Source organism: Microcaecilia unicolor, chromosome 13 (genome assembly GCF_901765095.1).
Source record: "Microcaecilia unicolor chromosome 13, aMicUni1.1, whole genome shotgun sequence".
Classification (NCBI taxonomy): domain Eukaryota; kingdom Metazoa; phylum Chordata; class Amphibia; order Gymnophiona; family Siphonopidae; genus Microcaecilia; species Microcaecilia unicolor.
In genome coordinates this window covers 99,113,752-99,402,109 of record NC_044043.1, presented here as the reverse complement: position 1 = coordinate 99,402,109, position 288,358 = coordinate 99,113,752, and the positions used below count along the sequence as shown (strand labels likewise).

At 45.3% G+C, this 288,358-nt stretch overlaps 5 protein-coding genes across 10 annotated transcripts in view; all 5 read right to left on the bottom strand.

Moving 5' to 3' along the window:
- Positions 1–97,761, bottom strand: part of PLEKHM2 (pleckstrin homology and RUN domain containing M2) — a 104,982-nt gene extending 7,221 nt beyond the window's left edge. Inside the window, exons 1-16 of one of the 2 annotated variants that reach the window (XM_030222602.1) lie at positions 97,605–97,761; positions 57,418–57,524; positions 46,784–46,893; positions 45,947–46,046; positions 43,738–43,825; positions 43,349–43,535; positions 35,296–35,355; positions 27,708–27,942; positions 24,525–25,253; positions 22,496–22,565; positions 21,045–21,135; positions 20,006–20,070; positions 15,025–15,113; positions 13,464–13,596; positions 12,703–12,890; positions 4,339–4,404 (exon numbers count right to left, since the gene is read on the bottom strand). In XM_030222602.1, the coding sequence (XP_030078462.1) occupies positions 4,339–4,404; positions 12,703–12,890; positions 13,464–13,596; positions 15,025–15,113; positions 20,006–20,070; positions 21,045–21,135; positions 22,496–22,565; positions 24,525–25,253; positions 27,708–27,942; positions 35,296–35,355; positions 43,349–43,535; positions 43,738–43,825; positions 45,947–46,046; positions 46,784–46,893; positions 57,418–57,524; positions 97,605–97,664 (2,378 nt within the window). In that variant the 5' untranslated portion in view covers positions 97,665–97,761. The remainder of the gene's footprint in view (positions 1–4,338; positions 4,405–12,702; positions 12,891–13,463; positions 13,597–15,024; positions 15,114–20,005; positions 20,071–21,044; positions 21,136–22,495; positions 22,566–24,524; positions 25,254–27,707; positions 27,943–35,295; positions 35,356–43,348; positions 43,536–43,737; positions 43,826–45,946; positions 46,047–46,783; positions 46,894–57,417; positions 57,525–97,604) is intronic. The other variant, XM_030222603.1, reaches the window with a different exon arrangement.
- A 15,180-nt stretch (positions 97,762–112,941) lies between these two features.
- DDI2 (DNA damage inducible 1 homolog 2) lies at positions 112,942–163,500 on the bottom strand. 2 transcript variants are annotated; one of them, XM_030185845.1, is made up of 10 exons: positions 163,272–163,500; positions 150,233–150,362; positions 149,235–149,462; positions 146,689–146,815; positions 139,813–139,940; positions 137,904–138,032; positions 134,330–134,433; positions 127,458–127,647; positions 125,638–125,700; positions 115,435–115,520 (listed from the first exon to the last, which is right to left on the bottom strand). In XM_030185845.1, the coding sequence occupies exons 1-9, from the start codon at positions 163,407–163,409 to the stop codon at positions 125,684–125,686; spliced, it is 1,191 nt and encodes a 396-aa protein (XP_030041705.1). In that variant the 5' UTR covers positions 163,410–163,500; the 3' UTR covers positions 115,435–115,520; positions 125,638–125,683. The 2 variants fall into 2 exon arrangements, with proteins under 2 accessions (XP_030041704.1, XP_030041705.1); XM_030185844.1 differs by lacking the exon at positions 125,638–125,700 and having other exon boundaries at positions 112,942–115,520.
- A 9,619-nt stretch (positions 163,501–173,119) lies between these two features.
- Positions 173,120–194,942, bottom strand: DDOST (dolichyl-diphosphooligosaccharide--protein glycosyltransferase non-catalytic subunit). Its single transcript, XM_030186131.1, has 11 exons — positions 194,744–194,942; positions 190,330–190,440; positions 189,218–189,304; positions 188,387–188,490; positions 187,344–187,438; positions 186,909–187,002; positions 179,855–180,003; positions 178,319–178,466; positions 175,532–175,652; positions 174,247–174,353; positions 173,120–173,852 (listed from the first exon to the last, which is right to left on the bottom strand). Exons 1-11 carry the CDS (start codon positions 194,895–194,897, stop codon positions 173,703–173,705), a joined length of 1,320 nt encoding a protein of 439 aa, XP_030041991.1. The 5' UTR covers positions 194,898–194,942; the 3' UTR covers positions 173,120–173,702.
- Positions 194,943–199,620: 4,678 nt separating this feature from the next.
- On the bottom strand, positions 199,621–241,335 carry KIF17 (kinesin family member 17). Of its 2 annotated transcripts, XM_030186129.1 has the most exons (14): positions 240,991–241,335; positions 238,797–238,943; positions 231,746–231,847; positions 228,488–228,677; positions 221,438–221,890; positions 220,637–220,737; positions 218,193–218,337; positions 215,243–215,283; positions 213,954–214,102; positions 213,466–213,697; positions 212,410–212,668; positions 208,909–208,973; positions 204,219–204,336; positions 199,621–202,250 (listed from the first exon to the last, which is right to left on the bottom strand). In XM_030186129.1, exons 1-14 carry the CDS (start codon positions 241,219–241,221, stop codon positions 202,069–202,071), a joined length of 2,415 nt encoding a protein of 804 aa, XP_030041989.1. In that variant the 5' UTR covers positions 241,222–241,335; the 3' UTR covers positions 199,621–202,068. The 2 variants fall into 2 exon arrangements, with proteins under 2 accessions (XP_030041989.1, XP_030041990.1); XM_030186130.1 differs by lacking the exon at positions 231,746–231,847.
- Positions 241,336–254,584: 13,249 nt separating this feature from the next.
- Positions 254,585–285,383, bottom strand: SH2D5 (SH2 domain containing 5). Of its 3 annotated transcripts, none has more exons than XM_030186132.1 (10): positions 285,337–285,383; positions 282,633–282,739; positions 280,200–280,280; positions 277,492–277,566; positions 269,590–269,736; positions 268,124–268,327; positions 266,090–266,258; positions 262,705–262,795; positions 259,891–260,047; positions 254,585–255,126 (listed from the first exon to the last, which is right to left on the bottom strand). In XM_030186132.1, the coding sequence occupies exons 2-10, from the start codon at positions 282,708–282,710 to the stop codon at positions 254,920–254,922; spliced, it is 1,209 nt and encodes a 402-aa protein (XP_030041992.1). In that variant the 5' UTR covers positions 282,711–282,739; positions 285,337–285,383; the 3' UTR covers positions 254,585–254,919. The 3 variants fall into 3 exon arrangements, with proteins under 3 accessions (XP_030041992.1, XP_030041993.1, XP_030041994.1); XM_030186134.1 differs by having other exon boundaries at positions 255,045–255,126; positions 259,868–260,047; XM_030186133.1 differs by lacking the exon at positions 280,200–280,280.
- Between the last annotated feature and the right edge of the window lie 2,975 nt (positions 285,384–288,358).

Here is a 288,358-nt window from a genome sequence, read left to right as displayed (position 1 = left end):
CCATGTAGAACCCCAAAGAGTAACAAGATTCTTTGGGCTAGAGGAGTGGCCTAGGTCAGTTCAAATCCCACTGCTGCTCCTTGTGATCTTGGGCAAGTCACTTAACCCTCCATTGCCTCAGGTACAAACTTAGATTGTGAGCCCTCCTGGGACAGGGAAATATCCAGAGTACCTGAATGTAACTCACCTTCAGCTACTACTGAAAAAGGTGTCAGCAAAATCTAAATAAATAAAGATTCCATTCAGAATCTGTAAGAATAGCAACATTCCATGTAGAACCCCAAAGAATATCAAGATTCTGGAATCCTAAAGAGTGACAAGATTCCATGCAGAATCTCAAACAGTAGCAACATTCCATGTAGAACCCTAAAGAATAACAAGTGGAGGAGTGGCCTATGGTTAGAGCACAGGTTTTGCAATCCAGAGGTGGCCAGTTCAAATCCCACTGCTGCTCCTTGTGATCTTGGGCAAGTCACTTAACCCTCCATTGCCTCAGGTACAAACTTAGATTGTGAGCCCTCCTGGGACAGAGAAGTATCCAGAGTCCCTGAATGTAACTCACCTTCAGCTACTACTGAAAAAGGTGTCAGCAAAATCTAAATAAATAAAGATTCCATTCAGAATCTGTAAGAATAGCAACATTCCATGTAGAACCCCAAAGAATATCAAGATTCTGGAATCCTAAAGAGTGACAAGATTCCATGCAGAATCTCAAACAGTAGCAACATTCCATGTAGAACCCCAAAGAGTAACAAGATTCTTTGGGCTAGAGGAGTGGCCTAGGTCAGTTCAAATCCCACTGCTGCTCCTTGTGATCTTGGGCAAGTCACTTAACCCTCCATTGCCTCAGGTACAAACTTAGATTGTGAGCCCTCCTGGGACAGGGAAATATCCAGAGTACCTGAATGTAACTCACCTTCAGCTACTACTGAAAAAGGTGTCAGCAAAATCTAAATAAATAAAGATTCCATTCAGAATCTGTAAGAATAGCAACATTCCATGTAGAACCCCAAAGAATATCAAGATTCTGGAATCCTAAAGAGTGACAAGATTCCATTCAGAATCTCAAACAGTAGCAACATTCCATGTAGAACCCTAAAGAATAACAAGCGGAGGAGTGGCCTAGTGGTTAGAGCACCAGTCTTGCAATCCAGAGGTGGCCAGTTCAAATCCCACTGCTGCTCCTTGTGATCTTGGGCAAGTCACTTAACCCTCCATTGCCTCAGGTACAAACTTAGATCGTGAGCCCTCCTGGGACAGAGAAGTATCCAGAGTCCCTGAATGTAACTCACCTTCAGCTACTACTGAAAAAGGTGTGAGCAAATATCTAAATATATAATAAATAAGCAAATGACAGAAAATGCCAAGGAAAAAGAGCCAGGTGGACACAGAAAGGCTGATCCTGCTATAGTCAGAGAGGCTGTTCTGCCCCTCTCGCTGCTGCCTGGAGGAGAAAGGGGGAACAGATATATTGACCCAGTTTGGGTGTCAGGACTGAAGCCTCTTGAGAAGCAGCAGCAACCATTACTGATCTAAAAAGGGAAAGTCCACTGTTCATAAAGTCACTTCAGATTATATGCTTTATGTTGGTGCAGGTTATTACAAATGCAGTCCCCACTCAATCCCCGACTCAGCCTGCGTTTGGCACTTAATGTGGAAATGACCTCTGTGCTTACCATTAGCATGCACTAATCCCTACTTTGACGCTTAATATGCTTTAGGAAAGGGGTCCTTAGTTGTCCCAACAAGATTCGGTGTAGCCTGGACATCAGGCTCCCAGTCGGCGTTTGTCTGTACTATATTTCTGGGATTATGAGTGGTGACCTCTAACTGGAAATACTGACAGAATGACAGCTTTATGCTTGATTTTATGCTTGTTTTTTTTGACTCAGACACAAATTACCTTTATCAGCTTTATCAATCTTGCTATGGACAGGTGAGATGCAGGGGTTGATCTTAATATGAAGACATCCATAACAAGCAGAAATTAGATCTTACCTGCTAATTTACCTTCCTTGAGTCTCTCCAGACTTTTCTTGATGGAGTGGGTATATGCACTCCTACCAGCAGAGGGAGACTGAGAACTACTGACTGATGTCAGTCCACTCTCTCATTACCTCTCGCCTTGACTACTGCAACCTACTCCTCACTGGCCTCCAACTTAACCATCTCTCCCCCCTTCAGTCCGTTCAGAATTCTGCTGCAAGTCTTATATTCCGCCTGGACCGATATGATCATATCACCCCTCTCCTCAAGTCACTTCACTGGCTTCCGATCAGGTACCGCATACAGTTCAAGCTTCTCCTACTAACCTACAAATGCACTCAATCTGCAGCCCCTCACTACCTCTCTACCCTCATCTCCCCTTACGCTCCTACCTGTAATCTCCGCTCACAGGACAAATCCCTCCTCTCTGTCCCCTTCTCCACCATCGCCAACTCCAGGCTCCGCCCTTTCTGCCTTGCCTCTCTCTATGCTTGGAACAAACTTCCTGAGTCCATACGCCAGGCCCCCTCCCTGCCCATCTTCAAATCCTTGCTCAAAGCCCACCTCTTCAATGTCGCCTTCGGCACCTAACCATTATGCCTCCATTCAGGGAAACTCTAGACTGCCCCAATTTGATTGTCTGCACATGTTGTCCATTAGATTGTAAGCTCCTTTGAGCAGGGACCGTCCTTCTTTGTTAAACTGTACAGTGCTGCGTAACCTTAGTAGCGCTTTAGAAATGTTAAGTAATAGTAGTAGTGTAAAGTCCTGTTCAGCCCTGAGACATCCAGTATTTCTACTGACAAAGCAAATGGTACAGAACAAGAACAACAGATCACCCAATCAACCCTAGGAGGGAAGGGAACAATTAAACATGAAATCCAAGTCATTCGCCAACAACCACAAAAGGAACTGCGGATTCTAAAACTGACCAGACAAATGTTCAGCTTCCTCAAACTTACTAAGGTCCGAATGACTCCAGGAAAAAAAACCCTTTCAGCAGCAACCTCACCTGCTCAACAGCCATGAGAATCAAGCCACGTCTGGCATCCAAATGGGACCCTGGGAGAGCAGACTGTCTGAGAGAAGCAACCAAAGAGGATCGCCTACCTGCAAACGTACCATATCTCTGTACAACGGGCAGCTCAGCCACACTGGGAGCTACCAACACAACTTGACTGCAGTGACTCTGGATCCTATCGGAGGCCATGGAAGAAAAACATACAACAGCTCTCGGGGAGGCCAGGGCTGGACCAATACATCCAACCACATAGGAATGGCTCCTTTCTTTGACTGAAAAACCTTGGTGTCTGTGTTGACGGTTGTGGCTGTGAGATCCTTCAGAAGACGTCCCCAGCAAAGAGGAAGAGAGCTCTTCAACGAGAGACTCCACAAGATGGCGGGGAATTGAGGCCTCCAGTCTTGAAGCCCAAGAGAAGTCCTTTGAGATGAGCCTCTGGGACCACAAATCACCTTCATGGAGCTGTCCGCCGTTGTTGGTAGCGAAAAGTCCTGGGACCTAGGTCACAGGCTCCCCGAGAGCCAAATCTGCACAGGCGTAGCACAAGCCACTCACTGGGGAAATGATGCACTGCACAAGTCACACAGCAGCATGCCTGAGAGTGCCCAGCTAACCAACGTCCCACCGTTGACAGACAGAAACCACTGTGCTGAAAAGTCCAAAGCTGAAAATCCACCCAGCAAGGTACTTATTAATTTAATTTTGTTCTTGATTGCTCAAGTCAGCCTGAGTGGAGGCACTCAAGGAACCCCCTCCCAGGAAGAGCAGGGGAGAGGATCAAAGCCCAGACATGCTCCAGATGGAGGGTGGGGGATGGACCCGGCAGACCAGAGTGTACACCTCCGGAGGTGCAAGGAACCAGAACTGCTGAGACCCCTTCATCAAACCAATCCAGTGCTTTTTTTTTTTTTTTTAATCTGTTGTCCTCAAATAGATTAAAATAAAAATATTGCCTAAAGAGCGTTTTAAGTGGGTCTAACACAGCACACCCAACTCAAACCTGACAAAGCAGGGCTACACAGTCACTTACCTACCCCTCTCTGCTAGAAAACTAAGAAATACTGGAAGTCTCAAGGCTGCCCCCGACCATATGCAGTGACATCAGTCAATAGTTCTGTCTCCCTCTGCTGGTAGGAGAGCAAAAACCCAATCATCAGAATAGTCTGGAGAGATGATGAGGAATGAAAGATTACATGCTGAAGATATTACCTTTCTCGAAGAGCCTGGTAAGATGTCCTCCGAGAGGATCATTCAAATCAAACTCCCTAGCATGTGCTCCCAAACACCACACACACTCATATGGCAGAGTTTAAACGTGGAAATAGTCTTACCCCATGTTTACTGAAAGGAGGGGGGTGACATCCATGCGATCCGGGTACTGGTACAGAATTCCATTGCTGTCGGAAATAAACACAAACATGTATAATTCCTGGAATTAATGTAATCATCCTTCTTTAATTACATTATCTAATGTGTATTTCCAACTGTAACCCTATCTGTCTCCTCCAAGCTGACAGCCAGCCAGTAATTCTCATGTATCACCCAGGAGGCAGCCTTCAGCAGTGCTACTGCGACCTGTTTGCTCACATCGCCACCAGGACTAAAACAGTCCTTCCCAGGTCATAGGTGTCAGCTCGGTGGGTGTAGTGGTTGCTCGAGCACCCTAAACCCTCAAGAGTGCCCAGGGAGAGGTAATTTCTGTTGAATTTAGCATGTCCCAATAAAGAAAAACACTTCAGAAGGGAGGAGATATTTAAATGGTATAATCTACAGGCCATCACCAAGAAAAAAACCTACAGAAGTGAGATTCAGAGCTGTTAAAGGGAAACCAAAATTTACACGGAGAGTGGAGGATACAGGACACCACTCACAGCTCAAGTTCTTATGCAACGTGTTCACCAAACACATTGTACTGTACTGTTTTGGGATCTTGCCAGGTACGTGTGACCTGGATTGGCCACTGTTGGAAACAGGATGCTGGGCTTGATGGACCTTCGGTTTGTCCCAGTACGGCAATACTTATGTTATTCATGTACTTATGTAAGTAGTATGGTCGCCGCATCTCAAGAAAGATATAGTAGAATTGGAAAAGGTGCAGCGAAGGGCGACTAAAATGATAGCGGGGACGGGACGACTTCCCTATGAAGAAAGACTAAGGAGGCTAGGGCTATACAGCTTGGAGAAGAGACGGCTGAGGGGAGACATGATAGAGGTATATAAAATAATGAGTGGAGTGGAACAGGTGGATGTGAAGCGTCTGTTCACGCTTTCCAAAAATACTAGGACTAGGGGGCATGCGATTAAACTACAGTGTAGTAAATTTAAAACAAATCAGAGAAAATGTTTCTTCACCCAACGCATAATTAAACTCTGGAATTCGTTGCTGGAGAACGTGGTGAAGGCGGTTAGCTTAGCAGAGTTTAAAAAGGGGTTGGACGGTTTCCTAAAGGACAAGTCCATAAACCGCTACTAAATGGACTTGGGAAAAATCCACAATACCAGGAATAACATGTATAGAATGTTTGTACGTTTGGGAAGCTTGCCAGGTGCCCTTGGCCTGGATTGGCCGCTGTCGTGGACAGGATGCTGGGCTCGATGGACCCTTGGTCTTTTCCCAGTATGGCATTACTTATGTACTTATGTTATGTATACCCCACAATCCACTCCAGGTCTGGTTTACATCAGAAAACTAAATACAAATAATGGTCTTTTCCCAGTGTTGCATTACTTATGTACTTATGTATCACTTAATATGGCGACTGGGCCCATGGAAGGTGTCAATCGAAGAGACAGACCTGCCCCATCGACCTTTTAGCGTCAGAGCTAAGATCCCTTCATTTGTCGTGATCTTACGTAACTGCTTGTTCTTTTCAACTTTTGTAAGCCACCTTGAACTAGATTTTGATACCTGGATGATTGTGGGATTTAAGTCTAATAAAATGAAATGTGTGTAAATTCTGCCATGGGTTTGTGTCTTATAATTTCTGCTGGAAGTCTCTTCCAGATGTTTGGCTCCCTGTCAGTAAAAGCTGTTTTTTGTCACCTTCCCTTGTCCTTCTCACTCTCTGGAAAACTACTAATCGTCATTTCTGTAGCACTACTAGACAGGTACTTTCTCTGTCCCTAGTGGGCTCACAATCTGAGGTGTTTTTGGACCTGGAGCAATGGAGGGTTAAGTGACTTGCCCAGAGTCACAAGGACTTACAGTGGGGACTGAACCCAGTTCCTCAGGTTCTCAGCCCACTGCACTAACCGTTAGGCTACTCCTCCACTCGGCTTCCTTCTGCTTCTTTATTGAAACCCGCTGAGTATTTGAATGATTGTATCCTACCTCCCATTTTCTCTCTTTTAAGCAAACACATCCCTAGTTTTCTTAGACTCTGTTTTGCAAGCCATCCTTCAAACTGATTCTACGGTATCAATGTCCTTTTTGAAGCTATGATCACAGAGGTAGAGACAGGACTCAGGATGCGAAGCAGAGGCATTATGATTAAGGCTTCTGATTTTAGGGATTTATAGACTGTAAATTTAGGGGGGTCAATATCCTGAAGCACTTAATCTGGATAACAGCACCTGCTACCTGGGTAAAAGTTGCTGAATTGGATATTCAGAGACACTATTTGGATTATGCCCCTGAATATCCTACAGACCCACTCTGTACTATCCAGATAGTGTCACTGAATATCCTCACAAGACCTCCTCTGTACTATCCGGATAGTGTCTCTGAATATCCTCACAGGCCTCCTCTGTACTATCCGGATAGTGTCTGAATATCCTCACAGGCCTCCTCTGTACTATCCGGATAGTGTCTATGAATATCCTCACAAGACCTCCTCTGTACTATCCGGATAGTGTCTCTGAATATCCTCACAAGACCTCCTCTGTACTATCCGGATAGTGTCACTGAATATCCTCACAATACCTCCTCTGTACTATCCGGATAGTGTCACTGAGTATCCTCACAGGCCTCCTCTGTACTATCCGGATAGTGTCACTGAATATCCTCACAATACCTCCTCTGTACTATCCAGATAGTGTCACTGAATATCCTCACAAGACCTCCTCTGTACTATCCGGATAGTGTCTCTGAATATCCTCACAGGCCTCCTCTGTACTATCCAGATAGTGTCACTGAATATCCTCACAGGCCTCCTCTGTACTATCCAGATAGTGTCACTGAATATCCTCACAGGCCTCCTCTGTACTATCCGGATAGTGTTTCTGAATATCCTCACAAGACCTCCTCTGTACTATCCAGATAGTGTCACTGAATATCCTCACAGGCCTCCTCTGTACTATCCGGATAGTGTCACTGAATATCCTCACAAGACCTCCTCTGTACTATCCGGATAGTGTCACTGAATATCCTCACAAGCCTCCTCTGTACTATCCAGATAGTGTCACTGAATATCCTCACAAGACCTCCTCTGTACTATCCGGATAGTGTCTCTGAATATCCTCACAGGCCTCCTCTGTACTATCCGGATAGTGTCTGAATATCCTCACAGGCCTCCTCTGTACTATCCGGATAGTGTCTATGAATATCCTCACAAGACCTCCTCTGTACTATCCGGATAGTGTCTCTGAATATCCTCACAAGACCTCCTCTGTACTATCCGGATAGTGTCACTGAATATCCTCACAATACCTCCTCTGTACTATCCGGATAGTGTCACTGAGTATCCTCACAGGCCTCCTCTGTACTATCCGGATAGTGTCACTGAATATCCTCACAATACCTCCTCTGTACTATCCAGATAGTGTCACTGAATATCCTCACAAGACCTCCTCTGTACTATCCGGATAGTGTCTCTGAATATCCTCACAGGCCTCCTCTGTACTATCCAGATAGTGTCACTGAATATCCTCACAGGCCTCCTCTGTACTATCCAGATAGTGTCACTGAATATCCTCACAGGCCTCCTCTGTACTATCCGGATAGTGTCTCTGAATATCCTCACAAGACCTCCTCTGTACTATCCAGATAGTGTCACTGAATATCCTCACAGGCCTCCTCTGTACTATCCGGATAGTGTCACTGAATATCCTCACAAGACCTCCTCTGTACTATCCGGATAGTGTCACTGAATATCCTCACAAGCCTCCTCTGTACTATCCGGATAGTGTCACTGAATATCCTCACAAGACCTCCTCTGTACTATCCGGATAGTGTCACTGAATATCCTCACAAGACCTCCTCTGTACTATCCGGATAGTGTCACTGAATATCCTCACAGGCCTCCTCTGTACTATCCAGATAGTGTCTCTGAATATCCTCACAAGACCTCCTCTGTACTATCCGGATAGTGTCTCTGAATATCCTCACAAACCCCCCTCTGTACTATCTGGATAGTGTCACTGAATATCCTCACAAACCCCCCTCTGTACTATCCGGATAGTGTCACTGAATATCCTCACAGACCTCCTCTGTACTATCCGGATAGTGTCTCTGAATATCCTCACAAGACCTCCTCTGTACTATCCGGATAGTGTCACTGAATATCCTCACAAGACCTCCTCTGTACTATCCAGATAGTGTCACTGAATATCCTCACAATACCTCCTCTGTACTATCCGGATAGTGTCACTGAATATCCTCACAAGACCTCCTCTGTACTATCCGGATAGTGTCACTGAATATCCTCACAATACCTCCTCTGTACTATCCAGATAGTGTCTCTGAATATCCTCACAAGACGTCCTCTATACTATCCGGATAGTGTCTCTGAATATCCTCACAGACCTCCTCTGTACTATCCAGATAGTGTCTCTGAATATCCTCACAAACCCCCCTCTGTACTATCTGGATAGTGTCACTGAATATCCTCACAAACCCCCCTCTGTACTATCCGGATAGTGTCACTGAATATCCTCACAGACCTCCTCTGTACTATCCGGATAGTGTCTCTGAATATCCTCACAGGCCTCCTCTGTACTATCCGGATAGTGTCACTGAATATCCTCACAAGACCTCCTCTGTACTATCCGGATAGTGTCTCTGAATATCCTCACAGGCCTCCTCTGTACTATCCGGATAGTGTCTCTGAATATCCTCACAAGACCTCCTCTGTACTATCCGGATAGTGTCTCTGAATATCCTCACAGGCCTCCTCTGTACTATCCGGATAGTGTCACTGAATATCCTCACAAGACCTCCTCTGTACTATCCGGATAGTGTCTCTGAATATCCTCACAGGCCTCCTCTGTACTATCCGGATAGTGTCTCTGAATATCCTCACAAGACCTCCTCTGTACTATCCGGATAGTGTCTCTGAATATCCTCACAAGACCTCCTCTGTACTATCCGGATAGTGTCTCTGAATATCCTCACAGGCCTCCTCTGTACTATCCGGATAGTGTCTCTGAATATCCTCACAGGCCTCCTCTGTACTATCCGGATAGTGTCTCTGAATATCCTCACAATACCTCCTCTGTACTATCCGGATAGTGTCTCTGAATATCCTCACAGGCCTCCTCTGTACTATCCGGATAGTGTCTCTGAATATCCTCACAGGCCTCCTCTGTACTATCCGGATAGTGTCTCTGAATATCCTCACAAGACCTCCTCTGTACTATCCAGATAGTGTCTCTGAATATCCTCACAGGCCTCCTCTGTACTATCCGGATAGTGTCTCTGAATATCCTCACAAGACCTCCTCTGTACTATCCAGATAGTGTCTCTGAATATCCTCACAGGCCTCCTCTGTACTATCCGGATAGTGTCTCTGAATATCCTCACAAGACCTCCTCTGTACTATCCAGATAGTGTCTCTGAATATCCTCACAAGACCTCCTCTGTACTATCCGGATAGTGTCTCTGAATATCCTCACAGGCCTCCTCTGTACTATCCGGATAGTGTCTCTGAATATCCTCACAAGACCTCCTCTGTACTATCCGGATAGTGTCTCTGAATATCCTCACAGGCCTCCTCTGTACTATCCGGATAGTGTCTCTGAATATCCTCACAAGACCTCCTCTGTACTATCCAGATAGTGTCTCTGAATATCCTCACAAGACCTCCTCTGTACTATCCGGATAGTGTCTCTGAATATCCTCACAAGACCTCCTCTGTACTATCCGGATAGTGTCTCTGAATATCCTCACAGGCCTCCTCTGTACTATCCGGATAGTGTCTCTGAATATCCTCACAGGCCTCCTCTGTACTATCCGGATAGTGTCTCTGAATATCCTCACAATACCTCCTCTGTACTATCCGGATAGTGTCTCTGAATATCCTCACAGGCCTCCTCTGTACTATCCGGATAGTGTCTCTGAATATCCTCACAGGCCTCCTCTGTACTATCCGGATAGTGTCTCTGAATATCCTCACAAGACCTCCTCTGTACTATCCGGATAGTGTCTCTGAATATCCTCACAAGACCTCCTCTGTACTATCCAGATAGTGTCTCTGAATATCCTCACAGGCCTCCTCTGTACTATCCGGATAGTGTCTCTGAATATCCTCACAAGACCTCCTCTGTACTATCCAGATAGTGTCTCTGAATATCCTCACAGGCCTCCTCTGTACTATCCGGATAGTGTCTCTGAATATCCTCACAAGACCTCCTCTGTACTATCCAGATAGTGTCTCTGAATATCCTCACAAGACCTCCTCTGTACTATCCGGATAGTGTCTCTGAATATCCTCACAGGCCTCCTCTGTACTATCCGGATAGTGTCTCTGAATATCCTCACAAGACCTCCTCTGTACTATCCAGATAGTGTCTCTGAATATCCTCACAAGACCTCCTCTGTACTATCCGGATAGTGTCTCTGAATATCCTCACAAACCCCCCTCTGTACTATCCGGATAGCGTCTCTGAATATCCTCACAAGACCTCCTCTGTACTATCCGGATAGTGTCTCTGAATATCCTCACAGGCCTCCTCTGTACTATCCGGATAGTGTCTCTGAATATCCTCACAAACCCCCCTCTGTACTATCCGGATAGCGTCTCTGAATATCCTCACAAGACCTCCTCTGTACTATCCGGATAGTGTCTGAATATCCTCACAGGCCTCCTCTGTACTATCCGGATAGTGTCTATGAATATCCTCACAAGACCTCCTCTGTACTATCCGGATAGTGTCTCTGAATATCCTCACAGGCCTCCTCTGTACTATCCGGATAGTGTCTGAATATCCTCACAGGCCTCCTCTGTACTATCCGGATAGTGTCTCTGAATATCCTCACAAACCCCCCTCTGTACTATCCGGATAGCGTCTCTGAATATCCTCACAAGACCTCCTCTGTACTATCCGGATAGTGTCTGAATATCCTCACAGGCCTCCTCTGTACTATCCGGATAGTGTCTCTGAATATCCTCACAAACCCCCCTCTGTACTATCCGGATAGCGTCTCTGAATATCCTCACAAGACCTCCTCTGTACTATCCGGATAGTGTCTGAATATCCTCACAGGCCTCCTCTGTACTATCCGGATAGTGTCTCTGAATATCCTCACAGGCCTCCTCTGTACTATCCGGATAGTGTCTCTGAATATCCTCACAAGACGTCCTCTGTACTATCCGGATAGTGTCTCTGAATATCCTCACAAGACCTCCTCTGTACTATCCAGATAGTGTCACTGAATATCCTCACAGACCCCTTCTGTACTATCCGGACAGTGTCTCAATATCCTTACAGACCCTCTCTGCACTAGGTAAACAGTTCCACAATGGAGCATAGGTAGAGGCAGGAGAGTTCCAGTATTTATCCAAACATTGCACTATTCAGTTTGCTGACGGCTGTCCTAATTTATCCAGATAGAAGAGTGGATATTGCCAGTATCCAGAGAAGGTCCGGCACTGACCATTCCGAGGCTGAACATTCGAATAGTTTTTGACCGCTGCAGCCTGCATCGAGACTGTGCTGGGTTATTTGTTCATCCCCTCCCGAAGCCCCTAAGCTGGATGCAGGAGGAAGAGGACAGGCAAATTTACCAAGGGTAAAGGCCAGGGATAAAACTCTCTTTTAGAGACACGAGTGAAAAAAGAAAAGCCAGATAATTAAAAGGAAGGAGGAGTTTAATGGAAAGCAGATATTCTTAGACTGTTAGATCATTTTTCACAATAAAGAGAGCAGGTAAGAGACCAAAATGAGATGCTAAAGGTACCAATGGGCGGGCCGGTCTTTTGATTAACATCTTCAATGGGTCCAGCACTGGCACGGTCGCCATATTAAGTGACACTAACTATACAGTGAAGAGAGCCGAGTAGGGACCTGTTCGGTAGTTGACCAATGCTGGCACAATCGCTTTAGATTTCAGTCTGTTAATTAGCACGTCTGTACAACATGGACAGCTTAGCAGTTTAGCAGCTGTATTTTGCTGCTGAATGGAATATGGCATCGTGTCTGTTCCTCCCCTAATCTATATAAAAGCTGTTCATTTAGCAGGTTAAATGGCCCAGTTTTATTCTGCTCTTTTTTACTCTCCACAGATAACAGATAAGCAAGTTATACCTTTACCACCCACTTGCTCCAAATATTTGGCTGTATCTTTTTACCGAGTGTTCTTTAGAAGCTCAAAGTCATCCACATTCCCCAACTATGAGATTGGTTTTATTTCCACTACCCTCTGCATGCATGTAAAATGGGACTTATTGTATAAAAAGGAAAAAAATGCTGAAATGAAAGTACCGTGCGCTGCTCTAACTCCCGCTGGAGGGAGGGGAGCCTCCGGCACCGTTACTGACCTCAGAACCACAAAGCAGGGCTTCCAGTACTCCTTGCCCAGGTAGGAGGTGCTGGCCTTGTAATACAACACGCCTTCCTTGGTGACCGGGAGCTCCGAAGATGTGGCTGTGCAGCCGAGTCCTATCGTCTGGTCCAGTGGATCTTCCCAGTGCACGAGGCCGTAGAAGTGGGTGACAACATCTGTAGACTGAGAAAAAGTCCGTCCACGTCACCGGAGATTCCGGATCCACACGCAAAGCAGAAAACAAGCACACGGCAGTCCGCAGGCTTTCTTCTCGTGTAAAATATGCAGAAAAGGGGTCATACAGTTGTGCAGGGAGTACACAGTCGGCACATCCCAGAACGATGTCCATTTTCACGGGATCAGTGCATAGACATTCCTGCTTAAGGCAGAGTTTTGATATATATATGTGTATTTTATAAATACACATTTCCATTTTCTTCACAGCAGATGTCAATTTGTGCACTACTATGTTGGGGGGGGGGGGTCACCGGAGAAGCCTTTTTATTTAATTTTTAATAGGTGCCTAGGTTACCTGTATAAAATAAAGACACAGGTGCTCTGAAGGCACTGCACAGATGACAGTATTCACTGCTGGGCTCAGGTGAGGCCACTTCAGTTTCTTTTCAAAGAGTTGCTGCCATTTATCAATACGGGAAGCCAGGCAGAAACGCCGGCTGCTTGTTCCTAACCTCCTATATCTCCAGATGCTCAGCTGAGAGACACGGAACGATAGTAACAGACTGAGGCTATGCTTACCTCACACTTTGACTCCTGGGCTACGAATTTGGCCAGCGCCAGTTTCTCCATGGTTGCATCAGTGAGGATCCAGGGGTACGGGGGCTCCCGGTAACCCTTAATCATGGCCGACTTCAAAGCAGCTACAAAAAACCTGGAGGAGGAAAAGTAACCTGTCTGAGAGGTCTTTTCATCACCTGAAGTTTTACCGCTTCACAGGTGGTAACCAACTGCAACAGACCGGTTCCACCCCAGAGGTGGCTGCATGCACGTTTCTGAAAAGCGCCTCAGGGTGGTCTTTGGATGCAAAAATGCACAAATAATAAACGTAGGACTACATAAAAGACAGTAATATAAAAATCTAAGAGGAAATGTAAGAAAATCACCACCGCAGGTACATTCGATTGGACAACTTATCAGCGATGCAGTTCCTACAGCAACTTTTAATACCAGTGAAAACTAACAGACCAAGGGCTAGATGCACTAATCAATCGTTAGAGCCCTTCCCTTACCGATTCCCTTAGCGAATCGGTAAGGGAAGGGCATGCATCAAAGAAAAGGAATGCAAATGAGCTGCTCGTTGTAACTCACTTGCATTCTCTATTCCATCGTTAAACAGTCAACCAATCGGCCGGTCGAGCATGCGCAGAGCAGCCAAGTGTTATGCTGGCTGCTCTGCGCATGCCAAATACGCCTCCCTGTGCTGCCCGAAGACGCCGCGCTGCTCACCCCCCTCCGATGCGGCTCGATCCAAGAGGTGCAGTTGAGGACGCCCATTCAAAAAAAAAAAAAAAAACACGCCCATTTTGGCCGTCTTTCCCCCCTCGCAATAATAACAACGTCTTTTTTGGCCGTGCTTCACTCAGCTGAGAGACCTGGAAGTCTGTGAGCCAATCACAACGCATTTAGCTCAGCCAAAATAGACGTCTGTTTTGAAGCGGAGCGCTATTTTTTTTTTTTGGTTGTTTGTGAGTGAAGGACGTCCATAAAGGACGTCCCTGATGAGCACTTGACTTTTTTTTCCCCCGATCTTTACTTTTGTAGCTCCCGCACAGCCCCAACGAGAGGTACAGAACTCTCGTTAAATTTTCCAGCGTTAAGGCAATCGGAAATGTTTAGTGCATCTCACTACAATGCGGTTTCTACACAATTTGCTCATCTGCATTCTGTTTTCGTTAGCTGCTACCGTTGTCGGAAAAAAGTCTTTAGTGCATGCCAGGGTTTACTACTTGCTCGTTAAGGGCTCTTTAAGTTTAGTGCATCTGGCCCCAAATCCCAAAGCCAGTGTGCTCAGAAATCAAGGGCCAGCTGCAGGCTTTGGGAGAATGGAGTGGGGGGTGACAGCCAATTTCACCACCTCACCTTTCTCTCCTTACCCCCACCCTAGTGCCCTCTCCCCTCACTCTCTCTGGCCAAGGACAGGCACTTTACCTTAGGGTCAAAATGAAAGATGACGTACTAATAAAATGAAGCAAAGAAGAGAGGAAGGCAAGGAGATTTGAGCTTGAATGGGAAGAGAAGCACATCTTCAGTTTACGCCCAGACAGAGGAGGCAACCGCTGCACCCCAGGCTCTTACTTACTCCGTTAGGGCCACATCAGCTGAGTCCAGCAGAAATTGGCGTCTGCGATTTGTACAAACTAGAGTGACCGTCTGCTGATCCAGTCCGATCTGGGAGACACAAAACACACACAGACGTTCAAAACACCAGCATTGCAAATCCACTAACAAGAAACGTGAGGCAGGGAAAGCGGCAGCAGGGAGGCTCTTACACCCAATTTCAGCCATTTGCAGTTTCACAGAGTAAATCTATAATCCATCAGCTTCAACAACGGAAACATATAAAATGTTAAGATACTTTGACCACGAGATTGTGGAGCTGATAAGTAAGATATAACAAAATGAGGATAATGCCTTTGTATCGCTCCATGGTGCCATCGCACCTCGAATATTGTGTTCAATTCTGGTCGCCACATCTCAAAAGAGATATAGTGGAATTAGAAAAGGTGCAGAGAAGGGTGACGAAAATGATAAAGGGGATGGGACGACTTCCCTATGAGGAAAGGCTAAAGCGGCTAGGGCTCGGCGGCTGAGGGGAGATATGATAGAGGTCTATAAAATAATGAGTGGAGTGGAACGGGTAGACATGAATTTCTTGTTTACTCTTTCCAAAAATACTAGGAATAGGGGGCATGCGATGAAGCTACAATGTAGAAAATTAAAAACGAATCAGAGAAAAATTTTTCTTCACTCAACGTGTAATTAAACTCTGGAATTCATTGCCAGAGAACATGGTAAAGGTGAGTAGCTTAGTGGAGTTTAAAAAAGGTTTGGACGGCTTCCTAAAGGAAAAGTCCACAGACCATTATTAAATAAACTTGGGGAAAATCCACTATTTCTGGGATAAGCAGCATAAAATGTTTTGTACTTTTTTGGGATCTTGCCGGGTATTTGTGACCTGGATTGGCCACTGTTGGAAACAAGATGCTGGGCTTGATGGACTTTTGGTCTTTCCCAGTATGGCAATACTTATGTAAAATGCTCAAAAACGTCAATTCTTGACAATGGGAAGGAGTTAATTTGGATTCTCACTCCTGATCTGTGCCAAATGTGACAGAGGAAGCAGACAGGACTCATTACTGGTAGTGAAGCAGATACTAATGTGAAATTTAACATGAGAGGAACACAGAGATTTGGACTGTCAGGGCTAAGATACTGCAAGTTTAATACATTTTGGGAAGGAGGAAGTGATGTCACTAACGGAGCTGACAAAGGCAATAAATCCCTGAAATAATGTCTCTCCAGGAAAGTGACAGCTGGTGAATCGAAACAGTACTACCCCGATGTTCACTTGAAAACAGCTGGAAGCATTAGAATATTCTGGATCAGTGAAGGAAAGAGGCAGCAGAAAAAGAGAGGCACCGGTAAAGAGTGGAGTGTGGCCTAGTGGTTAGAGCACCGGTCTTGCAATCCAGAGGTGGGCGGTTCAAATCCCACTGCTGCTCCTTGTGATCTTGGGCAACTCACTTAACCCTCCATTGCCTCAGGTACAAACTTAGATTGTGAGCCCTCCTTGGACAGAAAAATATCAGAGTAACTGAATGTAACTCACCTTGAGCTACTACTGAAAAAGGTGTGAGCAAAATCTAAAACCCACTAGCCAGTTGCTCCTGGTTATGCCATTCCCAATCTCAAAATGGCTGCTGGGTCTTCCTGTGGCAGCTTCATGACACTAAGACCCACTAAACCACCAGGAGGTTTAAAGGACTAGGATGAAACTACAGTGTAGTAAATTTAAAACAAATAGGAGAAAATATTTCTTCACCCAACGCGTAATTAAACTCTGGAATTCATTGCCGGAGAACGTAGTAAAGGCGGTTAGCTTGGCAGAGTTTAAAAAGGAGTTGGACGGTTTCCTAAAGGACAAGTCCATAGACCGCTACTAAATGGACTTGGAAAAAATCCACAATTTCGGGAATAACTTGTATAAAATGTTTGTACTTTTGGGTAGCTTGCCAGGTGCGCTTGACCTGGATTGGCTGCTGTCGGGGACAGGATGCTGGGCTCGAGGGACCTTTGGTCTTTTCCCAGTATGGCATTACTTATGTACTTAAAGGTAGGCCAGGGGAAGGCCTTCAGGTGGTGGAAGTGCAGGAGGGGGCACTGAGAATGACTGCGGAGGAGGGAGGCTCATTTTCAGTAGAAACCGAACTTCAAATTTCAGTTGCTAGTTCAGTTTTGGTTGGAACTGAGAATCCTGGTTTTGGTCAGCCTCTAATGCATGGGGTGGGGGGGAGGGGTGATGGAAGAGGGAGGGGCGGTTAAGATAAGGATGCTAAGGATATGCAATGGGACAGCTGAGGTGGGAATACGTTTCCATAGGAGGGAGACTGGCAGGGGAGGAAAACCGTCAGAATGGAAGGGGAATTGCTATTGCACCCTCCTTAATTTAAAATTCAGTTTTCACAACCTTGCTTTCTCCAAGTCAGCTGTAACTTTTCTTGCCTCAGTTCATTTCTACCCCTCCCCTTACTTCCTTATCCTTCCAATTCATTGCCCTCCCCCCCTTGACTTGCCTCCATGGTTATCTCATGTGCCCCCCATTATCACACCTTTCAACGCATCCAATCCTACCTCACCCCGTCATTAAATATTTCTCAGTATTCCTTAACTGCTCGTCTGTTAGCAAACCCTGACTTAATCTCCAGAATTTATTTTTACTGCCCCCCCCCCCCCCCTCCGTCCATTCTGAATTCTCCCCAAACTGATCCATGGTCAGCTCGTGCTGTGCTCTCTATTTGTGTGTGCATCACTGTTGCATCCATAGTCTATCCGCAGTGTTAAATCAGTATGTGAGTAGCTAGGATGTGAGCGAGAATAAAATGTGTCATCCCTTTGTCTTTCCACATAGCCGTCAGATTGTGTCTTTGCATCATTCGCTTCAGTTCCCTCCACGCTGCCCAAAGTTGTCCAGTTACACAAGTTTTAAGACCCACTCAAGATCCAGCATTAAATTGAAAACCTCCCCCCCCCTCCTCCACATACTTTCTCCCCAAACAAGAGCTGGGAATCATTGGGAATATAGATATTTACCAACTCTCTTTTCTCCCCCTTTGACTTCTGTCTCCGTTTCCCTCTTTATCCCTCACCATTTCCTGCACTGGTAAGGGAAAGTCATTCCACATTACTACTGACACCCCTCCTCCTCTCCTCCACCCTCATTAGAACTCCAAATTATTTGGTGAATTGACTATCCTTCGATAATTTGTCAGTCCAGTAATATCAGGTGCGTTTCTGTAGGAAGGTCTTTGCCATATTCAGCTGCCTCAGTTCTTTGAACATCAAACGGCCTCATCTACAGTGAGTTTAGGCCTTTCACAATATTTGAATGTGACTGTAATCTACTATTCATACCACTGTCTTTTTGGAGTGTGGTCCCCCTTTCCCTCAACCCCCCCCCCCCCATCCCCTCTCACCACCACCCTCCATTATTTTGCATTTGGAAATAAATTGAGTAATCTGGTAACACATAAGCTTAAGACAGTAATAAAGGGAGGTTGGGGGTGGGGGTGGGGGACCATTTGAAGAGGATAAGACAAAAGAGCACTTGAAAACATTTTCTGGGCCAGGTAGATCTCTCACGAATCCCCGGGGAATAATGGAAATGAAACCACCACCTTTACAGATAGCGGAGGTGATTAAAATATTCCCAACAGGAAAGGAAAGGCACCTGGTCTGGACAGGGTTTTATAAAGGATTCACCACAAGACTGGCTCCCCTGATGGCAAGATTATTCAATGCTCTACTGGAGGGATCGATGGGAATTGGTGGGAATCATCATATTGTATAAGACTGGTAAAGATGGAACAAACTGAATAGAGACATTAAAATCTTAGCTCAAATATTGACAACAGACTGGTGGAAGAACTCCTAAAGAAAGCTGACTCTGATCAGACTGGTTTTGTACCGGGATGGCAAACTGCAGACAATAAAACGTGAATGATCAGTCTAATATGGGTTTCAAGGAAGTGAAGAAGCTTTAGCACAATGAAATAAAGTTTCTATCACTACTGAAAACAGCAGGGCCAATGGGCAGCCCTGTCCTTTTGCCCTACTTAGTCTGAAGGCCTCGGTGAATTCCCCATTAACCTTAACACGTGCCTCTGGGTCCGAATATAACTTAACTACCCATTGCATAAAGTTCGGACTTACTCTGTTTTGTTTTTTTTCAGTATTTCATACATGAATCTTCAACAAACCCTGTCAAAGGCTTTTTCTGCATCTTTTGTGATTAACACAGTCTGTAGCCATGGCCGCCGAGAGGGGAGGTAGGGGGGGGGCAAAATTCCCTGGGCCCGGCGCCGGGGGGTCAGGCAGCCCTCCCCCCCCCGTTCCAAACCTTGAACCAATCAATCATATTCTTAGACCCTCCCCCTTCCCAAACACCACTCCCCACATCCACTCCGCATGTCCCTACTGATACACATCCCCAACCCCATCCTATCCCTTATAAACCACCTTTTGAATCTCCCTCCTCCCCATTCCTCCCTTTTCCTCAGGATATTTTAAAAATTTGTCTTAATATGGGCTATGGAGTGAGGGACTCCTTCATAAATATCAAAAATGGGGAACAGCCTGTCTTTCAGCAGCCAGCGACACGGACGGATCCTCGTAATCTAGAAGATCAGGAACGGCGTTACTAATAACCGCGATGTGCCTCACTAGATAGGAGCAAGTTGGAAAAGAATGGTTTGTTCAGCTGAATTATAGGAAGGTGACCTAAGGGGGATCAGGGTCATGATTTGGAGGGGGCGGGGCAGTGGAAAGATTAACAAGAGAAAAGAAGCGTGAATGTTTGATGCTTGGCTGTGTGAGAGACGGGCCAATATGACTGTAAATTATAACAAATAAAGTTATATAAAATAAAATCAAACGTTTTAGGGAAGCTTACGACTCTTCTGGATAGGAGCAATACACCCTGATGCCAGGAGAGCCCTAAAGCCTCCTCCGGGTACCTTCAGGCATTGGGACAGGGCCGTGGTGCTGCTAGGGTATGTGCTTACCGAGATATAATCCAGCTCGCTGTACGAAATGGCTTCTTCTACCATGTACGGTTTGTCTGTAGCTCCTGAGAGAAACAGAAGAAACAGAGATGAGAGCAGAGTTGGCTAATGCCTGGAGTCCTGTGAGAGAATCACTTGTGGTGATGCTACAGTCCAAACATCTCAGGCCTCCGCATAAAATCACCTCCACTATCCAGCGCTCAACGTCAGAGCAGCAGGGTCTATTCCTGCCTGCTACCCCCACTTTCCACCCTATAATCAATGGCGTAGGAAGGGGGGGCGGGAGGGGCAGTCCGCCCCGGGTGCACGCGCTCGAGGGGGTGCCAGCCCCACTGGTTCCCTGCTCTCTCTGCCCCGGAACAGGTTACTTCCTGTTCCGGGGCAGAGAGAGCAGGGAACCAGTGGGGCAGACGCAGCTCCGAATGACGTGCACTCGGGGTGGATCGGCCCTCCCGCAGGTAAGAATGCGGTCCGGGGGGGGGGGGGGGGCGCCGCAGGGGGGGGGGTGCGCAGCGGCGACCCGCCCCGGGTGCCATTAGCCCTTGCTACGGCACTGCCTATAATCCTGGAGTGTCATGAGCTGATCTCTTTCCCTCCCTGTTATCTCTTTTTTTTTCCCCACCCTTTCACGTTACGAGTGACAACAGCTCACCCCTGTCGGATCTGCTTGCCAGATCCTTTCCTGAAATGCCACTCTCAATTCGGATCGCCACATTCTATGTAAAATGGGGAACCGAATGCTGACCTTGCATTGTAAAGATTTTAACAAGAGCACAGAGATAGCAGGAAGGTGACAGGAACCCCAGGGGTGAGCGCCTACGGTCTCAAGATGGGGAAGGAAAAGGCAGGAACAGCTGGGAAGCGGAGAATACTGGGGAAGAGGCATAAGGGACAATAAAGGAGGCTGAGAAAGGGGAGATACGGGAAAGAGAAAGAGTAGATGAGGGATAAGCAACGGGGTGAAAGCCAGGATGAGAGACTGCACTGGGGACATAAGTGACAGAGGGAATCGCATGCCTGTGAGATATCACCTTGTTACCTTTTCGGAGCAGGTAGATGTAACAATCTGTCAAGAGCACATACAGCAGCTGTAAGTTGCCCTCCGTGTGACCTGTGCTCATCTGGAGCATCTGTGCAAAGAGATGGACAAGAAACTCAGAGCCTGAACTAAGAGACGGTCCACAGCCAAGTAACTTATAGGCATGACCAGTCAGTCACAGAACTACACAAAGGCGCAAGTATCAAAGCTAAAACAGCGCCAGCTGTGGACGTGAGGTACAGGTAAAGGGTCATGGATTTGCTATACCGCCTTTTCTGTAGTACAACCAAAGTGGTTCACATATATTATCTCCACTCGCTGGACAAATCTCTCTTGTCTTTCCCCTTCTCCTCCACTGCTAACTCCAGGCTGCGCTCCTTTTCTCTCGTGGCACCTTATGCCTGAAATAGACTTCCTGGACCTATACGTCTAGCTCCATCTCTACCTGTTTTCAAATCTATGCTGAAAACCCACCTTTTCACTGCTGCTTTTAGCTCCTAGCCACAATTGCCCTCCCCTTGTCCCTTCTCACCCATTACTTCCCTCACCCGTAACTGTCTTGTCTGTCTGTATTATTTAGATTGTAAGCTCTTTTGAGCAGGGACTGTCTCTTTGTATCAGGTGTTCAGCGCTGCGTGCGTCTGGTAGCGCTATACAAATGCTAATAATAATAATTATCTGCACTCTGCAGGTATGAGGACAATGATTACTGCTCACAGTATCAGAAAGTGCTGCCAAGTCTGGAACATACACAATTCTACCCAAAGAGAACGCAGGCGCCATTCTCTGTTTCATATTTTTATAAACATAAAACAGAAGACACGGTAGTTAGAGCACCAAAATAAAGTTTATTGGGACCCTACACGGTCCGTGTTTCGGCTACAAAGCCTTCATCAGGGGTCAACAGCTTGACGTATACAAATTGGCTTCTTGGTTTCTCAAAATGAAGAACACTTGAGCAGCCTGGTACAGTCCACGATGCACAATGGAAATACAAACACGTGGACTGTACCAGGCTGCTCAAGTGTTCTTCATTTTGAGAAACCAAGAAGCCAATTTGTATACGTCAAGCTGTTGACCCCTGATGAAGGCTTTGTAGCCGAAACACGGACCGTGTAGGGTCCCAATAAACTTTATTTTGGTGCTCTTACTACCGTGTCTTCAGGAATGGTCTTTCCTCGGATTTGGCGTTCTTCCACCTTTGTGTGTTTTGATATTCCTAGTTAATACTTTGACATTCTTCTCGGCCCTTTCTTTCTACGATTCTGCGACTAAAACTGCTGCCCCACTCTCACTCTGACTAGTACGCACTTTTGGGTACAATGGTTTAGGGAAGTCGAATCTTCCCCTGTGATGTTGCCTGTACACAAGATCACTATCTCTTTATCAGCCTCACAAAGAGCTGCCGCCTGAAACAGTGGGAAACTGAAACACAACCAGCACGTGCTTACCTTGAAGAGCTGCTCCTCGTTTTCCCGAAAGACATGAATCATCAGCAGTAACAAGTGATTGTTGTCGACCCTGACAGAAAGGAAATTCATTACAAATGAGGACTGTGCCGACCAGCATACTTCCAGTCCCCAGTGCGCAGAGCGTTTGGGGCATTTTAGAAAACCGCATGTAGCCACCTCTGCGGGGGCTGGTTTTGGACAGTGGCTTTACACATTTCATGACATTTTGTGAAGGAAGGAGGGTAGGGGAGGAAGACTCATCCTTACTGCTACCCAATAATGGACATAAAACAGGGATGCAAGACAGGTTTACTTCTCTTTCCAGCCATGTGTCCGCTATGACCTCAGGGGTTCACAGTACAAAAATCCTACATAAGCACACAAATCCTGAGCCAAGCTCCTAAAATCACCAAGGGGTGAAGCCCAACTCCGCATCCACCCTTCCTCTAAAGCCCTGACATTTATGAGTGACTTGAAGGAGGTGCAAAATTCAACGAGGAAATTATTTCAAATTTACATGGATAATACTTTGGACGACCTAAACTCTCCCGAAAGCACGTCCCTTCCGAATCTGTGCATCCCGTGGCATTTCTGTGTGCAATTATCACAGTGTAATTTATACCTTCTCCATAATTGATTTTGAACATTACACAGTAACACAGTAAATGATGGCACATAAGGCCCACGTGGTCCATCCACACTGGGAAGTCACCAGGGCCTTACTGCAAAAGTCATTTCCCAACTACTGGAGTTGCTGTCGAAGCCCCACTCCAGCCCATCCTGATTTGTCTCTGCCATTTCCAAGACACAGAAGGCAGAAGTCTGTCCTGCCCATCGTACACATCAACAGCCATGAAGTCATTTCAGTTTTATTTTGAGGTCATCCTCTTTCTATATAGGGAGTCTCTGTGCTTAATAAGAGAGGTTCAAACCTTTGATATACCGCCCTTCACATGATAGCGCTGCCAGACTGTTTACAATTAAATCCATACTAAAAGAATAAGTAAGGCAGACAGTACAAGAAAAAACATATAAACGGAGAAAAGAGATTAAAAAAGGGACAAAGGGGTGTTAAGTCATTTTTGGGAAGGAGTAGGAGTCTGTTATATGCCATAAGTAATTTGGAATGCACTGCCAGTTCAGCTCTGCAGTATTTCTACTTATTTAGGGTTTCCGGAAGCTTTGAAGACGTGTCTTTTTGAAAGAAAGAATTATGGGAGATCACAGCAGACATTTTGACATCGGAGCTGGCATAGGTAGGAGCGACTGAGGACTGCCTCTGCATCAATTAGGCCAGTAGACCACCAGACCACCAGGGTTTGTAAGGTAGGCCAAGGATTAGGGGTCCTACAGGTGGGGGGGGGGCAAAGTTTGTTCAGGGAGGAGGAAAGGCAGAGTGGAGCCCGTTTTTATTCAAAGCTTGGGGGGGGGGGGGGGGGAAGAAAATACCATTTTCAGTGTCGGCTTCGGCTGAAACTGTGGCGATTTTCAGCTGCAGATTCAGTTTCAACCGAAACAAAAACAAACAAAAAAAACGTTTCGGTCACCCTCTACATGGTCTAATATGGTGAAAAATGTGATGAATCCATTCTAATATCAAATAGTTTCTGGGACTGGCAGGAGATGTGGGGGGGAGGGAATATATCGCTATATATCACTGCATTCAGGTTTAAGGATAAGTGTATGTGCACATTTGTTAATGACCATCATACCCCTCCGACCCAACTTAAAAAACCTGGATACCTGCGACATAACGTAACCAAACACCGTAATGGACATTTCCTAACTCTTCCTCTCCCTCTCTAAGTTCCCTCAATGTATTTACCGTACATGTACCTCATTCTAACATATTATCACCTTGTATTTGCTCATACCGGAACCGGCTAACGCCGTTTACGGTACTATGTAAGCCACATTGAGCCTGCAAAAAGGTGGGATAACGTGGGATACAAATGTAACAAATAAATAAAATAAATAAAAAATACTGTAAACGTTATATACACTGTTCTGGTTTAAACGTGAAATATACCTGAAGGCACAGGGATGCGTTGCTTCAGAAGGACTGCCCTGTCCCTCCTCGACTCCCGAGTCCTCGGCACTGCTGATACTAGAGCTGGCTTGATCTCTCTTGAGTGCGTGTGCAGGCTCCTGGAGGCCCGTTTCCACCTGCTCCCTTGCGCCTTCCACACTGTCCTCTACGGGCCTTGCTGTTTTGTCTTCTCCCCTCCCTCCTTCTTCTGCTTGCTTAGCAGTCTCAGGGCTACTGAAAACATGTGGCGGTTGGCCATTGCTTGCAACGTCATGGTAGCCACTACCTGCTGCAGGAGTGTTTGGACTCTCAAGGGTAAAGCGGTAGAAGTCCATGGGGGCCGAAATCCCTTGGCTAAAGTCACCATACGGTGGTCCATCTGGGGTCTCCCCCAGGGAGCAAGTCCGAAAGGGCTGATCAGGAGGGTCGCTGTGAGAATTCCAGTGTTTGGGGTCAATCTGCCCATTCAGTCTGTTGATGACTTTGCTCAGGGGCTGCCCAACACTCTCCATGGACAGATCTTTCATTTCTGGGAGGCGGAGTCTCACGGCGTCTCCGCCAGCTGCTCTGTGCTGCTCATCGCAGGGGTCTTGGGAGCTCCGGGACACTCCACTCTCATTAAGGTCCTTGCTCTGCACCTCTGGCTCCTTGCCGCTAGGGGAGGAAGGAGTCGTTTCCTCTTCCGATTTATGCTTCTTTTTCTTCACAGTTTTCTTCTTTTTCCCCATCCTGAAAGAAAGCAAAGAAAACTAATCTGTTTGCTTCAAACCAGCATCTAAACATTTCACCTCCCTAGGCCTGGCCTGACACAGCTGTACCAAAGGACCTGATATTTAACTGTTTTGCAGACTGCCACCGCCATTATACCTGAGCCATGTCCAGGCTCCAGCACTGAATTCCCGGGTACACGGAACTGTCAAAAACATAGCTGGTTAAGTGCAATATTCGTGCCGATTCTGTCCCCAAATACCCCCAAAATAGCTGGTTTCAGCTTGGGGACTAACTGGGCATTTTCAGTAGCTGGACAGACGATTTAAACGGCCAGGAGCCTTTCCTGACCATTTAAATCGTTCTGAATATTGGGCCCTTGGTTTCTACTGGTCTTACTTCTAACACGCCAATAATGCAAAGGGCACACAACAAGCTATTTGCATAGCCACAGAGATACCCAGGACTGGATTAAAGCATAGGCAAACTAGGCCTCTGCCTAGGGCCTAAAAATATGTGTGTTTGGGGGAGGGGGCTTATCAGAAATGCTCAGAATTAAGAAGGAGAGGATTTCTAACTGTCTAAATTTCTTGGCGAATTCTATAAATTTGTAATTAACTGTCTGGATAGCTAAAATGTCTGCATATTTTTCAGAGTTTAACTCTCTGTAGTTCTCCAATCCTCCTCACGTCTAGTGCACAGACTGTGGTAGGACCCAGTGCTAGACATGATCAGGCCCAGGGCAGACGTTAGGGAAGGGGCCCCAAAGCTCGCTTGCGGACTGTCCGTCTTCCAACTTCAGGCAGGTTTAGGGCCCCCAGGGCAATTGCCCTGTTTGCCCATCCCTAATGCCAGCCCTGGGCAGGAGGGGCTGAGTTGCAAGGGCTGTTGGGTCTTGGAGAGAGCCAGTGAAATTTATGAGTATCCTGGGAAGGGGGAGTTGTTGAGAAGGAGTACGAATGAAAGAGGAATGGGGGAAGTGTGAGGGTCTACTGCTGCGGCTGAGCGAAAAGGGACGATAATGGGCTGAGCGAGTGGAGTGGGGGGGGGGGGGGGGCAGAGACTGAATTAGCACACGAACAGCAGCAACTGGGAATAAAGTGACTTGTTCAAGGTCACAAGGAGTAGCACCCTTACCATCAAGGGACATCTCCAATCAGCATCAATATTCACACCGAAATGCATCATTAGGTGCTAAACGCACCCCTCCCCCTGCCATATCTTATCTTGGCCACATGATCAGTTAATTTCCCTTATGGATCCATAACTTTCTCCACAAATGGAAGTTTTGACAGAGGGTAGACGTTGGCCATCATGTCATAGGCCTCACCTTTTTTTACACAAAGGCCTAACCACTGCTTCTTTCAAGCATTTTGAACTCTCTCTTTTCTAAAGAATATTCACTATATAGGTGAGAAAAGGGAGACCCCCCCCCCCCCCCAAACATCAGCTTCACAATCCTCCCTGGAAAAAAAGTCTACACCACTAGTTGAAGGTCACAATTCAAACTCAGACTCCTCAATTTTCTGAGCACCAATTCTGTCTGACCTTAGTCTTGGTGTTACCTAACCCTTCCATTACACCTATTTGCTGAACTATCCTTCCCAAAGACCTTTAAGTATTCTCTGGAGAAGTGGCCTGAGAACAAGGGGAACTGGGTTCAATTCCCACTGCAGCTCCTTGTAACTCTGGGCAAGTCCAGTGCCCCAGGTACAAAATAAGTACCTGTGTGTAATATGTAAACTGCTTTAATTTACATAGAAATCATATAAAAATGCCAGTACCAACAAAGATGTCACGCCTGTGGGACAGCACTTTACAAAACCAGAACACTGTACCAGTGACTTTATGGTGAGGATCCTGAAAGGGAACTTTAAAACAATACAGGAACGTAAGACCTTTGAAGTCAAAATGATTAAATATTCTGACACCCACCAGACAGGACTTAACAAAGATCTAGATTTTCTAGCCCATTATAAAGCATAAAATTGTATTGCTTTGTAAATTGTATTGCTCTTCTGTCTCCCTGACTGTCACCTATCCACCCCCATCCTGTTAGACAGTCACTGAAATGCTTTGATGTTTCACTTATGCATACTGTCATCTACCAACATTTGCTTATTTCCGATCTGAGGAAGAAGGGCAACCTTCGAAAGCTAATCAAGAAATGTATTAAGTTATGTCCAATAAAAAGTATCATCTTATTTTCTTTTCCATGTTTTATTTCTATTAACTGTAACCACAGAAAGGCAGTAAGTATTTCAAATCCCAGCCCCTTTCCTTAAAAAGAACAAACAAAATCTGGTTAGAGTGTCTCAGTGTTTGCTACAGAAATCCTAAAGTGAACAGCAAGTTACAGCGTTAAACTCAGTAGGATTTAGTAATGGGTAAAGCAACACTACCGGCCACGCCCATGTTCACGCATGCATTTATGTGTGGGATTGCTGGCATCATCCGCTCGCTCCTTGCACTGACCTGATCACTTCTAGTTCCGTGCAGCTCTCAGCCTGGTCCGTGTCCTCCACTGTGACTTCTGCTTTTTCCTGAGAGGTGCTATGCACTGGAGTGATCTCCGCAGAGGACACCGCCTCGACCTTCTCTTCGTTGAAGGGGTTGTACCGCTGTGTTGGGCTCTTCAGAGTTGCCCTGACACAGCTCAGGTCAGAAACCACAGAATGGGGGTAGCCGGTGGTGTCAGCGAGATCTCCGTCTGATGAAACAGGGTAAGGGGGTAAAAAAAGGGCTTCTATTAATTGGTGATCCAAAATCCACGATGTTGTACAAAGCACCACGTTAGACATCCCAGAGTAAAGGAAAAGGTAAAAGGTAAGTGGGAGAAGAGGAGACCAGACTACAAACAAGCTTTAGGACAAAGTACACTGAACAACCACCATTCACTCACTACTAAATCCAGATTTTAAAACTCTTTTTATTGATTTTACTCTGGAATTCATTGTGCCAGAGAATGTGGTAAAGGTGGTTAGCTTAGCAGGATTTAAAAAAGGTCTGGATGGCTTCCTAAAGGAAAAGTCCATAGATTTGGGGAAGAGCCACTGCTATTTCTGGGATAAGCAGCATAAAACGTATTGAACTTTTTGGGGATCTTGCCAGGTATTTGTGACCTGGAATGGCCATTGTTGGAAACAGGATGCTGGGCTTGATGGACCTTTAATCTGTCCCAGTGTGGCAATAATTATGTACTTCAGGACAGACACAACTGGCACATACTTGTGTCTTCAATGCACCAGTCTCCAAAGCAACATTCGAATACAAAGGAAGTCCTACCCCTCCCTTTCCTGCTCCATCACAAGCACAACAAACTGAAGAAGCAAATTATGCACCTCTTCATCCTGACACATTTAGGACTCAATTCTACAAACGGTGCCCAATTTCAGGTGCCAGCATATACACCAGCGGTTCCTAAACCTGGTCCTGGAGACACCCCCAGCCAGTCAGGTTTTCAGGATATCCACAATGAATATTCATGAGAGAGATTTGCATGCATTGCCTCCGCTGCATGCAAATCTCTCTCATGAATATTCATTGTGGGTATCCTGAAAACCTGGCTGGTTGTGATCGCTCCAGGAACAGGCTGCAGATGCTCAAATCTCTGGCGCTGTACTGAACAGTGCCGGAACAGAGATTCTGAACAACTCCCTAATGCTCAATGCTAATGAGATACAAATGAGGTGCACTCATTGAGCATTAGGAAGTTGTCTGGAACTTGAGTGGAAGATGGTGCCTGGTGCATGTGCTCAAGAGTTGTGCGTTACGCACGGCTCTTCAGTGCATGCCCAGAACGCCACAGGGAAGGAGGAGGAGGAGGTGGTGTCGGCTGCAGATTCAAACTTGGAAAATTGGCTTACATGTAAGGAACTGTCCTTGGAGCGATCCACCCTTCCTTGTGACTAGCTGGCTTCAGCAGCCCCACAGACGGAGCCAGGCTGAGCGCAGGCTGCAGGTCTCGCAGTGCACATGGATCCAAACGGAGTTCTGAAATCAGCCAAATTCTGTGGCAGCAGACTCCGTCCTTCCCCAGCCCACAGTCTGGATGACTGGGTTTGAGACCCATAAGATCAGCTGCTGGGGGAGCGTGTCTTGGGGGCTAGTTTGACTCTCTTCCTGTCCTAAACATTCCAGGATTTTCCCGCACTGGCTAGACTGGACTGGTTTTAGTTTTCCTGGGCGGCTGTTTGCAAGTATTTTGTCTCTCTGCAGCAGAGAGAAGGGGGCAAAGTATGTCCGGGCTGCTTCACAAACCCTAACGCCAGCTCCGAGCTGGCATAGATATGTGTGGGATATAAATGTCATGCACTACTATTACTAATAATAATTTAGACTCAGCAATAATACTTGCAAGACAGAACCACCCAGGCACCGCAAAATCAAGGAAAAGAGGAACGTTCATCATTCCGTCAGGGAGACAAGTAATATTCACCAGTTTTCCAATTGCTCCTACGACTCCTGGATTAGGGGGAGGCAGGTTTAGGGTGCACAGATCTGCCAAATCTGGTGAGGTATTAATACCAAAATACGTAATGTTGGTTGTTGACCAGTTAAAAGGAAAATCAGACCCCCCCCCCCATCCAAACACTGGATGCACCTCTGATGTACAGAAGTTCTAAGGCCTGACACTGTTCTGATCTCCCTAAACTCCTTTAATACCTTCAGTAGAGATTCACTTGATCATCAAATCATGATGGGATCTTACCAGGTATTTGTGATCTGGATTGGCCACTGTTGGAAACAGGATGCTGGGCTTGATGGACCTTCGGTCTGTCCCAGTTTGGCAATACTTATCTATTTATCCACAAATGCCAGGCACTTTACCACCTCCTCTCAAACTGAGACGCCTCTGATTTTCTTGTAAGTCCTAAATTTTACCAACACGTATATAGCAAGTAAAGCTAAGGTGATAAAGGGCACCCCTGTCTTGTCCGCTGTGCTAGTGTAAATGGTTCTGAAGCCTCTACATTAACCCACGCTGAAGCTACTGGGCCAGCATATATTCCCTCAAGATCTGCAAAACAATGGCCCTCGAGTCCAAATTTTCCTAACACGTGAAACGAGCAGTGCCAACTCACCCTATCAAAAGCCTTTTCTTCATCAAAGCTGATATCAGTTCACTGTTTCACTCTACCTAGACCAAGACTTAATTCCTTACAAATTCACTCAATCAAAGCTGTCTCCTCCTTCATTTAATCTCTACCTTACAGGCCGACCGATTTTTGGTTTTGGTGCTGAAACTGACCTGAAACCCTAATTCAGTCCTTTTCTGGCTGAACTAATACTCTGGTGCAGCCCCTGATCCTTTCCTCCCCCCCCCCCCCCCCCCCCACAAGCATCTTTTGTGCAAGGCTTAAAAGCATTGGTGGTGCAGTGGGGGCAGGAGCGATGACGCCTAGACCCCTTTCCTGGTCGGTGACTCCTAATGAGGAACCTTGCATGACGTAGCTATAAATTCGGGTTCCTCTTTCCCACATGCATCACTTTGCACTCACTCACATTAAATGTCATCTGCCATTTAGACGCCCAGTCTCCCAGTCAAGTAAGGTCCTCTTGTAATTTTTCACAATCCTCCCGCGATTTAACGACTTTGAATAACTTTGTGTCATCAGCAAATTTAATTACCTCACTAGTTACTCCCATCTCTAGATCATTTATAAAAAGCAGCAGTCCCAGCACAGACCCCTGGGGAACCTCACTATCTACTCTTCTCCATTGAGAACACTGACCTTTTACATCTACTCTCTGTTTTCTATCTTTTAACCAGTTTTTAATCCACAATAGAACACTACCTCCTATCCCATGACTCTCCAATTTCCTCTGGTGTCTTTGATGAGGTACTTTCTCAAAAGCCTTCTGAAAATCCAGATACACAATATCAACCAGCTCACCTGAGATTGGAGTAGGACTGATTACCTTTTCTATGCCAGCTCCAATCTCAACATGGCTGCCAGGCAGTCTCATGAGACTGCCGCTTGAAGTCTCGCCAGCCATGTTGACAACGGAGTTGACAGGGACAGGAGTGAGTGCAGATCGCTCCTGCCCCCATGCACCACCAATGCGTTTAAGGTAAGCCTGGGGTGGGGGTCTGGGCGTCGGAGGTGAGATGCTCCTGCTTTTTTTTGGGGGGGGGGGGGAGGGAGGGAAGAACGATTCGTTTACAATTTCAGTCGAAACCGAGTGACAAAATTCAGTAGCAGGTTTGGTTTTGGCTAAAATGGAAACAAACTGGTTGAAAGATAGGAAGCAGAGAGTAGGATTGCGTGGCCAGTATTCTCAGTGGAGGAGGGTAGTTAGTGGGGTCCCGCAGGGGTCTGTGCTGGGTCCGTTGCTTTTTAATGTATTTATAAATGACCTAGAGATGGGAATAACTAGTGAGGTAATTAAATTCGCCGATGACACAAAATTATTCAGGGTCGTCAAGTCGCAGGAGGAATGTGAACGATTACAGGAGGACCTTGCGAGACTGGGAGAATGGGCGTGCAAGTGGCAGATGAAGTTCAATGTTGACAAGTGCAAAGTGATGCATGTGGGTAAGAGGAACCCGAATTATAGCTACGTCTTGCAAGGTTCCGCGTTAGGAGTTACGGATCAAGAAAGGGATCTGGGTGTCGTCGTCGATGATACGCTGAAACCTTCTGCTCAGTGTGCTGCTGCGGCTAGGAAAGCGAATAGAATGTTGGGTGTTATTAAGAAGGGTATGGAGTCCAGGTGTGCGGATGTTATAATGCCGTTGTATCGCTCCATGGTGCGACCGCACCTGGAGTATTGTGTTCAGTACTGGTCTCCGTATCTCAAAAAAGATATAGTAGAATTGGAAAAGGTACAGCGAAGGGCGACGAAAATGATAGTGGGGATGGGACGACTTTCCTATGAAGAGAGGCTGAGAAGGCTAGGGCTTTTCAGCTTGGAGAAGAGACGGCTGAGGGGAGATATGATAGAAGTGTATAAAATAATGAGTGGAATGGATCGGGTGGATGTGAAGCGACTGTTCACGCTATCCAAAAATACTAGGACTAGAGGGCATGAGTTGAAGCTACAGTGTGGTAAATTTAAAACGAATCGGAGAAAATTTTTCTTCACCCAACGTGTAATTAGACTCTGGAATTCGTTGCCGGAGAACGTGGTACGGGCGGTTAGCTTGACGGAGTTTAAAAAGGGGTTAGATAGATTCCTAAAGGACAAGTCCATAGACCGCTATTAAATGGACTTGGAATAATTTCGCATTTTTAGGTATAACTTGTCTGGAATGTTTTTACGTTTGGGGAGCGTGCCAGGTGCCCTTGACCTGGATTGGCCACTGTCGGTGACAGGATGCTGGGCTAGATGGACCTTTGGTCTTTCCCAGTATGGCACTACTTATGTACTTATGTACTTATAAATGGTTTTGGTTGGCCTGTAACCTTACGTCTCCTCAGCTTGGCTTTACTTTCTTTCAAAGGCCCCTCTGATTTTGCTAAGTGTGTGTCTTGATGAAAGTCAAACGCTGCACTACACAAATCAGGATAGCAGTTTGGTTGGTGATTATAATTTGATGCTAATTGTGGTCATAAGTAGAGGCAGGGCCGTCCTGAGGGTTGTGTGGGTAATGCAACCAACAGGGTGAAAGGGAGACAGGGACACAAAAGTCGCTCCCGTCCATATCTCTCCTGTAGTGGCCGTGGCACAATGGGGTGAGTCGCACAGGGCATAATTCTCAATAGCAGATCAGGAGCACCTGGGCATCAGCTTCTGGGTTTGGATGACATCTGGGGCTGTAGAAAGCAGAATTTGCGTCTGTGATCTGAGACTGAGAGAGAGTGTCCTGTGCCTGATGGCTAACCAAGGGCACATACAGTCCACCCTGGGTTTGATTTAGGGTGTAGGGTGAAATTTGGGTTTTTTCATTCCCTTTAATTTCTTTCTGCTCTTTTGGGCTTCTGGTTCAGTCAGAATCAGCTTGTACTGGGCTATGACACCCTGAGCCTTCAATCACAACTCCCCAGGGCTTCCCTTCATTTTAGGCCCTCTCAACCTCTCACATACTTCATCTCCACAGCAAAAGTCCTCAACACCCTCAGAACCTTGACTTCCAGGCTGGAAGAAGTTGGTTTTATTGAAGAATTTCTGTATTTTGGCATTGAAATAAAAAAAAATCAAACAAACAAACATAAAGAACCCTGATATCCAGGTACCAAAAGTCTGATCAGGTTGGTATTACCAACAGTTATTTCTGGAAAGATGCAGAGGAACATCCCTTCCCCCCAGGTTCTGGGAGTGAAGATGGTTTCCCAGTTCCTCCTTCATTCCCAGAGTGCACTGCTGAAGCACTGAAATCATAAGAAAGGAGCTGACCTCCAAACCCTCCACACCAGACTTTTTTTCTTGGTTTACTCTCCCTGTTTTAACAAAGGTTGTTGTATCATCAAGTCCCCAATGGAGTTGGATGGCACAGCATTGACTCCCCCCCCCCCCCCCCCCCCGCACAAATCCCATATTCAATAGGCTAAGAAGGAACCGTCCTAGACCCGTAACTCGAAAACCCATGCTTGATCTTAACCAAAATACCTTCAGAGCAGTCTGGCCCTGTGCCAGTCAGGTTACCATCTCGGCTAGCAGGCAAGCGACCCCTACCGGCTTTAAGGTGTCACTGATGATTAGTTATATGAAAGCAGTGCCTCACCTCTGGCACAGTGGTGAAAAGGGGGTCTTAAAAGAAATGCTGCAGGTCTACGTAACATACTATATAAACCACTGGTTTCAAATGAAGCAGTCCAGAGTCAAAATCATGACCATCACCACCAAAGTGACCAAGAGTAAATTACAACCCAAGCCACCAAAACAATTAATACAAGAAGTTTCTCATGCATTTCAGGGAATGAGCAAAGTTCAGCTGTGAGGAAGCCCATGCATCCTGTGGTCCAAGCCGCTCCCAGCTGCAAACAGGTTGGGTTTTCACGTTATCCCCAATGAATATGCATGACAAACCTGCATACAATGGAGGCGGTATGTATGCAGATCTCTCTTGGGTATATTCATTAGGGGTTCTATTTGCAGGCAGAGGCCCATCAGTGGATGGTGCAGGAGTGATGGCTGCAGAGCTCACAGTTCGTGGTAGTCTACGTTCCTGCCATCAGGCGTTGCTGTGGGGAACGGTACAGGAGCATTAACTGTGTGGCAAGCTTACAACTCTTGCAGTCCCAGCAGGAGGTGCTATAGAGCCTAATGAAAGAGTGGGCGCGTTCTCAGCTCCTGTAGTCCCAAGCCAGCAGGAGGCGCTGTAGGGAATACAATGAGTACTTGGTGAGGAAAAGCTGCTGTTCCTGTTCTCAGTACCTCATGATTTGTTCACCATCTTGCAGAATTATATTCAGAGCATTTAAAGTTTCTTTTCTGTTAGTAGGCAAAGTGATCTGTAAACCAGAGCACAGGGAGAGGAAGAACAGGCCGGATGGCAGAATACAAAACATTCTTGATGGAATTCTGTAAGTCTAGAATTAAATCAGGAGGAGAAACTCTCCCAATAGTACAAATGGTCCCAATGATGAGTTTTTAAACAGAGAGCGAGAAACACAGCAAAGGGGTTTCAAATCAATTTACCCTTCAATCTTGGCAACACAATGAAGGGAACATGCTTCAGTGGGACAGAGCACTGTAAATCTGAAAGCCTGCAAGTGATCTGTACTGACGCCATCCCTACGGACCACCTAACCACCTGAACAGGAGATATTTTCAGTCCTGGCATTTGTGCAGTCCCTATCACCCTGCTATGCAAAATTTCTGTCCAGTCTGAAACTCCTAATACCCATCCTCGTGCACACTGGACGTTGTAGGGAATGTGGGTTATGACATCGACATGCCAACAATAACCTACAACTTCATGATGACATGGGACTTGGATGGTAACAGAAGACAGGCGTGAAAGGGCTGGTGTGGAGCTTTTCCAGAGAGAGCCCCAAAGAAACCATTCCCATCATACCTGGGACCCCTTACAGAATTCCATCAAGGTCGGGCCTGGGTCAGTCTGAAACATGCAGTAAGCCAGGTAAAGAGACAGTAAGAGAGGGCTATGTCCCACCTTCCCAGTCTGCACTGGGCATGGACGGCAGTGCTGGGTACACGTCTCCGAAATCATAATCTACAAAAAGGGAGGATAAAACTCAGGATTAGAAACAGAGGAAGGAGGGGAGGGGAAGGGTACAGAATGGGGGAAAACAAAACTCCCTTCTCTGAAATATACACAAGTAAGGTACATTTCCTGTGTCTTTTCTGACTCTACGTTTTCTATGTATGTAACTCCTCTTTGCTCTCTCTTACCTGTCTACATGTTCCACTCAATGCTGTCTATGAAAATATTGCGTTGACACTGCAAGTAGAAGTCTATGCTATAATACGTGGAGGGGCATAATCGAACGGGGACGACCATCTCTAAGGGCATCCATCTCTAAGGATGTTCCGGCAAAGGGGCGGGGAAACCCGTATTATCGAAACAAGATGGACGTCCATCTTTCATTTCGATAATACGGTCGGGGACGCACAAATCTCAACATTTAGGTCAACCTTAGAGATGGCCAACCTAAATGTTGAGATTGTCGATCTTAGAGATGGTCGGTCCCGGTTTTCGGCGATAATGGAAACCGAGGATGCCCATCTCAAAAACAACCAAATCCAAGCCATTTGGTCATGGCAGGAGCCAGCATTCATAGTGCACTGGTCCCCCTGACATGCCAGGACACCAACCGGGCACCCTAGGGGGCACTGCAGTGGACTTCACAAATTGCTCCCCGGTGCATAGCTCCCTTACCTTGGGTGCTGAGCCCCCCAAATGCCCCCCCAAAACCTACTCCCCACAAATGTACACCACTACCATAGCCCTAAGGGCTGAAGGGGAGCACCTACATGTGGGTACAGTGGGTTTCGGGTGGGTTTTGAATGGCTCCCATTTACCACCACAAGTGTAACAGGTGGGGGGGGGGATGGGCCTGGGTCCGCCTGCCTGAAGTGCACTGCACCCACTAAAAACTGCTCCAGGGACCTGCATACTGCTGTCATGGAGCTGAGTATGACATTTGAGGTTGGAAAAAAATGTTTTTTAATTTTTTTTTTTTTTTGGTGGGAGGGGGTTGGTGACCACTGGGGGAGTAAGGGGAGGTCATCCCCGATTCCCTCCGGTGGTCATCTGGTCAGTTTGGGCACCTTTTTGAGGCTTGGTCGTGAAAAAAAGGAACCAAGTAAAGTTGACCAAATGCTCGTGAGGGACGCCCTTCTTTTTTCCATTATTGGCCGAGGACGCCCATCTCTTAACCATGCCCCCGTCACGCCTTCGGTACACTGCTGACACGCCCCCGTGAACTTTGGTCGTCCCCGCGATGGAAAGCAGTTGAGGACGCCGAAAATAGGCTATTATGCCGATTTGGGCGACCCTGAGAGAAGGACGCCCATCTCCCAATGTATGTCTGAAGATGGACGTCCTTCTCTTTCGAAAATGCCCCTAATAGTCTCATTTGAATACTTTTACTGCTGTGACTATCAATTACCTATGACTGGATTATACTTGCTCTACACTACCTTGAGTAGTAAGTAAATCCTAATAAATAAATACATTTGTTAAGGTCTGTCAAGAGGTAAACTTCTGTGTGCTCCATAATACATCAGACGTGTTCCAGGTTCCTCATACACAGTACAACAGCTTCTGATACCAGGTGAAAGAACGTTCTTGATATTTCTCAGGCCTTCTTTATGGCTACATGACTTCCAGGAATGGACACAACGAAACTCCAATAGTGCCTCGTTACAGAATCAGATGATGTTGGCCAAACGGTCTTGTTTTCAGTGACATGGGAAGTCTCCTGTGTTAACAGCAGAACTATTACTGCTACATGTGACCATCTCTGGGAAAAGGTGACTCAAGTTACCAGAAACAACAAAAAAAGTGAGGTTTTAACAAATTTTGTTAGAGAAAATTTGTAATACAAGAGGTCAAACTGCATCCTTTCATGTGAAATAACAAAGTTACAGAAGTTCAAGCCTCTGGCACAGTTCCGCACAGGTGACTGATAAATAAACTGAGTGCCCTCGGTATGGGACCTAGAGTAACTGACTGGGTTAAAAACTGATTGAATGGAAGGAGACTGAGGGTAGTGGTAAATGGAGCTTGCTCTGAAGAAAGGGATGTTGTCAGTGGTGTACCACAGGGATCGGTCCTAGGGCCGGCTCTTTTTAACGTCTTTGTGAGTGATATTGCGGAAGGGCTGTCGACTAAGGTTTGTCTCTTTGCGGATGATACCAAACTCTGCAACAGGGTGGACACCCTGGAGGGTGTGAATGACATGAGGAAGGACCTAGCAAAGCTGAAGGAATGGACTGATATTTGGCAACTAAGATTTAATGCTAAAAAATTAAGGGTCATGAACTTGGGTTGCAAGAATCCGAGGGAACGGTACACTATAGGGGGTGAAGTGCTTCAGTGTACGAAGGAAGAGCGGGACTTGGGGGTGATTGTGTCTGATGACCTTAAAGCTTCCAAGCAGGTAGAAAAAGCGATGGTGAAAGCCAGGAGGATGCTTGGGTGCATAAAGACAGGCATGACCAGCAGGAAAAAGGAGGTGATAGTGCCGTTGAATAAGTCTCTGGCGAGACCCCATTTAGAGTACTGTGTTCAGTTCTGGAGACCGCACCTACGAAAAGATATAAACAGGATGGAGTCGGTCCAGGTGGCAGCTACAAAATTAGTAGAGACGTTTAAATATCTGAAGGGCATTAATGTACAGGAAGTGATCTTTTTTCAAGTGAAGGAAAGCTCTGGAATGAGGGGGCATATGATGAAGTAAAGCGGGAATAGGCTTAGGAGTAATCTAAGAAAGTATTATTTCACGGAAAGGGTGGTGGAGGTTGTGGAGTCGAGGACTGTGTCAGAATTTAAAACGGCATGGGATAAGCATGTGGGATCGCTTAGGAAAAGGAAGTGTTAGGGGTTACAGAGGATGGGCAGACTGGATGGGCCATTTGGCCTTTATCTGCTGTCATGTTTCTATGTAACTTCTGCAGACTGCTTAAGGACCTGTGGCATGAAAACTCGGCCACTCTCAATATTTCCATCTGCTACTTTAGTCAGCTTTTCCAAGAGACAGTCACATATTCTTCTGTTTTCAATGTAAAGAAATCAACTTCATAAGAAAACTTGTGTTCACAACATACAGACGACAAATTTTTTATTTAATCTGAAGGACCATCGCTAGTTTGCTTTCTGCTGTGTAATTCTGAGATCACAATCTATCCCTAAGAGGTATATAATGGAGAAATGAAGCCCATTATGCATTTGTAATATAATCTGCTTTGAACTTGATGGTTAAAGTGGGCTATATGTTTTATATTACATTGCAATCATAGGACTGATAAGATTCAATTAAGCTTAGCCTTACAATACAGAAAAGGACCCTCCCCCCCCCCCCAATCCTAGTACTATTGCAGAAATCATACGAAAATTAACAAAATTCAATCGGGGCTCATCCAAACAAAACAGAAGAGAAACACCTCCAACCCCACAATACAGTTTAAAAATCATGTGGTATTAACTTGCCCCACCAGTCCTGAAATCAAAGACTTCAAAATCCAATTCCAATATAGAAAAATGCACAATTTATAACTAAAATCCTTTAAAAACTACCATGTGTTTTCACAGCTGTTCTACATCGCACGTCCTTTATAATATTTCTCAATTCAAGTGGAAGAGAATTCTACATTTTGGAACCCTTGCCAGCTGAAAATAAGGATCACAGAAACCTCTGGGTCCATCTTATCTGTTCACAGCTTTTGGGCTTGGTCCTACCTATGCTTTCTTGAGTTGAAACCATTTCTGCCCTTGCAGCTTCACTGGGATGATGGTTGCTGCATCCATCAGCCTGTTTAGACATGATTCTTTAATCACCTTATTCCTGTATCTACCACCCTCCAGCCTGATATTAGCGCACTTTGCTTTATAACAGTCTTTCCAGTGAAAAACACATTGTTTGCACTTTCTGCAGTGTTTGGGCATCTCTTATCGCCTTGCTCTCCCTCAACATATGCAAGCTTAAGTCTTTAAGTCTCAGCTCACAGGGTTTATAGTGCAGATGTGCTGGAAGAGGGTGTGGGAAGCCCTCTTTTTAAGGGACCCCCCCTCTGGTCAAATCCCTTCAATACAGACCCACCCACAGACCTTGCTTTAGTTCCTCTGGTTTGTTTAGTGTGAAGGTCTATGGAATTGCTATACCTTTCCTTTATAACGGCTGACAGTCTGGTTCATAATACACGAAAGACCTTACACCACTTTGGGGATTTTTTTGGGTCCAGAAATTCTTCCTGCTCCTTTGTTTTTCCAGCTGGAAATTTGGGCTCTGAACCTTCATCTGCAAACAGATGAGGATTTTTTTCCCTCCTGTTTTCTGTCTTCGGCTATTCAATTTGGCATGAAAAGCTGCTTTTAAGAATTACTAACAAAGCTCTCTCTATATATATACTACTTTTTATTTTGAGGTGGTCCAACTTATAAGGCAAGTGTCACTTGTGAGTGTCCGACATGCTATAAATGTTAAAATTGCCCCTGATGCAGGTGTTGCCACGCCGAAAGATCACACAAGTCTGGACATTTTGCACACCTTCAAGTTGAACCACTGTTTTATATTGACTGATTTTAATACATTTGGCTGCTCGGCTGCTTTTGTTTTTCTAATTTCCTGCAGCTTGTGAAAGGAACCAGGGGAGCTCAGGATGGTCACCATGAGGACCTTCTTTATATGTTTTATTATTTTGGGGGAGATGGGGGAAGGCTCAAGACACCAGGTATCAGCCTCTTCGTGACTGAGCTGGAGACAAAATAAGCCGACGAGAACTGCTACGTTGCAAGAGATTCACATTCTCTCTCATAGGACAGAATTTGCTTGACAAATAACAACGATGCTCCCTGTGTGCTGGGGCGAGGGAGGGAGCAAAGACAGTTACTGCTGCTACTATGGTGGCCCATATTAACCAGCGATCAGCCTTGAGGGTATGCCTCAGACCAACACACACACTTCTGTCCTTGGGAGGGTGAAAGGAGGACACTGACAGCAGAGATTGTTCTCTTGGTCTCATCTGAGCAATGACATTTTTACAAAAAAGTCAAATATTTTAAGGAATTCTGCTAGTTAAACTACCTGGTATAGGAGCAGGGAAAGTTCTCTCAAGGGATTTTAGAAGGGTATTTAGTTGTTGGGAAACTCTACCATAGGTACTCAAATGCTTTAACTCATAATTCCCTTCCTACCTCTCAGACACTTTAAGGCAGACAAAGTGACTGGACCAGATGGCTTTACAGCATTGATTTCTACATATTACTTTGTAGCATTCTCGTGTCATTTCTTGATAAATTATGTCAGGAGACTTCTGTTTTAGTAGTGTAATTTCGAATGGTATTTAATATAAATAACAGGATGCAATTGTTCACTCTTTTTGCCATTCTTCAGGGATACAATCCATTTCATTCTATTCAAAGGAAAATGGAGAATTACCCACACCCTCCCATGCACAAAGCTTGTGGTCACCACTAGAATGAGGGGAGGGAGTCAGATTACACCTGAAAAATAGCTTCAGCACAAAAACCTCAGCATTGGAAGTCTAATGTACAATTCATCCCATAGAGCTCATCTGTAAGTAACCTTGGGACTGTCCAAAGTAATGAACAACATGGACAAGTAAAGCTCCAGGGAAGATAAGTGCCCTTCATCTCAGGCAGACAGTGGACATACTTATTTTTTGTTACATTTGTACCCCGCGCTTTCCCACTCATGGCAGGCTCAATGCGGCTTACATGGGGCAATGGAGGGTTAAGTGACTTGCCCAGAGTCACAAGGAGCTGCCTGTGCCTGAAGTGGGAATCGAACCCAGTTCCTCAGGACCAAAGTCCACCACCCTAACCACTAGGCCACTCCTCCACTGTTGCTACTATTTGAGATTCTACATGGAATGTTGCTATTCCACTAGCAACATTCCATGTAGAAGTCGGCCCTTGCAGATCACCAATGTGGCTGCGCAGGCTTCTGCGAGTCTGACATCCTGCATGTACGTGCAGGACGTCAGACTCACAGAAACAGAAGCCTGCGCAGCCTTCTACATGGAATGTTGCTAGTGGAATAGCAACATTCCATGTAGAATCTCCAATAGTATCTATTTTAATTTTGTTACATTTGTACCCTGCGCTTTCCCACTCATGGCAGGCTCAATGCGGCTTACATGGGGCAATGGAGGGTTAAGTGACTTGCCCAGAGTCACAAGGAGCTGCCTGTGCTTGAAGTGGGAATCGAACTCAGTTCCTCAGGACCAAAGTCTAGCACCCTAACCACTAGGCCACTCCTCCACTGTTGCTACTATTCCACTAGCAACATTCCATGTAGAAGTCGGCCCTTGCAGATCACCAATGTCTGACGTCCTGCACGTACGTGCAGGATGTCAGACTCACAGAAACAGAAGCCTGCGCAGCCTTCTACATGGAATAGCAACATTCCATGTAGAATCTCCAATAGTATCTATTTTATTTTTGTTAAATTTGTACCCTGCGCTTTCCCACTCATGGCAGGCTCAATGCGGCTTACATGGGGCAATGGAGGGTTAAGTGACTTGCCCAGAGTCACAAGGAGCTGCCTGTGCCTGAAGTGGGAATCAAACTCAGTTCCTCAGGACCAAAGTCCACCACCCTAACCACTAGGCCACTCCTCCACTGTTGCTACTATTTGAGATTTTACATGGAATGTTGCTATTCCACTAGCAACATTCCATGTAGAAGTCGGCCCTTGCAGATCACCAATGTGGCCGCACAGGCTTCTGCTTCTGTGAGTCTGACGTCCTGCACATACGTGCAGGACGTCAGACTCACAGAAACAGAAGCCTGTGCAGCCTTCTACATGGAATGTTGCTAGTGGAATAGCAACATTCCATGTAGAATCTCCAATAGTAGCAACATTCCATGTAGAATGTCCAATAGTAGCAACATTCCATGTAGAATGTCCAATAGTAGCAGCATTCCATGTAGAATCTCCAATAGTATCTATGGCAGGCTCAATGCGGCTTACATGGGGCAATGGAGGGTTAAGTGACTTGCCCAGAGTCACAAGGAGCTGCCTGTGTCCTAAGTGGGAATCGAACTCAGTTCCCCAGGACCAAAGTCCACCACCCTAACCACTAAGCCACTCCTCCAGGGGCGTAGCCAGACAGCAGATTTTGGGTGGGCCTAGACAAGAAGTGGGTGGGCACAAGTGTTCCCCCCCTCCCCCACCAACTTAAAAAAATATCTCAGCTGGCAGGAAAACACTGCTCTCTACCTTGGCAGCCTGCTGCAGGCATGCGCTGAAAACTGAGCATGCGCAGTTGCCAGTATCGGCAGCTTAGGAAGCTCAGACTTCTGAAGTGGAGAGCAATGTTTTCAGCACCATCAGGAGGAGGTCTTCAGCTGGCAGAGCTTGGGATCCCCACCAGCTACCACTAAATGTGTGCTGCTGTTGGGTGTGTAATAAAATTCTGCTGTTTGACACTGATCCTCCCCTGTTACACTTCTGCACAAACTGTGAGAGACTGCCAATTCTAAAAGTCTACTTCTCCTATCCTATCTGGCATTCACTGGCCTCCAGTAATATGGTGTGTGAACAAGGCAATTATGATCATTTTTAAGGTGTAAAAGATCTGGATTTAGATTTAATTACTCACCTTCTTCCAAATCCGAGTTCAGGGCAATTTACAAATTCAGGAACCTTCAGACCCTTACCTCGTCCCCATTATTCCTTGCAAACTGCCCCTACGATGCCATATTTGGCGGAGACTGACATCACACCTTTTCTGTGGCCGCCTGAATTCTTTTGAGTGACCCAGGTCCGTATCTTCACCTTGAACCCATCTAGGGTTCAACTATTTGCTGGACTTTTAAGTATCCTATGTTTTTGTACTCCCGACTGATAGATAATGCTAGTTTGATTTAATGTATTACAAATATTCAAGTATTATATCATCTGTACTAACTGTAGGCATCATGTTGAAACCCACTAAGAACAAGGCATTCAGATCAGCGGGCTACAAATAGACTAAAACAAAAGGGTCCCTTCTTTTCTGCTGTGGATGCTACTTACCCTCACTGGACGGTGCAATCGCACTGTCATCCCACTCTAGATTGGTTGAGGTGATGGAGTTGGAGGAGTTGAGCGACAAGTTGTCCGAGCCATGGATAGAGTTCGGGAGACGATCTTCAAAGTCCAGCAGGTACTGTGGTTTGTAATATTCTGGCATGTAGGGAGCCACATCAAGGTATGGGCCATCCTGGAGGACAGAGAGAGACAAAATCAGCCCTATGTCCCTTCAGGTGTCAGCAGAAAGTGGTAATTTGTCTCAGGTCATGTCCGTCCATCTCCACCCCCCCACCCCCGTCTGTCTGTCAGTTTCCCCCCTCCCCCCCCCCCCCCCAAACTGCTTAGGTCTTCCACGGATAGGTACTGAAGAACAGGAACAAAAATATTCTGACCAGATCTAGCTCAAAACGAATGAATTCCAGTCCAGAGACTAACGTCAGGAATAGAGTAAGATGATCATGGCTGCAGACCAGCGAGTTCCTGGAACAGAGAGAAAAAAAAAAATCCATAAAATGCACAGCAGCGATGGAGCCAAGCGACGGGGAGCATCTGCCAGCATAGAAAGCGGGCAGCAATGGAGCCCAGCGACGGGGAACATCTGTCGCATAGAGACTGGGCAGTGATGGAGCACAAAATGTCAGGGACAAAAAGTCAAGGGAGAAAATGGAACAGACAAAATGGCATAACGACAAAAAGTTAGAAGACACGACAGCATGGACAAACTGTCATATAGCCATATTAAAACAACTGATAATTGATAATAGCTGCCAACATTTATATTAAAAAATGTATTCTACAGTTTATTCTAACTCAAAATTAGCATAAGCACAGAACGTTCAGACAACACTGATATTTAAACCTCTAGCAACGTCCCCAAGTAAGTAACTGGATCTCTATTACTGTAGTCAGTCATCATAGTGTGAAGGGCTTCACTGAGCCTCACGTATTCCATCTTCTTCTTTCCTGGCCAAACCCCAATTTCCAGCTGGTGACGCAGGAGGTCTGTACTACATTGCTTCTGCTGTAGCTTGTCTGCAAGTTTGGTTGTAGTGAGATGGGCAAACGCATGTTGTTGAAGGCATTACATTGTCCTTCGATGACATTGTCGCTTCGAGGTAGGTTTTGAAGTACCAGTGTGTATCGATTCCAAATCTCGATTGCATATCTGGGTTGTCCTCGTCTATCCCTTCTTGGTCAGCCAAAGAAAGCATCTTCCAGATAGTCCAGAATACATTGCAGATCACGATACATGGGTTCATTTGTTAGTCTTTCAAAAAGCTGATGGAATCATCAGGTGGAACAAAGACAAGTACGAGAAGACAGTTTGTGTTAAGTGCTTATGCTAATTTAAAAAAAAAAATTTTTGTAAATCTTTTTATTAAGTAGCATTGGTCATACAAAAAAAAACCCACCAAGAAGCAATTACCAAAATTGAAATACAACACAATGGTACAAAAACAAAAAGAAAAACCCATCACCCCACTGGTGGTCTCTGATCCAGCGGTGAGAAAATAGCGTGACAACCAAGGCTACACAATTGTCAATACAAAACCCCACCCATAAGAATCACCAATCATAGTCCATTCACGTTAATGGTTCCCCACCCCCACCAATGCATATGGGTATGGGGATGAAAAGAAAAATGAACAAGGAAACTTTTCAGGGTGGTGCAGCGCACCAATGATGTTGCAAGAAAACCTTCCAGTAGTTAATATACCGAAGCATATGTAAATTATTAGTTTCCCCGATGCAACCGGAGTTCAAAATTGGCCAGAGTGGTCATACGGGTCAGTCACATTTGATATGTTGGAGGCTCCTGCTGTTTCCAAAAATGCAAACTCACTTTTGTGCGCCTAAAATTGCATATAACACAAATTTTAAAAATGGCAATAGACAATCTATACAGCTGTGGGGCCTCTGGTTCCCCCTCCCAATCCCCCAACAAAAACAAACTATAATTAGCAGGTAAACCTCCAGTCTGCCCATCCTCAGTAACCACTATCTCCTCCTTTTCCCAAGAGATCCCACGTGTCTGTCCCACGTCTTATTAAACTCTGACACAGTCTTCGTCTCCACGACCTCCACTGGGAGGCCAATCCACGCATCCACCACCCTTTCCATGCTTCTATTTATTTATTTGTTATATTTGTATCCCACATTTTCCCACCTATTTGTAGGCTCAATGTGGCTTACATAGTACCGGAGAGGCCTTTGCAGGCTCCGATGTGAACAAATACAAGGTGTTGTCGTGGTAAGATCAAGTTCATGTGGCACAGCCACATTAGGGAATCGGAGAACGGAAGAGTTGTGTTATGTCCATTCCGTGCTTTAGTTTGGTTGTGTTGCAGAGATTAGGCATTTAGGTTCTATAGCAGTGCTTATGCTAATTTCAAGTTAGAATATACACACATATAAATAGTTATTATCAGTTGTTTTGATATTGCTACATGCCATTTTGTCCGTGTCAATTTCTCCCGTGACACTTTGTTATCATGACTTTTTTGTCTGTGCCCCTTGCACAGCCTCCATTACCACCTGTTGCTTACTCTATGCCCTGTCAGGGGCCTGGTGCCCTCCAGGCCATGCTGAATCTATACTCACTTGTAGTAGTATTTATGGAGAAGGCTCTGATTCTCCTGGAAGAGCCGCAGGTAACTTTCCAAGGAGTTCTCATTGAGGGCCAGGTACAGCCAGGCTCGGCCTGAAAGAAAGACCCAAAGTGAGTGGACACAGACAAATATGTTCCGATGAGTCGCGACCAATTTTGATGCACACTTTGAGTCAACTTGTTTGACTGGATTTTGCATCCATAATGTTAAAATGTACTTCATCGGAATTAGCATCAAAAACTGTACAGGATTTGAATTTTTTTAGCCATTCTTATAAATGTGTTTGGATTTTATTAGACCCCAAAAATGGCATTTTGGTAAATGTCGCGCGCTCATGGACTGACAACCTTTCAGAAAAGGGGGTCTAGATCTGCAACTATTGCAGTTAGAGACCTCAAATTTTGGGAAACTTCGTTTAACACCTGACTCGCGCAACAGATAAAATTTGAACAAAATTGGAGACATGATGGTGGGAAGGTTTAGACCACTTGGCATGGAATGACCCCAAGGCAGATGACTACAGTAAGTGTCCTTCCAGTCTTGCCTAGCACATAATATGGGTGTAAATATTTGTAAACTCACATAGCGGTTCCCTGCTTGTTTGATTTTGGCAGGAACTGCTATTTTCTTGTCAAGTTTTGCTTGCTCCCAAGCCACATGCAAGGCTCAGTTTAAAGAACGTCTGAACAGTAAATGATAAACACGGCAGCATGCAAAGAAGACGTCAATCGAGGCCAAGCACATTTGTGCTACATGTACATCTGAACTACCACATAAAGTAGACGGGATGCAATCTCTAACCTCTCCACCCCTTCTCACAAATACTTACTGCGTCCCAAGTGGGTAGCTACATTCTGGAGCACCTCTATCTGCTGGATGGCCTCCCGGCGAGTGAAATGTACTACCAGAACCCAGTATCCAGAGGAGATATCTTGCAGCCTGGCAGAATACAAAACAGCAGACATTAGAGCACGGGACAGTCACAACGCTGTTATCAGTAACATTCAGTCAGATGCTTTTGACTCGTAACCACTTGCCTCCACCTACCCTCCTCTCCTCCTTCCTGTACACATTAATTGATTTGATTTGCTTACTTTATTTTTTGTCTATTAGATTGTAAGCTCTTTGAGCAGGGACTGTCTTTCTTCTATGTTTGTGCAGCGCTGCGTATGCTTTGTAGCGCTATAGAAATGCTAAATAGTAGTAGTAGTAGTAGATGGATGAGACTGAGACTTTAAGAGTAATAGATCAGTGCAAAGGCTGCGGGTGGGGTGGGGGGGGCATACACGCAATAGGCCAACTCGGCCAGCTGAGGTTCAACCCAAGAGTTTCAGTGGGAACAGAGCAGCACTTCCGCTCTCTCATATTAATCATAACTTGATCCTTTGCATAGCCACAGACCTCACCTTACTCTCCTCTTCTGCTTTTTGAACACATTTTATTTTATGATGGACAAACCATACAGCTAACGAGAATATTCAACAGGAGGGGAGCATAAGATACAGACATCATAAAGGTTACATTTTAGCAGAGGTTAATTCAAAAGTTCTTTTCAGCTAGGGCTGCTGTGGAACAGCCATTGTCAGTGGGGCCCTACCAGCTACGTGTAGGGCGAGGATGTACTGACTTCCAAAAACAATCATAGCTTGTGGCCCCTGGCCAAGGGCCGTCAAGACTCATGGTCAAAGACGACCAATTTTAATTAAACTGATATTTTCTCTCGCTTGGACAAAGTTCTTTTCTCCTGGGAAACTTCTGTTTCTATGCTGGTTAACGGTCAGAGCCCAGCTCCGATTAGCTCGCTGGGGATGTGTCAAAAGCATGTCTCCTCTGTTGTAACTGATCTGGGTCCACTCCACCTGGACCTCTTTGATGGCAAGTTATGATGGTATGAAGGCAAGAAGGGGGTGTGTGGAGTACAGGTTTGTCACACTCCAGGTCGCACCAAACACCATCAGACATAACTTGAGTGTGGATCTACCCCTGCTTTAACCATGGGTGCCATGCTGCCCGAGGACGGGGTGGTCTGGTTCCTATTAACATTACATTATTTGCCATTTTTATCCCACATTAGTTGTAAGAAGCTTCTTGTCTGATGATACTTTTATTTTTTGTTTTTATATCTGTGTAGAACTAGATTTTTGGAACTACTAGTGTGTATGATATATTTACATACACTTTTGATAGGTATGTATAAAGAAATTTCTTCCCCTCTTCATTGAAATGTTTTGATTCTAATTGTATGATCTTAACATTTTTTATTGAGAGTTATAAATGTGATATGAGTAACTGTAGATGTTATGATAAAAAATTTTATGTGATGTATGATTTTAATGGTAATTATAAATATTTGTTTTACAGATGATATCATGTATGTCTATACATGTTTTTTTAGAACTCTTAAAGGATTGTTTTATATATGTTGAATCTTTTTTTAAATAATTGCCTTTTATTAGTTGAATCATGCTTATGACATTGTTAATACGTATGGTTATACATGTTTTTATACTTGTTTTGTTTTTATAGTTTGTACCCCTGACGCAGCCTGAGGGCGAATCGTGGCCACGTCGGGTATTGTTCCAATAAATGCATTGATTCCACTGCTTTGTTTTTTATCTACTGTTTTGTAAGCAGTTGTTTGCCTTTTTGTTTTATATTATTAATCTAAAAATTTCTAGAACTAAAAAAAATATATATTTTAATGCTTTTTGAAACAGTCTATAGTGATGCCAAATAAAAAAAGCTGGCTGAATGTAAAGATTTATTAACAATATTCCTACAGCTAGGGAAAGAATCAAGAAATTCCTACACTGAGAATGAATATTCCTAACTGGATAAGTCCTTGCATATAGCTAGGTGAAAATCCATATATTATTTGAAAAATAAATACGCACAGCTTAAAAAATGATTGAGCCTGCACTGCACAGGTAGCCAATGCAACCTCAGCAATAACAGGGAGGCACCTTTCAAACTTCGGTACTCTGAAGATTAGTCAACAATGATGTTCAGGTGTTTGCACAGTAATTTTGCATTCTTTTCACATTAGTTGGAATTTCAGTTGTGACAAAGTCAGGCATCTCGTGGATAAACAGAGGAGAGCTTAAACTGTCTGATTTTTTTTAACGTATTGTTATTTTGTCTTTGATCATATATGTATTATTGTGAGCCGCTGAGAAAGGTAGATTGTATAGCGTATAAATTTTAGAAATAAATAAAAAGCTGATTTATTTATGTTATTTATTCCAATTTATCTTTTATCACAGCTGTACTTCACACTCCATCCAGCTCTCATCAGGGCCAATCACTGAAAGCTTTCAACAGGGGCCGGTGGACTGAGACGTGCGGCAGGAGTGAGCCATGGCCAACCAGTTTTAACACACGTTGAACACCTGGAGGAGGAAGGAACGGGGGCAGTTTTGCACTTTCTACTTTGTTCTGCTCTACTGCACTGAAATAATCTTTATCTTTATTAAAATTCTTCTATACCACTTTATAAACAAATGTTCTATCTAAGCAGTTCACGTGAAATCACATCCATAAAAGGAAAAACAAAACAATACATAGAGCTTATTACAACTTACACACATAAATAATGTAAGACCACTTAAAATTATTCACAGTCATCATAAAGCAACAATCATACTTTTTAAAACTGGAGCATAACACAGGAAGTAGCTATAAGCTGAGTCTGCACTTAAAGAACACGAGGTGAGCAGTGCTGGGTCAGACCCAAGTCCGCAGGGTCCAGCATCCTACAGTATTCAGTCTGGATCAGATGCATTAGACAGACTTCTGACCTGGCAACCGCTTCTTTGGGTTTTTTTTTTCCTAAAGGCTTCTTTTACAAAGCCGAGCTAGCGATTCCCTCGCAGCAAATGAGAGGAAGCCCAAAGGAAACTGAATGGGCTTCTTCTCATTTGCCTCACCGAGAATCGGTAGTACGGCTTTGTAAAAGTGGCCCTAAATTCTTCATTTTACCTTCATCTCCCTTTTTAAAATCAGAATCTCCAGAAACAGTTTTCTTTAGTGTTCTCCCTTCTAGTGATTATGATAAATACGATCAGAGGCCTCACCATCATTACTCCCTTACAGCAAGTCCTGCATTCACCCCAAACTGAGGAAGGGGCTTCTAAGTCCCAAAAGCTAGCCAGAAACGTATTAGTGGTATAAAAGGGGATCACCTTATATTTTAGTTTTTCTTTTTATTTATTGGAGAAGGAAAAGTGGGAACCAAGACCACGGGTTCCAGGGATTGGAGCACACAATGTCTTGAATTAAAACAAGATTTTATTGAAAACCAAAAGCGACTTCAACACAATGTTGTGTTTCGGCCGGAGGGCCTGCATCAGGAGTCTGTGTGCAAAACAGAGTCAAAACGTCAGACAATTAAAATCATGAGAGCCGTAGTAAAAACAGAGACGGTCTTTAGAAAGACTGTTGGTTGTTTAACAGTGCTAAATGCTAGGTGTGCTCTGAGTACTGGGTTGAAAACTTCTGCTTTAGGCCATAAGAACATAAGAGTAGCCACACTGGGTCAGACCAATGGTCCATCTTGCCCAGTATCCTGTTTTCCAAATAGTGACCAAGCCAGGCAACAAGTACCTGGCAGAAACCCAAATCGTGACAACACTCCACACTACAAATCCCAGGGCAAGCAGTTGCTTCCCATGTCTGTCTCGATAACAGACTATGGACTTTTCTTGCAGGAATTTGTCCAAACCATTTTTAAACCCAGATATACTAACCGTATGTTCCAGAGCTTAACTATTCATTGAGTAAAAAAAATATTTCCTCCTATTTGTTTTAAAAGTATTTCCATGTAACTTCCTTGAGTGTCCCCTAGTCTTTGTACTTTTGGAATGATTAAAAAATAAATCAATTAACTTCTACTCGATCTACACCACTCAGGATTTTGTAGACCTCAATCACATCTCCCCTCATCCGCCTGGCCCTGGTTTTCACTCCAAGTATTGCAGCGCTGTTACTCGGTGCTGCCAATGTACTTCTCCCCACTCTCAATGCTCTATGGCTCTGCATTCCAGACTGCTTCACGTCTCTTGGATTTAGGACCCATGTCTCCAGCATTCACCAGCTTCCAGGCCTTTCCCTGTGAGGATGGTAGGCTGGCGGCAGCTTCTCTCTCTTTTCTCAAGACAGGATAAGGTGTCCCTGCTGAAGGCGCCTACTTAAACGATTTTATAAAAACGATCAGATGCCCAGGTGTGTTTTTTTTTTTTTTTTTATATCATTTTTATTGATGGTCATAAGTTTACAAGTGATAATGAAGTGAAGAAATGCATTACATTGCAAGTATATTTCAAACAACTTAACAAACATCCAACTTATTCAAACTGGCCATCCATAATTTTGTTCTTTCCCGCCTTATTCCTTCTAACTCCCCTCCTTCCCACCCCCCTCCCACCCTCCCTCCCGTGAGCATTACCCATTCAGGATTCTACTGCGAGCCGTGGGGGTCAAGGTATCCCAGAACAGTAACCAACATTGTAATAGTCTATCTCCCCGTGGGGATGCTAAGTCATTCACCTCCCTACGTTCCAGGGCACCCAGGGAGATCATGAGGGATCGCCATCTTGACACAGAAGGTGGCTCTGATGAAATCCAGTTCAGTAGGATCGTTTTCTTTCCCATAGCAACCGCCCTTCGGAGGAAAGGTAGCATACCCCTTCTCCGGTTCCCCCTCACTCTGTATTTGTCGAACAATAAAGCGGGAAAGGGGTACCATGTCAACTCCCAAACAGTTGAGACAAAGGCACAGAGTTGAACCCAGAAAGCACGGACCGGGGGACACAACCAGAACATATGTCCCAAGTGTGCTCCAGGTCTCGCACACTTGGGGCAATCATCCAAGGGTCGCATGGCAGCCCTGAACGCCCTGTGTGGTGAAATGTAGAGCCTCATCGTAAATTTATACTGGGATTCCCGTAGTGTCACATCTCTGAAGGTCCTATATCCGATAACCAGATTAGTTTGTACCATTGCACCAGTAATAGGACAACCCAAATCTCCAGTCCAAGCCCTGGCAATCTGATCATATGTTATCTCCGGGCAGAGTTCTTTAATTTTAAAATGGTAGAATTTAAGAGGAACCAAAAGCTGCGCCTCCAGGTCAAGCAAATCTGTGAGTTGCCTCCGTCTCTGCGAGGTCAAAGAGACTCGAGGGAGGGAGGCAATGTAATGACTCAGTTGTAGATAAGAAAAAGTGGCCTGTACCGGGAGTCCAGCAGTCTCACATAAGTCTTTAAAGGACCTACATTTTCCCTCTTTTGTTAGCACCTGGAACAAAAAAACTGTCCCCCCCTCTCTCCATTTCCGGAAGGTCACAGTATCCGTGCCCGCTGGGAAATCTGCGTTTCCTCCAATCGGTAGGAAGGGGGAGGAGTGGCACTCAAAGTCCCCAGCTTTGCACAACCATCGCCATGTCCGTCTTAGTGGCATAAAGATAGGAGAACATCCTTTAGCAGTAGGTGCTTTGCCTGCTGGCGCATGTAGCCAATAACTAAAATGGCACCTGCTCACCATTATGGTTTCAGTGATGGGAAATGAAAAATAGGACGTTCCCCTGAACCAGTCTGTAATGTGTCTCATACAACCCGCCACAGACATACGCTGTATACTATGAACCCCAAGCCCTCCTTTAGGTATTGGAAGATATGTCTGTTTTTGTGTGACCCTGGGCCTTTTCCCTTTCCAGAGATATCTAGCAAGTAGTCTGTGCAATTTCCGTTCATCTTTATATAGGAAGAAAAGGGACAACACCTGAACCACATATAACCATTTAGGGACCAAAATCATATTGTACAGAGCCACCCGTCCCCACAAAGACAAGGGGAGGCGCTGCCACATTTCTAAGGTGTGTTGTGTCTCCCTCCACAAGGGGGCTAGATTAATTCTGTAAAGTTGTGTTAATGAAGTTGGTATTCTAATCCCCAGATAGACCAAATAATCCGTGGTCCACTTCAACGGGAACCTTCCCTCCCAGCGCTCCCGCACCAAAAGAGGTATTGGCAGCGCCTCAGATTTCTGTGAGTTAAGTTGAAAACCCGAATAGTATCCAAACTCTGCTATGTGGTCTAAAGCTATTGGCAGCGATGTTTGGGGGTGTGTCAACACTAAAAGAATATCGTCCGCGTAGGCTAGTACTTTGATCTGGAGATGTGGCAACTGAACTCCCTGTACCTCTGGATCTTTTATGATGTTACGGAGCAGGGGTTCTAGATAAATCAAAAATAAAAGTGGGGATAGGGGGCAGCCCTGTCTAGTGCCCCGTCTTACCAAAAAACGCGGAGTGCACATTCCGTTCACGAGGACCCGGGCCCCAGGGTCAGTATATAAGGTATCAATTGCATGCAAGTACCACCCGGACAGCCCCACGTATCTGAGTATTTGAAAAAGGTAGTCCCAATTCACTTGGTCAAATGCCTTAGTAGCATCCAGGCCTGCCAGCAACAGTGGGTGATTCGTGGCCTCAGCTTGCGCTACAGCCAACAAGGCCCTACGTACATTTAGACCTGGGTGTCTCCCCCGTACGAATCCCACTTGGTGGTCTCCCACTAAAGTCGGGAGATGTACAGCCAATCTATCAGCAAGGATCTTAGCTAAAATTTTTACATCAACATTGAGAAGGGAAATTGGTCGATAAGACCCCGGCTGATCTGTCGGCTTACCCGGTTTAGGGATTAAGACAATTAAGGCTTCATTCGATTCCCTGGGTAGTCTCCCCACCTCCACCGCTGCATCAAGGTGAAGAGTCAGGGGAACACTCAGTTGAATCGACAGTAATTTGTAGTATTCTGTAGAGAATCCGTCCAGGCCCGGAGTTTTACCCAAAGATAAACCTCTGATCGTTTGTTGAACTTCTCGAGCCTGGAGGGGGGCATTCAATTGGTCTCTGATGATGGGGGACAGCACTGGGAGTCCTGCATCTCTCAGGTATTCCTCTAATTGTGGTCCACCCTGCTGCGCCTCTGGTTGGTACATTCGAGAAAAATAATCCCGAAATATAGTCAGTATGTCTTTAGGGCAAGATTTACGAGAGCCATCAGGCGCCAACATTGTAGGGATAAATGTCCTGTCTGACCAGGCTTTGGCAACTTTAGCTAGCAGTTTCCCAGGTCTGTTGCCCAATTTGTAATATTGATATCTACGACTAAAGGCCTGCTTCTTGGCACGTTCGTGTAGTAATGAATCTAGGGCCACCTGTGCCGCAATCACATTATCGTAGTTGGTCTGGGTTCGACAGCGCATGTGTGCACGTTTGGCTTGTTGATATTTCCGCTCCAGCGTAATTATTCCTTGGGAGATCTTTTTGTGTCTTGCACTTAAGTAGCTAATAATTTCCCCTCTCATGACCGCTTTAGAAGTTTCCCAGAATAATGTCGGGTTATCCTTATGAGCCACATTATCAGACTCAAACAGGTTCCATTTTTGTACTAGAAATTTACCAAAATCTCTGTCCCCAGCTAAATAGGATGGGAACCTCCAAGATTTAAATCTATCTGCGGCGTGTCCCAGAGCCATATCAGCCCAAACTGGAGTGTGATCTGAGATCGCCATAGGTGCCATGTCCGTCTTAATTACCCGGGAAAAAAGTGATGTAGAGACTAAGAGGTAGTCTATACGGGACCAGGTCTTATGGGCTTTCGAGAGGTGTGTATAGTCCCGCCTCTGAGGGAATAATAACCTCCAAGGGTCCACTAGGTCCATCATTTTACACAGATAAGGCAATCCTTTACTACGGGGAAGTGCACTCCATGCCCCAACCGTCGAGCGGTCAATTTCCGGGTCAAGTACTTGGTTGAAATCTCCCGCTACAATCCAAGGGGCCGTGTCATATTTAAGGCCTAGATTTATCAAAGTCTGAAAAAAATCTGCATCATAAACATTTGGGCCGTATATAGCACATAGATAATACTCCTGTCCCATAATGTTAAGATGGAGCAAAACATATCTTCCCTTTGGGTCTTTTCCTATTAATTTAGAAGTACACGGGAGCCCTCTCCTAATCAGAATGGCCACTCCTCCCCGTCTGGCCCCAGAAGAGGAGTAATAACACTCCCCCACCCACTGTTGGCGCAGCTTCTGGTGTTCCTCGTCAGAGAGTTTAGTCTCCTGTAGGCAGACTATGGAAGCCTTTAGGCGGTTTAAGTGTGTTAAGATTTTTGATCTCTTGATCGGGGAGGTGATCCCAGCTACATTCCAGGTCACCAATCGCAAAGGTGCAGTCAGCATAATCCCCTCAAAATGGCCAAATTAACATGTAACAAAACCAAATCGGTGCCTTGGTTGCCCAGCCTCAACCAAAGGCCGTTTCTCCACCATCCAATTATTACATCAAATACCATTTGGTTATACAAATTTCCACGTATTCTCACAGCCCGCCATTTTGTTCCTGCATCATTCCGCTCGCCTCTACCCCTAAACCCACCCTCCCCACCCCCCACTCCCTCCCCCCCCCACTGCCCTCCCCCCATCTTCCCCCCATTACCCATCTAGCCTGTCTAACCAACCTCACTCCTCCTTAGTGAGTGTATGAGGCAGAGGTCTAGATGCCAAAGGGACCCCACCCTTTGTGCAAGTTAAGAATGTTCTAGAAATGTCTCACATGTCTCCAAAATCTGCAAGTGTCGTGGCACAGGACACTGAAGTGTCTTCCCCGTCCAGCCCATTCTTCAACCGTTCTGCTGTGTGTCTCCGGTCTGCCATTTTGTTCACCAACCATTCAAACTCACTCTTAGTCCACAAGCAGTTGATCGGCATTAGTAATCCAACAGGAACTTTTTGGAACTGAGTCAAATTAGAAGTTCAACTAGCAATCACCAACCAAAAACTCTGTCAACATTCCGGCATGGTTTGGTAACCGGCCATCAATTAAATTAGCGATCTCCCCCAGAGTCAGGTCTGGTAACGTTCCAACCAGGCCACCGCGTCTTCCGGGCTAGTATAAGCTGTCCAGGTTCCATTCTCCAAAATCTTCAACGTTGCTGGGTATTGCAAAGTAAACTTGATCTTGTTTCCCACCAAACGGGTACAAACTGTAGAAAAAGCTCGCCTTTGTGCTGCCAGGGCCGCGGAGTAATCCTGAAAGATACGAATTAAAGTTCCATCATATTTTGTAGTTTCCCTACAGCTTTTATAACATCGCAATATTGCAGCTTTTTGGGCATAGCAGTGAAATTTTGCTATCACCACTCTAGGCTTCAAATCTCTGGTAGGTCTGGGCCCCACGCGATGTGCACGTTCAATTCGGATCGCTCGGCCTTCACCCGCCTCCGGGAAGTTCGCTTGCAGCCATGTCTCCAGTGTTTGTTTTAAATCTTTATCTGCCAAAGATTCTGCGAACCCCACAAATCTGAGGTTATCGCGGCGCGAGCGATTTTCCAAGTCTTCTACTCGCTGTGCATTCTCCTGGATAAGGCGTTGTAATCTTTCAATCTCCCCCGAGTTGGTTTGCTGCCCGTCTTCCACCTCCGCAACCCGGGCTTCCAGCTCCCCCGTGCGACGCGACAGTTCTGTGGTAAGCGCCGACAAGCCTGTTATCTGGGCAGAAAGTTGTTCAAACTGAGGGGCCAGCGCTCCCACTACTGCCTCTGTAAGTTCTGGGAGCGTAAAATCAGAAGCCGGGCGGGAGGGTGAGTTCGCCGGCGAGGCGGTCGCCATCTTGGTTTCGCCGAGTCTCAGTTTATCTTCCTTTTTCTTTATGTTTTTCCCGGTTTGCGCCATCGCCGATCGCGTCAAATATTTGTCCATGCGTTGGGGAAGCAAGTTCTTCCTAAATCATCAGTTTTTGATGACTAAGACGCCGTTAAAACCTCGATTTTCGGGCAGGGTTCCCAGCAGCAGAGACTACCACGTCTTTCCCTGCTCACCGCATCACGTGACCCCGCCCAGGTGTGTTTATAAAATAGTAGTGCGAATGGCAGAAAGTGTGCTTTGAATGCAGACAGGACATTCACACCATAAGCACTTGTATACAGAGTACACGCATTGATGAAAATATTTTATAATCAACAAGGGTACCTGCGACCTCTGCCCTTGCTGTACCCCAGGCTATGCCTGCGACCAATGCACTTTAAGATGTGTGTGATAGATACATTGATAGTTTGATATACGTTACACTTAGTTCCATGTTATTACACACAGTGACACTGAATTGCACTTTTACTCCAAGAAAGTGGGTGGCCCAATGAAAGAAATGCAATTCACCTTTTAGCGGTCACTCGTTTGTCTGCCATGTAGGTGATTTAAATATCTGAGGGCACCCCTTCTTTATTTTCAGTAATACGTATTTGTGCCTACTCCTGCTTTGTTTGGTGTATATAAAAACAGTAGAACCCATCATCATGCAAAATACAGTAAACTGGTTAGGCAACTCATTCCGATGAGCAGCTTATGAAATAAACGTGACACTACGTAGATATGTGATAATAACCGGCACATCCTTACCCATACAGCAGAGCGTGGTCCAGGTGCTCGCACAGCCTCTGCAGGACTTTGTCATGGTTTCTGATGGCTGGAGTCTCGTCCTCACAAGCAGCAAAGTAACTCTGTAACTGCAGGGAAATACCAGAGCGTTAATGGGACTGATAGAATCCAAAACCTTCCTGCTGCAAAGGCCTACTGTGATCAGGACAGAACAGCAGTTCGTAAGAGATTCTGAACACGTATCAAGCCATTTGCACATTTAGATTTGGGTTCTGATCAACTCCTTTCCCTGTACCTCCTAAACTAATCTTAAGAATCCCAGAGAGGCATTTTGAGTCACACAGGGAAGCGAATGCTACTCCCTCTACTTTTATCTCTCCCTGAAAACCACAGGATGCGGCTGACGGCTGTACAACCGAGAACTGGACCAGAGCCTCGCACCAGTTGGCAGCACGACCCCCCCTTCCCCAATGATCACTGACCCAGCAGTACAGACACTCTTTATTTTAGTACATATACAAGCAGAATCTTCCTGTTTGCCACAATTTGAAAATATCCCAAGCAAGTGACTTTAATGTGCTGTTTTTCCGGGGTGGCCAATTGACTGGAAAGATTTATCTTTTTATATGTAAATCTGCGTAAAACAATTTGCTGCCATTAGATTACTTCAAGAAAGAAGCAGAAAAAGATCAATATAACAGAACATCTGACCATACACAGACCACTGCTTTAAAATCTCACATCCTACGACAAGTGACCCAGTGTTCTAAGGCTCATAGGACAGGTGGAATAGATTTGTTATTCATTTCATTTATTAAACTTAGAAGCTGTCAATCGCATAAATGTGTAATGATATGCATTTATCCTATTCACAATAACATCCATACAAATTCGCACAAATTATCTTTATTTATTAGTATTTTAACTGTCTTCCTGAAATGATTCACTGCGTACAACAGGAGGTGAAGTTGGAGAGAGACAAATTAAGATCTATTAACAGCAATAATATGATACGGTGTCAGAAATATACACATTAAAACAGAACAGCAGAAATCATAGGATGTCAGCAGAGTACAAATGATACGTAATTCATAAGACAGATACGACGCCCAAGGTATCAGCACAATACAAATGAAACATCTTAACAGGCAGTCGGTACAAGACGGGATAAATAAATGATGACCCAACTGAAGGCAGAGAAGCGGGTGTGAGAGGATATGATAAAGACCCTGGAGGAAAGGAGAAACAGAGGTGATATGATACAGACAAATATTTGAAAGGTATTAATCCGCAAACAAACCTTTTCCAGAGACGGGAAAGCAGTAGAACTAGAGAACATGAATCGAGGTTGAAGGGAAGGGAAATGGGACTTGATATACCGCCTTTCTGAGGTTTTTTGCAACTACATTCAAAGCGGTTTTTGTACCAGGGGCAATGGAGGGTTAAGTGACATGCCCAGAGTCACAAGGAGCTGCAGTGGGAATCGAACTCAGTTCCCAGGATCAAAGTCCACTGCACTAACCACTAGGCTACTCCTCCACTCATTCCACCAATAACAGCCAACCTCATCAGTGAAGTCACAATGGCTTGATTGCCCGATACTTGCGATGTCATAAGGGAAAGGGGAAAGGGAAATGGGACTTGATATACTGCCTTTCTGAGGTTTTTGCAACTACATTCAAAGTGGTTTACATATATTCAGGTACTTATTTTGTACCAGGGGCAATGGAGGGTTAAGTGACTTGCCCAGAGTCACAAGGAGCTGCAGTGGGAATCGAACTCAGTTCCCAGGATCAAAGTCCACTGCACTAACCACTAGGCTACTCCTCTACTCATTCCACCAATAACAGCCAACCTCATCAGTGATGTCACAATGGCTTGATTGCCCGATACTTGCGATGTCATAAGGGAAAGGGGAAAGGGAAATGGGACTTGATATACTGCCTTTCTGAGGTTTTTGCAACTACATTCAAAGCGGTTTACATATATACAGGTACTTATTTGCACCTGGGACAATGGAGGGTTAAGTGACTTGCCCAGAGTCACAAGGAGCTGCAGCGGGAATTGAACCCAGTTCCCCAGGATCAGAGTCCACTGCACTAACCACTAGGCTACTCCTGCAGACTCAGGAATAATGTCAGGAAGTACTTTTTCGTGGAGAGGGTGGTAGATGCCTGAAAAGCCCTCCTGCAGGAGGTGCTAGAGATGAAAACAGTAACAGAATTCAAAAATGTGTGGGATAAACATAAAGGAATCCTGTATAGAAGGAATGAAAACAAACTTAGCAGTGATTAGATGGCAACAAAAGTGATTGGGAAACAAAGCCAGTGCTGGGCAGACTTCTACGGTTTGCACCCTGAACAAATCAAGGTCAGGTATACACATTAAGTATCACATACAATGAGTTAATCTTGTTGGCAGACTGGATGGGTCGTACAGGTCTTTATCTGCCGTCATCTACTATGTTACTTTTAAACACCTTAGTGGCGTTAATGTACATGAGGTGAGCCTTTTCCAAATTAAGGAAAACTGGAATGAGAGGGCATAGGATGAAGTTAAGGGAAAATAGGCTTAGCAGGAGTCTAAGAAAATACCCTTTCATGGAAAGGGTAGTAGACGCGTGGAATGGCCTCCCGCTGGAGGTGGTGGAGACAAGGACTGTGTCTGAATTGAAGAAAACGTGGGACAGACACGTGGGATCCCTTAGGAAAAGGAAGAGTTACTGAGGATGGGCAGACTGGATGGGCCATTTAGCCCTTATCTGCCGTCATGTTCTTATGTTTCTATGATATGCACAGTTGACTAAGGTACGTGGAACTGGTCAAATGAGCAGAATAGTCAGTTGGAATAGGGAGAAGACCAAGGCTTTCACCTGCTTCCTGAAGCAGAGGGAGTCTTGAGGTAGGTGTGGGGGGCCGCTCCTGAGAAGGCTCGCTGGTAGGTATCGCATCATGTAGATGAAACTCCTCGAGGAGACCTTAGAGGCCTCAAGGGGTGTAGAGAACTAACTTATTCTTTACGGACTCTGGCTTGTGTTGTCTAAAGACCTTGAACATCAGAGAGAGAATTTTAAGTTTGGCCCTGTAAGGTACTGGTAGTCAGTGTAGAGTTTTTTGGGGGGTTTTTTGCAGGAAGGGTGTGATTGGTCGCCCCACTTCTATCAGTCACGCTGCAGCATTCTGAATTAAATACAGCTGAAATTCTTTGTGGTCTGACCAATGTCCAGAGCATTACGGTAGTCTAGCTCAGTTTTTTCCCCAAGTCCAGTCCTGGAGTACCCCCTGCTGTCAGGTTTTTGGGATATCCACAATGAATATGCAGGACCTTGATTTGCATATACTGCCTCCATTACATGCAAAATCTCTTTCATGCACATTCATTGAGGATATCCCGAACACTGGTCTAGCTTATACAATTCTGAGCCCTACTAAACAAAAGTTTTTGGCTTCCTCAAATTCCAAACATGAACTGTTCTTGCCACAGAACTTCCAAGTAATGAATTCCACAACAGAGAAAAGTCTTCTGCAAGTAGATCTTTTGCATCGCTCACAGTTCCTGGTCTCCTGATCTCGACCATCTGGAGAGAACGTCGAAACCCAGCAAAGATGCAAACTCATTTTCAATCAGTTTATGCACAATTCTAAAAATGCATAAGCATTTGAACTGTACAGAAGATCAACTGTAACAAAAGCAGGGCCAGGTGATCACTGATTGTACATCCTGTAGCTGCATTGTGAATTAACTCCAGCAGTTTAACCAGCTAAAGACAGTGCCAGATGAGCAAAACAGGTTTGTGTGTGAAGTCATGTGAGCATCATTGCAAGTATCTCCAAAACCAAATGCTCTGCAGCTTCAGCTCAGAACGGAGTGCTTCCATATCCCGAAGGACTATCTGTACCAACGCCCAGAATTACCTCATCTCTCGCTGACCCAAAAAAACCTCTCCCTTGATGCAACAGACTCATTTAATGTTCAAGAATCCCATCTCAAAAATGTCCTGCTAACGCTTGAACTAAGCCTCCTTCAGCAGAAGTGACAATGCAGAAGCTGGAAGCACACACCCGACACACTTCCAAGAAGCTTTTTTTGGCCTCTTCGCTGCTAAAACCTCCAGATGAATTCTGGAACCGTCATTTATCAGAACAATATAAAATAACTCCTAGGAGTTCTCTCTGTCCCATACGTCATTCAGCATTCCTCTCCTGTTCTGATCCTTGGGCCTGCTCTGTGCCGTCTCGTGATACGATAGAGGAACGAGTCCTCCCTTCCAGAGCTGCATTTCAGTTTCCCAAATCAGTTGCTGCTTCAATTCTCCTGTAGAACCAAAGCGAAAATGCTGCAGTTCCCAAACAGTCAAAAAGCAGGAAAAGTGGTTAGTGCAGCGACCTGAGAATCCGGGGAACTGGGTTTCAAATTCCCACTACAGTTCCCTGTAACTCTGGGAAAGTCACTTAACCCTCCACTTCCCCAGGTACAAAATAAGTACCTGTATATAATATGTAAACCGCTTTGATTGTAACCACAGAAAGACGATATCAAGTCCAATCCCCTTTGTTTCAATGCATCTCTGATTGTAGGGTATTACGTTGTTTTATTGATGCAAAGGACACAATCATTGTGTGCAATATTTAATGTCCTAATGTACTAGTTCAGCACTGTTTTTTTTCTTTTTCTATCATTCATGTATTGTTTTCTGCATACTACTCAATAAAGACCTCTACAAATTAAAAAAAAAAAAAAAAAGGCAAACCACTGTTCTACTTCTCCCTCTCCAACCCTCACCACGCAGCCCTAAAGTGGATTTCCCCTTTCACATCTTTCAGGTTGCCAGCGGAGGGAGTTCCCACTCAGTTCTAAATTTAAATCACTCAGGACCCCTTTTACTAAGCTGCGTAGGGACCTACAGGCGCCCAACGTGGGCCAAATCGGAGATACCGCCCGACTACCGTGTGGCTCTTGCGGTAATTTCATTTTTGGTGCCCATCTGAAAAATATTTTGTATTAAGTGGCATCTGACATGCGTAGGTCATTGCCGCCCAAATTCTTTACCGCTAGGCCTATGGCTGGTGGTAAGGTCTCAGACCCAACAATGGACGCGCAGCAATTTTGATTTCGACGCACGTCCATTTTTGGCAAAAAAAAGAAGACTTTTTTTAGGTGCGCTGAAAAATGATTCTGTGCGCCCCCAAAACCTACTACTACTACTAATAGCATTTATATAGCGCTACCCGACGCACGCAGCGCTGAACACCTGACGTAGAGAGACAGTCCCTGCTCAAAGAGCTTACAATCTAGATAAAACACACAGACAAGACATTACGGGCAAGGGAATTACAGGGTAAAGAGGAACAGGGGAGGAGGAGGGCAAATGAGGAGCGGTTAGGAGCCAAAGGCTGTAGTGAAAAGGTGAGCTTTCAGCATAGATTTAAAAACAGGTAGAGATGGAGCTAGATGTATGAGTTCAGGAAGACAGTTCCAGGCATAAGGTGCCGTAAGATAAAAGGAACGAAGTCTGGAGTTAGCGGTGGAGGAGAAGGGGGACGACAAGAGAGATTTGTTCAGAGAGCGGAGTTCACGGGGAGGAATGTAGGGAGAGATGAGAGAGGAGAGGTAATGAGGGGTCATAGAGTGGATGCATTTAAAGGTCAGTAAGAGGAGTTTGAACTGTATACGGAAGCGGACAGGGAGCCAGTGAAGTGACTTGAGGAGTGGGCTAGTGTGGCATAACGATTCTGGCGGAAAATAAGTCGAGCTGCAGAATTCTGGACAGATTGGAGAGGAGAAAGATGATTGAGCAGAAGACCAGTGAGAAGTAAATTGCAATAGTCCAAGCGAGAAGTAACAAGGGTGTGAATAAGGGTTTTGGTGGCATGTTCAGAAAGGAAGGGGCGAATTTTGCTAATGTTACATAGTAACATAGTAGATGACGGCAGAAAAAGATCTGCACGGTCCATCTAATCTGCCCAACAAGATAAATTCGTATGTACTACTTTTTGTGTATACCTTACCTTGATTTGTATCTGTCATTTTCACGGCACAGACCGTATAAGTCTGCCCAGCACTATCCCCGCCTCCCACCACCCAATCTCGGCTAAGCTTCTGAGGATCTTTGGAACTTTGGAAGGCTAAGTGCTTTGAAAATATGCCGTGTCACTAGTATGTGATAAATATGGCTCCCTCTACTTCAGGAGCCACAAACTTTGCAGACACAGTGCCACTGGTCCACGGAGCAGAGACCTGAGCCAGCACTGCCACTGAACCACCAGGCTGGCTCTTAGTATCCTAAGTGTAATCTTTTCCAAAACTGGGCCTGGAAATTTCATTCTCTGGATTTTTGAGCCATTAAAAAAATGAGAGTTTTTCCCGACATGGCGCGTATTACACAAAAAAGGAGAAAAGAATTCTTGATGTATAAATCAAGAATTCTTAAATTAGGTGGAACTTTTATTTTAAAATTTCCTTGTAAATGTTATGTCTCCTTGGCAAAAGTGAATTTTGTGTTTTTTACACCCAAGAAATTATTGGAGTTAATTGAATTAAAAGAAAAAGTTGTTTCACCTGTAGAAACTCCCATAGTTAATGCTGTTTAACGCCGGCTGTGACCTTCCGTTTTTCCCTTCTGTTAGCAATAGTTATACTATGTTAATGTATTACTTACTAGAAATTTCTTAGTATCTTGATCTATTACTTCTTATAGTGGACTAATTAAAATGTTTAAGTCAAGTATATCAGTTTGATATAATGTATTATATAGCTATTATAATTTCTGATATTTCCAATACATTTATGTTGGTGGATATAAATGTAAAAATTTAATAAATAAAACAATTAAAAAAAAAAAAAAAAAAAAATGAGAGGTGGAAATGGGTGAATAGAAGACAGTGCAGAAGAAAAGGAACAGAAGATGGTTCTCAAGCTTTTAAAGTGCTTTTAGCCATGATCTTTTCCCAGGGGAGGGTCTTATGAATCCTTCCCAAGGATCTTCCTAGCTTATGATACCAGTAAAAGCTCAAAATATTTTTGTTTTTTTGTTTTGGTGATGGTTGTGAGAGGGGAGAAGACAGAAGGCCAGATGGTACAGTTTGATGAGCTCTAGAGATGGCAAGGCCCCAACAGAAACTACCACAGGCAGCATCACCACCTCACTCCCTCACGCCTTTATTCCCATGTACCAGGCTATTGTATTCCCACCACAGTTCTAACCAGCAACAAGGCCAGAACTCACTGCACAGCAGGCAAAGCTGCCAGTGCGGCCAACTGTAAAGCAAAAGCACTTGTCTTTGATGAAATGCCTCCAGAGAGTGGTCTGGGCCACTTAATAAAGGAAAGCACGTCCTTTATCACCTACATAAGAACATAAGCACCGCCATACTGGGAAAAGACCAAGGGTCCATCAAGCCCAGCATCCTGTCTCCGACAGTGGCCAATCCAGGCTTCAAGAACCCGGCAAAACCCATTAAAATTTTTTTTAATTTTTACTAATGTTCAATGGACCTTTCCCATCAGGAATCTGTCCAAACCCCCTTTAAATTCCGTAAGGCCAGCTGCTGTCACTCCGGCAACGAGTTCCAGAGTCTAACTGCACGCTGAGTAAAGAAAAACTTTCTCCTATTTGTTTTAAATCTACCGTATTCTAGCTTCATCTCGTGTCCCCTGGTTTTGTTGTTGTTTGAAAGTGTAAACAGACGCTTCACATCTGTCCGCTCTACTCCGCTCATTATCTTGTAGACTTCTATCATATCACCTCTCAGCCGCCTTTTCTCCAAGGTGAAGAGCCCTAACCTTCTCAGTCTTTCCTCACAAGGAAGTCGTTCCATCCCTTTTATCATTTTCGTCGCCCTTCTCTGCACCTTCTCCAATTCCTTCTCGTTTCCTCCGGCTTCTTTGCACTTCAGCTCACATCGTAACCAAAATCTGGCTCCACAAGCCTTCACTTAACATCTACCTGTGGAACAGAGGAGAGGAAGGTCCTCTATTGTATCAACTTATGAGCACAGGCCATGAATCTGGCCCCCAGGTGTCAGCATTAAACAATGACCGTGACTCCCCCTCCTCCCCTGCAACAGCTCCAGCCAACCTGGGGAGTGAACTGGGACAATCTGCAGTGCTCGCGACCTGAGCCACTGGGACAACTCTGGGAAAGCCATTCTGATGTCTATGAGCTGGAAGCCCGAAACTGCTAGGCTTTAAAATAAAGCCAAAGTGAAAGAAGCTGAACCCCTGGTTTTCTATGATTCCAGAGCTACTGTGGGATATGTCCTTTGTTGCTCAACCATGAACACCAGCGCCCGCCCCCCCACCGGCCTTCCCTCTGCTGCCAGCCATTCAACAGAATGCGTTGGGTAGGGTTAAGAAAAGAAAGGTGAAGGGAAGGAAGACCAAGGGATGAGACTGGAAGGTATGAGAGACTGAGGAAGGAGAGGTGAGAAGAAATGAGACAACTCTAGGATGACAGGGAAAGAGAACAATGAAAAACAAGGAAAAACAAAACGAAAAAAAAAACCCCAATCATTTTGATTGGCTAAAACAACAAAAAGAGAAGAAAAGAATTATCCAGGCATAGACAGCAATTTTGGAGAACTCATTTTAAAGAATTTTCAAATCCTAGCCACAGAATCTGTTCCCATAGAAAAGCGTCAGACCGGACGGCCGGGCCCTACATACGAGCGATTCTATTCTTACTGCAAACCACCATTTAAATAGCGTGTTAAGAAGTTAAGGGAGAAAAGATCCAAAGAAAGCTGTTTTGATTAAGGTACTAATAAAGATCTCAAGTTCTAATAAGAGAATTATTTTCTCACTATTTACTCTACAATATCTGCAGACACCACCTACGTTCAAACAGTCAGTCACAGGCTTCACATTTCAGGCTGCTAAAGTCCACAATATAGAAGGATTTGAAAAGGAAGTAGCTACTGTTCAGAAAAACAGACTGTGAATGAGGGAAGCCAGGGTTCAAAACGCTTCAGCCTCCATTGCCTCAGGTATAAGAGATAGGGAAATAACTTCGTACCTGCTGTAACATGCCTTGGAGCCTGTACTTGGAAAAGATGAGTAATAAAATCTAAAATTCAAATCCAAGACATTCTGTGGATGGAAACTGGCTCTTTGCTTAGATTAATCCATTTACAATACTCGTCATCCTTTGGACTGTAACATATAAAAGCCAAGGGTTGGGACTACTTTGTGGAAGGAAAGAATCACGTGCTTGTTGTGTTCCTAAATTATACAAAATGAGCTCATGTACACCCTCCATGTGTAAACCCAGTGCTTATACCTATGTTGCTGTCATGGTTGTCCGCTGGGAACTCCAGTTACCTAATCCAGAAGCCAGAAAACGTGTTCACGTGTACTCACAAGCACGATGCAGCATGGACGTGAAACAAGGCTACTTGGGAGGTGGTGGAGATGAAAACGGTAACGGAATTCAAAAATGCGTGGGATAAACATAAAGGAATCCTGTTTGGAAGGAATGGATCCTCAGAAGCTTAGCCGAGATTGGGTGGCAGAGCCGGTGGGGGGGAGGCGGGCCTGGTGGTTGGGAGGTGGGCCTTGTTCTGGGCAGACTTCTATGGTCTGTGCCATGAAAATGGCAGAAACAAATCAAGGTCAGGTATACACATAAAGTAGCACATATGAGTTTCAATTGTTGGGCAGACTAGATGGACCCTGCAGGTCTTTTTCTGCCGTCATCTACTATGCTACTATGGTACATAGTAACATAGTAGATGACGGCAGAAAAAGACCTGCACAGTCCATCCAGTCTGCCCAACAAGATAACTCATATTTGCTGCTTTTTGTGTATACCCTACTTTGATTTGTACCTGTCCTCTTCAGGGCACAGACCGTATAAGTCTGCCCAGCACTATCCCCGCCTCCCAACCACCAGCCCCGCCTCCCACCACTGGCTCTGACACAGACCGTATAAGTCTGCCCAGCACTATCCCCGCCTCCCAACCACCAGCCCCGCCTCCCACCACCGGCTCTGGCACAGACCGTATAAGTCTGCCCAGCTCTATCCCCGCCTCCCAACCACCAGCCCCGCCTCCCAACCACCAGCTCTGGCACAGACCGTACAAGTCTGCCCAGCACTATCCCCGCCTCCCAACCACCAGCTCTGGCACAGACCGTATAAGTCTGCCCAGCACTATCCTCGCCTCCCAACCACCAGCCCCGCCTCCCGCCACCGGCTCTGGCACAGACTGTACAAGTCTGCCCAGCACTATCCCCGCCTCCCAACCACCAGCCCCGCCTCCCGCCACCGGCTCTGGCACAGACCATATAAGTCTGCCCAGCACTATCCCCGCCTCCCAACCACCAGCCCCACCTCCCAACCACCGGCTCTGGGCACAGACCGTATAAGTCTGCCCAGCACTATCCCCGCCTCCCACCACCGGCTCTGGCACAGACCGTACAAGTCTGCCCAGCACTATCCCCGCCTCCCAACCACCAGCCCCGCCTCCTGCCACCGGCTCTGGCACAGACCGTACAAGTCTGCTCAGCACTATCCTCACCTCCCAACCACCAGCCCCGCCTCCTGCCACTGGCTCTGGCACAGACCATATCAACATCCTCATTACAGCCTGAGGGAACGGAGTGGCATCTGCTCAGTAAAGGCTCAGCAAGATGAAGGACTGAACAGAAATGTACATATAAGAAGCCTGGTTTGGCACAGGATGACCAATTTCACATAAAGCTCTCTGAATAATATAATGGGGCCAATGTAGTAACCCTGCATTAGAGCTGTGCGTTAAAGTTGGGTCATGGTTTCCAAATGCAAGCAAAAAGGGAATTTGCTCCCCCGTGAGGTAACCAAACAGCATGGAAAAAAAATCTGTATCAGCGCATGGAAGTGCCTAGGAATACATCATTGGCCCGTCTTGCAATGCTCGTCTGTGCATTAATAATATTGTTGCATGTGTCTACAGTCTAGCATAAATCTGCTCCAGTACACCCTCCCCTCAACTCCTCATCTCTGTCTTTTTTTTTTTTGACCCACCCCATTCAATGAAGCAAGAAGAAAGTTTGCAGGTCCTGTATGCTAAGAAACAGGCATAAAATCCTCAGAAGGGCGGATGTGGTCCCTCTGCACAAGAGCGGAAGGAGGAGGAAGTTGGGAATTACAGACCTGTCATTCTGATCTCAGTGAGAAGTAAACTAATGGAAACGCTTCTAAAGTGGAGGATGGTGAAGTTTCTCGAATGGAATGGACTGCAGGACCCGAGGCAGCATGGTTTCACTAGAGGTAGGTCTTGTCAGACAAATCTGATTGATTTCTTTCACTGGGTGACCAAAACAGTTGGATGTGGGAGAGACGCTAGGGGTGGTGCACTTGGATTTTAGCAAAGTCTTTGATGCGGATCCGCACAGGCGGCTGATAAATAAACTCAATATGGGTCCCAAAGTTAATGCTGAGCACAGAAGAAAGAACTAACCTTTTTCTCCTCATCAGACCTTGCATTAAAGCCCCAGCATTAGGAAGCTGGGTCTTTGCACGTTTCTCTGCACCTGCCTTTAATAGCTAATGTCTTCATTACAACTGGATCTAAATAAATAAGCTGTGTGCTGATTTTATTTTGTGCACAAAATTTGCTAAACATAAGGTATCCACGGTACTGCCAAAATTGTGTGCAAAAGCTAAGCTGTGCACTGATGACTACTCAAGTCTTTACATAGTAACATAGTAGACGACGGTAGATAGAGACCTTTATGGTCCATCCACTCTGCCCAACATGATAAACATAGCATAAAGTATGCTGGGATACTACGTATGTATAGTTTATCTTGATTTGTCCTTGCCATTTTCAGGGCACAGACTGTAGAAGTCTGCCCAGCACTGGCTTTGTTCTCCAGTTATTGAAGTCGAATCTGTACAGCCATATCAGGACACACACCATAGACGTCTGGCCAGCAGTGGCTTTGCTTCCCAATTACTAGTGTTACCATCTAATCACCACTAAGTTTGTCTGGATCCTTTCCTTCTATACAGGATTCCTTTCTTCTTATCCCACACATTTCTTTAATTCAGTTACCATTTTCATCTCCACCACCTCCCACGGGAGGGCATTTCAGGTATCTACCAACCTCTCTTTGAATAAGTACTTCCTGACATTTTTCCCGAGTCCCCCCCCCCCCACTCCTCCACACAACCTCAATTCATGTCCTCTAGTTCTACCACCTTCCCGTCTCTGGAAAAGGTTTGTTTGTGGATTAATACCTTTCAAATATTTGAACGTCTATATCATATCACCCGTCTTTCCTTTCCTCCAGGGTATACATCTTCAGGCCCGCTCGTACGTCTTGCTAAGCAAACCCCATTCCATTTTCGTCACTTTCCTCTGAACTGCTTCAGATCTTTTTACACCCTTAACTAGATACGACCTCCAAAACGGAACATAATACTCCAAGTGGGGCCTCACCAACGACTTGTACAGGGCCATTAACATCTCTTTTCTTCTGCTGGTTATACCCCTAAGTGTTTGTGCACATTTAGCTCATATGCAGAATTTGTTTCAACATAGGATGCCCACAGTGGTGCCCAAAAGCCAAGCCAAGCGGCCCACTTTCAAACCTACTGGAGCAGATATAGTAACTCGGTTGATATACATCACCAAGTCATAAGGTAACAGCAATATTTTTCACCTAGCAATTAGCTTCGCACACCAAATATCTGACCCAAGAAGCTCTACCCTCCCATTGCAAGGGTGGCTTAATTTCCAATGTCTTGTGTGTCATCTTCCTCCGGTCAGTCCCAATTTAATTCCTTCAGGACCTGACAGAGTTTCCGCTACTGTCTGCTCCCAAACAATACTGGACTATTAGACACTTTACAGTTGAAAGTGGTGAAAATTAACTCTGAGGACAGAGGTCACTTACAGCATTGTGACATTACAAACCTTGCCTGCCCCGACATCCTCTCCTGGTCAATGCCCTAGAATGCCTCATCCAATATTAGCACAGCAAGAACTCAGATTAAGCATTAAACAAACTCCGGTTAATGAGAGAAGGGATTCCCTCCCTGGGAATCTCTCACAATGCAAGCAGCCAGCCACATTCTCCCCTCCGCCCACCAGTCTGTTCGTTCCTCTAGTCAGTGCCTGGCAAGCAGGGAGTGTCTCTATTCATGGCCCAGTTATGACTCACAGCTGGTAGCACAGGGGCTGACGTAAAAAAGCTTGAATTAGAGCCCTTCAGGGATGACTGGTGGCTTCCAAAGCTTTGCTCGTCAATGCAGTAAGCTAATCATATGCAAATCTGATACAAATTTCTGCATTGAGGGCAGCTACAACTGTGTATGTCCGTGCAAAAAAAAAAAAATATATCAGTCCACATCTGAACACATGCTGTAGTTAAGGATTGGCACCAAAAACATTTCTTGTGCATACAAATTTTGCAATGTCGATATTTAAGCACAAGGCAGCATTCCACCCGATGCGCAGATCATTTTTTTCTACTTAGACCTGTGTATATAGAACTATAACCTCCCCTCTTGTCCTATAAAGTTGCAGCAAAAAGAAGAAAGTGGTTAAATCCTCACAGACCCTAAAGCAGAAGAACATGCTAACCCTTCTACACCACCTCAGACCTGGAGAAAACAGCCATGTCATCTGGGGGTTAGGGAACGTGTCAGCTGTTACACAACAGCAGCCCCTGCAGGCGGGACTCAGGGTACATGCATACCGAAAATCCTGCCCAAGGACTCTATGCACATGAGCTACAACCCAAGAGGGATTAACCATAGAAAACGCTTCTTTTACACTATCAGACTACAATGTGGTCGAACACAACAAGAAAAACGCCAGATCTATTTTACCCAAGGTATTCGAGTCTTTGCCCATCATACTTTGAGAGGAAGCCTTGAGGAACCTGAGCGTGTGTGTATATGCACGTCAGAGGAGTTCGAAGCAGATGCTACACACGTCCTGGTTCGTTCCCTGGGCATAAGGGCTGTCATCCTTCCTTTCTGCAGAGCTAAGCAGCCTACAAATGTGACATGAATTAGCAAAGCCTCTGTCTGAATGGAATATCCCACTGCAGTTACTAAATCTGGCAATGGCCTTCCTGGATGACTTGTTTTTGCTGCTTTGGCTAAGTCACATGAGTCATGTGATAGCTACAGGTCCCGTGAGTGTTGGGGAAATTGGGTAATGTAAGCAAGCTGGCACAGCTATTCCTCTGTCGGCAGTCTTGCTCACAGACTGCTTTATTTCGGTCCTCTGCAGGGTATTATATACCCAGTAAGCTTGCATTAAGCTCCCATGGCCTGGGGAAAAGAGGTTTTATCTAAGCAACCTGAGATATGTGCTTGTCAGTCAGGTAGACAAAATCCATTATATGATGGAAACCAGTGTGCTGTATTTCACATGGCTTCTAATCCATAGTAACATAGTAGATGACGGCAGAATAAGACCTGCACGGTTCATCCAGTCTGCCCAACAAGATAACTCATATTTGCTGCTTTTTGTGTAAACCCTACTTTGATTTGTACCTATGCTCTTCAGGGCACAGACCGTATAAGTCTGCCCCGCACTATCCCCGCCTCCCAACCACCAGCCCCACCTCCCAACCACCGGCTCTGGCACAGGCACAGACCGTATAAGTCTGCCCAGCACTATCCTCACCTCCCCAGCCCTGCCTCCCAACCCCGGCTCTGGCACAGACCGTACAAGTCTGCCCAGCACTATCCCCGCCTCCCAACCACCAGCCCCTCCTCCCAACCACTGGCTCTGGCACAGACCGTATAAGTCTGCTCAGCCCTATCCTCACCTCCCAACCACCAGCCCTGCCTCCCAACCACCGGCTCTGGCACAGGCACAGACCGTATAAGTCTGCCCAGCACTATCCTCACCTCCCCAGTCCTGCCTCCCAACCCCGGCTCTGGCACAGACCGTACAAGTCTGCCCAGCAATATCCCCGCCTCCCAACCACCAGCCCCTCCTCCCAACCACTGGCTCTGGCACAGACCGTATAAGTCTGCTCAGCCCTATCCTCACCTCCCAACCACCAGCCCTGGCACAGACCGTACAAGTCTGTCCAGCACTATCCCCGCCTCCCAACCACCAGTCCCGCTTCCCACCACCGGCTCTGGCACAGACCGTATAAGTCTGCATTTATTAACTTATTTTTCTGCATTTCACCAAGCATCACAACAATTACAATACTAATAGTCGTAAGAAACAAAAGCATCATATATCAAACTCTCTTTTTAGATCGGATATAGCACTTTTCAGCCTGTAACAAGGACCCTGAAGCCTGACATTCTGCCACTAATTCCTGAGAGAAGCGTTATCTGGGTGCCAACAAGAAAGAAACCGAGCAGCTGGGCTGTAAACCAGGGTATCGGCTTTGGGCTGCAGGAAAAGGTCGTGGCGGTGACGTACTGAACAGTTCTTCCGACCTGAGGGATGACGAGGATCAGGGAACACCAGCGCTGGACGCCACGGAGCCAGAAGATGGGCGATCTCTCCGCGCCAGTCCGGAGTCAGTTCCAGCCAGTGGCGTAGCCAAGGGTGGTACCGGGTGGGCGCAGGCCCACCCAGTAGCAGCACACCTATGATGTGGCTGGCAGGGATTCCCAAGCCCCACCAGCCGAAAACTTCCAACAACTGCCCCTCCTGCATACCTTCTAAATAGCAGATCTTCACCTGCAGCGCGCAGCAACTGATACATACTGTCCGCATCAGTCCCACAGCCCTCTCTTTGATGTATTCCTGCCTATGCGGAAACAGGAAGTTGCATCAGAGGGAAGGCTTAAAAGGAATGTGGGGGAGGGGAGATGTTTGAGAGACCATATGGCATGCAGACGAGAAAGGGAGAAACCAAATTACTTGTGGGACAGGCTGGAGATCTGCCCACCCATCTTGATGAGCCCAGGCCCACCCAAAATTTGTCCTTTAGATTGTAAGCTCCTTTGAGCAGGGACTGTCCTTCTATGTTAAATTGTACAGCGCTGCGTAACCCTAGTAGCGCTTTAGAAATGTCAAGTAGTAGTAGTAGTGTCTGGTTCCAGCAGCAGTGTCCGCCGTCGGAGAAGTCCTCGTACACTCATCTGCTAAAATGGTGATGAATCTGGAAGCCTTCAATTGCTGGGAAAGGAAAAGCTGACTGCTGTCACAGCCTGCGACTCTGTGATGACATCAGCCCATGACGTAGCTAGAGGGGAACCTGGATTTCTCAATGCTTATGGACAGAGTGAGGTGACCCGGGCCAGGAGTCAAGGAATCTCACTGCATGACAGCCTGGCTCATCTGTATGATCATTCCCAGTCCTCAGGCAGGCTGGTCACAGGAATCAGAGCACAAAAAGCAAAATCAGCACTTTCGCAATGTGGCTGCTTCTGCTAATCTTAATGCAAAGCCAGGCTAATGTGCTGTACTTCAGACCAACACAGTTTATTCTAACCTCCATCAGGAAAAGAAAGTTTTACTTATATTCAATGATTTTGATGGAAGGTTCAAATATTAGCACAAGATCCCCAAGCTGGAGGCCCAGGAGGCTTAGGGCACCCCAGGCCAGGGCTGTTGATACAAGGAGGCCCTCAAGGTTGCGGACACCCTCTCCCTCCCCTCCCCCCATGAAGTATTACTACTAGAGAATGACATGGGGACGGGGATGGGGACTAGAGAGTTGCTGAGCTTGAAGGACCTTCGGTAATGCTTATGTTCCTTTTTTATTTATTTGTTGCATTTGTATCTCACATTTTCCCACCTATTTGCAGGCTCAATGTGGCTTACATTGTTCCGTAATGGCGATCGCCATTTCCGGAATGAGAGATACAAAGTGGTATTGCGTTAAAGTACATTCGTGACAGAGTAAATTAGGCAAAGTACAGAGAGTTCGGTTTTGTCCAGGTCTGGTATGATTTTTTTTTACTAAAGTTTTTCAAAAATTATATTTCGGTTTTTTTTGTAATGAAAAATGGGTTGGTGTGTTGAATGAAGACCGATGGGAAGAACCAGACAGAGTAGAAGGAGGGGGTTATAACAAGGGCTGGAGAATCAATGCACAGTATTTGTTACTTTGTGTGTTGTAGATAGAAAAAAGATCTTTGGATGGGTTCGAGGATTTGCGGTATATCAAATAAACTGAACTTAAGCTAAAACAAGGCAATGGAGATTTTCTGAGGTTTAGGACCCTAAGGTTCCTCAATTTTCCTATCGCAGTATTCGAAGCACAGAACAAAACAATCATCAGACACCAGCAATGACATCGTTTTCTGTTTCTAGGGGAGCAGGAATTAGAACAGTCACCATCTTACAATTCATCCTTTATAGACCAGGCAGAAACGCAAACACTCTACAAACAGCTGGAGGACTTTACCAAACATCTGCTCAGTCCTTCAACGTTCAGCAAGTGAGATCTGCAAATTCTTTTCCCCATCTCCACCTGCTTCTCTAGCAATACGTCCTCATTCTTCTCCACCGTTCAGCCCAGACACCTCCCTCATTACTTTATTTTCCAGAGCATTAATGAATTAACATTAAGCAAGAGTCAGAGTAGAGAACTATAACAGATCTAATGTGTACTTGTTTCTGTTTAGTTTTTGGTTTTGTTTTATGTACACTTCTGCTGACCACACAAATTTCTTGTTTTCACTCCCTGTTCCTCATAGTGGTTAGGGTGGTGGACTTTGGTCCTGGGGAACTGAGTTGGATTCCCACTTCAGGCACAGGCAGCTCCTTGTGACTCTGGGCAAGTCACTTAACCCTCCATTGCCCCATGTAAGCCGCATTGAGCCTGCCATGAGTGGGAAAGCGCAGGGTACAAATGTAACAAAAATAAAATAGATACTATTGGAGATTCTACATGGAATGTTGCTACTATTGGAGATTCTACATGGAATGTTGCTACTGTTGGCGATTCTACATGGAATGTTGCTACTATTGGAGATTCTACATGGAATGTTGCTACTGTTGGCGATTCTACATGGAATGTTGATACTATTGGAGATTCTACATGGAATGTTGCTACTGTTGGAGATTCTACATGGAATGTTGCTACTATTGGAGATTCTACATGGAATGTTGCTACTGTTGGCGATTCTACATGGAATGTTGATACTATTGGAGATTCTACATGGAATGTTGCTACTGTTGGCGATTCTACATGGAATGTTGCTACTGTTGGAGATTCTACATGGAATGTTGCTATTCCACTAGCAACATTCTATGTAGAAGGCTGCGCAGACTCACAGAAGCAGAAGCCTGCGCGGCCACATTGGTGATCTGCAAGGGCTGACTTCTACATGGAATGTTGCTAGTGGAATAGCAACATTCCATGTAGAATCTCAAATAGTAGCAACAGTGGAGGAGTGGCCTAGTGGTTAGGGTGGTGGACTTTGGTCCTGGGGAACTGAGGAACTGAGTTTGATTCCCACTGCAGGCACAGGCAGCTCCTTGTGACTCTGGGCAAGTCACTTAACCCTCCATTGCCCCATGTAAGCCGCATTGAGCCTGCCATGAGTGGGAAAGCGCAGGGTACAAATGTAACAAAAATAAAATAGATACTATTGGAGATTCTACTTGGAATGTTGCTACTATTGGAGATTCTACATGGAATGTTGCTACTATTGGAGATTCTACATGGAATGTTGCTATTCCACTAGCAACATTCCATGTAGAAGGCTGTGCAGGCTTCTGTTTCTGTGAGTCTGACGTCCTGCACGTATGTGCAGGACGTCAGACTCACAGAAGCAGAAGCCTGCGCGGCCACATTGGTGATCTGCAAGGGCCGACTTCTACATGGAATGTTGCTAGTGGAATAGCAACATTCCATGTAGAATCTCAAATAGTAGCAACAGTGGAGGAGTGGCCTAGTGGTTAGGGTGGTGGACTTTGGTCCTGGGGAACTGAGGAATTGAGTTTGATTCCCACTTCAGGCACAGGCACAGGCAGCTCCTTGTGACTCTGGGCAAGTCACTTAACCCTCCATTGCCCCATGTAAGCCGCATTGAGCCTGCCACGAGTGGGAAAGTGCGTGGTACAAATGTAAAAAAAAAAAAAAAATCTCTACTCAGTTCTCCTCTTCCGTTCCCTTGGGGTACGTTCCCCATCTTAAGGTGGTATGCCTGAAGTCCAGCATCCTCATACCTTTGTGTGACCCGTCTGCCACTGTTCTTATGATGGACCACATCATTCAGTGATTAACTGAATCCCAGGCAGTCAGCCAAAGTGATACTGACCACACTTTCTTCTCTCAGTATCAGGCCTAACATTGCTGTCTCATATGGCTTCTTTAACAGCTGCTTGAAGAGCAGCCACAGAAGGGAGTCCAGGATCTCTGTAATCCAGCTGCAATTGCTGCCAAGATGGCCGACTCCATATCTTGCACAAATGGAAAAATGGTTCTTCACCTGCAGTGCATCTCGGTTGCAATCAGTTTTCTTGCTGTACTGAAGTCCTGTTGGTATCAGTAAGGCAAGTTTCATTTCTCACTTCTAAACGACCCTCAGTGCCCTCTTTTCCTTTACTTCTCTTTGCTGCAATATTTTAGTAACTCTGTTTGTTACGGACAAAACTGGAACTTTGGTAGGTTGCTAATAAATATCATACCGATAAAAGAATAGCTAAGAGAGGTTGTAATCATCACCTGTGATGCCTCCGTTCAAGTACATAAGTATTGCCAAACTGGGAAAGACCAAAGGTCCATCAAGTCCAGCATCCTGTTTCCAACAGTAGGCAATCCATGTCACAAATACCTGGCAAGATCCCAAAAATGTACAAAACATTTTATACTGCTTATCCCAGAAATAGTGGATTTTCCCCAAGTCCATTTAATAATGGTCTATGGACTTTTCCTGTAAGAAGACGTCCAAACCTTTTTTAAACTCCACTATGCTAACCGCCTTTATACCACATTCTCTGGCAACAAATTCCAGAGTTTAATTACACGTTGAGTGAAGAAACATTTTCTCCGATTTGTTTTAAATTTACTACATTGTAGCTTCATCGCATGCCCCCTAGTTCTAGTATTTTTGGAAAGCATAAACAGACGCTTCACATCTACCCGTTCAACTCCACTCATTATTTTATAGACCTCTATCATATCTCCCCTCGGCCGCCTTTTCTCCAAGCTGAAGAGCCCTAGCCGCTTTAGCCTTTCCTCATAGGGAAGTCGTCCCATCCCCTTTAACATTTTCGCCGCCCTTCTCTGTAGCTTTTCTAATTCCACTATATCTTTTTTGAGATGTGGCAACCAGAATTGAACACAATATTCGAGGTGCGTTCGCACAATGGAGCGATACAAAGGCATTATAACATCCTCATTTTTGTTTTCCATTCCTTTCCTAATAATACCTAACATTCTATTTGCTTTCTTAGTCGCAGCAGCACACTGAGCAGAAGGTTTCAACGTATCATCAACAACGACACCTAGATCCCTTTCTTGGTCCGTGACTCCTAACGTGGAACCTTGCATGACGTAGCTATAATTCGGGTTCCTCTTTTCCACATGCATCACTTTGCACTTGTCCACATTAAATGTCATCTGCCATTTAGACGCCCAGTCTCGTAAGGTCCTCTTGTAATTTTTCACAATCCTCTCGCGATTTAACTACTTTGAATAACTTTGTGTCATCAGCAAATTTAATTACCTCACTAGTTACTCCCATCTCTAGGTCATTTATAAATATGTTAAAATGCAGTGGTCCCAGTACAGACCCCTGGGGTATGATTTCTATCACAGATTCATACCGGTGTCACAATCCCACCAACTTAACTATAAACATCCTTTCCTTCTTTCTTGTTTCTAGCTTGAAGGGCAAAGCGCTTCTCAACATCACTTGCTGCCTGATGTAGGATGTGATTTCACCAAAGTCATCTACTGTTCAACTTGTGACATCTACTCTGTTTTCTTGAGATAAGCTTTCTGTATATCTTTCCAATGTTTCCTTTGTCAACCATGGGATCTGGCAAAAAGCAAATGATGTGACTGGGAAATTAACCTCTTACAATGATCCCCCCCCCCCCCCCCCCCGGCAAAGTTGGTACACGAGGATCACTGTCTCAATGCAGGACGACAGACTTCAGTATGAATGCTAGTGTTTAGTGCAGAAATCTTCCTATTTAATGCAAAGGCATCACCAGTGGTAATTCTCTAAATTCTTTAAATATTGGTGGGTCACCCAAATTTTGCACGCACAGAGGAGAAATATGAGAAGAGCCACACGGAGGTGGAGGTGCACTTGATCCCTACGAAAAACAGTTCAATGTAGAGCAGAGAAGGCGTAGAGAAGGTAGGCTCTTTCCAATTAGTGAAGGAGACGTATGGATGATAAAAGACTTTACTGGATAACATCAAAGGTGACTCAACACAGCTGCTGTGTTTCCACGCCAAAGCGCCTGCCTCAGGAGTCTTATGATGTGATGTTAGATCGTAATGTTGCAAATCCAAGAAAACAGGAGGAGCCTCCATGGAGAATCAAAACAAAACAGCAAAAGTAGAGGCTGACAAATGTACAAACCAATAGGGAGATAACGTCAAAGAGCAGTTTATTCAGAATATTCATATCAAAGACCCGACACGGTCCGTGTTTCGACGCCAAAGCGCCTGCCTCAGGGGTCACAACCAACTTTCTCTGAAAAGAAGCTGATTGGCTTTGATGAATCCTTTTTGTATGCACGTGGTTATATAACAATTTAATGCACGGAGAGAACAAAAAAAAACAGCAAACACCACCTTGTGGCGTGCAATGTAGAGCAGAGAGGGAGTAGGGAAGGAGATGTATGGATGATCAAAGACTTTACTGGATAACCTCAAAGGTGACTGTTAAAGTGGTCCGATGCTTCACAGAGACCGCTTTAACAGTCCGTGAAAATTGTTTTCTTCTAATTGTGGGTTATAATCCCACTGTGTCAAATACTTCCTTTTTCTTGTGCTCAACGTTACGATCTAACAACACATCATAAGACTCCTGAGGCAGGTGCTTTGGCGCCAAAACACAGCAGCTGTGTCGAGTCAACTTTGATGTTATTTATTTATTTATTTGCTGCATTTGTATCCCACATTTTCCCACCTATTTGCAGGCTCAATGTGGCTTACAATGTGTTGCAATGGCATCACCATTGACAGAGTAAGAGGTTCAGCATATTGTTACAATTAATGTGCAAGAATATCAGGTAAATAGGGTAGATAAAACGATAATACATAACATATAAGTGAGAGCAGGATAAGATATAATGTTCAATAATGATAATATGATTAAAATAATCAAATTAGAAGGGATCAGTATTGGATAGTTCTGGTATAGATTAGGAATCACGGCATTAAGGAGGATTCTTTTTGTAAGTCTCTTTGAACAGGTGAGTCTTCAGTAACTTCTGGAAGGTTGTCAAGTCGTGCGTTGTTTTTATAGTATTCGGTAGATTGTTCCATAATTGTGTACAGAGGTAGGCGAAGCTAGATGCACGTATTCATTTAATGTTATCCAATACAGTCTTTTATCATCCATACGTCTCCTTCCCTGGAATGATAATCCATTACGAGCCTCGATCTTAGTGGCCTTCTTTCCCCACATCTCTCTTTGGGAACCCCACTCATCAGGAAAGTTTCTATTATCTGTGCCCTTTTCCTCCACCGCCAACTTCTTACTCTGTTCCTTCCACTTTACTGCACTGTATGCCTGCAATAGACTTCCTGAATCCATTTCTAGTCCTACTGAAGCCCATATGAAAAGCCTACTTTTAACTCTGAATCCTTTATTAGTCTGTTGATTACCCTGTTGTTTTAAACACTCCCTTAATAAATTAAAAACTCCCTAATCTCTTATTTGTCCTGGTTGTCTATTTTGAATAGATTGTAAACTCTGCCTAACAGGGATTGCCTCTTCTGTTTCTGCGTGCAGTTGCAGTTAAGAAAGCAAATAGAATGTTAGGAATTATTAAGAAAGGAATTTAGTTATTACCCCGCGCTTCCCCACTAAAGCAGGTTCAATGCGGCTTACATAGTAATTGGGATTACATAATATTGATAGAGAAAATATAAGTGACGTATAGCAGAATAATAAGAGAGATTGGTAGATAGGGAGAGGTAAGGGTGAAGGGAGTAGGAGAGGTAGAATGGGAAAACAAAACTAAGAATGTTATAATGCCTTTGTATCGCTCCATGGTGCGACTGCACCTTGACTATTGTGTGCAATTCTGGTCACCGCATCTCAGAAAAGATATAGCGGAATTAGAAAAGGTACAGAGAAGGGCGATAAAAATAAGTGGGACGGGGCGACTTCTCTATGAGGAAAGGCTAAAGCGGCTAGGGCTCTTCAGTTTGGAGAAAAGACGGCTGGGGGGAGATATGATAGAGGTCTATAAAATAATGAGTGGAGTGGAAAAGGTAGACGTGAATCGCTTGTTTACTCTTTCCAAAAATACTAGGACTAGGGGGCACGCGATGAAGCTACTAAGTAGTAAATTTAAAACAAAATCGGGAAAAAAAATTTTTCACTCAATGTGTAATTAAACACTGGAATTTGTTGCTAAAAAATGTGTGGTAAAAGCAATTAGTTTAGCAGGGTTTTTAAAAAAAAGGTTTGCACAAGTTCCTACAAGAAAAGTCAACTTGGGAAAATCCTGGGCGCTTTTAAGGGAATCCCAGGACCTCCTCGAGTGTCTTCATGATTCCGCTTGGGCCTTGCTAACGAGATCTTCTCCCAGCCTTGTGTGTCTTGTCCTGCCAAGTTCCTGCCAAGCCCCATCCCCGCCTTGTCTCTGTGTCCCTGTACAACACCTTAGGACAGGTTACTGACTGGATCAGCTGATCTCCTGCACTGGCTTAACTGTACAGTCAGCCAAGTCACTTTTACTGCTGTCAAATTTCCTTCAGTGGTTAGTTATGTCCTTATGTTGTTTTTTTTAAACTCTTTATTTAACTTGGCAGATTATGCAATCAGAGCAGGGCAGTAGAAAATCCACCACATATTACACAGCAATTACTGAGGTCTCCAACTCAACTCACACTAAACACCACAAAGCAAACAAAGGTGACACCTCTGTAAGTGAGCATTATTGAAACCCAGGACACTACATCAAGGATCTTATGGTCAGAACACTAAGAGGAACCATTAAAGCAATCCAGGAATGTAATGGTTAAGATTATTAAATATGTTGACACCTGCTTAGCGAGACGTAACAAAGATCTGGGTTTCATATTATATAAACCATAAAATTATAATGCTTTGTCACCTTCTGATCACCCATCCTCCTCTCCCTGTTTCTCATCTTCCACCCCCCATGCCTACCTTTCCCTTGAGGCTGTCACTGCAATGCTTTCACGCTTCAATTATATGTATTCTGATATCATCTTTTGCTTATATTTGACCTGAAGGCACCCAAATCTTGCCAAAAATGTGTTTATGACTATTTATTACAACTTACTATACTGCTTTGACTGGCAAGCAGGGCTAAGCCGTATACAGACCAAAGCATGCAAACATAAAACAAGCACAATTATTTTGATAGGAAAGATCAGCAAACGTTCAAACACTGCAGTAACGTTGCCACTATTTGGGTTTCTGCCAGGTACTTGTGATCTGGATTGGCCACTGTTGGAAACAGGATACTGGACTAGATGGACCATTGGTCTGACCCAGTATGGCTTTTCTTATGTTCTTAAGAGAACAAACATACAATCACCTAACAAGCAGATATTAAGGCTGAAAGGAACATCAATATAATCAATATGACAAGACAGAAGGTGCAGCAAGAAGACAATGGGAAGGAGAAAGAAGCCCCGGTCCTTCCAGCGGGTGGCCGGACACAAGTTTGTTGGAAAAACACAGCTAAGCACTTTAGATACAGTGATATGGGGAGAGCCAGCCCTGTAGAGTAGAAAGCTGACTGGCAGGTGGACTCCAAGCACGAGGGCTCTTGCTGGAACAGAAGACATGACCAGGGAGGAACGTTAAGTAGTCCAATAAGAAAGGTATCATTATTTTCCTTTCTATTACCTTTACAGTGGACTAACACGGTACCACATCACTTAAGTTCTCCAATGCAACTATCTGGTGATGTCTGGCCTGTCCATCAAAATACTTGTGCTCCACCTTCTCTGCCAATAATTTCACCACATCTCCTCATATTGCGCCACTTTGCCTCTATGGGTGTATGTTGACTTTTCAGTAACAGTAATAGCCCAGAAATGCTTCTTGCAGCATGAAATCTGTGGGGATTTCTTCCACATCTTGGTGAAAGAATACCTTGCTGCAAGAACATATTGATTCTCACCGCTTGGTACTTCCTTCACCAAAATTGGTTCACTTGGGAATCTACACGTCACTCTGCTTTCTACTTTCTTGGTCCTAAACTCTGGAATGATCTTCCCTCCTCTATTCGCTCCGAATCATCTTTCAAGAAATTTAAAAATTTACTTAAAATCCACTTTTTTTTCTGTTGCTTTTGGAGAAGCTTAGCTATGACTTTTGCTTCATTAGGGTTACTGTATGTTATTATTATGCTCTCTTTCCTATCTTAATGGAATTCAATTTTATTTCTTTTTTTTTGTGTGTTTTATTTGTGTTTTTAGTATTTTTGTACACCACCCTGACCTATTTGTTTAGAAAGGGCAGTATAGCAAATGTTAATACACATAAACATACCCCTGTCAGTAACCCAATAAGGAAATAACTGGATTGAATGACATCCTTTTGGAGAACACTGTTCAGCTCCATCTTTATTTTTATTTTATTTGTAACATTTGTATCCCGCATTTTCCCACTTATTAGCAGGCTCAATGTGGCTTACAAAATACCGTAATGGTGAACGCCAAGTACGGTAGGTATTAAACAAATACAATTAGAAAAAGGGTCAGGTAAGGTAGGGGTAAATGGGTACAATAAGGGACAAGGAAATAAGAAATAAAAATGTCCATTGCAATGTATGTATAGATGCATTGTAGAGTTGAGCCATTTAAGTAGAATCAGTAGGGTAGGCCTTGCAAAACAGATAGGTCTTTAAAGATCGCCTGAAGTTTTGATGGTCGTGCATCGTTTTCACACTCTTTGGCAATGCATTCCACATTTGCGTACTTAAGTAAGAAAAATTTGATGCATAGGTTGATTTGTATCCGAGTCCAATGCAGCTTGGATAGTGAAGGTTCAGATAACTTGATGACTTCTCAAAACATCAGCACTGTCGGGGAATTCTATGACCCATACAAATGATTCCCTAACACTAGGGTGATGCAAACATGAACCAAACACAATACTAGGGGTACCTGTAGGTACGATGTAATAATCATATGCACTCTGTCCTACTTCGGAACAAAGATATTGAGTGAGACAGGCCCTGTTGTTCCAGAAACGCACCAAGCTCTGTGTTCCTTTAATCTCTGGCTTTCCGCACACGCTTTTCATTGAAACCTCTCACTTTCCACTGCGACTGTCCCTGCTTCCTTTAAACATGCTGTGGTCACACCTCTCCTTAAGAAGCCTTCACTTGACCCTACTTGTCCCTCTAATTACCGACCCATCTCCCTCCTTCCTTTTCTCTCCAAATTACTTGAGCGTGCTGTTCACCGCCGCTGCCTTGATTTTCTCTCCTCACATGCTATTCTTGACCCATTACAATCTGGTTTTCGCCCTCTCCACTCAACTGAAACTGCGCTTACTAAAGTCTCCAATGACCTATTACTGGCTAAATCCAGAGGTCAATATTCCATCCTCATTCTTCTTGATCTTTCCGCTGCTTTTGACACTGTCGATCACAGCATACTTCTCGATACCCTGTCCTCACTTGGATTCCAGGGCTCTGTCCTTTCCTGGTTCTCTTCCTACCTCTCCCTCCGCACCTTTAGTGTTCACTCTGGTGGATCCTCTTCTACTTCTATCCCTCTGCCTGTCGGTGTACCTCAGGGTTCTGTTCTTGGTCCCCTCCTCTTTTCTATCTACACTTCTTCCCTTGGTTCATTAATCTCATCCCATGGCTTTTCCTACCACCTCTATGCTGATGACTCCCAAATCTACCTTTCTACCCCTGATATCTCACCTTGCATCCAAACCAAAGTTTCAGCGTGCTTGTCTGACATTGCTGCCTGGATGTCTCAACGCCACCTGAAATTAAATATGACCAAAACCGAGCTTCTCATTTTCCCCCCCAAACCCACCTCCCCGCTCCCCCCGTTTTCTATTTCTGTTGATGGCTCTCTCATTCTCCCTGTCTCCTCAGCTCGAAACCTTGGGGTCATCTTTGACTCTTCTCTCTCCTTCTCTGCTCATATCCAGCAGACTGCCAAGACCTGTCGTTTCTTTCTTTACAACATCCGTAAAATCCGCCCCTTTCTTTCCGAGCACTCTACCAAAACCCTCATCCACACCCTTGTCACCTCTCGTTTAGACTACTGCAATCTGCTTCTTGCTGGCCTCCCACTTAGTCACCTCTCCCCTCTCCAGTCGGTTCAAAACTCTGCTGCCCGTCTCATCTTCCGCCAGGGTCGCTTTACTCATACTACCCCTCTCCTCAAGACCCTTCACTGGCTCCCTATCCGTTTTCGCATCCTGTTCAAACTTCTTCTACTAACCTATAAATGTATTCACTCTGCTGCTCCCCAGTATCTCTCCACACTCGTCCTTCCCTACACCCCTTCCCGTGCACTCCGCTCCATGGATAAATCCTTCTTATCTGTTCCCTTCTCCACTACTGCCAACTCCAGACTTCGCGCCTTCTATCTCGCTGCACCCTACGCCTGGAATAAACTTCCTGAGCCCCTACGTCTTGCCCCATCCTTGGCCACCTTTAAATCTAGACTGAAAACCCACCTCTTTAACATTGCTTTTGACTCGTAACCACTTGTAACCACTCGCCTCCACCTACCCTCCTCTCTTCCTTCCCGTTCACATTAATTTGATTTGATTTGCTTACTTTATTTATTTTTTGTCTATTAGATTGTAAGCTCTTTGAGCAGGGACTGTCTTTCTTCTATGTTTGTACAGCGCTGCGTATGCCTTGTAGCGCTATAGAAATGCTAAATAGTAGTAGTAGTAGTAAATCGTTATCTGTGACAAACCTACAGATCAGTTGTTGCTTTACTTTGACCCCACCCGTAGGACCATTCAATATTTCTCAAGGGGTGTCAGCAATCTAGGCATCCACACCACTTTTTAGTCTCAACCAATATATGCTTAAAGACCATTAAAACCTTATTAAGGCCGGACGAGTGTGTTCGTCAGCTAAACTTCAGGCCCTATAAAAGGAGCAGCTGCCTTCAGTGTTGATTAAAAATGAAAAGAGAAGACAGTGGAACAGGATCACAGGATGAGGAGAGGAACAGCTGGGGAGAAGAGACATCCGGATAAAGCTAATAGCCAGTTGCTTCTATCACTCACAGACAGAAGACCAAAGGAAGAAAACTGAGTCCCAAAGTGATGACTTGAATTTGTGAGGGTAGAACAAGTGAAGAATAAAGCTGTTCCACAGGGTCCGTCTCCCATTGTTTACACTATAAAACCAAATACCCAGGGTACTTGAATGCAACTCACCTTGAGCCACTACTGGAAAAGGTGTGAGCAAAATCTAAATAAATAAAATAAATTGTGGTCTCTGATTATTTATTTAAATTTGAATGTGTTGCTTTAGACATCTTGAGTGTTCTAATGTGTATAAATATGTCTTAACAGGTGTTATTTTGATATATCGCACCATGCTTGTGAAGTTTTGACTAAAGTGTGTAACCAAAATAGACTGAATGAATAAATACATGAACCTCCTTCCCCTGCCCGCTAAGTGCTGATGTTCTAAATTCTAATCACCCATTACTAAAATCTAGGCCCAAGTCATGGGGGTCCTGGACCAAGCCTTGAAAGATCCGGTGCATTTTAAAGTGCCATTTGGAGAGAAAAGCCTTCTCAGAGTTATTCACATCGTTGTGCAACATAGAGGAAAGTGACTTCTACCTGCTCTCTCTTTACTTGGGTACACCAATGAAACAATGGGGGAGGGGGAAGGTTTCCAAAATAAATGGGCAGTATGAAGCAGCTGTACTGAGGTCAGCTTCACTTCACACTCAATCTCCATTTCCTTTTACACCTCATGGCAGAATTTCTTAAACTCCCAAGTATGTTCCCTCCTGCCCAGTCTTGCAAACAACGCCAGAGAGAACTTGCAAAAGAGAGGATAGCTGGGTGTGGAGGAGTAGCCTAGTGGTTAGTGCAGCAGACTTTGATCCTGGGAAACTGGGTTCTTGTGACCTTGGGCAAGTTACTTAACCCTCCATTGCCCCAGGTAAAAAAAAACTTAGATTGAGAGCCCTCTAGGGACAGAGAAAGTACCTGCATATAATGTGGACAGCGCTGCCCTCTAGGGACAGAGAAAGTACCTGCATATAATGTGGACAGTGCTGCCCTCTAGGGACAGAGAAAGTACCTGCATATAATGTGGACAGCGCTGCCCTCTAGGGACAGAGAAAGTACCTGCATATAATGTGGACAGTGCTGCCCTCTAAGGACAGAGAAAGTACCTGCATATAATGTGGACAGTGCTGCCCTCTAGGGACAGAGAAAGTACCTGCATATAATGTGGACAGTGCTGCCCTCTAGGGACAGAGAAAGTACCTGCATATAATGTGGACAGTGCTGCCCTCTAGGGACAGAGAAAGTACCTGCATATAATGTGGACAGTGCTGCCCTCTAAGGACAGAGAAAGTACCTGCATATAATGTGGACAGTGCTGCCCTCTAGGGACAGAGAAAGTACCTGCATATAATGTGGACAGCGCTGCCCTCTAGGGACAGAGAAAGTACCTGCATATAATGTGGACAGTGCTGCGTACATTTAGTAGCGCTACAGAAATGATTTGTAGTAGTAGTACTGTGTGCCCTAGAAAGTAACAATCACCAATTCCAGCCAGCGAATGCAAATAGAAACTTTGGAGACAGCCTTAAAGTTTTTTGGCCTCCAAAGCCTGCTTTGCACATGGAATAGGACTTTATTATTATTATTTTTTTTAAACAACACTGCATGATCATAAGAACAGCCATACTGCGTCAGACCAATGGTCCATCTAGCCCAGTATCCTGCTTACAGCAGTGGCCAAACCAGGTCACAAGTACCTGGCAGAAACCCAGTTAGAGCACCATTTCATGCTACTGATCCCAGGACCAGCAGTGTTTTCCTGTAGTTCTGCAGTCTGGACCTTACTGCCCTAGATCATGATTGACAGGAAATATATTGGGAGTCTGCTCAAGAACCCACATAGTAGATGATGGCAGATAAAGGCCAGTACGGTTCATCTAGTCTGCCCAACAAGATAAACAATCTAAACCTGTCAGATGGGCTACTGCTTATTTGAATTTCACACACTCCAGGGGACTGTTCCCTTTGAAGTGAAATAATCTGCAAACCATCAGAGTAATGTTCAATCGGAATGTTAAACTAGACACCAATATTGTAACTCTCAACCTGAATGTAAATTGTAAGCCACTTTGAACAGAAACCTGTTTTTTTGGATAACAGTGGGATGGATACAAGAATGCATAAATGAATAAATAAAAACAGTGCTAAGTGAGTAAAAGAAAACAAAATACCCAGTGTACCTGAATGTAACTCACCTTGAGCTACTACTGAAAAAGATGTGCCAGAGCCGGTGGTGGGAGGCGGGGATAGTGCTGGGAAGACTTATACAGTCTGTGCCAGAGCTGGTGGTGGGAGGCGGGGCTGGTGGTTGGGAGGCAGGGATAGTGCTGGGAAGACTTATACGGTCTGTGCCAGAGCTGGTGGTGGGAGGCGGGGCTGGTGGTTGGGAGGCGGGGATAGTGCTGGGAAGACTTATACAGTCTGTGCCAGAGCTGATGGTGGGAGGCGGGGCTGGTGGTTGGGAGGCGGGGATAGTGCTGGGAAGACTTATACAGTCTGTGCCAGAGCTGGTGGTGGGAGGCGGGGCTGGTGGTTGGGAGGCGGGGATAGTGCTGGGAAGACTTATACGGTCTGTGCCAGAGCTGGTGGTGGGAGGCGTGGCTGGTGGTTGGGAGGCGGGGATAGTGCTGGGAAGACTTATACAGTCTGTGCCAGAGCTGGTGGTGGGAGGCAGGGCTGGTGGTTGGGAGGCGGGGATAGTGCTGGGAAGACTTATACGGTCTGTGCCAGAGCCGGTGGTGGGAAGCGGGACTGGTGGTTGGGAGGCGGGGATAGTGCTGGGCAGACTTGTACGGTCTGTGCCAGAGCCGGTGGTTGGGAGGCGGGGCTGGTGGTTGGGAGGCGGGGATAGTGCTGGGCAGACTTGTACGGTCTGTGCCAGAGCCGGTGGTTGAGAGGCGGGGCTGGTGGTTGGGAGGCGGGGATAGTGCTGGGAAGACTTATACGGTCTGTGCCAGAGCTGGTGGTGGGAGGCGGGGCTGGTGGTTGGGAGGCGGGGATAGTGCTGGGAAGACTTATACGGTCTGTGCCAGAGCTGGTGGTGGGAAGCGGGGTGGGTGGTTGGGGGGGCGGGGATAGTGCTGGGCAGACTTATACAGTCTGTTCCAGAGCCGGTGGTGGGAGGCGGGGCTGGTGGTTGGGAGGCGGGGATAGTGCTGGGCAGACTTATACGGTCTGTGCCGGGGATGGTGGTTGGGAGGCGGGGATAGTGCTGGGCAGACTTATACAGTCTGTGCCAGAGCCGGTGGTTGGGAGGCGGGGATAGTGCTGGGCAGACTTGTACGGTCTGTGCCAGAGCCGGTGGTTGGGAGGCGGGGATAGTGCTGGGCAGACTTGTACGGTCTGTGCCAGAGCCGGTGGTTGAGAGGCGGGGCTGGTGGTTGGGAGGCGGGGATAGTGCTGGGCAGACTTATACGGTCTGTGCCAGAGCTGGTGGTGGGAGGCGGGGCTGGTGGTTGGGAGGCGGGGATAGTGCTGGGAAGACTTATACGGTCTGTGCCAGAGCTGGTGGTGGGAGGCGGGGCTGGTGGTTGGGAGGCGGGGATAGTGCTGGGAAGACTTATACAGTCTGTGCCAGAGCTGGTGGTGGGAGGCAGGGCTGGTGGTTGGGAGGCGGGGATAGTGCTGGGAAGACTTATACGGTCTGTGCCAGAGCCGGTGGTGGGAAGCGGGACTGGTGGTTGGGAGGCGGGGATAGTGCTGGGCAGACTTGTACGGTCTGTGCCAGAGCCGGTGGTTGGGAGGCGGGGCTGGTGGTTGGGAGGCGGGGATAGTGCTGGGCAGACTTGTACGGTCTGTGCCAGAGCCGGTGGTTGGGAGGCGGGGCTGGTGGTTGGGAGGCGGGGATAGTGCTGGGCAGACTTATACGGTCTGTGCCCTGAAGAGCACAGGTACAAATCAAAGTAGGGTATACACAAAAAGTAGCACACATGAGTTGTCTTGTTGGGCAGACTGGATGGACCGTGCAGGTCTTTTTTCTGCCGTCATCATCTACTATGTCAGCAAAAACCAAATAAACTGTAAAATGACAGACCAATAAACAATTAAAACTCATAACACCTTATAGTAATTGAAGAGCTTAATTCCAAAACCTACTAAGTCCATTTTAGTTGCAAAATCAATTGTTCATGTGAACAAACATATTTTTCATTTCCCACAAGACGTGTTTTAATTTGGTTGAAGGTGAAGGACGAACACACATTTTTCATCTTAACAATTACACCGATAGATAACAATATCCTTGGTCCATATGAAACCACAGCTTATGTTTTTGTCAAAAGTGGGCTTAGCAGGTTTTGGAAATAAGCATTTGAATTGTATTGCCAGTTATTATCAATTGTATCACCAGGAAAACTTATAATTTTCCCTCTCAACATCAATGGATTATAGATTTCACCAGAGTGTATTTCCAAAAACAAAGCCCTGTATAGGGTCTTGTCAGTGTTTTCTCAAACTCTGCTTTATCTAGCAGGGCAAACCTTTTCCAGCAGAAGGGACGCTGATCTAGCGCTCCGAGGGTGCAGACTCAGAAAAAAGTGCAAAGCCCCCCAGGAGGCAGAAAAATGACTGTCTGAAACAGAACCATGGGCCAGCAGCAGATGAAACAAGAGGGACGGAGGAATGGTGATCAGTGTGGTATGGAAGACAGGTGGAAGTGCAAATGTATTTGCTTACCCCTGACATTACAATGCCTAGATCCAGCTCCGCAACATCACAGAAAGGCTGCTGGATGCTTGGACCTCCTTCCGGAGGAAGCGAACATAAAAAAATGGTAACAAAATTTTTAAAAAAATGAGGATAAACACAGAGGAGGGTAATGGGTCACAGGGCAGCAGTTTCAGCATTCGGGAAACCAACACGGGGAAGTGGTAAGAAACTGAAACAGCAGCGAGACCACTGCATTTAACTCCGAGAAAGCAAAGAAGTGAAATGCAGTGAAGAAGTTTGGGAATGGTTTGGACAGATATGACAGGGGGGCTGAAAGGGTGGAGTTGGAGCTGTGTTTGGAGATTTATAAAGCACATTTAGCAAAAGTTGACAGATCTCACGCGGGCAGACCAGACAAGGCAGTCTGGTCTTTATCTGCTCTCATTTACTACGGGAAGGGTTCAAGTTCAGGTAGAAGACCTGGGGGAAGGGCAGCTCCTGTCATGTTGAGTTTGGGTATCTAAATGGAAGAATCGCAACCTGGATGGATCAATTTGGTCTTTTCAATTGTCATTTGCTATTGTACTATGAAAACTCAAAGACCTTCTCTTCCGAATAAAACCATTTAAGGCTCCTAGTGTATCCCTCTCTCTTTTTCTTCCAAAAGTGGAAAATGTTGCCCCTTAACATGTCAGTCACACACTTAACAAGTTCTGCTTTTTCCCAGTAAAATGTTCAATTTACATAGTAACATAGAAGATGACGGCAGATAAAGACCTGTAGGGTCCATCCAGTCTGCCCCACAAGGTATGATGAGATACTTTATACTTAATCTTGATTTCTCCTTGCCATTCTCAGGGCACAAACCATAGAAGTCTGCCCAGCACTGGCTTTGCTTCCCAATTACTGGTTCTGCCATCTAATCACCACTAAGCTTAATTGGTTCCACAACTTCTGTACATGATTCCATTGTTTTTATCCAATGCATTTCTGAATTCCATTATTGTTTTTCATCTCCAGCTGCTCCTGCGGGAGGGCATTCCATGTATCTACCACCCTCTCCGTGAAAAAGTACTTCCTCGTATTATTCAGGAGTCGTCCCCTTTGCAACCTCAATTCACATCCTCTAGTTCTACCGCCTTCCCATCTCTGAAAAAGGCTTGTTTGTAAATTAATACCTTTCAATTATTTGAATGTCTGTATCGTATCACCCCTGTCTCTCCTCTACAGTAACAAAAGAACATTTATGATAGAATTCTGCGTGGTGTCAATTAAATGATTCCAATGGTCCGCCAACGAATCCTCATTATTATCCTCAAAGACATCAGTTGTTTCCTTCAGGGCCTTTGCAACAGTGGTGTTTGCTTTAGGAGTTTTACCCCGATTGTTTCACTTACCTCTTGCGCCACAGTTTGCAAGTTGACCGATAGGAGTTTATTGACCCCTGATGCAGGCGGTTGTACGCCGAAACACGGCCCGCGTCGGGTATTTGTGATATTAAAGGACTACATTTTTCTCAATCCTGAAGGCCCAGTGTTTGCTTTTTTGTTCTCCTCTACAGTAGACATGTTCAGGTCCTTAAGTCTCTTCTCATATGTCTTGTGGCACAAACATATACCATTTTTGGTCACTTTTCTCAACCACTTCAAGTCTATTTACATTCTTAGTGAGATACAGCCTCCGAAATTGAACACTACTCCAAGTGGGACCTCACCAACGACTAGTAGAGGAGCATCAACACCTCCTTTCTATGCAGCCCAGCATCCTTCTGGACACCCATCACTCCAAGGTGATATGTTTATCAATCTCTCACCACGTATTGTACATCTCCTTTGGATTTCTGCATCCCAACTGCATCACTCTGTCCAGGAGTTATCTAATGGTTAACACAGTGGGCTGAGAACCTGGGGAACCGGGTTTGATTCCCACTGCAGCTCTTTGTGACTCCGGGCAAGTCACTTAATCCTCCACTGCCCCAGGTACAAAACAATTTAGACTGTGAGCCCACTAGGGGCAGAGAAGAAGTTGCCTTGAGTTTAGCTAACCATCAAATTATCCCAATTCACTCTGTCCCTCGCATTTTGTTCCCATCATATATCTGCTCTTGGTCCCTCAGCCGTATTGTAGAAAATCTTTAGCATCATATCTATGTTAGTTGAATGTTCTGACGCCTGCTTATTAGGTATATCATTAGTATTATGCTACATTATATTATATCTCTGGTATTTGAATCCCAGTGCCGTTAAATGTGTATATTTTTGATCCTGTTTTACGGTAGTTCTGTTCTTAGGTTTCAATTTACTGTTTTCAAGTTTACCTCATTTATTGCATTCATGTTCATTCTTACTTATTTTACTAATGTTATGCTGTAAACAAAATGATAAGTTTTATGTTAAATCGTACCTGCTGTACACCGCCTTGGGTGAATCTCTTCATAAAAGGCAGTTAAAACTTACAATAAAACTAACTCAATAAAACAAGAGAAAGTGCCTGCCTATAATAAACGTAAATCACTTTGGTTGTACTACAGAAAGGTGATATATCAGATCCATACACCCTCCCCCCTCCCCCTTTTCTCTCTGCACTTTTTCGCTTTAACTTTTAACTGCCAGACCTTAGACCACTTCTAATTTTGGGAGATCTTTTCTCATGGTTTTATACTCCCTACACAATGTTCACTCTGTTGGCAATCTTCACGTCATCTGTAAAAAGGCAAACCTTTTCTTCTAACCTTTCAGCAATGTCTCTGAAATATATTAAACAGAATCGGCCCCCAGTACCGACCCTTGAGGCAACTCCACTACTCTCCCATCCTTTTCTCCAAGTGGATTCGATTTACCACCACCCTCCGTCATCTGTAGGTCAACCAGTTTCCAATCCAGTTCATCACTTTGGGTTCTAAGTTCAGCCCTCTCAGCTTCTTTAAGTCTTCTATGAGGAACCGTATTAAAGGCTTTGCTGAAATCCAGGTAGGTTACATCTAACGCATGTCCTTTATTCAGTTCTTTGGTCACCCAGTTAAAGAAAATCAGGTTTGGCAGGATTTTCCTTTGATAAAATCATGTTGCCTCGGATCCTGCCACCCCCTGAATTCTAGAAAGTTAACTCTTTTCCTTCAGCAGTGGCCTAGTGGTTAGGGTGGTGGACTTTGGTCCTGGGGAACTGAGGAACTGAGTTCGATTCCCACTTCTGGCACAGGCAGCTCCTTGTGACTCTGGGCAAGTCACTTAACCCTCCATTGCCCCATATAAGCCGCATTGAGCCTGCCATGAGTGGGAAAGCGCAGGGTACAAATGTAACAAAAATAAAAATTATTTTTCCTACCTCTGACATTACTGGCCTGTAGTTTCCCACTTCTTCCCTATCTCAGCTTTTCGCCAATCCCACGGAACCTCTCGTGTCTCTCAAAAGCGATTAAATAAATCCTTAAGAGGTTCTGCCAGGATTTCTCTGAGCCCCCTCAATATTCTGGAATATATCCCATCTGGTTCTATCGCTTTATCCACTTACAGATTTTCAAGTTTATTTATAAACACTTTCTTCCGTGAACAGTGCAATTTCGACTCCGTTCCTAGATATACCCTTGGCAGACCATGGTCCTTCTCCAGGATTTCCCCCCCGTGAACACAGAAGAGATTGCTTTAGCATGTTTGCTTTATCCTCATCGCTCTCTGCACAGTTTTTCTCGACATCTTTCAGTTTTACAATTCTACCCTTTCTCCTTTCCCCATCTTGTCACCTCTCTTTACATCTTTAGCCATTTTTTCTTCCACTTGTGCTTTTGCAATCCGTATTTCCCTTGTTGCTTCTTCGAGTTTAATTCAGTAATCTTCTTGTTCTGTTCTTCTATATTTTTTTGAATGCAGCCTCTTTTCCCCTTATTTTTTCGGCCACTCTCTATTGCCATACTTATAGTACAGCTTTCAGCTTGGACCACTGTCTTTCCACTTCTCCTGTGCCTACCCATGCTGTTAGCTCCTTCTTCAGGTACTGCCCCACTTTACCAAAATCAGCCTGTCTGAAATCCAGTATTGTGAATTTTGGAGAACCACCAGCTGAGATATCTTTTTGATGTGCGGGTGGGGGAGAGAACATTTCGTGCCCACCTACTTCTTGCCTAGGCCCACCCAAAATCTGCTGTCTGGCTACGCCCCTGATTCCGCTATATCTTTCTTGAGATACAGCAACCAGAATTGCAGACAGTACTCAAGGTGTGGTCACACCATGGATCAATACAGAGGACTTATAGTATTCATGGACTTATCTTCTATCCCTTTCCTAACGATTCCTAGCATCCTGTTTGCTCGTTTTGCTTTTTTAGCTGCTGCCGAACACTGAGCGAAGGATTTCAATGCATTGTCCACAATGACACCTAGATCTTTTTCTTGGGTGCTGACTCCTAAGGTGGATTATCAGGTAACTATGATTCGGATTATTTTTCCCAATATGCATCACTTTGCATTTGTCCAATTGAATTTCATCTGTCATTTGGATGACAGTCTTCTAATTTCCTAAGGATTAGAGTTACTCAGGATGCTGTCACGTAGGACAGGTGAGCGATGCTGCATCACGGGAGCTTCCTACAGAGCAGACTTGCCCCGAACACATCAGCAGGCTGGGAAACCTGCCCATCGGGATTCCAAACAGATCCCTGAACCTCCCCAAGATCACACTTAGAAAGGCTGACTCCCAAAGCATGCCCCATGATCAACTTAAACACTGACTCAGAAATCCCTGCAGCACAGGGGACGCACACAAGCTGCTCCACAGATGAACCTCTGCAGACCAAGGCTGCACCATCAGCTGTCATTCAGTCGAGCTGCTTTCTTACCCAACTCTGTGACCTTTACTGTCCAGGGAGCCAGATTCTGGGGTTCAGCTGTCATTCACTGAGCTACTGCAGACATTACAGGACTGTTACGTAACTTTTGGCATACGAATATAGTAACCCCCATATAAATGAAGGATTCAGGGGCTCTCGTTTGCTAATTTACATCCCATAAGATGAAAATTTGCAGTTTTAACATTATGCAGCGTTCTAGAAATGCCTTTTTTTCAGTTCAAACTTTTTAAATTAACTTTTTAGAAGATATAACAAACCAAGTATCAAGGATGGATGTTACAGAAGAGAGGCATAAGTTAAAGAGAATTAAAGTATGTTCACAGTGACGGAAGCCTTTAAAAGATATAAAGATAACTGCAGTATGATGGATAACGGCAAATGAAAAAAATTATACTGTTATAAAGTCCATACAATAAAGTCAGAAAAATGTAAGGTCAGTGGGAATTACATTGAGCCAAAAGTAGCTTTTCTAGTTGTCATATACATCTGATTTTCCAATCAACTGCTCTGGCAATGGTTATCCTGAGTGATGCAAATACTAGAAAGAGGGGAGACATTGGCAATGTCCTCGGCGTCACCAGTTGGCCTAGTGAAGGTTTAGAAAGTGCAGGGTACAAAGAGAAGAAAACATTAACCACCCTGTCCTGGTCACAGGACCTGAGACACTGGGGCCAGATCTGGACAGACCCCATCTTCAACTGGACAGATCCAGAGGAGAACCAGTAAAGGAGGAACAGTACCAGTTACCCTGAGATGACCACATCTGCAATTGGACAGAACCTGAAGAAAACCAGTAAAGGAGGGCCAGTACCAGAACCAGTTACTCTGCGGTAGCCACATCTGTAACTGGACAGAACCACAGGAGAACCAGTAAAGGAGGGCCAGTACCAGAACCAGTTACTCTGCGGTGGCCACATCTGCAACTGGACAGAACCAGTAGAAAACCAGTAAAGGAGGGCCAGTACCAGAACCAGTTACTCTGCGGTAGCCACATCTGTAACTGGACAGAGCCACAGGAGAACCAGTAAAGGAGGAACAGTACCAGTTACCCTGAACTGGCCACATCTGCAATTGGACAGAACCTGAAGAAAACCAGTAAAGGAGGGCCAGTACCAGAACCAGTTACTCTGCGGTAGCCACATCTGTAACTGGACAGAACCACAGGAGAACTAGTAAAGGAGGGCCAGAACCAGTTACTCTGCGGTGGCCACATCTGCAACTGGACAGAGCCACAGGAGAACCAGTAAAGGAGGGCCAGTACCAGAACCAGTTACTCTGCGGTGGCCACATCTGCAACTGGACTGAACCACAGGAGAATCAGTAAAGGAGGGCCAGTACCAGAACCAGTTACTCTGCGGTGGCCACATCTGCAACTGGACAGAACCAGTAGAAAACCAGTAAACGAGGGCCAGTACCAGTTACCCTGTGGTAGCCACATCCCGAGGGAAACCAGTAAAGGAGGGCTAGTACCAGAACCAGTTACCCAGAGATCACCACATCTGCAAGTGGACAGAACCAGTAGAAAACCAGTAAAGGAGGGCCAGTACCAGAACCAGTTACCCTGAAGTGGCCACATCTGTAACTGGGCTGAGCCAGTGGAGAACCAGTAAAGGAGGAACAGTACCAGTTACCCAGAGATGACCACATCTGCAACTGGACAGAACCAGTAGAAAACCAGTAAAGGAGGGCCAGTACCAGAACCAGTTACCCTACAGTGGCCACATCTGTAACTGGACAGAGCCACAGGAGAACCAGTAAAGGAGGGCCAGTACCAGTTACCCTGAAGTGGCCACATCTGTAACTGGACAGAGCCACAAGAGAACCAGTAAAGGAGGGCCAGTACCAGAACCAGTTATCCTGCGGTGGCCACATCTGCAACTGGACAGAACCAGTAGAAAACCAGTAAAGGAGGGCCAGTACCAGAACCAGTTACTCTGCGGTAGCCACATCTGTAACTGGACAGAACCACAGGAGAACCAGTAAAGGAGGGCCAGTACCAGAACCAGTTACTCTGCGGTAGCCACATCTGTAACTGGACAGAGCCACAGGAGAACCAGTAAAGGAGGAACAGTACCAGTTACCCTGAGATGACCACATCTGCAACTGGACAGAACCAGTAGAAAACCAGTAAAGGAGGAAGAGTATCTGGAACTGGAGAGAAGCAGTGGAGACCCAGCCCAGTACTGGGACCAGTACCAGGTAAAGCAGAAGCTCTCGGGAGTCGGGACCCGAGGCAGGAGGAGCGGCAGAGCCAGCCAACACCCGGCCCGGATCAGGGAGGAATCGGGATCCTGCCCCAACCGGACCGGAGCCCCAGAACCAGCCCCTCCCCCAAGGCCTCGGATCCCCGGCCTTTCCTGTCTCTCCCCGGCCGCCGCACCTCACCTTCTTGACGGACAGCGAGATGTTCTCCAGGATTCGGTCCTTCACCTCCCGGGGCTCCATTGGACCCGGTTCGGCCACTCTCACCGGCCCCCCCGGCAGCCACTCGGCATCGCCGGCCCGACTCCCGCAGCAACAACCGAACTCGTGATGCCGAATGGGCCGAGCCAAGAGCTGAGGTCAGCGGAAGAGGAAGGAGGAACCGGTACCGGCACCTCCCACACCCACCCCCACGCCAGGGAGGGGGAACTCAGACTGCCCGATCCCTTCCACACCCCGGGGGAGGGGGACTGAGCCGGTACCGACCCCCTACTAAGGGAAGGACGCTCAGATGCCCCACATTTGTAGATGACACCAAACTATTCAAAGTTGTCAAAAATTGCAGGAAGACCTTAGGAATTTGGAAAGGGCAGATGACATTAAATGTAGACAAATATAAAGTGATGCACATTGGGAAGAAGAATCTGCATCATAGTTATCTGATAGGAATCAGCACTCAAGAAAAAGACCTTGGTGTCACTGTAGACAGTATGCTGAAAGCTGCAAAAAAAGCAAAGAGGATGCTAGGAATTATTAGGAGAGGAATACAGAATAAGACCAAGAATATTATAATGGCTCTGTATAGCTCCATGATGGGACCTCACCTCAGTGGCGTTCCTAGGCTGGCTGACACCCGGGGCGGATCGCCGATGCGCCCCCCCCCCCCCCCGGGTGCATTTTTACCTGCTGGGGGGGGGGGGGGGTGCCGCGCGCCTGTCTGCTCCGAGTCCACTCGTTCCCTGCTGCTCCCTCTGCCCCAGAACAGGAAGTAACCTGTTCCGCGCAGAGGGAGCAGCAGGGAGGGAACGAGCGGACTCGGAGCCAACAGGCGCGTGGCACCCCCCCCCCCCCCAGCGGTGTGCACCCGGGGCGGACCCCCCCCCCCCCATTGGTACGCCACTGCCTCACCTTCAGTATTGCAAAAAAGATATAGCAGAATTAGAAAAGCTTCAAAGAACAGCCACCAAAACTGTTCCCATATGCGGAAAGGTTAGGGCTCTTCAGCTTAGAAAAGAGACACTGAGGGGAGATTGAGGTCTACAAAATCCTGAACAGATAGAACTGAATTGATTTTTCATTCATTCAAAAACTACAAAGACCAGGGGACACTCAATGAAATTACATGGAAATACTTTTAAAACAAATAGGAGGAAATGGGGTTTTTTTAACGCAAAGAATAGTTAAGCTCTGGAACTCATTGACAGAGGATGCGGTAACAGCAGTTAGTGTATCTGAGTTTTAAAAAAAGGTTTGGACAAGTTCCTGAAGGAAAAGTCCATAGTCTGTTATTAAGATGGACATGGGGGAAGCCACTGCTTGCCTGAGATTGGTACCATGGAATGGTGCTTGGTGCTATTTGGGATCTTGCCAGGTACTTTGGCCACTGTTGGAAGCAGGATACTGGGCTAGATCAGATGGACCTTTGATCTGACCCAATATGGCTGTTCTTATGTTCATATTCTCCTACATCCATCTCTGAGGTATCATCAGGGAAAGGGACTAAGCTGATACTGATCCCCTCCTACAGCTACCTCCGGGGTTAAGACAACCAGGGACACACGGAGGGGGACTGAGCAGATACTGATCCCCTCTTACAGCTTCTCCTGGGGTGTTGTCAACCAAGTAGAGGAGGAGGAGGACTGAGCTGATACTGATCCCCTCTTACAGCCACCCTCAAGAGTACAACCAGGGAGGGATGAGGACGGAGCTGATACTCATCTGTTATGAGGGTAATGTTGTGGAGATTGGAAGGGGCAACTCCTGGTGAGGTTTTTCGAGTTCAGCCACCACCAATGTGTGTGTTTGATTGATAGCAGAATAGGTACACATTTTGGAGAGACGTTGAAACTTTTGGTTTCAATGAAGCTTAAGATGCCCCTAGAGTGGGAAGACAAAGCCATAGCGGAGAGATTAAATGAATTCTTTGCTTCACCGAGGAAGATTTGAGAGCGATATGGGGCCAAAAATGGTATTCAAAGATGACGAGTCAGAGAAATTCAATCAAGTCTCTTCAAACCTGGAAGATGTATTGGGGCAGTTGACAAACTGAAGAGAAGCTCCCACCTGACTTGTAAGTGCAGGACCAGCAGTACAATAACATAGCTAAAAACTAAATAACAACTCCTAGGGGAGATGGGAGGGTATGTGAGAATAATTGGCCTGTTGTCCTTGGAGTACAGGTAAGTAACTTCGCTTTCTCCAAGGACAACCAACTATTGAATTGGATGTTCTGCTTAAGGCAGTAGTGGGATGTGAATGTGTGGACTGAAAACCATGTTGCAGCTTTGCAAATCTCCTCAATGGAGGCTGACCTCAAGTGGGCTACCAACACAGCCAAGAGTGGAGGAGTAGCCTAGTGGTTAGTGCAGTGGACTTTGATATTGGGGAACTGAGTTTGATTTCCACTGCAACTCCTTGTGACTCTGGGCAAGTCACTTAACTACTACTACTACTTGACATTTCTAAAGCGCTACTAGGGTTACGCAGCGCTGTACAATTTAACATAGAAGGACAGTCCCTGCTCAAAGGAGCTTACAATCTAAAGGACAAATGTACAGTCAGTCAAATAGGGGCAGTCTAGATTTCCTGAAAGGTATAAAGGTTAGGTGCCGAAAGCAACATTGAAGAGGTGGGCTTTGAGCAAGGATTTGAAGATGGGTAGGGAGGGGGCTTGGCGTAAGGGCTCAGGAAGTTTATTCCAAGCATAGGGTGAGGCGAGGCAGAATGAGCGGAGCCTGGAGTTGGCGGTGGTGGAGAAGGGTACTGAGAGGAGGGATTTGTCCTGTGAGCGGAGGTTACGGGCGGGAACGTAAGGGGAAATGAGGGTAGAGAGGTAATGAGGGGCTGCAGACTGAGTGCATTTGTAGGTAAGAAGGAGAAGCTTGAACTGTATGCGGTATCTGATTGGAAGCCAGTGAAGTGACCTGAGAAGAGGGGTGATATGAGTATATCGGTTCAGGCGGAATATAAGACGTGCAGCAGAGTTCTGAACAGATTGAAGGGGGGATAGATGGCTAACCCTCCATTGTCCCTGGTACAAAATAAGTACCTGAATATATGTAAACCGCTTTGAATGTAGTTGCAAAAACCTCAGAAAGGCGGTATATCAAGTCCCATTTCCCTTCCCTTTCCCATTGTGAGCCTTCACATGATCCTGTAGAGTCACTGGGCATAAGTAAAAGAAATGTAGTCTGCTAGCCAATTGGAAAGAGTGCATTTCCCAAGGGCAACCCCCTTCCTATTGTGATCAAAAGAAAGAAAAAGCTGAGTGGACTGTCCATAGGGCCTAGTCCACTCCAGATAAAAGGCCAATGCTCGCAGTCCAAGGTGTGCAGTGCGCTTTTGCCAGGATGGGCATGAGGCTTGGGAAAGAATGCTGGCAGGATGACTGACTAATTCAAATGGAACTCAGGGTGAGTGCGGAGAACTACTGTTATGATGAAATTTTGTGTAAGGTGAATCCATTACTAAGGCCTGAAGCTCACTGACCCTGCAAGCTGAAGTAACTACCACCAAAAACAAGACCTTCCAGGTCAAGTACTTCAAAGGACAGGAATCTAGTGGCTCAAAAGAAGCTTTCATCAGCTGGGTAAGGACAACATGACATAGGCAGAGGTTTGTCAGGGGGCTAAACAACTAAAGGCTGTCCAGAGATGTGCTTACCTTCCAGACTCAAGAGAGGTGTAAAAAGGTATTTGAGCAGCTTCTATGTAAGGCAAGAGAGAGGATCTAGGCCATGTCCTCACACCAGACAGCAAACTTCCTCCACTTGAAATAATAACATCTCTTTTTTTTATTTTATTTTTATGAATATTTACAATAATTAAAGAAAAACTCTTGATTTGAACAGTTGAAGAGTGTTGACAATACAATTTCCAAATAGACAATTATTCAAACAATATATAATATTTCCCGCCCTCCAATCTCAAGTCCACCACTTTAAAGAAGGAACAAGATACAATTCCATGAAATGTGATTACAATAATCTAGAAAAAAGGAAATAGAAGAGTTACATTAAGTGCCATAACAATACATAATCACGGAGTAGATGTTGGTAATATAGTAGGTTGTAAATTAGGAGTAACAGCAACCCTCGACTCCAAAAAGGAGTTCAGATGTGTTGGGTCATAGAAAATATACTTAACTGAATTAATTTTCAATACACATTTGCAGGGAAAATTGAGCCAAAATAAACCACCCAATTGAAAAAACCTTAGGACGGAGTTTCAGAAATAATTGACATCTCTTTTGGGTTGCTCTCGCAATATCAGGAAATATTCTAATCTTATTCATAACGAGTTCGTCCCTATGGCGGAAATATTGTCTCAAAATCCAATCACGATCCAGTTCCAATATAAAAGTCACAATCAAAGTTGCTAGTGTAACATCCTTATCATCCTCTTGCATTATTTGTGTGAAGTTTCTGCTCCTTGTTCAACTTAATATTTTATTTTTTACCCTTTTTAAATGGTGGACGATAATATATCTTGGAAATTGGTGGATAAGCCTGTTCAGGAATCTTCAATATTTCAGATAGATATTTCTTAAAAGTTACTAAAGGAGCAACCGATATCATTTTTGGAAAAGTAATCACCCTTAAAGTTTTGGCCTTTAATTGATTCTCTACATTTTCAGCTTTATAGTGTAACAAAGTATTTTCCTTAATCAAATTAAGTTGTATCTGTTGAAGAGATGTAATGTTATCACTATTCATTTCTGTTGTTTTCTCAATTTTAATTGTTCTTGCTTCCAAGATAGAAATTTTTTCCATTGGCAATTTTGAAGCTTGAGTCACCAGCAACAATTTCTGTGACAAAAAAGTTTCTAAACTCATAAGAGCTTCCCATATAGTCTAAGGTAATAATGGGTGGTTTTATAGGCAGAAAAGACTTACAAATTGAAGTAACTTCAGCTAAGTTTTCCCCAGAAGGTTGCTTCACCTCTACTAGCCCAGAGTCCGCCAAAACACTGGCCTTCTCGGATATCCTCTCTCCAACTGCAACATCCAGTGGATCCACGCTGCGAGCCAACCCCGCTGGAGGGAACATCCCTTGGTCAGCAACACAAGGGACCTCCCGCCCCTGCTGCAGCTCCACCGCCGGCATCATCGGAGGGCTCTGCTCGTCGGGGCTGAGATCTCAACCTCAGGCAGAAGGAGCGGGACACCTCCCACCGCTCCCCCCGACAGCAAGGAACCCAGCCCCACAGAACTTCCAGGCACTGCAAAGTGATCCATTGGTCCCAATGGTTTCACAGGTGTTGTGGGGCCAACACGCTGTTTTCCCCTCCGCTTCAGCATAGAGTCAGGTAAACAAATTTCAATAGTAGAGGAAATCGAGTGGTGAGCTGCCTTGTAGCGTACTCTTCAAGACGTCATCTTGTCCCCAAGAATAACATCTCTTAGTAGAATTTTTTCTGGAAGCCAGCAAGACCCTAGAGACATCCTCTGGGAGATCCAAGGATGTGCTCTCAAAATCCAGGGTGTGAGGGCCAGAGACTGGAGGTTGGGCTGTAGAAGGGACCCCTCCTTCTACAGTACAGTCCCATATGAGTTTTATGCAGTTTACAATTATGTCTAATAATTGTGTATTGATAATGTATTACTGTAATGACTTATTAAAAAGGTAAGTTTTAAGAGCCCTTCTAAAAAAATTATAATGAGTGTGTTTGGTAAAAATTTCACCAGTAAGTGGATTGGAATGAAAACAAACCATTGAATAGTGTTTTATGGATTTGTTGTGTTGGGCTGGGGTATTGTGACAATAAAGGAGCACAGAATCTATTTTCTATTCTCTCTCCACTCTCATCTTCAATTTATTTGAACTGTGTTTGTTTGCTTTCCTATCAACATTATTGAGTTCCTTTCTTACTGTTATTAGTCTGTAAACCACTTAGCTCTCTGTATTCAGGAATAGCAGTATAGTAAATTGAAATAAAGGATTCTATTCCATTGGGGCCCTGTTTATTAAGCTGCGTTATAGACGCGTTAGCATTTTTAATACGCGTTAACCATATAAGTGCCTACAATATCCCTATAGGTGCCTACACGGTTAGCACACGCGTTAATCGTAGGCATGTTAAAAATGCTAACACACCTTAGTAAACAGGGCCCTTGGAGTCTTATATGCTGTCTGTTTTCCCAAAATGAAGGATTCATAGCGGTTTACATAAATAGAGAGCGATAACATCAGCAATTTATGCAATAAGCCAACAAACAAAAATCAATGAACGATCAAACAGATAAGTCTTTAAATATTTCCTAAAGGAGACGCAAGAGGGTAAATGTCTCAACTCTGATGGTTTACATATTCCATAATCTTGTCCCTGCAAAAGGAAAAGACTTCTCAATGACAGTTTTAAAACAAATAATTTTTTAAAGATGAAAAGCCTAATTTCAAAGTTCTCGCAAAACCCATACTTCAACTAGCAGATGGAACAAGTAGTTAAACCAAAAATTGACTTAAATTCTGCATCAACTGCAAACGATTTTGCAAATTTCCTGTAATCTGTAAATATAACGCATTACAATAATCCAGTTGAGGCAACAATACTGCCTGGGACAATACCCTGAAGTCTTCCTGTTGCAGAACGAGCCCTATTCTTGTAAGCACGATTAACAAGGCTACCAGGGTGCTCAGAATCTTGGCTCTCTGGTCTTGCTTGTCTTCTATACAGAAATATGAGGAGGGGGGTATCTAATGATAGTCTGTTGTGTGACCTGAGCCTGGAGCAGTACTGAGGGACCTTGTGATTGTTGAGTGGCAAATCACTGAAAACCCATCTGTTCAAGCAAGCCTACCCAAATGACCCAAACTAATCCTATGAACCCATTTATCTAACTAATATCCAGGTGACAACGACAATGACCCAGACTACATCTCCCACCTAATTTCCCTATGACTATTCCGTGTCCTTTCCCCCTCTTGCCTCTCTACCCCCTTCCAATATTTCACCTACCCCTCCCTCATACCTCTTCTACTCCCTTCACCCTTGCCCATTGCTACCTACCTATCTCTTTTAATATTCTGCTATAATTAACTTATACTTTATCCCTATCAATACTCTGTAATCCTTATTATTATTTTTTGTTACAATTGTACCCCGCATTGAACCTGCTTTGAGTGGGAAAGCGCAGGGTACAAATGTAATAATAAATAAATACATCCACCAAGGTAGTGCCCAGAAAATCTCCCAGGCAACACCCATGCTGAGAGACCACTCGTGAAGTTGTATTACCCTGCTTAGTCTGTCTGCCAGGCTGTTGAATTTCCCTATCAGGTATGTGGCTCTGAGATGCATCCTGTACAAAGTATGATCCTGTAGCTCCCTTGCTTGTTGATGTAATACATCGCAACCTTACTGTCTATTTGCACGAGCAGAATTTGGTCCAGCAGCCAATCTCTGAAAGTCTTCCAGATTGCCCGGATCTCCAGGAGGTTGATTTGTAAACTGTTTCCTGAGCTAAGCATAGACCTTTGAGTGTGAAGCCCATCCAAATGAGCTCCCCACCCCAGGTTGGATGCATCCATCATCAGCACCTTCTGGGGCTGAGGAAGTTGAAATGGCAGTCCCAAGGTCAAATTGGATTGTTCCCCAAATGAGGAATGGAGCCAGCTCTGACATCTGCAAGGCTCCCTGTGGCCTGAGGCCACTGAGAAGCTAGGGTCCACTGGGCAGATCTCGTACAAAGACATGCCATGGGAGTTACATGTATAGTGGAGGCCACATGCCCAACCTCAATCTGCCGAGGCATGACATGTTCGCTGCTGTGAACCGCTGAAGGGAGAAAGGCTCATGCTTGCACCGTGTCTAGTAGGGCTCCTATGAACTCCAACTGCTGAACTAGTGGTAAATGGGACTTGGGGTAGTTAAACCCTAGTACCTCCAGCACCTGAATAGTCCTCTGTATAGACTTCTGAGTACCCTCCTTCAACGTGCTCTTCACCAACCAATCATCCAGGTAGGGAAACACATGGACTCCCTGTCTGCATAACAATGCTGCAACTACTGCTAGACATCTGGTAAATACCCTGGGAGTTGATGCAAGGCCTAACGGCAGAACATGGTACTGAAAGTGAGGTGTTCCCATCCAAAATCAGAGATACGTCCTGTGACCTGGAAGTATTGGGATGTGAGTTAGGCATCCTTTAAATTCAGAGAGCATAGCCAATCTTGTTCATGAATCATTGGGAGAAGGAAGCCTAGGGCTGAACTTTTCTTTGACCAGATGATATTTGTTCAGGGCCCTTAGGTCAAGGATGGGATACATCCCTCCCGTCTTTTTTGGTACAAGTACATGGAATATAATCCCTTCCCTTCTTCCCCTGGTGGAATTGGTTCAACCACATGGGCCTTGAGAAAGGCGAAGAGTTCCTCTACGAGTACAAGAGCCACAAGAGCCGAGGTAAGTAGCTATCAGTGGGCAATTTGGTTGTTTCTTTTGCCAATGGCGAGTGTAACTGAGATGGATTATTTGAAGAACCCACCAGTTAGAGGTTACAAGGGGCCACCTTTTTTGGAAAAAAAAAAACAGCCTCCTCCTGGAAGGTTTTCTGGAATGGTCACTGTGATGAGAATGAGCGTGCTGGGATTGAACTGGCAGAGAAGGGCAATAAGAAGTGTACCTACACCTTTGAGAGTAGTAGAAACCTTGCTTTTGAATGTACCAGAAAATCTCCTGGAAGAGGAGGGTGCAGGTGTCCACCAGGAAGGGAATTAATGGTATGGGTGTGCTTTTTGATCATAAGTACATAAGTAGTGCCATACTGGGAAAGACCAAAGGTCCATCTAGCCCAGCATCCTGTCACCGACAGTGGCCAATCCAGGTCAAGGGCACCTGGCACGCTCCCCAAACGTAAAAACATTCCAGACAAGTTATACCTAAAAATGCGGAATTTTTCCAAGTCCATTTAATAGCGGTCTATGGACTTGTCCTTTAGGAATCTATCTAACCCCTTTTTAAACTCCGTCAAGCTAACCGCCCGTACCACGTTCTCCAGCAACGAATTCCAGAGTCTAATTACACGGGTGAAGAAAACTTTTCTCCGATTCGTTTTAAATTTACCACACTGTAGCTTCAACTCATGCCCTCTAGTCCTATTATTTTTGGATAGCGTGAACAGTCGCTTCACATCCACCCGATCCATTCCACTCATTATTTTATACACTTCTATCATATCTCCCCTCAGCCGTCTCTTCTCCAAGCTGAAAAGCCCTAGCCTTCTCAGCCTCTCTTCATAGGAAAGTCGTCCCATCCCCACTATCATTTTCGTCGCCCTTCGCTGTACCTTTTCCAATTCTACTATATCTGTAACCTCTTCCCTTTTCTCCAAAAAGGTCTCCACGGCAAGTGACATCCTCCAATCTCTGCTGCCGAGTCCACGTCAGAAACACGCAGCCATGAGAGCCTGCGCATCGCTAAACTCTGAGCAGAAATCCTAGATGCTATGTCAAAAGTGCCCTGACCATAAATTTATGACAGGCCTTCTACTTTATGGCCAACTGGCAAAGAGACTCAGCCTGCTCCAGAGACAGAGTGTATGCCGAGTCAGTCATACTGCGCACCAAAGGCTGCAAGTAAAGGCTCATGTAGAGCTGGTATGACTGGATACAGGAGATGAATATTGAGACCTGAAACATCTTACATTCAAACTAGCCCAGTGTCTGGGCTTCTCTGCCTAGGGGAGCCGAGGTGAAGTCCCTGGAATTTCTGGCTCATTTGAGCGCAGGTTCAACCACCAAGGAATGATCAGGCAATTGTGGCCTATCAAAACAAGGTACACTCTGAATCCAGTACATTGTGTCAATCTTCTTGGGCATGACCAGGAGAGAGAATGGGGGCTCCCAATTCTTCACCTGAACATCATGTAGGATCTTGTGAAAAGAGATAGCAGTCACCATGTTTATTTATTTATAGCCCGCCTTTATCCAACATACATAATCTAAAAATACATACAAACTACACATGGACACTACAGAATCAGTTCAGCACTAAATACAGCAGCATCAATACCACAAAGCATTATAGAGCAATAAGAAGGTCCAACAGATCATTCTTCACCATCCTTTTAAAAGATGTAATATTCTGCTGAGATTTCAAACATAAAGGTAACTTGTGGTATATATATCTTATGTCTAAACTCAATATACTGTGTTGTCAAAATATGCTTATTTTTCACCAAGTATAGAGATTTCCTATCCAGTCTGGGAGACAACTGGAATAAGATATGTAGAAACGTTTGTGTGTATTGGGGGGGGGGGGGGGGGGGGGGAGGTGGAAAGCAGGGAAAATCTGAGAAAATTGTTATTGTTATATAAGTTGTATTGTTGGTGCACCGAAGGAACAACTGTGTATCATATTATTGCTATGAACTGCAGTTATAGAACAAAACTCCTGCCCCAGCAGGACTACAGAAGAGAAGCCTTCAACCATCATAAATTAAACCTATCAGCATGACTGGCTGAACCCTAAAGCATAAAGCTTCCATGCTTTGGCCCCTTGTCCACTAGGTGATGAAATACCACAAAAGCAGGGAAGAAGAGGCTCTCAGGTGGAGACTTACACCTCTGCTCAGGAGGGGAGGGGGTCAATATGCTGAAATCTTCTGCCTAGTGTGCAGTGGCGGTCAAAAAAAGCAAACAGGATGCTAGGAATTATTAGGAAGGGGATAAAAAATAAATAAAACCAAGATTATAATGCCTATCACTCCATGGTGCGACCTCACCTTGAGTACTATGTTCAATTCTGGTCACCAACTCCTCTCATATGAAGAAAGGCTAAAGAGGTTAGGGCTCATCTGCTTGGAAAAGAGATGGCTGAGCTAGGATAGGATTGAGGTCTATAAAATCCTGAGTAGTGTAGAACGGGTAAAAGTGAATCTCTTTCAAAAAGTACAAACACTAGGGGACACTCAATGAAATTACATGGAAATACTTTTAAAAACAAATAGGAGGAAATATTCTCCTGCACGTCTACCCCATGATCAGAGATCTATTTATTTTATTGAATTTGTATCCCACATTATCCCACCTATTTGCAGGCTCAATATGGCTTACATAGTTTGTTAACACATGTAATCTTGGATGTCAGGTACATTTATTATTGAGCAGAGATTAGTTAATTGAAGTAGGTAAAGAGAAGAAGGAAGGAATCTATTAGATATAGTAGAAGGTGGGCTTTTTCAGAAGTGGAATAGTGAAATTCTGGGTTTTCATTGTAGGCTTTGTTGAAGAGATATGTCTTGAGGGATTTAAGAAAGTTAGTGGTTTCGTTGATTGTTTTCAGGTCTCTGGGTAGTGCGTTCCATATCTTCGTGCACATGTAAGAGAAGGTGGTAGCATGCATCAGCTTGTATTTTAGTCCTTTGCAGCTGGGGAAGTGCAGGTTGAGACATTTGCGAGATGATTTTGTGGCGTTTCTGGGAGGTAGGTCCATGAGGTTTAGCATGTAGATTGGGGCGTCTGCGTGAATGATTTTGTGTACCATCGTACAGATCTTGAATGCAATACGTTCCTTAAGTGGGAGCCAGTGAAGTTTCTCTCTCAAGGATTTTGCGTTTTCATATTTTGTTTTTCCAAATATGAGTCTGGCAGCAGTATTCTGGGCAGTTTGGAGTTTCTTGATGTTCTGCTCTTTGCAGCCTGCGTACAGTGCATTGCAGTAATCAAGATGACTTATTACCATTGACTGTACCAGGGTACGGAATATGTATCTCGGGAAGAAAGGTTTTACTCGTTTGAGTTTCCACATGGAATAGAACATCTTTTTCGTCGTGTTTTTGACGTGGGCATCGAGAGTAAGGTTTTGATCAATGGTGACTCCTAGGATTTTCAAGTTTTGAGAAACAGGCAGAGAACAGTATGGTGTGGTTATGGTGGAGAAGTTTTTTGTGTTATGTTGTGAGGTGAGGACAAGACATTGTGTTTTTTTCTGCATTAAGTTTCAGCTGGAATGCATCTGCCCAGGTGTGCATTATTTGGAGGCTTTGATCTTGTTAGTGATTTCATTTAGATCGTGTCTGAACGGGATGTAGGTCGTGACGTCATCTGCATATATGTAGGGGTTGAGGTTTTGATTGGCTAGAAGTTTCGTGCTTAAATTTGCATGCAATTCTCTGATCATAGGTCTAATAACGCCCCATGCTGTTCCAGCGCTATTTTTGGAGCGCTGTTTGGAACAGCGCAGGGTTTTGATCATCTGTCTGTGAGTAGCTTGTGATAAACAGGTCCAGGCCCCAGAGAACAAGTCCTGAACCTAATAAATCTGTACAGATGTAAAGTATAGGTTAAGCATGCATCCTAAAAGAAAAGTCCATAAGCCATTATTAAAAAGAACTTGGGGAAAACCCACTGCTTATTTCTAGAATAAGCACCATAAAATGTATTGTACTGTTTTGGGATCTTGCCAGGTACCTGGATTGGCCACTGTTGGAAACAGGATACTGGGCTTGATGGACCTTCAGTCTCTCCCAGTACGGCAATACTTATGTTCTTATGTAACCCTAATACAATGAATTGGCAGTTTAACCCATGAGATAATCAGTTGCTTTTTTGCTGTACTAAGATAAATTTGCATGGTAATTTTTTAAATCAGTGGCTCAGAGGCCTGGCCAAATTTTGGTTTCAGATTCAGCACTGAAACCAGACTGGGGTTTCGGCCGAATATGCCTGTGCATTTTCGGCTGGAACCCAAAACTCACTCCCCCTAGCCCACCCGTAGGCCCTCCCCAGACCTACTTTAGGAAGGCATGGTGGTATAGTGGCATCTTCCTGCTCTATGCAGCTGCTTCATTTCAACGGCTGCCAAGACTGCCACGAGGTTGCAGCAGGAAGTCTTGGCAGCCACTGTGATAGAACAGTGGCACAGGGCAAGAACAAGTGGAGATCATTCCTGCCCACGAAGACACCAGTAGACCACCAGACCTTCCCTAAGGTAGGACCAGGGAGGGCCTACAGGTGGGATGGGGATAGGGGTTCAATTCTGTTGCAGATTTGGTTTTGGCAGAAAGCAAAGATCATGGGTTTGGGCGGGCTCTACAATGGCTGGTTGCCCACAATTAATTCTGGTAAAGTAGAATTTTCATAGCCAGGAGCAAAAGGCTGTCGAATTTTGTAGTAGAGAAGATAAGAGGCCGCTGGAGAGGTGTAAGGCAGCGATACACACAGACACACGCAGCGCAGAACACTTTATTTTGTAGTCATTTTACTATTTGGTACATACAGAGGTTATTCACCAAACAGTTGCAATCCCTTGCTGAATACTATTGGATAAAGAGGGGATGTTTATTAACCAGCATATCATAAAGTGGTGCTTGCTTTATTCTGAGCCCCAATTTACAATTTGTTATCAGAAGCAGAAAACGGGAGCAAACCTTTGAATAACGCACCTACTGGCAAAGTGTTCCGTTCAGGGTCTGGGTAAGAGAGGGAGGATCTGCAGAGCAGAACACCCTTTAATGTTTAAAATCTTTCAAGTAAAATACCAGCACAACAAGATAAAGCACTTCCAGCTAACGCAGCAGTGCTGTGTACATGATGAATGTCTGCCAGTACAGTGTGCAGGGCCTGAGGCTTCCATAATAAAATGCAAGATTTTGAATTGACTGCAGCACTCTCACTCGTGGCAGTGTACCAGTTAAGTCAAGTATGCTTCTGGCATTTCTACGGGTCCTGTCAGGGTAGCATTACATACAGTGCAGCAGCCACTATCTAGTGTAACTGGGGCTGAGTTTTGTGCGGTCTGTGCAAATATAACGGGTACAGTGAGAGTCTTGTCATTACTGTAACTGCACCAAACACTGGCAAGAATATTCAAAGTCCTAGCAGAGGCACAGTTAACCATCTGGTGTCCATTACTACCACTGCAACAGATGGCAAATTCTGCCAACTTCCAGCCCTGCTTATAAAACACAAGGCACTCCTCTTCAGCTCATGAACCAGAGTTATCTCCAAATCCACAACAGATAACACCATAAGAAAAATGGAAAATACAGTTTTTTCAGGCCACATAAAACAATCATCATAAGCAATTTCCTTTTGTCGAGAATGAATTCAAAGAGGCCACAGTTACATTTTGATCGGTAGAAATCAAACCTATTTAGGGAGCAATCTTTAACAAGTCAAAATTAAGTTCTTAAGTATTTTTCTTTATGGGAACAGTACAAACTTTCAGCAGGCATTGAGTTGAAAGCTTTTCCTTCTATTTCTCTACCTGATGCTCCTAAAGTAATAACCTTTAGATACTCTTTTGAGCTACTTGTATTTGTTTGCAAGATAAAAGATGCCAAAGATAGGTTTTAAGTATAAAAAGTTATTGTACCCAATGATCACCATATTCTAAGATGTGACATTCTGCTACTGATCGTGCTATTGACAGTGGATATGGAAAAGGCTCTTGTAAACACTGTGTCAATGCACAATGCAGGAATGAGTATGTCCAAAAATGCTCCCAATTTGGGAGTATTATCCAATCCTGCAAATATTCATCCACTGTCAAAAAATTTCCCTTAATCATTCCCAATTTCATCTTCACTTCTTGGGTGCTCTTCAGTCTAGCAAATGATAGACACACACTGAAGGCAGTGCTTATAGCCCATCCCAAAAACTGCAGCCTGTACCTCACAGTCAAAAGACTAACTCTGCAATGGCTGGGCTAGGACAGGGAGACAGAAAAACATGGGGACCCCCCCCCCCCCAAGGCAGACGTGATTTACATCATTTTCGTCTCAGCTGGAACAAGTTCTAAATTGAACCGGAAAGTCACAGGAGTGGTGGAAACCATACAAGGGTACACTAACCCTTCACGTAGCAGAGCACTATCCCTTTCTTGACCTTTCTTTACTTGAGACTCATCTTTTCATAGTGTATTTTGCAAATTGTAAACTGCCTAGATGGTGTTTCTAATAGGTGGCATATCAAAACAATTAATAAACTTAAAACCTTACACAGGCAGTCACCACATGGTCATTGCTCAGTTATCACAACTTCTAATAAATCCAGCTCAATCCAAAGCTGCCATCGTGGGAATGGGAAATTCCAAATCTGCACATTCAGAGGCCTGGGAGATTAAATAAATTCAAGGATACAATTAAAAATGTTCAGCCCTGAAAAGGCAGCCTTTCTTTGTGCAAGGCTCTAGGTTCACAGGTTCTATGGCCAACAGACCAGTACTCAATTCCCATAATATGCCCCCAAATGAGAAGACTAAAAAAAGTCTAAAGGGAATGGGACTTGATATACCACCATTCTGGGGTTTTTGAAACTACATTCAAAGCGGTTTATCAGGGGCAATGGAGGGTTGGGTGACTTGCCCAGTTACAAGGAGCTGTAGTGGGAATTGAACCCAGTTCCCCAGGATCAAGGTCCGCTGCACTAACTGCTAGGCTATTCCTCTCTCCATGTTCTAGATGATACAACCTTTCAAGGAGTTCAAAGTCAACAGAGATTTTAGGGCTACATATACAAAGGAAGTTCACTCTTTTCACTTCTGCAGAAACTAGCAAATATAATTTCATTTAACTTAAAATGTTCCACCTGTATGTCAAGTGTAGCTCACTGACTTCAAGCTACGAAAAAGGTTGCTCTCTGTGGTCAAGTGAATTTTGACTCTGTGACATACACATTTCTAGGTGATGTCTCCTTCCTTTCTTCTCTACCTTGGAGCATTTCGACACACACAGTCTGCTTCCTTTTAGTGAACTAATGGCTGACTTTCCATGAACATTTCAGCTGGTTACATGTCATGGTTTCAATTACACATATTCACTTTTTGTTCCATTTCATGCTTTACAAAAATTAAAAGTCCAACTTCAGAAAGGACCAAAATGTTAAAAAGATCCCACACTGACAAGGAAAATACACACAAAAAAAAGTATCACGCAGATGTGGATAAAATTTGGCCAAAATTGAAAACCAAAACAAACAAAATTATCTGGCTCAACATTGTTTCTCCTTACTAAAAGGAGACATTGGTGTTTAACTTCAACCTGGATCATGTAGGGACCACAATATTCTTTGCAAGCAGAGCAAGCAGGGCAAGATCTGCATTTCCATCTGCCTGTTGCAATGCTCCGAGAGCCTCCTGCAAACTAAAGCCAGCACTCAGAATCCGATGAACAGCTGTGACAGGGAATACGGGTGATTGCACTTCCAAACTCAGTCCTTGTAGGTTGACAGATGAACCCTGTGGATCTTCAAGTACAGGTCTCAATGTTTCTGGCTGGAAAGCAGCATTGACTGTTTCGGTCGATTGTGTTTCAGCATTCTGAATGCCCTGAGGGAGAAAACTTTTGTTTAATGTGATTTCAGATGCTGACACTTCATTCTGCTCTGAAACCTGCTCAAGTAGACAAGGGTCAGTGGCTGAGGACTTATTAGAGTCAGGTAGAAGGTTCTGAGCAGATGTTTTGGCCAGATGTGAAACTGTGGTGTTGTCTTGATATTCTAGTTCTGACATCTTGAGTGTTGCTTCTGTAACTGCTGGTTGGCTATGCTCCAGCTCCTTGGTATCACCATTTCCCATTTTGTCACGGTAAGATGGTGACACCTGACACTCACAAGTATTTGAACACTCGGGTTCCGATACCTCTTCAAGCAAGGATGCTTTTGAATTTAAGATATTAGGATCCACATTTGAAAGTGCATTTTTAATATTTTCCCCAGTAAACTGTAAACTTTTAGATTGATCATCAAGATCTCTGTTTGGTGGACTCAAGTCTTCTTCAGACAGGGTTGTTGAGGCTCCTGAACTTACAATCAAAAGTTTGTGAAGCTCCTTCAAAGCTGCTGCTAAGGATAAACCTGGCTCCTCTACTGGATCCTGTTTAAGTGGAAGAATATCAGGTGATGATGCTGAAAACGGGGAATGATGATTTTCAGATGGGAGCCTAGATGCTTCTGTCTCCATTCTGGACATTGTAATTTTATTTTCTGATTGTATTAAGCAGTCAGTGGAAATCTCTTGGTTCATAACTTCACACAAAGAAATGCCACTTTCTAATATTTCCATCTCAGAGCAATCTGGGTTTACAGCAACTACACAATTGTTTTTAGTGTTCTGCTCATCTGCCAAATCAAGCACAGCTGTTAAAGGATCCTCAATTCTATCTATATCCATAAAGATGTCAGTATCTTTACTGAAACCTGCTAATGTTGGAGCACATTTCTCCAGAGGTGGAAGGTCTATCTTCTGCACATGCACCTGCGTGCTATTTAATAAATTAACAAAGGATTCTTGGGTATCATGATTCTCTTCCTCATATAACTCAAGGCTTCCAGGTGTACCAGGATGCTTTCTCTCAGCCGATTCAAATTGTTGTTCAGGCTGTTTATTTTCTAGTTCTTGAGGCAGCTGAGGACCTAAGGAAAGGTTATCCACTGGGTTTAATTCTATACGCTTGCAACTTATATGTTCTTCACCTAGAACCACTGTTGGCGTACTGGCAGCTGCAACAGAAGAACTTACTTGTGTTCCACCTGTACAAGGTTCACAACTGTGAGCATCTTCTACACTGATTGGTTCTTCGGATATACTCTGTGAAGCAATGATTGGGTTATAAAAGGTGGCTGTTCCTGTCTGGATAAAGGAGGCATCGTCTATTGAAGTATGCTCAGAAGGACCCTGTAGAGGAAGATTCTGTTTCTCCTTCTCTTGGGAAGCCAGACATTCAGTAGGGGTCAGAGACCCTACAGGTTCAATATTCTCTGCTAAACTGGACTCTTGTGGACAAACTGATGCAGGGGCAGAGACCGAACGATCTAGCAAATGACCTGGGGGGTTACAGATCTCAGAACCTAGTCCTGATGGAGCAGCTGACCTGTTCAATCCACCAGTAGTTGGATGTGATGGCATTTCCAGTGAGGTAGTTTCTTTATCTCTGCTTCCTATAAGACAGAGGGACAAGAGGAAACAAACATTTTAGGTTGAATCAATAGCTGTTGAAATAATCATGGTTTATTTTTGCTTCAATTATTATTTTATGTTGCTTGCTGACAGTAGATGTGAGCATTTCCTGTTTCTTAACATAGAACTCTTGACTTTACTACAGAGTCCTGAGTTACTTTGGGACCCCAGAATAAAACCTGAAACCAGTTGGAGCCCAGTAACACAGAAATGATGACAGATAAGACCCACAAAGTCTGTCTAGCTTGCCCAATTTAAATTCCTGGTGAAATGCCATAGATCACATTTGATCTTTGGCTTTTTCCTCACTTTTTCAGTTTGGGATCCTCTGTGCTTTCTTGAACTTTGTTACCTCCACTGGAGGCCTTTCTATGGTCTACATGTCCTCCCACCTTCCCCAATTCCACTGCATCTATTTTAATCAGACTATATGTTTTCTTATGTTATGGGCAGCTATTACTTATGCATTGTCTGGTTTTATGCCACCTATTTCTAGAATTATGTTGACTAAAAATATAAGTATAAAATATAAAAACAAACATAAAACTATAATATAAAAAATTAGTACAGACCACAAATAATTTAAGGATTATTCATCTTCCTTTGTAGTCAGAGACTGGAAGACAAATCAATTTGTTGGTCTTTCTTATGGACAACACCTGCAACTCTCTGTTTTGAGAGGCCACAATGAAAGAGAAGTGGAATGGCATTTTTGATATGATGTCTAAGTCCGATTTTGGATGTTTTGCACAAAACATCCAAAATCTGAATAGGAAAGGAGGTCATTTTTGAAAAAGAAAAACATCTTTTTTTTTTTTTTCAAAAATACCGTTTTGAACAAGGTTTTGTGCTTTGGACGTTTTATTTTTTGTTCCATTTTTGAAAAAAACAAAACAAAAACAAAAAACAAGTGCAAAATGTAGAGATTCATGCAATTGAGATGTAGGAGGAGTCAGCAATTTTTAGTAAACTGGTCCCGCACACATCCCAGGAGAGCATTGGAGCACCCTAGAGGGCACTTCTCTGCACTTTATAAAAATGCTCCCAGTTGCACATCTCAACTTTGCCCCCTTATCTTGTCCTGAGCCCTCCAAAACCCACTATCCTCCATTGTACACCACTACAATAGCCCTTATGGGTGAAGGGGGCACCTATATGTGGGTACAGTAGGGTTTTGGTGACTTTGAGAGGGGTCACAGTTTCCACCACAAGTGTGACTGGTAGAGGGAGATAGGGACCCGAGTCCCCCACTCCACATTGCACCGAACACTACCCTACACCTACCCTCCTCTCCTCCTTCCTGTACACATTAATTGATTTGATTACTTTATTTTTTGTCTATTAGATTGTAAGCTCTTTGAGCAGGGACTGTCTTTCTTCTATGTTTGTGCAGCGCTGCGTACGCCGTGTAGCGCTATAGAAATGCTAAATAGTAGTAGTAGTACTTTAATGGACCTGACTGTAACATCTGCGGCTGTCACAGAGGCTGGCAAGTCATATTTTTATTCACATTTTGTGGGGTGGGAGGGGGAATCACCCAATATCTGGTCATTAAGGACACCTTTTTGCATCTTAGCATGGAATGTTGCATTAATCAAGTTTCTGCCAGGTAACTGTGACCTGGATTGGCCACTGTTGGAAGCAGGATACTGGGCTAGATGGCCTGACCCACTATGGCTATTCTTAATTACAGAATTTCCACGACAACTAAAGGTGAAGACTATCCAAAACAGAGAAGTACAGCTCTGGTCTTGGGGGAGGGGTGTGTGTGTGCGCAAAATATTCATATGATGCAACTGAATATATTTTGGTTGGGAAACTATTATTTATTTATTTAGATTTTGCTGAGGGTGAGTTACATTCAGGTACACTATTCATTTACATAGCTTGAGTACCCAAAGAGCTAGACCTTTTTGTGGCACTCTAGGCCGAAGGCTGTACACCCCTGATGTAAAAGAACCGATTCATTTATCTAAAAAGGTTAGTCAATACATAAAAACCAGTCTACTCCATTCAAGTAAACTGATTCTACCTGTTTGGGATCACCCAGACAAGTATAAGGACAAGATGTGAAACAGCCTCAGCAAACCAGCGTCCTCTCAGTGTCTGATCACATCAGGAATCCTCCATTTCACAATTGTTTTTGAAAATAAAAATACTGTTTTCATGGAATGTAAAGATCAATTCAACTAAATTTTCTATAAGTACACTATTAACTACAGCAGAATTAATTCTTCCCTAACTCCTTCTACAGAGATATTTAAATACTTCCAAAGTAAAAATGTATAGGAGGCAGGCCATGTTCAATTAAAAGGAACAAGAGGTCACAGGATAAAGGTGAAAGGGGATAGACTCCACCTAAAGAAATACTTCTTTATGGATAGGGTTGTGGATGCGTAAACAAACTTCCACTAGTGATGAGGACAGTATCATTGTAAGAGGCAGCAGATAAAAACCAGCATGGTCCTTCTGGTCTAGGGCTCCTTTTAATAAACGGTGGTAAGCCCAACGCGGGCTTACCGCTCGCTGTACAGGAAGTACACTCTGGCTACCACAGCAGCCCGGCGGGACTTCCCACCCCTTGCACGCCGTCATTTCCAGCACTACAAAAAGGTGAAATTAGGCCTTACCTGCTAATTTTCTTTCCTCTAGACCCTCCAGACCGGTCAAGACGTTTGGGTTATGCTCGCCTACCAGCAGAGGGAGACTGAGAACACTAACTTCAAACTATGTACATATAACCTGTGCCTAGCCACCTGACGTCAGTATCCGCTTAGCAAAGCAGAAAACCAAAAACCTGAAAACGAGAAACAAAACCCCTGTACCTGGAAAACCAATAGTCAAACACCAACAGTGTGCTTCCACAGACGGAACGTCCAAACATCCCGCTCTGTACTGTTTTAGAGTCAAAGAAATTCTCTCCGACCACACTAAACTTGAAAGAATAGTCATAGCAGAACACGGCTCAAAATCACTTCTGATAATACACACTTCTGATAATACACAGGGCGGGCTCTTGACCGGTCTGGAGGGTCTAGAGGAAAGAAAATTAGCAGGTAAGGCCTAATTTCACCTTCCTCTTCAACCCTCCAGACCGGTCAAGACGTTTGGGAAGTACCAAAGCAGTAGAAACTTAAGGGTGGGACCCTCGAAAAGCAGAAGACAACACAGCCGCTCCAAACCGAGCATCCTCTTTTGCCTGAACATCAAGTCTGTAATGCTTCACAAAGGAATGGATGGAAGACCACGCCGCTGCCTTACAAATATCCTGCGGAGGAATAAAACTACTTTCCGCCCAAGAAGCAGCTACCCCCCCGAGTAGAATGAGCCTTAAGCACCGAGGGCACGGCACGGCGTTTCAACAAGTACGCCGACGCAATGGTCTCCTTCAACCACCTAGCCAGAGTAGCCTTGGAAGCTGCTGCCCCTTTTTTGGGACCTCCAAACAACACAAACAACCTATCCGATGCTCGAAAATCCTGCGTTCTGCGCAAATACGACCGTAAAACGCGCCGTACATCCAACTTAGCCAGCCGACGTTGCGTAAGGTCCCCAGCGCGATCCCCCAACACAGGCAAGGAAATCACCTGGTTGACATGAAAAGCCGACACCACCTTAGGCACAAAGGAAGGAACCGTCCGTAAAGTCACTTTCTCCTTAGCAAATGACAGAAAAGGCTCCCTGCAAGACAGAGCCTGAAGCTCTGAAATCCTACGCGCCGAAGAAATGGCCACCAGAAAAACCGCCTTCAAAGTAAGATCCTTACATGTAATGGATGCCACGGGTTCAAACGGAGGTGCCACTAACGCCTCCAGAACCAAATTTAAATCCCAAGGCGGAACCAACGGACGACGAGGCGGCCGAATCAACTTCACTGCCTTCAGGAACCGCCCCACATCAGGAGAAGCCGCCAAGGAAACTCCCCGAATCTTACCTCTAAAACAAGACAAGGCAGCAACCTGCACTTTCAGGGAAGAGAGCGACAGTCCCCTCTCCAAGCCATCCTGCAGAAAATCCAAAACTTCCACCACCGAAGCACGCAAAGGGACATAAGCCCGCTCTTGACACCAGTTCTCGAAGGTGCGCCACACTCTCACATACGCCAAAGAAGTAGACCTCTTGCGAGACCGCAACATCGTATCAACCACTCTGGGTGAAAACCCTTTCTTTCTCAACCGGTGCCTCTCAAGAGCCAAGCCGTAAGCAAGAACGGAGAGGGATCTGCCATCTCTATCGGCCCCTGAACCAGTCGCACCCGAGGCCCCAAAGGAATCGGATCCTGCACCAGTAACCGCATCAGATCTCCGTACCACGGACGCCGGGGCCAATTGGGCGCTATCAGAACCACTAATCCCGAGTGACGACCGATCCGCTGTACCACGCGGCCCACCAGCGGCCACGGCGGGAACACGTAGAGCAGCTGCTGAGGTGGCCACGGAAGCACCAACGCGTCGATGCCCTCGGCTCGAGCATCCCTTCGACGACTGAAGAACCGAGGGACCTGCGCATTGTCGGCCGACGCCATAAGATCCAACACTGGCCGACCCCACTGCAACACTATCTGCTCGAACACGGAGGGATGGAGAGCCCACTCTCCGGGATCCAACGTATGCCTGCTCAGATAATCTGCACTCACGTTGTCCACCCCTGCCACGTGTCCCGCTGACAGACTCTGCAGATGAACTTCTGCCCATGACAGCAACTCCGTCGCCTCTACCGCTAACCCGGGACTCTTTGTTCCCCCCTGTCGATTTACATAAGCGACGGCCGTGGCATTGTCTGAAAGAACCCTGACTGCCTTGCCGTCCAGAAGACTCTGAAAAGCCCGAAGAGCCAACCGAATAGCTCGCGTCTCCAGGCGATTGATGGACCAACTCGCCTCCTCCAACGTCCAACGCCCTTGGGCCACCTGACCCAGACAATGCGCCCCCCATCCTGACAGACTCGCATCCGTGGTCAGCACCACCCAGTCTGGCGTGTCCAACGGCATGCCCTTCGCTAGATTCGGAGAGAGGAGCCACCAGCGAAGACTGCCCCGAGCCACCTCCGGCAGGGAGAGCCTCTCCTCCAAACTCTGAAACTGAGGAGACCAGCGAGACAACAACGCTACCTGTAACGGTCTCATGTGGGCCCTGGCCCAAGGTACCACCTCTATTGATGCCGCCATCAGACCCAGCACCCGAAGATACTCCCGCGCCGACGGCGCCCTCTGAGCTCGGAGCTGCCGGATCTGAGACTGTAGCTTGGAGATGCGAGACGCTGTCAAAAACACACGGCCTCTCTTCGTGTCGAATCGGACTCCCAAATATTCTAGGGACTGCGACGGAACGAGGTGACTCTTGGCCAGATTGACAACCCAACCGAGCGACTGCAGAAAGGACACCACCCGACCGGTGACCTCCTCGCTCTCTGCTTTTGATTTGGCTCGAATCAACCAGTCGTCTAGGTACGGATGGACCAAAATGCCCTGCAAACGCAGCGCTGCCGCCACCACTACCATGACCTTGGAAAAGGTGCGAGGCGCTGTCGCCAGGCCGAACGGCAGAGCACAAAATTGAAAATGTCTCCCCAACACCACAAAGCGAAGAAAACGCTGGTGTGCCTCTAGGATGGGGATGTGCAAGTAAGCCTCCGTCAGATCTAAAGACGTCAGAAACTCTCCTTCCTGAACCGCTACAATGACCGAGCGCAGCGTCTCCATTCGAAAGGAAGGAACCTTCAGAGCCGCATTGACCTTTTTGAGGTCCAAAATGGGCCGAAAAGCATCCTCCTTTTTGGGAACTACGAAGTAGATGGAATAACAACCCGTACCTCGCTCTCCTGGAGGAACCGGAACTACTGCTCCTAACTCGACCAGACGCGCCAAGGTCTCTCGCACTGCTCTCGCCTTGCGCCTGGAATGACAAGGGGACACGAGAAAGAAATCGGGCAGAGGACCGTCGAACTCTAACGCGTAGCCGTCTCGCACAATCTGCAGTACCCACTGATCTGAGGTGATCTGGACCCACCTCTGGTAAAACAAGCGCAAACGAGCCCCCACGCGAACCAGAGGTTGGGCCCCCACACCATCATTGCGAAGGACGGGACGCTCCGGGCGTTCCCGACGAGGAACCTCGCCCTCCACGGCGGCCACCTCGAAAGGACTGAGTTCTTTGGAAAAAACGACCCCTAGTCCCCCCGGAGGACCTGCCAGGCCGATATCGTCGAGCTTCCTGAAACCGTCCGCGCACCGCGGACCCCCTAGCAGCCTTAGGACGAAGCTCCGGAAGACGAGGAACCTTAGTATCACCAAGACCCCTCACCAACTTATCCAACTCTTCCCCAAAAAGCAAAGAACCTTTAAACGGCAGCGAACACAGCTTTGCCTTAGAAGCAGCATCAGCCATCCAGCCCCGCAACCACAGGGCCCGACGAGCAGCCACCGCCAGGGTCATGTTCTTAGCCGAAGCCCGTAACAAATCATACAGTGCATCAGCCATGAAGGACGACCCCATCTCCAACCTTGCCAAATCTTGAACCATTGAGGCCCTATCAGCCGGCGGGCTATCCAGCAGCCGCTCCGCCCAGCGGAAACAAGCCCGGGCCACCAGGCCTCCACAAACCGACGCCTGCAGCGCCAACGCAGACAAATCAAAACTCCGCTTGAGAAACGTCTCCAATTTCCTGTCCTGCGGGTCCCGCAACGCGGCCCCCCCATCCACCGGAATGGCCGTAGCCTTAGTCACAGCCGTCACCACGGCATCTACGGTTGGAGGCCGGAGGGAATCTCTATCCTCCTGCGGAAGCGGGTACAACTTAGCCATGGCCCGAGCCACCTTACACTGATCTTCTGGAGAACGCCACTCTTGGGTAATCATTTCTCTCAGATCCGCGTTCATAGGGAAAGTGCGAGATACCTGCCGAATCCCCTTCACCAAAGGATCCTGCGACCCGGCTGTCACTGGAGCTGACGCCTCAAACTTGAGAGTCGATGACACCTGCTCAATAAGTTCTGCCAACTCATCGCGGTGAAAAATGCGGACCACCGAAGGGTCCTCCCCAGGCACAGCAAGCTCCTTCTCATAACCAGCCAACAGCCCCTCATCCTCCTCCAGGGGACTAAAATCGCCCTCTGACTCCGGAGGGGAAAAACTTTCCATGTCCTCCGACCACTCCAAACGTGGTCTCTTAACACTGGCACCCCCCGTCCCAAGACTAGGGGGCTCTGCTCGCGTCGGCCCCGCCTGCCAGGCCTGGAACAAAGACCAAATAAAATCCGGCGGGAAACCCATCCGACCAGGACCGTCCCCCCCAGAAAAACCGGACAACTGACAGCCCAAAGGTCCTCCGACCAACTCCGGGCCTTGCGGTGCCGATTCCAAAATGGCGGCGGTTCCCGCCAAAATCGGGACCGCCGCCACGCTACCAGCCTGAGACACTGCCGGCTCTGGAGGGCCCGACGCGGGAACCTCCGCCGCTAACACCGGCGGAGCGGAGGAAGAAGACTTCGGTTCGCCGCAGAAACGGCAAGAACCGCCAACAACTTCAACCCCCCGGCGCGCACAAAATCTACATCGTAGCGGCTTTCCCGCCATCGCGCCTAAACAAACAGCTGACAGCCCACTCACCAGAAGCCTGCAAAACAGCGCCCCAAAGCAGCTGAACACCCCTGGAACCCCAGATTGCAGCTCGCTCAGCTCTCCACACCGCTTGGGCCTTCGATCTGTGAGAGATCTCTTTCTTTTTTTTTTTTTTTTTTTTTTTCAACAAACTTTATTGCAGCCTGAAATTGAGCCCTGCTGCTGCTAAAACTAAACGGCACTCAAGGCTGCAGCACAGAACTGCAGCCGAGGCACAAAGCTGCCCAAACGGGAGAGCCAGTTAGGGGGAGGGACCCGGCCACCCGGGTGTGACACCCCAAAGGGGACAATGGCAGGCCCCACCGGACCCACCAACCCCCAGCACACTAAAGTCTTCCAGGCACAGAGGATAAAACTGAAAAACAGACCAAAGAAGCTCTAAATAATCTCTGAATCCTACCAGACCGGACAAGCTGCACAGGTTGCTTGTCTACCCTCTGCTGAGACTGAGAAGATACTGACGTCAGGTGGCTAGGCACAGGTTATATGTACATAGTTTGAAGTTAGTGTTCTCAGTCTCCCTCTGCTGGTAGGCGAGCATAACCCAAACGTCTTGACCGGTCTGGAGGGTTGAAGAGGAATGTATTTATTTTTGTAGCGCTGGAGTGTACCCATCGGTAATCGGGCAGTGGCACGTGTGGCCTGGTTACCGTCGGGTTAACACAGGAACCCTTACCGCCACCTCACTGGGTGGTGGTTAGGGCTCCTCCCCCCGTAATGGCTGCGTGGCAAGTGCTTTACTTGTCACCTGGCCATTTCCTGTAGTAAGATGAGACTTCCGGGCCTTTAGAGTTGTATCTGCCGCTAGCTGCAGGTTACCTCCTCTATGGCTTTGTTTCTCATTCTACCTGCCATTCCCATGCCTTTTTTGAAGTCACTTAAGTTTTGCTTCAATTCCATCCTCTTGCCACATTGGGATCCTCTGTGTTTATCCTATCTTGCTTTTGTCCTCAACACCTCTACTGGAAGGGCATTCCAGGATATCCATCCTTTCTGTGAAATGGCGTTGCTTTTCAATTTCCCCTCCTTGCAGCTTCATTTCATAGCCTCTAGCTCTACAGCTTCCCCATCTTTGAAAAGATTTATTGGTTCATTACCTAATATCTAAATTCAAGAAGGCACAGTACAAGCAGAGAGAAAAGGATCGTAGAGCTTAGTAGCTGGTGTGGATGGGCAGACTAGATAGGTATATGGTCGTTACCTGCCATCATTTTCTTTGATATAAAAAAAAAAGCAAGTGTACAGGTTACTTTAACATGAGGCACCTCTGACAGCACAGAAAGGACGTCTGGCTTCCCTGTTAAGGTTCAGGTGCTTCTCTACTGTAGTATTAGCAAAGTACTGACCTGGAACAGAAAGGCTGCAGACTAAGCATTTCTGCACGCACACAGAACTGCATCTTTCCTTGAAGCACATGCACTGGGACTCTGGTTTTAGCCTAATATCTGAAAGATCTAACTCTTACTAAAATTCCACCCAGCCCCCTACTGAGCACCTAAATGAAGGATGAAGGCAACTTGAGGAATGAAGTTTGGAGTTCCGTGCCGATTCTGAGAAAAATTAGGAAACTATTTTCAGCCCTGAACAGGCACCTAACCATAGTGGCTAAAATGGGGGCTCAGAAATCTCTGAATATGAGAATCCAAGTATTTTTCATTCATCAAGCAAAGCCCTGCAACCAGTTATCCTGCCATATTCCACACTTTGGGTGCAGCAGGCCAATTAACCCTGCCGAGGAATAAGAACATTTGTCCCTGTTTTAAGAATCTGACTATATTTATCTTCATCACATCCAAACTCTCAACTCACTGGTTTTTCTTTTATATCTCAGCTCTCTTCACCTGCCTCCATCTCTTCCTTTTCCTTCCACATGGACATTTTAGCCCAGATTTCATTACAATGCATAAAGGTGCAGGTTTTTTGACCTTTATGACTAAATTTAGGTATCAGGCTAGAGTTCCACAATGCTTTTGGCACTTGCAGAAGTTCAAAGGATGAGCTGTGTCAGAACTGGAAAAGAAGCAGACCTGTAGACCTTTGTCACTTATTCTGCTTCTAACATACATCTGGCCCTCTTTGTCCTACTCCCTAACTTATAACCCATGCCCCATTAAAAAAAAAGCAGCAGGGACTAAGGAAAGATGAAGAGACAAAAAGTTAATTCATTAAAGCCAGTAAACAAATAGAGAGAAAATGCTTCCATTCACTTTAATATGTCTGATGCCTTTAGAAATCCTGTTTTGGGATGTACCGTCATCTTATACTGTATTCAAAGTGCTCAAAATTGAATTTTAACTACTACAAAAATTGACTATAATGATCTTTAAAACTCTTATTCCATAATCAAGCGTATTCTCTTAGCAGGCAGTGGTGCATGGTGCATACTGGTGAGAGAGCGACACCTGTCTGCAGGGGCTGGGTACTGCAGGCGTTCTCGGGAGAGGAGCTCCCGCACTGCTGAACTGCTGGCTGTAAATACCTGGTCTGTGGCCCACTCCAGCGGCAGCAAGCACACACTACATGCATCAAGGCTTCTGATCTTCTGTTTGAATTAGGAAATAAAACACAAATAGCAAACCTGGGTTAGGAATTCAACGCAAGCAGCATGCCAGAGTTACAATACAATCTCTCCCAGGACAGGGCTTGTGGATTTCAAAGCATACTTTGTATTGTTGTTTGAATATTTTTACTGCTGTAATTGTCTATTGCTTAAGTTTGACTTATTCTTGCTGTACACTGCCTTGAGTGCACACACACACTCTAAACAGTCTGCATCACAATATGCTGGAAAAGAATGATTAAACAGGGAAAATGTTGTGACTATTTCTTTTGCATTTCTTGTCACTTGGTGCATCATAGCCAAAGTGAACCAATCAGCTTCTGTGAATGTGAGATAATCTGCAATGCCCATCCTAACATGAATATTCTCAGGGGATCAGGACAATGTGTGCACTTGGACAACGCTGCCAAGCCCATGGCAACTGCACTTCTTTTTCTTTTCCCAATTGTCTTTTGGGCTTGGCTCCCTTGAGCTTTGAAGTCAATGGAAACTTGGGTTAGGACCTGACACCACAAAGCCTAGCATTTCCTCTCTTTTCAAAACATTTTTATACCTCCACCTATGTCAGCCATTGCAGTGGCCATCTTTGGCTATGGGCCAGAGACTGCAGATTGTGGTCATCTTCAGAGCCTGATACGTGTGCGCCTTATCTCCAGCCAGCAAGTGTCACCGCAGTGGCTGAAAATTGCTTCCCTCAGAGGCTGAAAATGCTGCCTCCACAGCACCTCAGCAAATGGAAGACTTCATCCAGGAATCAACTTTGAATCCTCTTGCAAGGCTGCAGAGCCACTCATCTGGCTGGTCTTGGTTTCTTCCTAAGGAGTTTCTGCTCCTTCTAATCTGTCTGTTGTGGTGCTGTTGACAGTAAAACATCTTGACTAACACAACCTGAAATTTACAGCATCAATATCGCATACAAATATGGGCTCCTCGGTTTAAAATATAGGGACAGGGCTCTAAGATTACCCACTGTCTATCTGGAAACAAACATATACTGTAACAAAAGAGATTAAGCAAAAGAAAAGTGGAACCAGGATTAAGACCAACAGAAATATAATCAGAACATGAAAGACAAACTGAGGTTTAGAGGAGAACTGATAGTACTACTCCTCTACCACAAAGGAATACGCAACCAAAATTTTCTCAGTACCAGATAAAACACCACTGGCAACAGTTGGGCATTGGGTATCCCAGCAAGACTCAACTTAGGTACGAGCTCTAGAATACCAAAGCAGGTTCTGTATTGCTCTATCGTGCGGCATCGGTCCCAGTGGCTATCACTGAACTGATCCTCCTCCCCAACAAGGAAAGCCACATGGCTTTATCTGAGGAAGCTTCCCCATAAGCACCGAAAGGCTCCAGAGGAAATTAACCAGAGGGGAAGGGCTGCACCAGTCACTGGAAGCAGAGCAGTAAAAGAGGTTGTGATGTCTACAGCATGGATAAACACTGAGGTATAGTGACAGAAGGGAGACAGGAACACGTTTCCCAAATAAAAACCAGTTCTGCAGACTCTACAGTCTGATTTTTATAAGAACTATTTCCTGGGGTATTTTGCAACTCTGGAACGATAGAGAAAAATCTGAATTACAGCACTGCAAGTCAGGCATTACAAAAATAATCAGGTCTGGTCAGATTTTAGTTTAACTGAATTAAATAAAATTAGTTTTAAGTGTGTCATGCGACAACACCGGCATCCAAAGTTAGTAACAGTCTTCTTTCACTTGCATGCCCTGTACCTGCTTCCTGTGCTGATTTCTGTAGTACTTCAGCCAGTTCTCGATCAGCAATGTCCTCTGGCTGCATATCTTCCCGCCCTGGTCCATAGGCCAGCTTGGCACACTCAGGAAGCTCGCCTTCTGGAAGGAAGGTGGTCTGTGTACCCGTTGTGCCGATCAGAAGCACATTCTTCTTGAGATCAATAGAACACTATAGGGGAGGAGTCAGAAGAGCATAATGCAAACAAATTTGCCTGGCTAGGAGCAAGTAATCCCCCCCCCCCCCCCCCCCCCCCCCCCCATTAGCGTATTATGCTTTACACAGCAGTGAGAGGTAGATCTGATGCATTCGCCAGAATGATAACAAATGGGAACAGACTCGGGAATAACGCAAGGAAATATTTCTTCACAGAAAAAGTAGTAAATGTGAGGAACAGCCACCCAGTGGAGATGATGGGAGACAAGGACTGCATCTGAATTCAAGAAAGCATGGGAAAAGCACAGAGGATCTCTGAGGGAGAGGAAAGGATTATAGAAAAAACCCTGAGCATGAAAGTGGGATTTTGGAGTTTATAAATTTATTGTTCAACAGCAGGTACCTGGTCACTTTATCTCCAGGAAAGAAAACCAAAGTATCAACCTATCAGCAACCCAACACCTCACTGCAAAACAGTTTACCATACCAGAAGCACATAGGCAGCTATTTCTAGTATTTGAGCAAGGCAGGAAAGAGAGAAAAGGAAATTATCACTCAACCCTGTGTGCCCGTCTCTGGGAAAAGATGACTCAAGTACAGATCCAAAATGTTGAGAATGGCTGATTCTTCATGTCACGGGTCCATAAGCAGTCTGCAAAAGTTACACGTTTGAACTTCTGCAACTATTTTTTTCACATAAAAGGAGGCAGCTTCGACTATTGTATTAAAAACTGTTTGCTCTAACACAATTTGTTAAAACCTCTTTTTTTTTTTTTTTTAAGGTTTCTGGCGGCTTTAGTCACCTTTTCCCAAAGATGTCACGTATGTGACAAATGAAGGCCCAGGAGAAGTAAGGTGTGTGACAGTAGCTTCTATAAAGTACCATGTGAAAAGACACTAAACACTGTTGCCTCTTCCAGAAATGTAGAGGTACAAACAAGTACAAGGAAAACAAACAAAACCAAAACCAATCTCTCCAGGCTTTCCTCATCTTCTCCAGGCCTTACCTGCTAACTTCCTTTCCTTTAGTGCCTCCAAACCAGTCCAGACTGCTAGATTATGCACTCCTACCAGCAGGTGGAAACTGAGAAAATATCCTACACCTGAATACACTTATAAGTAGCCTGTGCAGTCCTCAGGGTGTCAGTATTTCGTGACAAAAAATACCATCACCCCCAGCAATTTCTCTTTCTCCCCCAACACCACTCATTCAGAGAGATCCTTGCAAGTCTGACAACAAAACATCTGGCTTTGTCACACTAAAACAAAAAGTGTGCGTTTCCCCCCCCCCACCCATTTTTTTCTTACACACAAAAACAATACAACCATGATTCTTTGCATTGCTGCTTGACCAGAACCTACACACCTGTCGGCGAACCACCAAAGCCTCAACAAGTACCTCTCCGAAACAGGAAGGGTTCTGGAACAGTCTGGAGGGACTATAGGAAAGCAAATTAGCATTCCTCCAAGCTAAGGGTTTTCAACTCAATCCTCAGGACACACCTAGCCAGTCAGGTTTTCAGGATACTCACAATGAATATCTATAGAATGGAAATACTGCATGCAAATCTATCTCATGCACATTCATTGTGGATATTCTGAAAACCTGACTGGCTAGATGTGTACTGAGGACTGGGCTGAGAACCCCTGCTCCAAACCACTCCAAAATGCTGGGACGTACCAGAGCAGTAATCTTCAAGGGTGGGCCTTCACGAGCCCTACAGACAAAATGCACATGCCAAAAGCTGTGTTCTGCCTAGCCTGAATATCCAAGTCTATAATGCCTCACAAAAGAATGCAAGGATGACCAGACCGCTGCCCTACAGCTATCTGTGGCAAAACCAAACTACTTTCTGCCCACAATGCTACTAGACCCCCTAGTGGAGTGAGCTTTCAGGCCCTCTGGTACCCGGCTTTCCTTCTGAATATATACCAACGCAATTGCTTTCTTCAGTCAACAAACAATAAGTGCCCTGGACATCCCCTCTCCATTTGCGATCACCAAACAAAATGCACACACATCTGACCAACAAAACTCCTCTGTTCTGCGAACATATTCGATCAACCCCTCCTAACATCCAGCCAATGCAACTGTCGTTCCTCTTCAGATCCTTTGGCCTCCCCCACTGAAACAACCTTGGGAAGAAAGGAGGGAACAGGACAAAGAATCATCCACTCCTTGGAGACTACCAGGAAAGGCACCCTACATGACAAGGCCTGAACTTCCGAGATCTTCCAGGCCGACGAAACAGCCAGCAGGAACACTGCCTTCAACATCAGATCTTTAAGCGTACACTTAAAACTGGCTGAAAGGGAGTTTTCTCAAGTGCCAACAATAACAAATTCAGGTCCCATGATGGAACCAAAGGACACCAAGGACAACACAGGAGCCTAACTCCTCTAAGAAAATAAAGGACATTAACCCAAACCTTCAGAAGGCCCCGAAAACATGGTATAGCTAACTGCATTTTTAGAGAAGACAAACAAGACCCTGATCCAAACCATCACTCAAAAATACTAAAATCTCTCTCAAAGAAGAGTGCAAAGACTGAACCTGACGAACTTGGCACCAATCCTCAAAGATCTGCCATACACGAATACAAGCTAAGGAAGTCCACACTTCAGAGAGCTCAGCATTATCGAAATTACACTATCCGAGAACTCTTTATGCTGAAACCAAGCCCTTTAAAGAGCCAGGCCATAAGACAAAACAGACATGGATCTACCATGTTGACTGAGCACTGCATTTTAAAAGATCCTCAGACATTGGAAGCCATGCCTAACTTCCAAAAGCCAACTGAACCAAATCGAAATACCACAGACTTCTCAGCCAATCTGGAGCTATCAGAACAACCGGAACCCAGTGAAGCTTGATCTTCTGACTGATCTGCCCAAACAGGAGACCTGATGCTGACCATAGATGAACCAGGGCATCTATCCCTGCCAACCTCAGGTCCCTTCTGCGGCCGAAGAATCTGGACACCTTCACATTTGCCTCCATTACCATTAAGTCCATTGTAGATTGACCCCACATGCATACCACAAGGTCGAATGGCAGTCTTTTTCCTGGGTCCAGAACATGCCAGCTGAGAAAATCCACCTGGACGTTTTCCCACGCTGGCTACATGCACCACTGGCAGATCTGCCAGGTGGAGCTCTGCCCAGGTCATTAACAGGGAAGCTTCCTCTGCCACCTAACAATTCATAGCACCCCCCCCAACTGACAATGGCCACAGCTGTCACACTGTCGGATAGGCGGATGCTCTTTATGATCTCCAGGTGTTGTCTAAGTCGATGGCCCTGGTGTCACACTGTCGGATAGGCCACAGCTGTCACACTGTCAGAAGGCATTCACACTGCCTTGCCCTCCAGAAGGGGTTGAAAAGACTAACGCCAAATGAATGGCCCTAGACTCCATTCTATTGAACGACCACTGTGCCTTGTCCAACAACCAGAGACCCTGTGACACTTCGTCCAGATAACGGGTGCCCCAGGCCTAGAGGCTGGCATCTATAGTCACCAAATGTCCATTCCGGAGGATCCAAGGGCAAGCTTTTCATCAGATTGGGTATGTGAAGCCATTAATGCAGACTGCACCTCACTATGCCTCTGAGGGAAGCCTCTCATCCAAGTGCTGCCTCTGGGGGGGGGGGGGGACCAACAAGAGAAAAGAGCCTCTTGCAGTAGCTGCATATGAGCATTAACCCACTAAATTACCTCCAGAATGGTTGCCATAGAGCCCAGCACCTGCAGCAATTCCCTGACCAGAGGTCTTGGAGGGACCAATAGGGATTGAATCCAGTGCTACACACTGCTGTGAGAAACACATGTTCCTGAACTGTATCGAACTGCATCCCCAGGTACTCCAGCACATGGGAAGAAGTCAGTTTGTTCTAGGCCAAGTTGCTTACCCAGCCCAAGTATTCCAGTAACTGAACAACCTGAGCTGTGACTTATCACTCTCCTGAAAGGACTTCACCTGAATCAACCAATCATCTAGGTATGGGTGCACTAGGACTTCCTCCTTCTGGAGAGCTGGCGCTAAGACGACCATACCTTTGGAAAACATGTGGGGCGCCATGGCAAGACGAAAGGGGAATGCACAAAACAGATAATGCTGCCCCCAAACTGTGAAGCCAAGAAGTCTCTGATGTCCTTGCTGGATTGGAATATGGAGATCAGCCTTGGTCAAATTCATGGAGGTAAGAAATTCACCCTGCCGCACCACCACAATAACCAAGCAAAGGGTCTCCGTGTGGAACTGGGGACCCTGAGGGCTCGATTTACCTTCTTGAAAACCAAGATGAGTTAAAGGGTGTACCCTTCACACACAACCTCTAGGACTCACTGGTCCACAGTAATTTGGACCTACCTTCTGTAGAACTCCTTCAAGCGTGCTCCTATGGCTACAGGAAAGTGGACCCCCACACCTTCATTGTCCCTCGTGAGACTGATCTTGAATGGCCGACCCAGAGTCTATACCCCTATGCCAGCTTCCTCAAAAGAATCAAGTCCTCTGGAAGAACCAACTTTGCTGAACGTCAGCCACTCTGCCTGGGCAACAACGATGAGTTTCCCTGTACTGAACTCTTCCAAAACCTCCATGAACACCAGTCCACGGCTTATTCTCTGGAAACCTGGGAACCTTCGTCTCTCCAAGGCTCCTCACCAAACAAAGGACTCCCCTTGAAAGGAACTTTGCTCAGCTCAGACCTGGAAGCCACATCTTACAACCAACCTTGGAGCCACAGGGATCTGAGAGTGGCCACACCAGGGCCATCGACTTAGACAACACCTGGAGATCATAAAGAGCATCCGCCTATCTTGATTTTTGCTACTTTCTGATCCACCAAGGACAAATCGTCCGCCTGTCTATCTAGGACCTTTTCTGCCAAACAAAAACAGGCCCTGGCCACGACACCCCTTCAAATAGCTACTTGCACCACTAGAACAGACACATTAAAACTCTGCTTTAAAAGAGCCACCATGCGACGGTCCTGAGGATCCATCAGTGAGGTCTTGCCATCCACTGGGACTGTTGGTTTCTTGGTCATGGCATAAACGGCATCTACTTCAGGCAGACACAAGTTGTCCTGATCCTCCTCAGGGATAGGATAAAGGCACACCATGGAACGTACCACCCTAAATGGCATATTTGGTGACTTCAACTGTGTTTGAGTAACATTTTGAATATCCTGATGCATGGAAAAATCTTGAATGGTTTCCTGACCGCCCTTCAAAAGAGGATCCACCTTTTGGGGCTCCCTTCCATTAGGAACCTCCACAAAATTCAGAACAGAGAAGTTCTGATAAATCAGTTCTTGAAGTTCCTCTCTGTGAAACACCCAGACAACAGAAATATCCTCCCCCAAGGAGCCAACTTCTCTATCCACTCCTCCCTCCTTCTGCCCCCTCAGGCAGATCTGGAAGCTCCCTCTGCCTCTCCAACCTTCTGCCAAACAGTTTTCTTCAGACAAAAAAACCCTCGTATCTCCAAAATGAAATCCGGGATGAACCCTACCCCGGAGATATCCTGCTGCATTATATCCACCCCAGAGGTTGAGGGGGATGACATTGCCTCTAGATACAACGGCAGGTCAGAAGCCGGGCTCTGCTCAAAAATGGCAGCGGCTCCTGCTAAAACTGGAGCCAAGCCACTAACAGCCTCCACTTTTGTGGCAACCAACTTGGAAAGCCTGAGAGGAGGGAACCACGGGCCCAGCCAAGAGAGATGGCCCTCCAGGCTTCGGCTCCAACCAGTGCCGACATGCTCCAACCATATCTACACTGCGGCACTGACTTTAGAGTATCAAAGCTTTTCAGTGTTCATGGCACATGGCAATAGAGCTCCTTACCAACGACAACACAGCCTCCTGCTTTCCCTTTCAGTGCAACTGAAGCGCAGCCCTGGGATACTACAATACTGGCGTCGAAACACAGCACGGTCAGGCAACATAAACTCTTTTTTTTTGTTGTTGTTGTTCACAAAGAGAACAGGCACTCTTCCCTACATCAGGGGTGAGGCAGCGAGCAGTACAGGCAGAAGGAACAAAGGGGTGTATGAGGGGGATTGACTCCAGGACAGAAGAGACCCCTACGGCCAAATGACCCTGGGGCCTAACCTAACCAGACTGCACAGGCCTACCATCCACCACATGCTGAGACTAATAAAACCTGAGCGCTGCAGAGGCTACTTATAGGTGTACTCATGTGTCAGAAATTTTCTCAGTCTCCACCTGCTGGTAGGAGTTCAAAACCCAGCAATCTGGACCAATTTGGAGGGAAGCTAAGGAAAATACCTTTCTTCATAACTCACTGCAAGGCAGGCAATACTCACTGTTCTAACTGGATGGCATTCAGAAATATTCCAAGCTATTTTTGGTTTCTTTTTAAGATGGGGATTTCTCTTCAGGGGACCCTGGTACGTGTGGCTTCTGCATCTTAGATTACAGCTGTGACCAATGTCACTTCACCATCCCCACTCCCTCTCAACCCCAGAAGAATCTTTCACTTTAGGCTTAATTAGGCAAACCCCAGATCTTTTCTATCTTGCAAAGGCACAGACGGTTCTGGGTTCTTACTGCTCAGATATATCTAGTTACGTTCACAATATAAATGAGATTACTTAAACTGTTGTACACCTGAAATCTTCTGCTAGCAGACATGAATGTATAACCAGAGAGATAGGGCCTATTACCTGATGCCGTTTGAGCATGTCCAGTCCCAGAAGCATGTCCATGGGCTGCTCCTCCAGGATTGAGAAGGAACATGGCAGGAAGTCCCCTTCAATCTGAACCTGAGCTAAAGCAGAACACACCCCCACACAGGAGAATGATCATCATCAGACACAGGGTAACAAGGAGGACCAACTGCACAAAGCTGATCTGGGAAAAGTCACTAAAGAATAGAAAAACAAAACCAGCTGAAGGTAACAAACATAAGGCAAAGCAGCAGGGAACGAGTTTAGGAATTTCACATGAGAGGAGAGTCTGGACATAGACACAAAGAGGAACGGAGGTAGTACAAGCCACAAGAACATTATTAAATGCTCTAGAGCAGGGATGGCTAATCTTTTACCAGCCCAGGGCCCAAATGACTGCTTTGGAAAATGTTAAGGGCCAGGACCGTAGTATCTATGGCATGACAGCTGCACAATACACAAGCAAGACAAGCTTAGCGGTCAATTCACTAAAGGGTGTTTCCCCAGTCTGTGTCTATGGGGAAAAAACTTGAAGGAGGGGTAGGCTCAGCAGGGACACGATCGTCTTTGCTAACACAGCCGTCCATAGTTTCAGGTCGACACAAGCCACTGCAGTCTTTTTAAAAGAGAGAATTCTGTACCCCCTCATGTGCCACCTACTGTCTTACTTGCACTGAGTCATACACAGATGAACATTTATTTACATTATCAAATAGTATGAGAAGCAAAGAGGGTGAGCCATGAAACTCATTAGTTTCAAATTTAAAATACATTTCAGAAAGTACAATTAAGCTGCAGAATGTGTTTCTGGAGGATACGATCAACGTTCATAGCATGGCTAGGTTTAAAGAAAGACTTGGGCAAGTTTCTGTGAGAGAATACAGAGCAGACCTGTTTTTATTGGAATCTGCTGGGCACTTCCAAGCGACCCAGACTGGCACTCAAATACACATTCTGTAAGAATCATTGTATTTGTATGTATTTCACATTATTTTAACTGTTTACAAACCACAGCGAATGCAGGTTTAGAGCTATGGTTCACAAATATAAATCACACCCAACCAAAGTCTCTCTCTTTTAACCTTAATCAGCCTCTGTCACTTTTTATCCCACCTATTCTCATTCCTGGTTTAAGATCTCTCCTCTCCCTCCCCCCCACCCTGGGTCTTATGTGCATCCAGCAGTGAAGGCCCAATGTAAGGGAAACTCTCTTGATGGCAGAGTGTGTTGCTCCTTTTCACTGGACTGTAACTTCTTTCTAAACAGGAAAGATACCCAGGAGAAGCAAAGGTGTAAACGAGGAGCAGGAGCCCTCACTGTATCTCCATGTTACTGACTTCCTGCTGTGACTACAATGGGGGCAAGACATACATCCAAAGGTCTTCAGCAGCAGATGGGGATAGATTGCACTAGGCTGCTCCTCACCGCCACCCACCTCATAAGTACATAAGTAATGCCACACTGGGAAAAGACCAAGGGTCCATCGAGCCCAGCGGCCAATCCAGGCCAAGGGCACCTGGCAAGCTTCCCAAATGTACAAACATTCTATACATGTTATTCCTGGAATTGTGGATTTTTTCCCAAGTCCATTTAGAAGTGGTTTATGGACTTGTCCTTTAGGAAACCGTCTAACCCCTTTTTAAACTCTGTCAAGGTAACCGCCTTCACCAAGTTCTCCGGCAACGAATTCCAGAGTTTAATTATGTGCTGGGTGAAGAAAAATTCACAGGCCAATATTGGGCCATGGCAGGCAGAAGAAAGTTGCCACTCGGTTACTATCATTGTACAGCGTGGGCATTGTCAATAGCATTCACCATTTTTACATCTGCAGAACTACGTTCCCTATGCAAGCATAAGCAAAGTTAATAGGTACTGGATCATCATCTGCATATGACAGTTAAATTGAAACCAATGATACCTATTTACGACTTCAGATGCGTACTGAAGTATGATCTTGGTGTGGCTGGATTACTGCAATGTCCTATATGATGAATGCCATCTTCGGGTATGAGGGCATTGCAGGAGGTTCAGAACGCAGCAGCTCATGTTCCTGCAGGAATTTCAAAATTTTCTCATATATCCTCAGTTTTAAAATAACTACACTGGTTACCTGTGTTTCAAAGAATTCAATTTAAGGTGTTAATGCTTGTTTATTAAACTTTGTATCTTGCTGCCCCATGCTATTTGAAGGAATCTTTGCCTGTTTATCAGCCGCGCCGGGTACTGAGATCAGAAGCTGCCATGCGACTTCCAATGGACGTTGTAAAACAGTTACATTATGCCAATACATGGTTCGGCCTTTGTGCCAGCTGCAATTTCATTATGGAATGCACTCCCTAACCGACTTCACCACTGTGGTCGTCTTGCACAGTTTAAGAAAACTTTAAAGACTCGTCTATTTGTGAAAGCATTTTCTTGACGCTATGAAGAGATTTGTCATTTTTATTGTTTGGTATATTGAATTTGTATTTTGATGTTTTTCTTTTTATTGTGTATATTTTTAATTGGAAACAACTTAGTTTATAGGTGGTCTAGAAATCTTTTAAATAAATAAATGTCCAGGCAATTCATGCACTAAAGAGTAACAGTCTTCTCACTGACTTAAGGTCAGAATAAAAAACTTTACTTATTGTTCCAATCTACTGTAGTTCTGCAGTTTTGCCTGAAGTCGCCTTCCTGTACAAAACATTATATTTTACAGCTTAATCTCCCAGAGTATGGCGAGATGTAATTTTGTATGCATGAGTGTGGTAACAAGAATTCACCTGATGGGTCAATTCTGGTTGTCAGCCCTCGTGTACTATCCATTAAGATTTCCCTCTTTACTGGGTGGGGGTGGGGGGGGGGGTGGGGGGAGAGAGAGACAGAACCACAGGTTGCCCTAATAAGCTCTTCTAAATCTCTGTATATTCAGCAGGTTGAAGGTGTTTCTTTTGAGTTGTCATCAATAAAAAATGTTGAACCATAAAAATAGTTTTATAATTAATAAACAAAATGTCATGTATTATTTGGGAGCCTCAAGCTCAGGAGTTAGCTCTGGCCTTCATTTTCACAAATGATTACTTTTACTGGACTGGTAAATGCTGGTCACCCTAAAATAGAAGGAACCAGAAATCTGGAACAATACCTATTTTATCTGCAATAAATGGTTTTCATTATTATCCACCGATTTTCTCCTCTTTTAATAATATAACATAAAAGTTCTTTTGACAGAATTGTATTCATTCCAGCAAGTATTGTTTATACCAAAATGCATCCACAGGTAAAACACTATTAAACAGGTCTTGGTTTCATGAGACCCACAGTTTCTGCACAATCATTGTGGACCATCTGAAGCGCTCTGCGACTGGGGTTGCTTATCCCATGCTGCTGGAAACAGGCTCATAGAATCGCCTCCTTGGAAGGAAGCAGCAACAGAGAGTTCTGCGTGTTCAGAGACCTCTTTCCAGATCATCATGAACAAGAATCATTGGGGGGGGGGGGGGGGGGGGGACAAAAGACTCACAGATTACTACAGATGATGACAACGGTAATTTGCTGTTACCTTACCATATGAACATGCTTCACTTACCTAGGTGCACCCTGCCAATAATCTTCTGTGTGCCCACGCCCTTGGCGATTCCTGCCCACCGTTTGTCTACCAGCCTCATTATATGACACCTCTCAGCACAAGCCTGACTCATTATGGTCATCTGGGCACCTGACAACACAGCAAATGAAAGAGTGACGTGGGAACATCCACCCACGCTGAGCATGCTTCCCTACATCAGCACTTACACATCAACAACTTGTATGACAGATCTGGAAAAAGCTCACACTACTGGGACATTTGTATTTAGTGGCACATGACAACCAGAAATGTCACACTATGGCTAAGACAATGAGGAGGTTTGGCTACAGCTGGCACAAACAGGGGCTTTAGCTACAGCCAGTCTAGATGAGGATGCCACATGGGTCTGGGGTTTGCTTTAATACCTGAAACTGTTATGTCATGATCTTTGTTTTATTGGATTATACAGGTTTATTGTGGAGGAGCAGCCTAATGGTTAGCACAGTGAGCTGAGAATCAAGAGGAACCGGTTTTGAATCTGCTATGGCTCCTTCTAACCCTGGGCAAGTCGCTTAACCCTCCAGTGCCCTAGGTAAGATTATGAGCCCATTAGGAACACAGAAAGTACCTGTATGTAATATGTAGCTGGCTCAGATGAGGATACCGCAGGGGTCGGGGATTTGAGGATTTTTTTTTTTAGTGCAATATGTTTTTAATTATTAAGGAGTAACAAACAGAAACAAGGGCTGTGCTAATCACACAATACAAAGACAAATTAGAGCAATGAGCTTAAATGTCAAAATACACATCTGGAGGAGTCCATCTTTGAGAGCACTTAAACAAAGAACTGTGTATGGTATCAATGAGTCTGACACTCAAGATTGCATCACATTTAATATCTAACGCACTATTATCCTTCTAGTTGGATATAATCAGCTTAATCACTAAGGATAACAAAAAAGAAAGCAGATATGTTTGCTGTTCTTTCAACTTCTTGTTATGCCCCAGGTCCTTTCGGATGATAACATTATAGATCAATTCTTTATGGAGACCAAAAATATCAGAGAAATGCTGCAGGGGTTTGCTGCATGGGTCAGGGAGGAAGGGAAGGGGTTTGATTCAAAAACCGGCTCAGCTGAAGATGCTACATGGGTCGGGGGGGGGGGGGGAGTATGGTTTAATAGTTGTGCCAGAAACAATATTCAAGGATGATGATACAGAGGAAATGGAACAAGTCTCGGTGAACCTGGAAGATAGACTGAGCCAAATTGACAAGTTATAGAGAAGCATATCACCTGGATGGATGATATACACCTCAAAGTACTGAAAAAAAACTCAGAAAATAAGATTGCTGATTCATTATTAGTGATCTGTAACTTGTCGTTAAAATCATCCAAAGTAATGCCAATTTTTAAAAAGGATTCCGGAGTGATCTGGGACATTACAGACCAGTAAGCCTCACGAAATGCTAGAAATTATTATAAAGAATAAAATACCAAATAGACAAACATGATTTAAAGGAACAGAGTTAGCACGGATTCCGCCAAGCGAGGTCTTGCCTCACCAATTTGCTACATCTTTTTGAAGGTGTGACTAAACATGTGGATAAAGGCGAGCCGGTTATGTAGTATATCTAGATTTTCAGAAAGCTTTTGACAAAGTCCCTCATGAGAAACTCCTGAGAAAATGAAAAAGCCATGTGATAAGAGGCAATGTTCTGTTGTGGGTTGGGAACGGGTTAAAGACAGAAAACAGAGGGTAGTGTTAAATGGCCAATTCTCTCAATGGAGAAAGGTGGAGATTCGAGTGCCCCAGGGACCTGTATGGGAATAGTGCAAACTTGTAAGATGAAACAGATCTTGTGCTCCCAGGTGACCTCACTCACCCAATCAGGATCATCCATTCACCCCATTTCTATACTTAAAATCACCTGAGTCAACGAATGCTTTCACTGGATATCCATTCACTCTGCAGTTAATGTACAGCATCACCACCTGGCCAAAGCTCTCTGGAGCCTCTTCCATAGCGATGGTCATATTCTCTTCAATGTTTTGCTGCCTGCGGAACATGAAGCAGAAAGCAGAACTGGAAACTCCACTTCTGACACACATTCACATACAGCTATCAGGTTCAGGTTCTAAGCACTCCATGGACCAGTACTCCCTCAACTGCCCAAGGGGAGGAAGGTTTTCACTGAAGAAAAAATTATGCACGTTATATAAAATGTCTCGTAATTAAGTTTGTATATATTCAGGTTCTGATCTTCTATGTCCCACTATGAAGGGGGCAAGTTAAAAACCCCTTAAAGAGGAACATTTGAGTCAAATAATGACTGAACGTGAAATGGGTTTAGGAGTCGCCTAATGAGGAAGCCATCAAATGCCAACTCACATCAGCTGTCCGCTTGTCCACCTACTTAACACTACAATGAGGCCACCACCACCCACCCTCAGGTCACTAGGAACATAACAAATACTATAGTGGGACAAGCCAATGATCAGTGGAGTTCACTCTCCCCTCTACTACTATTACTACTACTAATCATTTCTATAACGCAACTAGACATACACAGTGCTAGTAGTGGCCAAGTGAGGCTGGTAGCAGTACAATCCATCCCCTCTTAGCCACTCCTAGTTCTCTGTAGTAGAGAGTGGCTTTTCCCACGCAGAGCTGCAAATAGTGAATACACGTGTATTCAGAAACATCTCCAGATCCCTTTTAAATCCAGCGTATTCTTAACCTTGACCAGCTCTTCCAGCTTAATTGGGCCTTGACTGAATAAAACGCTCACTCTAGTTTTTAAATGTTAACAGTTAACTCATGATTTTGTAAATTTCTATCATATTCCTCGTCATTCTCCAAGCTGAAGGGTCCTAGTTTGATTAGCCTTTCTTCATAAAGGAAGTTATTCCACCCCCCCTTTATCATTTTGCTGCATTTATATCTGTACAGAACAAACCTCAATGCCATGTTCCCCAGTGCTGGAACAACCCACTTCTTAATTGTACTCCGTGGCCCTCATGGGAAAACAAATTAAGAGACACAAGACACACAGATAATAAAGCTCTGACCTGGAATCAGTTATACATCTTGCCAGAAGCTGCTTCTGTCTAGTTACAACCCTTAGAAGAAGGGTACAGAGAAGCAGTTATCACCCTACACATTTCATCGGGCATGCTAAATAGACCATTTCAGTCTCGATTTGCTGTCATCCACTTCGTTAGCATAAAAGCCACAGTAAGTTAGAGTAACTCATCCCCACTGAGAACTATATGAACACAATAGCATCGCTATATTCCCATTCCCACTTATAAATGGGCTTAAAGCAAGAAAAATGGATATTGTAGAAAAGGAGCAAAAACACAAGAAAGGAAGTGTCTATCCCAAGTATGGAGAAAAAGGATCCTCCAGTACCAAGACATGCGATCAGAGATCAAGAAAGATACTGAAAATATTCCAGTTGTATTGGGTGTCATCAGTTGATTAAAAAACTTCCTTATAAACTCCAGAAGGAGACTCACTTTGGAATCATTTAAATGATGAGACAGGCATTAGCAGTAAATTTGAGAAGCTGAGGTCTAGTTTAAAACAATTATTAATCCACTAATCTCTCATAATTCTAAGAAGACTTCATGAAAACCATGAGAAAACAAAAAAATAAAAACAACCAACAGAATGAAAACCTCAATCGACAGAAGCCAAGGCTCCCAGACGTGATGTGGAAATTAATGTTCCTTGAGGTCAGGAACTCTCCCAGGCACAAGGCAACTACAATCGAACGAACCGTCTCCATGCGAAAATACCTCACTCTGAGCAACCTATTGAGGCGTTTTAAGGTCCAGAACAAGCTGAAAGGCTCTCTCTTTCTTTGGCACTATAAAGTACATGGAGTAAGCGACCCAGGCCCCACTTGGGAGGAGGAATGGGGGATACCGCTCCCAAATCCTCCAAGCTCTGAAGCGTATCCAACACCACCTTCCATTTGCTTGCAGCCTTGCAAGGGGACTCCAAGAAAAAAATTTGCGATTGGCTTGGAGAACTCTAATTTGTACCTGTCTCTGATGAGCTCCAAGACCCTTTGGTCTGAGATTATTGGGAAGAGTAGGTCAAAATTATCAGTCAGATGACCTATCTTTTCTGCGTGGAAAAGTGGACTGGTGCCCCCCCCCCCCCAATCACTGGGCCAGATGGGAGGCATGTGAGGATATGGAGGACTGAGTCGAGTCCCTCTTGTCTGCCCAAAAAGACTCCCTCAGCCGGGAACATGGCTGGGCAACCTGGAACGAACACCAGTGCTTATCCTCGGATAAGCTCTGAAACTTAGAACGCCTGTTGTTGACCATCTTCTCCAGATCCTCTCCAAAATGCAGCTTTCCCTTAAAGGGAAGCTTGGTAAGGTATTGTTTCGAGGCCATTAGCTTAGCCGAGGCCCGAAGATCATCAAATATGCCAGACCCATCTCAGAGGGAAGGAGGAGGCGGTCTCAGCATCAGCCAGAGAATCCGCCGTCTGTTGTACCCAACTAAGACGACTCAGCAGAATAAGAGCTACAGACAATGGCCTGCAACAACAAAGCAGCCACCTCAAAGGAGAGCTTGAGGGAAGATACCAACTTCCTATCCTGAAGATTATTGAGGGCAATGCCATCCTTTACTGGCAGGGTGGTTTTTTTGTGACCGCTGCCACCAGGACATCAACCTTAGGCATCTGCAAATTTTTCAGTTCCTCTGGGGACATAGGGTAGAGGCGCACCATAGCCTGGGCCACCTTCAAGCTGGAATATGGAGTGTCCCATTGCGCCAAAATAAGCTCCTGCATGGCCTCATGAACAGGAAAAGACTTAGGAAGTCGCTTCGTACTAGCCATCATTGGGTGTGTCAATGCTGGAGGCTGAGGCAGAACATGAGAAATTAAGTAACTTCAGAGCTGCAGCAATAAAGCTCGGTGGTTCCTCCTTATGGAACATTGTGACTGCCTAGGGATCATCGGCTTCAGACTGAAGGATCTCCCCCCTCCTTTAAAGCCTCTGGGTTGAGAGACTACAAGGAAGCCCCCATCCGATCTAAGAGGGGGAACCAGGGTCCAGCTTCATCCTAGTCTCCAGATGCTGTCTCTTAGCCGCTAGACTCATGGTCAGAGGCAGAGAGGGTCCTGTACAGGGTGAGAATGCTGCAGCAGGTACAACTGGTGCAGCAACAGAACAAACGACAGAGAAAAAGGCATTGAGAAACCTTCAGTGAAACCAGAAGGAGCTGAAGGACCCATCTACCGGGAAGTAGAGGGCAGAGCAGCCGAATCAGACCCCACCATGGCCACCGTTCCCACAGCTGAACTTGGCAGGAGCCATCAGAGACTTCCCCTACGCAAGAGCCCAGGTGAATTACCAGTGATTTGGGGGAAGTCAATGGTCCGGAGGGCAGGAAACACTGTGATCAAACTCCCAACGTAGTCCTGCATGTCACACAAATGGTGCTTAGCCACTTCAGCCAACATAAGAAAAAGAAAACTGCAGCACAGCAGGGAACCCGACAGAGATATCAAATTTAAAGAGGTACTCACTTGACCTGAAGAAGGTTTATCACACAAAGTCCCTGCTGCCTCCAGTCTGAAGTTTATTGCAGACTTAATATAACACTCAAGCATGGGTGTAGTTTGACAGTTTCATTTGGGGGTGCAAAGGGGGGGGGGCGTGTATCTCGATCTCCTTCGAGCCCCCCACAGCACTAGAGTCTTCCAGTGGTGTCCGGTATCACCCTCCCATGTTTTCCAATCCCCCGAGCCGCCGGCAGCCTCAGCAAAAGCAGCACACATTCTACTTTAGACTGCCCCAAGGCCCTTCTCTCTTCTACAGCTTCCCACCTGCACGGGATCAGGAAGTTGAAGGAGAAAGAAAGGCTTCCGGGGGCAGGTCTAAAGCAGCGTGTGTGCTGCTTTCTCGCAGAGGCTGCGGGTGGCTCGGGGGATTGGAGGATGGGGTGGCAGCTCATTTGGGAGGGGGCACTGCCCCCCTCGTCCCCTCAAACTACGCCTATGCACTCAAGAAAAGAACCATCAAAGCAGTTTACAACTTCAAGTATCAAATAAAAGGAAAAGAAAGGAACTACAATGTTGTGAGAAGGAAAGAAGACAGTACAGAACAGAACTGCCACACATCAACCGCATTCCCCCATCAAACATCAACCAAGCACCTAGGCCCCAAAAGCCTGATGGAAAAGATGCATTTTAAGTTTACTTTTAAAGTGTTCAAGAGATTGTACCAAACGCAAATCCAAGGGGAGGAAGTTCCACAGAGTGGGGCCCTGCACACTGAACAGTTCCACTCTAAAAGTAGATGACCAAATAACGGAAATTGGGGGCACCTGAAGTAGCTGTTTTTGAGAAGAGCAAAGCATTCGCAATGGAGTATAGGGTAATAAAAAGCAAGTCAACGGAGTATACAGAAGAGAGCCTTAAATATCAGGAGTAGTATCTTATATGTCACTCTGTAAGAAACCAGAAGCCAATGTTCGTTTCATAATAAGGGGGTAATGTGCTCTGTTTGACCGATTGCTTTAAGCAATTGCACAGCTGCGTTTTGCAGTAGTTGCAAGCGCCATATCTGTTGTTGAGTTATACCACAGAGAACAGCGTTGCAATAGTCTCTTCTCATACATCTTATGGCACAAACCCCTGTACCATTTTTGTCGCCTTCCTCTGAACAGCCTCAAGTCTTTTTATGTCCTTGAAGAGATATAGCCTCCAAAACTGGACACAATACTCCAAGTGGGGCCTCACCCACGACTTATAAAGGGGCATCTACACCTCCTTTCTTCTGCTGGTTACACCTCTCTCTATACAGCCCAGCATTTGTCTGGCAACAGCCATCACCTTGTCACATTGTTCCACCGCCTTGAAATCCTCAGACAATATCACCCCAAGATCTCTCTTGATTCCTGCGTGTCAGTCTCTCACCCCCCCTAGCACATACTACTCTTCTGGATTTCTACACCCCCAAATGCATCACTTTGCACTTCTCAATAAATTTTAACTGCCAAATATTTGACCATTCTTCTAATTTTTGAAGATCTCTTCTCATGATGTCCACTCACCAGAGGATGTGGTCAAGGCATTTAGCACAGCTGGGTTTAGACAAATTCCTAGAGGAGACGTCAATAGACAATTACTAGATGGGGAGATCTTGGAAGGCTATCGCTCATCCCTGGGAGCAAGCTGCAAGGAATGGATCTATTTTTTGTCAATCTTTGTGTACTTCCTAATGACCTGGATTGGCTACCGTAAGAGAAAAATTTGGGGTCAGATGAACCCTTGGTCTGACCAAGCATGCATATCTTTCTGACAGTGAGAACTGAATGATCAGCAGCCTAAAGAGCTAGACTCTCACTACATAAGTACATAAGTACATAAGTAGTGCCATACTGGGAAAGACCAAAGGTCCATCTAGCCCAGCATCCTGTCACCGACAGTGGCCAATCCAGGTCAAGGGCACCTGGCACGCTCCCCAAACGTAAAAACATTCCAGACAAGTTATACCTAAAAATGCGGAATTTTTCCAAGTCCATTTAATAGCGGTCTATGGACTTGTCCTTTAGGAATCTATCTAACCCCTTTTTAAACTCCGTCAAGCTAACCGCCCGTACCACGTTCTCCGGCAACGAATTCCAGAGTCTAATTACACGTTGGGTGAAGAAAAATTTTCTCCGATTCGTTTTAAATTTACCACACTGTAGCTTCAACTCATGCCCTCTAGTCCTAGTATTTTTGGATAGCGTGAACAGTCGCTTCACATCCACCCGATCCATTCCACTCATTATTTTATACACTTCTATCATATCTCCCCTCAGCCGTCTCTTCTCCAAGCTGAAAAGCCCTAGCCTTCTCAGCCTCTCTTCATAGGAAAGTCGTCCCATCCCCACTATCATTTTCGTCGCCCTTCGCTGTACCTTTTCCAATTCTACTATATCTTTTTTGAGATACGGAGACCAGTACTGAACACAATACTCCAGGTGCGGTCGCACCATGGAGCGATACAACGGCATTATAACATCCGCACACCTGGACTCCATACCCTTCCTAATAACACCCAACATTCTATTCGCTTTCCTAGCCGCAGCAGCACGCTGAGCAGAAGGTTTCAGCGTATCATGGACGACGACACCCAGATCCCTTTCTTGATCCGTAACTCCTAACGCGGAACCTTGCAAGACGTAGCTATAATTCGGGTTCCTCTTACCCACATGCATCACTTTGCACTTGTCAACATTGAACTTCATCTGCCACTTGCACGCCCATTCTCCCAGTCTCGCAAGGTCCTCCTGTAATCGTTCACATTCCTCCTGCGACTTGACGGCCCTGAATAATTTTGTGTCGTCGGCGAATTTAATTACCTCGCTAGTTATTCCCATCTCTAGGTCATTTATAAATACATTAAAAAGCAACGGACCCAGCACAGAGCCCTGCGGGACCCCACTAACTACCCTCCTCCACTGAGAATACTGGCCACGCAATCCTACTCTCTGCTTCCTATCTTTCAACCAGTTCTTAATCCATAATAATACCCTACCTCCGATTCCATCAATTTCTTCAGGAGTCTTTCGTGCGGCACTTTGTCAAACGCCTTCTGAAAATCTAGATATACAATATCTGGAAGTCTTCACATTGGACAAACACAGAAAATACATGACAAACTCAGGCTTAACCCTTCCCCCTCCTGCAAGCAGTGAGTATGGCAGGATCAGCCACCTCTGCCCCCCCCATCCTTGCCTGCAGTGGGAGTGGCATCAGCTGTGGCAGTGACTGACGCTCTTACCTGATGTCCTCTTCTATTTTGGCCTGAGCTTCAAGGTCAAAGGGATCTGCTGAGAAGAGCCGAATCCTCTCTTCTTCCCTCTTGGCTCTCTCTTGCTGCTGCTCTAACAACACCCTGATGAATTTCTCTGTTAGAACGAGGAAAGCCAGAGAGAAAGAGAACGTTGGAGGTTAAAGGTGCTAGTTCAGTGCTTTTGCCCCTTGCTTATGTAAGATGTGTCCCTAATGCTGATGAAAGTTGTTGGAGAAAGTACAGAAATAAGGGAACATTGTTGCATATATGGTGGGTCTCTGCCCCAAAGTGAAAATCTACTGGAGACATCTGATAAGACAGATGCTGGGAAGACTATACCAAAGTCCCTGCCCGTCTTCCTCTTAAACCACCCAATGGTAGAGATCCCCCAAAACACAGAGCTGTCTGGCGGTGCTTTGGAAGTTAGCGTCCCCTCAAGAGAAATGATTTGAAATAGATTGTGGTTTATGTTTATTTATAGCCCACTTTAATCCAAGGCAGGTTAACAACCCAACATACATAATCTAAAAATACAAACTACACATGGACACTACAGAATCAGTTCAGCACTAAATACAGCAGCATCAATACCACAAAGCATTGCAGATCAATAAGATGGTCCAACAGATCATTCTTACAGCATCCTTTTAAAAGATGTAATACGAATGGAGTATCCCCAAGGGCGCGCAGTCAAATCCTGAATAGTCTTCCACGGGGAAATTCAGAGAATAAAGAGCATTAAGGACTGGAGCAAGCATGCAGGATTGGAAAGGGCGGGTTAGACAGGGAGAAGGGTTCGGGAGGTTTAGGGGCTGAATAGAGGATGGGGGTGGGGGATAAATGAAGAGAGGAGAGTTAAAAATACAGGAGTGCGTAATTAGTATGTAACATATATAATGGTCAAAGAGAGGTAGGGCTACGTGGGTATGACTTGGATATATCATTCTGTGGTTGTTTAGTGTCTGTAATATAGTTTGGAATAGAGAGGGGGAGAGTTGGGTGGGAGAGGGAGGGGGGGGGGGGAAATGGAAAAACTTTAGTGATGGATGTTATCATTGTGTAACCTCGAATTGTGCAATGTAAGATGGAGTTCGTTGGTAATGTTTACCTTGTTGATCACTAATAAAAATCGTTGAAACATAAAAGATGTAATATTCTGCTGAGATTTCAAACATAAAGGTAACTTGTGGCATATCTATATATCTTATGTCTAAACTCAGTACACTGTGAACTGTCAAAATATGATTACTTTTCATTAAGTATGCAGATTTCCTATCTAGTCTGGGAGGCAACTGGAATAAGATATGTAGAAACATAACTGTGTGTGTGTGTTGGGGGGGGGGGGGGCAGGGGGATTGGAAAGCGTGGAAAATCTGAGGAAAATTGCTATTGTTACATGAAATTGTATTGTTGGTGCACTGAAGGAACAACTGTGCATATTACTGCTATGAACTGGAGTTATGGAAGAAAACTCCTGCCCCTGCAGGACGACAGAAGAGAAGTGGAGGAGTGGCCTAGTGGTTAGGGTGGTGGACTTTGGTCCTGGGGAACTTAGGAACAGAGTTCGATTCCCACTTCAGGCACAGGCAGTTCCTTGTGACTCTGGGCAAGTCACTTAACCCTCCATTGCCCCATGTAAGCCGCATTGAGCCTGCCATGAGTGGGAAAACGCGGGGTACAAATGTAACAAAAAAAAAAAAAAAAAAAAAAAAAGTCTTCAGCCAGCACAAATTAAACCTATCAGCACAACTGGCTGAACCCTAAAGCATAAAGCTTCCATGTTTTGGTTCCTTGTCCACTAGATGATGAAATACCTGGGCTCTTGGAAGATGGGATGCAACAGAAGAGTTCATTTATCAACAGTTTGTCCAGTAATTCTTCCCTGCAACTTTGGGCTTCAGGTACCTTCATCTGCCGTTCTCTGGGGTATTTCCCCCTAGTACACACCCTCCCCTTCCAACTCACTTAGCCCATTCATTGCAGCAACAATCCTTGGTCAGGAATCACACATAGCAACTTCCTCCAGACTCCTGAAATTGTAGGTCTTACATCCAGCTGATAGGCAGCACCCTTGTGCCATAAGGATGAGGTACTTCCTTGGCTGTGTCCCCAGCTGACCTGAGGATCAAACCCAGAGCACGGCCACTAAACCACTAGACTGGCACCATCACAACTGCTGGGTTTGTAAAATCTTATACTAGACTTCATTTGTTGAATGAATCATTTCATTTGCTCCTGAGATCCATAACAAACATTTGCCTCACACCGGTAGCAGCTCACTGCAATGGAAACCTTCTCGCTTATAAGTACCTCTGGTTGGGCTGACACCGATGAGGGCATAGGCAAGATTATCCGTGACTAAACAATCTCCTGGTATATGTTCAAGGGCTGCATATAATTTAGTGATGAACCATAAATGCTGGATAAGCAGGAAAATCCTTAGGAACTGTTCTCTTTATCCCACCCTGTCAGCACCCAGTACATCCCATAAGACATATATGACCTGTATATGCCCTGGTGCAGGAGTAACTCACCCAGATCTCCACTCAGCAGGGCGTCAGCCAGAGGAGGGTTGCGCTCCTTCAGCAGCGACAGCTCATGTGGGTTGCTAAGCAACATTTCACGCAACAGCGCTGGATTGTCCAATCCCTGTGAGGAGGAGGAGGAAGAGGAGCCAGGGGGAGACAAGCCGCGTGACTGTGCTGGCTGCCGACCGGATGCTCCAGGAACTGCAATGCTGCTAAAATCTATTGAGGGTAACCCTTAAAAAAAAAGAGAGAAGTATTAATACATTTAAACTTTAAGAATATTCACCCATCATACAGAAACCCCTGCTTAGCCACTAGCCATCGTGTCCGTATTAGGAGATGCCATGTCTGTGAATCTATGACAGAAAAAACTGTGAAAGAAAAGCATTACATTATTTTGCTCTACTCTTACATTTTAGAATTCAAATCCTGTACCGTACTCTGCAAAAATATAGGCTTTCCTGATGACTTTCTTGAGTCATACAAGTTCAGACGTATGGGCTGTACCCCTCCCACCAGCAGATGGAGACAGAGCAAAGAGTTGTGAGCCCTGCCCTATAAAGGCCTGTCATTCTTCAGTATAGCTATATCAAAGCAGATCCTCCATTACAAAATTAACAGATACACTAAAATTTCTTTCTTGCACAGAGCCACAACCATGAAGAACTGTCATCAGGCTGAAGGATGATGCTTGGAACTAATAATGAGCTCCCAAGACTGAGAGCTTGATGGTTTTGGTGGTCTCTCTGCCAATATCAACGATTCAATAGCTTGGCGTACAGGAAAGGGTTCTGTGTGCTAATGCCCTCCAGTATTGAGTCTGTAACCACATTCTCTGCTACCTTAAGTTATTATGGAAAGCAATTCTTTCCTTAAGAAGAGGCGAACCACAGGGCAGAAGTGCAGTAGACAAGAAAGAGTTCAATTCTACAGTGTTAAGTGAACAAGAGGTCAAATCTAAGATGGGCATCCAGTACCACCATTGCAGAAAGAGGTCTCCTTACCTGAGAATGGTGCAGCGAGCCCAGCATCTGCATTCTCCTTCTGCCTCAAGATCACTACATCGCCATCTTTCAAACCATAGGAGGCCAATGAACGATGGCTGTCTGTCAGAGGAACCTCTGCATAAATAATCTGTACAGGGAGAGTCACAGCAAAGAGTTGAGCTCAGAGGTGATGGAATCTAAGGGAGACTTTTAAAAAGAAGAGACTTCAAAAGCGTGATGACAAAATCTTAAAAACCGTATCGTTTCTAATAATCCCCCCCCCCCCCCGCTGCTTCAGGAGAGAAAAACACCGTAAATTTAGTCTTAAATCCAAATCTAGATTCCTCCAATAATCCCCTCTCCCAAAGGAATTTGCCTTAACCGGCACTGCTCTCCTCCACAGCCCCACAATGACAGATGCCCCAAAGCCCCACACCATAACCTTGAGAATAACAACAACCATTAGCACGTGCTGTGTAGGCGCCCATAGGAATATTGTGGGCGCCTACACAGCGCATGTTAAAAGTACCAACGCGCCTCTAGCGCACAGCTTAGTAAACGGGGCCCCAAGTGATCAGATTACAAAATTAAATAAGATGAAATCCCAGTTCCATCCAGTACTCTCTACCTGAAATGTTTCTCTTTTCAGTGACACTGATTATGTAATCCAGGCACCCTGTACAAGATAAATTATCTTCCTTGCCTCAGAAAAATAAAGTTGGTTAGCGCCATCCATTCAAACAGATGTTCTACCTAGAACTACATTTTTATTTTCAACTGAGGCTCGTTAAAGTTTCCTAGAGATTTCTTAATGATCAAACTGAACTATTCCGGTCATAACCATACCACAGGAAACAGGAAGCAGACATGCTACCATAAGAGACCTTAAAGTAGGAGTGGGCAACCTCGGTCCTCAAGGGCCACAACCCAGTCGAGTTTTCAGGATTTCCCCAATGAATATTCATGAGATCTATTTGTATGCACTGCCTCCATTGTATGAAAATAGATCTCATGCATATTCATGGGGAAATACTGAAAATCCAACTCAGTTACAGCCCTTGAGGACTGAGGTTGCCCACCCATGCCTTTCAGTGATCCTACAACTAGGCGTGTGATTAGGTTTACACAAATACTATTCTAATTGTAAATGCCAGTCTGAATATATATGGTCATATTCTACTTCACGTTATGTTTTAAGTTACTCTTTTATCACGATTTATGCAAAAAGTACAGCTATGGCAGTGTCAGACACCACATATCAGTCTTGACAACTGATAAAAAGGATAATGTTAGTTTAACAGCCTGGTTTTAGGTTCATGCCTGCTTCTCTATTGGATAAGAATGGTTGCTCAAATGAGAGTAGGTTTTGGCATTTAATATACTTCATTTCATTTACTGAAAGATATGCTATCAAATCAATCAAGGTGGAATACAGGCCTACTGGTTATACAAATGGGCAATTTTATCCTTGTACTGAGTTACAACAAATTTAACAGCTTCTGAACTGTCCAGGCTGAAAACCAGGGAAGCCAGGGTTAGAATCCCGATGCTGTTCCTTGTGACCTCCAGCAAGTCACTTCACCCTCCACTGTCTAAGGTCATTAGCACAGGTACATCCAAATCAGAAGAGTTTTTGCTGGGGGGAGAGGGGGTCACCAGGACCTGCTTTGGTGGGGTTGGAGAGGGAGTGGTGGGTCTAGGGTCCACTCATGCCTCCAGGGCATTTTGGAGGGGTAGACGACAGGGGATGGAATCAGGGATTTTTTTTTTCCTGTCAGTGTGGGTTAGTCCCCACTCACACACTGACAGAAAATGAAATACAGTATTTACTCATGATGCTGCAAGATGGATACAGATTACTGCAATGGTGTCTGCATTTTGTTTACTGACACTGAATACTTTTTAACGCCAAAGTAATTTACATTGCATTACTTTTTATTTATTTATTGCATTTGTATCCCACATTTCCCCACCTATTTGCAGGCTCAATGTGGCTTACATAATACCGTAAAGGCGATCGCCAAGTCCAGTATGGAAACAAATACAATTTGATATTAGGGTCGGGTAAGGTTAGTATATTCAGGTACATAGGGATCGAAGATAGGAAGAAATATATAGTGTCCAATACAATCTATGGTTTTACTGTGTTGCAGAATTGAGGTATCTAAGTTACTTTGCTGCATTGAGAGTAAAAACTGTTTTAGCACAAGCGTTAGAACGCTCTCCATTGAAGTTAAATACGGCATTCTAACACTGCACTTATTACATCAAGGCCTCAGCTGGAAAAAGCAGACTGTGTTAAGCTTGAGTGGAGGAGTAGCCTAGTGGTTAGTGCAGCGGACTTTGATCCTGGAGAACTAGGTTTGAATCCTACTGCAGCACCTTAACCCTCGGTTGCCCCAGGTACAAATAAGTACCTGTATATACTATGTAAACCACTTTGATATACAGCATTTCTGTGGTTTTTGCAACTACTTTCAAAGTCCCATTGTTCCCTTTCCCTAGTGCTTGAGGTGATTGCACATTCTAGTTTAGAGCAGTTTCACTCTTGTTTATACCTGGTTCACAAATATACAGCCAAGAGCAGAAAGACCCAAAGGTCAGGAACTGAACCCTTCAGAAAAACATGGGACACTCCATACTGTCCACGGATGTGAGGTACATAAGATCTACTATTACTCTCATTATTATAAATGCTTGATATACTACCATTAATGTCCAAAGTATAATGAAGCAGTTTACAATATCAGTATACGTACGGAAGGGGAGAGCTGAAACCTGAGCAAGAGAGGCGAAAGGAAAAGAGTGGGGTCTGAGAGATAGGAGGCAGAAAAGGAAGAGATGGAGGGGTCAGCTGATCAATAAGAGGAGCAAGAAGAAATTAAAGGCCAGTTAGACCAGCCATGCCTTGATTATATGGCATTCCAGAAACTGGTAAAGGTGAGCCTCTTTGAGAGAGTGCAAGAAGTTCCAGAATCTTATCATCCCCTGATCTCAAAATTGTACTACCTTCCTGTTGGAAAGAAGCAACCTTCTTCCAATCAGCAGTCTGATGTCTTTATGGACAGTTTTGATTTGATTAATTGGATACAGAAGCACTGGTTCCTGTCTTTGGACTTTGATAGAGACTGAACTCTTGAATCATAGTTACGTGATGCTAGGGTCCACTTTGGGGGTCAGCACCCAAGAAAAAGATCTAGGTGTCGTCGTAGATAATATGCTGAAATCATCTGCTCAATGTGTGGCAGCAGCCAAAAAAGCAAACAGGATGCTAGGAATAATTAGGAAGGGGCGGTGAATAAGACCAAAAATACTGTAATGCCTCTATATCATTCCATGGTGCGACCTCACCTTGAGTATTGCAATTTCCTCCCACCTCTAACTCCCTCTGCCCTGCAGAGCTTAGCCCCTAGGGGTGTGTTCTCAGCCCTCACCCAGATCACATTTACAGTTCGCAACATGATTTTGTTAAAAAGCCAGTTTTTCTCTTTGTTGAAAGCCTCCTCAGATTGGTCCAAGCATCTTCTGATTCAGAGAGCTCTGTGCTGTCAAGATCTCTGCAGGCACTGCACAAGCCTGGTTGCAAATCCCATACTACATGATAAATTACAGAGTAAACAATGGGTTTGTCAATGTTTTGCTCCAACACTTTGGAATCTGATACTGCTGGAGGCTCACCTGGAACAAAACTACCTGCTTTTTTGAAAGAACTAGTTCTTCAAGTAGGCTTTTAACTTGAAAAGATCCAATTTTTGGATTAAGGCTGGTTGAATACTTGGTTTGTATACAAATGGCATATTATGTATGTGCTTATTTATTTTATTCAACAGGAGAGAAAAAGAAGAAACACACCCCACAGATCCCAAAGAAAACAAAGCTGAAGCAGAGATGGCGAGAAGAGACTAGAAGCTACAGGAATCTTCAATAAATATTTACTCAGACGCAACACGGCTGTGTTTCGGCATGTGTCTGAGTAAAGTGGTATTCCATCTTTTCTCAGCGGGTTTCCTCACTGACTATCAGACCATGATCCAAGAAACCAGTCTTTTCATAGACACCATCCACGTTATTAAAATGACTATCCCAAGCCTTGCCTTTATCCCTGGCTGGAAAGAGACATACGGAAGCCATTCAGATCTGTACTTCCTTCTATTCATGCTCCCGGTGCCATGCAGTCCTTTTTGATCTGCTCAGTGCCTTACCCTGTGCTATATTTGGTGATTACATACAGGATGAGGTAAAAAAACAAACAAAAAAAAAAACCCCTACAGTTTTCTCGGCAACCACTTTGAATTTCAACAAGAAATTTTATGTACTTATTTAATCATCATACTTACATATTATTATTAGAGATGTACCGAATAGCATATTTTACTATTCAGCAGAACTCGAATAATGGGCATTGAGCATTAACGTAATAAATAATATAAGAAGCAACATAAAATTGGAGGTCAAGTGTTTATTTCAGTAGGATTTAGAACAGTAAAGCCCCAGATTATTCAAATTCAAATTTAAATCACTACTCAACCTAAATAAAACACAGTAAAATAATGTCATTCAAACGATACAATTAACGATGTGTCAGAATTTTGCAGTTACTGTGAAAGCTCAAAGTGTCACCCCCAGCTTTAACACAGGCCTTCAGTCACTTTGAGAAGTTCTGAACAGTCTTATCGATTGGTCCCTGTGGCAGGCTGTCCCAGATCATCTGCCGACAACTTGCCCATGATTTACCGTTCCGATGCAAAATGATTTTAAATAAATTTATCTGTAAATTATCACATTATCAAATACACGTTATTGTCTACAAAAGTGTATGTCACACTGACCTCATTAACAGTAAACTGGTACCCCCCCCCTTTTTTTTTCCTTCTTCAAATAATGGAAGTTTTAAACTGCTAACATCTTTGGACATGAGAAAAATCAATAGACACATAAACGTAGATAAAAACAGCAAATAAAGCTGTACAATTTCAAGATAAAATTCCAGGCGGTTGTTGAGAAAACAGCAAAAAACTTAGGGGGTTACTCTTTTTTTTGCCTTACCCTGCAGATAGGAATGTCAGAAAGCTAACAAACAGGCCTGGAGATCTTAAAGTTGAACTCCCAAAATTACTGTCCACCTTTCACCCTCTGATGGACACTATCACAGAGCTTTGGAACCCCTACATCTGCACTCAATTTGTAAGCAGCCAAGAAGAAAACAAGCCAACGCCATGCGCCTGGGCCAAGCCTCGAGAGTCAGAAGGGAAAAAGAGGTGGTTTCTCCTTTGAGTGATGTATGGTATTTTATAATGACGGGCGACGTCAAAGTAAAACATTCTCAATATTACTGAATTGGCATTTATGGTTTGTATATCTAGGACACAGCACACCTAGCAACGTGAGTATTACAGCTGCAGAATGGCTGAGAAGACACTGCAATCACTACTGAACTTCATTGTAATCTAAACCAAATCACCTAATTCCAGCATCGTAAGAATGGCTTCACACACCTCAGCATGAGCAGGACAGCTCCATGAAAACAACATGGCTGAATGATCAAAAGTACAGAACGGTAAACTAGGCAGCCAATTCTCCCAGTGGAAGGTGAATAGTGGAGTGCCCCAGGGATCTGCACTGGGACCGGTGCTATTTAGCATATCTATTAATGATCTGGAAACGGGAAAGGGAAATGGGACTTGATATACCACCTGAGGTTTTTGCAACTACATTCAAAGCGGTTTACATATATTCAGGTACTTATTTTGGAGGGTTAAGTGACTTGCCCAGAGTCCCAAGGAGCTGCAGTGGGAATTGAACTCAGTTCCCCAGGATCAAAGTCCACTGCACTAACCACTAGGCTACTCCCTAGTGGGAACACGTGGGGTGATTACATTTGCAGACGACACAAAACTACTCAAAGTTGTTAAAACACAAGCGGATTGTGAAAAATTGCAGGAACTTTGGAAGACTGGGCATCCAAATGGCAGATGAGATTTACTGTGGACCAGTGCAAAGTGATGCACATTGGGAAGAATAATCCAAACCATAGTTATTTGACACTAGGTTGCACCCTAGGAGTCAGCACCCAAGAAAATGATCTAGGTGTCATCGTGGACAATATGCTGAAATCTTCTGCCCAGCGTGTGGTGACAGCATGTGGTGTTTACTTAACAGAGTGCTAAGAATTATTAGGAAAGGGATTAAAAAATAAGACAAATATAATTCCCCTGTATCGCTCCATGGTGTGACTTCACCTTGAGTACTGTGTGCAATTCTGGTCGCCATATCTTTAAAGATACAGATTTAGAAAAGGTTCAAAGGGTGACAAAAATTATTAAGGGGATGGAACTCCTCTCATATGAGGAAAGACTTAAGAGGTTAGGACTCTTCAGCTTGGAGAAGAGATGGATTTGGGGGGGGGGGGGGATATGATTGAAATCTACAAAATACTGAGTGGTATACAACAGATAAATGCAAATCGATTTTTTTACTCTTTTAAAAAGAACAAAGACAAGGGTACACAAGGAAGTTACAAGATACTACTTTTAAAATGAACAGGGGAAAATATTTTTTCACTCAATGGATAAGCTCTGGAACTTGTTGCCAGAGAATATGGTATCAACGGTTAGCATACCTGGGTTTAAAAAAAGGTTTGGACAAGTTCCTTGAGGAAAAGTCCATAGTCTGCTATTGAAACAGACACAGGGAATCCGCTGCTTGCCCTAGGATTGGTAGCATGGAATGGTGCTAGTAATTGGGTTTCTGTCAGGTACTTGTGACCTGAATTGACCAATGCTGGAAGCAAGATACTGGGCTAGTTGGACCATTGGTCTGACCCTGTATGGTTATTCTTATGTTTTTAATTCTGCTCTAAAAAGCTCACTGTGTGACCTTGTGCAAACTTTTTAAATTCCCTGTGCTAAATCAATTGTGTGTCTTTTGAGGCAGGGAGACTGTAAGCAAATTATTTTGCATATGACTGTTTACACTCCATGGTATTATATGACTAATACTGACTATACTTGAATATCCAGTCTAAATTTTTAGTTTTATTAAATAGTCTGACGTAGCATAACAAGTGGGAAAGCATGTGGAACATGGTTTGTATAATTCTTGGACAGTTACGTTATGGAGCAGTTGTGGGGGATACAATTAAAACTGAAATATTGATTTTTTTTAGTGCATTATCATATATATATATATATATATATATATATATATATACACATATATATATATACACACACACACACACTAGTAAAAGAGATCCATTTCTGTGTGAAATGAAACGGGCGCTCACCAACCTCCACTCCCCCTCCCCCCAACCCCCCTCCCTCCCTGGGAGTTCCCTGCACCCCTGTCTTTGGAGTTCCACACCCCCGTTCGTCCGTCCCTCTGTGTCCTCCGAGTTCGAGCCCCCTTCCTCTTGGAATTCCATGCCCCTACCTCCCTCCCTCCCTGTCCTCCGCGTTCCAGGCCCCCCTTCCCTTTGAGTTTCAGGATCCCCCTCCCCTTAGAGTTGCAGGACCCCACCTCCCGTTCGAGTTACAGGACTGCCCCTCCCCTTCCAGGCCTCGCCCCTCCTCCCCTCTCTCGTCCCAAAATCCCCTCCCCCCCTCTCATCCCAGGACCCCCTTCCTCTCTCTCTCGTCCCAGGACCCCTCCCCCCCCCCCCAGCAACAGTGACGTCGAGCACGCAAGGATGCCGCTTCAGACTGCCTTCGCTCTCGCTTCTGTTTCAGCTGTGCCTCTGGTCCCGCCCTTCCGCAAACAGGATATGAGGGCGGGACCACAGGAACAGCTGAAACAGAAGCGAAAGCGAAGGCAGTCTGAAGCGGTGTCCGTGCGTGCTGGACTTCACTGTTGCCAGCGGAGCAAGAGGTAAAAAGTTTTTAAAAACAGCTGGCACTTACGAAGGGCTGGGGCATCCACACAAGCCCTGCTTGCACTCGGAGGCCAGAGAGAGAGGGGGAGGGAGGCGCTGGGCATCGGAGGGGGGGGGGGGTGTGGAACTCTGATGGGATTGGGGCCATTGGACGGGAGTGGGCCCGTGGAACTCGGACGGACGGGAATGGAAGGAGGGAGGGAGGGAGTCTTGGAACTCGGGGGGGGGAGGGGGGAGGCGATTCTTTACTCACCTCTGGTGGCTGGTGCTGGGTTCCCTTCCCTCTCACTTCCCATTGGTCCGCCCTGTGACGTCATCCCCAGGGCGGACCAATGGGAACTGTGTTATGAACCCAGGCATCCAGATGGAGGTGCAAATTATTATATAGGATATATATCATTTAAAAAAAAGAAAGAAAGCTAATGCCAAATGATTTTTGTATCTCTGCCCCTAAACTGATACAATGAAACTGCTTCACTGGTCCATGCAATATTGTGCTAAAAGATCTTCTTTTCACATGCAGGGCCCTGTTTACTAAGGTGCGTTAGTGCTTTTAGGCGCCTGTAGGAATATTGTAGGCATGTACATGATTAACACGTGTTCAAAATGTTAATGCGCCTATTATGCTGCTTAGTAAACAGGGCCCGTAATTTTTAACAGCAATACAGAATCACATATATCACATTAGTGGAGCGACAGTCAGTCTGTTGGCCTAATACTATTTCGTAAGGGCTTAGAGATGTTTGAAACATTAATTATGGAGATGCTGAGCAAGACCTACAGAGAAATGGCTTCTTGCATGTATAGCATTTGTACTTTAAGTGGCAGATGATTTTTAATGCAGACCAATGCAAAGCGATGCACGTAGGGAAAAATCCAAACTATAGATGCACGATGGCATAATGCTAAGTTCCACAATAGCAGTTCCCACACATAAAAAATGGAGAATATGTTGAAATCATGATGCTAAGTGTGTGACAGTGGCCAAAGAAAAAAAAAAGAATGTTATGAAAAGGAATAGAGAATGAACCACTTTGGTTGTACCAAAGAAAGGCAGTATATCAAATTCATGACCCTTTAGAATATCCTAATGCCTCTGTTTTGCTCCATGGTTCGACAACACCTAGTATTTTGCGCAATTCTATAGCCACAGGCACCTCAAATACTATGTGCAGTTCTGGCCACCGCATCTGAAAACAAGATATAGTGGAATTAGAAAAGGTACTGAGGGGAGACATGATAGAGGTCTATAAAATACTGAGTGGGCTGGAACAGGTAGACGTGAATTGCTTGTTCACGCTTTCCAAAAATACTAGGAAATATTCAATGAAGCTACAAAGTAGTAAATTTAAAACAAATCGGAGAAAATATTTCTTCACTCAAATGTGTAATTAAACTTTGGAATTCATTGCCAGAGAATGGGGTAACTGCAGTTAGCCTAGCAGGGTTTAAAAAGGTTTGGATAACTTCCTAAAAGAAAAGTCCATAAGCCATTATTAAGATGGACATAGAAAATCCACTGCTTATTTCTAGGGTAAGCAGCGTAAAATGTATTGTACTGTTTTGGGATCTTGTCAGGTACTTGTAACCTGGATTGGCCACTGTTGGAAACAGGATTCTGGGCTTCATGGACCTCAGTCTGTCCCAGTACAACAATACTTATGTTCTTATCTAAAAAAAAAAAATACATTTTATATATATATATATATATATAGTGCAACATTAAGAAAGGTAGCGAACGGTGACCAAAAACAATAAAAGAGATGAAGCAAATTCATTTTGAAGAAAGGCTGAAGAGGTTAGGGTTCTTGAGCTCAGTGAAAAAATAGCTATAAAGAAATAAAATCACGAGTGGAATGGTATGGGTAAATGCATCAGTTGTTTACTCTTTCAAAAAAAGAAAAAATACATTAAGATCTAGAACTCAATGCTAGAAGATTTGGTAAAAGGCAATTAGTGTAACCGGGTTTAAAAAAAAAAAAAAGAGCTGGACAAGTACCTGGAGGAAAATTCCATAAACCATCATTATTGAGAAAGACTTGGGAGAAAGCTGCTGCTTATCCCTGGGGATAAACAACATGTAATGTACCTTTTGGGATCCGTCCAGGAACTTGTGACCTGGATTAGATGCAGCTGTAAACAGGATACTCTTTGGTCTAACCAGTAATCACTCTGTACTAAATGTGAAGAAAGACACTCCAGGAGTAGCAAATAAGAACATAACAGTCATACTGAGTCAGACCAATGGTCCATCTAGCCCAGTATCCTGTTTCCAACAGTGCCCAATCCAGGTTGCAAGTACCTGGCAGAAACCCAATTAGTAGCACCATTCCATGCTACCAATCCCAGGGCAACCAGTTACTTCCCCATGTCTATCTCAACAATGAACTTTTCTTCCAGGAACTTGTCCATGCCTTTTTTTTTAAACCCAGATATGCTAACCGCTGTTACCACATCCTCTGGCAACAAGTTCCAGAGCTTAACTATTCTTTGGGTGAAAAAATATTTCCTCCCATTTCCTTTAAAAGTATTTCCATGTAATTTCATTGAGTGTCTCCTGGTCTTTGTACTTTTTTGAAAGAGTGAAAGGAGTCGATCAGAAACCAAGAAAATATGGCAAAAACTATCCCAACTGTACTGGGTGCCACCAGTGTGATTAAAATAATTTCCAAGCACATTTTGACACGTTGCTGATGCAAATTACACTTTATGAGCAGAATATCAGAGGTTAAGATCATCTCCAACAAAGGCTGGCAAGAAAAGTGAAGTTCAGTCCTGGCATAGTATGCACAAAGTTAACCCATTTGGGAAGACATTACCTGGGTGTTCCTAAAAGGGGGAGGGGGAACCACATCTGCTCTCTCACAGAGATACGTGGACTGCTCTCTGAGGTGTAGCAGAGGGGAGACAATGGACACCCCTAGTTTATCACTGATAAGTTCTTATGCAAATGCTGCCCCTGCTGAGCTAGGAGATGATAGCTATGACTCTCACACAAGTATCCCACAGACACTGCTAGATTCTCAGATGTGTTTCTGGAATGGGGGGGGGGGGAATAGCATGGACCACACCTGCCCTCCCTCTGGGATGTTGGGGGATGCTGGACTGCTGGTCTCTTAAACAGAGGTGTTTCTGAATGGAATGGCCTCCTGGTGGAGGTTGTGGAGACAAGGACTGTGTCTGAATTTAAGGAAGCATGGGACGGGGGGGGGGGGGGGGGGGGGGGGGGGGGAGAAAAGGAGGAGTTGGTGATTACTGAGGATGGGCCAGTTGGCCCTTATTTGCCATCATGTTTCTAAGTGTTGTCCCTGATCTTAGAGAAGTATCTGAAGATGAGGTCTTTCCTCTCTCAGGGGAGGGAGAGCAGGGATGGGGGGGGAGGGAGAGCAGGGATGGGGGGGGGGGGGGAGAGCAGGGATGGGGGGGGGGGGGAGGGAGAGCAGGGATGGGGGGGAGGGAGAGCAGGGATGGGGGGGGGGGAGAGCAGGGATGGGGGGGGGGGGGAGGCTTGATGTTAGCCTCTCAGAGGTGCTTCTGGAATAACTATTATCCCTGATCTTACAGAAGTGTCTTAAGTTAAGGTCTTTCCTCTCTCGGAGGAGGGAGATCAGGCACCACATCAGCCGTCTCTCTGGGATGTTGGGGGAATGCTCGACTGCTGATCTCTCAGAAGTGTTTCCAGAAAAGAGGGGAGGTAGAGCAAGGCCTACAGCAGCCCTCTTTCTGGGGTGTCAGGGTATGCTCGACTGCTGGTCTCTTATATAGAGGTGTTTCTGGACTAAGTGTTGTCCCTGATCTTACAGAAGCTTCTGAAAGGGAGGTAGGTCTCTCCTCTCTCGGGTGGGGGGCAGGGACCACACCACCCCTGTCTCTGCCCCCCCACAGTAGATACTAGTCTCTCAGAGGTGTTTCTGGACTAAGTGTTGTCCCTGATCTTACAGAAGCCTCTGGAGGGGAGGTCTTTCCTCTCTCGGGTGGGGGACGGGGACCACACCACCCCTGTCTCTGGGTTGTGGGGGGATGCTCGATACTAGTCTCTTGGAGGTGTTTCTGGACTAACCCTAGGACTGCAGAGCTGGAGCTCCAGTCCAGACACTTCGGAGCAGGCAGAGGCACAGCTCGCTCGCTTGCTGTCAGAGACCTCCTGTAAGATCAGCACAAACTCCTCTAGATTAGAGACCAGCAGTGGCCCGTGTGGCTGAGTCCCGACACCCCCGTGAGAGGGCTGGAATGACCCCCCCCCCCCCCTCACAGACAGGAAACACCTCACTTTCAGAGACCTCTGTAAGATCAGGGATGAACTTATTCCAGAAACACCACAGGCTGAGAGACTACCAATGCATTGAGCATCCCCACCCCCCACCCCTGAAACAGGGCTGGTGTAGTCTCTGCCCCACCCAACCCCCACCCAGAGACAGGGCTGGGGTGGCCTCAACTCCCCCCCACCCAGAGACAGGGCTGGGGTGGCCTCAACTCCCCCCCCACCCACCCAGAGACAGGGCTGGGGTGGTCTCTGCCCCCACCCCGAGAGGAAGGGGTGCCCCCACCCCTCAGAGACCTGTGTAGGATCAGGGACAACACTTATTACAGAAACACCTCAGGCTGAGAGACTACCAATGCATTGAGCATCTCCCCCCCCCCCCCCCCCAGAGATGGGGCTGGTGTGGTCTCTTCCCCCACCCCGAGAGGAAAGCCCCCCCCCCTTCAAAGACCTGTGTAGGATCATGGACAACACTTATTCCTGAAACACCTGAGAGAGTAGCATCCCCCCCCCTCCCCAAAAGACAGGGCTGGGGTGGTCTCAACTCCCCCCACCCCGAGAGGAAGGGGCCCCCCCTCCCCTCAGAGACCTGTGTAGGATCAGGGACAACACTTATTCCTGAAACACCTGAGAGACGAGAGAGTAGCATCCCCCCCCCCCCCCCAAAAAGACAGGGCTGGGGTGGTCTCAACTCCCCCCCCCCCCAGAGACAGGGCTGGGGTGGTCTCAACTCCCCCCCCCCAAAAGACAGGGCTGGGGTGGTCTCAACTCCCCCCCCCCCCAGAGACAGGGCTGGGGTGGTCTCCGCCCCCACCTCGAGAAGAAAGACCCCCCCCCCCTCCCCTCAGAGGCCTGTGTAAGCTGCCAGTCGCGCGCCGTCTCCGGATCCCCGGGGCCTCGCGGCCTCTCTGTCTCTCCCGCCTCACCTGACTCTCGGCCGCCGGGATCCCGCACTCCAGCTCGCACAAGGCCCGGAAGTTCTGCAGCTCGAAGTCGGCGTCAACTTCCAGGGAGAAGGTGATCTCGGACAGGTCCTTCCGCACGCAGTACACGGTGATCAGCATGGCGGCTGCGGGGGCCGCGCGACGCCTCCCTCCCTCCCGGGGACACACAAACAGACAGAAAGCGAAAGGCTGCCAGGCGCCCAGCGCGAGACTGGCCCGCCACGCGCGTGCGCGCACTCGCCTCCTGCACTGCGCAAGCGCCGAGCCCAGGCCGACGACGTCTGACGCGTCGCCCCCTCTCGCGCGCCTGCCGCTTCCGGGAACTGTAGTGGGTGTGGTTTGAATTTATTAAGTTAAAGAACAGAGTGATGACCAAAGAGGTCTAAAGACTTTCAGGACTAGAAAAAACATTGTAAGTCATCTGTATCTTAGGAGCAATTTAGGACTCCAATGGATTATCTGATGGTCAAGGGGTAGAGGAGACGATGCTAACCTATGGCCTTCTTATAATGAATCTTTTCATCCTTTTGTCTTCAAGATACCAAATCCCCTCTATAAGGAACTGGCTTCTGTCCAGAATTTTGGAACATTTATTTATTTGTATCCCACATTTTCCCACCAATTTGCAGGCTCAATGTGGCGATCACCAGTTTCAGTAGAACAAATACAAGGTGATATAGTAGTAGAGTAAAAGTTTGTGAGTCAGACACATTGGGGGAATTATAAGGGGTTATGTCATGTCCAGTTCGAGCTTTGTCTCTGGGGATTAACGGTAGAAGAGTGGCTAGCGAGTTCAGCCGGAACTATTCTCTCTTTAGGTATTTGTTTAAGCCACAAAGATCTAGAATAGGTCTCGCCCCCACCCCCCATTAACTTTTGGGGGGATGAGAAAGTACCTAGAATAGTAACCTGGACTTCCTTAGCGTCCCTCCGGACCGGACCAGGATTGGACTGATGGGTTGTGCTCGCCTACCAGCAGGTGGAGACTGAGAAAAAACTCTGACTCTAGAGAGCCAATAGGAGCCCTGGCCATGTGACCTTAGCCCCAGTATTTTCTCAGTCTCCCAGCAGGTAGGAAGTGAGCCCATTAGTCTCTCTCCTTTTCTCTTTAGATATTACAGATATTTGTGATAATTCTTCTGTGCCTGGAATCTTATTTAGAGGCTTGACAGGGTTTCCTTTCTCTTCTTTCTTTGACAGCCTCGGGGGTGTTAAACTCGGGTGTCTCGAGTCCACCCCCCTTCCTCCCCATCTCCCTGGCTTAGCAGGGAAGGGCCGTCCCTTTCTCTGGAAAGGTGTACCGTCTTTGGGAGAGGCAGCCACTTTTAACAGGTAGCTGCTTCAAAAGAATTAAATCAAATAAAAGGAAATTCAAAGAAGCAGCCTTTCTTTCCCCAGACTTCTAACGAGCAGGCAGCTCCAGTGTTTTATTATGATTGAGGGGTTATAAAAAAAAAAAAAAACAAACAGAAGAAAATAATTCAGTATCTGTGACTTTAAACAGCGATTTTTCTCGTCAGATTTAATTTCCTCCATTTTCTTGCGTTTTGGCGGCGGCGGCAGTTTAAACAAATGAAAAAAAAAAAAAAAGAAAGGTGCGAACCGCGTAAGCGCGGCCACCTGTTTTTTCCGATATGGCTTAAAAGTTCAAACAGCTGCTGTCGGTCAGCGTCGCGCAGTTCACGCAGCCGGAACGTGTAAATTTTGCTCTCCCTTCTAGGTTTCTTCGGGTCCGGTGCTGCCTCCGGTTTTTTCGGGGCCTTTTTCGCCGGCTGTTGTTTCTTCAACGTTCCACTGGGCTCCGCTTGTTCGGAGGTGTCGGGCGCGCTGTCGATTGCCACGGGGCCAGTGGCGCGAACAGCGGCCATTTTGTTTCTCCCTCCATCTTATCAGTCGGGGATCTCTCTGCTGAAGGTAAGGCTGCAGTTCATAGAGCAGTTCGGCTCCAAAATGTGTACACTTTTGTATGTGCTGAACGGCGTATTCTAAAATGCTCTTCACATCAGCAGGCAATATTTGGTTGAAAGGGGGCTCCTTTCATATATGGATATATAACAAGCTTTTCTTCTTTTAAATTTCTATGTATCACGGGGCTGTTAACACTAGTTTTTTCTGGTGCTCAGTCATTTTTCATTGCCTGGTGGAAAATCTACATCTTATCATAATATAATATCATAATTCATTTCAAGCATTTTCCTCAATAGCTGTAGTATTATACAGTGTTTTAAGAACTTTAGAAACTTTCTCTATAGGCATAGAGTAAATTTTTGTCTTTCTCATTCCCTGATGAATAGGACTACATTGTCTAAGAGTCAATTGATTGGTACTTTGCAATTCTGACCATAATATCTTAGTTCCTTTCAAGCATTTTACTCCATGCCTATGATGTTATATAGTGTTTTAAGAACTTAACAGACAATCACTCTCAATGGCTGTAGTGTTATACAGTGTTTTCTTTTTCCGGCTTTAAGCTTTAAGAAGCCTTCTCTAGAGGCATACAGTATATTGTTCAGATGCCATGGGGATATATCAGCTCTTTCATATTCTCTGAGGGACAGTCCTGTCTACCAAGCTCCCAGTCACTCAGCTGCCTTAGCAGGCATGCTTTATTCATGTCTTCCCTTCTTTTCCAACTGCCTTGAAGCCTCTCATATTTCATTTTAGCTTTCTTCTGGTTTTTACAGGACATATGGTCACTTAGAGAATAAAGTCATCCTTTCACTTAAAGATAGTGGACGGTCCTCAAACCATCTACTCGTGTTTGTCTCTACTCTATCAGTTCAGCATTGGCAGATTATAAACATCCTGGTTTGGTCCAGTATGCCTATACATACCATCTGCTATCTCTTCCTCTTCCTTAGAGACCTGATGTTATATCAAGCTTTCTTGAATTCAGATACAGTCTTGTCTACACTGCCTTCACCAAGTGGCTGTGGCACAACTTCACTTTTTTCGTTACAGGTAATTTCCAAGTTTGTCCTTTTTCATTTTCATTCTATGCGCCTTCACTCCAGAGTGTTCTTTCAATTGGAAGGGGATTCACTCACTTCCTGTGTATTTATACCATAGGTACATAAGTATGGTTATGCTGGGTAAGGCCTAAAGTCCATCAAGTCCAGCATTCATATCTAATGGGCATAGGTACATAAGTTTTGCCATTCTGGGGAAGCTCAAATGTCCACCTTTCTACAGCCAGAACAGCATTAAAGAAAAAAAAAAAAAAAAAACCTCTCACGAGAGTATCGAACAGAAATCTCTGCTCCAAAAGCAAGGCTTTGCAGTAATTCTGCAAACTAACGCATACAATATTTGCCATGGCTGTTCACCACTAGGAACACCGGGGACCCTGGGCCTAGGTTCGGTGTTTTAACCTGAAACAAGCTCAACATTCATATCTATTGGGTGTGAGTCTGGTACTACTACTACTACTACTACTTAACATTTCTAGAGCGCTACTAGGGTTACGCAGCGCTGTACAAATTAACAAAGAAGGACGTTCCCTGCTCAAAGGAGCTTACAATCTACATCTCAGTGAGGGAGGACGCATGACCGTGGTACGTGGATTAGTGGTATGTGGATTAGGGAGATCCAAGAAATTACAGGCCGGTGAATCAGACGTTCATACTGGGACAATTTTTTTCTGTCCGGAGCGTACTACCATAGCTGGTGGACTCCTATATTCAGAACTTTCTATATTCAGAACTTACCCAACTATGGAACGCCATAGAGATAGGGTTGGAGTTTGTAGCCCTATTTAACTGGTGTCCTTGGTCACCCTTCCTCTTCTCCTCAGGGTCCAGAGAATGGCTAGTTTTTTGCTTATGCATTAACCGGTCATTTTCAGCAGTATTCTCTCTTCCGTTCTTTTATAGATCTAAGAGGATGTTCATTGCGCTCTTAGGGTCATTTCATTCTTACCTAGACGACTGCCTAATTGGAGAAAGTCTTATCAGCAGAGTTCTCAGGTCACGCACCGGGTGTTGCATTTCTTACAGTCTCTAGGTTGGGTGGTGATTGTAGCCAGGCCTCTCATTTGATCTCTCATTTGATCTCTCATCAGATATCTCTGATTTTCTCTTTGTTTAGTCAGGTTGGCGCACAGTCTTTTGTCTCCTCTGCAAACATCCCAGTTTATATTTTTCTTGGTGACCTTGGGCCTTCGGCCATTTTCTCGCTCTATTCTGCAGAATGCAATTTTACTTTCTAATGCCCAAGAAGGAATTTTCCTTCATCCTATTGCGAATCTCAGGGTCATCAATCGCGCTATTTAAGTGTCATCTAGTTATCTCAAGAACCTTAGTTCTGTCATTGGGATGCTTCGTGCAGTACACTTTTTGGCAGAAGCTTGTTTTTATATATTTTTTTTCTGGGGGACCTCAGCAATTCGTTTTACCTTCGGGTGAATTTTGTTTTCCCTACTGACAAACAAGGCGGAGAGAGCTATGTTGGTCCTTGCCATGGCAATGGGTTATGTCATCCGCCAAGGAGGAGTTAAGAGTATACTCTTGAGTTTGTACTCATTTTTTCTTAGTTGTGTCACCCTGCGTTTAGGTGAATGGACTCTCATTTTTTCAGCCTTACTTCCTCACTGCGACACTTCAGGGCTATCTCTTTTTGCCTTCAGGCTCACGAACATTTCTTGCTTCTTCCGTTCAGCAACAGTCTTGACGGAGACAGGGACAGATGCCAACGTCCAGCAGGGGTTTTTCAACCTTCTTTATGCGTTTCTTCCATCATCTCACTAGGTGTTTACGCAGAACCAAGGCACCCTTCTACATCCGGACCCCCAGTCACTCAAACTTATGGCGTGGTTACTGGGTCTGCAACATCTTTGATATTTTCGCAGGAAGTACTTCAAGTTTTAATTGCTTCCAGACAGAAATCTACATTAAAGTCCTATGAATCAAAGTGGCGACGGTTCACTCTGTGGTACTCCTCTCGCCACTTCATTCCACAAACAGTATCCATTTTGCATGTTTTGGAATATCTTCTGCATCTTGCGAAATCTTGTCTGTCTTACTCATCCATTAGAGTTCATTTGGCAGCTCTATCAGTGATGCATGATACTGTTGACAACCGCACGCTTATGCAGCATCCACTGTCAAAGCGGTTTCTTAAAGGAGTCCTGCACCTGTACCTCCCGCTTCGTCCACCAGCTAGGTGAACTAGGTGAACAGACTCTTAAAGTTCTGTTTTCTAGTAGCCATAACTTTTTCTATAAAGTTTTCCTCTTCAAGCAGTATTTCCCAGTAGCCATTGCAGCAAGTAGATCTATGTGTGGAATACTTCTACAGTTGGTAACTTCTTTTCGGTCTGCTGTAGTTTAAAGTTTTCACCTTTCCCAATCGGTTTTTTCTTATTGGTTTTGTCCTTCTAGCCAGTAGGCGTAAAAGTTTTTCATTGTTTCTAACCCGCTATATCGCGAAGGATCAAGGAAATGAGAATGTCTATTTCTCTTCTCGCTGAGAGGGCAGTTCCACAGCGTATTACAACATATTCCACAACTTCAGAAGCGGGCTCTATTCTTACTACGGCGATTTTTGGTGCTCTCGGTGCACATTGGTAAGTTGGCAACTTAGTCCTAGTTTCATTTTATTTTGCTCATTGGGACACACTACATGTTAGTTGTCGCCAGGTGGTCTATGCAGCATGAACATTTCTCTGCAGTTTTCATAGGGTCCCTCCCTTCAGATTACTGCTTTGGTACTTCCCATCAGTCCAATCCTGGTCCGGTCCGGAGGGACGCTAAGGAAGGAGAAATTAGATCTTACCTGCTAATTTGCTTTCCTTTAGTCCCTCCGGACCGGACCAGGCCCCTCCCATGTTCTCTCTACTCTTTAGCTTCTTTTATTAAGTAGGAAGTGTATTCAGTAGGAAGTGTATTCATTCCTTTACGATTCGTGGAACAATACTATATATATACAGAACTTTACGTGGTCTATACCACATCTCTGGTGGTTGCTGGTGAGCTCAATTGCTGGAATCTATCTATAAAACCTTAAATACGCCATACCACTTCTCTGGTGAGAGTTGTGGCTGAGCTCAGTTGCTGGAATATCTATAAAACCTTAAATATGATTTACCACTTTTCTGGTGAGAGTTGCTGGTAAGCTCAGTTGATGGAATATATATAAAATCTTAAGTGGGCCATACCATTTCTCTGGTGAGAGTTGCTGGTAAGCTCAGTTGATGGAATATATATAAAATCTTAAGTGGGCCATACCATTTCTCTGGTGAGAGTTGCTGGTGAGCTATAAGACAAGTGAGCCATACCACTTCTCTGGTGAGAGTTGCGGGTGAGCTATATTATACGTGAGCCATACCACTTCTCTGGGGAGAGTTGCTGGTGAGCTATATTACATGTGAGCCATATCGCTTCTCTGGTGAGATTTGCTGGTGAGCTATAGTACAAGTGAGCCATACCACTTCTCTAGTGAGAGTTGCTGGTGAGCTGTAATACATATCGGGCCATACCACTTCTCTGGTGAGAGTTGCTGGTGAGCTCTGATACTTGGCGTTGCCGAGTGCTTTGTGGCTGCTAGGATTCCATACGGCACAGAAGGTCTTTCTTTCTTTCCTGCTTTGTTATTCAAATACTGAGGCTAAGGTCACATGGCCAGGGCTCCTATTGGCTCTCTAGAGTCAGAGTTTTTTCTCAGTCTCCACCTGCTGGTAGGCGAGCACAACCCATCAGTCCAATCCTGGTCCGGTCCGGAGGGACTAAAGGAAAGCAAATTAGCAGGTAAGATCTAATTTCTCCTTGAAACTGGGTGAGGACGATGTTCTGTAGCTCTAGCTTCTAGAAGGACAAGAACTTCTTCCTCTACAGTGTTGAGACGAGAATGAGGAATCCAAAACTCTGCTGTTGTTGAAAGAGGAGGAAGTGAAAGAAAGCTGAGGCACTATCCTGACCTTATGATGCATAACATCCATGGATTTGAGGTGACAAGTTTTCAAGTTGTAAGAAAGTTTGTTAAACAGCCTCCTACTGGAAGATGAGTGAAGGGTAGTCTGTCAAAAGGCTGCCATTGAGAAGGTTTTTGCAGTTTTATACCTGTTAGCCTTGTTCTGAGGTTGCTAGCTAGGTTGTCATGACTGGGTGTAAGACGAGTAGAACTTATTATAAGAAATATACCTTCTGGAATTGTAATGGGATTTTGTTGAGTGATAAGTATTGTATCTCCTAGAGGATGAATTCTACTGCTGCTATCATCCTCTGCCAAGGTAGTCAAAAGTATTGTACTGGAGCATTAGCCCAGTGGTTAGTGCAGCAGACTTTGATCCTGGGGAACTGGGTTCGATTCCCACTACAGCTCCTTGTGACTCTGAGCAAGTCTCTCAATCCTCTGCTTTGAATGTATTGCAAAAAAACCACAGAAAGGCGGTATGCTGTCTGTAAGACTGAACATGTATAGGCAATGTATCCAGGTGCTGTGTGGGAAAAAAGAAACCCTGCCAGTTCAAGAAATATCTGCTTCTTTTTGTTAAATAGCTGCTCCCTATTTAACTATTCTGCCCCACTTCTGGCTGCAGCCTCCTAACCTGATTAGCCTTTCTTCCTAAAGGAGGTCCTCTATCCTCCCTTTTCTTCCTTCCCTGCCTTTTCTGTTTATGGAACTGTGGTTCCTTTCCATTCTATTTTAAGCCACCACAGCACTAAGCTAAAAAAATTTCAACATATCATCCATGCCTTTTCCAAACTCTGAGTGACAATACCTTAATCTGAACCAAGCATTTCTTTCAGTAGTTGCGATTATTTTTCCACTCACGTACATCACTTTGCATTGTCACTTTTTTTTTTTCTTGAAAATATCTTTGTTGTATGCATTTCTCTGATTCAATAGAGTGCAGCAAGAGCACTTCAACAGCACACACTACAAATCATAGCAGAATACACACAGGCAAAATGCGAACTCAATCACATTCCGGTCTTCCTAGTTGCCAAGATTAGAGTCAGCTTCCCCCCTCTGATTCATGGTTTATTGATTTAAGATCCCCACCTCCCCTTCTTCCACAGGGACACTCAAAGAATAATATCCACAACAGAAGTCTCCGACACATATAAAAAAACATATCTGCTTCATATGTCACGGTACTGACGGTGCCCCATTGAGGCAGCAAACTTGAGAAGCAGCCAGCTTGCCATTTCCCCGCATAAAACTATGCCAGGCAACTATTGATGGCGGGCCCGGAGCAGCCCAGGACTGTAGGATGCATTTTTTGATAAGGTCGCTAATAACACAAATTTGCACTGCGCCTCTCCAAGACCTTTCTGTAATAACTGAGCCGCACTACCCATCAACACTACCGAGTAGGACCAATCAAATGTGCAACACAAAGTGTCTTCAATAGCCAGATTGTTGACTTTAATGAACACAGGTCCCAGGACACACACTCGGGGCACTCCACTTCTAAACCTTTTCTATGTAGATAACTGACCGTTTTCTACTTTGCAATCCACAAAAAGGTACTGCCTCTAACCCCAGACCCAAATTTCCCAAGGAGTCCCTTATGAGGGACTTTGTCAAATACACACAGTAGATAAGTTGAAAGCTATTTAAAGTATAGGGTGAAAAAGACCTCACGGGGATGCTTCATGGAAGCGGGTCCATTCTCTAACATTGGTCTACAAAAAAAACACTCCCATAACTTCAAACTTTCATTTATTCAATTTTTTTTCTTATATACTTAATTCTTTGCATTATTTTTTTTCTTAAATATATCACACCTTCAAAAATAACAAAGCATCAAAGTACTTATCTTTCACTCCTGACAAAGCATCCATTTTATTTCATAAAGCTTCTTCAGGGGACTGTGTCGATCTTCTTCTCATCCAATAGTGTTCACTCTCATTTCAAAATGGCATATTGATCATTTCTGGGGTTTACCATGTTACCATTAAACCATGCTGATCATTGTTAACCCTTCTTTCAACCTTTAATGGCAACATTTTATCTGGGCTTCCAAAATAGTCTACGTAATTTCTGTACGTCATGAAACTTTTGACCTAGCAAGCACTCCTTTAAAAAATTTTTTTTTCCAATTTCTTCATTTTATCAATGTCCCTTGCTTTAAAACTACTGATGGCATTTAGAAATAGTGCCCATCCATGTTATCTACCATCCCCTTCTTCTCCCTTAAAGATCCTATGTACTTCTGCCAAGCTTTCTTGAATTCAAAGTTTTCATCTCTACCACCTTCACCAGGAGGCTGTTCCACAAATTTACCACCCTTTCAGTGCAGAAGTATTTCCTCAGGTTACTCCTGAACCTGTCTCCTTTCACCATTATCTGCCCCTTCATCCCAGAGCTTCCTTTCAATTGAAAGAGACTCGCTGCCTGTGCATTTAAACATCGCTAATCATATTGCCTTTCTTCCAGTGTTTACCCCTTGCACCAGTAAGTACTAGAAACTTTACACCCCTGTTGCCAACTTCAAGAGCCTCCTGTCCACCAGGACAAGACTGCTTTAAAACACTAATTCTGGCCACACAATGGAATCCTGTGACGGCAACATTTACAGCACAGTGTTAAGGAAGCAGCAGTGCAAAGGGAAGGGCACCATAATGGTGTAGATCCTACAAGATAAGCCATAGAAAGACTTGGGGCCAGATACACTTCAGCATTTTACCCTTTGTGTCTATGGCAAAATCACTTATACAGCTGGCTCTTAAAGAGTAAATCTACTTTGTAAAAGAAAAAAAAGGAAGGAAAAAATAAGATACAAAACAGTAAAATCACACGGAATACTTTTTTTTTACAACACTTGTTTTAAAATCATATATTAATTTTTTAATTACTTGGATGCAAAACATTTCAATGGAAAGATAGTCAGGGGAAAACCTTTTATTTAGTAAATACAAAAATAATTCTGTTAGGTCTGCCATCCTTTGTTTCAATAAGGGGCAGAAAAATGGTGTTAAACTAATACAAAATATTTAGTGAAATTCCAAATGTTTCAGATCCTCCCCTCCCCCCCCCCATCAGATGTTTCCCCTATGAGGTACCAAAAAAATGTTACTTTTTTTTTTTCTTTTTATGGATCTCTCACTGATATGGAAGAGGAGGATGAGAGGTGGGTCCCTTAACGAGGAAGAGAACATGAGCAGCACCTACCAGTACAGAACACCCATAACATGTTCAGGGGAGCCTCTTAAGGCTTCCCTGAGATATGAGAAAGTGTTCGCACTGGATCTGTGAAGATGACATCACCAAGTGTGCCAACATCTCCTCTGCTTGCCTGTGGAGAAAATAAAAATCCAACCGACTGCCAACTTCTGTCCCAGTCTCAGGGGGAAAAAATTCTGGCCTCCCTCAGCAGAACACTGGTGTCCCTCACATGCATACCAATGCATGTGAGGGACACCATACATACCCATTCTCGGTATGGGGTGGAGGGCAAGGTCTCTGGTCCTCAGTCTGACTTCTCTTTCTCTTTCATGTGCAAAAAGACGATGCTGAAGATGAAGAGACCGAACATCATGGAAAAGGCACTGGCATAGTATGGAAATGCAGAGGGAATGAAGCGTTCATACTGCGTGTGCTGCAGGGGGCGTACAGACACCTACAAACAAAAAAACGTACAGACAAATACAAATCAGTCCCCTCCTCAATCATGAACACACGGCTGCTGCCCACCAGTCAGAGTGGCTTTAAATCTGGCCACTGTGAAAACCTCTGGTGTCTGTTTCAACCCCATCTGCTCCAAATGGCAGAAAGCAAGGTTCAAGAGATAAGGATAACCCAGCTTCTCTCCCCCCTTCCCACCTAAAAACAAAGACATCAAGATCTGTTGAAGAATCATTTCCCACAATTTACATTTCTTTTCAAAACCTGCCTAGCTGCTGGTGTCTAAACTTTGTACACAACATGGAGCAGCTGAGGTGCCTTGGACATGTTTTATTCATCTTCATCAAGCTATGCCTGTGGAATAAATTATTCGATAGGTCAACACTTACCTGAGTGGAGGAGGAGAGGTGTGTGTATCCCAGTCGGTTGTAATCCACTTTAAATTGGAAGACACCATACACGTCCGGCAGCTTGAACTGCACACTGTATTTTCCACCTGGAAAGACAGCTGTGATTAATCCTGGCTAAGACCAGAAGGATGGAGGAACGGGCATGTAATTTGTTCCTCTGACTAAGCACAGAGGATACAACCTACAGACAAGGCTCTTGCTATGATGCTCCTTCCTACACACCTGGTGTCTCTTGGTTTTATATGTTAAAATATAAAGGGAGCACAGATCATCTCTTCCCCCACAAAAATCATACTTTGGCAGACTATCAAAGATGTCCAAGTTATTTTAAAAGGTCTGAATTCACTATTAAAACAATCTCTGGCTGACAACTAGTGAAGCAAATGTGCAGTCTATGAATGCAGTATGTTAATTATGGTATACAATTCAATTTATGCAGAACTGCACATTTCAAGATAGTTCTGCCTCCGATCTCGTTGCAGCAGTACATTTTAGCAACTGCAGGATACCCAGCTATATTAAGCTGCCCAGCTTACAGACTGGGGATGGCAAGGCAGCACGGGAAGAACACAGCATGCCCAGTGAGGTCTTTTGCTATTTCACTGAGCACCAGGAAACTGTGGTCTTGATGGGCAGCTATCAGAAGACATCACCTTCTGAACTAGTCTGAGGTCTACAAAGACTCCCCTATTACAGGTAAAACAATCACATTATATTTACTGCTAAGCAGCCATCAACATGGGCACACTGAAACAGCAGCTTCTAGCCTCCCCTGAATACAAATATCTGAACTATGCAATTGTCTGCCTCCTGCTGATACATCTAAACTTTCATATTTGGGTGATGTTAGAGAGAGAGCCCACAGGCGAGGCCGGGGGGAAATACAGGGACTTTGTATTTATACACATACTCCCTCCCCATGGGAGGAAGCTTAACTGGCTTTCTCAGGGTTATGAATGGTTGGAGTGGCACAAGGACACAGAGACATGGAAGGTACAGAAAAAGGAATGGTTAATGATTAAATGAGCATGCGTCTGGTGTGTTTAGTTTTATGAAATGTATTGTACTTGAGTTAGGGTTTATATGGCTGAACTGTCGTGTACTACTTTGATTTTCTTTTCTTAGAAGGGTGGTATATCAAATGGTATGTATATATAAACAAACATACTTTTACCCATACTGGAGAGGAGCAATAAAATTCAGCTGTTCCCTGTTAATCACTATCCAATATGAAGCCTACAAATTGAAGAACCTTGAAACTCACCATTTTTCTTCAGAAAAGTCCTGATAAACGGATCAATGCGGACAAACTCCAGCTGGATGTCATCTCCATCAAATGGGACCCACTCACCATGGGAAAGCTTTTCGATCACAACGCTATACTCCTGCATAACACACACACACACTATTCATCAGCAACTGTGTACCCAATGCAAAGTGCAGCATTCGTGACGTGATCCTGGACAACTCAAACACACTACACAGATGCAGATCTGGGCTCAGTTCTGGAAGGGCAGGAGTGAGATGCACAGGCAGAAAAGTGTGTGTGAGCACATGTGCATGTGTCAGCACTAGAATAGCAAAGGGTGTTCCAGGGCACAATCATTTCTCAGTACTGGTGCGTGTGTGTATATAAAACCAACAGAAAAAATGTCATTATTTACACCAGTGGTTCTGGAGGCGCCCCAGCCAGTCAGGTTTTCAAGATACCCACAATGAATATTCATGAGAGAGATCTGAATGCACTGCCTCCATTGCATGCAAATCTCTCTCATGAATATTCACTGTGGATATCCTGAAAACCTGACTGGTTGGGGTGCCTCCAGGACCAGGGGTTTGGGAACCACTGATTTATACTATATGCAAAACAGTCTGGTGATGTAAATACACTGCATTAATTTGCTTTGCCATGTTCTGTAGAATCAGTTTTTTTTTTGTGAAGAATGTTTATTGCAGTTCAATACAATAACAGCATTTCATCAAAACTTAATAGCACCTTCCCATCATCATGTTGGAGGGAAAGTTCATGCAGAACAAGTAAATAAAAATAAAAGCATTTCTCATTTTTATTCAGGAAACTTGCACTGTTCACATTTCTAATGCCTCATTTACGGGAGGGAACTAAGTCACAGCTGAACCCTGGTTATAAGTTGTTCTTATTCAAAAGGTGAAAATGGAGCCAAAAACATTTTCTATTGATTTGGGAAAAATACAAAAGATGCAGTGAATCATTATAATGGCACGCCCACTTCTTATAGAACTGGGATATTATTCAATCCCATACTTTATTTCACAATCATCATTTGAAGATTGCCTTCTCCAGAGATCGGAACCTGAAAGAAATTCTGTGTCCAGCTGACTTAGTAAGACGTACTCCGATTGGCACAGGTGGACACTCAAAATGTGGGACCTGCTCTTATTGCACTAGGACTGTTGAATGCACAGATTTCACAAATCCAGTTGATGGGAAGATGTACAAACTAAAGTGTAGCACTACATGTAAATCTGACCATGTTTTGTACACTTTGCAGTGCCTGTGTAAGAAGTTTTATGTGGGCAAAACAGAACATAAATTTTCCACTTGTTTGCGTGATCGCAAATCATGTGTGAATTATTACATCATATAATCCTATCCTGATAAATTACTATCTACTTCGAATAACATTAGAGGTAGTATACAATGTTACACAAATGAAGCTACATAAAGTGGACCTGCAAATGTCAAATCTACGTTGGTCCTGCAAGTCAGTTCCTGGTACATTTGACCACATTCTCTTTCGCTGGACCTTAGTTTGCCATTTCTGAACTGGTGTGGTCTCAAGTTATGAAAGTACTGTCTCTTCAATGGCCACTTACTTATTCAGGGGCTGTTTCTACCCTTCTACCAGCTGGCCTTGATCTGTCTGTCAGGAGGAACTAAGCTCTTGGCCGTTATGACTAAAACACATGCGTAGTGAAAACCTCAACGTGCACTTCTGGTGGTCTTCTCTGACTGATATACAAATATGAGGCACATGATATGGAACACTTGAGCCGGTATGAGGTGTTCCAAAGAAGCAAGCACTATTCCCCTTTATACTTAAAATTTTTTTTCTATTTATTGATCTTCACCTGGGACCTCACTCCTTCCCTACTACAGACCTGACCAGGTAAGAGTGGATAGCTTCAGGACTGTGTAGATTCCCAGTTTCCATCCACAACTCATTGCACCCTATGTATAAGTGTGCATGTTTTGGGGTGCGGGGGGGGGGGGGGGGGGGGGGGGGATGGCAGGAAGGTTGTCAAGATGTTCCTTTGGGGGAGGGTGTGGCTTATTATGTTTACATCTTTAGTAATGCTCTTATTGGTACAATGAGAAGGCTAACCTACTACTACTACTACTACTATTTAGCATTTCTATAGCGCTACAAGGCATACGCAGCGCTGCACAAACATAGAAGAAAGACAGTCCCTGCTCAAAGAGCTTACAATCTAATAGACAAAAAATAAATGAAGTAAGCAAATCAAATCAATTAATGTGAACGGGAAGGAAGAGAGGAGGGTAGGTGGAGGCGAGTGGTTACAAGTGGTTACGAGTCAAAAGCAATGTTAAAGAGGTGGACTTTCAGTCTAGATTTAAAGATGGCCAAGGATGGGGCAAGACGTAGGGTCTCAGGAAGTTTATTCCAGGCGTAGGGTGCAGCGAGACAGAAGGCGCAAAGTCTGGAGTTGGCAGTAGTGGAGAAGGGAACAGATAAGAAGGATTTATCCATGGAGCGGAGTGCACGGGAAGGGGTGTAGGGAAGGACGAGTGTGGAGAGATACTGGGGAATCTGAAGGTGGGAATCTGTTTGTGCATTAAAAGCTCAGTAAAGACGAGAACTTCAAAATAAAACAACCAGAACACAATATTACAGAAGGAAAGAACAGAAAAAAGCTAAAGCTCGCAATTCAGCCTTTGTTAGATTACTCAGTTCTCCCACCCTAAGTACATACATGCAGATGTTTTGGGTGATTCTACCTCTATTCTTCATATTAGGAAATCCAAACTACTCTCCTCTGGATAACTTACCACAAGATCCATGACTGTATAGGCATTGGGCGGGGATGTCTCACCCACACGGTGATGGGTCACAGATCCAACTCTCAGTACCCCCTCTTCCTTGAACACCCAGCGAGACAAAGCTACTACCAGCTCATAGTTCCCAGTCCGAGAGTACCTAAGCACAAAGCAGAGATCTGGCTAGCAGAGTAAAACTCACAGAAAGCATCCGCCGATTGAACACTACTCGCAGCGATGGACCTGTCAAATCGGGATTCTCTCAGAAAGGGAAGAAGTTTATTTGTTAACAGAATCAGAATGGCTCTTGCACTTTTGATTTCAAATCTTGACATTTTTTTTTTTTCAGGACGAGGAGGGGGAAGGTGGGGTTTTAGCAGTTTCCTCCTGCTCCAGCTCATTTGGAACCAAGGCACTATGGGGGCAAGTCTATCAAGGCAGCGCCAACATCCCAGAATATCAGCATGTGCGCGTAGCCATGTGCTCATAAATGCCAATATTCCAGCTATACGCTATTCTATAAAATGGTGCCGAAATGCAAAGGCACATAAGGCAGGTGCGCATGAGCAGGACACACAGTTCTGCAAATAAGTTACACAATACTATAACTTATGTACTTAAGCATTTATAACAGCTGTGGTCACACCTAAATTAAATACGCATATTATACCTGTTACATTAGTATTATATAAAGGAATCTAAGTGCCTACATTCCTTTACAGAACAGACTCCAGACAGATGCTCTTTATAGACTTGCCTTCCATGAGTCTTTATTTTGCATCTCCTGGGGAGTTTTCCCTCATTTTATATCCTCTCCTAATTCTCAACACAGTGACACTGCCAGCCAGGAACCAGGCCTCAGGCTCCTTCTTCCTCAGCCCTGTCATCACGGTCCCTACATCTGACCACTAGAAATTGCTACTGTACAAGGGAAACTCCATCCTTGCAGAGGCTGTTAAAGTGTCTTAATTATTAATCAGTCAAAAGACAACTTCCACATTTCAGTGTCATGTTAAACTTTCATCTTCTCAGTTCAGCAAAGTAAGACTGGCCTGACGGCTCAAGTGGTAAGTGCTAAATTATTGCCAAGTGGAAGATCTCCATGTCAGATCTTGTGCTCTCCAGGTTAGCTGAGATTCATGATCATTGCTTAAAGCACAGTCAAAGTTCCCCAAGGACCCCTTGTAGACAAGGGTTGTCACTACTGTGATCAGACTATATGAATTTGGGAGGGAGATAAAGAATGGAGGAAAAACTCCCTGAGCTGTTGTGAATGAAGGCTGTTGGTGCCAGATCCCAGCAAGGGGTTCTGACCAAGCTGGACGTATAAGGGAGCAAGAGGGTACTGGTGGTTCAGAAAATGAACAGCACACTGGCACATGAGACTGACATTCAGCCCATTCTCAGAGCAACAGCTTATCAGAAGTCCCCATCTCCTGGATACAGGTGAAACCTACAGCTCTCTCCTGAACTGCAACACAGGTGAACTGTTCAGGTCTGACCTGGATTCTCCCCTTTGCGCCTCAAAACCCAATCTAAACAAAATACCTTTCAGAGCCAGGGGTGGCCTTCTGCACCTCTGAGTTGAAAAAAGCATCACTGAAAAAATCCAGGGAGCCACTGAAGATGACACGAGCATTATTCCTGGCTTGGAGACCTGCTATCAAGAGGGTGTTCCTCCCCACTGCATGAGGGTACTGGGGAAAGAGAGGAAGTGATTTTGATTCTGGAATACAACAGAGTGCACTGTAGAAGCAGGAAACAGACTTCATATGGTTAAAGCAGGAGGTTCTCAACCCAGTCCTCAGGACACACCCAGCCTGCCAGATTTTCAGGATATCCACAATGAATATGTATGAAATAGATTTGCATATAATAGTGCATGTAAATTTATCTCATGCATATTCATTATGGATATCCTGAAAACCTGAGGACTGGATAGAACTCCTGGGTTAAAATTACAGCGTATTTTCTTTAAGTCACTTTTTATATATAACACACATACAATTCATTCTTACAGTGCCGTAAGTAGTTTTTACCTAATGATTTTCTTTCCTTTAGTCCTACCAGACCATTCCAGACCCTTGGGTTATGTCAGTCGACCAGCAGATGGAGACAGAAAACTAAAAGTAGTTCTTTGCGAGTCATCCCTTAAGGGTATAGTGCAGCTATGGAATGTTCAGTATAGTCTCCGCCTCCAAGCGGATGGATTGTGCAGCTCCTCCTTGGTGCTTGTTTAGGGGCTCCTGGCCCAGTTTTCTTCTGTGGCAGTTGAGCAGGGGAGTTACTGCTGGATGAATTTGCTCATTTTTTTTTTTTTTTTATTTGTAAGAAGTCTTTATTATCCAACAAAACAGGACTTAAAATACATTGCACATGCAACACAGCTATAAAAATAAAAGTACTATTCCATTGCTAATACAACTAGTCTGCAAATGTTTTCAATACTGCAATGTTTAACAGTTTCAATCTTCAATAATCATCATAACAGAACTTCAAAATTTTTTTTTTTTTTTTTTTGTAATGTTGTGGATTCAAACGTTCCCCCCCATCCCATCCTCCCCCCCTCTTCCCACCCTCCCTCCCTAAGGACTCGGCTGGCCACCTACTATCCGCTCACTCTCTCATCATACATTCTAAACTGACAGAGCTTCAGAAGTAACATTTTTCCATATTAGGTTCCATTTACCCAATTGGTGTTTGCGCTCAGCCTTCAATCTCTCCATTTCACGCACATACCACAGTTTGTTTAGCCATCTTGCTATCGGAGGGACCCCTTCGCGCCGCCAGTGAGAGGCCACAACCACCCTTGCAGTTCCTACTACATGCTTCACCAGTATCTGTTTACATGTTGCTAGGCCTGCAATCTGAGCTGAGAACAGAAACACTTCAGGATTCCACGGTATTGCGCTCCCCAGCCATTTCTGCAACCTAAAGTGGACCGCCCTCCAGAATGCCCGAATTTTGACACAATCCCACCATATGTGCCCCATTGTGCCTTTATGCCCGCACTTCCTCCAACACATACCTGGGGCCAATGGAAACATCCTCTGTAAGCGGGCAGGTGTAAGATACCACCTATATAGTACTTTCACTGCGTTCTCCTGTATGGGGACATGTGTCGATACCCCTACTACACCTCTTTCTATTCTCTCCCATTCAGGTTCTCCCAACTTCACACCCAGTTCCCTTTCCCATCTTTGCCTGTGCTCACCACTGCAAGGTGATTGTTTACTGATGAGGAGGTACAGGTGGCTGATCAGACCACGAGAAGAAGAAAACTTCTCACACATCTTTTCTAACTCTGATGTTTGACGTTGCATCACCTCCCTCACCGCTTTAGTCTGAAGGAAGTGTGCTAGTTGACAGTATGCAAATTCACCCCCTTCTATCCCCGGGAACCTGTCCTTCAGTGCATTTAAAGACAGCAGTGAGTCCCCTTCAAACATTTGGCCCCAGGTTCTCACCCCTTCCTTGTACCAAACAGTAAAAGTCCCTTTTGTAGTACCTGGTAAAAATAAAGGATTAAAAGCTATAGGGGTGCTGCGGGTGAGAACGCATTTTCTCTTAGGGAATAAACTGTCCCAGTAGTAAAGTGTCACCGCTATTGATGGGCATGCTCGTTCCTCCAAGGTTCTAAAAGGCTTCGGTAGCCACATGAGTGCGTTCAACGGTGTGTCCCCTAAGGAATGTTGTTCTATGTGCACCCACTGTCGGTCCGGGTAGTCTTGTTGCCATTCAAGAGCGGCCTTCCCTTGTGCTGCTCTGTAATACCAGGTGAGATTGGGTACCCCCAGCCCTCCTCTCTTCCGTTCTTTATATAGCAGTGCCCTTGCTAGCCTTGGATGCTTTCCTGCCCAGACGAACCGCACTAACTTGTTTTGCAATGAAGCTATAAATGGGCATCATCACAGGCAGCACCTGAAAGAGATACAGCAAGCGGGGTAGTATGTTCATTTTGAGTATAGCTATTCTTCCAAACCATGAGACTCCCAAATCTCCCCAGCGCTCTATGTCTTCCCCGATAGTTTTGCCTATTCCTTTGTAGTTAGCATTAAAAAGTTCAGAGAACTCCCTAGTCAGGTTAACCCCTAAGTATCTAATTTGCTTAGGTGCCCATCGGAAAGAGGAAGAGATCTTTAAGGATTCCACCACTGCATCTGGGAGTGTCACATTCAAAGCTTCTGATTTTGCCATGTTAACTTTGAATCCCGACACTGCCGAATATTCCTCTATGACGCTCTCTAAGTGTGGAAAGGTGTCGAGAGGTCGAGATATCATCAGCAGGACGTCATCCGCGAAAAGGGCCATTTTGTGGATTCTATCTGCTATTCTGACTCCTGAGATATTAGGATCCAGCCGCACATGAGCCGCAAAGGGCTCCATCACCATAGCGAACAACAAGGGTGACAGTGGGCACCCCTGTCTGGTGCCTCTGTACAACGTGAACATCTCGGAATTACCACCATTGACCTGGACACAGGCCCTTGGGGACTCATAGAAAGCCTGAATCCACCTCCGGAACTGTACCCCAAACCTCATGGTTTCCAAGACCTTGTACATAAAGGGCCAGTGAACCCGGTCAAAGGCTTTTTCCGCGTCAAGACTTAGAAGACAGAGCGGTCTCGTTTCTCTTTGCCAGATACATAATGTCCACCACTCTCCTAATGTTGTCCATCGCTTTTCGGTAAGGGACAAAACCCACCTGGTCAGGATGGATGAGCACTGGGAGAATAGGTGCCAGCCTACTTGCCAACACCTTAGCCAGGATTTTTACATCTGCGTTTAGGACCGATATAGGTCTATAAGAACCACATTCTTGGTGGTCTTTGCCTGGCTTAGGTAGCACTGCTATCCATGCCTCCATCATGGACATCGGCAAGGGCTCCCCCCTCCCCACTTTCTTAAACACATCTGCCAGGATGGGAGCTAATTCAGGGGCAAACTTTTTATAAAACTCATTTGGCAAGCCATCCAGCCCAGGTGATTTGCTTGAGGGTAAGCTACCGATAGCTACCTGAATTTCCTTAGGGGTCACTGGTTCATCTAGCAGTGCTTGTTGCTGGGGACTCAAAGAGGACAACTCACTATCTAGTAAATATTGGTCTACTAGCTCCAAAGGGGGGCTAAGTTCCTGAGCATACAAAGTCTGATAAAATTCCCCAAATCGTTTACGAATTTGGTCAGATGTATCTAGATCCCTCCCTCCTGCCTCTCGTATCTTTAGAATGGTCCGCTCTACTTTTTGCCTACGCAATTTTGTGGCCAGAAGGCGCCCCGCTTTGTTGCCAAATTCATATGAGTTCACTCTATTCTTTGCTTCTATCATGCTAAGCTGCTCGGAATATATGGAGTCTAATAGCGCCCGCTGTGCATGAAGCTCCCGCAATGTTCGTGCTGACCCATTGGCTTTGTGCTGTGCCTCTAGTACGCGAATGCTCTCCATACAGCGCTCTATCTGTGCCCTGCGAATCTTTGATTTTTTGCTTGCCAATTGCAAGAAGTAACCCCGGGACACTGCTTTCAGAGCATCCCATACCGTATTGAGTGAGGGCCCTGACTCCAAATTAATTTCAAGATATTCTTTTAGCATCTTTTTATATCCTTCCACCACTTCCCCTTCCCCCAAGAGACCAACATTTAGTGTCCATCTTTTATCCTTAGGTTCTGCTCTGATATTTGGTAAGGTAACCCACACCGGTGCATGGTCCGAGATGGTCATACTCCCTATCCCCGCATCAGGTCCCTGCTCTACTAATGTGACATCTAAAAAAATGTAATCAATGCGTGAATAGGAGTTGTGGACGGGTGAATAAAATGTATAATCTCGCTCTCTCTGATGTTTCAATCTCCACAAGTCCAGTGTGCCTAAAGATTGTGCTAGAGATCTCAGAGCCAACGAATCCTTCTGACCTTCGGCCCTAGGAGCTCCCGTGCGATCTAGATTTAAGCTCATCACAGCATTAAAGTCCCCACCAATCACAAGGGATCCCTGGGCAAAACTAGTTAAGGAGTTTTTAACTCTCTCGATAAAGCTCGCCTGTCCTACATTGGGCGCATATATAGATGCAATTGTTAGGTCCACTTGGGCAATTCTGATATGCAGGAAGATATAACGTCCACCCGGGTCCCTCTTTACCTTGATCACCTGTGCCCCAACCGATGCGTGTATTAGTATCGCTACACCTCCCTTCTTTGACTCTGCCGCCGATGCATAATGTGCCACTGGATATTCTGAATGGGATAGAAGCCTTTCATGTCTGCCCCGCAAGTGTGTTTCCTGCAGCAGGGCCACATGTGGCCTTAACTGCGTCAATTCTTTGTGAAACTTCTGTCGTTTCTGTGGCATATTTAACCCCTTTACATTATAGGAGAGAATCTTTAAGTCAGTACCCATGACTGGTTATTTGAGCAAGTCTGATCAATTGCATTCTTTCGTGGCACCTCTGTACAACATTACACTGTCTTGCATCCGTAGCCCTAACCTTGTCCTCCCCCCCTCCCCTTCTAACATCCTCCCATCTATTCACCCCCCTTCCATCCCCCCTCTCCCAACCATTCTCACCACCTGAAAGACCTATGTCCTCCAGATGGGAATCGAGGAAGCTACCCATCAGCCACACAGCACCCAACCCCACTTTCAGCCCCCCCCCCACTCCCACCGGGTCTTTAAACACTTATTATTCCCCTTTTCCCCCCACCCTCCTAGTTCCCAACCAAGTCACACCGGATCAACTTATGTGTCAGCATTAATCCTACCCACAACTTATCCAACTCTGTGCTTCCCCCCCTCCCCCCCAAGTCTGAAGCTTATAGCTAAAAGTAGGTCCATCACCAACTAAACAGTATGCAGGCCAAAATCGGCCTGTCCAGCGACCTTTAGTCACGTTCTCCCAAAATGGGCTGCCTCCATTCTCCATGACTGTTGAGGCACTGTCCCTGCACCCTTATCAAACCTGTGCAGTCCAGCTCAACGCTTCTGGTTATTTTTCTTGGAAGATTCTGGGACTCTTTGCCACCGTTGAAGTTTCGCTCTTGTAGTGGGCGCCACCGCCCCAGGTGGGGCCTTTGCGGAAACAAGTTCAGCAACGTGCAGGACCTCCCATGCCTCTTGTAGAGTTTGCACCCTATGCTTGTTACCCTTCAGGGTAAAGTTTAGTGAAAAAGGGAATCCCCATCTGTATTGTATCTGATGTTTACTCAAAGACTCCAGCGCCGGCCTCATTTGTCTTCTAAGCTGGAGGGTATATTGTGAAAGGTCTTGATAAACCTGTATCTGAGCTCCTCCAAACTCCAGAGTCTTTGTCTTTCTTGCAGCCGACAGGACCTTTTCTTTGGTTTCATATTTATGGAACCGCACAATTATATCACGCGTTTGCTGCTCCTTTCGCGCGCCCAGTGCTCTGTGCGCTCTATCCAATTCACACCGCAGCTCTCCCTCCTCGGGGCCTAACAACGTGGAGCACAATGTTTGTATTATCTCCGCCACGTTTTCTGTCTCGCCGCCTTCAGGGACACCGCGAAAACGGAGGTTATTCCTCCGTCCCCGGTTTTCGATATCGTCCAATTTATATTCCAGGTGAGCGTGTTTATGTTCCATTTCTTGCAGCAGGGTGGCGTGCTTATTTAAAGTGTCCGTGTGCTCGTCTATTTTCAATTCTGCCTCCTCCACTCTTCCTCCCAATTCTTTGAGGTCAGCGCTAAGCGTGTCCATTCGCTCTAATATTTCTTCTTTAGACTGCTTGATCTCCGTCTGTATATTGGAGAGAAACCTGCGTAGCTCACCAGATATGCCTTTTTTTGAAGGTGGGGCTCGCGCTTCAGACATAGAGAGTGCAGAGTCCGAATCCGAGGGGGAGGCTCGCTCGGGCGATTCGCGATTTTTTGCGGCCTTGCTCAACATACTTTTCTCTGCCCTTTCCGCCTCTTTTTTCCTCGTGGAAATTGCTTTGCTCATGTCTCCAGATGTTTAAGGGTGAGATCCGCTGGTTTTTGCTGATTTTTTCTCCCTTTGGGTTGCTATTTTACCCGGTTTGTCGGTAGTGGGAGAGGGAGCTCCAAGGCTAGGCTGCCATGCTACCCGATGACGTCACTTCCTCCTCCGATGACGTCACTTCCTCCCCCGATGATGTCACTTCCTCCCGAATTTGCTCATTTTGAGTAGAAGTTCCATTCTGAGCTCATCCCCCAGCGAGAACATCTAGCTGGGGGATGAGGGACCTGGCTCCACCAGGTGTCATCCGAGCTCAGACAGGAACTTCAAAATGAGCAAATTCATCCAGCAGTAACCCCCTGCTCAACTGCCATGCAGAAGAAAACTCCCCAGACAAGCATGATCCATCCACCATCCGCTTGGAGACAGAGAATATACTGCACCATACCCTTAAGGGTTGGCTCACAAAGAACTACTTTAATTCTTTGTCTCCATCTGCTTGGACATAACCCAAGGGTCTGGACATGAAGGAAATGAACAATTTTCTTATATTATATATCAAGTTTTATAAATTCCATCATACAAAGCTTGAGTTATTATTTTACTCTGCACATGTGTGTAGCATGTGTGTTAAAAATAGTAAATAAAAATGTAGTGCTGACTCCTTACCTGTGTAATTGGTTTATCAGGGAAAAAAGAATAAGAAGTGGATGAGCCCGTCAAGATATCCAGTACAAGAGGGTTTTCAGGATCTGCCACCATGCTGCAGAAAGAGGCAGGACAAACGAGCTAGGAGACAATTCAGAGAGCACTGAAGTATTCTTCCCTTTGGGACCAGCAATCTGGGGTCAGTACAACACAAGGGGAACTGCCCAAATCAGCAGCTTGATTACTGCTTGTACTGATCACCACTCAACAACAAGGGGGCACCACCATATCTACCTTTCTCATCTTGAATGCTGGTATCTTATCACCATGGTCACAGCACTTCTAACCATGTGTTTGGACACAAACTGAGGTCTTCCTTATACAGACAAACAGCGCTGGACCATCAGGCTGCATATACTCCATTCATGACAGCACTCGACTATTCATCTCACTTACCCTACCCCCCTGAAGAGAACGGGATTCAGTGGAGATTTTCCCACAATAGTAGGAGCCTTCAGCAGATTCTCAGCATCCGCCACGATAAGTGTGTGCTTCAGAGGGTAAAAAGCAAAACAGTTTTAGTTCCACAGAATACGTAAAGTCGCTTCCTCAAAAATAAATCCCCAGGGCCTTCAATCAAATAACAATGCATTGATTCTATGAGATTAGATCTCTCTACTTTCCTGGTGAAAATTACTTTGGCTCTATTAGACAGGCTCATGAAGAAACAATGGAAGAATATTCACAGAAGATTTCTATAAAGGGGAAGCTGGCCACTGCCACCACCACTTTAACAATCTGCCTCTTTGAATGAAAATACAAGCAATTCCCCAGGAAGCTGCAATATTACAGTATTGTGCGATCATTTTGAAGTTAGCATCATTGGCCAATAAAGCCAATACCCTGGGTTTGCACTGGTTCTACAGCAGCAACTTCAGAGATTTTGACAAGGAGGCCAAGGAGTATATCACGAACAAGATGGAGCCCAGAATTTAGAAGCCTTGCCAAGCAGCACAATTGAGTAGGCCTGTGTAAGGACTACATGCTGTCTCTGAAGATGGTCTTGTAGACAGGGTGACACCAGAGCTTCCCCAGGCACCAGCCAGTTAAAGTAAATCTTAGCTAGGTAGCATTTATTTGTATAATGCTCTTCCTTTTCCTGTTTGTTCGTTATAACTTACAGTTCACAGTAATATTTGTCCTACTAAACTGTTTAGATTGGTTGACCTGTGTCTATGACTGGTCATTGATCTCAACTTTTTCTTTCCCCCCATTCGGTACATTTGTGTTATCCCTGGGTTTTGTGGGGCACAGCCCTTGCCCAGAGGCAGGTGGAAACTCAAGATGGCAGCACATACACAGGTGCAGAGAGGGCCCCAGCAATGCTTGCCAGGACCATGCAAGTGTCCACGAGGTTAACCCTGAGGCACTGTGTGACAGCCCCAAAGATCTCAAGGATTCCTGTAGCCTGCCTACGACATTTGGCTCAGAGCATTTACCTGTCCAGGGTCAGAGGTGGCATAATTGTGGTGATCGATGACCGCTGTCTTCTCTTCGTCAAATTCAATGCCACATTCACTAGCCAGCTCCCTCAGAGGATCACCTGAAAGTAAACCCAATGAGCAGACTGAGTCAAAAAGGTTGACCAAAGAACAAGGTATAAAAAAACAACTAATTCTCAGACATCATCTCACATACAGGATCACTACTAGTTGTTCCAGCAGGAGAATAAAGAAAGACCCCATATCAGTACCATGATGTAGGGTCAACCTGAGGAGCTCTATTTTCCTAGTCGTTGGGCCGCTTTATCAGCGGAGGAGGATCCGCGGACAGCTTCAGAGCCTGGAGGACCTCAGACAAGGTTGGTAACTCTTGGAGTCTAAAATGCTCAACCACCAAAGAGTCCTCCCCCAGAGGAACCTGAAGTGGTTTTGTCAAGCGACCCTGTGTTCCAAGCTCCCCATTGTCCGCCTCCACCTCAAGAGGAGGCTCCGACTCAAGGGAAAGAACTTCCTCGAGGTCCTCCACCATGGTGTTTTTGGCCCCAACAGCCCCTACCGAAGCTCCCACCAGGCCCTTATACAGGTGCACTACTCAATAGTTCTCAGACTCCCTCTGCTGGTAGGAGTGCATATTACCCACTAGTCAGGAATGGTCTGCAGCAGACGATAAGGAAAAAAACTATTCAACAAATTGAAAATCTTGCTATCATGCAGCATCCCACTTAGGGTTGTTTACTGAACAGACTCTGAAGTGATAAAAAAAAATAAAATGAAATGATGGGCATATCACCTGATCAAGTCACCTTAACTCGTGGGAGCTATTCTTACCAATATCTGAGCTGGCAGCAACAAGGACACTTCCTCCTCCATCAATGAAAGTACTGATGGTCTCAACATTTATGTTACCTCCAAAATCTTAAAAAAAACACAAAACGAATATCATAGGGGTGTTACTATCGTCTTACTTTCTCCCACAATCCCATAGCAGGTCATACGGGCCAGAAACTATACTCGCCATGGCTAAAAGATTCTGAAGGAAGATAAGAGATTAGATCCTATGCATTTGGGATTCTGTCCTGGTTATTTTGGTTGCTTTACTGAATAAAATGAGGCAATGGATGGATCGGAGAGGGGGGGGGGGGGGGTAGAATATCAGGGATTGATTCTCCTTGGTCTTTGTCTTAGAATTGAAAATTAGGTTTAAGACCGTATCATCTTTCAGGTTTACCCATAATATTGAACACAATATTTAAATGATAACAATAACTCTACTTAATAACATTGAGAGGGAAGGGAAATGGGACTTGATATACCGCCTTTCTGAGGTTTTTGCAACTACATTCAAAGCGGTTTACATATATTCAGGTACTTATTTTGTACCAGGGGCAATAAAGGGTTAAGTGACTTGCCCAGAGTCACAAGGAGCTGCAGTGGGAATCGAACTCAGTTCCCCAGGATCAAAGTCCACTGCACTAACCACTAGGCTACTCCTCCCTTAGTACTACCAAATTATAAGCATTGCTAGGTCTATTGCCTCAAGAAATCCATTCAGTGAGGGCAAAAGTGCCAACTTTCCCTAGGGCAATGCCTTGGATTTGGAATGGATTGCCCAGTGAGTTCAAATGTAGTCGAGATTCTTTTCAGTTTTTAAGCCATTAAAGACCTGGTTCATCAATAATAAATGAATGCTACAGGTAAGGAGAGCTAAGGGCTGATTAGGGTGAGGCGGAGCAATTAATTTATGGGGTGAGAGTGGTTTCTTTTGTGTTTTATTATTTTAATTGTCTTGTATTTAGATTGTATTAATATTTTATTGTACTATGCTCTGTACTATCTTTGACTGAAAGGGCGGAATATAAGTCTTGGAATTAAATTAATGGCTGGCCTGCTCATGAAACGGAAGGATATCAGACATGGGTGCAAGAATTACTTTACCATACCTTCTACAGACGGGGAAAAGATGATAAGGTTGTCATAGAGAAACTCTCCATACTTAATGAGTGATAAGCCAGGGTCATCAGCCGTCCTGAAGGAGAGGTCAAAACCTCTTTCTGCAGCAAGAAACACAGACAGATCCATAAATGCAAAATCCCCAGAAGCTACAAGTTCTAAGATGATCAGAATCCAACAATGTTCACACACAGCATATAAAGGTGCTCATTTTCAAAGCACATAAACTTACTAAGTTACATGGAGGCGTATTTTCAAAGCACTTACAAAGTTATATAGAGGAGTATTTTCAAAGCGCTTAGACTTACAAAGTTACACAGTAGCCTATGAAAGTTTGTAAGTCTAAGTGCTTTGAAAATGAGCCCCATAGTAACCTACTGGACTGTACGTCTAAGGGGGTCTTTAGACTAGCACATGTTATCTGCATCAGGGCCCACAGGAATAAAGAGGCCCTAAGTGCTTTTAAAGTGAGCCCCCAGTATTTAAAATGTTTCCAAAATAGCAATTTTAGACATTTTTGCAAGAAACGTTTCATCTGCCACTTTTTCTATTTTGAAAATGAGCCTCTTGGTATCAAAAATATACGCTTTAGTCCAATTTCTAGGATTCAATTCCCCATCTCCAAGTTTACCTCAGGGACTGTATTTATAGTTAGGTTTGATCATTTTACCACCATTATGCTGTTAACAAAATTGTCATTTTTATATCAAACTGCCTTGGGTGAATCTTCATAAAGTTGGCCAATAAATCCCTATAAATAATTCAAGCAACTGCCTCTGTTTAGATGATTTAACAACCTAGTTCCCATAACTTGAGGGCGCCCAGCCACAACCCCACGTGGTTCTGAGGGGTTTTAACCTGTTGGTACCAACCCAGATACCCCCTAGCCCTCAACATCACTAGGTCACACTTCTTTTACCAGCCTCTTTTCTTCTTATTTGGCTGGGTAAATCTGTTTGCAGTTACCAGATTGGATTTTTGGGAACTTGCAGGTTGCTGGTTATAATCTGATTAAACTGTGGACTACAGTATGACAAAACGTTGCTTCTTTTAACTGCCTTTCTTTTCTATTTTTTAAACTCTTACTTCTGCTTTCCAGGGGACAAAAGGTGAATTTTTGCAACACTACAACCTGCCAACCTTGTTCCTTACCCTGTTCTCTACAAATGTCCCACATATACTTGAATCTTGTCATGGTACTAATTTAACCCACCACTGCTAGTGAGTTATTCCAAACATCTACCGTCCCCTCAAGTACAGTAGTATTGTCCTGTATTTAGTCTGAATCATCCTCCAACTTCTTTCCATTTATTTTGCTGCCCATCTTTCCGTATAGATACATATGATGCCTTGTCTCTCTAAACACCTCTGGGCATTGTATATATTTATAAAGAAAGATGGGCAGCAAAAAAAAAATGGAAAGAAGTTGAAGGATGGTTCAGACAAAATGGCTGCATGTGTGTGGATGTGACGCTTGGATAGCAGACAGACTTTGTAGATCTGTGTCTGTCTATGGCAATCCAGTTTAGGATGGTCTGTCTGCTTTTAACTCCTAACCCATACTCACTTGATCAGTACCCATGTTTTATCACTGCCACCTTAGTAATTCCCTTATCTCTTATTTGTCCTGTTTGTCTGTTCTAATTAGATTGTAAGCTCTATCGAGCAGGGACTGTCTTTTTATGTCCAGTGTACAGCACTACATACGTCTTGTAGCGCTATAGAAATAAGTAGTAGTAGTACTGGAAAAGGCTTCCATGGCAACTTAGTAGCTAGAAGTGAGGACAGTGCTGGGTAGACTTTCACAGTTTGAGCTCCACAAATGACAAGACAGATTTGGATAGGCTGCAGTGGGCTTTAACGGCAATGCCGGTAGTTGGAACATAAGGACAGTGCCAGGCAGACTTCTACAGTTTATGTCCCAGAAACACCAAAGAAAGACCATAATCATCAAGTATATAATATCACAGTCATTGTGGATTTAATTATGAATTGATAATGAGTGTGAATGTTGAGCAGACAGGATGGACTGTTCAGATCTTTATCTGTTACTATGTTAACTATGAAAGACTTCACCTTCCTGCAACTTATTAAAACTTATCAAAATACCCAAATGCTTTTATCATCCTCTTTCCCTTCTGTAAACATATTAATAAAACTAGCCGTTGAGCCCGCTACTTTTGGAATGGGGGGGGGGGGGTTCCGAGCCCCCCCCCCCCGGAGTCGCCGCCGCCCCTCCACCCGGCTGGAGCAGCACTGTAAACTTACATCAGCACGCAGCAGCAGGCACATCAGTAAATCTGCCGTCGGGGCGGGCTTCCATCTCTGCCTGTGTCCCTACCTTGTGTGACGTAACGTTGGCGAGGGCGGGACAAAGGCAGAGAAGGAAGCCCGACGGCAGCTTTGCTGATGTGCCTGCTGCTGCATGCTGATGTAAGTTTACAGTGCTGCTCGAGCCAGGTGGAGGGGCGGCGGCAACTCCGGGGGAGGGGGAGCGGTTCCGACGTCTGCAGCATGCCAGTAGAGACTTCCCTCTCTGTCTCGCCCCCGTATTGAAGTGGGGGCGGGGCAGAGAGGGAAGTCTCTACTGGCATTTGCGAGTGAGTACGGTCACTCGCCGTTTATATGTTTGATGGTTACATCATGAACAGTATATTTAAAAAAAAAAAAAAAATCCCACAACCACAACTCAAAAGGGGCAACAAAGGTTTTTATAAAACCTTTTGCACCATAATTCCCTTCATTCAGTACTGTACATCCTCCAGTACAAACGAGGTGACTGTACATCACGGCACTACTATTATAACTCCATCCTGGTAGCGCAAATACAAAAGGCAATAGTAACCATAAGTACATAAGTATTGCCATACTGGGAAAGACCAAGGGTCCATTGAGCCCAGCATCCTGTTTTCAACAGTGGCCAATCTAGGTCACAAATACCCGGAAAGATCCCAAAAATGTACAAACCATTTTATACTGCTTATCCCAGAAATAGTGGATTTTCCCCAAGTCCATCTAATAACGGTCTATGGACTTTTACTTTAGGAAGCCGTCCAAACTTTTTTAAAACTCCGCTAAGCTAACTGTCTTTACCACATTCTCTGGCAACGAATCCCAGAGTTTAATTACACGTTGAGTGAAGAAAAAGTTTCTCCGATTCGTTTTCATCGCATGCCCCCTAGTCCTAGTATTTTTTGAAAGCGTGAACAGACGCTTCACATCTACCCGTTCAACTCCACTCATTATTTTATAGACCTCTATCATATCTCCCCTCAGCCGCCTTTTCTCCAAGCTGGAGAGCCCTAGCCGCTTTAGCCTTTCCTCATAAGGAAGTCGTCTCATCCCCGCTATCATTTTAGTCGCCCTTCTCGGCACCTTTTCTAATTCCACTATATCTAAAAGTAGTTTCTGTTTGGCCAATCAGTCTTTCCTAATATGGCAACACTTATAGCGGAGTTTAAAAAAAGGTTTGGAAGGCTTCCTAAAGGAAAAAGTCCATAGACCATTATTAAATGGACTTGGGAAAAATCCACTATTTCTGGGATAAGCAGCATAAAGTGTTTTGTACTTTTTTGGGATCTTGCCAGGTATCTGTGACCTGGATTGGCCACTGTTGGAAACAGGATGCTGGACTCAATGGACCTTTGGTCTTTCCCAGTGTGGCAACACTTATAGCGGTTTGGACGGCTTCCTAAAGGAAAAGTCCATAGACCATTATTAAATGGACTTGGGGAAAATCCACTATTTCTGGGATAAGCAGCATAAAATGTTTTGTACTGTTTTGGGATCTTTCCGGGTATTTGTGACCTAGATTGGCCACTGTTGAAAACAGGATGCTGGGCTCAATGGACCCTTGGTCTTTCCCAGTATGGCAATACTTATGTACTTATGGTTACTATTGCCTTTTGTATTTGCGCTACCAGGATGGAGTTATAATAGTAGTGCCGTGATGTACAGTCACCTCGTTTGTACTGGAGGATGTACAGTACTGAATGAAGGGAATTATGGTGCAAAAGGTTTTATAACAACCTTTGTTGCCCCTTTTGAGTTGTGGTTGTGGGATTTTTTTTTTTGAAAGATACTGTTCATGATGTAACCATCAAACATATAAACGGCGAGTGACCGTACTCACTCGCAAATGCCAGTAGAGACTTCCCTCTCTGCCCCGCCCCCGCTTCAATATGGGGGCTTGATGGACCTTTGGTTTGTCCCAGTGTGGCAACACTTTTGGAATCATTTTCTGCATACGGTAAGCTCCGACAATAACCTTGAAAACGCGGCTGGTTTATTATAAAGCATGCACTCGGTGAGCCACCACTGTGAGGACCCGACTAGGGAAAAGGGTTCTTCTGTGACTCTGCAGGACTAAAGCAGTCGGTCCAGCTATCAGCAAACGACCCTCACCCGCCAAACTCCGGAAAAAGAGTGAATGCGTCTCCCTCAGGTTGACGTTCTCCAACAGCACCAGCGTCCGCCCAGTCGCCAGAGCTCCAGGAGGCAGCGGCGACAAGCAGAAAGCTACAAGCAGAAGAGCCAGGAGGCGGCAGGCAGCGGCCATCTTTCCTTCCTCGGCGGGGCTACTACAACTAACTCCCGCCTCCCGGAAGCGCCAATCAGCAACCAGCTCCCCGGCTTCCGTCGCGTCCCTTGAGAGTCACTGATGACGCTGCGGAAAACCCAGCAGTGAAGCTGATGCTGAGCGTCTGTGTTTGGTTTTGGTTTGTTTTACGGCACTTTTCGCGCAGATGACGAGTGAATCGTCTGTACAGTCGCAGGGACCTAAAGAAAACGGGAAAGGCGCCAAAATAAATGAAAAAAAAGCACCAGGGCACCGCCCCCTCAGGACACGGACCAATCGGAGAAGGCCAGCTCGCTCGCGGCTCAGCGAGGCAGTTGAACGTCGAGCAGTTGCGTCATCAGGTAGCGCGAGGCGACGCTGACTGAGGGAAGGAAGGAAGGGCTGAAAGAAGGGGTGAGTGTCGGTGACGGGTTCAGGTTTATTTAAAAAAACAAACAAACAACAGAGGTTGATTAATTTCTTAAGTTGTGGAGACCCCCGGGAAGCAGCAGAGGGTGGTGGTGGCTGATTCGTGTCGACTGATGTAAATAAAAGTAATATTTTTACAAGAGAAGGGCTCAGGTGTGTGTTGGGGGCAGAGGTGACCTGTGACCTTTTTCATGCCGTGTGCACTAAAAAAAAAAAAAAACTATGAAGTGAATTTCAGCTTTAAAAGTTGGAATTTTTCTGTGATTCTCAATAAGAATTTTCTAGTAACATTATGCCTGGGCTTACAAGTGAAAAATGGAATTTATGTATAAAAACTGTGATTTTATGTCCCACTTCTCCTCTTCCTCCACTCTCTATCTCAGTTGATAACACCCTCATCCTCCCCGTCCCATCTGCCCGCAACCTCGGACTCATCCTCGACTCCGCCCTCTCCTTCTCTGCGCATTTCCAACAGACTGCCAAGACCTGTCGCTTCTTCCTCTTCCCGCAAAAAAAGGTCCAAAAATTTCCACAAAAAGCCAACACAGAAAAAAGAAACAGGTGGAAAAACAACTTCAAGAGATCAATCCAAGACAAGAGGTGAGATGCTCCAGAAGAACTTTATTAAGGACCCAACACAGTCCGTGTTTCGGTTTTTAAAAAAACCTTCATCAGGGGTCAATCAGTAGTTGCACAGAGGATATACTGACAGACAATGGAGCTCATGAAATGTAGTCTCTTGAATGAATTAGAGATTGTAGCCTCGTACTGACAAATTCAATATGAAGTAGTGTCGACACTACTTCATATTGAATTTGTCAGTACGAGGCTACAATCTCTAATTCATTCAAGAGACTACATTTCATGAGCTCCATTGTCTGTCAGTATATCCTCTGTGCAACTACTGATTGGCTTCTTCCTCTTCAACATCAGCAAAATTCGCCCTTTCCTCTCTGAGCACACCACCAGAACTCTCGTCCACGCTCTCATTACCTCTCGCCTTGATTACTGCAACTTACTCCTCACCGGCCTCCCACTCAACCATCTATCCCCCCCCCCCCCCCCCCCCCCCCCCCCCCCCCCTTCAATCCGTTCAGAACGCTGCTGCACGTCTTATATTCTGCCAGAACCGATATACTCAAATCACTTCATTGGCTTCCGATCAGATATCGCATACAATTCAAGCTCCTCCTCCTTACCTACAAATGCACTCAGTCTGCGGCTCCTCACTACCTCTCCACCCTCATCTCCCCCTATGTTCCCGCCCACAACCTCCGCTCACAGGACAAAGCCCTTCTCTCAGTACCCTTCTCAACCACTGCCAACTCCAGGCTCCGCTCATTCTGCCTTGCCTCACCCTATGCCTGGAACAATCTTCCTTTACCCATATGCCAGGCCCCCTCCCTACCCATCTTCAAATCTCTGCTTAAAACTCACCTCTTCAATGCTGCCTTCGGCGCCTAACCGCTCGAGAAATATAAAATACCCCAATCTATCCACCCTATCAGATTATCTGTTCACTCGTCCTCTAGATTGTTCACTTGTCCTTAGTTTGTTCTCTTGTCTTTTAGATTGTAAGCTCTTTGAGCAGGGACTGTCCTTCTATGTTTAAATTGTACAGCGCTGCGTAACCCTAGTAGCGCTTTAGAAATGTTAGTTAGTAGTAGTTATGCAGCAGTTTCAATGTTATAAGAACAGAAGCAAAACAAACCCGTTTTCGAAAAATGAAACAGGTCCTAGGAAGGCTATTGTCTAAGCGAGTTCTCCTCTCTCCCCTCCATGTCCAGCGATTCGCCCCTCCCCTAACCTCCCATCCGTGTCCAGCGATTCTCCCCTCCATACCTCAGGTTGCAGCAGCAGCAGGCTGGGCTCACTTCCAGCATTCCCTCTGTGTCCAGCCTTCCTCTGACATTTCGTCTTTCCGCAAGGGCAGGACACAGAGGGAAGGGAACGCTGGAGGCGAGCTGATGTAAGCTCATTAGCATACGGTTACAAACCCAGCCAGCCCTTCCAGGGAGGCAGATTGACCAATTATTATATAGAGATAAGTGCTGCTGAAATACATGTGTCCATCTCCTGGAATCTGAGTTGTTCCATGTATTGCTGCACTACCAATGGATCTTCAAACGACTTAGTTGTACTATTAATGGTGACCTTCATAGTGGCAGGAAAAAATAGTCCATACGTCACACCAGAGCGCTTTAACCAGGGTCTTACTGGAACAAATTGGTTGTAGCGCTATACAGTTTTTTTTTTTTTAATGAACATCAGTCACAAAAAGGATTGTATGACCCCCTTATTTAATCAGAACTTTGGATTTAGCCAGTTGTAGGATTTGTAATAGATGTTGGTAATGCAGTAATTGCATGTGAGAATTTAATAATGGCGCCAGAAAAAGGAGGACACATTGAGCCAGTCCAGGTTTTGTGTTCATTAAAAGCAATGGAAGTAAAATCCAGACTGGCTCAATCTGCCCTCCTTTTTCTGGAGCCATATGGTAGATGGAATGCGGTGTGCAGTGTCCAATTGGTCATCTTCCTCCAGGTCTATTATATCTAACACTCTCATCTTAGTTCTTAGGCTTCTGGCCTTTGCATATGGACATTTCAAACAATGTCTGTTCTTATTTACAACTATTTACAGCAGTTGTCTGTGATAATTTGCAGTCTTGAAAATCTGGCTGCTGTTTATCTAAAAACACTTGGGGGCTCATTTTATTTATTTTATTTTTTGATACATTTGTACCCCGCGCTTTCCCACTCATGGCAGGCTCAATGCTGCTTACATGGGGCAATGGAGGGTTAAGTGACTTGCCCAGAGTCACAAAGAGCTGTGCCTGAAGTGGGAATTGAACTCAGTTCCTCAGGACCAAAGTCCACCACCCTAACCACTAGGCCACTCCTCCACTGTTGCTACTATTTGAGATTCTACATGGAATGTTGCTATTCCACTAGCAACATTCCATGTAGAATCTCCAATGGTAGCAACATTCCATGTAGAATCCCCAATAGTAGCAACATTCCATGTAGAATCTCCAATAGTATCTATTTTATTTTTGTTACATTTGTACCCTGCGCTTTCCCACTCATGGCAAGCTCAATGCGGCTCACATGGGGCAATGGAGGGTTAAGTGACTTGCCCAGAGTCACAAGGAGCTGCCTGTGCCTGAAGTGGGAATCAAACTCAGTTCCTCAGGCCCAAAGTCCACCACCCTAACCACTAGGCCACTCCTCCATTAGACTTAAAAAGTTCCATAGTTATTATGTAACTTTGCTACTAAGTGCTTTGAAAATACGTTTCCTGGTCTACTATGGTTTCTATTGCAACCTAGCAGGATGCCGTATCTTCCTTGTTTTGGTGGTACCTTGTTCCGAACCATGCGCTTTTGAGAGACTGTTGGCCTTCTCCCAGTTTCTTGTTTTAAAGCTGCTCTATCTCCTTTTTAAATATTGACAGCTTGATTTCACCCTGCTTACGGTGGAGCCTTTCTTTCCGAAATATTGCCCAGTTCCTAACAACTCTAAAACCCTCCTCCCATCGCCTCATCCACTTATTGAAATTCTGGAGCTTCTCCTATCTCTTGGTTCTTTTGAGTGGAACAGGGAGCACTTCTGAAAATGCTACCCTGGAGGTTCTGGATTTGAGCTTTCAACCTAAGAACCTAAATTTGGCTTCCAGAACCTCCCTCCTTTGTGTCATTGGTACCCACATGTACCAAGACAGCAGGCGCCTCCCCTGCAGAGTCTAAAATCTTTTCAAGGTGACACATGAGGTCCACCGCCGTTGCACCAGGCAAGCAAGTGACCAAGTGATTCTCATGTCCACCAGCCACCCTGCTAGCTAACATAGAGGCATATTTTCAAAGCACTTAGACTTACAAAGTTCCATAGAAACCTATGGAACTTTGGAAGGCTAAGTGCTTTGAAAATATGCCTCATAGTAACATAGTAGATGACGGCAGAAAAAGACCTGCACGGTCCATCCAGTCTGCCCAACAAGATAAACTCGAAGAAGAGAGAGAACAGGAAAACACCTGTACGTGAAGTCCAAGGGAAATGAAGTAGAGAGTGTGACACAAGCTTCAACACAGTGTACAGAAGTACAGTGGGGTAACAAAGAGCCTCTGACTGAAGATGATACAGACAAATATAGGTACAGAATTTAAGAAAGCCTAGGTCCAAAGAAGTGATTATAAAACCAGAGAATAATTTGGTGCTCCAGGAAGGAAAGAGACTAGATTGGATGGTCTTAATATGTTATCATTCAGTTTTCTTTCATAAATGAAGTTCATATCTCCTCAGTAAAAGGCAGTTTATTCGTGATGGCTTGTTCACCAGTACAGTAAGCTTATAGAGAATTTTGACCATTTAAACTAGGACTTTTTGGCATTTTTTAATCTTTATTTATTAACCCTTTAAAAGCTAAACCTTTTTCTAAATAAGTGTCTTTAAAATAGTCATAGAATAAACTCTGTTTTCTATTAGAAATTTCATTTAAAGGGTTAATTAAAAGTCAAAATAACACAAGCAGTATCAGGTATGTAAGTAACATCTGATGACATCACTGGACGCCCCCAGGAGTCAGTCCTGGTAGAGTAAGTGCACCTATGCATTCTGGGATGTATAGTCCTGTTTTCTTACAGAAACAGCAGCTGTGCAGCCTGGGAGTCCCCGACTGCACTAATGTAGTCTAAAAGCATGGTTGGCTCAGTTCCTGAGGATCAGGAGGCACGTCTGAATCTCCCACATCTGGGCCTTTGCACTGCTCCTTCTCTTGGGTGCTCAGCATTCTCAGTAAAGATGCAAAATCTTAAATATTACGCTCTCTCTTAAGGAAAGATTAATGAATACTATGTATTGCAACAGAGCAGCACTGGTATGTAACCAGGGAGCTCAGGTTCTTGTAAAGGCAGCTGTGAATTTTTTTAATTTATGCACATTTCATCATTGTCAGTCTAGGCTCTGTGAATAACAGGACAAATTTCAGGCAGATTAGGTGTGTTTTTTTTTTTTTTCCTATAAACAGTCGCCCCAAAGCATTCTGGCACTTATAGTCTTAGTTCCAATAGAAAAAACATCACACCATATAGTCCAGCATGCTTTAGGATGAGAATTCTTGAGGAAAAAAAGCTCCCAGGAATGTGTGCTGAGGTCTACAGAACCAGCAAGAGCGTCCCAGTGTCTAAATGGCAACTTTTTTGAAACCCCTATAAATGCATTTTAGTACCTCCATTGGAAGACCAAGACCAGAAACTTAAACATACTGTAATGTACGTTCATAAACCAGAAACAGAAAAAGGTTTCCCTGCAAACCGACCACTCTGCAATGCTGTTGCTAGCTACATGATTGTATCTAGAATTCAAACTAAAGGGAAACAGAAAAGACAAGTTATAAACAACCCTGTGCACTTTGTTCCTGCTCTTGAGGCCAAGAAACCCCTGACCGCCCATTTTCCCCAGAGAGGTCTTATTCATGCACAAGCTCTCATTTAATAAGAAGGGAGCAGCCAAGTTACTGTAGAAACAAGGTCTTTGGAGAAAGTATTGCCAGCTGGTAGGCCCTGTTCTTGACATGCTCACTGTGGAGGCAGTGGGTGTCTTGGGTACTGCTTGCTTTAACAGAGATAGTCAAGGTGGCCCTTGGTTCAGATTGATCCCTTCCCAGTACAAGTTCCTAGTAAGCAGAATGTGGAATCTCACTGCTTACCCCAGCTGCACTCTTTTCGTGTCACATGACTTTCCCTAGTGCTATAAGGTTTTTCATTTACTGTTACTTTCACAGTAACATAACATAGAAGATGATGGCACATAGTATTGCCAATAAACATTGCACCAGGAAGGAGGAGGGAACACCCCCTCCCCCAACCAAAGAGCTATGGCAGAAAAGACCCAGGGTGCAATTAAGTTGTCACCATCTGTATAAAGGATGGGTCAAATCATTGTATAGTGAGGGTGTTTCTAGTATGATGGGGCATGCTAATGGATTGGGTTTCAAGCATGGCTTCTCATCTTCAGTGAGCACAGAAACCAGGGCACTTGTTACAGGGAGGTGGAAGAGGCGAGGGGATGATGATATTAAATGACAAGCCTTGGCTTAAGTTCACATTAAAGGCCCAAGCAACTAGAACATGAGGGGGTCCACCTCAGAAGAACTGAAAATATCCCACCCCATCCACCACACAGACACTGCAAGGATGGCTTGGTTGGAATTTACATCACTGGTAACAAGCATTTTTATGAACTGTACTGAATTATAATGCTAGAAATGAATGAAGTGCAGAAGTCATTTGAGGGGTGCTGCTTACAGGCAGATTCAGTCTGACTCATGGTTCAGTACTTGGGGCAGAGGCTACGTAATCTAAGCATATTGTCAGACCCTAGCACACTGCCTGGTGCCCAAGTTGGACATTTCCAGTCAGGCAGTCGTTACCACGCTTCTGTGGCAGTTGTCTGTGTTTGCGGGTGTTTCACCCCCTGAGTGAGATCTGCTAATGGGTGAGAAAGAAGTCAGGAATGCTCAGGTCCAGAGTCTGAAGGCTTTCTGCGGGCCAACTGATTCTTCTCCGGTGGAAACCTCACATGTACTCATTTGTCCTAATCCAGCTATGGCACTTGGGCTGGAGCAAAAGCACCAGCTGAGTTAGGTGCTGTTGTAACGTTCACTGATTAAGTAGTGGGTGTAATAAATCTTGCCCTGTCCTCAGCTAGGCAGTGACTTCTTGAGAAGGTCATGGGCTGTGCATTCACTGTAGCTCAGTGCCAGGCTGACCTTTGCTCTTCTTGCGTTTGGTTTTGGCAGAAGAAACATGGAGAGACTCGAGGCGGTAAGGTCTAGGAGGTGGCATGTCTATCATCTGGACAGGGGATGCAGAGGCCATGTTGCAGGTTAGAGAAGCTGTGGATACCAAGGAAGACTTGTGTAGAGCTGTAAGAAAGAGGAAACGAATCAGTAGCCAGCTCACTCCCAATGTTAACACAGCCACTTTCCCTGAAATTAGGACCGATATGCAAGACACTCGCAATTAAAGGCTGAGTCCCTTTTAGATTGAATAAGAGTCCTATGGTCACTTCCTGTTTTTCTGAACAAGTTCACTCAAGCCAGCTTCTAAAGGGAAGAGAGTGGAGATAAATGTAATTAGTAAAAATGATTTTGGCCTAAAACCCACATGGCAGGCAGGAGGACCTCCTCCAGGTCCAGCTCATAGCCACAGACTTGAATGTGTCCCGGCTCCGGAGCAAGGTAGGAGGGCTTTCACTTTCATGTTGCCTTGTCTTTATTTTTTCCTTCCAAACTTTGTGCAGCTGAAAACAGGCTGCAACAGTCATCGGCCCTGTCTTCCTTCCTAAGTTCCCTAATATACCTACCTTACATGAACCTATTCTACTACAATAACACCTGTATTTGTTCATTCCAGAACTTGCGAATGCCACTAGGGTACTATGTAAGCCACATTGAGCCTGCAAATAGGTGGGAAAATGTGGGATACAAATGTAACAAATAAATACATTTGTTGTGCGGCTCTGAAACTAGGAGGGGGAAAGGGGGGTGGCCAGAGATTCTACCCCTGCTCAGGGTTGGGGCAGAGACCCAATGGCCCTGGCCACAATTGGGCACTCTGAGCAAAAGGAGAGCTCAAATCATCCCGAGCTCCACTAGGGAATGGGCCATGGCCCAAACCCTGGTAGATGATGCCCCAGCATTCAACCACCACATGCCACTAGCTGTGGCCTGGCACTGTGGGAGTCAGGCCAGCTGCACAAGTCCAACCTACCCCATCTGCTAGAGGTAGAGAAATACTGAGTAGCTCCAGGCTGAACCTGCTGTTCTACTGAGGGTGTCACTGGAACTTGTCCGTTTCTCTACCTCCATCTGCTGGTCAGGGGATATAACCTACTGGTGTGTCTAGCTGTACAATAAGGAAGAATGGGCCTGATATTCAAAATTATTTAATTGGATAGTGCCCAAGCCGAAAGCAGCTATTTTGTGGGCAATCCAGGGGTGGAGTTAGCACTTAGCCAGTTAAGATAACCACACAGTTCTATCTTTATGTGATTCTTCACAGCCAATTAAGTGCTCGATATCACATTTAACTGGCTATGTTTTTGCCAGCTCCGCATACCTGGAAATTCAATGACAGAGCCTGGACATGGGCCAGGTATAACACCAGCAGCAGTCAGCAAAAAGCTATGATTTTATCCTAAGAAACCAAGGTGTAAGCAGATAATGCAGTTTGCTGAATTCCAAGCAGGATACTTCAGGAGTTTTCTGCCCCTGTCACTAAGGGCCCAGAATTCAAAGAGAGATGTACATTTTGCAGCTGCTGCTAAAAGGTACAAATCCCCACCTGTGAATTTTTAGCTGCACACTCTCTCTGCACGAGTCCATTCCACACTCTTGAGTGATCTTGAAGTTTAGTCTGCTTGCGTGCTATTTTTTGTGGACCCGATTTTGGGTTGGGATTCCGGGGGCGTTGCTATGCTGCTGCTGTCTTGAGTTCCAGAGTGTGCCTACAAAGTTTTAATAAAAAGCTGTTCCCATGCACACCTGGGGAAAAGCTACACGCTCCCCCTGGATGTGGAGACACATCATGCAGTCCTGCATATCCTTACATGTATTTTACAAGAGGCTCTGTGTTCGGCAGTGCCTTTGTAAAACGCAGTGGGAATTTTTGACGTCCTCATCTGGATGTCTTAATTCCCCTCCCCATATCCTGCTGTATAACAATCATCCTTGCAACATAACTAACCATTCTTATGATAAGAGTGTCACAGATTTAATGAGGGTTCAGGAGGACCTTCGTGCAAGGTGAGAGGATTCTCACAGCTAAGCAAAGGGAACAGTCAAGCCCCAGCACCTCACCCCTCCCAACATACAGAAAAAAATGAAAGTTACCAAGGCTGCGCATGGGGTCTGTACTCAGAAGCTGGCTGGCCCTTTTTGGGGTAAAATAGCTGCTTGCAATGGTTTCACTCTTGCTTCTCTCCAGCATCTGTTTATAGCGATCTTCCTCCTAAAAAAGTAAGAGCTGGCTGTTAGAAAGACTACCTGAAGCCCTGCCTCACCAGCTCACTCCTGCAGCTGTGCTACCAGCCCCATAGGGCAAAACAAATACTTCCTGTTTCTAGCATAAAACAGGAAGTGTTTGCTTTTTTCCTTTTAAAAGTACCATAGGTCAGGTGACAGCAGAAGCAGTGCACAGTGGTGGGAGGGAAGGAACACACTCCTGCCACCATGCAAGATTAATCCAGGGCAGTGTTGTCAGGTAGTCGTGGAAAAACAAGAGATATCAGTTCCTAAAAATGAGCACTACATATTTAATACCTTAATAAAAAATTACATCTGTTGGATAATATACATTCCTTACAAAACCAAACTGACAGAAATCACCAATGAAATCAAACTTAACTTCAACATCATGGACTCATAGGCAAAGGCATTTCAACTAAAACTCAATAAAGAAAAAACACACTGTCTCATCCTCTCATCCCAACACAACGCGGACATCCCCACAAGTATCAACACCCCAGACGTCACCCTTCCTATCTCAGACAGCCTGAAAATCCTCTGAATTAAATGGACTGTAACTTAACACTAGAGAGCCAAGTGGCATCCACAACAAAGAAAATGTTCCACTCAGTGTGGAAACTCAAACGCATAAAACAATTCTTCCCGAGGGAAACCTTCCGCAACCTGATACAATCAATGGTACTAAGCCACGTAGACTACTGCAATGGAATTTAAGCGGGATGCAAAGAGCAAACCTTAAAGAAACTTCAGACCGCTCAAAACACGGCAGCTAGGCTTATATTTGGAAAAACGCGATCTGAAAGCACAAAACCGCTCCATGAAAAACTACATTAGCTCCCAATCAAAGAACGCATTGCTTTCAAAATCTGCACCCTGGTCCACAAAACCATGTACGGCAAAGCCCCGGGATACATGACAGATTTGATCGACTTACCAACCAGAAACACATCTGATTCAACACAAACATATCTAAACCTGCACTACCCAAGCTGCAAAGGACTTACATACAAATCAACTTATGCATCCAGTTTTTCCTACATATGCACACAACTGTGGAACGCATTACTTAAAGCCTTGAAAACAAAGTACAACCACCTAAACTTCCAGAAATCACTAAAAATTAACCTGTTTAAAAAGGCATACCCTACCGATCCAACTTAAATGACATATCCTGGCAACACAACAAAACCAAATTATGTGATGGACATAACACAACTGTTCTGTTGAACGACTCCCAAATGTGGCTTTATCTTACCATAACATAACTTTGTATTTGTTCACACCGGAGTCTGCAAATGCCTCTCCGGTACTATGTAAGCCACATTGAGCCTGCAATTAGGTGGGAAAATGTGGGATACAAATCTAATAAATAATATAGTATACTGGTATTAAGAGTACAATAGTTTTGAATTTAATAATACCAGATTGTAAGATTGGAACCCTAAACAACTAATTGAGTTAAAATTTAATGCCAAGAAGTGCAGAGTGGGGGCAGAAACCCAAAAGAGAGATACCGGATAGGAGGGGAGAGATTGGTAAGCTCAACTCAGGAGAGGAACCTTGGAGGATGGTGTCCGAGGACCTGAAGGTGAAGAAACAATGCGACAAGGCAGTGGACGTGGCCAGGATGTTAGGCTGCATAGAGAGGGGTATAACCAGCAGAAGAAAGGAGATGTTGATGCCCCTTTACAAGTCATTACTGAGGCCCCACTTGGCGTATTGTATTCAGTTTTGGAGGCCGTATCTTGCTAAGCAATGTAAAAAGACTGGAAGCGGTACAAAGAAAAGCTACAAAAATGGTATGGGATTTGTATTGCAATACTCATGAGGAGAGACTTACTGACCTGAATATGTTTACCCAGGAGGAAAAGAAAAACAGGGGCGATATACAGAACTACTACTACTATTTAGCATTTCTATAGCGCTACAAGGCGTACGCAGCGCTGCACAAACATAGAAGAAAGACAGTCCCTGCTCAAAGAGCTTACAATCTAATAGACAAAAAATAAATAAAGTAAGCAAATCAATTAATGTGAACGGGAAGGAAGAGAGGAGGGTAGGTGAAGGCAAGTGGTTACGAGTCAAAAGCAATGTTAAAGAGGTGGGCTTTCAGTCTAGATTTAAAGGTGGCCAAGGATGGGGCAAGACGTAGGGTCTCAGGAAGTTTATTCCAGGCGTAGGGTGCAGCGAGACATAAGGCGCGAAGTCTGGAGTTGGCAGTAGCGGAGAAGGGAACAGATAAGAAGGATTTATCCATGGAGCGGAGTGCACGGGAAGGGGTGTAGGGAAGGACGAGTGTGGAGAGATACTGGGGAGCAGCAGAGTGAGTACATTTATTTGAATGTACAAATATTTGAAAGGTATTAATCAAAGGCGGTAGAACTAGAGGACATAAATTGAGGTTGAAGGGGGGCAGACTCAGGAATAATGTCGGAAAGCATTTTTTTCCGGAGAGGATAGTAGATACTTGGAATGCCCTCCCGTGGGAGTAGGTGAAGATGAAAATGGTAATGGAATTCAAAACTGTGTGGGAAAAAACACAAAGAAATCCTGTCTAGAAGACTGGGTGGCAACACCAGTAATTGTAATTGGGAAGCAAAGCCAGTGCTGGGCAGACTTCTACGGTCTGTGCCCTGAAAATGGCAAGGACAAATCAAGATCAGGTATACATATAAAGTATCACATACAATGAGTTTATCTTGTTGGGCAGACTGGATGGACTGTACTGGTCTTTAACTGCTGTCATCTACTACGTTACTATTTTATTAATTTTATTTATTAGGATTTATTTACCTTCTTTTTGAAGGAATTCACTCAAGGTGGTGTACAGTAAGAATAAATCAAACATGAGCAATAGACACAGCAGTAAAAATATTCAAATAACAATGCAAAGTATGGCATAATATGTATACGATTTCGTGACTAAGTGCATAGCTGAGTTTTGGACAAGCTGTAGTCTACAAAGATCTTTAGTCCTAATACCTTGGAGGAGAGAATTTACAATAGTCAAGATGTAAAACAGAGAATGAATAAGAATTCTGAGAGCAGAGGGAGTAAAAAAGATGCTGCATTGAGTATATTATTTTGAGTTTGAAGACGCAGGTCTTATCTGTTAATGCTACAGATCTGATCCTCATTCCCCTGACTTGTCCTCCCCTTCAGCGTTGTCAGGAAGCCATTGATCAATGGCAGTTCAATCGTCAACTTGTACTGACTCTTGAGAAAAACCACAACCTGTTGGCTAACTGGTCACCTGACACCTCCTTCGGCACCCCTTTCCTTGCTAGGACCTATGATCATTCCTGTACTTAATTTTTGTTATTTTGGTATAATACTAGATTCCCATCTTACTTTCAGGCCTCAGGTATCTTCATTGTGTAGGGCTGGACTTTTTATTCTGCGGCAGCTACGTACTATGCAACTTTTCTTTACCCGTAATGTCTTTCATTCTTTGATCTTAGCCTTACTTATGACCAGGCTTCATTATTGCAACTGTATCTACTTAGGAATTCCTCAACCTACTCAAACGGCACCAAACAATGCAGAATATGGCTATTCACCTGTTGCATCATCTTCAAAAAGCCAATCAAGTTACACCGTATTTAAAAGGTCATTGGTTACCAGTCCGTTTCCACATTCAATATAAACATCTTTTACTGACATTTCACGCTTTTCATCAGGGTACACTGCCGTATCTCTCTACTTTAACCATTCCCTACACCCCAGAGTGTGTCCAGAGATCAATAAATGACCATCGCTTGCTTTTGCCTGGGCCGCGTGTAGCCCAGATGGAGAGTGCTTGCCGCTCTGCTTTCTTTTTCACTGCACTATCTCTTTGGAACTCAATGCCGTTGTCGTTACGTGGCACATTCTCTTTAAAAAAAAAAAGTTTAATGCTTCGCTTAAGACCTAGCTATTTGAGCAGGTCTATGGTATTAACGGTATTATCAATCAGTGAGTATGGATTGACACAATTTGACACCAACTTCCTGAAGGTTATGCATTGATTATTTATTACTCTTGTTTGACTGTTTCCTATTCTGACTGTAGTTCCTTTCTGTTTTTCAGTGTTATTAGTTTGTAAACTGCTTTACTCTGCTAGTCAGTTAAGACAGTATAGCAAGTTTAGAATAAATAAATAAATAACGTGTGTGTTTTTGGAAGGACATTTTACTGTCCAATGTAACACCAGGGATTTGAATTATTTTGATGGAGAAATGTGTGTTCTTCACATAATGATAGGAGATGAGATAGAAGGTGTTTTAGCATCCGTTTAGATTGATCTGGACTAAATTTCAGTTTATTGGGAGAGAGCCAGTCAGTGATTTGTGTAAATTTGAGATTATTAATTTCTGCTGGATTAGTGTTATGAAGAGTGGCTATTACTTGAATATCATTCGCGTATACAAATGAAGTCAAGTCAAGCGATTGAATGAGTTGTAAGTAGGGGAGAAAAGAAAATATTAAATAACGTTGGAGCAAGCCCCAGAGAGGTGTACAAATCTCGGAAAGCCACAGGGACACAAAGGGAGAAAAATCATGAAAATACATGTACCTCTGCCTGCTCCTCGCACTCCGTGGTGGACATCTTCCTGCTGATCTTGTTATGCCCCGGGACAGCTGGTAACACAAAGAGGAGAAGGTCAGTACTAACAGAAGCAGTAGCACCGGAGGCATGCTGGCCTTTTTACCCAGTTTCCTAGAGAACTGCTGCATCCACAAGGAATGGCTGTCCCTTGCCCATATAATATATAAGCAATCGTGACCTACTGCTACAGAATGACACCACTTCATAGAAAGCTCAGTTTCGCTTGTTTGTGTGTCTTCACAGATCATAAGCTCCATGTAGCAAGGAGTTTCTTGTGTGTCTGTATGATGATGTGTACACGTTGTAGCACTATAGACATGTTTAACTGTGTAACTAGTAGGTATTCTATCGAACTGCCTTCGTCTGGTGCCCTAAATCCAGTCATGGTCCCCATGATCTGATCATTTATAGTTATAACTGGCTAACTTCCTTGGCCCAATCGGAATATGCCTTGATCTTTGCTCATTGCTTCTGCTCCCCTTCCAGCATATCAACCCCAAAATCAGAAATATTTAGGTGAAAATCGGGCAGCTTATAAACTGACAGGTCCTTCTACTAATAAAGAATACAAGTAACAGCATTAAGGGGCAGTACAAGAGAGTGCCCAGAGCTCTGGCCAGCATGAGATCCTTACAGGCACTTCTATCACATATATTTAAAAAATCACAGTCTGAATATTGCTTCCCATACTGCAAGTAAAAGAAACAGAGAAAAATGAAGGCAGATAAAGACCATATGGCCTATCCAGTCTGCCCATTCATGCCATCTACTCTCCCTATCACTTCCTTAAAGATTCTATGTACTTGTCTCATACTCTCTTGAATTCGGATACAGTCTCCATCTCCTCCACTGGGAGGCTATACCATGAATTCACCACCCTTTCTATGAAGAAGCATTTCCTTAGGTTACCCATATAAAGGAGGGGAGTTATCAAGTTGCGTCAGGGCTCTAAGTTGTGTTATTTGTCCCTTAACATGTATTAAAGGGCACTAACGCAATTTAAATTACCATAATGCAAGTGATAAGCCATCGTGGGCTGCATAGTAATGAGATGCAAAACATGCAAATGCATGTAAAGCATCTCATTACTGCTTACATTTTATAATGTGATTTGTGGTGAATTCCGCAAGTTCCATTATAGCTGGAAAGATAACTCTGTGATGCTGTCCCACCCCCACCCCCATAGGACCCCCACAATAGCGCCCATAGTGCACTGAGGGTGCTATTTTGAGAGATGGCACCATCAAGGGCAAGACTGACTGGGGATTGCTCCTATCCAAGGATCCATTATACCATCAGGTACAGACTGGTAGGCTTATGGGGGTGGGGATTCTGATTAGTGAGGGGGGTAGGAATGTGATCGGTGAAGGTGTTGTGGATGCTGAACAGCACCGCGGCCCCTTTAAGATGCAGCCTGGGAGAATCAGGCCATGGCTATGAGGCCTGATGCTCTTGGGCCATTAGAATAACGCTTCTTATGAAGTGGCTCGCAAGCACTGTAATTCTTTTACCTACAGGAGTCAGCAGCCTGTTGTACTGATACTGCAGATTGGGTGACTCCTGTGGTAAATCAAGGTGCATTAAAAGCTCTCCTTAAATCACACCTAGATAACTTCCCACCTTAGTGTCTTATGCGGGTCCCGGCTGAATATCAGCCAGAACCCGCATAAAATCCAGCAGCTAAGACATGTTTAATCATACCTGGATTTCAGTGCCTGGACATGGCCTGGCATTATCCGGGGCTAATTTAGCCAGCCATGATCAGTGCTTTCAAAAAAATGCTGAGCCCACCGGCTGAATATTGACTGGTATATTATTAGAATAAATTCAAACTAAATGTAGGCCCTTAAAATCAAAGGATGTACAGAATTTATATCAATGGTTCCCAAACCTGATCCTGGAGACACCCCAGCCAGTCAAATGTTTAGAATACTCACAATGAATGTTCATGAGTTTTGCATGCACTGCCTCCACTGCATGCAAATCTCTCTCATTAATATTCATTGTGGGTATCCTGAAAACCTGGCTGGCTGGGGTGTCTCTAGGCCCAGGTTTGGGAACCACTGATCTATATCAAGCTTTCACCTGGTTTGACTGGATTCGGAGGGTCACAGCTAATCATGGAAGTGCCTCTCTTGTAATCCTGGCAACCACTCGGGTGGGGGTAAATAAAGCCCTTAGTAAAGTAAAACACCAGGGGTCTTTTTACTAAAGCTTAGCATGTGTCAAGTGCCCTGTAGGTATAAAATAGGACACCCAGCATTTCGAGCACGCTAAGCTTTTGTAAACAATTATATGAAAAAGAGGCAAAAAGGATAATATCTGAAAGGTTCTGGGCAATAAAGTGCCGAACCTGCAGACTGTGATGAAAGAGGCCGACTTGGACAAACTGTACACAGAGAATCATGGACTTGGGTATAGAGTCCGACTGGACTGTACTTTATTCAGAAAGGACTCGGTATATGTAAAAAATAATATGAAAGCCTCAGAACTGCAGGGATTACAAGGTAAGGAGGAGGCACGGTAGGGTTATTTGGAGAAAGGGAATGGACTGGTGCGATATACCGACTTCCCTCACAGGCTTAGATTTCATTCAAGACATTCAAGTATTGCTGTGAAAGGAGAAGTGCTATTAATAGGCGATTTCAATTTGCACCATGTTGACTGGCACATCCCAGCTGCGGTGTCATCTAGAGGTAGAAAGAATTGTTCTGACAATTGGTAATAGAACCCATGCAAGAGGGGGCAATACTAGACCTGGCGTTTCCGACAATAGGATAAATGGGCAGACTGCATAGGCCGTAAGATCTAACGCTTTTTTTTGGGGGGGGGGGGGGGGGGGGGGGTTAGTAGATTGCTGGAAATGCTATGCCCGATGGGTATCCTCATTGTAAAGGAAGACTCAGAGAGATGTGCTAACTTCATAACATATCTTCAGCATGGTGGTGGTTTGAATAGTATTCTAAGGGTCTGGCTCATGACCTTTATGGTCAACTCAACCTTCAGCCTCACAGTCTTCCCATCCCCCAAATCTCTAGGTATTTATTAGATCTTTGGATTTACAGGTTCTATTTTTAACTAAAATTTGGATTAAAAAAATCAGATAAATTCTACCAATTTTTGGGGTCCGATTTTTACAAAAACACACACAGGACAGCCTGAATTGAACTGAATACCGTGAGAGCAGAGAGGTTATCCATCTGGTACAGTAAGGGACACCAGGCTGAGTATTCTTCCAATACTCACAATTTAATTTGTGTTTGAAGACACTTTTTCTTGGCTTTTATTTAAAGTTCTTTTGGGATCATTTTGGGATTTTCTCATGTTTCAGCATTAAAGCAGGCGGCCTGTTTGTTCTGTACACGGTTTGGAATCCGTTGTTGGTTAGGCAGTGACTGCGTATAGGTGAAGTTGCTACTTAGAGGAGGCAAAGCCCTGTGATGCTGGCGGTGATGCCCTGCTTCTCACCCATGGGGAGGCTGGTTTTCTGTACCATGGACTCAGGGATCTTCCAAGAGCTGCTGTCTTCATCCCAGATGGCTTCCGACCTGATCCTGTCTAGGTTACTGTAGTTACAGTCACGACGGATTAGGGGCTGGATGTTGTCCAGGAGCTGCTGGTAGAGCAGGGAGTCTCGTTCCTGCCGGCGGATAGTACTCAGGTAATCCCTTCTCTCTCGTTCAAACTCATGGTGCAAGTCCTGGATCTCCAGCTCTGCAGCCCTCAGCTGAGAGACAAAGAGAAAAGGGTTAACACTGAACTCCGGAAGAGGACAAGAGGGCAGTACACATTGTAGACTAGGAACAGCTGCAAAGAGGTATTGTCTGATGAAGTCAGCAGTGAGAAATTATTAAGGGACACTTTGGTCAAATCTAATTTGCATATATTTGACAGCTGGCCATGACCACTTCTGGTTGTGGCAGCCAATCAGAAGCGAGGACACCCAAGCCATGCCCACTCCCAGCCACACCCCCTTGGCTGACATCACCAAATATGACATCATAGCCCTGCGCACACACACCTTTTATATAAACCCACCCCTAGCCCAGCATCTTTGTGACATCACAGGAAATGATATCATAGCCATGGACCCTTTTCTACTATGGTGGTGCGCACTGGACACACCATATCACTTCCTGTTTCACACTACTCGCTGCCATCTTGGATGAGGTCACGTGATGGGAAACAATGTCAAAAGCCCCTGACACCGCCCTCTATAGCCTTGTTGTTACCCCCACAGCTCAAACTATTTTAAGTCCTAAAGCGTATTTTAAGGTGAATCAAGTTTGTTTTATCCCCCTGTCCCTTAACCCCATTTGTTTTTTTAATTCCATTCATTCCCATCCTGAACTGCCAGTTGCTCTCTCTCCCCTCCTGGTTTACATTGTTTTTTTCCCAGTAAGTCTTTGGCCTGCATCGGGCCTTTCCCTCTGACACATCCCGCCCCCTTCTGAGTCCTTCCCATCCATTTCGGCCTGTGGGCCTTTGTGACATTAATATCCAACGATAGAGTCAGTGTTTTACCTTTCTCTGCATCTTTTCCAGCAATGTGTTCTTAACCTTTAGCTCTTCTTGGATGGACTCATAGACATTAAGCAAGATCTGGTCAGCACTTTCCTCATCACTGCTCTGCAACGCAACCATCAGCTGCTTCTTCCTCTCATCCGCGAACCTCCTGCGGCGCTTAACCTTCTCCTTCAGGTCCTTATTCTTGGCCTGCTCGCCTCCAACCACTGCCTGTTCCAGCATGTGCAGCCTAGAAAAGAGAAGCATATTCATTTAAAGCTATGCTGCCCAGTTCATCTTAACTGTCCGCAAGGACCAATGCTGTAGAACTTTGTGGCTTATCTTGCAGGAGTTCATCGGCCTGATATTGCACTTCTCATCCCTGACCCCCTGCAAAGGTGTGTAGGTAATACCTGCATGGCTCATCTCTGACCCCAGTAAAGATAATGTATAGGTGATGCACAGTATTGATGTCAGGGTGTAGTACGCTGCAACTTGCTTCTGACCTGGCTAGCACTTGCCGCTGCTCTACAGAGATGCTGGCCTCCTCAGTGTCCAGCGATGCAGTGGCACCAAAGCCCAGGGCCATAGAGGTCGATTCCATTCCTGACATCCCCCTCGTCTGATGAGCCGACTGAAGTTGGGCAGCATCTGACTGACAGGAGAAGGAAGAAGAGATGCAGTTCGGATGTAATTGATAGAACACATTCAACTCTCTTCACTCACATCCCAGAAAATAATGCCTTGTTCCTCACTCTCCTTTGGACTTCAAGTCAGTGAGAACCAGCATTAACTACAGCATTCATGTGATGAGATTCGGTCTTCCCCTCTCCTCATGCCACCCAGTAGCCCATTCATTACAGCAGGAACCCTCCAGAACCTACTATTTCTGCAGCCTAGGTCTGGCCAGTATGTGTCCTTGTTGTGCAATGGTAAGTGCCCTCCCCCCCACCAAGACTGAATGCTGCTTCCTCAGCAGTCCTACCTGACCGAGGTGCAGAAGCTGGGCTTGGCAATCAAACCCAGTTTTCCCATTTGGCAGTTTGCAGAACTACTGGAAAGCCATGGAGCTGGTTTAAAGATGCCATTTTAAAATATTTCTAATATGGGTTTCCCAGGGTACCAAGTTCTGGCTCATGGGAAAAGGTGAATAGCAGCAGATGCTCACAGGAGACACAGGGAGTTGTCAGGCTGTGAGCAGAGGCTGATGCGAACACTCTTGTCTGGAAACCTAACTGCATCCTTCCCATATGATTGGCCTGGTTATGTGATTTGTTCCTTTTTTTTATAAGATTTATTAGTATGTAAACCATTTTGACCCATTTATTTGGATAAGATGGTATAGGAAATTGTAATCAACTATAATCTATTCTCATCCTGAGAGGGCTTCCAGCATGTCCACGGTGCACTTCAGAACAACTGGCAATATGGCTATTCTGAAAGTTGGGGAGACGGAGGTCTGATGACATGGGGTAATTTGGAGGTCGTCAGTGGTACAATGTTATATGGGGTGGGCAAATCAGCCCTGCACAGCTATTTTGAAAGTGAGGGTCCACAGAATATGTAAAATCTGACAACATCTTCTATATATATGTATATTGACCATGGTGCAATGACTATCTCTAATGTGTATCTGTACAGTACCAAGTACAACTCCTACGGAGCAGGTGGCAATAGCTGTTTCTACCAGAAGGTGGTATACTGGGGTACGTGTGTGCATCGAGACGCAGTAGCTGTGGTATGGAGAGTTTGCAGGGGCAGCAGCATTTCTAGAGCACGTGATATGTGCTATTACCTTTCCTGGCACCCCGTGAGCCTTGGGAGTTTCAGCCACATCTGTAACAAGAAACACAAACAACAAAAAAAGCTGTGTTCAGGATCAAAACACGAGCATTAGAAAATGTGATCTCATTGAGAAAACAGATTCAATCATTTTTCTTCCAACAGGCATTTTTCACAGTATTGCAACTTACTGTGATATGATTTTTTTTTAGTTTTAAATGTCTACAATAGTTTTTTTTATTGTGTTATTATATTGTAATTACTTTATATAGTAACTGTTTATACTTGTCTGATTATAAGTTGTTACTTGTTTTGATTTAATAAATGAATTTAGGGATGTGCAGGCAGGAAGAATTTTTTGCTCTCTTGCCCCTTCCTCTACCATTCAAACTTTGTTGGGGTTTGTAACCCAGTCCTTGAATATGCATGAGGCAAATGTGCATGCACCACCTCCATTGTATGCAAATCTCTCTCATGCATATTCATTGTGAATAACCTGAAAACCCTGACTGGCTGGTTGTGTCATGAGGACTGGGTTAAGAACCCCTGATCCAAAGGATCAATATTAACTAGGGCTGCACCTTGATAAATGTTTTAATTGAACGATCACAATTAACATTTTTAATTGCACAATTTATTGCATAAAACGCCCCCTGTACAGTGCAATATATAGACAGCAGTTGTAAATTCTCAAAACTGACATATTTCAATTACTAAACTACAAATAAAATAAATTTCTCTCACCTTTGGTGATTTTATCTAATTACCTTGTTTACTGTCTCTGGTTCTCCTTCCCTGTGCTACCAGCACAGTTCTGTGTTCTGAACTCTGTTTCCTAGACCTCCTATCCACTATTTATTTTTTCCTCCTTCACTTTCTGCTCTATATCAGTCTTTCACATTCAACTTACTTCATTTTTTCTTCTTCTCAAATCTAGTTTCCATCGCTTCGCTTCCCTCCATGGACACCATCTCCTCCCCTTTCCCTTCTCACCACTGGCACCATGTTCTCCAATCTTCCTCCTCTCCAGGAGAACCATCTCCTCCCCTCCACTCCACAGGCATCATCTCCTCCCTTCTCTCTCCTCTCCATGGTCACCATCTCCTCCCTTCTCTCTCCTCTCCATGGTCACCATCTCCTCCCTTCTCTCTCCTCTCCACGGTCACCATCTCCTCCCTTCTCTCTCCTCTCCATGGTCACCATCTCCTCCTTTCTCCCCCCCTCCCCTCCTCTCCATGGGCATCTCTTCCTTTCCCTCCATCCCATGGTCACCATTTCTCCCCTTCACTCCATTCTAATGGACACTATTTTTTCTTTGATTTTTTTTCCCATCCCCTATATCTAGGATCTATCCTCTCAAGCACCCCCTACCCATGGTCCGCATCTCTCTTCCTCCTGATAGCTCTTCCCACACTCTTCCCCACCCCACATGATCCGCGTTCTCTCATGCTGCTTCTCTCGGTCCTCTGACCTTGCCTTTAACATTGAAGGCAGGCTGCTTCTCTCATCCGCCCAAGCCTCTCTCTGTAGCATCCCGCCTCTTCTGATAGAACATTCAATTTCCAGGCGGGATGCCACAGAGAGGCTTGGGTGGACGAGAGAAGTGGCCTGCCTTCAGCATTAAAAGCAAGGACTGGACAGAGGACTGAAAGGAGCAGGTAGAAGCAGTATAAGCAGTGAGAGATTGCAGGCCACCTCTTCTGGGGCACAACGCTACTGCCTAGAGCCTCTCCTGTCTTGTGCCAGTCCCAACGCACATGTTTTTAGCTAAGTTGAAAAAGTACTCCTGCCAGAATTCTGTGTCCCCCCCCCAAAAAAAAAAAAAAAATCAAAATTCTGCATGCAAAATTTGCAAATTCAGCAAGTTTGTCATAACTTAACCAATATTACAGCCTCCCCTATACTATCTATACTTTCTCAGACCCTGACCAGCACCCACAGCATCCATATTTACAGCCCCCTCCCACCCAAGCACACATGCATAGTATGCACTACTATTTTTACAGCCCCCTCCCTCCACACCCACCCATATAGCATCCTCCTTTTTTGCTTTTTTACAGCCCTGCCTCCTACCCACCCACATAGCTTTTTTACAGCTCCCTCCCACAGACTATCAATATATTTTTTTCAGCCCTCCCCTTCACTCACCCATGAGGTGGGGGGGCTACATGGGAGTACCTTTTCGGGGCAGGAAAGAACTCCACTCTTTCCTGCCTGGTCTGCTGCCGCCGCTCTCTGGCTCATTGCGCTGCTTTTTCCAAATGTCCGCCGAGACTTCCTGCAGCAGTCTCATGCAATTACCACTTGAAGTCTTGATGGCCATTTTCAAAAAGCAACAGCAGGAGCCAGAGAGCGGTGGTAGCGGGCAGGAAAGAGTAGGGCTGAAGAGGCCACTAGGCCACCAGGTAGATCTGGGAGGGTGGTAGGGGAGTCAGCCAGCCTGCCTTTGCTGCAGAGGGCCTACTGAGGCTTGGAGGGGGGGCTGCAAGGAGGTCAGCCATGCAGCCTCAGAGCGCAGATATGCAAAATTCTGCATGCCACATGCATAGAATTCCAGCAGGAGTAAAAAAAAAAAAAGGTATTCCAGAGGCCATGAAATACCACACACATATTCAAATTTTCAAATATATCAGCACTATTTTGCTCTCAGTCCCCAAATATACCTGCACTTCTCTTCCAGACACCTCAACTGGAAATGCATCTGAATTTATGTGAGTTTGTGATTTGACAGAATCCTGTGTGAATATTCGGCAACCTCCGAAAACAGGTACAAGCAAGCTCCAAATTCCAATGCTGGAACAGCAGAGGGCGCCGCAGAGCAAGAGTTAGGTGTAATAGTATTTTACTAGCATGAAAGATCTTCATTTTCACCCACTTGCTGATGATACCCCCCAAAAAACTACAACCCTGAGAAAGAAGAGCTGAAAGGGAGCCCCCAGATCTGAGCCCACTGCCACACTGACCTTTTCTCTTCAGGTTTTCTTCCAGTGTGGCCAGCTGCAGGTCATAGGAGAGGCGCAATGCACTGATGTTCTCCTCCAGCTGAGCACGGGATCTCTGCTCTGCCTCATAATCTGCCTGTAGCCTGGCAAACCTCTCCTCATACTCCTAAGGGGAAGAGAAAAGGGAACAGATGCACTGCAAATCAATCTTTGTTTAAATGTGATGTGAAAGGAAACAAACCCTCACACTGCTAATTGAGTTATACCTTCAAAGCACAGCTGATAGAAGCAAGAGGCTCCTTATAGACTGACTGGTGTATTGAGGCCTAAGCTTTCGAGTTCCAGAGTCCACTTTGCCTCAATAAATTGTTTAGTCTATATGATGCCATCTGCCTCTTTCAATTCTGTTATACCAGACTAACACAGACTATCCCTTTGAAACTTCCAAAGCAGACACTGTGAGCTTCAGGGGTGGCCCAAGGCCAATTCCCTCCCTCCACGGTCTGGCATCTCCCTCCACTACAGTAGAGAGAAGAGGCTGGTGCTGGCAGCAGAGCAACCTATGAAAATCGTTGCCACCACCGACTTTTGGAAAACAAGAAAAGAAGGTAGATTCGGGGAAGGGGATTGAGGAAGGAAGGGCATGGGGAGATAACAGACCACGGCTGGTGTGGGGGAATGCCACTCCACAAAGTGAGCCACCTGAGGTCCCCGCCTCAGTTGGCCTAATGGTAGGGCTGTCACTGGTGAGCTTGCTAATAAAGGGAATATTAACCCACCCACCCTTTTTTTTTTGACATACACAAAAGCATCTATGCAGTGATTGGGGCAGGATTTTTATCTTCGTGGGGGAGAGGGGGGGAACAGAAAACAAACAAAAGTATATAAAATGAAGGCAGATAGACTATCCGGCTCCAATTCCTAAGCTCTACAATCCCTTCCTCTTCATGTTTCTTGAATTCATCATCTCTACCACCTCCACTGGGAAGTAGTTCTACACATTTATGAAGTTTCATAGATGGAGGAGCAACCTAATGGTTCGAGGAGCACGTTAAGAACTAGGGAACCCAATTCAAACCCCACTGCTGCTCCTTGTAGTCTTGGGCAAGTCACGTAACTCTCCATTGCCTCAGGTACAAACTTAGGGGCCATTTTACTATGCTGCGGTAGACACAACTGCTTGGCAAAAAGCGCTGCGGCATCCAGTCCTCAGGGTGGCACTAGGATTCCACCCACTCTAGAGATTCCTCTTGAACATCCCACACATTCTGGAATAGTGGGGAGTCCAGTGGCCTCTAGGCCCACATTTACCTTTGATCATCGGGACCTGTGTGTAAGTTTACCCGCATGCAACGTGAGTTAATTTACCTATGCAAGGCTAGACCAAGGGTGTCAGACATCTTGGGTGAACCTTCAGCACAGTGGCATAGCTAGGTGGGGCCGCAGGGGCCTGCCCCCCCCCCCCCCCCCAAATTTGTTCTGGGCCCCCAGTTGCCTGGCAGGAGTCCCCAACCCCCGCTAGCTGAAGATTTCGTGAAGTGCTGGTCTGCGGCGCCGCATTGCCTACCCTGCTGTCTCTTCCCCTCACGTCAGACACACTCTTTTTAGTGAAATTGAGCATGCTCAGTTTCACTTAAAGGAACTGTGCCGAACGTGAGGGGAAGAGAGAGCAGGGCTGGACAAAGTCTTCAGCTGGCGGGGGTTTGGGACCCCCGCCAGCCAAGGTATTTGTGGCGGCAGTGCTTCAGCTAGTGGGGGTTTGGGAGCCCCGCCAGCCAAGATGTTACAGTGGCAGCAGTGGGCGGCGGAGGGGGTTTGGCAAGGCAGCGGAGGGGGAGCAGTGACCACAATGTGCCCCCACCTTGGGCTCTGGCCCCCTCCCACTTCGAGGTCTGGCTACACCCCTGCTTCAGCAATGCCCTCCCTCCTTCTTATCACCCATAGTCCAGCATATCCCCTTCCCTACCTTACTCTGGCTATCAGGCATCTCCCCTTCTCTAACCTTCCCCATCCCCTTTCCAGGTTTCTAGCTTCTCTCCTACGCTCTTTCCCAGGTATCCAGCATCTCCCTCTCCCTTCTCTAGTGTCCAGCATCTCTTCTTCCATTCCCTACACTCCAGGTGTCCAACACCTCCCTGTCCTTCTTTATGGAAAGGGTGGTGGATGTGAGGAACAGCCACTCTGTGGAGGTGGAGGAGACGAAGACTGGATCTGAATTCAAGAAAGCATGGGACAAGCACATAGGATCTGTAATGGACAGGAAGGGAAAAGGCCACACATTTTTCGTAATTTGCAGTGTTTTATGAGAGAGAAAATAGGATGCTGCCGTATGAGGATGAAGCAGTCGGACATAGATTTAGAGTAAGCCTGGGAGCTGTGCCTTACAAAAAAAAGAGCAGGCAGCACTGCAGAGATGTGATTTTGGGTGTCTCCTCATTCCCTTTCTTGTCTTTCCCAAGACCTACCTGTCGGATCAGTTGGCTCTCTGCTTCCATATCTGCATGTGTCACGGGTCCCTTCTTGTCAGACTCCACAGCACATATGAGGAGCTTCTCCGACTCCAGCGCTAAGGAACAAGACCAAAATCCCAGTGTTATTCTGCACTATTAGTAAGACAACTCTAATGCTGACCACTGCACCTAATGAACAGTAGCCCAGGCAAAATATGCAATAGATAGAGGGGAACAGGGGCCAAAAATGTAAGTGGTGCATGATATCAGCTGTGGGCACGCTCATACACCAGATCAATACGTGAAAGAATGACTACAACTCAGCACTTAAATATTACCTGTAAGAAAAGCAAAAGCAAGGGAACTAAAAGGGCTCATCTCCCAACCAGGGGAGCGGCATTGAAGGGCTGAGCAGAGGGATCTAAAATCCCAAGCAGTACTGAGGGGCTGAAAAGAGGGGTCTCATAGGCCAACCAGGGAAGCGGCATTGAGGGGCTTAGCAGAGAAGTCTCATCTCCCAACTACGGGGGCGGCACCGAGAGGTTGAGCGAACTTCCATCTAGGGAGATAGTGAGAAGAGAGCTGAAGGGACTATTGTCCCATGGCCAGGCCTCTTATTGGCTCCCAGAGTCGGAAGTTCTCAGTCTCCACCTGCTGGAAGGAGTGCACAACCCATCAGTCCGATCCTGGGCCGGTCCAGAGGAACACTAAGGAAGGGACTATTGTCCCAGATAGAAGATGGCAGTGGCAGGTTGGCGTTACCCCTTCCTTCACGTGTGCTCTCCAATGTTTGAGATTAAGGTTTACGAGACCTACCTTCTGGGTCCTTTGCTCCTCTCTGTTTGGCCAGCAGAGCCCTCAGTTTCTTGATCTCTTCCTGATATTCTCTTAGCAGTGCATCCTTGGGGTCTTCATTAATGTGTGGTTTGTTCTTAATGTTCTTGGCACGGTTGGCATACCGTAATGTACTAAGGGTCTCATCATAGTTGTTATCAGCTGGAGAGAGACAGGCTACCATCAGTGTCTTGGTGTTCCCGCCAAGGGAGTCCTGCAGGAGACGGGTGAGTTTCGAGTCCCGATATGGAATGTGCTTGGATTTACTGTCCACCAGGGCAGAGATGACATTGCCCAGAGCAGAAAGTGACAGGTTAATTTTGGTGGCCTCCTTCAAGCGTTCCCCTGTAGCACCTGTTTTGGACTGCCGCTCACTCCCAGCCAGATCCACCAGATTGAGCTTGCCGGCCCGAAGGTAATCCTTCCCCTTCTCATCTGCAGCATAAACAGGCTTAAAAGAGTATTTGTATAGACAGAGAGGGGCTGGAACATGTAAGAAGGACATCTTGGAAAGAGAGCCCAGAGTCAGAATTATAAGGAAACACGACTAGGAGAGAGACCCTATAGCAGTGGTCTTCATGCCCAGTCCATGAGGGCTGCCTACAGGTCAGATTTTCAAAATATCCCTAATGATTATGCATTTACAATATATTATTAAGGTATCAATAATTCCAATACAGTTACAGCTACAATACAATAAATAAACAAACCCCAGTAACAATAAAAACTAATACATATCTGAAAAATTTTATTTGATTATCCAAAAAAAAATCAATAAAAACTGTTATACGTTCATTGTGCTAATCTTACAACTAATTTAATCACAGACAATTTCTTCTTACGTGCAGGGAGCGACAAGCTAAATAATAACCATATCACAGTTCCATACACTTCTGTTCATACTTTTCATATCTGATTAAGGCCAAGTCGGGCAGGTACAATCTTTAGTAGATAAACCATAGTCTATAAGTATGGAAAACTGGCCAGAACACCATTCCCAAATCCCAACAGAGATAACCCGATCCTGGACCTGTTTTTTCATCACTTATCTTTCCAGATTTCCTAACCACAGATAATTTTTCGCCTACATTTCCCCCCTAGTAAAGGCGAACCACGGTACTTCTTGAAACTGTGGATACATTGAAAGAATAGGCCAGTGTTTCTGAATAAGTTTTTTCACAGCTAGTACTGATTGGGTGTATGGTAAAACACAAGTTAGTCTTTTCCCCTGCTCTTCCTTCGATGGTTCGGATAACTATTCCCTGTGGGCATTGAAGGCTCTCTTATATGCTCTCTGTATCACCCTACATGGGTACCCTCGTTTTCTAAACCGGGTGGACATATCAGCCTGCTGTTTAAATGTACAAATTTGGGAAAATTGACCAGCAGGAATGATGTCCTTCAGTTGTCCAGGATGACGACTTTGATAATGAAGGACAACATTCCTGTCAGTCTGCTCGCGATATGCCTGAGTGATAGACTCCCCATTTCTCCATCGAATTTTAATATCCAAGAAGTGTACTTCATCATTACCCACATGACAAGGAAACTTAATATTCTGATCTTATCTATTCAGATACTGAAAAATCATCATCTAAAGTCACCAGGTTGCGTCCCCATATTAGAGGTCCTGTTTCCATTGTAGAATATTTGAAACTTTGACTTATAAACAAACTTCTTTTCGTATTGCACTTTTGAGTCCCAGTTTGCCAGTGTCTGTTAAGAAAGGCATTTAATTGTGAGTATGTTTATGTATATTCCAGCTTGCAGTTTCAACCCCTGACGACGCTTGTATAGCGAAACATGGATCATGTCGGGTTGTGAGTTTCTATAGACTCTTGAACCAGAGGAACAAATAAGTCAAGCATGTGGACATTGTACTGATGATATCGCTTGGATTCAATGCAGATTGGAGTATGTGACTTTTGCTGACTATACAATCCAGGATCGAGTTATCTCTGTTGGGAATGGTGATCTGGCCAGTTTTCCATACTTATAGACTATGGTTTTACTAAAGATTGTACTGCCCGAATTGGCCATAATCAGATATGAAAAGTATGAACAGAAGTGTATGGAACTTATTTGTTGCATTTGTATCCCACATTTTCCCACCTATTTGCAGGCTTAATGTGGCTTACATTGTTCCGTCATGGCAGTCGCCATTTCCGGAGTGAGAGATACAAGTGGTATTACATTAAGATCATGATTGACATAGTAGATTAGCAGTCAAGTGTAAAGAGTTCATATTTGGAATAAGATATAAAGTGGTGTTGCGTTAGGTTCGTTCATGGTTGAGTAGACATAAGTACATAAGTACATAAGTAGTGCCATACTGAGAAAGACCAAAGGTCCATCTAGCCCAGCATCCTGTCACCGACAGTGGCCAATCCAGGTCAAGGGCACCTGGCACGCTCCCCAAACGTAAAAACATTCCAGACAAGTTATACCTAAAAATGAGGAATTTTTCCAGTCCATTTAATAGCGGTCTATGGACTTGTCCTTTAGGAATCTATCTAACCCCTTTTTAAACTCCGTCAAGCTAACCACCCGTACCACGTTCTCCGGCAATGAATTCCAGAGTCTAATTACACGTTGGGTGAAGAAAAATTTTCTCCGATTCGTTTTAAATTTACCACACTGTAGCTTCAACTCATGCCCTCTAGTCCTAGTATTTTTGGATAGCGTGAACAGTCGCTTCACATCCACCCGATCCATTCCACTCATTATTTTATACACTTCTATCATATCTCCCCTCAGCCGTCTCTTCTCCAAGCTGAAAAGCCCTAGCCTTCTCAGCCTCTCTTCATAGGAAAGTCGTCCCATCCCCACTATCATTTTCGTCGCCCTTCGCTGTACCTTTTCCAATTCTACTATATCTTTTTTGAGATACGGAGACCAGTACTGAACACAATACTCCAGGTGCGGTCGCACCATGGAGCGATACAACGGCATTATAACATCCGCACACCTGGACTCCATACCCTTCTTAATAACACCCAACATTCTATTCGCTTTCCTAGCCGCAGCAGCACACTGAGCAGAAGGTTTCAGCGTATCATCGACGACGACACCCAGATCCCTTTCTTGATCCGTAACTCCTAACGCGGAACCTTGCAAGACGTAGCTATAATTCGGGTTCCTCTTACCCACATGCATCACTTTGCACTTGTCAACATTGAACTTCATCTGCCACTTGCACGCCCATTCTCCCAGTCTCGCAAGGTCCTCCTGTAATCGTTCACATTCCTCCTGCGACTTGACGACCCTGAATAATTTTGTGTCATCGGCGAATTTAATTACCTCACTAGTTATTCCCATCTCTAGGTCATTTATAAATACATTAAAAAGCAACGGACCCAGCACAGACCCCTGCGGGACCCCACTAACTACCCTCCTCCACTGAGAATACTGGCCACGCAATCCTACTCTCTGCTTCCTATCTTTCAACCAGTTCTTAATCCATAATAATACCCTACCTCCGATTCCATGACTCTGCAATTTCTTCAGGAGTCTTTCGTGCGGCACTTTGTCAAACGCCTTCTGAAAATCCAGATATACAATATCAACCGGCTCCCCATTGTCCACATGTTTGCTTACCCCCTCAAAAAAATGCATTAGATTGGTGAGGCAAGACTTCCCTTCACTAAATCCGTGCTGACTTTGTCTCATCAGTCCATGTTTTTGTATATGCTCTGCAATTTTATTCTTAATAATAGCCTCCACCATCTTGCCCGGCACCGACGTCAGACTCACCGGTCTATAATTTCCCGGATCTCCTCTGGAACCTTTCTTAAAAATCGGAGTAACATTGGCTACCCTCCAGTCTTCCGGTATTACACTCGATTTTAGGGACAGATTGCATATTTCTAACAGTAGCTCCGCAAGTTCATTTTTTAGTTCTATTAATACTCTGGGATGAATACCATCAGGTCCCGGTGATTTACTACTCTTCAGCTTGCTGAACTGACCCATTACATCCTCCAAGGTTACAGAGAATTTGTTTAGTTTCTCCGACTCCCCCGCTTCAAATATTCTTTCCGGCACCGGTGTCCCCCCCAAATCCTCCTCGGTGAAGACCGAAGCAAAGAATTCATTTAATTTCTCCGCTACGGCTTTGTCCTCCTTGATCGCCCCTTTAACACCATTTTCGTCCAGCGGCCCAACCGACTCTTTGGCCGGTTTCCTGCTTTTAATGTATCTAAAAAAGTTTTTACTATGTATTTTTGCTTCCAACGCTAATTTCTTCTCAAAGTCCTTTTTTGCCCTCCTTATCTCCGCTTTGCATTTGGCTTGGCATTCCTTATGATCTATCCTGTTACTTTCAGTTGGTTCTCTTCTCCACTTTCTGAAGGATTGTTTTTTGGCTCTAATGATTTCCTTTATCTTACTGTTTAGCCACGCCGGCTGACGTTTAGTCTTTTTTCCCTTTTTTCTACCTTGGTAGTCGAGTAATGATAATTAGATATTTAGCTTAAGTCGCTCCCTGCATGTGAGAAGAAATTGTCTGTGATTAAATTAGCTGTAAGATTAGCACAATGCACGTGTAACAGTTTTTGTTTATTTTGATAAGTGAATAAAGATATGTATTAGTTTTTATAGTTATTGAGGTTTATTTAATGATATGCATAAGAGAAGCTTGCATTCAATGAAGGTCGTACATATGTCTCTCTCATGCTTATTCATTAAGGATATCCTGAAACCTTGACCTTTTTGGCAGCCCTGGGGGCTGGGAAGTGGAAGACCACTACCCTACTGTCAAAATGGTTAGGAAGCACAGCTTGGGCAGAGACCCAGGAAGGGGTGGCTTATTTTCACTGAATGCGGCAGACACAATAAAAGTCACTACAACCATATGCTTAATCATGTTCCAGATGTTTCCATGACCTACGATAGAGTCACCTAGTAATGATCACAAATAAGGACTTCTTGGCCTACCATTACTCTGTGCCCGTCACTACAGATTCTACTGTGCCTCTGCTCACCCTGAAGTAATCTACAGACTGCCATAAGAAGGAAAAGAGCTGTACACGGACATTCAAAGAACAGCAAGCAAAGAAGAGATGCTGTTACTGAAGGGTCAAAATCTACCAGATGCAGACTGAAGCTTCCCAGCTGCCAAAGGAGGCCATCAAAATCCTTCCATGTACTTCTCAAATAATTACCTGAGAAGCACAAACAGCACTGGAGAAGAAGGTGTCACTACAGAAGCCAGAACTGGGGCCCAATATTTATTTATTTATTGGGATTTATTAACCGCTTTTATGAACAAACTGGATCAGAACCAAACTAGAAGACAATGAGTGATTAGGTTAAGGCAGGGGTTCTCAACCCAGTCTTCAGGACACACACAGTCAGGTTTTCAGGATACCCACAATGAATATGCATGAGTTAGATTTGCATATAGTGAAGGCATTGCATGCAAATCTAGCTCATGCATATTTATTGGGGATATCCTGAAAACCAGACCGACTAAGTTTGTCCTGGGTTCAGAACCCCTGCCATGAGTGTGGAATCTAAGAGATACAGAGGAACTATGAACAGCAGGATCTAGGAGCAGTGAAACAGAAACAAATCCATGGAGACCACGGTGATTCACCAAAGAGAGAGGAGAACAAGCATGTGCAAAGGAAAGACATGCATGAAATGCAAAATTACCAGAGGTAAAGGCCAAGGATAAAACAAAAAAAGCCAGATACGGAATTGTAAGAATTCAAGGGAAGGAGGGGTTTAGTGGAGAAGAAAGCAGATATTCTTAGAAAGATACTTTTTCACAATAAAGAACTCAAACAAAATAAAACATGGAAAAGAAAATAAGATGATACCTTTTTTATTGGACATAACTTAATACATTTCTTGATTAGCTTTCGAAGGTTGCCCTTCTTCCTCCGATCTGAGGAAGAAGTGCAACCTTCGAAAGCTAAATCAAGAAATGTATTAAGTTATGTCCAATAAAAAAAGGTATCATCTTATTTTCTTTTCCATGTTTTATTTTGTTTGATTTCTATTGATAACCTTAAGAGTGGACTAACACGGCTACCACACTCCTCTACTCACAATAAAGAGAACGGGTAAGAGACCAAAATGGACAGAAGAAAGGGACTGTGGTGTGGACACATGACCATTTACCAAGGAGATCAGGATTTTGTAGACCTCAATCATATCCCCCCACTCATGACTTTTATGTGGTTCTATCTATATTGCCACTTAACCAGCCATGTGCTGACTCCCCCCCCACCCCCCAGAACACCCCCAAAATAGCAGGTTTTGCTTTCAGCACTAACCAGTTAAGTTGCCACTGAAAATGGCTGCTTAGCCCTCAACAGGCAATATAACCAGCTAGCAGCTGTTTCTATCTGGTTAAATTGCTTTGAATACTGACCCCTATGCGTCTAGGGAAGGGACCAAATGTCAGACCAGAAGTCTTGTGGATATGGACAAAACTCAGCTGCTCTCCGGATAACTTATGCACATAAGTTAGGCCAGTGAAACAGCAGGCCTAAGATATGCACATAAGCACCAATGCAGTCCTCACTTTTACGAACAGTCAGTGGTGCCATTTAAACAGCTTGGACTGCAGAATGGAGCAGAGGAGTAGCCTAGTGGTTAGAGCACCGGCCTTGACGTCCGTTCAAATCCCACTGCTGGCTCCTTGTGATCTTGGGTGAGTCACTTCTCCCTCCATTGCCTCAGGTACAAAGTTAGATTGTGAGTCCTTCAGGGACAGAGAAATACCCAGTGTAAAGCTGTGAGCAAAATCCAAATAAATGAAAGAATATGTGTATAAAATTACAAGGCCTTGTGGGGGGGGGGGGGGGGGGGTGGAGGAAAGACTTGCAGAACCCGTGGTAGCACAGCAGACAGGTCTAACTACAGAAATCATCTATCTGTGGCTCCAGGCATCAACTTAAGGAATTTTAAAAACCTTACTAAACAGGTTAATGTTTAAACCATGCAGAACCCAACACTTCACTCCTTCACAAACACAGGGATAGGGCCATTCCTGAGGCAGGACATACAGATACAGCAACCTACCTATAGAGCACATTTCCATGTTAATAGTGAAGATTGAATGAGAGCGTGAGGAATCCTTGTTCATCAGTGTGAAACCCACGGCCCTGTTCTTCCACCCCGTCTCCATTATCCGTTCACACTCTGAAACGTTGTGCACGGTGTGCATGGACAGTCCTTTCACATACACCCCCTTTTCAGGGTGCTCCTTCAGCTGCAAGTAAACACAGAACAGGAGGACAGGGTGTGAAGGTACTTCTGCAGAGCAGTGTGGGCATCTCAGCAGCTGAAGGGAGAATTGAAGTGCATTAGTACAGCTGTATGAGAAGCACAGTGCTGCGACAGCACAGGGTGCAGGAGTGAGATATATTAGCAGAGAAAGAAGTGTCAACTGGAACAACCAGTGAATGAAGCAGGGCAGAGCTGAATACAATGTACAGAGCTGGAATAGCAGGAGGTGTTAAAAGGGCAGGAGTGAGGTATGTTAGCAGAGAAAGGGGTGTCTCATTACTGGAGCAGAAACGAGGTGCATTAGTAGAGCTTCGTATGTGTGGGTCTCATTACTGGAATAGCAGGCGAGGTGCAAGGGCTGAGTGTTATGGAATACAGGAATAACAGGGGTATAGCAGGGCCAGACTGAGATGCACTGGAGGGCTGTGTGAGGTGAAATTGCAGGCATGACAGCAGAGCAGCAGGAAGATATTCTGGTAGAGTTGTGTGCGGGTCTCAACACTGGAACTGCACAGGCTGCAGTACAGCAGCATTAAGGCTAGATGAACACAGGGACCCGATGCAGCCAAGTTTTGGCAGATGCCTGCAGAGGTGACATCTTGTGGAACCTAAATCACAGTTTATTATCTCTTTTCAAGAGGTGATAAAAAGCTACTCTGATTGCACAAAGGAAATTTGGCAGCACTCAATCGGCATCTACTCTGAGCTAACCAAGCAAACTGCTCATTACTACTGTGATGCCGTAGAAGGGGGAACTGCAAGGAAGGAATGAGGTGCATTGGCAGAGCTGTGAGGGGGGTCTCACGGGAGCTGCAGGGCAGGAGTGAGGTGCATTGGCAGAGCTGTGTGTGGGGGTCTCAGTACTGGCACAGAAGGGGGAGCTGCAAGGAAGGAATGAGGTGCATTGGCAGAGCTGTGAGGGGGGGGTTCAGTATTGGCACAGAAGGGGAAGCTGCAAGGCAGGAATGTGGTGCATTGGCAGAGCTGTGTTTGGGGGTTTCAGTATTGGCACAAAATGGGGAGCTGCAAGGCAGGAGTGAGGTGCATTGGCAGAGCTGTGTTTGGGGGTTTCAGTATTGGCACAAAACGGGGAGCTGCAAGGCAGGAATGAGGTGCATTGGCAGAGCTGTGTGTGGGAGTACTGGCACAGAAGGGGGAGCTGCAAGGCAGGAATGAGGTGTATTGGCAGAGCTGTGTGTGGAGGTTTCAGTATTGGCACAGAAGGGGGTGCTGCAGGGCAGGAGTGAGGTGTATTGGCAGAGCTGTGTGTGGGAAAACAATATTCACACTGTCAACAGTCATGTGATTAAGACCTTTCTAAGATTTAATAAGCATTTGTTATACCAATATCTGGCTCAAATAAAAAAAGAATCATGAACATTTTCCTAAAAGGGAAAGCAAATGTAACTGGAACACAGAGGCAAGCCTGGGGTCTCCTGCTCCGTCCTCCTTTCAGCACACAGACCAGCCAAACCTGTAGGAAATGGGTTTGCAGGCTTTTGAGCTCAGCAGGCTGAGGGTGCATTACTGTGGCAGCATCTCCACATCATTAACGCCCTCCTGGGGGGCTCAGTGCAGTGTCGGCTGCTGCCATAGAGACCCTCACTGCCATGGAGACAAAACAAAGCCCGAGGCAGGGGAGGCCTGAGCAGGCAAACACCATCCTTCAGGGACCCAACCTCCCCACACAGAGATTCACCCTGAGAAAGCGGAACATAGGCAAATATACCCTTTCCCTACCCCCAACCCGTAATCACTAATACAAAGAAAAACACCCTTCCCCCATCCATAGCCCCCCCAAGAGAGTCACTGATTCAACAAAGAAAAACACCCCAATCCCTTATCCACAGCCCCCCCCCAACAGTCACTGATTCAACAAAGAAAAACACCCCATTCCCCTATCCACAGCCCCCCACCCTCAGACTCACTGATACAACAAAGAAAACACCTCATTCCTTCATCCACAGCCCCCCCACAGACTCACTGATATAACAAAGAACATCCCATTCTCTGCCATCTACAACCCCCCACCCATAGAGTCGCTAATGCAACAAACAGAAACACCCCAATCCCTGCCATTCATACCCTCCACCCACAGAATCACTGATACAACAAATAAAAACACTGCTTTCCAACATCCACAGCCCCCTCCCCACAGACTCACTGATACAACAAAAAAACACCCCATTCCCCCATCCACAGCCCCCCCCCACAGAATCACTGATACAACACCCCATTCCCCCATCGACAGCTCACCGCCACCCACAAAGTCACTGATACAACAAAGAAAAACACCCCATTCCCCCATCTATAGCCTCCTTTTCCAAGGACCTCTGATAAAACAAATATTGTCCCCATCCACAGTCCTCCTTTCCCCCCTCTAAAGTCACAGATAAGACAAATTATCCCTCTATTCTCCTCCTACCAAAAGCCCCCCCCCCCCCCGTCATAAGTAGAAACATTTAATTTCACCAATTCACAGCTCCCCCTCCCCCTACCAAAAGTCATTTTTATGAAAAAGAGAAAAGGCACAACGTCCCCCCTGCCTACCCTATCTCCCACAGTCACTGATAGGACAAAGAAGGCCACACCATGCACACACCCCATTCCCCCTACTTAACCCCACTGAGAGTCACTGACATTACAAAGAAAGACACCCTATTCCCTTACACAACCCCACCAAGTCATTCATGCAACAAAGAAAAACAGTCCTCCCCCCGCCGAGTCACCAATACAGAAAAGAGACACCCTGTCCCCTTCCCCCAAAAGTCACTGTTTCCCCCTACACAAGTCCTCCAGAGTCCCTAATATGGTAAAAACCACCCCTCATTCCCCCCCCCCCCCCCCCAAATTCACTGGTACGACAAAGAAAAATACACCAAACCCTTCACAGCTCCCACCAGAGTAACCAAAATAGAAAATGATCCCCCTCCCCCATGAAGAGTCTGTATGAAGGACACACACATCACATCCTCTGAGGGGAGTCCATATAAAGGGGTGTAAGGGGCAGTGACCAACGCCAGCACCTCATTCCTTCCTTCCCTCACTCACCTCCAGCTTCCGCTTGGTGTCGTCACCCAGGAGATCCCGGATCTCCTCATTATAAATCTCCAGGTATGAGGCTCGGACCAGGAACTTCGCATTCTCAGCGCACTGCACAGAAAGAACAAGAGAGAAGCCTTCAGCGTGCGCCTTATTACCCTCCATGCACACCCCACGGTACATTCACACACGTCGCATAACATCCACATTTAAGGAGGAACGATTCAAACTTTCCACATGTCTTCAGCATCAGGTCTATGTTAGTTGAATGCTGTAATGCATGTTTATTAGGTGTTTCATTAGTATTATGCTAACACTGTATTATATCTCTGGTATTTGAATTCCAGCGCTGTTAAATGTGTATATTTTTGATACTGTTTTACGGTAGTTCTGTTCTTAGGTTTCAATTTACTGTTTTCAAGTTTTCCTCATTTATTTTATTTATGTTTATTCTTAGTTATTTTACTATTGTTTATGTTGTTAACAAAATTGTAAGTTTTATGTTAAACTATACCTGCTGTAAACCGCCTTGGGTGAATCTCTTCATAAAGGCGGTTAATAAAGCTGTCACATATAAAAGAAGTATTTTTTCCACAGAGAGAGTGGTGGATACTTGGAATGCCCTCCCGCGGGAGGTGGTGGAGATGAAAACGGTAACGGAATTAAAAAATGCGTGGGATAAATACAAAGAAATCCTGTTCAGAAGGAATGGATCCTCAGAAGCTTAGCCGAGATTGGGTGGTGGAGCCGGTGGTGGGAGGCGGGGCTGGTGGTTGGGAGGCGGGGCTAGTGCTGGGCAGACTTCTACGGTCTGTGCCCTGAAAATGGCAGATACAAATCAAGGTCAGGTATACACAAAAAGTAGCACCTATGAGTTTATCTTGTTGGGCAGACTGGATGGACTGTGCAAGTCTTTCTCTGCCATCATCTACTATGTTACTATGTAATAAAGTTACCCCACTGGTTACACGTACGAAATTATGTGCAGTACTTTTACATGACCCATATGTAGGTGTGTGTTCTGTGCTTTAAACACAAGGGGGTCAATATTCAACACGATTAAACCAGCCAGAAACAGCTCTTGCTCGGTTAACTCTCCTGTTCAGAGCTAACCGGTCACTTGTTTCAGTACTGCTGAAAATAACTAGTTAGCGCCAAAATAAAAACTGGCTATCCAGGGGCAGAGTCGGCACTTGGATGGTTAAATACCAATATTTAGCACTTAACCAGCCAGGTTATCTGCATAAAAGTTAGTCCTCTCTTTATTTTATTTTATTTCTTTATTTGTATCCCGCATTTTCCCACCTATTTGTAGGCTCAATGTGGCTTATATAGTACCGCAGAGGCCTTTGCATGCTCGGGTGTGAACAAATACAGGGTGATGGTGTGGTAAGATCAAGTTCATGTGGCACAGCCACATTAGGGAATCGGAGAACGGAAGAGTTGTGTTATGTCCATTACGTGCTTTAGTTTGGTTGTGTTGCAGAGATCAGGCATTTAAGTTGGATCGGTAGGGTTTGCCTTTTTAAACAGGTTGGTTTTTTATTTTATTCATTTATTTGTTGCATTTGTACCCCACATTTTCCCACCTATTTGCAGGCTCAATGTGGCTTACATAATACCGTCAAAGGCGTTTGCCCAGTTGGTGGATAACAAATACAGAGTTGTATTGTGATCATATGAGGTATAAGTGGAGGGTCGGAATGGATGAAGATTGCGTGATGTCCTGTTTGATCATAGTCTTGCTGTGTTGGTAGGTGAAGAGGGTTACGTGGGGTCGTTGGGGTAGGCCTTTTTGAAGAGGTAGGTTTTTAGTGATTTCCAGAAGTTCAAGTGGTCGTGGATTGTTTATGCGGTAATCCATAGCTGGTTCAGTGCTGACTACTGCTTTCAGAGGTCCTTTCACTAAGCCACGGCAAAAAGTGGCCTGGGTAGTGTGGGTACATGTTTTTGGTATGCGTCGGGCCAGTTTTTACCGTGTCTGGGGAAAGAGCTTTTTTTTCTATGGGCTGGGAAAAGGGCCTGTGGTAAAATTGAAACCAGCCTGTGCCTATTTACGGCCTGAGCCCTTTACGCCAGCCACTGATCTAGCAGTAAGGGCTCATGCGTTACATGCGTGGTGACCGGTCAGTACACACCAACTGCCAATTTAACGCCAGAAACGCCACGCGTGGTAGGAGCTAAAAAAATAATTTTCCCGGCAGTATGGCCGTGCATCAAATATTAAATTTATCACCGGGGGGGCGTGCTAGCCTGGCGGTAGTCTCATTTTGGCGTGTGCTGCACGTGTGCACAGCCTACCACGTTGTTGTAAAAGGGCCCCTCAAACAGCTACATGTTAGCCAGCTCCAGAAACCTAGAAATTCAATGCCGGTGTCTGGACTGAATATCACACTCATGGTTTATAAATCACCCCTTTCCCCTACAATGGTAGACCTTATCTTTTGCTATCTGGGCATTCAGTTGCCTTATAAAACATTCCTGCTTCGCGATGTTAATGTTTCTTGTCTTTTAGACTATACGAAGGAATGCTTGACTAGATGGATGTCTCTCCCCATCTCTGTTCATGGTAGGATCATCTTTTTAACATGGTTTTATTTCCTAGATGGCTCTTTCCCCTTCAATTGTTGCCTCTTAAGTTGTTGAAGACAGACTTGCTTGCCCTACAGAAGCTTCTATCTAAATTTTGTTGGAATGGCAAGAAACCGAAAGCATCTTAACTATTTGCAAGATTCATGGACGAATGCGGATCTCAGCCTTCCGGATTTGAAAAAATATAATTTGGCTTGTTTGCTTAGACATCTGAGAAATTGGCTCCTTGAGGAACAGACTTATACCCCTCAGAGCTATGAGTTGGCATATTATAATCCGTGGCATATTTCTTCTCTTTTGCACAGTCCATTGAAGTCTTTGCCATTGTATTTGCGTAGGAGTGTTTTACAATGCACTTTGCAGGATGCCCAGTGGGATTTTGTTTTGCTGTTGGGGTGGGGGGGGGGCAATCCTCAAGTATCTGATCAGTTATCTCTTTCCGGAAATTTGCATTTCCCCCCTGGAAATGATAATGCTAGTTTCCATCGTTGGGTTGAACAGGAAGTACTATATTTACGGCAAGTTTTGGACACTGACGATATGATGCTTCAGTGGGAGGACCTCCTCACTGGAGGAATGGTGGAGTATAGAGATTTCTTTGCTTATGGGCAATTGCGCCACTATATGGATTCAGCGGGGCTGGCTTTTCCTTTACAGGCTAAATTTTGGAGGTTTTGTTTTTAACCATTTCACGATGGGAACTTGTTGGTGCTTTCTCCAGTCAAGAATCGTGATGAGCTTCAGATTCAGTGGTAACAGGATCTGGGGTTGTCTCCGGATTCTCTCGATCTGGGTAGGTTGGTTAGAAGGATTCTAGAGATTTCTATTAGTGCTGAACTCTGGGAAGGCAGTTCTGATTGTTGCATCGCGCATATTTCACACAAGACCACGTGTTTAAGACAGGAGGACTGGACACCTCAATTTGTCGGAAATGCTATCAAGGGGTTAACAACTTTTTCATGGAATTGTTTGAAAGTCCAGCTTTTCTGGAGAGCCCTTTGCTCTCTTCCCTTTTCTCCTGTGGGGTTGCTTCTGGATAAGTATGAGACCTTTCGTATTGCTAATCGTTCACATACTGTTTTGCTCCAGAAGGCAGGAGTGCTGGGTAAGCGAGTTATTTTCGGAGTGTGGATCAATGATGAAACCCCTTCTTTCTGGCTCTGGAGGAATCACTTTCATGCTTTGATGCTACTTGAACAGCAGGATATGGTCTTAAATGAAAAAAGGTGGTTCTGGCCATATCTTCAATCTCTGTTTCACAGGGCCCGGAGTTTCATTCCTAATGCCTTCTAATATCTTTACCCGTTTTGCTTGTTTTCAGTCTAGTTTTTGTTGTTGTTGTTCTGTCCTGGAAGAGGAGGTCCCTTGTACAGTACATGCCATGGTTTCGCTTGTTTTTGGGTTTTTTTCTCTCAAGGCTGGGGATGGACTTTTGGGATTTGGTCTTGCTTAAAGATTTTCTATGGTGTTATAAGAGCATAGGCACTCCAGACATTACTAATACTCCCCTTTTATTTTTCTTTTGTTCAACTGCAGTTGTTTTTTATTTTAATTGAGGGTGGAAAGGATGGGTGGGGTGGGGAAGTTAACTTTACCATTTTAATGACTGTTTATGTTATTTTGGCTTTATTATGCACATTTTGCAGTAGGCCATGTGCAATTGATAAAAACATTGTTGAATCCCTCTGGTCTCCCCTCTGACCTCTCTGCACTATAGCATCTGAAACACACACCACATTGCATCCACACACACTGTTCCACTCATGAACACCCCCCCCCCCACCACCACCACTGCATTCATACACACTGTGTCACACATGAACACAGACCCCCATCCACACATATTGTGCCACGTATGAACACAGACCCCCCCCACTGCATCCACATATTGTGCCATGCATGAACACAGACCCCCCCATTCATATATACTGTGCCACACAAACACAAACACACCACAGAATTTATTTATTTATTTGTTACATTTCTATCCCACATTTTCCCACCTATTTGTAGGCTCAATGTGGCTTATATAGTACCGCGGAGGCCTTTGCATGCTCGGGTGTGAACAAATACAGGGTGATGGTGTGGTAAGATCAAGTTCATGTGGCACAGCCACATTAGGGAATCGGAGAACGGAAGAGTTGTGTTATTTTGGTTGTGTTGCAGGGATCAGGCATTTAAGTTGGATCGGTAGGGTATGCCTTTTTAAACTGGTTGGTTTTTATTGATTTCCGGAAGTTTAGGTGGTCGTATGTCGTTTTCAAGGCTTTTGGTAATGCTTTCCACAGTTGTGTGCTTATGTAGGAAAAACTAGATGCGTAAGTTGTTTTGTATTTAAGTCCTTTGCAGCTTGGGTAGTGCAGATTTAGATAAGATTGTGTTGATTCGGATGTATTTCTAATTGGTAAGTCGGGGCTTCTCCGTAGATGATTTTGTGAGCCAGGGTGCAGATTTTGAAGGCAATGCGTTCTTTGATTGGGAGCCAGTGTAGTTTTTCACGGAGGGGTTTTGCACTTTCAAATCGCGTTTTACCAAATATAAGCCTAGCTGCCGTGTTTTGAGTGGTCTGAAGTTTCTTTAAGGTTTGTTCTTTACATCCCGCATAAATTCCATTGCAGTAATCTAAGTGGCTTAGTACCATTGATTGTATCAGGTTGCGAAATGTTTCCCTCGGGAAGAATTGCTTCACGCGTTTGAGTTTCTACATTGAGTGGAACATTTTCTTTGTTGTGGATGCCACTTGGCTCTCTAGTGTTAAGTTACGGTCCATTGTAACGCGGAGGATTTTCAAGTTGCCTGAGATTGGAAGGGTGTGATCTGGGGTGTTGATACTTGTGGGGATTTCCGCACTGTATTGGGATGAGAGGGTGAGACAATGAGTTTTTTCTTTACTGAGTTTTAGTTGAAATGCATTTGCCCATGAATCCATGATGTTCAGGCCAAGCTTGATTTCGTTGGTGATTTCTGTCAGTTTGGTTTTGTAAGGAATGTATATTGTGACATCGTCTGCATATATGAAAGGGTTAAGGCCATGGTTGGATAAGGACTTGGCAAGTGGGGTCATCATTAAGTTGAATAGGAGCGGTGATAGCGGTGATCCTTGCGGTACTCCTCAGTCTGCTTTCCACGGTGATGATATGTTTGAATTTGATTTAGGAAGCTCTGGATCCAGTTAAGTATGTTTCCACCAATCCCGAACTTATCTAGTAATTTTATTAATAATATTATGGTTTACCATGTCGAATGCACTAGAATGCATTCACACATGTTGTGCCACACACGAATACACCTCATTTCATCTACACATACTGTGTAACGCATGAACGTGAATACACCCCAATGCTGCACTTAGCACACATACACTGGCTCTTACATGGATGCCCACTTGGTGTTTGGACACCCGCAGACCCGTACGTCCGTAGTTATGTTGATTTTATTATTACCAACTTCCCAGCTCCCCTAGCAATGAACAGCGTCTCCCTAACCAATGGGCAAGGTACAAAGCCTGTTCCAATCTGCATGAAGCAACTTGATAAAACTGCGGGGGGAGGGGGGGGAATGGTTGGTAAAGACAGGGGCATTGCATGGCATCCAACCAGCACATACAATGACAACAGAGTATCACTGAACAGAGAAGGGAGAAAGGTCGGAGTTGAGAGACCAGGCCAACATTAAGCAAATGAGCTTCTTCCAAATGAGAGACTCTAGACCTAGAGAACTCAATATGGATTTTCAGGCAGTAACATCGGGGAACACTTTTTCACAGAAAGAGTAGCGGATGACCAGAATACCCTCAAAAAGGAGTGTGACATACACAGAGAAACCCTAAAAGGCAACAGGATATAACCCAAGCACAAAGCACTTCAGCTACGTAAGGACTTTGGCATCTCTAAGAAATCACAAAGAAAGTCGCCCACACTGTGCAGCAGGTACGACCCCAAGAACCTTCCTGGGCAGACTCGATGGGCCGTGTTGGGCTTTCTCTGTCATCATTTAATATGTTACATGTAATTTTATTCATGCATATATGCAGATAGTATTACACACATGTACATATGTGAATATTCTCTCTCAAATAATTCTGGTACTAGTCACTGCCAGCAGATTTCAAGCAACTTTTAAAAAGCATCATTTTAGTCACTGCATAATTAAACCAAGGAAGTTGTCGCCAGAAGAAATAGCTGGGTTTAAAAATGGCTTCAGTCATGTTTCTAGAGGAAACTCTGTTAACACTTACTAGCCAGGAAGACGTGGGGATCGTCACCTCTTACTTCAGGGAGGGAAGAAAAGGGAAGGGATCTTCCCATTTGGATCTGTCAGGTACTTCCAAGGGACCCGGCCTGGCCACTGTCGGAGACAGGATGCTGGGCTTGATGGATTAACTGGCCTGGACCAGCGTGGTACTTCTTATGTTCTTATGAAGCATTCTGGGATAATCCTGCCCCATCGACCTCTGCCTGCCGCTCACCTGCACACACTCGAAGATATGTTCAAATGCTCGGGGGATGATGCCGCGCTGAGCTGCTGGGTGTGGGATGCCCTGCATGCTGAAGGATTTCCCACTTCCTGTCTGTCCATATGCAAAGATGGTGCCATTGTATCCCTCCGTAACGCCCTGCATGAGGAAAGGAAAAAGAAATTAAAATTCATTCAAGAAATCCTGAAACTGATCACACAACTTTAAATGTCCTGCACACACCTGCCTCCCACATATTCAGGTGTCTCACACACACACCTGAAGGCATGGGCGTAGCTACGGGGGGCCACGGGGGCCTGTGCCCCCGCAAATATCGTCTGGGCCTCTGGTTTGGCTGGCGGGGGTCCCCAACCCCCACCAGCCAAAGTCTTCTTCAGCGCCGGTTTCCGGTGCAGCCGCACTCGCTGCCTGCCCCCTGCTCTTTCTTCTTGCTCCTCTTGTGCACGCTGATGCTCAGCACTCTCTGGCGCAGCCGCGTTCACTGCCTGCCCCCTGCTCTTTCTTCTTGCTCCTCCTGTGCACGCTGACGCTGAGCGCCAGTGTGCACAGGAGGAGCAAGAAGAAAGAACAGCAGGGGGCAGGCAACGAACACGGCTGCGCCGGAGACCGGTGCTGAAGGCGGCTTCGGCTGGCGGGGACCCCCGCCAGCCAAACCAGGGGCTTCAACAATATTTGCGGGGGCCTGGCCCCCCATAGCATCCTGTGCATCAGCTTGCACAGGAAGAGCAAGAAGAAAGAAGAGCAGAGCAGTGAATGCGGCCGCGCCGGAGACTGGCGCTGAAGGAGGCTTCGGTTGGCGGGGGTTAGGGACCCCCGCCAGCAAAGATATTTGTTTGTGAGGGGAAACTGCAAGGAGGCGAGGCGGTGGGACGACGCTCAAAATGTGCCCCCAACCTCGGGCTCTGGCCCCCTCCCACCGTGAGGTCTGGCTATGCCCCTGGCTCAAGGATTTGAATGCAACGCACATATCCATCAGTCCTCAGGTAAAGTATAGAAAGGCACATAAACCTGCTCATTCTTACACACTGAGAGTCAGAGAATTGCTAAGGATTCTTTCCATATTATTTTATTACATGCCCACGAAATATTACATACATACATACTCTCTTTCCATACTGTTTTATTTCATGCCTATAAAATACCACAAAACCAATGACAGTGGGAAGATGGAGATGGCTTGAGAAGAGCCAGGTACATAGGTTGATCGTAAATAACTGAAACACTTTATTTGCAAAAACATGCAATACCCAACATTGGCATCGTGTTTCAGAACGGAGTTCCTGCCTCAGAGGTCAAAAGATAATAATGCATCCAAGGACAATGTGATAAATTTAGCGATAGAAAATTGCTTAAAATAACTCTTCACTGTAGTGATTGTATAATTGGTCTTTAAAAAGACCCTTAGGAGATACGGTCAGTGACCCTGTGGCAAAATGCAGTACAGACACGGGATCTCTTTCGGATTTTCTCTTCTCTATAAAATATCACATATGCACATACTCTCTTTCCATATTGTTTGTTACATGTATGTGAAATATCACACATACACGCTCTTTCCATATTATCACACACTTTCTATATTATTTTATTATACACATGTGAAATATCACACACACCTTCCATTTTATTGCATGCTTGTGAAATACAACTCTTTCCATATTGTTACATGTATGTGAAATACCACACACACACTCTTTCCATATTATTACACACTTTCTATATTGTTTTATTACACACGTGAAATATCACACACAGTTTCTATATTATTTTATTACATGCATGTAAAATATCACACTTTCCATTTTATTTTGTTACATGCTTGTGAAATACAACTCTTTCCATAGTGTTTTATTACATACATGTAAAATATCACACACTCTCCATATCGTTTGATCACATGCTTGTGAAATATCTCACAGGCATACATACACACACACACACAAACACACTCCTTCCATATTGTTTTATCACATGCTTGTGAAATACCTTACACGTACTCTTTCCATATTATTTTGTTACATGCTTGTGACATATCACATACAGCGAAGCAGGTTTTCTAGTGGGACAAACCTGCTTGTGTGCTAATTCTCCATCACAATAAACCCACTCACATTTTACAACTTTTTGACCCTCCCCAGGCACAGGAGCGACCAAGGCTGGCAACCCAAGTGCTGCATACACTCACCTCCACCAGTGGGAATGCCACTTCATTATACATCTGCTCTGTCTGGTGCTCCTGGTTATATGCCCCATCAAAGGTGAACTGCTTGGGGGGCTCATCCTCGGCCCCCGGCTTCTGGATGAAGCACTGACCCCTGCTGCTGTCCATGCTGACCACTGTCCTGCATTTCAGGTCCACCTCGCGTTCATTCATGGGTCGGCAGCGCACCACCACCTTCACCGACTCCGAGGCCATTCTCCTACTCAGCGTGGCGAGTCAGGGAGTCATGTCAAGAAGGAATCTGTGCCAGCCTCTGGGAGCCCAGGGAAAGCAATCCCCACTGCCTGCAAGAAGGAAAGCAGTCTCACTCATTACCACTGCACAGGAAAAAAACAACACCTGTCTCCAGCAGCTGAGCTGCAGCCCTCTGGCAGGAAGTTCCTCCCTGCCTCCCTGGGGCTGCTTCTGTCTGTCCTCCCCCTGGCTGCCCTGTGCAGTCTTCCCCAGGCCCAGGGATGCTGCAATTGGATGCTGCCATCTGCTGCTACTGTACAGGAACTGCATGTCACAAAGAAAACACTGAGGCACCCTTTTTCAAAGCCATTGGAGGACTAACGCTCTACTATGGGGAAGTTCCCAGCAGTAATTGGCAGCACGGCCACATTGGCGCATGGTTACCACGCAGGTAGCACGTAAGGCCTTACCGCTAAGTCAGTGGCTGGCGGTAAGGGCTCAGGCTGGAAATAGGCAGGCACTACTTTTAATTTTTGCACACTCCCGTTTCCCAACCCATTAAAAAAATGGCCTTTATCCCAGCTGCGGTAAAATGTGGCTCAACACCTTCCCAAAAGATGCGCCCACACTACTGCAGGCCACTATTTACCGTGGCTTTATAAAAGGACCCCTTAACCTCTTTCTGGAGAACAGGTGCAAAGAAAGCCTAATGCTGTATATCAGGAGGAAGAAAAAGGACGTTTCCTCCTGAAAGTCTGGATTCAAAGGATTTAAAAACAAAAAACAATTTTCAGAAATAGCCACAGCAGACCGATAAGCATATGGACCTGATATTAAAACCCGCTGAGATGACTATCTGCCAATATTTAAGGCACTTAAGCTGGATACTACTACTACTACTTAACACTTCTAAAGCGCTACTAGGGTTACGCAGCGTGTGCCTATTTACGGCTTCAGCCAATGATCTAGTGGTAAAGATGCGCTGCATGCGTGGTGACCGGTCGGCAAGCACCAACTGCCGATTAATGCCGGAAATAAAAAAAAATAATTTGTCCTAGCAGTATGGGCGTGCGCCAAATCTGACATTACCGCCAGGGGAGTGCACTAGCCTGGCAGCAGTCTCGTTTTGGCACATGCTACACGCATGTACAGCCTATCAAACCTTTGTAAAAGGGACCCACAGGGAATAAATCTATCATATTTTTGACACTTGCAGACTTATTCAGTAAAAGTTGAAGTTTTTTTTGTTATACCAATATAAAGGGGTCCTTTTGCCAAGCTGTGGTAAAAAGATCCCTGCAATGGTGTCGGCACATGGGTTTGCCGCACACCGAGGCCCCCTTTTATTACAGTGGGTAAAAGGCTTAAAAACAGGGAAATGACTGTGCGGAAAGTTAGCCACTTGCCACGTGGCCATTTGCCGGGGAAGCCCTCACCGCCACCTATTTCGGATGTGGTAAAGGCTCCTGCGCTAACCCAGCAGTAACTGGGCAGTGCCTAGCACTACCGCCAGTTAAACCCCCGGTGCTAACCCCCCAAAAAGTTTCCAGCGTGGCGGAAATGGCACATGGTGGGGGCCAGGCTCCTGCAGTAGCCTGGCAGGTTTTTCTTTAGCCGCTGCCAATAGGATTTCCAAATATTCAATGCTGGGACACCATCAATGATTTTCTTTCCCAGAATCCCATTTGCTACGCGTGCGCTGAGAAGGAACTCCTGCAGGCTTAAACAGACCACACGGGGTCTCTTTTTGCTGTGACATGCTGAGAGAGCAGAGCTCATGTGCTGATCTAAACCTGAGCAGCAGGCTGTAGGGACGTCTCCGTGCCGTGGTACATCTGATCAGCTTTGAAGGCAGACTGGCCTGTTTTGGAACACTTGTTAGGAAACAATTAATTAAAGTGCAGATAATTTCATTACTAGACAAATAAAGTCATGTGTAGGCCAGTCAACATACACATGAAAAGGTACAGAACTCCCCTCAGTTAATAAGGGAATGTTTCACTATTATCATACAATACGTCAAGCTACTTAAAATTCAGGGAAAGAACGCAAAGCCTGGACCAAGGAACTCTTTCCAACATGGAGGAGAAAGGGGTGGGGGCAATTTGAAGGGAGCCCCCCCCCCCCCTGGTATCTGGAGGGTCCTCCCCCCCAGGTTGCAACCTCAAACATGGCACCACAGATTGGGAAGCTCTGACCTGAACATTCCATTGTTTGGGGGAAAAAAATAATAAAATGAAACCACCACTGTCAACAACTTTAAAAGGATACAAGTTCTAGTTTAACCACAGACTGTCCCTGTCCCGAGGCAATAGGTATCATCTGAGCTTCTCTACTAGCAGCAGGTGGTTCACACAGGAACCTACATGGTTCAGTCAACAGGTGTCGCTGTACATAGTAGCCACCATTAAGAAAGCTGTACAATTCAGTCACCGGGTTTAAATTAAATATACATCTGAAGCACCCGGCAGCAAGGGGAAGAGGGTACGTGTTAAGGAAAGGGGAGGAGAGGCAGTTTGAAAGGAGCAACTCCCTAACCACTATATTTCAATATATCAATGTTTCCATGCTGCACCTGCTGGAACTGCCTCTCACACAGAAATGTTTTGGGCTTTATTAGTGGAGGGGGGGGGGCCTTCATTTCTCTGTAAAATGTCAGTCTGAGCTGGCCAATTTTCAAACTCAATATGACTTTTCTAAGTTTTTCCTCCACATTAAATTTAGTCATCTTCCAGTGAGTTTTGGGAGTTATTTCTCAACCCCTTACGTAAAAATTCTTTCCAACATTTTTTTTTATTATTTCCAACCCAACAGAAATATTTAAACAACAACAACAACAACAAAAAAAAACATTCAAAGGGCACAGATCTGACCACAACCTTAAATCCAGCAGCACCAGGTCCTACAAATGCTTCATCCCTGTAGGCTGGATTTAATTAGTCTCTTCATCTGCAGTGATACCTTGGTTTCTACTTCCTACCAAGATACAGCAGTATCAGAAATCCAAATTCAAACGCACCCGACCTGTACAGGCCGACCGCAACCGAACCCGTGGCTTGGTTTTTGCTGGAACCGTAACCAAAACTGGCCCGACCCCCCCCCCATCACCACCACTGCAATCCAGCCTCCCCCAACCCCACCTGTGTGTCTGTCTGCCCCCCCTCTAATAACTTCCTCCTTGTTTATCCAAATTCATTCAAACGCATGGCACAGATCTCTCCCCTCCCGTTCCCAGAATCACTACTTATTTCTTTACCTGCGTTTCCCAAAGCTAAAACGAGCCGGATCAGTTCAGCCGCCCTACTTTTAGTCGGAGCCAGCCGGTCCCCCGATCCCACAGTATGAAATGTAGCAACACTGCACAACGCAAACTCTCTTTCCATAAGAAAAGGAGAAGTTGTGATCTCAGGGAAGTCAGAGCACATTGTGATGTCATCAAAGATTTTTGTAGCTTCCCTGCCATTGGTTAGTAGTCATAACTGTATGCAGATTTCTGCACCGAAGAGGGAAACTAATTACCATGAAGTGCTCATAAGCACTTTTATTGTGCGACAGGTCTCTAGCGCAATACCCTCTGATGCTTTGAAAATGGCGCTATCCTTGTTTCAGGATTCCTTAAAATGGCCAAAACAGGGAGAAGTAGAGGTTGACCAAAAATCAGGGCCGCTGAGAGGGGGGGGGGGGGCAGGATTCCCCGGACCCAGCATCCAAGGGGGGCCCGGCGCTGGCAGGTAGAAAATTCTGCTCCCTCAGTCCGTCTTTCTCCTGCTCGTGTGTGTCGGGAACCAGGCAATCGCGATAACCCAGGGTCCTGGCACACAGGAGCAGGAGACAGACCGAGGGAGAAGCAGATGCAGGAAGGTAAGAGGAACCTGCCCCGGGCCCGGCTCTGTCTCTCAGTGGCCCTGGACCAAATGACGAGACGACTCAGGACATGTTGCTAGAGCAACTGGTTGTATGGCTGGTGCATGGATAGGAGGTGGTTTCTTGGACAGTCTGCGTTTTACAGGCATCTTTTATCCTGCTATTACTGTTCCTACCAGACATACAACCAGTTGCTCCAGCCCACAGAGAACACTGGTGTGACCCCTGAGACAGGCGGCTCCATCCGCTGAAACATGGCCTGTGTCAGGTCCGTTTTAAAAGTAATAAATAGAAATAAAACAAAATAAGGTGGTACTTTTTTTTTTAATTGGACTATATACATGATTTACTAGCTTTCAAATGGTTAACGGCTTCTTCCTCAGGTCAGAAATGAGCAAAAGATGACAATATCTGAATATGTAAGTGAAACATAAAAGCATTCCAGCAATGGACTCACAGAGAGAGGTAGAGGTGGGGAGTGAGGAGAGACAGATGGTGATCAGAAGGTGACAAAGCAGTAGAACTGTATGTTTATAATGAGATAGGAATTCCAGATCTCTCTGAAAACCTATTCGTTGGAATCACAGTATTTCATTACATTAACACCATCACAAAGTTCTCTGTGCCAATGAAATGCAAGAACAATCCCAACATTTCTAATCTACTAAGAATTGTCTGTATGTTTTAAGGATGATCCATTTAATCTCCTTTTTTTGGCAGTAGATATTTCTGCTCTCTAGTAATAAAGCAAACTAGATTTCTCTATTTCTGTGGATGGCACTCTCATTCTCCCTGTCTCATCAGCTCGTAACCTTGGGGTCATCTTCGACTCCTCTCTCTCCTTCTCTGCTCACATTCAGCAGATTGCCAAAACCTGTCGTTTCTTTCTCTATAACATCAACAAAATCCGTCCCTTCATCTCTGAGCACTCTACCAGAACACTTACCCACACTCTTATCACCTCTCGTCTAGATTATTGCAACCTGCTTCTCACCGGCCTCCCACTTAGCCATCTCTCTGCTCTTCAATCAGTCCAAAAATCTGCTGCGCGACTCATTTTCTGCCAGAGTCGCTATGCTCACATCAGCCCTCTCCTCAAGTCACTTCACTGGCTCCCTATCTGTTTCCGCATTCAATTCAAACTTCTCTTACTGACCTAAGTGCATTCACTCTACCTCTCCCCAGTACCTCTCCACTCTTGTCTCTCCCTATGCCCCCCCTCAGGTACTCCGTTCTGTGGATAAATCTCTCTTGTCTGTCCCCTTCTCCTCTACTGCTAATTCCAGACTCTGTTCCTTTTATCTCGCTGCACCTCACGCCTGGAATAGACTTCCCGAGCCTCTACGTCTAGCCCCCTCTTTGGCCGTTTTCAAGTCCAAACTTCAAGCCCACCTCTTTACCACTGTTTTTGACTCCTAACCACTACTCACTTGCCCTGTACCCCCACCTCTTTAATTCCCTTACCTCTTAGTTGTTGTCCTATTTAGATTGTGAGCTCTTTGAGCAGGGACTGTCTTTTCATGTATGGTGTACAGCACTGCGTATGCCTTGTAGCGCTATAGAAGTGATAAGTAGTAGTAGCAGATTGTTACAAGGGCTGCAGTTTATCAATCATAAACCGATTGCAGCTAAATCAACACATCTGTTTTTTTTTACCTTGAGGTGTACTCCAAGAATACTTCATCTCAGTGCTTCCATATGATTTCAGAAGTAGTTGTGTTTCCATAATGAGCCTCCTGAGGCAGGCACTTATGCCGAAACACGGTGCCACGTTGAGTCTCTTTACGAATAAAGATTGTGCTTGATATTCTTCATCTCCTTCGTCCTTTTGGAAGTGTTTTGTTGGCTACAGTAGTCCTTGATTCTGCTTGGTTCTTATGAATTAACATGGAAACTTGAGAGGGTCTTTTACTAGAGATGAGAGCACATTATCTGCAGCAGGAACTATATGAATAAAACACATAACATGCGCTAATCTTTAGTAAAAATCCCCCCCCCCCCTTAGATCTTCTCATTGTCTCCCATCATTAGATTGGAATGAACCTAATAATGCATTTCACATCATCACACCCACATTGTGGAATTTCCTTCCTCCAGATTTAAAATTAGAAACATCTTATATAGAGGCTTCAAGGTTGGTCTTAAGACCTGGCTATTTAGGGAGGCGTTTGATATCGATTTGACCACTGGTTGACTTGATTAGCTGAGCTATCTGCGCTAGTGGGGTGGAGGAGTTCGAGTTTCTGTTGACTGTACCTCATTGATTGTGAATTTCCCTTCCCTACTGTGTTTTATTTTGCTTTACACTGTGTATCATGATTTGTGCTTCTTTGATAATCAGTGTTTTATGTGAATTTCTAAATTACTAGTAAAAAAGGCCCGTTTCTTAACGCAATGAAACGGCCGCTAGCAATGTAATGAGTTCCTGCCATTAATGTTTCCACGGTTGTATTCTGAATATAATTGTTGTTTACATGTGTAAGATTTCTTTATATACAATAGTTTGTGTGTAAACTGTGTTACAATGTGGTAAAAGCTTTCCTTGTTCAGGCCCTTCAATCAGTTTAACAATCACATCAGAAGAGCTCCTTACTCCTGAGAATGCAACATACAGTTGCCTATGTGAGAGACTGAGAGTGACCGTGTGTTTTACAGACAGTGTAAGAGAGAGATACACAGAGTGATTGTGTGTGTGTGTGTGTGTGTGTGTGATGTGTGTGAGTGACAAAGTGATTAAACGTTTGTCTTCCCTTCCGTTCTGTGCACTTGCCTCCACTGATGTTCGTACCTCCCTGTATATGATTGTTTGAGATTCAATCCACTCCACTTCCCTCCTCCAAGTTCCGTTCTGTCTGATTGGTTCTTTGTTCCTGTGACGTCGCGCTTGTTTGCTTGGCAACTATGCAGCGTTCCATTTCCTCGACGTGAGGGCGGGGACAGTGAGAGCCAATGAAACGCTGAACTACAGACTTATGAACCCTACACTGCCACGGAGTCAGCTTCAGAATGTTGGAGGTGCTTTTTATTATATAGGATGTTGGAGGTGCTTTTTATTATATAGGATATTTTCTTAGCGGCAGTATCTCAAGTGACATTGCATCTCACTTACCCTCCCTTTTACAAAGCTGTGCTAGCGGCTTCCACAGGGCAAATGCCAACACAGCCCATTCACTTTCAAAGGGGGCATTAGTGAGCTTTGTCAGGTGGTGTAAAGGATTTTAAAGATGGCTTTTTAACTCTATCTGAGTGACCGACAGTGAACTCTCTCATTAAAGTGCTAATTCTGTTCGTGTGAAAATGATTTGGAATGTGTAAGAAGATAAGACACAGCTATGTGCGGAGGGTGGGGGGAGGTGGAACATGTTTAGAGTTCAGGCTAGCCACCTGGACGGAGAAACATGTGACCACATTCCCACATGTCTCAAGCATTCTGTAACTTTCCTTAACTCTGAAAATGAGTTCTAAGCCTAATAAAAAAAGGGTGGGGGGGTGCTTCTTGTAGCAAAATTCAGAAGATCACCTATGGGCAGACATGCTGCTCAGGAACCTAAATGCCTGGTTATGAGACTCTGGCTTCGCTGAAAAAGGGGCTTTTCTCAGCAGATGTAAAAAGCCTGGGAGATCTGTGACTAGTGATTTATGTATATTATGGTGATTATTATTATTGCTTCTTTTCCTGGTCAAGAGACTCCTAGCTTTGCTTGGATGTAGTAATTAATGACCAGTGATGTAATGATTGTTTCTCTTCAGCTATACAGCTTAATCATTGTGTATCTTAGACAATAATGACTTATACACTCTCCATTTAAAGTGAACTTCTAGTAAAAGTCTCATTTACCTAATACGAATCCACAGCAATTGTTGAGTAGTCTGTGTTAGTGATTGATGAGGCAGTCTGTAAAAGCAGGTCAGAACAGGTGGGTAAGAGGTAAATAATTTTAGTTGCGGTTTTGCTGCTGATGGAGGCGACACCTCTTACTGAGAAAACTGTTCACACACTTTTTCACACAAGGCGACATTGTTGAGTAAATAACATTTATTATATTTGAGAGAGTCGTTTTCCAATAATATTACATTTCTTCTAAAGGTTTTAAATTAGGATCAAATCATGTTTTGATTACTAGGGACAGAGAAAGTACCTGCATATAATGTGTACAGTGCTGCGTACGTCTAGTAGCACTATAGAAATTAGTAGTAGTAGTACTGGTAGTAACTTGTTCTAAACACAGCCCTATCCTAGTGCATTTCCAAAGTCCCGTAGGCCCAACAACTAGGTGAGCACAGTAGCCACTGTGGGTCTGAGCAGAGGCCATGGAAACCCCCCCACATTTCATTACTACAACAGCTACAGGAGTGGAGTAGCAGCCTAACAGTGCAGTGGCCTGAAAACCAAGTTGAAGTCCCAGTGCAGCTCCTTGAGACTCTGGGCAACTCACTTAACCCTCTATTGGCCCAGGTACAAAATAAGGACCTGTATATTGTAGGGGTCTTTTCCTGCTATCTCACCTTTGCTAGTTAGGCCTGAACCATCTTTTTCCGATTTAAAATGGATTCTGCAGCTTGAGGCCTAAATACAACAGAAACCAGCTTTCTTCAAAGAAAACTACTTCTTGGCTTAGCTGTGCTAGCGACTTCATCAACAACTTCATCCACCTCATCTCCTGGGAAGGTGTGTAGGACCATGCCTTACAGAGACAGAGTCTCCGGGAACCATGGCGGGGAGTTTGCTACCATCAGGTTTGTGAATGATAAGATATTCTTGTTGAAGCTCACAAGGCCTTGTTGTTATGACCGTGGGTACTGAGCTGTTTGTGATTGGTCTATATGTGTCACCTGACCCAGAGGAATGCCAAGGTCGAGCACGAGGGAGGGGAGGAAGATTGCCTGGTGGATAGTTCTCTCTCTGAGGAGTTAGAGACTAATTTTTCCTAAACATCTGTGAACTGTGATTCCTTGTGTTGAGAACTGACAAGGTCAAGTTCAGCCGCAGGCCAGTGGCTTCCCCAGAGACTAAGTAATCAGCTGCACAGAATAGAGACTTTGGACAAACACCTGATCTAACCCCTACTCACCTGCCCTGTCCTTTAACCTCGCCTATTTATTCCCTTACCCATAATTGTTCTGTTTACCTGTCTTATCTAGATTGTAAGCTCTTTGAGCAGGGACTGTCTTTTCATGTATGCCTTGTAGCGCTATAGAAATGATAAATAGTAGTAGTAGTCTCACAGGAAATCTGAACAGAAGGAGCCGATTCATCACCCCCTTGGACTCTAAATCTACGGGACCTCAAGGGTGAGATTCAGGACTTTTCTTCTTATAGCTCAGGGTATAGTTAGCTTTGGTCTTTGCCAGCAAATGACTGATTACAACGGTGATTAGCAGCCTAATACTACTGTTGTTGGTAATCTTTTCTCGGGATATTATAGTTCTATAGTTACTTGTTATATATATTTCCACTTTGTCATTATTCCTTTCATTTGTGCAGCCTGACAGGAAGAGAAAAAAAAGCTGAGTAGAAGAGGAGAAGAAAATACAGCCAGGAGAACTAATTTGGAAAAGGAAAATGATTTAGACCCACCCAAGAGAGATTTTAATTTTAAAAAAAAACACATTAAGTCGACTTGGATTTTGCACTGTGAGGGCGATCTGGATGTTCAGGGTAGGGGTCCTAAATTGATTTTATGAAGCACGGCCTTGGTGGGGAAGAAATGCATCCTTCAGCAGTGGGTAGACTTGAAGAATCTCTCTACTGGCAACGGCAAAATCAGTTGCATAGGCTATAGAAGCCCACCTTACTTAGAAACAATCTAAACAATTTTTTTTGGGATGGCTGGTCTACCTACATCCAGTCTCTTAGTTCTTAGTCCAAGAATTTGGCATTTAGTTTTGAACAAGCGCCATCTTGCGCCTTCATAATGATTTCTTACAGAGGCTGTATTGTCCTATGGTCATAGTCCTCTGGTGTCCCCTTTGTGGGTGGGGGAGGGGGCTAGAGGTGGGGGCACCAGGGATATTATGGGTTAGGTGATAGAGTCCAACCCTACTACTACTTATTTCTAAAGCGCTACTAGACATACGTAGCGCTGTACACTTGAACGTGAAGAGACAGTCCCTGCTCGACAGAGCTTACAATCCAATTAGGACAGACAAACAAGAGCTAAGGGAATATTAAAGTGAGGATGATAAAATAAGGGTTAGGAGTTAAAAGCAACATCAAAAAGGTGGGCTTTAAGCTTAGATTTGAAGACGGCCAGAGATGGAGCTTGACGTACCGCCTCAGGAAGTCTTTCCTTTCTGGGGGAGGGATATTGTTAAACTGGCTATAATTTGTTCTCCTTCAAGGATGCTCTTTGCATCTGTTTTTACTGCTGTTTGCTTTATAATTTGTTAACAGATCTTCACGTTACCTGCTTACGATTGTTTGGACTGACGTTTGTATCCTTACCATTCTGTTCAAAACTTTTTATTGAATTATGCAAAAAGAAAAACCACCAGATAGGCAAAGATACACAAATGCCAAACACATAATACAGAGTTGAACTGTAACCCACCATAACAATATGAAGGAAAGTGGGCTTTGGCTCCGATAGCCCCCCCCCCCCCCCCCCATGAGAGAACACAGAACAACCCCTACCTTGTCTGAACCCTGCCCACCCTTCCCAATCCTCCGTTATAATAAGGTGAGTGAACCGGGTAAAAGTACCAAAGAAATAGCACTCTCACGGGAGGTAATATTGGACCACAGATTCCAGACAAAAAACAAACTAAAACACCCACTGCATTCATTCTCCCAGTATACCTAGAAACCTCCAATAAGAATTACCTGTCCTGCCCCTCCCCCAACTTACCTTACTCTAAAACAAAAATCCTAATCCTAGAGAAATACCTAGGGGCAGATGATCAAAAGCCTGGTGCTGTTACCCGCCAGATTAGCGAGGTGAAGGAACTCCTTAACGCTAATCATATGCAAATTTAGACACGGTGTTAGTGTTGTCTATTAGGGAGTTCAGGGGAGGATCTTGCGTACCACATGTACATCGGAATACAGCTCTCAAGTTGGAAGGAATATACAAAGTTCATGCCCAGAACGCTGAAGGGGGGGAGGGGGAGGGGGAGGAGGAGCTGCCAGTTGGGTCAGTCTTTGGGATCTGCACATGGGCTCCAGAAAAAACGCAACTGTCGCTGGCTGACGCAGAGCTACCTTCAACAAAGGTTAAATACATATATATTTTCTGTTTTTATTGGGGGGTGGTTTGAAGGGGTTTTTTTTTTTTTTTGGTTGTGAAAAGGTTTGTTGACTTTTTTAAAAATGTTTTGAGTCGAGTGAAATGACAGGCAACATGAAGCTGACTGCAGGGAGATTAGTGGTTGGTGAAAAGCTGAAGATCCTGCGTAAACGACAGCAGAACTGCCTTCTCCTGCCAGCTCCGAGCTGACGAAGGGTTTGCAGCAGGAGGCGCTGTACCCGCTGAACACTGGGGTGGAAAAGCAAATAAGCTCATCCACACGCAGTTGCATGTTCGTTGCGTTATTCCTTCCTGCGCTCCAGGCCTCTGAACGTCTTGCGCTGGTAAACGCGGGTGCTAGTCCGGACCTAATAGTCTCTAGCGCCCGAGTTTACTTTTGAGCATCGGGGCCTTAGTGAGTGTCCCTAAACCTGTTTAAGGACCAAACTGAGTTCTGGGTGCTAAAACAGAAAAGTAACCACTTCATACCAAGGGAAACGCTCTTTGCCCCCTGGGCCCCTTTCACAAAGCTGCAATGAAAGGGGCCCTGCAGTAGTATCAGGCGCATGAATTTCCCCTACACCAAGGCCCCCTGTCAAAGACACTTTTTAAAAAGAAAATGGCCGTGTGGTAAATGAACCACTTTGCAGCCATTTCTCGGGGGAGCCCCTTACTCCACCTATTAAGGAGGCAGTAAGGACTCCAGCTGAACCTGGGCAGCATGCGGAGATACCCAATTATCACCAAGTACGCCCTGGGCACTAAAATATCAAAAGTATTTTTCAGTGCCGGATTGACCGCATGCAAAGCGACGGTACAGGTATTTCCACTTGCTAAAAGGGACCCTGTATGACTCCCAAAACATTAAAGAATTACATTTATTGTTCCAGTTCCAAAGGAAGGAGCCTCCGCTTGCAGCCAATGATTAAGAATACACCGTTTGCCAATAATATAGGCCTTACAGAATAAAAGCTTTGTCCCCCCCCTCCCCTGGATACCATAGGCCTCTATCTTGTTTAGTATAACTCATTTAATACAATATTTTTAAATAAAAACAAACACTTTAAGTATAACTAATCTTAAGAATGTAAAGGTAGTTCCCGCAGTGGTTCTACCAGACAGCTGAAGAGTGGCAGCTGGTCAGACAAAAAGGAAGTAACAACCTCCCTGTTCTGCTCCGACGGCAGATACGAAAGGACAAATCACAGTCCAATGAACCACAGAATAACGTATTAGAGATCCAGGATTTTAGATTGACATATAAGTTGGAGACCAGGCTTCACAGGGAGGCAGAAGCAGCAGCAGAAGACCTCATCCAGAGTACAGGCTCCAATCTGGGATGGGCCTGCACCTCTGAATGGACAGAGAGAAGAAGGCAGTTCAGAAAAGGCACCAAAATCCCCGAGAGAAGCAGCTTTAAAGCGCTGGACCTGTACACCAGAGGCCAGGACTGGAGGTATGAAAGACCTGCAAGTAGCTCAGAAGCTACAGACAAAGTTTGCTTCATGTGCATTAATCTCAAAAGCAGTTGTAAAGATGTAAACATTATAAATATTTCTGTTAATAAAACCTCACAAGTACATAACACACCTTACAGAAGAAGTGTTGGTCTGAGTCTTCAGGGTAACAGAAGCAGATGTAATCTTGCAGAATACTTTTCCCTGAAAAGGTAATACATAGCTAGAACAGCCTCCCACGGGAAGTGGTGGAGAAAAAACAGTAACAAGCATTGAAGAAAGGCACCAAGAGCATTGGCCTGTACATAAGGGATGAACTGGAGCACTCAAACTGGGCAGACTGGAGACTCAACACCTGCTCTCCAGTTCCACATATGAACAGCTAAGGAGAGGCCCTGAGAACCCTGACCTGTACCAAAAGTGACAGGTACATTTATTTATCTATTTGCTGCATTTGTATCCCACGTTTTCCCACCTATTTGCAGGCTCGTGGCTTACAATTATGCCGCAATGGCGATCACCATTAACGGAGTGATAAGTACAGAGAGGTGTTACAGTTAAGGTATATGGAAATATCAAGTAAATTAGATGGGAGAAATAAAATATTAAATGAATAACATAGTAACATAGTAGATGATGGCAGAAAAAGACCTGCATGGTCCATCCAGTCTACCCAAATAATTCATAGCAGGTAGGTAATAACAGGACAAGGTAAAACGTTCAATAATATCAATGTGATTAAAGAAATCAATGTTGGTTTGTTCTGGTGCATTTTGAGAGAAACATGAGAGAGAAACTGGAACAATGGAACTGGGAAGACTGGAGAGTCCTCCTTGCTCCGACTCTACGTAACGATACAGCCGAGGTTGTCAAACAGAACTTGCAGCTTTGCCTAATGGCTCTGGCTATTTCTCAGGCTAAAGCGACTTGCTTCTCTCAGCTGCTCCTCCTAAGTAGCCGACACCTAAAGAGGACGAGGATGTTCCTCACTACCCATAAAGGCCTTTGAGATGCAGACCCTCCCCCCCCTGACATTCTCTGAAGCTCTTGTCCACTTTCAGTGTCATCTGCATTCCTCATCCGATTGTTAGCAAGTGTAGATGTGAACGTGGCTCCGCCACCCACCTCGTACACACAGAGCAGCCTGTGCAGCAAGGTGCTGTGGAAAACGCCTAGGCCACAGTTTTAGCGTTGGGGTCTGGCTCCTGCGTTATCTGCAATGTTGGGCTTTGGTGCCCCAAAGTCCAGCTCGGCCTGCAGTCCTGCTCCTCGTAACAGTGATGTACACGTCCCAAATCCAGGCAGTCAAAGAGGCCACTCTCTGGAGTCGAATGCTGCTCCAGGAGAGCCGCCAGGCTAGGAAACTCCTCACTTAAATGCTGATGGATAAAAAAAATAACAAAACAAAAAACAGTAAATGTCAGCAAGTTATAGTAGGTCAAACTACCTGAAAGGATATGAAGGAAGCAGCATTGGTTACTGCCTTCATGTGAGAGACTTCAGTTGCTCTGTAAATAAAAGGGGGATTTGAGTACAGTGAAGCTGTGTGTGTGTGGGGGGGGGGGGGGGGGGGGGGAATCTGTGGGAGCCTGGTGGCTGCTTTTGGCCCCCAGAGGCTCAGTGAGAATCATATACCAACGACAGTGGTCCTACAGCATCTGGAGGCCATGGATCACGGCTAACTTCTGCTGTAGCGACTGTCGCACGAGTCACCAATCCAGAAGAACACTGGACATCTCCCCTTCCCCCCTCCCCAAAAATATAAATATGCAAATGAGGGGGCAGAGCAATCGGCCTTTGAATTAGTACAGTCCAGTGGTTCCTAAACCAGTCAGGTTTTCACTGTTCATGAGGGACATTTCCATGCAAATTTCTCTCATACACAGTCATTGTAGATACCTTGAAAACCTGACTGGTTGGGGAGCCTCCAGGTCAGATTTTGGGAATCACATCTTAATTTGAAGGGGGGAGGGGGAGGGGTACTCTGAAGAGGGGGGAAAAAACATACTTTGTGGCAGGTACCTTAAAAAGTGTGTGAGGTATCTGGGAACTGCCCCGGCTTTAAGAAGGGGGTAGAACTGAGGTGGTTGTTAATTACTTGTAAGTTAAGGATCCTGGTGGCAGTTAAAAAAAAAAACAACAAGAACAAAAAACTGGTGACAGACGGTATTGTTAAAATTAGGTGGAGAGAGAGAAGTAGACCTAGAAAAAGGAGATAAAGAAAAATCTAAGTGACATACTGAACAGCATAAAACAAACAGGCCCCAGTCTGCTCATTTCTCCCACCCACACTAAGAACAGAACAGATCCCAGCCACTCATCAGACCTAGGAAAAGCAGAGTGATGTAGTAGTGGTTGATCAAAATATAGGCGCCATGACACCCCCAAAATTTCTTTCCCTCTCCCTCCCTTTGCAAGGTGTCTATTTCCTTATACCCCAGGGCTGCGACAGTACAATTTGCAATATCAGCAAAAGAATCACAGCCAGCCAAAGACTCGCTGGCTTCCACCCCTTCCAAAACACAAGCAGGGGTCGGGGCTATGGGCTGGTACAGAAGGGAAGGGGAGATGCTGCAGGTGTGGCCTGGGGCAAAGCTTAGAAGCCTCCCCAAACCAAGAGGCGGCCCACTGCCCCTGAATCAAAAGAGCAGCGAAAAGTGAAAAACTGTTCTAAAGCCAGTATGGCTCAGACCAACAGAAATCTTTAAAAAATCGGAGAAATTAGGTCAGCCAGTTAAAGCCAATGGCAAGTTCGGATAAATTTGAAGGTGGTCATTTGTCCACTTGAAGCGCCGTCATAGATAAATCTGCAGCCTGCTTCATTCCAGATATGCAACACCAGCCTGCAGTATCAGACACCTCAAAAGGTAAAGCTTTCTTATTTTAATCTCTGGCAGGGCTGCAGCCTCATAAACTGTAGAGGGGGCCCAGCAGCCTTTCAAACCAATGAAACACTTAAATCATTACAAAGAAGCCCAGAGGTTGTTTTAATTTAAAAGCACAGTCAATTTTCAATGTTTAGATGGGAGGCAGCACCTGAACTGGCTCCTTTGAAAATTGCCTATGGCCAAGTTAGATGTCTAATTTTTATAGGCACCTGGGTTTAGGAGGACTAAAACGTGAGTGGCTGCAGGGGAAAGAGGAAAGGGGGGGGGGGGGGGGAAGAGAGAGAGAGAAGATAGATGTGAAATGCTGGGCAGCTAAGTTCCTAAATATGACCTGCAGGTGTAAATTTCATCTAAAGTTTAAATAAATAATCAACCCCAAATGTTTGTTCAATTTCCAGTTGTGGAGGACCAAGGACCAAACAGGACCAGGCCTGCTCCTTTGTCAAGTCAGACGTAATGAACACATGTCCTCTTTAATGAAAGCTCATCACTGGTTACCCATCTCACAACGTATCACCTACAAAATAACAACCCTCACTTTTGAAGCTTATCGCATCGGTTCTCCCGATTACCTATCCTCTCTCACTATTCCATATTCACAGACAAGACTTCTTCATTCGCATAACGACTACCGCTTGGTTCTTCCTGGGCCTAGATTAGCACAACTGGAATCTACACGACCATCTACCTTCTTTTTACCTGCTCCTTCCGTTTGGAATAGCCTTCCGTTTACTGTACGTAGCGATCCGGCCTTTAAAAAGTTTAAGGGTGAATTAAAATCCTGCTTGTTTGGCCAGGCATATGGAGATGGCACCTATAGTTACTTGTTAATTGATTGTAACATAGAAGTTTTTTTTCTCCCATGATGTCTTGCTTTGCTTTAAGCTTGTTTAAGCTGACATAGCTACATAAGAGCTGGTTGAATTAATCAAACGCTGAGGTTTTTCTCTCCACTATGGTCTTAAGTATATGGATAACCTAAGGGCAGTTCTTACCTCATTAGCTACTGTAATAGAAACAATTTGTATTTATCTATCTCCAAAATCCTTTTGGATCCTGTCAGGTACTTGTGACCTGGATTGGCCACTGTTGGAAACAGGATACTGAGCTTGACGGACCTTTATTCTGTCCCAGTACGGCAATGCTTATGTGCATCCAAGTGAGTTTGAGCCACCTAGTTCCCAGTCTTGAGTTGTCCCACGTAGCTAAAACTGAGAGTCATGCGACATTGGAGGAAAACAGAACTTTGAGGCGTTGCCAGCCGCCAGAAGATTGGGGGTGAGGGTGAACTAGGGGCAGGTCAGGTCAATGGGGACCATTAGTAGGACCCCTGCCTTACAGTAAAGGACACTGCCTCAAATGTCCCTGTAGAAGTTCAAGCAGTTTTGGTCCCTCTTTCTTCCCAGCCCACCTGCCCTGAGGAAATATTTCTCCAGGGCTCTGCGCAGCATTTCCTCCTGCAAAGCAAACCTCTCAGGGCAGTGTCACCTCCATTCCCTTCTCAGACTCTCTCTTTGGCATCTAACTAGTTTACCTTCTCTCCCCAGTGATGGAGACACTGGTACACACTGTCAGAGGTAGCTCTGTATGTAGAAATGTGTAGGCTGTGGATCTGGGTGGAGGTGAGGGGTGGGAGCGTCAAATCTGCAACAGCTTAGAACGTGTTATGCTTTCTAGATGCTTCAGCCGTCAACCCTTGTTTCTGCCTGTGGGTGAGGGAGTTTGCAATGGGTCCATGGGCAGCATTCTAACAACCATATTTCTGCTTTCTGAATTCATCCAAGGAATTCATATGTTCTTCCTTCATGCCAACTTTGGCCAAGTATCTATCCATTCTTTTTTGGACAGTTTACCTGTGAAAATCCCTTTCAAGTGTCCTCATAATTCCTTCCAACACTGTGTGCTGGAAAGCAAAGAAAATAAACTGAAATTTACAAAAACATGTGGGTGACTTTGTGAGCAGAATAAACACAGAAACTCCCACTTCTCCCTTAACAAAAACAAAGGCAGTCTTAGGTGGATTTCAGCTACAGAGCTCTCATATGCCCTGCAGCATCCTACGGCAGAGGTTATCCAGAAAAGAGGGGAACAGAGACAATATCCAGGAAGCTATCTGGAGAGGGAAGGATTGGTACTAAGAACACAAACCATTTCATGAGCGCTCAGCAGAACTTCTATAACCAACCCTGAAATGGCGGAAACTGCTCAGAAGTGAAGCAGCGAATTATCCATATCCATCTAGTGGTTGGAGCACTGAGCTGACCACCAGTAAGATCCGAGTTCAAATCCCACCAGTAAGATCCGGGTTCAAATCCCACTTCTGCTCCTTGTGATTCTGGACAAGTCACTTAAGGCTCCATTGTCTCAGATATGAACTTAGACTGGGAGCCCTCTGGGGACAGGGAAAATACCTAATTAATTCACCGCGAGCTACTACTGAAAAAGGTGCGAGTTAAATCCTATCAAACACCACAAATCATTCTCATTTTGTATTAAAAAAAAAAAAAAAGCAGGTTACCCACCCTATGCCCCCAAAGACTGCATCTGAAGGAGATCCAATAAGTGATTATATTATGCTCAAATCTAACACTGAACCATTTACAACTAACCTGATCTTTTGTTATTTCGAGGTTTGGAAGGATAGCGTCGGCTGGCAGACATCAGCAGCTGAAGGCCGAATGCTCTGCCACTTACTTGTCCGGTGACTTCAAGCTCTAAAGACGGCACCCAGTCTGGCATTTACCCTCCACAACCGTACCAACCTGCTCTCCAGCTGCATACCTCACTGGTACCAAATCTGATAGGCAGATCACAGCCAAGCGAGGGTTCCCCCAAATTCACAGAATACGTTCCGGAGAACGTCCAGCACTTTGTGCTAAGAAGCTGCCTATCAGAAGCACATCATAAGGTCCCAGTAGAGCAAAGCTAAAGCATGGCAGTTATTTCGGTAACATTTAAAAAAAAGAAACGCCCAAGCTCTGTATTAAGCTTCTGATAACAGCAGCTCCAGCCCTGGCAAACATTTCTTCACAACTGGACAGGATGATCCATGCATCCAACACCTTAAGCAGAAAGGATAAGCTGCAAAGCAGGATCAGAGTTTAAGGGGACAGGCAAAAAGGGCCGACAAGCAGGGAAACAAGAGTAAAAATCTGTACTATAGCAGGAGGGATGAAGGACCAAGTTCACAGGCCTGTTCTACACTCCTGGAACCCAACGCTGTCTTATGTACCTTTCCGTTCTCTGCCTGCTCACCTCCAAGCTGTATGTGCCCAGCTCAGACTTTAACACCTGGTAAGGAATGATGCCACACAGTGTTCTCACTGCCAAGGTCCAACTTGCAGAATCTGGCTCTTTCTGTAACAAGAATGCACCTAAAGCCTCCCTCCTCAGGAGCGAGGTTGCAGAATCCCTGGGATAAAAAAAAAGGAAGAGGATGGAAAACCTCTGCTTTAGCACACAATCACTGCCAGTAGCCCCCTTCCTAGCTGGCTCTGCTGTCCCCCGACCTCCTCCCTGGCTTTTGCTCTGACAATTCAATACCCTTCACTTTCATGCAGATCCTTGCCTAGAACCCCCTCTTCTTCCCCTGCCATCAACCCTATGGAGGGTCACTGCTACCTCCCGCAGACCCCTCTCCATTGCAGTGGCGCTGCCCCCCACCCCTCCAACTTCCTCATCTGCCACTCTCCTGCTCCTGTGTGCCAGGCCCCGTTTATCACGTTAATACAATCACCCGGGTCCCGATACACAGAAGCAGGACAGAGATTGAGGGAGCAGAACCTTCTGCCTGCCTCCGGAAGCCTTGCCGGCGCTGGGCTCCCCTTGGAGGCTAAGCCCAGGGAATCTTGCCCCCACCCCTCAACTGCCCTGCATGGCAGTCACCATGTTTGAAAGAGGAATTAATGCTGGATGGTCAGAGGCAGTTGCAGTGATGCCTTTTGCATTGAGTGCTACATAAGTACATAAGCATTGCTATAGAGGGAGAGACCAAAGGTCCATCAAGCCCAGTATCCTGTTTCCAACCGTGGCCAATCCAGATCACAAGTACCTGGCAAGATCCCAAAAGAATCTTACGTAGCATAAATCTGTTTTACTATCTCCCGGTTGATGAGAGATTGTTTTCTCAGAGAACAAGTTCGATCTCTGGAGGCTGTTACAGTAGCAAACAGATCAGTGACATAGACACAGGTGGGCCTGGGTGGGCCGGGGCCCACCCACTTAGGGCTCAGGCCCATCCAACAGTAGCACATGGTAATGAAAATGCTGCTCTCCACAATACTGGCACCTTCGCATGCTCAGTTTTCAGCGCATGCCTACTGCAGACTACCAAGGTGGAGACTGGAGAGAAGCATTTTCCCACCACAGGGGCGTAGCCAGACAACAGATTTTGGGTGGGCCTAGGCAAGAATTGGGTGGGCGCCAAGTGTTCCCCCCCTCCCCCCCCCCCAAAAAATGATCTCAGCTGGTGGGAAAACGTTTCTTTCCACCTTGGCAGCAAGAATGCACTGAAAACTGAGCATGCGCAGGTGCTGGTGTCATGGAGAGTAGCGTTTTCGTTACCATTAGGGGAAAATCTTCAGCTGGCGGAGCTTGGGATTCCCACCATTTACCACTAAACATGTGCTACTGTTGGGTGGGCCTGAGCCATAAATGGGTGCGCCCTGGCCCACCCAAGCCCACCTGTGGCTACGCCACTGTCCCACCAGCTGAGATATTTTTTGGGTGTGTGGCTGGGGGAGAGAACATTTGGTGCCCACTCACTTCTTTTAGTTATAGATATACATATATATATGCATATATACATCCACCCACCCCATTAAGTTAGGCCTGGGGAAAACCACTGCTTATTCCTGTAATCTGTTTTGGGACTCTTTCAGGTACTTGTGATCTGGATTGGCCCACTGTTAAATAGGATACTGGGCTAGATGGAACTTTGGTCTGATCCAGTAGGGCAGCTTAAGTTCTTGAAAGGAAAGAGACTGGAGAAGCAGAGACGAAGAAATGTGAGGGGCAAGCTAGACAAAATAGACAGAAGGGAATGAAAAGAAGAAAAATAACGTGGAAAATGGAAAATTAAAAGCGATTCTGATGCACAAGATTTGAATGTTTTTTTGAAGGAAAATATTTAGAAGCTGAATGCATTTTGTAAGAGGCTCTGTGCACAAATACATGTGAAATTTAAGCTAATGCGCTAAAAAAAAATTGTGCACCCATGGTCACAGAATGGACCCCCTGAGCAGCCACGAAAACTAGTGTCCAGAAATAATTACCACTGGAGCCTGGCGCAGGGACAGGACAAGCAGAAGCAGCAGAGTACATCCACATCAATAGGAATAGTAAATGAGGGCAGATGAAAGCCAGTGTGGCCCATCTAGTCTGCCCTGTAAGGTAGCCAGGGTCGTATTTGCCACTCTTAGGGGATTGCATTGCAGCACTTCCAGCCAAAGCCCACCTTCACACATCTGGTGCTGCCCCTGAAGAACTTATACAAATTTTGGAGAGGGAAGTTAAGTGATAGTCAAGGGTTCGTTTGAAAGAAAATCAAGCACAATATGTGATACATTCCCCATTCACATTCCCAACACATCTTAAAATAATTCAGTCTATGTTAATGTCCTCTTAGTCTTTAAAAAAAGACTTTAAAAACTTGTTTTCCTTGTAATATCTTATTTCTAAAAGTCTAAAATGTGGATTATAACTGTACGTTCTATCCAATTGGAATATGCTTGTTTTTTGTGATCCACTTTGAATCACAAGTTAAAAGCTGAATAGAAATTATGCAATAGAACAGTTGCTTTGGTGGTGATCCATTTCACTGAATCCTGCCCTCAAAGCAGGGAAGGACACGATCCCTGGAAGAAGAAAATCAGGCTCCATCTAGCCTTGTGTCCTAATGTTCCAGGCCTAGTTAAGGACATCTCCCAGCTGTCAGCTAGACAAGGCCGACAGCCTGCACATCTCTCACCTTCTCTTTTTGGTCTAATCCAATACTTGGGGTCCGTTCTTCTGCCAACCCCTTTTATTCAGCCAGGCATTGTAGTGAAAGGTTCAAAACCAGGGACCTACCTGCAGATACCTGCAAAGGACCAGACCATCTCCTGCAGAAGGCCCTCATTTTCCGACAGTTGAGTCACGTTGCTACACCTTCCAGGCTGCGCTGTAGAAAGACCAAGGAGAGAGGTAGTCAGTACAGTGCCAGCTCCATTCTCTGATCTGCTGCTCAATGTGGGACTAAGCTGGATATCGAGCTTCCCTAGGCTCAGACTAAGCTGTGAGGCGGGGCATTACAGGGAAGTGATTTATGTTATACACTGCAATGTACACGGCTGGCAATAAAGATACATGTACAGCGATGTGAGAAAGTACTGTATCTCCTCTTGCTTTCCCCTAATATTGCATATGTGTCACACTGAATGGTTTCTGATCTTTAGACAAAAGGAACCTGAGTAAACAATACTTAAAAAAAATTCTCATTTCATTTAAAAGGAACCAAGTTATCCAACACCCATATCACCCATGTGAAAAAAGTAACCGCTCCCCTAGTTAATCAACCAACTATCCAAATTTAATTGGAAATGGGGAGGGGGGGGGGGCTGTAGTGGTGGCACCTGGGCCCTCACTTTGGGTTAAGCCCCTCTCCCAAATTGCAGCACTAGCTGCTGCTATTTCTAGAGGGGATTCACAAGACCTCCCCTGGCAGCCTGCAGCACTTTCCATGGATGGCTACTACTGTGCCCCCCCCCCCCCTCCGGTTTTCATGCATGTACAAAAACTAAGCATGTGGGGGAGGGGGGGCCCTGGCACAGCAGCGGCCCTTGGAAAATGCTGCTAACAGCCCGGCTGCTGGTGGAGGACCTGTTCCACTGGTGGGGATTGGGGATCCCCACCACCTCTAGCGTTTGGAGGTTGGGGGGGGGGGGGAGCAGGATAAAATTGCGCACCCCTCCACACACATACACAGTTTAAAGTCTGGATTCAGCTATTGAACACAGTCAGTTCCGTTGAATCTAAACCTTACTATATATTGAACCTTGAAGTAGTCACCTTGGTTTGTACAAGAACGCTATACCACAAAGGAAAAATTCCAGAACAGATGAAAAAAAGTTGCTGAGATATATCAGTCTGGAAAAGGTTAAAAAGTAATTTGCAAAGTTCTGGGGCTTCACAGAACCACAGTGAGCCGTTACCTCCAAATGCAGAAGACTTGGAACAGAGGCGGATCTTACTAAGGGTGGCCAGTCTCCAAATTGCTTCAATGACGCAGTGACAACTCACCTGAGAAGTCACAAAACTTCCCAGATCATCATCCAAAGAACCGAAGCCTTTCTAGCTTCAGATAAGGTCAGTGTTCATGACTCCATAACAAGAAAAGACTGATCAAAAATGGGATTCTTGAGAGGTACCATCATCAATGCTCCTTGTCTCATTTGCAAAACACACTGTGATGATCCTCAAGCCTTTTGGGATAATGTTCTATGGAGAGACACTCCATGGTGCGACCGCACCTTGAGTATTGTGTTCAATTCTGGTCGCCACATCTCAAGAAAGATATAGTAGAATTGGAAAAGGTGCAGCAAAGGGCGACAAAAATGATAGCGGGGATGGGACGACTTCCCTATGAAGAAAGACTAAGGCGGCTAGGGCTTTTCAGCTTGGAGAAGAGACGGCTGAGGGGAGACATGAAAGAGGTATATAAAATATTGAGTGGCGTGGAACAGGTGGATGTGAAGCGTCTGTTCACGCATTCCAAAAATTAGACGGTTTCCTAAAGGACAAGTCCATAAACCACTACTAAACGGATCTGGGGAAAATCCACAATTCCAGGAATAACATGTATAGAATGTTTCTACGTTTGGGAAGCTCGCCAGGTGCCCTTGGCCTGGATTGGCCGCTGTCATGGACAGGATGCTGGGCTTGATGGACCCTTGGTCTTTTCCCAGTGTGGCATTACTTATGTACTAAAAATTGAACTCCACGAACAACTCAGGTCCCATTATGTCTGGCGTAAGGCAAATGCAGAATCCTTCAGTAATACCTTACAACAAACATGGCAGTGCGATGGAGTGAGAAGGCTTTGCTAACTCAGAACCTGGAAAACTTGATGTTATTGAAGGAGACACGAGTTCTGCACTGTACCAGACAATTCTTAAGGAGAAAGTCCAATGTCCGTCCGTGAGCTCAAGCTGAAGCATAATTGGGTTACATAACAAGACAGTGATCCAAAACATAAAAGCAAGTCTACATCTGAATGGCTGAAAAGAAACAAAACTGAGATTTTTTTAGACTGATCTAATCAAAGTCCTGACCTGAACCCAACAGAATCAAAGCAGTTCTGCAAAGAGCTGGCCAAGATTCCTCAACAGCAACGTAAAATACCGATATCGAAAACTATAGGAAACGTTTGGCTGCAATTATTGCTACTAAAGGTGGAGCAACCAGTTACTAAGTTTTTTCACAACTGGTGATAACAGATGTTGAATAACTTTGTTCCTTAAGGGGTCCTTTTACTAAGCTGCAGGAAAAAGGGCCCTGCGGTAGCCATTTTTCACATGTGCCAGGCCCTTTTTACTGCAGTGGGTAAAAAGCCCCTCCCTCCCCCCAAACAAAGCCATGCGGCCACCCAGCAGGTGGCAGTATGGGCTTCCACCATAATCGGGAAGCATGTGGCGATGACAAATTACCACTGAGTTAGCTCCATGCTAGAGAAAAAAAAAATTTCCAGAACACCAGAAATGGCGCACACTCCAGCCAGAACTAATTAAACTCTGCAATTCGTTGCCAGAGAATGTGGTAAAGGCGATTAGCTTAGCAGAGTTTAAAAAAAGGTTTGGCTGGCTCATAGACCGTTATTAAATGGACTTGGGGAAAATCCACTATTTCTGGGATAAGCAGTATAGAATGTTTTGTACTTTTTTGGGATCTAGCCAGGTATTTGTGACCTGGATTGGCCACTGCTGCAAACAGGATGCTGGGCTCGATGGACCTTTGGTCTTTCCCAGTATGGCAATACTTAAGTACTTATGTAACTACTACCAGCAGCCGCTTAGGATTACCATATGGCTCCAGAAAAAGGAGGCCAGAATGAGCCAGTCTGGGTTTTATTTCCATTGCTTTCAATGAAAGCAAAACCTGGACTGGATCAATGTGTCCTCCTTTTCCTGGAGCCATATGGTAACCCTATAAAAGACCCCCTAAATGAGGTAATGCATTAACTCATGTGTTTACTCAGGTTCCCTCCAGGCCCCTCCTGCTCTACAATGATCTGTATTTACTCGCTTCCCCAGTGCTATGGATCCAGTGTGTGTTGCAAGATTTCCTGAATTCTTCTGGTAGCCCTCTTCCCCACCATCTCCACTGAAAGACTGTTCGATGCGTTCAATCATGTGCTTGGTGTATATACGTTTTCTTCTTTTAATCCTTTTCACATGCAATAACCACATAGAAAACTCACGTGTCCCCTGGACAGGGCGCTGCAGCTGCGCGTTGTAGCTGGTACAGCGGTAGGCCCCTGAGCGGATTGCCTTGCTTCGGATGGCCTTCTTGCGTACTAGGGTCGGGGAGCAGTACGGGTTTCCCTGGGCAGTGTTTCTGGGATTGCTTCTGACTCCATTTACCTCTTTCTAAATCCCAAATAGATACAAGAGGTGAAAGGTCATTACTTACAAGTTTGTTCCAGGAAAGTGACCGGCTTAGCAGGGAAATGGAACTGGGACTTGACATGCCGCCTTTCTGAGGTTTTTGCAACTACATTCAAAGCGGTTTACAAATATTCAGGTACTTATTTTGTACCAGGGGCAATGGAGGGTTAAGTGACTTGCCCAGAGTCAAAAGGAGCTGCAGTGGGAATCGAACTAAGTTCCCCAGGATCAAAGTCCACTGCACTAACCACTAGGCTACTCCTCCAAGCAACCCCCTACCAGACAGTCATAAGTACAAATTAAGACAATTCCAGGGCCGGTGTCATACTACAGGGTTGGGGGGCTTGGTATTGGGGCTGATGCTGCAGGGCAGTAGTTGGGGAATCACTGCAGAAAAGGTACTGTCAAAACGATAGTTTTTCGTAATACAGCCAAAATGCATCATAAACACAGATTGTTCCACGATTTCTTCCCCCCCCCCCCCCTCCCGAAACCCAGCAAAAACTATCCAAAGTGCCCTAACTGCAGCTCCAATTTAACACAACATCCAGTGTACCCTCTCAGGACAACCCGCTGATAGGTGACTGTCCCTGCCAAGTCTCAAACGTCCCAAATCTTGTGAAAGTGCAACGGTCTTCCTTGGTGAATAGCTGTCAGCTGGGACATACGTCCGAGTAGCTGATCTTCTGCAGGTAATGAAGGGCATTTCCAATAGGCTGCTATGGTGATTTTGCCCACCATAAATAGACAAACAGCAAGTTTATATATATCCCCAACTTAATCCCACACAGTCGCCATTACTGGACCCCTTGCAGTATTATCAAATGCTGTGAAATAAATATGTACTTTACCACCGATTTTCTGTTTTTCACCCTCCTCCTCCTCCTGCTTTTCATTCACGTTTGAGCTTTCCATCTCCCACTCTCACCCCTTATCTAGGGCTCCAATTATCCCCATATCCCCCTCTATAGTTCAGCTTTCAAGTTTATTTAGAATTTATTATCCATCCCCTATGGCAGCGTTCACAATCTAATAAATTACAATGATAAAGGAGATATAATGTAGAAAGAAATTTATGAGGAAGGGGTAAAACTACAAAAATGATAGGAAAGACACAAGGAAGGGGAGGCTGAGTAAAGTCTGCAGAGTCGTTAGACAAAATCAGAAATGTTCACCTACTCCCTATCCTAGTCCTTCATTTCGACTATCTGTACTTAGCCCCTCAGCCCTTATTATCTACTTTCCTCAGTTTTTCATCTCTCCTCAAGCTCCAACTGCTTCCCTCTCAATTATTTGCTCCCTAGACTGAAGCCCATTCTTATTTTATTTATTGTTCACTTATATCCCACATTTTCCCACTCATGCAGGCACAATGTGGCTTACAAACATTAAATAAAATACAGAATAGGAAAACTTCCATCTCTTATCCCTCTTTCACCATTTCCTTTGCCCCCTTTTCACCACCTTTTGAGATCACTAATTCTTCTCTTATATCCCTCCACAACACAGATTTCATTGTTCTGTCCCCCGGCTCTATCTTTCAAAGTCCCCACTTTCTCATCCAATCCGAGTCCCTGTTTGTTCTTTTCCTGTTGTCCCTATCCCACCAATCCCCAAATCCAATCCTTTCCCTCAGTCTTCCAGTTTCTGCTACCCCCCACCCCATGGGCGTAGTTTGACTGTTTCATTTGGGGGGGCAGAGGATATTAGCATATTCATTTGCATTTGCCATCCTGTGGCGATGATGTCAGAGGCTGGGGGTTTTGGCATTCTCTATCACTGATGCCTCACCTGGCCCCAATTTCATTTAAAATTAATACACAGCAGAAACAGCTGGATTAACTCACCACACTGGTGCCTGGGAGCCTGCGAAAGGACACCAGGGCATCGACGTTCTGCGAGATTTCCGAGTCTAATGGTTCTCGTGCCACCCCAGCGCCTCTCTCTGGTGGCCTCGCTGGCTCCATGCAGGAGGGCTCCTGCTCCCCAGGATGCACTGCCTGGTAATGGAGCTGGAAGGAGCGACAGAGCAGCAGGTTCCATAGCTGCACCTGGCAAGAAAACAACGTATCAGCTACTCCCAGCAGGGTCAGAGACCAGACCCGAGTTCTATGTCTTAACTAGACAGGCAGAGCCAGTCCTGGTTTCACTCTGGTGCACGTGTGCATTTTGCAATCTCTAGGAACAAAAAAACCCCAACAGAAGGGAACTTAACAGGTGCTAATGTGTCTTTATAAAAGACCAGCTGAAATCAGCAGAAATCACAGCTACACTGAGAAGCCACGTATATAAAAACTTGCACAGATGTAATGTCAGCACGTAAAATACACGTGTATTTTAAAAACTGCCTGCTCTCTACCCCAGAACATGCCTACACATGGGCCACATGACAAAGACTGCATCAGTTTACAACTACATGTACCACATGCCAGGGGCGTAGCCAGACTTTGGCGGGAGGGGGGTCCAGAGAGCCCCCCCCCCTCGGCGCCATTGCCGACCCCCCATCCCGCTGCCAACCCTCCCCCGCCGCCGCAGTCGTCGCCTACCTTTGCTGGCACTCAAGGGGCATCTAAATTATAGGATCGCCTTTTTTAGGGCCTCGGCCTTCAGTCTGTCCCTCTAGGGCTGCCAAAAGCTCAGGTTTTTAGGATACCTAATGACTATGCCTACTGGTCCCATTGTATGCAAATCTTTCATGCATATTCATTAGGGATACCCTTGAAACCTGAGCTGCTGGCGGCCTTCAAGGACCGGGAATGAAGACCAGCCACTTCCAGGACAACTTTCAGAGGGATCCAGCCAGCTAGATTCTACAGGCTGAAAACATTAATCCACAGGTCATAAGAGAGCAAAACCCAGGCTTCCACTTCAGGGGCGTAGCCAGACAACAGATTTTGGGTGGGCCTAGGCAAGAAATGGGTGGGCACCAAGTGTTCTTTCCAACCCCCACCAGAAAAATATCTGAGCGGGCGGGAAAACGCTTCTTTCCACCTTGGCAGTCTGCAGTAGGCATGCGCTGAAAACTGAGCATGCACAGATGCCAGTATCGTGGAGAACAGTGTTTTAATTACTATCAGGGGGATGTCTTCAGCTGGCGGAGCTTGGGATCCCCACCAACTACTGCTAAACGTGTACTACTGTTGGGTGGGCCTGAGCCCTGGCCCACCCAGGCCCACCTGTGGCTACGCCATTGTTCCACTTATACAGCCGACGACTGGAAATAAGTTAGTTCTGCTACTTTAAGTAATGCAGGTTTAAAGCTTTGACACACCAATAATTACTAATGCACATAAGAGATCAGAATAGCTCATACCTCGCTGGACTGGCTGCCAACATACAGGTGGCAGAAAAGCTCATGGCTTGGGCTCTGTGGATTCCGAGCCACAAATGCAAACTGGCAGTCCCTGGGCCGGCAAGTAGTGTACAGGATCCGTGGAAGAGCGTGAGCCATCAGGAGAGTCTGTATTAAAACAGAGCACCAGGAGATTTCTTCAGCATCTCTGGAACCGTTACTGCTTTTCCAGATTGTCAGTAAGTTAAAAATAAAAGATTCTGGGAAGAGGGGGTGGGGGAAGTTAATGAACACAAGAACCCACTGGCTGTAAGGTTTAAGTGATCAGACGTGGCCAAGTCCACAGAAGCGTCTTCCCCACCTACATGCATCGGGCGATACCACAAGACATCACAGGGATGATGCCCGATGTCCTTTAATCATTGCCCCCGGCTGCTGCTCTGATCCTCTCAAACTCACTCCCTTTTGATATTTCTGCAGAGTCATCTTCGAAAAGATTTAAAATGCTTGCTTAAGACTTTTTTACTATTGTAGTCACTGCATAACTACTTGGGGGACAGGTCTCTTGGGGTATCTGCACTTAATCTTGATGTAACTTTACACCGAATATAAGTACATAAGTAATGCCATACTGGGAAAAGACCAAGGGTCCATCGAGCCCAGCATCTTGTCCACGACAGCGGCCAATCCAGGCCAAGGGCACCTGGTGAGCTTCCGAAACGTACAAACATTCTATACATGTTATTCCTGGGATTTTGGATTTTTCCAATCCGTTTAGTAGCGGTTTATGGACTTGTCCTTTAGGAAACCGTCCAACCCCTTTTTAAACTCTGCTAAGCTAACCGCCTTCACCACATTTTCCGGCAATGAATTCCAGAGTTTAATTACACGTTGGGTGAAGAAAAATTTTCTCCGATTTGTTTTAAATTTACTGCACTGTATAGAAATGCTAAATAGTAGTAGTAGTAGTAGTAGTAGAATACAGAGCTGCCAAGGGGTCCCGATTTTTGTACACGCCCCAGCCATGCCCATTCTGTCTTGGCTCCACCCATTTTTTTGGCTCCACCCACTCTACCTTGTGTCATCTTGAATTTCTTTTGATGTAGGCATAGGAAAAAAAAACATTTTAAGTTTAATTCATGTTCAATTATGGGATATAAATTATATAAAGTAAAGTAAATAAATAAATAGAAACTCTGAATGTTGAACACCAATGTAACAGTGCTAGGGTGTCCCTATAACCAGCTCCTCCAAATGATACACTGATTACACTTTCTAACAAATTGCTACTCTACCTATGAAAAGTTATTCCCTTATTATACTTCCTCTGAGTACATCTGTATACTGCACAAGCCAGCAATTTTGTTTTTTAAATTTAAGTGAGATAAATAACAAAAAATGCTACCAACAGGCAGAGGAGTGGCCTAGTGGTTAGGGTGGTGGACTTTGGTCCTGAGGAACTGAGTTCAATTCCCAGCACAGGCAGCTCCTTGTGACTCTGGGCAAGTCACTTAACCCTCCATTGCCTGCCGCATTGAGCCTGCCATGAGTGGGAAAGTGCAGGGTACAAAATGTAATAAAAAAAAAAAAGAAAAAAAAAAAAAAAAAAAAGACAACCGTGGATGCAGCAGCTCAGAGGTTACAATTTACTTACTTACAGAGACCAATCAATGGGCTTCAAGTTTTCATCCGATCCCTCCACCACGATGCAGCCTGTGCTGTGCAGCAACTACATCCATGACAAAAAAAAACCCCAAGCACACGCGGGGCTGCAGCAGCCTTCAGGCATGCGCTGTCGGCTCTGCTGGTCCTCTGCCCCTGCTGACGTCAACTTTGAGTTCCGGGGGCAGAGGACCGGCAGAACTGACAGCGCATGCCTGAAGGCAGTGCTGCGGCTCCGCGCGTTTGCTTGTTTTTTGTCGTGGATGTAGTTGCTGCACAGCACAGGCTGCATCGTGGTGGAGGGATCGGATGCTTTTTTTTTGTTTTGTTTTTCCGCTGCTGCTGCCTTGGGAGAAGCAGCGGTGGTGGCCGATGAAATCTCAACAACAGACTTCACTGCTTTGGCGGGAGGGCAGGAGAGTCTCCTGCTGAATGCAGGAGACTTGGCAGTCTAGCAAATTGTAACATACTCGAGATTGCAAACTGTCACTGCTTAAATGCTCCCAACCACTTTCACTTGCCCAGCAGTGTCATTAAGTGGTCCAAAGTCCAATCGCAGGTTTTCGGTTTCATTCCTTGGACAGTTTCCTTGGGTTTCAGCACAACCACAGCGATTATTCATAGTTGTAAGTTTGCTACCTACATTTTAGATATCTATTGCTGACCCTGAATCACGTGAAGGCCCATTTTGCACAGAACATCGAGATGGGAATTGAGATGTCCAAGTTGGGATGTTCGCAGTCACCCCCCGTTATTCCTTACATGCCCACACACAGGTGATCTTTGTTCTTTAATGCCAATTGGCGCTTCCTATCCCTGCACTGGCAAAACTTGAATCAAGAAGGCATTCAGCTTTCCTCTTCATTGCACCAGATTTATGGAATTCTCTACTGAGGCTGCGGCAGCCATTTTGAACAGGCAACCATGATAGGTAAGTACAAATGGACATTGCTCCTTACCCATTCCAACCTAGACTCCAGGGATCGAGCAGGTAGGCGGTGGGGGGGGGGGGGGGGGGGGGAATGTTGATGTTTGAGACTGGGTGACTAAAAGGGATTTTGCTGACGTTTGGAAGGGAAAGGGAATCTTGTCAGGGCCTGGCCAATATCCTATCCAAATACTGGAACTCATTTCACAATTGTTATATAGTCTGTAACAGGGGGCCAGAACCTGAGTTTGGGGGCACATGTTGAGTGCCGCCCTGACGCCATCCCCCCCACTGCCATGCCTCGCTTCACCTCCCCCCCCCGCCACGCGCCTTCTCGCACCCACTCTCCTCTCGCAAATACCTTTGCTGGCAGGGATCCCCAACCCCTGCCAGCCGAAGCCTTCTTCAGCGTCGTCTCCGGCGCACCCGTGTTCCTGCCCTGCTCTTCTTGCTCCTCCTGTCCTGTTTCACGTAAAGGAGCGTCAGCGTGCACAGGGCAGGAGGAGCAAGAAGAGCAGGGCAGGAACACGGGTGCGCCGCAGACGGCGCTAAAGAAAGCTTTGGCTGGTGGGGGTTGGGGACCCCTGCCAGCCACACCAGGGGCCCGGACATAATTTGCAGGGGCCCAGGCCCCTGTGGCCCCCCCATAGCTACACCCCTGGTCTGTAAACAGCCTAAATCTGTCTGTCAGACAAGGCACTATATCAACATAAGGCTTTATGGAGCCTGGAGTAAAATACTGTAATCTGTTTCATATAAAATATTGTGTCTTCCAGCTTCCTGATGGGAGAATATACCTACAGCAGCAACATTTGTATTGCAGCCAAGAGTCTGTTCTTAGTACCTCAAGCTGGCAACTAGGAGACCTGGGCAAAATTCCTTGCTCAGGCACTCGGGCTAGGTGTGGTACTGAAGCAGTGACAGCTGCCTACTTGGTTGGGGGGGGGGGGGGGGGGGGGGGGGGGGGGAGGGGACCAGGGAAAGATGGAGAAAAGGAGCAAGTGAGCTGAGCCAAAACACTGCCCCTTTGACACCCAAACAGCAGCAGCTCAGCACTATGCAGACAAGGAAAAGAAAGGACGGACCACGGTAAAATAAAACTAAGAGGAGATTAAATATTCAGGAATGCTAAACAGCTATTTGAAGAAAAAAATAAAAGCCCCAGCTTCAGGAGCTGGCGAGTTCCCTGATACAGCAGTGAAGACCCATCAGTCCACAACACATGCTCTCGGGCGCTAATCCGATGCGCTGTTTTCTTTAAACCCATGGCTAGAGCGGCACAGTTTGGGAAAATTTCCACCAGAAGCCTTTCAGATTGGCTCAGACTCCCTCCTCTTCTGAAGGCTTCATGGGATTAGCACAGACAGAAAGAATGCGGATTCTGATTAATAGTAATTATGAACTATATCCTAGTTAAGTTCTAACAACTTTGTCAGAACACGTATAATTCACTTTCTGAATCTGTCTAGAGTCCTCAATTAAAGCACCTTTCATAAAGGCCATTACCAAGCACGTCAGAAGGAAAGAAACAAACAGAATGGCCACAGTATCTGGTCACTGGCATGAAGTCAAGGCAAGTTAGCAGTAGGTGGCCAGCCACATCTTCAGTCACAGTCTCACAGCTATGCATGTAACAGCATACACTGGGCTCCTGCCACCAGTCTGCTGTGCTCCCATCTTCCCCAAAAACTCCAGCCACCTGCTGATCACCTCCATCACCAGCTTCTGACATTACTCACTCTCCCCCACCCCTTCAGATTCCTCCATTACCAGCTTCTGATGTCACTCTCCCCCCACCCCCAGGCACATTCCCCCATTACTAGCTTCTGATGTCGCTCACTCCCCCACACCCCAGTCAGATTCCTCCATTACCAGCTTCTGATGTCGCTCACTCCCCCCACCCCAGTCAGATTCCTCCGTTACCAGCTTCTGATATCATTCACTCCCCCCCTCACCCCCAGCTATCTACATCATGAAGTACCTTTAATGCAAGTCCCACAGACCCCTAAACCTGCACAGGTATAGCTCATCCCACTAGCCTATGATACAAAAGGCCACAATGGTGCATGAAGGGAGGTTTATACCATTGGGGTGGGGGTAGAGAACAGGAAGAGGAGAAACTGGAAGACAGACCAGACTTGTGAGAAAAGTGGGATAAGATGACCAACAAGAAGAAATGAGGGCAACGAACTTGCCCAATATATTTTTCTAGCCATAAAACTAGGGTAATTAGTCAGAGCCTTGTTTTTGTTTCCAACGAATGAGATATTAGCGATAGCCGGTTCACAAAGAACCACCCAACTGAGCCCTGCAAGACCCAAGGACTGTATACCACTCAGCATGTTTAAGATATATTCCTCTCAGTTCCTTTTGTGCATTGCTACACACTGGGCAAAACGTTTTTTCCGTCTGTCTCTACTGGCCGTGATAGCCTCCGTCTCCTCCCAGGTGTTATCTCCCTCAAATGCGCCTTCCCAGGTCAATTTCGATCTTCAGTCCACTGGCTGGTCTCCGTTTTAGTACCACTTTGAGATGACAACGATCTGTGCCGGGGCTGGTGGTTGGGCGGTGGGGATAGTGCTGGGCAGACTTATACGGTCTGTGCTGGGGCTGGTGGTTGGGAGGCGGGACTAGTGCTGGGCAGACTTATACGGTCTGTGCCGGGGCTGGTGGTTGGGAGGCAGGGATAGTGCTGGGCAGACTTGTACGGTCTGTGCCAGAGCCGGTGGTGGGAGGCAGGGATAGTGCTGGGCAGACTTATACGGTCTGTGCCGGGGCTGGTGGTTGGGAGGCAGGGATAGTGCTGGGCAGACTTGTACGGTCTGTGCCAGAGCCGGTGGTGGGAGGCAGGGATAGTGCTGGGCAGACTTATACGGTCTGTGCCGGGGCTGGTGGTTGGGAGGCAGGGATAGTGCTGGGCAGACTTATAGGGTCTGTGCCAGAGCCGGTGGTGGGAGGCAGGGATAGTGCTGGGCAGACTTATAGGGTCTGTGCCAGAGCTGGTGGTTGGGAGGCGGGGTTGGTGGTTGGGAGGCGGGGATAGTGCTGGGCAGACTTATACGGTCTGTGCCAGAGCTGGTGGTGGGAGGCGGGATTAGTGCTGGGCTGACTTATACGGTTTGTGCCGGGGCTGGTGGTTGGGAGGCAGGGATAGTGCTGGGCAGACTTATAGGGTCTGTGCACTGAAAAGGACAGTACAAATAAAAAAGTAGCACATATGAATTTATCTTCTTGGGCAGACTGGATGGACCGTGCAGGTCTTTTTCTGCCATCATCTACTATGTAAATGTAAAATGTGTCCTATCAACTACCTCTAATCACAGAGCTGCTTTTCTTCAGTATCTCACACACGTGACATGACCTCGGTAATTCATTCCTAAAATTTATTTATTTATTCTTGTATCCCACTATTATCCAAAAACAAGTTTCAGTTCAAAGTGGCTTACAATTTTACAGCTAGCCAAAGTTACAGTGATGTGATGCAGTTACAAAGGTGATGTGGACATTGTCCTCGGGCATCACTGGTAAAAACAGATCCAGTTTCTTTCCTGTCTCAGGTGTTTTCTTTTTAATTATTTTCAGAAGTCTCTTATTGGAACACTTCACAAAAAGTATGAAGTGAAGAACAAGATCCATCTGAAATCTTACATCTCCAAATCAGGAACAAAACCAAAACACAAGAAAACAAATGAACACATGGAGCCTTCCTCAAATCAGCAGGCTAAAAGTTTTCCAATGAAAGCATAATACGACTTCACTTTTTAAATTGTTTTTGAATATAACACCCCCCATCCCACCAATAACAAAGTGCGCTCAGGGCCTCCAACGAAAGGGAAGGGACATGAGTGCCCCCCCCCCCCCCAAGTCATACTATCCCAGACCATTTAAGTGGTCTTAGTTAGTTCATTTGGTGTCAAGCCTACGACCAGCCCACAAACGTACCATCTCGTACGCCTTTTCCATGCTTCTCGCTCACTCTAGTTTCCAGGGCTTAAACACCTTCAGTTATTCCTAAAGCTATGCAACCCTGCTACTTTCAAGTGGGAAAGGAGGGGCGACATAGGTCCCCACTGAAACTATACCGACCACTTTCCTAGCCCATGAGCTGTCTGCACTGATCTCGTGGGTGTCATGTTCAGTACAACGGAGTCTCCGGATTTGAAGATGCTCTCACACAGTGCTGGCATGCTTTAGAAATACTTCTGATCAGACAGCTTTGGTTGAATTCAAATACTGCCAGTGTGAGACATCGCTGCAGGGGTATTAGACACTCTAGACAAACATTCAGCTTTGCACCTTCCCCCTCACCCCCCCCACAGTGGCGTACCAAGGGGGGGGGGGCGGGTGCAGTCCGCCCCAGGTGCACGCCGCTGGGGGGGGGGGGGGTGCCACGCGCCTGTCAGCTCCGCTTGTTCCGTGCTCCCTCTGCCCCGGAACAGGTTACTTCCTGTTCCGGGGCAGAGGGAGCATGGAACGAGCGAAGCCGACAGGCGCGCGGCACCCCCCCCCCCCCCGCAGGTAAAAATGCACCTGGGGGAGTGTCCTTTCGCCGGGGGGGGGGGGGGGGGGGAGTGTCCTTTCGCCAGGGGGGAGGGGGTGTCGCATCGGCGATCAGCCCCGGGTGTCAGCCACCCTAGGAACGTCACTGCCCCCCCCCCCACAACAGTCATGATGACCCCAACAGCACCCCTCCCAGAATAACCTAGGAACATGGGCAGTATGATATCTGCCTATCCCCTCCCTGCTTGGAAAAGTACCTCCCCCCAGTCTAAGTGTATGTCTGGTTGTCAGGACCTATTCCTTTGCCTGCAACTGGTCTTTAGTGCACACCAGAAGCTGCCACCCTAGGCCACTGCCTAGTCCTGCATTATTGTTGTTGTTGGGCTGGCCCTCCATTCCTGGCAGTTCAGTACCAAGCAAGCACATGAAAGCAGGAGACTGAGGTGTCTGGATAAAGGAAACCCTGTCCCATTATAACCAAGGTGTGTGTGCAGGAGGCAGGAGAGACTGCACTGGAAGGCCGCAACCTGTCCATTTCCTATAATTCTCGATAGGGTACCAGCATATGTTTAAGGGAAAGATAAAAGGTATGAGTAGCATACCAAGGGCAGGGCAGTGGGGGTGGTCCGCCTTGGGTGCATGGAGCAGTGGCGTGGCTGCCTCCTCTGACATTATTTCCTGTTCCAGGGCAAGGGACCGGCGCAGCAGACAGCCTCATGACTGCTCCGTGCACCCCCGGGTGGCGAGGATCATGCGCTTCGGGAAGGGGTGGGGGAGGCATAGTGGCAACCCGCCCTGGGTGACAGCCAACCTTGGTACATCACTAACGGTACCTCTCCATCTGCACTGTACATCTTCACTCCCTGCACACTGAACTTCAGGATCACAGACAGCCGACGAGTACAGCCCTGAGGGGAGAGAGAGAAAGAAAAGTATACCTAAAATCCAGACACACAAAATAAGCTCACGCACCAGAGGTTTCTCCTGTCTGCAGCCACATGTCAGGAGCGCGGCCATGGGATCACCTTTGAAATCATATAGTGGATACACATACAAGACAGAGCAGCCCAATTTCTGCATGCGTGAAAGCTGGGCTGTGATGGGGCAGGAGAGAAATACTGCAGACGCAGGAAACGTCATATAGAAAAGCATAACTATTCCCCCCTCCCCGTTTTATTTAATTTTAGAGGATTTGATATATTGCTCAATGCCCCAAAGCACGTCTGTGTGGATTACAACAGACAAAGAAAGGGAAAGAAGACAAAAGGTAAGGACAGAACCTGGTGTTCAGCAAAAAAGAAGCACCTTGTATTTTAAGCTGTTTACGAAGGACATTTCCAGCTTTAACAGTGGGAAAAGTAAATGTCTACAAATCCATTTGGAAATGCTGCTGCTTTAAGAACGAAGTCTCCTGCTGACCAAATTGTTACGATGACTGCAGAAACCCAGACCCACCGAGTGTCATGTTAGTCCTGCAGAACCAGGGTCCAGGGAGGCTGAGAGATCATACAAGTGCCTCCTTCAGATGTGTATCTAAGTCTCTTAAATCTCCTGGGTCCCGATGCTCAATTTCCTTCCACTGTTCCAAACAGCGCTGTAAAATTAGCCCCGATGGTCAGAGCTAACAGCATGCAAATTTAGGTGCGGGATTAGCTCTAACCACTGGGGTACTTCTGTGGGAGGATTATGTCTGGGCATCCACCCAAGGCACAGGTTCAGGCTGTCCAAAAAAAAAGAATCCAGACCTGTCAAACATGTCATCTCACCTCCCCCCCCCCCTCCCACCCCATACAAGGGGCCCAGTGGCCTTCTCCCTTCCCCAACAGCAAAAAAACCCAAAAACTTTACCTGTTGGCCCAGTGGGCAACCCTACCCCCTCCCTCCCCGGTGGCCTAGTGCCCCCTCCTCCCTTCTAAAGGTACAGGCGGAAAGGTTGGAAGCACTAGGCCATCGTGGAGGGTGGGAACAGTTTTTTTGCTGTTGGGGGGAGTTATGAGGCTGTAGGTCCATCAGACTGCCAGCCCTTTGCGTGTGGAGCAAGGGGGTGGCCTGTAAGCATGCAAATGCATGCTAGACAGGGCTCCCCATTCTCCCTAATGCTAGCTCTGAGCTGGTGTAGGGTTTGCCGTAGGAGCTGTTGAGCGTTTGGGAGGAATAGGTAATGCCCTGTTTTACATGCTACTTGCAGTCAGAGTCAGCAGGCGCATTGTTTCATGCGCTCATTGGCTCTGATCATGGGACAAGAGTGAACATGGGCGCTAGATAGCTTCTGATCATTGGCCCCCTGGAGACTGGCAGACCATCTGCACCCCCCAAACTCTGACCCTCTGCCAGTTCCCCAGGCAGAACAAGCAGAGCTGTGGTTGAGTTGCAGCATGTTGCGAAGGACAGCAGCCCCCCATCCTCCTCTTTCTCTCAGCAAAGCCTTTAGGGAGGGGCTGCAGCTTCAGATTTCTCCTCTTGATTCTTCCCACCCAGTACTCAGGACGCTAAAGCCCACAAAAAAGGCTCCTCTAGTTCTAGTTGGTCCAGACCCTGGAGACCCCACCAGAGAGAAACAGGGAGAAAGAAAGCGGGGTTGGGGGGGGGGGGGGGTGAGCAACAGTGGAGAGAAGAGACAATAGGGAAAGAACACAAAGAATTTGTCTGTGCCCAGAGGGTTTACAATCTAAATTTGTACCCAAGGAAAGATGAAAACAGCATTAAAAAATAAAAGGTGAACAATCTTTCCAACCTTTACTTGTAATGGTTCCTACACTCCCAGCTGTACTAAGTGACCCTGATATAGTAATAACACAACCTAAGAACATCCTGTGATATCCAGCAACACACAGAGGATTTGGAGTTTTTATTTTCATTCTGAAAAATCTCTGTGACATCCACAATCCAAACTCGAGCTCTGTGGCTCACGTGGTGTCCAGGGGCGTAGCCAGACTTCGGCAGGAGGGGGGTCCAGAGCCCGTGGTGAGGGGGCACATTTTAGCCTCCCCCCACTGCCGCCGACACCCCCCCCCCCCCCCGCCACCAACAACTTTGAACCCCCCCCTGCCGACGACCCTCTCGACCCCCCTCCCCCGCTGCCGCAATCGTCGCCTACCTTTGCTGGTGGGGGACCCCAACCCCCACCAGCCGAGGTCCTCTGTCTTTTCCCGCGTAAGGCTTCGTTCTTCTGAGTCAGACGTCCTGGGGGACCTCGGCTGGCGGGGGTTGAGGTCCCCCGCCAGCAAAGGTAGGTGATGACTGCGGCGGCGGGGGAGGGTTGTCGGCAGGGGGGTCCAGGGCCAAATCTATGCGGGCCAAGGCCCCCCTGGCCCCATGTAGCTATACCACTGGTGGTGTCACTTATCTGTTGTTCAAGAGCCATTCAGGGAAAGAAATCTTTGTGCTCAACTGGCCCTTAGACTTCATACATATTTTGATGGTACTGAATATTTTAAAGCTAGGATCCACCGGGAGACATTTTCTACGCCCCACCAACATGCTACTTCCATCGCCACGCTCCACATGCCTCGGGCAGGGTCAGCCCAGTCCCAGACCTCACCTTCAGAGACTGAAGCCGCTCATGGATCAGGCAGATCTTCTTCTGGAGAGGAAGGTCCTCCACCGTGAATGAGCACACGTACTAGGGACAGAACACAAAACACAAAGAGCATCTTCTAAAACCAAGACAAGACGAGGGGAGAATGTGTCTTTGAAACAGCAACAACAGAATCTAAAATCCAAATCCCCGGAGAGCCTGCAGCATCTCTCAGTGTGCACAGCCCGTGCAAATCTACCTGTTACACTTCCTCTCCAACCCCAGCTGATTCTGGAGGCAGGACTGGTGGGAACCTGGTTACACATGACTTCTCTAATAAGAGGTGAGAAGCTGCGTCTGAATCTTCAAAACCCTCTGCCACAGAGAAATTCAGAAGGTGCGTCTCGGTCTTACCAGATGGCTCCCCTCAGGAAAATTATCACCAGTCGTACCAGTGGGCCAAGATTATAAAGCTTCCCCAGAAGGAAGGGAGAAGCAATCAAAATACAGATTTAGAAGAAAGGGGGAAGGGTGTGGCATAGTAGCCTAGTGGTTAGTGCAGCGGACTTTGATCCTGGGGAACTGAGTTCAATTCCCACTTCAGGCACAGGCAGCTCCTTGTGACTCTGGGCAAGTCACTTAACCCTCCGTTTTCCCTTGTACAAAATAAGTACCTGAATATATGTAAACCGCTTTGAATATAGTTGCAAAAACCTCAGAAAGGCAGTATATCAAGTCCCATTTCCCTTTCCCTCCTTCAGCGCCCAGGCCAGGGATTTTGTCAACGTGACCTGACAAGAGATCATTTTAAAGCAAGAACAGAAACAGAGAAAACTTTCAATAGTCTCCACACACACAGCAGGGCGAAGGCCTCACTATTCATCACATGCACCACCACCACAACAAACCCTCACTTTGGTGTTGGAGGGGGGGGGGGGGTCACAGAACACAACCCTTTTAGCAGTAACCAGGTTCTTACCAGTGCTGCCTCCAGAATCAGCTGGGGATGGAGATCTCACCTGGACAGAGGGAGATGACGCTCCTTCACCCATTTATTCTACTTTCCAGTCCTTAAGGGAGAACAGCCCACGTCAGCCGGCATCTGGGCCAACATTTCCTTCTTTCACCCACCACTACTTGCCCAGCCACAAACAGGAAGTGTTAACAGCCATCACAACCCCTGGCTTCCAGCGGTATTAAACTCTCGAGGACAGCGCTCAAGTATTGCCAACCATTCAAGTTTTCTGCACATCCACAAATCAAAAGAAAACCGTGTGGCATTCGAGCAAATTTATCTCATGCATATTTATTGTACAGATTTAGAAAAAAAGTCAGCGGCTTTCAGCCTGTGCTCTTGTGAGCTCAGAAGCCACAACTTTCCTCCCTATCATGGGCATAATGTCTTCTCTGGAAAAACAAAAATGTACATATCGGCAGACAGCTGAAATATCAACTTTCTCAGCTTGCAAAATATTGTTAGAATGAGGTAAAAAAAAAAACCTAAAAAAACAAACAGATTTATATACAGTATCAAATGCCAAGTCGATAGTACAGAAGCAGCAGGAGAAATATTGGAGAAAAATAAAAGAACCTCCCTCCCCCTACGCTATTTGCTGAGCTCCACCCAGGTCAGATGTGGCCACATAAGTCAATTTGACATTTCCCACTCACAGTTAATCTGGCCCTTGCAGGAATTCAATAAATGTATGTTAACCCCCCCCCCCCCCCCCCATACACACACAAAAAAAAGAGAAAGGAACAGCTGGGATTTGAATTGGGGCTACCACCCAACCTGCTGGGAACAGCATCCCCAGTTTGAGGGTGTGTCTGGTCGTCAGGACCTATGGCTTTGCCAGCACCTTACTCTTTGGTGCACACCAGAAGCTGCCACCCTAGGCGACTGCCTAGTCCTGCATTCAGCCCCAAGCAAACACATGAAGGCAGGAGAATGGGGTGTCTGGGTCCGGGAAACCCTGTCCCATTGCAACTACAGAGGCAGGCTGTGTCCAATCTTGGACCTGTGGGGACTTGTGAGGATGCCTGTCAGGGAAACTGGGGCTGCCAGCGGCTGAGGCTAAAGGAGTCAGGAGGCAGCCTACCTGTAATGACACACTGCTGTCAATCTGTTTAAAACTAAACAAAAATTACTCAAGCCTCTGACAATCCTCCCAAGGTGAGCTGTCCTCTAACCGGAAGTATGAGATAAAGGCCTTCATGCATTTCTCTTTAGCTTCCCACCAGACCCCTCATGACACCTACAAACAAGAAAGTGAGGGCTTGGAACCCCGTGTCACATGACTCCATTCACTCACACTAAGCATGTTCACCACCTGGACACAAAAATCTCTTTGTATGTCAGTCTCCGACGTTACAGGAGTTCATATAACCATCACAACCAGTGCAGTGCCTGAATCTCTCCTGGTCCGTCTGTTCTGCTCAGAAAATGGATCATCTTACCTCCAGAAATTTGGTTATTACTCTGGCCTGCGGGAGCCTGCACTCTGCACTTCTTCCATGTTCTGCTTTCTTTCTCATGCTGAGTGTTATCTCTCGGCCTTTGCCCACTGAAAAAACAAACAAAAAAAAAAAAGAGCAGACGTGAAGGATGAGGAGGAGACAGCAAGTCCCCTACAGCTCACATTGTGCCGAGGACACAGAGAGAGGCAACTTTTCCATATATTACGGTACCTCAAAAAAATACCAAAAAGGGATCAAACTAGAAAATATCAAACTAATGTAAAGGCCAGTTTGAAATTCAGCAATTTATCTCGCAGTCCTGATATGAATATATTTATTCAAAAAGGACCTCAAAGCTTCCTAGTGAGATAATTCTATAAAGAACTCATGGATCAAAAGAATCTTCCTGAAGCAGCAAACGCCAGCGAAACAAGGCACTCTTGTAGAAAATTGGATTATCAGGACAATGAGGAATTAAAAAGTGGCTATACCGCGGTTGATGTAACATGAGTTTAAGACCACTGATGGATACAGAATGATTGAGCAGCAGCGAGTGGGTGGAAATTGTACCACAACGCAGTGAAGAGCAGAACTGCCGTCTCTCAGGTAACTTTATGTGGTGCACCACTCATTAAGGGGGGGGGGGGGTTAAGGCTTCTCTAGACTGTTCAAATTGGTGTTTATTAGCTAATAATAGATTGCAGTTTCTTCCTTTTTCATTTTATAAGCACTTTTTCTTACAGTAACCAATGTTTTTTTTTTTTTAATATTGGTTTGTTTTTTACCCTCTTCACTAACATATGGACCAATGATAGAAATCTGCTCCAACTATAGCTGAGATGCACCCAATTGGGAGCATGAATTCTTTACAGAATTCTGTCACTAGGAAGATTTGAGGTCTTTGTTGAATAAATATATTCATATCAGGACTGTGAGATAAATTGCTCATTTTCAAACTGGTCTTTACATTAGTAGTTCCCCTCACTACCCATTTGCTTTTAAGTGGATTACCAACTACATAAGTATTGCCACGCTGGGACAGACAAAAGGTCCATCAAGCCCAGCATCCTGTTTCCAACTGTGGCCAATCCAGGTCACAAATACCTGGCAAGATCCCAAAAAAGTACAAAACATGTTATACTTATCCCATAAATAAGCAGTGGATTTTCCCCAAGTCAATTTAATAATGGTCTATGGACTTTTCCTTTAGGAAGACACCCAGAGCCTTTTTAAACCCCGCTAAGCTAACCGCCGTTACCACATTCTCTGGCAACGAATTCCAGACTTTAATTACACGTTGAGTGAAGAAAACGTTTCTCTGATTCATATTAAATGTACTACTTTGTAGCTTCATCGCATGCCCCCTAGTCCTAGTATTTTTGGAAAGCGTAAACAAATGATTCACATCTACCCATTCCACTCCACTCATCATTTTATAGACCTCTATCATGTCTCTGCTCAGCCATCTTTTCTCCACACTGAAGAGCCCTAGATGCTTCAGCCTTTCCTCATAGGGAAGTCATCCCATCCCCTTTATCATTTTCGTTGCCCTTCTCTGCACCTTTTCTAATTCCACTATATCTTTTTTTGAGATAACTCAAGAGAGGTGGACCAGAAGAGAACTGCTAGAATGGTGCAGAGCTTGCATCTGAACTGTACCCCTTTTTACATTGGGGGGGTGGGGAGAGGAGAACACAACACACAAGCATGTCTCACTGACCAGATGTTCCAGAATTAATGGTAGGTGGTCTCCCTCCCTTCAACGAGAGGCCCAGGCAATGCAGGTACAGTTGGACCACCAACCACCACAAATATCTATATGTAACAAACATCAGCCACTTTGATCGTTCCACAGAAGGGCAGTACATCAAATCCCAGCCCTTTCTGTAGTAAGCACTTAATCAATGGTGTAATTAAGTCTATATCTGCTGTTCCACCTCCTCCCCTCTATCTTCCATACAGAGCTCTGCCTCTGAAACCCTGGGGAGGGGGCAGAAAGCTGTCGTTTTCTACTAGTCTTTATCTGGGTCTTTGGACACCAGATACTTCTAGTCCTTTGCTTCTGAGGATGATCGTGGGAGAAGGACAATCTTAATGCCTGTCCTTTTTGTCTCTGGAACCCCTGGTCCTTCTCCCACGATCTTCCTATCTCCTTGTTCACTCCCGGGGGGGTCACAGAGTTCTCCACCTTGGCGTATTTGTGCTGGACCCACATTTGCCAGTAAGGAGACCACTTGGGGTTAGAAACACTCTGCTGGGACCCCTAACAGCAGCCAAAGCCACTCGGGGCTGAAAGAGCCAAGCACTTGCCCCAATTGCCCAGATATTGCTGGAGCCTGAGCTGATGCAGGATTCAGACAGGGGGGACGATGAGAAGGAGGAGGAGGAGGAAGAGTTGAAGCAGGGACCTTCCAGGGAAAAAAATGGAAGAGGGGCAGTTTGTGAAGCTTTAAAACTCAGATTGAGGCGAAATCAAAGAAGAAAGGTTATAGGAAAGCGACGCCAAATATCTCCGAACCTGCGTAATCCCTTATTAATATACCCAGTAATAGAAGCACCAACCCAGACGTCTAATCTCCTTTTATTCATTTTGCACCAAAACTTCCTAAAATGCCGGACCGAACCCACCCGGCCGAACCTCTGCAGCCCGTCTCCTTACCGGACCGAACCCACCCGGCCGAACCTCTGCAGCCCGTCTCCTTACCTTACCGGAGTCCTCTGAACCTTTCCTCCACCCCACTCACTGCTGCAGCAGGAAAACGTCCCACGTGGCCCCAGGCAGATCCTACAAACACCTCCGCCTGGAACGCCCAGAGCCACGGCCGACCAATCAGCACAGGAAAGGCGTGGTGCGCCCCGCCCTCTTCAGCTTGCCCCAGGGCGGCAGGTGTAGGCGGCGCCCCGGGATCCCTCGTTTGCTTAGGAAGCGCTTAAACACTGCAGGATCCACCGACTGAGCCCAAAGCGCAGAAAGTTCCATTCTAGCACCACCTGGTGGAAGAGAAGCGGACTGACAACCTCAAATCCTCTGCTGCTGATTAAGAGCTAGGGCAAGTCACCTAACCCTCCCTTGCCTTAAGGTACACATTTAAAGTGTGAGCCCACTGGAGACAGAGAAATTAATACCTCCCCCCCTCACTCTGAACCACTCCTGAAAAAAAAGGTGCGAACTAATACCAGCTTTCTAAACAACAGTGAAGAAAGGACTTTTCTATTTCAAAGGGGGAGGGAAGTGGGTACTGCATCCCTGGAAGCATTCCTCCCAATCCTGAGTAGAGAGGTGTGGTAGCCGTGTTAGCCCACTTTTAAAGGTAATCAATAGAAATAAAACAAAATAAAACATGGAAAAGAAAATAAGATGATACCTTTTTTATTGGACATAACTTAATACATTTCTTGATTATTAGTTTTCAAAGGTTGCCCTTCTTGGTCAGATCGGAAATAAACAAATGTTGGTAGATGACAGTATATATGAGCGAAACATCAAATCATTTCAGTGACAGTCTAACAGGATGGGGGTGGGTAGGTGAGAGTCAGGGAGACAGGAGAGCAATACAATTTACAAAGCAATACAATTGTATGCTTTGTAATGGGCTAGAAAACTACTACTACTACTTATCATTTCTATAGCGCTACAAGGCATACGCAGCGCTGTACACCATACACAAAAGCCAGTCCCTGCTCTAAGAGCTTACAATCTAGATGACAGGCAGAACAATTAAGGGTAAGGGAATAAAGAGGTGAGGATGAAAGGATAGGGCAAGTGAGCAGTGGTTAGGAGTCAAAAGCAGTGCTAAAGAGGGGGCTAGACGTACAGGCTCGGGAAGTCTATTCCAGGCATGAGGTGCAGCAAGATAAAAGGAACGGAGTCTGGAATTCGCAGTAGAGGAGAAGGGGACAGATAAGAGAGATTTATCAACAGAACGGAGTACCCGAGGGGGGACGTAGGGAGAGACAAGAGTGGAGAGGTACTGGGGAGCGGCAGAGTTAAGTCCTGTCTGGTGGGTGTCAAAATATCTAATCATTCTGACTTCAAAGGTCTTACGTTCCTGTATTGTTTTAAAGTTCCCTTTCAGGATTCTTACCATGAAATCACTGGTACGGTGTTCTGGTTTTGTAAAGTGCTGCCCCACAGGCGTGACATCTTTATTGGTACTGGCATTTTTCATATGATGTCTATGTAAATTAAATCTCTTCTTTAGCATCTGACTTGTTCCTCCAATGTAGCAGCCGCGAGAACAGTTCCATCTCTTCAGAAACTTCCCTTTTCCCCCAAATGTCCGTTCTATTGATAGCAAATCATGCATCTGATATTTCCACTGCATGAGGTTTGGTGGATGATCACTAATCCATTCTATCAAAATGCATCCTTTTGCAATTGGAGTTTTCATACCAGCAACGTGTGCCCACCAGAGCTCAAGGTGTGTTCCTCCTTCCATACCTAAGAGACACACCTCTGGTCTTTTGATCATCATTGTGCCAATCAAGACTCCCAAGTGGTCTCAGGAGGATTTTTTAACACCGAGAGGCTGAAACCATAGTGTTTATGAGAAGGATCCGCTGGTATGTTTTAAACTTTCAATAAACAATAAATATTTATTTTGAAATTTGCACAAATTTTATTGACACATTTTTATGGATTATCCTTGTATTGCCATTCGTTACATTTTTGGATGTGGCCGTGGGCTCTGTGTTCCTTTTTAATTGTAACTTGTATTGATTCTATGCTTTTAATGTAATACTTGTATGAAATATTTATGTGTTTAATTCTTATAAAAATACCCTGATACAGCCTGATTGAAATAGGTTGCATTGTATATGATCACCTCAAGAACATAAAGATCCTTTATGCACAGAGCTCACTTTGCTTTTGTTTCTTGTAATATTTTTCTTGTTATTTTCGTGATGCATCTGCCTCTAAACAGGGTTCAGGCCAAAGTGCAACCTTGCCACAGATCTTGTTCTAAATTGATTCATGCTGACACATTCCCATTCGGGAGGACTTGCACTCTTGAGCCCACGGAAAGAACTTTGATCCAATTTACCACTGAACCCTTGAATCCAAATTGTGCAAGAATAGGCCATAAATACGTTTCTCAGTTTTCAGTATGTTGCTTCCCAAACTGTGGATCAACCTGACACTGGAAGTTTGAATTGAACCATCTTATCAGAAAAATTAATGTACACTGAGGGCCAGTTCTTTAGACACTAGATTTTCTTTTTGGTCATCACTGGATTCTGTAAATGGCCTGTATGAATAGCAGTTATCTATCTTCCTTGTTTGCTTTTAGATCGTATTTTGCTGATTGGTGGTATATAAAATCAAAATTAAACGTGGAAATGTACCCACGACACACTGTCAGAAGCTTTCCAACATTTCATCTAAGTCCCTGTTTTGCACTGTGTCTATGGCTGCCAATAATTTCCATTAGGTTACTCTTCTGCTACAATGACCATCGCTTTCCTCCCACACCTTTGGGTCTTAGGTCTATAAGAACCAGACTTTACTGGGCTTTGGTATCAGGAACCCAAATGCACGACTGTCCAAATATCAGGAATGAGGCAGGAGTATCCTCTTCCATTTTAGCTAACGCCCCATGATCAGAGCCCTTGAGCTCGTGAAACAACACGCTCGAGGGCTCTGAATGCAACTAGCATGCAAATGCATGCTAAACAGGGCTAAACATATTCATCCCCAATGATCAGCGGCCAGCGTGCCAAAGATT

Bases quoted from the DNA above. Each gene is read 5' to 3' on its own strand.
- DDI2 (XM_030185844.1), bottom strand. From the start codon at position 163,409: ATGCTGATCACCGTGTACTGCGTGCGGAAGGACCTGTCCGAGATCACC. The intron at 149,463-150,232 runs GTAAGGAGACCT...TTTTTTTTTAAG, and splicing joins GCTCGCTGCACCATTCTCAG to GGTTACCCTCAATAGATTTT. The intron at 146,816-149,234 runs GTGAGTTACTCC...TCGTTCTAACAG, and splicing joins CCTGCTGAGTGGAGATCTGG to AGAAATTCATCAGGGTGTTG.
- DDOST (XM_030186131.1), bottom strand. From the start codon at position 194,897: ATGGCCGCTGCCTGCCGCCTCCTGGCTCTTCTGCTTGTAGCTTTCTGC. The intron at 189,305-190,329 runs GTATGGTAAAGT...GTTTTTTTTAAG, and splicing joins CTTTTCCCCGTCTGTAGAAG to ATTTTGGAGGTAACATAAAT. The intron at 174,354-175,531 runs GTGAGTTTCAAG...CTGTCTTTCCAG, and splicing joins GACTTTTCTGAAGAAAAATG to GTGGAAAATACAGTGTGCAG.
- KIF17 (XM_030186129.1), bottom strand. From the start codon at position 241,221: ATGGCCTCGGAGTCGGTGAAGGTGGTGGTGCGCTGCCGACCCATGAAT. The intron at 228,678-231,745 runs GTGAGTGAGGGA...GTTTACTTGCAG, and splicing joins ACACCAAGCGGAAGCTGGAG to CTGAAGGAGCACCCTGAAAA. The intron at 218,338-220,636 runs GTAGGTCTTGGG...TCTTCCCCTTAG, and splicing joins AGAGCCAACTGATCCGACAG to GAGTATGAGGAGAGGTTTGC.
- SH2D5 (XM_030186132.1), bottom strand. From the start codon at position 282,710: ATGAGAAAGAAAGCAGAACATGGAAGAAGTGCAGAGTGCAGGCTCCCG. The intron at 280,281-282,632 runs GTAAGATGATCC...TTCTGTCCCTAG, and splicing joins TAATAACCAAATTTCTGGAG to TACGTGTGCTCATTCACGGT. The intron at 268,328-269,589 runs GTATGAGCTATT...TTTTCTTGCCAG, and splicing joins TTGGCAGCCAGTCCAGCGAG to GTGCAGCTATGGAACCTGCT.